The following is a 288358-nucleotide window of genomic DNA, read 5'->3' on the forward strand; positions in this document are numbered from 1 at the left end:
AAGGTCATTGATGTATACCTGTCGCCGGAAGTGAGAAACTTGCCATTGAGGCATGCAAGCTTCAAAGTACTGAGGGGGTTGTTCCTAGATCATCTTCTTGGATAATGAGCTGATGTCGACAAGAAGCGATCCGTCAAAGGAGGGCCTTAATGAATCCCACATCAGTGACACGGAACGGAGCTATTGATTTTTAATGGAGGTGAAAACGATCTGTGACATATGATTCAGGGTGGTGGTCATGACTGGATGAAGGATAATGTATGGCAGTGGATGGGACCCGGTTGACTCTTTCTGAACGACTTCTCTTGAACATATGGCGACACTGATGCGATGGATTGGTAGCATTACCCCAAATGTGGATGGTATGGCGAGACCATGGTGATGTGACCGGTGAATGAAACAACCCAACCCGATTGTGGTACGGAGGAAAAGTGTCATGTTCAAGAGCGACCTGCTACCATCAAAGTTCTCTTTAGTTTTCTCCCAATTTTCCCCAGTCATTGCTGACCAGTACCTCTTTATTTTTTTCAAGCTTGAGGAGGATAACATATGCTTGTTCTATAACCTGCCCTTCGGGCAAGCCCATCGCTATGTTTTAACGAGCCTAGCGATAGTGAAACTCGTTCTCGTCTAAAGACAAGTTTGTCGCTATTTAGTGATTTTAACGAGTCTAACGACAAGGATAACTCGGTCCTTTTCATTTTTAGAGAGTCTGAAAAGGTACATAAAGTTAACTCCGAAAGTCCTTTTTCGTCATCTAATCCCTTAAGTCCGAAAAAGTATAAAACAATACAGAAGGGATGAATTTTCGATAGTTTTAACGAGCCGAACAAAACAAGCGCTCGATCTTTTTGTGAAATAATCCCTCAGGTCCAAAAAGATTAAAATCTAGAGGAGGGATAGCACTTCCGGTCGCTTTAACGAGCTGGAAGGCCAAAACTCGGCAATCTTTTCATATTTTACGAGTCAGTTGAAAAGAGCTTAAAGAAGACTCGTCTTTTGAGGAATGAGTGATGAACAGGGTTAGCAGCTGATTCCAGGTACAGGTTGGAATTTTCCAATCACGGCAGTGTCACAAGGATGGCTAGGTGAAATCACTCTTCGCAGCTGTTCCTTGAAATGGGTAAACAATCATATGGAGGTGAACGATCGGCCAAATGAAAAGTGGAGGTGACGGTGCAAACACGACCAAGGCTTTTATGGCAGATAAGATTACATGCACAATGGTTATTTACCGGGATGGGTTCATTTTTTAACGAGCTTGAATGCGCCAAAACACTGCTCGGGCTTATTTTTATTTTTTAATGAGCATGAATTCTGCGTTAAAACTACTCGGATCTTGCGTTTATTTTTTAACGAGCATGAACTTTATGCTAAAACTGCTCGTTTATACCAGTCATATGATAAGAGTGTCTCATTGGAGATGCTATTTTTTATGGAGCTTCATCTCACGTAAGCTTTGCCCCAGATCCTTTCGTTATGCAAGTTCGGAAACGGCTAATCCTACGAGTTTAAAGGGTTAGACCTACAAGTTTAAAGGGAGGACCTAAAAATTTAAAAAATAAATAGTCGCCCCTTGCAAGCACTCCAAAAGGTTTGCATGCCCCCAGGCATAAGACAGAATTTCAAGGTTACCTCTACTTCTTTTCCGTCAAAACATTTGTTTTAACGAGAGAGGCTTACCTCTTTCAGGTTACCCAAAGATTGTCTTGTTAGTAGTTTAAACAAAACACTTCCTCGGCAATGTCTACCGAAATAGACAAAGGTGGGTGAAAAATAGTTTATCTCACTCACATAACTTTGACGAAAGAATCTTATTCCAGAATAACCCTCTTCCTAGACGGACGGGGTACAGACTAGTCATATTCTCCTGCAAAAACCTACCTTATACCCAAATTTTTCCTGTCGAAGCAGGCCAGGACGCATGCCCCCTGGGTTCCAGTCATATCCTCCCGAATTACTTGCGCTCATCAGGAGGACGGACCGTGGGTTGAGACACTTCTTGAGTGAATAGACCATTTAGGGATGGTTCATGACTACTTACGATGCGTGATCCGGGGAATGAAAGTTGGTCCACGAGCTTGACCATTCTTCCTTCATGTGGAAAACACATTACTCTAAAGAGTGATGAGACGATGGCTCCCATGCAATATATGTAGTCTCGTCCAAGGAGTAGGTTATAATCCAAGGGTCCTTGAACGACCATCACGTTCATTTGAATGGTCTTCCCTTTCAATGTTATGGGCACATTGGGGAGGATCCCTAAAGGTTGATTGGTTCCCTTATCAAAGCCTGATAGATTTCTCATTTCAGGCAAAAGCGCAGGCGAACCAAGCGCTTTCCAAGCAATAGAGGAAAGGATACTCACAGATGCTCCTTCATCAATAATTGTACCAGCCATTACCATTCTGTATATTTGGACAATAATTCTGAATGGTATGCTAGCTGCCAAGCGGGGTCTGCCTAGTTGGTTCCAGTCAAAGGACACAACCAGGTTGCTTGGTGGTGGGACCGAGTATACGGCCGGATATCACTCTGATGAACTTCCTTCCTGCGATAAAGGAATGGTGGCATTGCCCCCTTGATCATCAGAGTCGGTGCTGATGAAGAGAATTTGGACGGTGTCGTCTTTATTCTCCTCTGTGACGGTGTCATTCGAAGATAGAGCCTCTGAAGGCAAAACGGGTCAACTGCCATTTCAACCTTTAGACTTTCGTCAGGTATGGATTCAGACGGTTCATCTTCAATGACAGGTGCTTCGGCTGACCACCTGGGCGGGTCAACCAGATTCTCAACTAGCGAGGGACTTGGCAGGAGTCTTTGATATCCAGGAGGAAGATGCGCTCGTAAAATCGGGCGATCTTCCAGAACTCTTTTTGCCTTGTCTAAGAAGGGACAACGGTGGATGGCATGATCGCCTTCACACAGTCTGCAGGGAAATTTAGCTTTCCCGCTCTGTCCTGGGGCTTCACTCCCGCTAGTTGACGGTGAGCAGTCGACATGGCTATCAGAGGTCGATGCTACCGAATTGTGCAAACGGGGGGACCAATCTCTTAGTATACAGGGGATACAGGGACAATCTCTATGGAAGTGGTCTCCCTTGCATATGACGCATGGCGATTTAGGCCTTACGAGTGCTGTGTGTGGATTTTTGTCAGATGACACTTGTTTGCCCCCAGTCGCCTTAGGCTCCTTCTTCTTCTTTTCTTTCTTCTTCTTCTCCTTCTTCTCCTTAGGAACCCGGTTCTTTGTTCGACCAGTTCCGTCAAGCGAAGAGGAAGGAGGAGAGGAAGATGAAGTGGAAGGCTGGTGGGCAACTCTTGTCTGATCTAACTGTTGACTCAACTGTTCAGGAATTGTGGTATTCTGAACGACATTTGTTGAAAAGAGCCAGACTGGTAGGCCAATTGTCAGTCCTGGAAGCGACAATGTAGCCATGTGGGGCGCACCAACATCTCCCCAAGAGGAGAAGGGACTAGGATTTCCACCAAGGGGAATTCCTTGGTTGGTGTGCTCCATCTTTTCAACCTAAAGATCAACGCGGGAATAAAGGGTGATTGTTCCGTTTAAAATAAATTGTTAACAACGCTTTAGACACAACTTGCTTTTTCACTTTTAAAGAGTCGAGAAAAAGCTAAAGATGACTCTAGTCTCCTTCGATGTTTTAACGAGCCCGAAGTGACAAATGCTCGGATGGACTTTTTCTGTTATAGAGTCTGAAAAAGGTCAAAAGAAACTGCTCTGGAGATCTAGGCAGAGGGTGTGCCAAACTTTTCGCAAAACCGCAGAATACTTTTTAAGGTACGGGCGGTCGATCTTCGTGAATGCTGTGTTCACTGCATTGCGATCAGTAGGGCGGCCGACACAGCTTCCTAAGGATAAAAGATATATGCCTATAGGGGTCTCCCAATATATACGCGACGGTACGTGGAAGCACAATCCGTACTAGCGCTATCGTCCCTCAGGAGGAATCACCCACCTTCCACGAGATCGACAGTCACTAGGCTTAACGACGTCGGAACACGTCTCTAGCCTAGACCTCTATGTTGTGCGTTATGTTGCAAAGCGTTGTTAGGTTCATTCAGTTTATTTTAAGTTGATCTTTTTAGAAGTTTGCCTTTCGGGATCACCACGAGATGTATGGTACAATTCCTAAATGCAGTCTAAGATGATAAGCAAGCTTTATAATCTTTTCAACTTTGAAAATCCTAGCTACTAAGGGAAAAGAGAGATACTATCTTTTCTCGAAGAGCAATCAGCACACTCTAATGCACTCTTCCTAAATCAAGCATGAAAACTTATCAAAATGCAAATGCACAATGCAGGTGTTTGTTTTCCGCTTTCTTAGTATTAATGCCTACAAAGAAAGCTTTTTGTACAACTTTGAATTTGCTTTTAAATGACAGATACGAACAAGTTTACTTTTTCCAAAATCAACAAGGGTAGAAAAGATTACAATCACTTTGCGACTTTCGAAATGAATACTTGTTTCGACACTTAAAAGAGACAAACTCAAACCAATAAGCAAAAGCAAATGATAATCAACTGCAAACAGCCAATGAACTCTCTCCTAAGATCACAGTCAATCAGATCTGGATCAAGGGCTACAGGATGATTATTTCACTCATGCAAAGGAAAACTGTAAATGACGTAAAAACACATAAAAACACTCACAGTATTTTTGTACAAAAGGAGGCGGAATTCAAGCAAAGAAAAGGGGTTATCAGACTGGTACCTATGCTGGTTAAAGGCTGCAAAAACAGAGATCAAAACAGGGCAACAGACAGCAAAGAACCCCAGCTGCTCAAGGCTAAACTGGTTCAGCGCAAGTCCAACACTGTGGAGTTGACATTTAGCGCAGGTAGCCTTCACGGGACTTGCGTTGAAATGCAGACTGCCTTCACAGTGTCTGCGCTGAAGGAGAAACTCTCGTTTCTCTTGGGTTCCGGGTCATAAAATGCTCAAAAATCAACTGTTTCAGGCCAAATCAGAAACACAAGCAAGGTATAATCAGAGGGATGCTTTGAGAGGATACTAAAGACTATCACAAAGGATCATCAAATCATTTGTGAGTCCATTGTTCAGATCATAGACAAAATCCAGTGAAGGATCAAGGCAGCAACAGTCTACTTTGCAGAAGCAGTTCGATTGTTGCTGTTGAGTCTATGAGGTAAACAATGATGTAAACACAAATAAAATGACTAAAACAAATCTCCCCAGTGGAGTCGTCAATTTGTTGTGGGGAAAAATGCCTATGCAGGACGATCCTATCCACCTAAGGTGTGACAGTGCCTTAGCAACAAACAGATACAGTTATTCTGGTTCTTTCCTTTATGAAATGTGAAAGAGGGGAGATCGATAGACTTACCGTTGTCTTCTGTTTGTCCCTCGATCTAGATCCTCTTCTCTTTGGGTGTTCACAGCTACTTGCCTCCTCGCTTGCTCAAGAGAACATCTACTTGATTCCCACGAGATCACAAGAGAACAACTACCTGTGACAAGAGAACAGCTACTTGCGACAAGAGTAGAACACAACACAAAGGCAAATATTCATATTCATAAATGATTCAGGATTAGAAGTAAATCAAATACACTAATGCAATCATACAAAATACACCAGTATATAGGAGAGAACCAAGATAGCTTTATTGATTGATAACAAGGTTCAGGAAGAGATACAACCCAGAGGGCTCCAATCCAGCATCTCCTTCCTAGTAGAATGGAATTCCTTCTTCAGCTCCCTTCAAAGAATTAAGCACCCAATGTTTCCAATCTCAAACCAACAGCAATTCTTTGCAATAACAAAATTCCAGCCTCTAGATCTCATGGAGGAGAGATCTATATATAGTTATTTTGGAGAGAGGATGAGTCAGCTTGAGATCTGACTAGTGTCCTCTCCCTCTCTCAGTTCTTGAGTCCACTTGGAGGTTCTTGCTTCCACTTGGAGATTTGGAACCTCTTACTCATCACCAGTCGAATTCCCTGATGCAAGTGTCATTTTGGAAGCTTCCTGGGCATTGACACCTTGAGGAATGAGCCTGCCACTTGTCCAAACTCGCTCAGCGCAGGTAGCCTTTGTTGCAGTTGACATTCAACGCAGGTAGATAGTGGAGCAGTTGACATTCAGCGCAGATGCTCAGTGGAGTAGTTGACATGATCCAGAATTGGCTTGTTTTTGAGCAGTTTCAGGTGGAGAACTTCTGTGAATTGCTGTGGTTTTCTAGCCTTGTTCCTCTAGGGGTAGGAACAACATGTTTAGGGACTTTGGATCCCTTAGATTATTGACATTTCATGCTCAATGATGTAAGGCACAAAAATGTCTATAACACATGTAATAGGTCCTGAACCAAGAGTGAAGACATAACCGACAGTAGACTTCCGATCATCAGGGTCACCAACCCAATCAGAATCAGTGAAACCAACTAATAGAGGAGCTGCTTTGGCACTGTAATGAATCCCAAACTGTACTGTACCTCGAACATAACGAAGTATTCTTTTAGCTGCTTTCCAATGACTTTCACGGGGGTTTTGCATAAAACGAGCAACAAGGCCAACAGCAAAGGAAAGGTCAGGACGAGTATGGGTTAAATACAAGAGTTTTCCTACAAGTTGACGGTATAAGGTAGCATCAACTTCAGGAGAAGTACAAGAGACTGAAAGTTTGACTCCAGACTGAAAGGGAGAAGGGGCTGGCTTACAGTCTTCCATGTGAAAATGACGAAGAATATCACAAGCATACTTGGACTGGGAAAGGGAAATACCCTCCTTGGATTGCAAGACTTGAAGACCAAGAAAATAGTGTAAGTGTCCTAAGTCTGTCATTTCAAAAAAAAATTTAAGGCTGGACTTCACATGGTTTATAAGGTTGGGATCACTACCAGTAAGAATAAGATCATCAACATAAAGAACAAGGATGATAAGAGAGTTGCCCACTTTCTTGGTGTAGACAGTATTGTCAGAATAACACCTAGAAAAGCCAGATTCTAAAAGAAAGCTATCCATTTTGGCATACCAAGCCCAAGGAGCTTGCTTGAGACCATAAAGAGATTTCTTAATTCGACATACAAGACTGGAGTCTATTTGGATGAAGCCAATGGGTTGTTCCATATAGATTTCTTCATGCAAGTCCCCATGCAAGAAGGCAGATTTAACATCCATCTGATGGACTTCCCATTTTAAGGAGGCAGCAAGGGAAAGAACAAGGCGAATAGAGTTCATTTTGGCAACAGGGGAGAAGGTTTCAGTGTAGTCAATGCCTTCAACCTGTGAAAAGCCCTTAGCAACAAGATGAGCTTTATGTTTATCAACTTTCCCATCTGGTCCATACTTGGTTCTGTAAACCCATTTACATCTAACAAGTTTGCGTCCCTTTGGTAGAGGAACAAGATCCCATGTATCATTTGCCAACAATGAATGATATTCTTCATTCATAGCTGCTTCCCAATGTGGATGGCCTGAAGCTTCTGCAAAAGTGTCAGGATCATGATTTACTAGAGCTTGAGCCAGTAAAGAAGAGGCTCTTTCAAACTGAGAACGTGTACGTCGCTGATCTGTAGGATCACCGACAAGATCACCTGCTGCATCCCGAGTAGCACGGACCCATCTTGTAAGTTGAGGATCCTGAGAAGGTGGGGGAGGATTATCATCCTCACTTTCATCATCTGAAGAAGAAATGTTTTCAAAAGTAGAAGAGATAGGAAGAGGTGGCACATCCGCCGAACTTGGCTCGCAAGCCGATTTATTTTCATCAAATTTTACATCTCTTCTAATGATAACATTTTTGGACTTAAATGGAATAAGTCTATAACCTTTTACATCTTCAGAATATCGAACAAAAGTACATTTCTCACTCTTAGGTTCTAAAGCTTTATGCTTTTCATCTGGAATATGGGCCCATCCTTCACTTCCAAAAACACGAAAGTGAATTACATCTGGTTTAATGGAACTCCAAGCTTCTTCTGGAGTGATATTCTTTAGAACCTTAGTAGGAGTGCGATTGATTATATAATTTGCACAATTAATTGCTTCGGCCCAAAAACTAAGACTGAGTCCTTTAGATTGCAGCATACAATTAGCCATTTCCTTTAAGGTGCGATTTTTCCTTTCAGCTACACCATTTTGTTGTGGAGTATATGGAACAGTATGTTGCATTTGAATTCCATTTTCAGTGCAAAAGTTGATGAATGTGTTTTTAACATATTCTCCACCATTATCAGTTCTTAGCTTAAGAATTTGATGTCCAGATTGTTTTTCAACAAAGGCTTTGAAGGCCAAAAATGTGTTAAATACTTCGCTCTTGAGTTTTAAGAAGTATACCCAAGTGCGTCTGGAGAAATCATCAATGAAAGTTAAGAAATACTTGCAGCCAGAGAATGAAGCAACAGGAAGTGGACCACATAAATCACTGTGCACAAGCTGTAAAGGGGCTGAGGCGTGCCAAGAGGCACGTTTTTCAAAACTGTTCCGATGATGTTTTCCGAGTACACATCCGGAACAAACACCATCTCTGCAAGATACCATAGGAAGATCTGTCACCATATTTTCTTTACATAGATGCTGAAGGGAGCGATAGTTTAAGTGACCAAATCGCTCATGCCAAAGTTTGCTCACTTCATCATTATGAGCAACAAATACTGAGGGAAGATTTGATGACCCAAAGTTGTGAAACTTATACAACCTTGTGGAATCATCAGCAATACCAATAGCTAGAATCTGTTTAGGATCTCTCAGATCCTTGATTACAACATCATGAGGTGAAAATTCAACAATTTTACCTTCACCTGAATGAGTTATCTGATATACAGATAGAAGGTTGCAGGATAAGGTTGGAACACATAATACATCATTAAACTGACCATTGTCTTGATGAATAGTTCCAGTCCCTACAACATTAAGAGATCTATCATCACCAACATATATATTTTTGGTGTTACAATCATTTAAAGAAGAAAACATGGCTTGGTTTTTGGCCATGTGATAAGAGGCTCCAGAATCAATGAGCCACTCATGAGAATGAGAAGAAGAAGATACATTTAATGCATAACCAGACTGAGATGATTGACAACGACATGCAGAAAGTGCCATTCCTGAAGTTGAAGTTGAAGTATGCTCCACATGGATGTTATGTTTCTTCATTGCGGCTTCCAAGGCTTCCATCTTCTTAAAGCATTTAGATTCTAAGTGGCCATCTCGATTAAAAAAGTTGCAATGTCTATCAGTCTTCTTCCATTTGTTTTTATTGGTCTTATCATGTTGCTGAAATGATCTTTCAGTTTGAGGCTGAGTTTGCTTAGGACCCTTGTTTGGTTTAGGACCATTCTTTTTAGGATAGAACTTCTTAGGATTCTTTGAATTTGGTTGCTGCTGGGCGGCTAACGCTTTCTTGGAAGAGTTTCCAAGATTAAGAAGACCAAGGTGTAAGAGTTTTTCTTGTTCTCTTATTAAAGAATCACAAAAAGAGTCAAAGGAAGGGGCCTTGTAGTCTTTTCCTTGACAAATGAAAGCTTCCCTTGTAGAATGGAAAGTGGAAACAAATACAGAGTAGGCTGGTCCCAACTTAGTAAGGATGGAATAAATAAGGTTACTATCTTCTTTCTTAACCTTAACACCTTCCAAGAGATATCTAAGGGTCTTGAATTTGGACAAGAAATCTTCAATGCAAGAAAAATTATTAGGATCCAATGTAAGCAACTCATTTTCAAGTTGATGGGCTCTAATTTCATTTTTAATCCCAAAAACTTTAGTGATTTGTTCCAATGCTTCATGAGGAGTATCAAGTTCTGCAATATGGAATCTAAGATCAGGAGAAATAGACATCCCTATCAAACCACGTGCTTGATCTTATCTATTTTCCCATTTTGCAGCCTTGTCTTCATATTTTGGTTTCTTCTCTTGGCCTGTGGCTATTCTGTAGAGACCTTTACTTCTAAGTAAATATTCCATGTAGGATATCCATTGGAAGTAGTTAGTGCTGTCAAGAATGACTTGGCATGGACTTTCCATTTAAAAAAAAACTGAAGCTGAAGATGCTGAAAGTAAGTGTTCCAATGGATAGATTTCGAAAAAATAGCTTGTTTTAAAAAAAACGGCTCTGAAAAAGGCTTCCGGATGAAGAAGTTATGGCTTTTTGAAAAACATTTGTTGAAGTTGCCGGCAAAGTGTGCGAATGTGCGGGAATGAAAAAATCCGCCCCCACAAAATGGAGACTTGAACCCAAGACCTCTACTCTCTTAAAATAGCTTTGAACCAATTGATCTATACAAAAAATTTGAGAGAGAGAGAGAGAGAGAGAGGGGGGGGGGGCCTTGGTTTGCGTGCTTGCCTTGAGAAAGCTCTTTTTCCCTACAAAACACAAAACACAAAACCCAACACGGACATGCAAAGAAAACGAACCTTATGGCTCGAACTTAGCTTTAGCTAAAAAACTAGATATTTTAAAAAATGAACCTTGCGGCTCAAAGTTAGCTTTAGCCGAAAAACTAAATATTTTTCTCAATGTTTCTGATTTTCCGAGATCACACTAAGGTGCAGGGAAAAGAGCATACGCATGAGAAAAATATTTCCTTTCTGTTTCTGATTTGCCCAGATCGCACAGAGTCGCAGGGCAAAGAGCATACGCAGAAATGAAAGGTATAGATCCGGTTAAAAAAAAGCTAAATAAACCGAAACCAAAATAAGCAGAGAGAAAATAACAGTAAACTGCAAATAAAGACTCTATACCTCCAGATCTTAAAAATGACGCAGTTAGGGCTACCGGAAACCTTTTCGCATGAAACGAAAGGGGTTCCTCACTGGAACAGATGCTCCGAACACAACAGAGCAGTCCTCTCGGCCCGAAAGCAGTCAGAAACAGCAGATCTAGGAAATGGCAGTGGGATGCAGTTCTACCGGCTTCAGATTTGGATCACCAACGGACGCGGCCCTCAAATAGCTCCGATACCATGTAGGAATTTACAGGGTAAGTTCCTTAGAAAGAACACCAAAAGGACACCGCTCACAACCAGATCACAGATCAATACACCAGTATTTTTGACGTGGTTAAAACCCTCAAAGAGGGAAACAGTCTACGGCCTGTGCCAACGTGGCTACTACAGGCAATTTATTAATCAAAGAATGAAAATTTACATAAGCTTCTCTCATGCACGGATTACCCGAACAATGACCCTCCATGCGCTTTAAATAGAACTCATGGACCAATCGGGTGTCAAGCCACGGATCAAGTGTCGGTAATACCGAGGAGAGAGTGAACCGTCGGATCACTACATATCGTGACCGTCGGATTGTAAGTTACAAAATATACAACGGTAAAGAAACACACTTTACCTAACTCTATACCTAACTCTATACTAGACCAAGTTGAACTTAACTATTTCCTATGTGTCGGAATATCCTAACACTCTCCTTATCTCTCTTCCCTCCCACTCTCCTCTCTCCTTCACTCTCTCTCCATTGCTCCCTTATCACTCCCTCTCTCCCCCTCCAACTCCATCTCTCTCTTGAGTCTTCTCTCTCCCTTTCTCTCCCACCTCCCTTTGTCTCTCCCCTCCATCTTTGTGCCTCCCTCCCTCTCTCTTTCCCTTCTCTCCCTATCTCTCTCCCCTCCTCGTCTCTCTCTTGCCTCCTCTCCTCTCTACCTCACTCCCTCTCCATCTCTCCCTTGTCACTTCCTCTCTCGCTCTCCACCTCTATCTCTCTATGTCTTTGTTCTTTCCTCCCTCTCTCCCCCTCTCCAACTCCATGTCTCTCTCTCTCTCTCTCCCTCTTTCCTTCTCTCTCTCCCACCTCCCTCCCCCTCTCTTGCCTTCACTTTGTTTGTTGACATGACTTGGATCCTTACTTAAAATGTATCTATGTTGGTTCTTACTAATAGTATTTGTATTATATAAATTTCACATCTTTAAATATAAAAGTATTCTCATTTTTTATTTTATTAAAAACTTAATTTAATTTCTATGGGGATATTTTTAGTAGTCTGAGGATAGAGGGTTTAGACATATCCCAAAACTAATTATAACCTTTTTCTTTTTAGCTTCAATTAATAAAATATTATTATTGAAATTAAAATAAAATATTTTTATTGTTAAATAAGTTATGGGTCTTGGGCATGTGGTATTAATAATTCATGGTATTGGCCCATGGTATCGTAACAAAGCCTATTTACAAGTTAATAATATCTATGGTAAAGTTGGGGTGAATATCTGTGGTTAAGAATCATATTGTTATAAAATATTTTGATTGCTAAATAAGTCATTGTATTTTTGCATGTTGTATTGATAAGTCAAGGTTATTAGCCCATGGTATTGTAACAAAGCCTATTTACAAATTAATAATATCCAGGACAAAATGGGGGTGAATATCTATGATTAAGAATCTTGTTATATTGTTATAAAATATTTTGATTGTGTAATAAGTTATGTTTTTTGGGCATGTGGTATTGATAAGCCATGGTATTGACCCATGGTATTGTAACAAAGCCTATTCACAAATTAATAGTATTCATGGTAAAGTGGGGTATGAATATCATGGTAAAGTGGGGGATGAATATCCATGGTTAAGATATTTTTTGTATTGTTATAAAATATTTTGATTGTGAAATAAGTTATGTGTTTCCGGCATGTGGTTTTGATAAAGCCATGGTATCGGTCCATGGTATTGTAACAAAGCCTAATTTTTATAAGTTAATAATATCTATGGTTAAGAATATTGTCATATTGTTATAAAATATTTTGGTTATGAAATAAGTTATGGTTTTTGGGCATGCAATATTGATAAGCCATGGTATTGTAACAAATTCTATTCACAAGCTAATAACAAAATCAAAATATAACAAATTGAATTTTATTATTTTTATTACTTTTAACTTTTTTTATTAATTGACCCAACATTTAAATGTTTGCACTATCCGCGATCACTTTTATTTTTTTTAATTAAACTGTCATTTAAAATTGTTTTGTTACATACTTACATTAATACTTACATAAAACCTACACATCCACTGTATACTAAGTTGTAAAATTGTTTACATACTTACATTAAACCTACAGATCTACTAAAATAGTAAATTGTAAAATACCTCTCGACATAATATTAAAAGTAAATTAAAAGTAAATGTCCCTTTAGTATACAATCAGAAATCCTTGGTCAAATTAATTGTACTATCAATATTAACTTAATTCCGCCAAAATTCGAAGTTCATTCATATGACATCATTCAACCATATATTTCACATGTAACTTAATTTCGGCCAAAATTCGAAAACTATTTTGGTATCCAATCACAAATCCTTGGTCAAATTAACTGTACTATCAATATTAACTTAATTCTGCCAGGGGTTTGAAGGACGATAATTCCACGTGGTCTAACAACCATGGCCACCTCGTCGCCGACCATTGACTCAGGATAAGAATAATAAAATTGAGTTCGAATTCGAAACTTCACATCATTGCAGCTACGTACGTTATTTGCAGCACAATAATTCCACGCGCGCTAAAGAGTATCGCGCTAAAGAACCCTTCAGATACGGTCATAAATGAGGTTCAGATAGGGTCATAAATGATACTGTCATGTCGGTTGGTTGAGTAGCATCCTTGTAGAGCGCGTGGAATTATTGTCCTACAAAAACTTTTTCACTAGTAAATAAATTTTACCATGAGTTAAAGTTTACATACTGAAATATAATTCATTATCATGAGTTAAAGTAAGTTTGGTTTCCAGGAAATTAATTAGAAAATGCAGACCCATCTCCAAAATCATTTACGGTCATGTTGGTTGGTTGAGTAGCATTCTTAGTTTTAGGTGTGCACAATAACACAAAATTTGTTAACATCTTTGTAATATAGTCATTTTATTTTTATTTTAAATTTTTTAGGGTAACTTAATTTGTTAAGAAGATAAGGAGGGTTAATAACTTGAATGATGAAAAATGATGTTGTATAACTATTTTAAGTGTTGGAGTGTTTGGTTGGATTTTGACTAAATCATTTTTTGTCATATCATGATTTTCTGTTGTTTAAAATGTGTTTTTTAATACATAAATGGACTTAGCACCCCAAAAATCCATAGGGCAATCAATTGTGCAAAGTCCTCTCCTCAAACTTGTGATTTCAAGAAAATTTTCTCATATTTTCAGGCAAATTTGAGCAAAAAATATGCCAAGAAAACCTCCAAACCATAGAACTATTAGACTACGACATGAAAAAATATGAAATAAAATATTTGATTGTGAATTGACAATGTAACAATGTTAAACGATAGAAAATGTGAAAGAGAGTGTAACTAAAGAAAATATTGTCTTGAGAAATCCATACATGATTAAAATTCAAACATATTAAACCATATTACTCCAACCGATACATTGAAAAGTTAATATGCTCTGTGAGGACTGGAAGGAAATGTTTCATTTTTGACTTTATATTATCCCTATCTATCCTCTGTTTTACAAAACGTGAAGCCTATGTCTATACAATTTCATGATTTTTTGAGTGTTAACTTGAGAAGTAAGTGTAAGTTACTCATTATTAAAAGTTTCATAGGGTAATCTTTAATTTTCTTAAAAATTACTCCATTTATAGCATTCTTAAAATTCTATTATCGTTTCTAATCACATGCCAATTGTCATCTAGTGTCCATACTTATTATCATGTACCTTCACTATTCTCCCTACACTAGTGAAGGCATTAGTGCTTTGGTCAAAGAGAAGGATTGTTGGAGAAGGAGCGCTAATCATGGGTTAACTGGCATAGTAAGAAATCTTCAAAGATTTGCCAGTATGAGGATAGTGGAATATGTGTGCTCACTTCCCTCCAAAATTTAAAAGAAGATCCAGACTTGAAGCAACAATATTCTCAAAGATAACCCTTGTGTTGGATAAACTAGATCTGAGATTGAGGGGATAAACTAGATCTGAGATTGAGGGGATGTTGTACGAGAACACCAGGGATGATCATTTGTTGAGTTTTCTTTTCTTAGATGAAGGGCTTTGTCATAGCCTCATAAATGATAGTTCTATATATAATGTAAATCTATAGACATATCTAGGTTAACAATACCCTTATACATTGTTTATGTTTTGTTAGTTCTTTGAGGGATTTCTCCAGATCAACCAGGTCAGAGCCTTTGATCTCCATATGTAAGACTGATTTTCAAGTAAAAGATAATAACGATGCCAAGTTCTATCTCATTTGCAACTATATTATGTTTATGATTCATCGTATAATGTGATTTAACCTTTCTTTAAAAGGGTGCAAGCTGGTTGGTATGGGCCCAACCAAACTAGCTCATCACTCCTCCAGGATCTAAGTGTGGTGTGATTTCTTTGATTTGTTTGTGGCATGTATTGATTTGTCAATGTTATGGCTTTTATTTTACTTCAATTTTAACGAATGCTCTCTTTCATTCTGAAATTACATGGTTGTGTTATATCACTTTTAAATCTTGAATGAGTGACCATAGATCTGGGCAATGTTCGATGAGTGCATGAGGGATATGCTCTATTGTTATTCAGTGATGTAAGAGTAAGCATATTTCTTGGAAAAGGTGTTGTGATATATTCTCATTTTAAGCATAAATTGAAGTACAAATAGAGCTTTTGGGGAGAATAGTGTTTCGTTACAAGTGTAGGTAGATTCTTTTAATTAGTCTTTTTTTGGTAAACCATTGCAAGTGCAGAACTCCTGTACTGGGGTATGTCTGTCTTTGTTTGTAATTTTTTGCAAAAACAAAGTCGGGTCTCATGTTTATTTATAAGACCGGTGTGAGTGTGGACAAACCATTTGAGAGCATTCATTTTATTCTAACATTGAGGCATTTGTAAACAATTGAAAAGGTGATCCAAAAGAAGATAAATCACGGTTTTGTAAGACTATAGGGTCATGTTGAGTTTATTTTGTTGAAGCTCTTGAGTCATCTAGTCTCAAGAGCTAAGAAATCTTATTACTTCGACAAACTGTGTTTTAAAAAAATTCATAGGCCAAGGTCATTAATTTTTTGTTCAGTGATTTGTAGTGTGATTTTCATTCGATTTAGTATGCATTCCTCACACTAAGCATACAATATGGTATTTACAGTCTCGATTCTAGACTCATTCATAAATATAAGATAAACTTGTTTCTTACACTGGAATACTTGTAGCATAAAGCAAGTATATATATGATTTGGTTTATTTATGCAAATAGCTTGTAACATTTTCATCGTTAAACAATTTGTGTGCCTAGACTATTCAGATTGTTGTTGAGCACAAGGAGAGGGATTGAATTATTACATTTGCGCATATGATATTCTTGTTATTATTTCTGTAGTCTTTACGATTTTAATTTTTTGTATAAACAGGGGTTGGCGAATCTGAACATCTTTGAGTTTGACTTTAAAAGTACAGGAACATAGTGTGTCTCCTTTATGAGATTGAATGCATCGATTGATCCACATGTGTAGAAATCATATTTTAAAATATAAGTTAAATAAACAATTTTAAATTTGAATTTGGTGAATCTGGTTGAGAGAATTTAATTGGCATTGGTTGTGCCTACATTATGTGTAATTTTTTAAATTCTTGAAATCAAAGTGATGAATGGTTTGGGGAGTGAAGGTAAGATCTGAGTTGATTTATTTAATAAGGTTTCCAATAGTACATGATGTTAGTTTGGTGATTATTTATTGAATTTGGAACTTGAACTTTGTGATTAAGCTAGAAGGAGTGCTCTTATGATTAATTATTTTGCACTTCAAAGTATACAACCCCCTGGTTTGACAATTAAGTGTTGAGGTTTGTAGTAGATATACGTAGTACCTAACATACTCTATCCATTCCTTTATCATTTTGGTTTCTATGAACTTTTCTTGTTTTCTTGCATAAAAGAGTTAAAGACTAACCATGATTTGAGATAAGTCGCATGACAAACAAAAATCATAGAGAAGGTACACAAAGACAATGTTGAAAACTAAAGGAAGAAAATAGATTGCGTTGGGTTCCACCAAATTTTTAGGATGTGTGGATGTTGCTCCACACCTATAAATTTTAACAATCATCAAAGGAGATATGGATAATACTACATGAAACTTTGTAAGATAGGATTATAAATCACCAAGTGGTTAGCATAATGGGATATTATCCCCTCTGCCTAGTTTCAAATCCCATGGGGGGGCATCTCTAGCTTGTCATGATAAGGATTAAGGAATAAGATTCCCTACCCTCGTGGGGTCTCATCTCTTGGTAAGTCATAAATTTCATGTCTTGAAGATGGACCCAACTCGTAGTTTCAACACGTCGACTGAAACTCTCAAATATGTGGAACTTCCTCCATTGATCAATAATCATGTCTTGATTATGGACCCGCTAGTGGGTCCAAAACGTCAACTGAAACTCTTAAATCTATAGATTTTCCTCCATTAATAAACAATGCAACCACAAAAACCTAAAAACTATAAGTCATGAATTCCTAGTATAAAACGTCAACTAAAACTCTCAAATCTATAGATATTTCTCCATTAATAAAAAATCCAACCACAAAAACCTAAATACTATAAGTCATGAATTGCTAGTATCTTTGGTTCACATGTTGTTGGATATACTCTTAGTGTTGTAATGGCAACCACTAGGTTTGATCTTGAGTCTCGCATGTATTACTCCAACAAGTAACCGATTCTCTATAATAATAATAATAATCAACTTCTACACTAAAATCAATGCACACTATTCATCTATTTACCTTGAAATTAATGTAGATCAGCATTTTAGTTATATCATAATAGAAATGAACATATTCACTAAAAATGCATGTAGTGTAAAAAATCAAATAGGATTAGAAATCAACATCTATCATGAATTCATTGTATACCATTAATCTATTTACTTTGAATTAATGTAAATCTTTCATATAGTTACATTAGATTAGAAATTAATATATACATTGAAATCAATGTACCTAGTGCAATTAATCAAATAGGATTAGAAATCAACATATACACTAAAATCAATACATTTAGTGCAATCAATCCAATAAGATTATGAATTAAAATTTACACTAAAACCAATGCATTTATTTTACCCCTTTACCGGGTGCAAGCCTCGGAAGTGATGATTGACGCTATGTGATTCATTTCACTAGTTTCAATCCCACTTCTTCATCCCTATGAGCATCACCCAATGCAATGAGTGTTGAGTGAACTATTCAAAAATCATGAGAAATTAGTTAGTTACGACTACCTCTCATGGAAATGGTCATACGTGAATGACTTACTTAACGCAGTTGAATCCCAAAATGATATCTAAAGCCAAAAATAATAATGTCAAAGCAATCTAAACTCTAGTTAGGACCTTACATATGCCTGTACCCCTTTAATTTAATGAAAATTTCAATAATTTTTTTGTATTTTATTTTAATATATTTTTGAGACTTTGATGGCTTTCTAAATCCAACTTATTTTACCTTTTGTAAAACCCTTACTTCCTTTTCCTCCATTGTTAGCCATATGTGGTTCGCTCAAGACTGATCTAGATTATGGCGGATTTTGTTAAGATGGATGTAAGCACATTTAGTAAAAAATTAACATCTGTGATGAAACTAATGTACACTATTAATCTATTTACTTTAAAATTAATGTTCATCATCCATCTAGTTACATCAAATAATAGATTATCAGGTACACTGAAATCAATGCACACTATTAATCAATTTACTTTGAAATTAAAGTAGATCATCCATCTGATTACATCAAATAAGAAATTAACATCTACATTGAAATCAATGCATTGATTTCAAATAGAATTATAAATTAACATGGATAGTTCATTTACCCTTCTAAATTGGTGAACATTTCAATAGTTTTTTGGCATTTTGTTTTTAATCTAAATTTGAGACACCAAGGTCTCAACTTAGGGTTTTAGCCACTTGAAATTTGACATATAAGAGCTATTAAAGTTTTCCATTTTTAATTAATCCAAAACTATATTAAATTAGATTTTGTGCATTTTTAATAATACCTAAATTATTTAATTACACTGATATTATATTTGAAGTTTGTAGATTATTGTGTATGAAAATGTCTTATAAAGAAAAATTTCCAAATATTTAGACATTATAATAACATATATGATCACTCTAGATAACTATAAAATAATAAATAATGATTTTAATTTAAAAATAAAATCCTTTACAAAATACATAATTTATCTTAATTTTATATCTACAAAACACAATTAAAACATAGGCCATATGTGAAAATGGCAGAAAAATATAACCCAGTAAAAAATTGACAATAAATAAGTGAAACAATGCTTAAAGATACTTAAATAATAAACTGGCAATAAATAAGTAAAGCAATGCTTAAATATATTTAAATAAAGAAAGATTAAAATGAGTTGTATCCATTCATTGTTTCACTTGCAATCGAAATGTGTAAATATCTCTGCAATAATGCTTCAATAAAATATTGTAGATAAAATATTTCTACAATAGTTTCATCACAAAGTAATATGATTCAAACACAATTAAAACATGCCATATGTGAAAATGGCAGAAAAATATAACCCATTAAAAAATTGACAATAAATAAGTGAAACAATGCTTAAAGATATTTAAATAATAAATTGGCAATAAATAAGTAAAGCAATGCTTAAAGATATTTAAATAAAGAAAGATTAAAATGATAATTTTATCCATTCAATGTTTCACTTGCAATCGAAATGTGTAAATATCTCTGCAATAATGCTTCAATAAAATATTTCTACAATAGTTTCATCGCAAAGTAATATGATTCAATGGAATATAAGTCTATTAATGCTTCAAAGAAATATTCATGCAATAGTTTCAATGCAAAGTAATATGATTCAATGGAATATAAGTTTATTTTTTTCTTTTATAAAGTAATTTTTTACAAATATATAGATATGGCAATTTTTTTGTCATGGAATAATTGTTTATTGTTTTTTAATACAAAAGTATTCAATTTTATCTAGGTCTTTCGGCGAAAAAAAAGTAATTTTATGTAAGCTTTTGGAAAGAATGAGCGCATAAAAAAACATAATCCTTAATTTCTTTTTATAAATCCATTTTAGCTTGGACAAATGCAATTGGTCATCTTAACTTACATTAGTATATTTCAAAACTAAAATGAATTTAACAATCAATAATAATGACAATAAATGAAAATGACAGATTTGATAAAAATAATTAATACAAATAGTTTAACTTTTTTTAATACAAAAATATATTATTTAATTTCACTATACAAGCATTTACAATATACTGAAACATATAAATTTTTACTATACAATACATGACAATATGAGTATAAAGTAATATTATCACAACCACATTAATAAAAGTGGTTGATATATCAATCACATGCAAAATCGTATTAGTAAATGTGGTTGAAATATGTCAATAGATATTAATGGTATAGATTTAATATTGATATTAATATCAATATTGATAAATATATAATAATAATAATAATAATAATAATGTTATTATTATTCTTATTAAATAATCCAAAGGTTTTAATATGTAGGGTTTATAATACACATCCTTTGATTTTATTAATCTCTTATTATTATTATTATTAGCATGACGTTATTAATTAATATTAATATTATTGTTAATTATAATTAATTAATAATAAGAAAGCCAATGGATTAATATTATAAACCCTAGGGATTATAAACTCAACATATTAATATTGTAAACCCAAGGAATTAATAAACCCAAGGGATTAATAAAACCTAATTTTGTAATGTTGAGAGGCAACATTGGATTGATTTTTGTACCATTCAAACGTCACAATACAAAGCCCTTTTGTAGTGTCACAATGTGATGTTGAAAATTTGTAATGTAATGTAAGTTTCCAACAATGATTGTCATCTTGCTTGTCAAATTGTGACAATGTTTGTCATCATGCGACATTGGATAGATTTCTTCACCATTCAAGTGTCACAACATTAAACCATAATGTTATAAACGAAAGAGATTAATATTCTAAACCCAAGGGATTAATATTATAACCCAAGGAATTAATAAACCCAAGGGATTAATATTATAAACCCAAGGAATTAATAAACCCTAATTTTGTAATGTTGAGAGGCGATATTGAATAAATTGCAATGTAATGTAACATTGTGACCATGAGTATTAGATTGATTGTCATCATGCAACAATGTTTGTCATAATGCAATGTTAGATTGATTTTTGTACCATGCAACGTCACAATATGAAACCCTTTTTTACTGTCCTAATGTGACATTGCAAAATTTCACTGTAATGTAAGTTTCGAATAATAATTGTCACATTTCTTGTCAAATTGTGACAATGCTTGTGATAATGCAACATTGGATAGATTTCTTCGCCATTCAAATGTCACAACATTAAAACTTAATGTTATTTTAAACCTAAGGGATTAGTAAACCCAAGGGACTAATACTATAAACCATAGGGATTAAAAACCCAAGGGATTAATATTATAAACCTAAGGAAATAATAAACCTAAGGGATTAATATTATAAAACCAATGTGTTTATAAACCCTAATTTTGTAATGTTGAGAGGTGACATTAAGTAAATTGTGATGCAATGTAACATTGCAACAACATTAAACCCTAATGTTATTATAAACCCAAGGAATTAGTAAACCCATGGGATTAATATTATAAACCCTAGGGATTAAATACCTAAGGGATTAATATTATAAACCCTAGGCATTTTAAACCCAAGGGATTAATATTATAAACCCAAATAATTAATAAACCCAAGAGATTAATCAACCCTATTTTTTATGCTGAGAGGCAACATTGAATAAATTGCAATGTAATGTAACACTACGACAATGAGTATAAATTAATTGTCTTCTTGCAACAATGTTTGTCACAATACGACGTTGGATTGATTTATGTACCATGAAAACGTCACAATACAAAGCCCTATTATAGTGTGGCAATGTGACGTTGAAATATCTACAATGTAATGTAAGGTTCCAACAATGATTGTCATATTGCTTGTCACATTGTAACAATGTTTGTCACAATTTGACATTGGATAGGTTTCTATAGCATTCAAACGTCACAACATTAAACCCTAATGTTATTATAAACCCACAGAATTGGTAAACCCATGGGATTAGTATTATAAGCTCTAGGGATTAAAAACCCAAGGGATTAATATTATAAACCCAAGTGATTAATAAACCCTAATTTTGTAATGCTGAGAGGCGACATTGAATAAATTGCAATGTAATGTAAGATTACGATAATGAGTACAAATTAATTGTCATCTTTCAAAAATGTTTGTCACAATGCGACATTGGATTGATTTTTGTACCATGTAAACATCACAATACAAAGCCCTATTATAGTGTCGTTATGTGATGTTGAAATATTTGCAATTTAATGTAAAGTTCCAACAATGATGGTCATATTGCTTGTCACATTGCGACAATGTTTGTCACAATACAATGTTGCATACATTTTTGCACCATTTAAACGTCACAACATCAAGCCCTAGTATTAAAATAAATATTATAAACCTTAACAATATAAAACCAATATTTAAAAACTTAACAATATAATAAATATTATAAACCTTAACAATATAAAACCAATATTTTTTTTAATTAAGACAATATTTAAAATTGTTTATATAATTATATTAAACCTACACATATACTCTATATTGGATTGTAAAATTGTTTGCATACTTACATTTCCCTTATGCGTCTACTCTATAGTAAGATGTCTAAAATTCGAACCCTGTCCATTATTCAATGTGAAATTTTTTAGCCTACCATGAAAATTGAAATTGAATAATAAGGTTGAATATTAGCAAACTATACACTATTTGCCGAAAAAGGGGTTTGAAGGATGATAATTCCACATGGTCTAACAACCATGGCCACCTCATCGCTGACCATTGAGTCATGTTAAGAATAATAAAATTGAGTTCGAATTCGAAACTTTAGATCATTGCAACTACATACATATGTTATTTGCAGGACAATAATTCCACGCGCTCTAAAAAGTATTGCGACTCACGAGCTCCACTAGCATCGATGTTAGTCAACCAACCAAAATGACCGCATCTGGAGATGTTGATTTCAAAAGTAATTTTCCGTAAATGATTTTGGAAATGGGTCTGCATTTTCTAATTAGTTTCCTGGAAACCAAACTTTAACTCACGATAATGAATTATATCTCAATCTGTAAACTTTAACTCATGGTAAAATTTATTTACTTATGAATCAAATCAAATCATAACACAATAATAATAATAATAATAAGTAAAAGACTAAATTAAATCAAATTAAAACATTGAAAAATGTTTTTTTTTGTAAGCTTGGTAGGATCCTTTTTCTATTGATATTTCATGAAAATAAGTATGATTTCTACAAAATTGCAAGTGGCCTCAACCTGCCTGCAGGAAACTAGGTCTATTGGTCACCTATCTGCATCTAATGTTGTCCAAAATTTGAAAAGAGTTTTCCTTACCATCCATGCTACATTAGCAACTTTATATACTATATAATTCTTATTAAAATAGTAAATGCTACCCATCATATAGGCAAAATCGAACAGATTGTATCTCCCTATGCAAGTCCTTCATACTTGGCTCAATTGGTCTATCTTCCTTCAGGTCTTCTCTTTCCTCATAGGTTTTCATTGCGCGGGCCAGGATGTTTTTCATGACCCAATACTACTTGATAGTTTGGCAGAACAACATTTGGCATCCTTTGGTATTCTCGGGGTCTTTAACAATTCTTTCCCATTCCTTTGCCTCGATCTCTTGATTTTCTATGTTACTGTTTAGTTCTCTTTCCCATTCGAAAATTACTACTTTCACCTCAGGCGGTGTTCCTACGAGGTATGCATTGATCAGGTTCTACTAGAAGTCAGTTCCAAACCTTTCATCTTTTTTTCGGCCTTTCCCATTCCTATCTTTCCTTTCTTTCCCAGTTGGTTACCTTCCTTCGCCATCCTATTCTCCTTTCGTATTTTTTCCTCCCTTTTCAAGCAGTGCACCTGTACCTGGGCTGGAGCACGATTTGAGTGTTGAGGCTCTGTATTTCTCTGCACTCCACTTTTTATATTACCAGTTCTTGCAGATGAAATCCGAACGCAGCTCGACGTCCTCTAGCCCTCGTCTTTCACCACCTTTAGTTGCACGTCCTACCTTGTCTTGCTGCATGCAAATGCCTCTTAGCCTAGCTTTCTTCCCTTTTTGTCTTTCTATCCACCTGCCCCTCCTACCGCCCGAAGGACTCACCACGTGCCTTCTTCCTTCGTCTGTCGCCCTTTCTCCCGCATGATTGTCTCGGGATGGGGTTCCCCTAACTTCCCCATAATTTCCCTGCATTAATTCTCTCCTACCACCAGATGTTGTTGCCTTCCTCCCTTTGCCAATCTTGACACCTGGCCATCCTCTCTCACCTTTGCCTGCTTGAACAACTATCTCTACCTTGTACTGCCCCACTGCCATTTGCCTGCTCTCGTGGCCCCTGGCTAGCCTCTTCTCCCTCTACCCGTTGTGCCAGCTGAGCGTCTAATCCCCCCTCGACCCACCATGGCCGCTGGCCTTCCTCTCCCTTGTTTAATCCACACTGCGTTTCACACCCCGATTGGGGGGAAAAGAAAATGACAAAATGACAAAAAAATCAAAATTAAAATATATATATGAAAAAATCAAAAACATAAAAAATTTAAAAAATAACGAAAAATAACCCATAAAATAATGAAAATTCAAACATAACAAAAAAAGAAGAAAAAAATTATATATATATATATATATATATATATCTAATCAAAAAATAATAAATAAAAGTGGCCTACCACTCTTGCCCTGCAACCTCTTGGCAATTGATCGCGGGTAGCCACCTTTTTTAGCCACCTTTTTTTCTTATATATATATATATATATGTGTGTGTGTGTGTGTGTGTTTGTGTGTGTGTTTTTTTATTTTGTTTGAATTTTCATCGGTTCATGGATTATTTTAGTTTTTTTTACAATTATTATTATTTAAATGGTTAAATAACAAATATTTAAAAAAAAAATTGCATACTTAAGATATAAAAAAAATTAAGTGTCAAAAACATGCCCCTAATTAAATTAAAAAAGAAGAAGAAGAAGAAGTTGATGCTTTTCAAAATTCACATGAAAATCAACAACATTTAGAAAATGTATCGATACTTAATATATCAAAAAATTTAAAGTACCAAAAATAAGCCCCAAAGAAGGGATTGATGTTACATCAACACTTTTTGAAATTGACATGAAATTCATTAGCATATATATATATATATATATATAGAGAGAGAGAGAGAGAGAGAGAGAGAGAGAGAGAGAGAGAGAGGTTTCTCTAATTTATATTTTTTGTAGAGTTATTTTCTCAATCTATTGCATTAATATTGTTAGAATCAATGTTTCGAACCATCCTCTGTGGTTCATTTTCAGAATAGATCAATGTGTGTATAAGACAAATCTCAATTGAACATATAAATAAAAGTATGAGAATGTGATAGGATGGGAATGATGGGCAGTCAATAAGAAGGAAAGTGAATATTACGTTAAAATAATATGAAATAAATTAATAATATTTTAATTTTAATTTCAACTCATAATTTCTTTAGATAATAAATTATTTAAAATATTTTAAAAATTAATACTAATTATAATTATAATTATTATTTATTATAGAATGATAATTAATTATTGTTATATAAAAAAAATAACTTTACTAAATGATAATTATTAAAACTTTACAAAAAAAATTGTTTAATTTTGACAATTACTAATTAAATTTTTAATTTCAAAAATTCATGATTATTAACCATTGATACTAGTTATTACTAATTATTAAGAATAAGTAGTATTAATAATTATTGAAATGAAATGAAAGTTATTATTTAAAGTTTTAATAAAAAATTAATTAAAATTAAAATTATTAATTATTATTAATTATTAATTATTAAGAATTATTAATGATTATTAGAACTAATAATTTTTTTATTTTGAGTTAAATTGGATTAAATTAAATTATGTGGAAAGAAAAATTAATGTATCCCAAAAAGGTAAAAGAAAAGGTATATTATGAATCAACAATTTTCAAAATTGGATAATTTATTGCTTTCTCTATAAAAGTGAGAACTCAGTTTAGTTCTCGTTTGAATTGTAACTATGTTAGCCATTGCATTTGATTTCATGAAGAAAAAATGTGTTTTATATGCACAAAGATAATAGTTGTTGGGCTAGTTTCTTTTGAAAAAAACATGTGTTTACATATATAAAAATAATAGTTGTTAGTTTTTTTTGGAAAAGAATATGTATTTGCATGCACAAAGGTAATAGTTGTTCGGCTAGTTTATTTTGGAAAAGGAATATGTGTTTACATGCACAAAGCTGATAGTTGTTAGTTTCTTTTGGAAAAAAAATATGTGTTTACATAGACAAAGATAATAGCTATTAGTTTCTTTTGGAAAAGAATATGCATTTACGTGTACAAAGAGTTTTCTTTTAAAATTAATAATAAAATAATAATAAAATATGGGTAGTTTCCCTCATGGGGGTGGTCACTTTGCACAACACATGGAAGTAGGGTGGTGTACGGAGCCCGCTTGGCCTCCATGTGCCCCTTCAATGTGCCATAATGAGAAAGGTTGCCATTAAGTGCCCGCAGGTGAGTGACTCTTTCACTCGCGATGACGATATATTCCATGCTAGGCATAGGAATTTGGTTAGTGTGGTGTTTTGAGCGATGAAGTCGGAGGTTGCAGAGGGAATTGGGTTTATTCTCTAGACTATCGTGTCGAGATTAGGCAACAGGAAAGCGAGGACTACGGGGAATGGGATAATCTGAAACAAGGGGAAGTCTTGGCCAGGGATTTCCCCATGGGATCCCAGCACGTCGGAGGTGGCCAAGGCTTCGAGCCCTAACCTTGGGTACTATAGTTTGTCCATCAATCAAATTTTGTTGTCAACAAAGGAGGGGTCTTGCCTTGACTCTCAGTATAATTATGTATTTGTTAGTCTTCTTTGTCCTAGTTGCTACTGGCCTCACACGTGGTTTTATTCTAGGTTGAAGGTTCAGTGGATATTTCTCTAGGTTGGCTCTTTCCATGATGGAGTAGTATGCACAATGTTGGTTCTTACCATCACTCATCGTGGCCCAGTGGCCAACGCGTTCCTAGTTTGGAGGGGATCATTCTACATGGGCATGAGTTGGGGTGGTTCCAGTGAATGGCGGAATAATTAGCAAAGCGTTTCCAATCACGACATTTTTTGGTTTGGTAATTCGTTTTATGAGCTTATTTCTCTTGTGAATTTATGTATCAGTTGGTGTTTCTTGTCGAGGGGGAGCGCTTTTTGTAGGTCCCCTGTAATGTTTCATTTTGGCTCTCGGGGGCACTATGGTCCTATCACACTTGCCTTCATTTTTCCTTGGTCCGCCTCCATGCTGTGACAGAGGGGTCATCCTTGACGGGGGGAGAAACTCTTCATCAGGAAGAGCTACGAAGGCAAAATGAGGTAAGTCACTCATCCTTGAAGAATGTGGCCAGAAGGGAAAAAGAGGAGGATGTTGCAATCTCCCCCGCTCACTCCTCGAGTCATGTAATAGCGCCAACTACCTTAGACTCTCTGGCAACCCAGCTACGCAATATTCAAATGAATATTGACATCATGCGAGAACAACGCTATGAGGATTGAAATGAATTGGTAAGCTACATCAATGATGTTTAGCATGTTCAGAATGAAATCTTGGACAACCTTGATAGCATCTGGCGACAGCATCGATGCACTAACCACCACCTTCGCACTTTGGAAGCAAGGGTGGAACACATAGACTTCCACAGGCATGAAAATGCAGGCTACTTTGATGCTCCTCCTTTCTTTCCTCCCAACCTGCGTCCTTAATATGTTGACTCTTGCTCTGGTTTATGTTCAATTTTGTTAGGTATGGTATGGCTAATAGGCCATTCGGAAATAAAGGTTGGCACCAAGTGTCTATGTTTACCTCGATGCCCTATTCTAAAAAAATTTGCTCAAAATGAGAGAGAAGGGCCTGTTGAGACGAATTTTGTACTTAGTTTCTCTTTGATAATATAATGAAAGCTTGTTGACCGAAAAAACAAAACAAAAATATGGGTTGTTGCAGTGATTTTTATTTTGGAAAAGAATGTGTTCTAGTGCAAAGGAATAATAGTAGTTGTGGTGATTATATTTTGGAAATATTTCCCTCTTCTTGTGCGAAGAGATAGTGTTAACCATGGTGATTCTTTTAAATATTATCATGTTCTTATAGGTAGGGGTAAAATGTAATTATTCCTTTTTCATGTTAAGTATGGATAGGTGGGCATGCCTTGGTAATCTTTATGCATTTTACTTTATGCATGTGAGATTTGGATAGATATACATGTTTCATAGCCATATGAATGCATAGATAAATAGACATGTTTTTGAAATTATGTGTTTTTAATTAATGTATATATGGTATCAATAAAGATTCATGCCTTGATACTCTTAATAAATTTTATTTATGCATGTGTCAAAAAAATGGTTTTTCACTTAAGGATGTTTGTAAAAGAAAAAGATCAAAGACAACTTTTAACATTATTATGCATGTGCAAGAAAGTGGAACATGAAAATATGTTTAAAGCATAACTAGTAGAGGTTGAATATTTGGGTTTGATCAATGGATATTCTATATAATCATGATGTCAGAGCTTACTGGCAGTAGTAAATGTAGGAAAGAATTGTGACTTATGCGGAGGATGAATTAATAGTGTCTAATCCATCCTTTATGCAACAAATGAAAGGTGATTTATAATTAACACTATGGTAGGAAATGAGGTCACTATGCTTGACTATTGGTCCATGCAGAGTGAGGGATTATCAAATGCAGGACAATCCACTACAGGAAATAACTAGGCCATAAAGACATAGTGCTCGAGGAATTGTGGGGTAAAAGTGTTTGAGAAACATGTTATCATGATTATTGTAATGGCCTCTAGCTAGTTATGCTTAAAGATGATATTACTTTGTAAAATTTTAAAAATGGACAAGGGATGAACTTCCTTGCTGCCATTGAGTGAGGGGTGAACTCTCTCATGAAACGTTTAATAAAATAAACATTTGTTGGTTTTTAATTTTGAGGTTTCCAAGGTATATCAATGTCCATTTATGTGCTTGCCTATTTGAGGATATTGATGATGTGGTATTTTTTCATAACATGGAGAATCATAAGAATATTTTGTTTTGAATGAGTTTGATTAATTAACAGATGCAAGGTAGGAAAATCTATGGCAGATTGTAGTATGTTAACAAATGGAAATAATGACTATTCATTTACACAATCCACTATTTCATTTCTATGGTTACTTCAAATTATTATGGTGATTCTAACAGATGATTGGTTAAGTATGTAATAAGCCATTATTGGGATGCTACATGTTGGTAAAAATTGATAAAAAAAATAATCCCTACCTATTTTTTGCAAGGTACATTGAGGGATGTTACATCTAAAATCTCTCTAGCTCACTCAAACATTCTTGAGATCTCTTCTTAGAAGTAGATCTGATTACAATATTCCTCACTCTCATCACTTATGCACAATTCTTCTAGAACCATAAGAAATATATTTAATTTAAATTATTAAACTCAATTAGGGAACTAACTCCCTTAGTAAATGAAATCCCTAGGTCTAGTCAAAAGGAGTTTTGACTTGGAGATTAGATGCTCCTGCATCATGATGGGTTGCTCCATCTAGAGTTGTAATTTACCATAAAATTTCATGTGGAGAGCCTTGTTCTCGAGAGAATAGGAGTGCTTGATGAGATTTAGAGGGAAATATTCTAGATTTGCGAAGCAAAGCTCTCTGGAAATCTAGAAATTTTTTTCTTCAAAACCACTTTGAAAGTTAGAGGTGAGGAAATTCCACAAGCTTGGCTCATAAGACTGAATCAGTATTCATTGCACTTCTCTTAGAAATCTCTCATATTAGATATGAAATTAAACCAACAAAATAGTCAGGGTGTTTTTTACAATATCCATTTCCATGTTATGCCCATAAATATGCTTTCCCCCATGGTTGATATCATTATAACTCAAGAGTGCCATGACTGAGGCAGTGATTTCCATGCTTAGCGATTACAATAAGTGATCCTTCAAATGGTAGGGCCTTAGGCAAATAGGTTGGGAGATTACAATGTATTCAAGGTAGATGTGACAAGAGTGAAGGTTGCAATGTTAGGTGTGGAGCCTGATTATCTTCTTGATTGTTCAGAAGTTTTTTGTTTCAGCCGTGAAGCAAAGCTCTTTGGCAATCTAGAAATTATTTTCTTCAAAACCACTTTGAAATCAGTATTGGTTGCACTTCACTTAGAAATCTCTCATATTGGATAGGGAATTAAACCAGTAAAACTGTCACGGTCTTTTCTATAATTACCATTGGCATGTTATTCCCATAAATATGCTTTCCCTGATGGTTGATATCGTTATAGCTCAAGATTTTCATGACTGAGGAAGAGATTTCCATGCTTAGATATTACAGAGAGTGATACTTCAAATGGTAGGGACTTAGGCAAAGAGGTTGGGAGATTACAGTGTAGTCAAGGTAGATGTGACAAGTGTGAAGGTTGCAGTGTTGGGTGTGGAGCATAATTATCTTCGTGATTGTTCAAAATATTTTGTTTCAGTCGCATTAGATCCCTATTCCTAACGGGGTGAAAACTTCACCCGTATGATTGTCATTAGGGGGTTCCAGGGGGGGCAACAACAAATTTATGAGCCCCCAAAGCTAAAAATCGATGAAAAATTGCCTTGTAAAATATTGTAAGTTCGTACTCAATCTAGGTTTTTCATTATGAGGATGATCTAACAGTAGAAATTATGTTAATTTAGGTTTTTTTGCCCTGGAAGGAAACCCTCTATTTATGTGAAGGAATTATATTGCAATTGTGTACCATTATTTTGAGAGAAAGAGAGAGGAAATTATGTAAGAACGAAGAGGAAAATACAACGGATTTGTTGTAGGTTGTATCTCTTCATTATTCTGTATAATATAAAAGGAAGGACTTATTGTTTCTCTATGGACGTAGAACAAATTGGGTGAACCATGTATATTTGTGTCTCTCTTGTTTTATGCATTTTTGTATTTGTGTTTCCACAATATTTATGTGTTCCATTGCTCCATTAATCAATTTCTAACATGCAAACATGGTGTTTAATGAACATGGCACTTGATTACAAAATGGAAAACACCTTGTGCCAAGCAGAATGTTTGATTACCAACTATGGGAGCATGTTGCCACATCCCCTGATCACATAGCTAGGTGAGACATTGACAACTCATCTCCATGCTCTCACACGCATAACACCCCATTGAAAGTTCTTGATGCTACCAAGATTGTGAAAAATTCGGTCGAGCTTAGATATTTTCAAATTAAGTTGGTTTTTCAAATTGAGTCTTATATAGGTGAATTTTTGAAATGCCTCCATATTATACTTACTGTAAATTTTCTTAGGCCTAATTTTTTTCTTTGTTTTACTCTACATGCAACTTAGCCAGTGATTGATTCTTGGTCTCAAATTCATAGTCTATTTTGAAATAGATTCCTTGTTATTTTATTAGTGGTTTGGTTTCTCCAACAACATACCATTGACAAACATGGCTTGAAATCTCAATATTTTTATGATATAATAGAAAATTAGCTTAAAATAAAAACATTTTTGACTTAAATTAATTTTATTTATTATTTTTTCGTCAATCGAAACGATTTCATTAATTCTTCAAAAGTTACATCCTTAAGTCCAAAAACATGTTGCTCTCCTGACTTCACTCTAACTAGATTTGTTAGTCGGGAGAGTAGTGCAAAATATCGATACATAATATCATTTGTTACAAAAATGCCAATGACAACCTAACCAAATTGTCCAAAAAATGACAAAACCAAAACACGGCCAATAGTAACCATTTTACGAAGGGGGGCTCTAAACTTGAACTACTCTCAAGACCAAAGGAGGGTCGTTCCCTTCATTCACATGATAATCAATATGGGTCAGCCTTGCCTCAATCTCATCCAACCACTCGTCTGATTTTTGTTGGCTACGCCAAATCGAAGTAATTTGTTACAGGATCTCTCCCTGTGTATATTGGACATCGTTAATATATGTTATAGTTTCATTCCTATCATCATACCTTTGCTAATGAATTATGTCGAGGCTGGCGTGAATATCCCTCAACTTCTCTACCATGGATGACAGCACTGGAGGTTGCAACACACTACGTGGTGATTGGGATCTGGTAAGATCTCTCTCTTCTTCCATGATCGCTTCCTCTTCATCCACTCACTTGGACACATGTCCTCCCCATTCGCCAGCCTTATCCTGAGGGACAATACCATGACAAGCCTTCCCACGTTATCACTGCATGATTCCCATGAACCCTTCGCACCAGAATCCCCTACCCAGGGAAATTTCCCACTCCACTTGACCTTATCTATTGACCTCGCCCTGGAAAGGGACCATGACCACCCAACCACTACAACATGCACAGACTTACTGAATAAAGCAAATTCCAATCAATTTTAGTAAATTCTCCATGAGCGAACCCTCCACCTAACCTTGTCAACAAGACAAACGCCCAAATTGGGAACTGCTACACTATGCAAGGCAACCTTCACTCTGAGTGCCACCATCTCTTATAGGGAAATCCACCGGGGAGGCCCAGAAGTGAGACAATGCATATATCCGAGAGAAAACAAGATAAGGATGAGATTCACCTTCTACAAAAAATTTCATGCTGGCACAACAACTTTCTGCCAGGATAAGTTCTATCCCTAGAACTCGAGGTTTTGAAATTGTAGCTTCCTCCTCAGAATTTCACTGCGATTTCCCCCAGCAGGGCTCACCAAGATCCCACACCTCTATCACCAGAATTTGACAACCACTGACAAACCACACAAACCATACCCATTCAACTCGTACCAGTATTGGAATGTTTAGGCCCACTGGCATGCATAGGAAATGAATCCATGCATACATTGTCACAAAAGAACCACTCAGCCAACCTCCCATACCCAGGAACCAATACACCATATAACACTGAAGAGGTAGTTGCTATAACCTCTAGTATCTTTCTCATTTGTTCTCTGTAGATGGCACCACTTGTTGTGGACTGCCCCCTTCCTTTCGCCACACGTCATACAACTTGAATTAGCTCGCCTAAGGATGAACTTTGTATCGCCTACCCAACCTCCTCTGGCGTACTTGCCTTGTTTCTCACCCCTAGTAGGGATACGTTTATTTATTATGTTTTCTAAAGTATTTAGTATATATTTTATTTATTTATAATGTTTTAAATGTATTTAAAATGTAAAGTGTTTGAGATGGAATTATTTTGGTTGATTATTATCTTTTGTAATTTATTTATATTTAAGGTGTTTTATTTTGGTAGTTTAAGTTTTTTTGAAGAAAAAATTACAATTTTCATTAAAAAAATATGAAAATTACATTCAAAATATGCATAGAAGTGCATGCAAAACTAGGTTGTTCTTATGTACTACCATCCATCAAAATATGAAAATAACAGGCCATTTAGACCTTTCCCATGACAGTCAGATAAGTCTATCCATACATATCATGAATACATAACCAAAAAGCAATAAAACTACCTGCCATCCTTGAATTGTATCTCAGCGAAATTAGATCAGAAAAGAAGTGAACTATCATTAATCATGAGGGATATCCATCTACATACCTTCTATGAAAGGCTTATGATAATACTCATAGAAAGTGTCATCTAGCTGCTCCATGATCTTCGAAGTTCTAAAATTATATTCAATGTCTGCTTTGGATAAAGCATCTCCATTAGTGTTCCTTTCTTTGTATATGTGACAACAGGGAATCCGATCAAATCCATGTTTCAATAGTAATATTTCTTCAAGAACTAGTATTAGTGTGTACATGTGACATCTAGTGATATCATTGAACTAATTAATAACAATTAGATAATCCCCAAAAATTTGAAGTTTCCTACAACCCTTTTCAATAACAAATAGAAGAAAAAGCTTGAGACAAAGTCATTTTGTATAGTTATTTGTACCCCTGCTTACTCTTCTTTAGAGTTTGAAGGAATGGTTTTCTTTAAGAAATAAAATAGCTCCCCCCCCTTCATCCCCCACTTGTACCCCCATATAGGGAGGCCCCATCAAATTTTTCCCAGGGGAAGGAGCAATCAACTTCTTTAGCAATAATGTTTTGAGGACGATGCACATTAACAGTTTCAAAAGTTTAAGTCATATGTAGCTAGAGCTTGTGCAACCACCCTATCAGGAGATGTAGACTTTTCTTGGAAAATATCATTGTTTCTTGCCATCCATATTCCCTAATTGATTATAGGTGAGCTTTTTAGGTGTTTCATGATCCCAACAAGCTTGCTAAGCTTCCCTATAAGAGGGACCCTGACACAAAATGTCAAAAGCTAAAGCATATCTAACAAAATTTCATACAAAAATGGTTAAAGGGCACACAAGGAAAGGATGGTCCATAGACTCCTCCACATTCATACATAATGTGCATCAATTAGGCCCATTCATGCATCTCTTTTTTAGGTTATTGCCAATGAGAATATTGTTTTCCAAAATACACCATTGAAAGAGCCTTACTTTTGTTGGACAACTTAACTTCCATAGTTTCTTCCACCACTGGGCTAGATCCCCTAGCTCTTTGCTACCATTAATAAATAAATAGTCCATTTTTTAAGAATATTCCCCTTAAGGGGAGTGCACCCAGCACAAAGTGTTAGCCCTATCATTGAAACAAGAATGCAAAATATTGAGTGAATTAATATAATTTAATGATTAACTAAAAATGAAATCAATAGAATTAATTGATTTACATCACCCCATCCCTAAGCCCATATGGATGTCTAAGTTGGATCAACCACCAGATTCAATGTCTATCTTCCATTTTCATTTAGGCATTCTCTAATCTCTTGCAATAATTGTTGGTATCACTTTTTGGTGTTTTATCTTCGTCACATAAGCCATTTTTGCCTTGATTTTCCTTTTTCCACTTCCATTTTCATCCATAAAACCCTTGAAATTAATTAAATCAGGTACAATTTTCATTTACTTTTAATGATTTAAATTTTGATAAAGTTTTGATTTAAAATTAAAAGTTTAGTAGTAATTACACGATGTTGCAACTTCCCATAATAGCTCCATGGTTTTCATATGTGCAGGATATTTGGGTAAAATTCGAAGGTTGTTGGGTAATCCTCATTACACAAGGATGGTGAAACTCCTATTTTTCTCCTGAAAAGGTTCGCGGAGGTGCTCGGTCAGTGTTGGTCAAACTAGGCCAATCATGCAGAAAACCCCTTGTTTTAAGCATAAAATTAGGGTGGTTTTGGATTTGAGGGATTTCTCCGAAATTCTAGTGATAAGAAGGATGAATTTGGCCTGTTATCCTTCATTTAGTATTTTCATAAATACATTTTAATATTTTTAGTCAATTGGTTACAAAAACTCTTGTATAAATATGTGGGATTTGAGGAAGAAAGACATATTATGCTATGTTAAGTTTGATGAAATTTTGCTATTTAGTAAAGTGAACTGATTCAGAGTTTATTATACTTGCATTGTGATTAATGGATGATTCTTAGCCTGTACTTCAACTTCTTTTAGTTGGTTCTCACTTGAAGTTGTGCAAGCAAAGTGTGGAGGGCCCCCATTGCCAAGCTTGTGCACTTGTTTTTCATTGTATGGTATGAGTTTTTAAGTTTGTTGCAATTTCATTGTGTTCATTTGTTATTTATTTCAGTATCATTTGAAAGAATTGGTTATTGTTATGCTTGATAAGAAATATTATGAATTAACCTCCTGTAAAGGAGCTTGATATTCCTTTCACTTTCAATAGTTAAAATTGTCAAAATTGCTCATTTTTCTTATATGTGATTGGATTGCTTCATTTTGGTTAATTAATTATTTAATTGAAAGTAATTAATGATCTAAATGTATTGATTTTGTCATTGGAAGCTTTTTTAATCCATCTCTTGTAAGGGAGATTGAAGTTTGCTTGACAATAATGCTTAAGACCTCAAGTTAGTTAAAGTGTTAATATTTTAGAATTAGTCTCTAAGTTTACGAATTCCGGATTGATAATAGAATTGATGATCTAATTTATACCCTTAAATTAGATTGATAATAATATATTATTTCCTTGAAGTCAATGTTGGTTTTTACTTTTTCACCATTGTTGACCTTCCATGCTAGTCCTTCCTCTATCACATTGAATGAAGCTAAGACGACCTTACAAACCACCAAAACATTCTCCCTTTTCTTATTTGGAGTCTTGATCCAATCTTCAATTAAGGTTGGGTGGATATATTCCCTGGAAACCACTTTGGTCCATAGACCTTTTGTGGAAACAAGTCTCCAACTGACCTTATCCGCCAACGCCTTAGAGAAAGAATGCATATTTTTTATGCCCCTTTCCTCCCATTTCTACCTTGCCATCTTTCTACCCCATCCATAGAAATCTACAGTAAATCTTACTAACTGAATTCAAAACCCCTTTTGGTATCCATGTCAGGGATATCCAGAAGACAGGAATAAATTCTAGGGAAGATTTAATAAGCACTAATATTCCTTCCCTAAACAACCATTGGAAGCTCCAAACATTTAGTCTCTTCTCATTTTTTTTTCCTATTGACCACAACCAGTGATCCTTTTTATAATCATTTGGTTCCAGGTGAGATCCCAAATATTTGAGACCTTCATAAAAGTTATTTGATTGAAATGGAAAGAGGTTTTTTGCATTCGTAAGCTCATCCATGGACAAACCCACCTTTGAAAAAGTATATTTCTAAATATTTATCAGCATACCTATAACCTTCTCTGCTATATACCTAGGGGGAATAATATGGGGTACCAAAGGAGGTACCCAAGGTAATAATGTAATAATGGGATGGGCCATAGTAATAAATAAGGTGGTTAACCCATATCATGTAAGGGACCATGGTATTAGTTTGATGGTATGAGGGAACCATGGTAATGACCCATGGTATTGTATGTATGAGGCCTATATAGAGGCTAGAGACTCCACATGGAGGGATGTGAAGGAATATTGTCAAGGATTATTGTATGAACAAGCATATGGCTTGTGGAGTGTTCTCCTTCCTTAAGGAGTGAATGTATGGTGTTACCCTACTTTAAGGGTTTGATAATAAAGAAGCATTTCTATCTATTTCAATCTTGTTATTATTGGGTTTAATTCTATTTTCATATATTTTTGGGTTAGATCTTTAACAAGTGGTATTAGAGCTATAACAAGTGGCATCAGAGCACTTTCTTGGGCAAAAGTGGAGAATTTTTTTTTTTTTATGCAGGATTTTGGGGCGACGAGTTTACAGATTAGATCTGTACATTTTGGTGCAAGATCTGCAAAATCTAATTACAGATCTGGATTCTATGTGAAAAAATACCCGATTTCAAAAAAAAAAATCGGTCGAATCGGAGTCCGGATGAAGGAGATATCGCTGATCTAAAAATCAGTGGGGTTGCAGACAATTTTTGAGGGTAGCGAGTTTGCGGCGCAGATCTGGACATCTTGGTGCAAGATCTGCAAAATCTAATTATAGATCTGGATTCTTTGTGAAAAAATACCCAATTAAAAAAAAAAAAATCAGTTGAATCAGAGTCCGGATGAGGGCGATATCGCTGATTTAAAATCATCTCTTTTTGTAGAAATTTTGGTGACGGTGAGAGAGTTGCAGCACAGATCTAAAATTCCAGTGCCTGGATCAAGATTTCTATCACATGGGTAGATGCAAAATGATTGTTCCATTTCTGAAAACAGGTCAGAATAGGGATTCTGAGCAATACTGACTAAACTGTGACAATTTCAAATTTTCGCCAAGTAAGTGAATTTTTTCAAAACCCTCTTCATGGCGGGTCTCCAAAAATATTATAGATCAAATATGAAAATATAAGACAATGCAAATAAACCCAAAAGTAATATGAAATGATTCTTTATTGATCAAACCCTTAAGGTAGGGCAACACCATACATTCACTCCTTAAGGAAGGAGAACACTCCACAAGCCATATGCATGTTCATACAATAATCCTTGACAATATTCCTTCATATCCCTCTATGTGGAGTCTCTAGCCTCTATATAGGCCTCATACATACAATACCATGGGTCGTTACCATGGTTCCCTCATACCATCAAACTAATACCATGGGCCCATTACCTTATTACTAACTACTTGTGGTCCCTTACATGATATGGGTTAACCACCTTATTTATTACTATGGCCCATCCCGTTATTACATTATTACCTTGGGTACCTCCCTTGGTACCCCATATTATCCCCCCTAGGTATATAACATTCTCAAAAATTGACAAGGCCTCTTTTAGGGAAGTCAAGTCACATGGACTTTTCAGAGAAAATAAGAATGTCATCCACACATAGAATATGTTTAATGCTTAATTCACTGGCCCCCATTGCACCTTTAAGGACACATCTCCTTTTGGCTTCAACCAACAATCTACTTAAACCTTCATCCACCAACAGAAATAATAGTTGGGAGAGTGGGCATCCCTGATGAAGGCCTTTCTTAGCATGGGAAAACACTGAAGTCAAATTGTTGATAAGCATTGCAAAAGAAACTGAAGTAATGCAACTCATGACCTAGTTTATGAACCTGACTTCAAATCCCAGGTGGGTCATTAGCATTCTAATGCAGATCCAACTAACCCTGTCATATGCTTTGAACATGTTTATTTTAAGAACCAACCCTTTTATTTTATTCACTTTTAAACTATGGAGTCCTTCCTAACTGACCCCAATGGCCTCATGGATCTTCCTACCTTCCAGAAAGGAAAAATTCTCTTTTGCAATATTTGTTTACAAGATCGGCTTCAGTTTATTAGCAACATTTTTTTCTATAATCTTATAAATACAATTGCATAATGAGATGGGCCCAAACTATTTTCTAACCTCCACCACCTTAAGAAGATCACCCCCTACGATTTCATAGAACTCTCAATGGGGGCCAAGACTTTTGTCCCTTTGGAATGAAAAATTTTATGCAGTTAGGTGGAAAATAATTACCATAATTAATGGTTGTTGAAACCATGGATAATGCATGATAATAAACAAAATAAATCATAATATTAAAGTGAGAATCTAATCACACGACGATTTCAATTTTACCATCATAATTATGATACTCACCCATGGATTTTTCAAACCATGGTATCATAATTTATTATATTTACCCATGGTGTCGTAATTTATTATATTTTCCCATCGTATTCACCCATTGATTTTGTAAACCATGGTATTTACCAATGGTATTTGAAATGTAGGCATGACTCTTGGTGAAAGATACCCGTAAAAAGTATAAATACAAACTTCATCGTGGAGTAAATCATCATTTTTCTCATAATGTAGTCTCGTGGTATATTACCCATTTCAATAAATATTTGAGTTCCTCTTGTGTTATTTTTCTGCAATATTTCTCTTACGCATTGAATTCTTATTATAATGTTTTTATACAAGATCTATTTACGCATCATACCATACTATGAGTTTTTATTATATTATTGTTATGTAATATTTCTCTCAACCATTGTGACATATTCCTTTTCCATTCGTGAATTTTCCTTTGTTCAACAACTTGGATTACAATGGAATTAATGCATTATATCTCATGAGAACTCTGTAGTTGAGCACGCTTGGGCCATAGTAGTATTGGGATGGGTGACTTTCTTTGAAGTTATAATTTTTTGTTCATCCTCCAGCGATTTGGACCAGTGGTATCAAAGGAGGGCAGCTCTTGTTTATTTTTTTGTGCATGTCAACAGGGTCAGGGTACAAGGAGCTCAAACTCAAACTATTGCAACCTTTGCAAGGGCATCCTCACCAAACCCGACAACCTCACATGGCAGACGGAAATAGAAATGACAAGGCAAGATATCCTGTCAAATTGTTGCTCGAGGAAGAACTTACACGACAGAGGAGTGAGCTGGTGGAAGCCTTTACAAAATCTCATTGGATGGTGAGAATTTACAAAGATAAGCCACTAGATCTCTACCACCGGGATCAGCAAGCAAACTATCTCAACATGGTTATGGGTCAACCACACAAAACCCTTGCCATTGAAGTCCATTTGCTAGGTTGCACATTGTCAACATCACAGTTGGACCATAAAAGTTATAGGGTATCTCCATCCTTGGATCTTGGTTCATCACAATTATGGGTCAACCACACAAAACCCTTGCCACTGAAGTCCATTTTCTAGGTCACACATTGTCAAAGTCACAACTGACCCACAAGCATTACATGGTATCTCTATCCCCGGATCTTCGTTCATCATGGTTAAGGGTCATCCACAAACACATGGTTATGGGTCAACCACAAAAAAGCCCTTGTCTTCAATAACACTTGGTTTTGGGTCATCCACTAACCCATAGTTATGGGGACCATTGCTTCTTAAGGGGGGAGGATTGATCCAAGTGGAAAATAATCACCACATTTAATGGTTATTGAAACCATGGATAATGCATGATAATAAACAAAATAAATCATAATATTAAAGTGAGAACCTAACGATTTCAATTTTACCATCATAATTATGATACTCACTCATGGTATTCACCCATGGATTTTGTAAACCATGGTATTTACCTATGGTATCATAATTTATTATATTTACCCATGGTGTCATAATTTATTATATTTTCCCATGGTATTCACCCATGGATTTTGTAAACCATGGTATTTACCCATGGTATTTGAAATGTAATAGGAGGCATGACTCTCGGTGAAAGATACCCATAAAAAGTATAAATACAAAACTTCACCGTGGAGTAAATCACGATTTTTCTCATAATGTAGTCTCATGGTATATTACCCATTTCAATAAATATTTGATTTCCTCTTGTGTTATTTTTCTACGATATTTATCTTATGCATTGAGTTCTTATTCTGACTTCTTGTTATACTATTTTTCTGCAATACTTCTCTCAAGCATTGTGACATATTCTGAATTCTTGTTAATAGTACTAGGATGGGTGACTTGCTGGGAAGTTTTAATTTTTTATTCTTGTGTCAATATTTAAGTCTCATTCCTCCAATGATAGTGATCAACATTCTTCGACATCATCTCCATAAGATATTGGTTGTCTTCATTGTTCATGAACTGAGGGAAGTGCCAAGCCAAGGAGATAAACTCAGCTAAGGATGCTTCCCTTGGGGTCTTGAAAATATTGAAAAAGTGATTTTTATCTAGCCTCAGCTAAGGATGCTTCCATTGGCGTCTTGAAAATATTGAAAAAGTGATTTTTATCTAGCCTGGCGAGCTCTTCAAAATTTGAAGTTCTTTCCCTACTCGAATCATCTAAGGCCCAAATAATATTAATAGCATGATGCCCCTTTGAAAATTGTTGGAGGAACTTTGTGTTATCGTCCCTGCTTTTACGCCAAATTTCTTTTCTCTTAAGCCTCCAAGTCTCCTCCTTTTCTTCTAGAATTTTCTTCTTGGTGGATTTTAAGAGGATTATCCTTTTCTTTGACTCCTTAGATAAATACCCACCACCCTTTGGGGCTTCCAACTACTCTAATTCTTGTTCAATAAATTTAATAACCACCTCATCCCTTTATTTTTTACTTATTGACCATATGATCATGGATTTTTTTACCCTTTTTAATTTTTCAGCGAATTGAGTCGAGACAAAGCCTTCTCTATTAGAAATAAAGGGAATCCACTTCTCAACAACAAGATTACGAAAAGATTCATTCCTTAACCACATTGAATTTAATTTGAAGGGGGTCCCGGGTTTGTTGAATCCCCCTTTGATTTCAAGTAATATAGTGTGGTGGTCCGAGATTCCCCCCCACTCCAAACCATTGACAAAAGAGAGGTATCCTTTCCATTAAATATTCATTCATCAAAAAGTGGTTGATCCTCCTTGGGATCATCACATTACCAGTTCGCCTATTCCTCCAAGTAGCTCTATATTTAATTAAGTTTGCATCACATAATTTATGAGCCTCTAGTAGGTGGATGAAGAACTCATAAAGGGGATCATGATGAGCAAGAGGACCCTAAATTTATAAGGTGCCCAAAGAGAAATTCAAATCTCCCCCAACAACTAAATTAGCAATGTTCATATAGGATCGAGCCATTAATCTTTCTCAGAAGGCATTCTTGTCGTGACATGGGCTATATATATTCACTACTTTTAACTCCATACCCAATTCTGTTGCGAAAATATCAGCACCCAATATCCCCTCAGAGCCCCAAGAACCAAGAGTCTAGATTGATTTTGGATTAAAGTTGATCGACAAACCCCCTGATATCCCTATTGTATACACTACTAAAAAAATCCAAGTAGGAATCAAAGCTTTCAACATCCTTACAATCACATCACCATTCCCTATAGTTTCTTGGAAGAAGATGACATCCAAATTTTCAGATTGTAACAATCTTCTCAGAGTTTGACTTTTGGGGGGGCTAGCTAGCCCTTTATAGTTAAAGGAAATAAAAATCATCGGGGAACTGAGCTTGGGGCTTCCACTGATCTATGTGCCCCAAGAATGGATTTATGCATGCTAGCAGCAACATCCTAATTGGATTTTTGTTTTTTTATGGAAATAAAGAACTGTCTACCCCAATATTTCCCACCAGTCATGGATGGGGAAGATGGAACCAAACCTCCCATATCCACCATAGAATCCTTCATTCTAGCCTTGGAATGACTATTATAATGAGTGGATGTGTCGGAGGAGGTCAACGATTCCATAGAAAGGGAGCGTATAGGAAGTGGACTACACACAGGGGCTAGGGGAATGGAATAGGGAACCAAACCCGAGCATAATCTAGAAGATCCAATGTAAGTCAATAAAATAGTCTGAGAAGTAATGTTTGAGCTCATAGAAAGTGAAGTAAAGGAGCATATGAGATTACATACACCGAGAGAAGTCAAGATATTACCCGATGAAGGAGATTCTGAGGAGGGAGGGTCATCCACTTGAGAATATTGCTCTATTGTGTGCTTCTCTTCATCCCTCGAACTCAAATATACTTCCATTGGCATGGCCTCAGGGTCATCTTGCTTGCATTCCAGATAATCCTTATTCCATATTGGATCTTTAGGGGTTTCCATCTTGTCCTTTCCCACAAATTCCCCCCGCTGAATCTTTCACCCTTTCCTCCCTGAGTAAGGGAGTGGAAAATCCTTCAAAACATGACCCATTGTGTGGCATCTGCGACATTTGAATGGGATGCCATCATGGTCTAGAATTTTTCTATGGGAGAACCCTATATAGGTGATATTTAGCTCCACTATTAACCCATATCAAGAATCCAAATTTACCAGAATTCTGGCGATAATGATTATTCCACTAACTTCATAGTAATTATTTGCTTCCATAAAGGATCCCAACTTATTACCAATTAGCTTGAAGATGTCCTAAGACCAAAGTTGGGGGTAGTCCGGGAAGGCGCACCCATATCAAGGCATATCCCAACTTTTCTTTACTGGCACCGAAGAGAGGGTTCCATATCTTCAATAGCACCGGGGTTGAATCAATACTCCACATTTTACCCAACACCCAACAGACAAATTCCACATTGTTGAATTTCAGCATAAACCAATCCCATGTGAGATATCTTACCATAGGAAGGTCCTTGAGCTCCTTTCCCCATTCTACCTGTACCTAGTCACGAAGCATGTCCACATAGAATTTTCTACCACAAGCTTGACTAAACACCACACATCTAGAGGTCTCCATAACCTCCCAAAACTGTACACCCTCCCCTAGTGCCAAATTTTCCACCTCAGATTTTACCTTGGCACATTTTCTTCTTTTTTCCCTTTCTTTCTAGACTACACCTAGTTTTAGGGGATTTTCGAACATTTGGGGTATCATCTGGTTGTGCTTGCACACCTTCTCACTCCTCTTCCTTATCACTTATCTCCCCTGAGGCATTCACAAAATTAGAGGGTCCTTTTGAGAAAAAACATTCACTCACTCCTCTTCCTTATCACTCATCTCCCCTGAGGCATTCACAAAATTAGAGGGTCCTTTTGAGAAAAAACATTCACTCACTCCTCTTCCTTATCGCTCATCTCCCCCAAGGCATTCACAAAATTAGAGGGTCCTTTTGAGAAAAAACATTCAAACCCTACTGATGAAACCCCTGTTAAAAGCTCTCTCAAACTTTGTGAACTTCCTAGATAAAAATATCCTCCCTCTAAGTTAGTGGGGGGGAACCCTAAGTAAAATGGCTCAAAACCAATCCTTCCCAACACTGCCCTCCCATTTTAATAACCGAAAAAATTCTCATGAAAAGAGCCCACGAATGTAGTTTTCAAAGAGACACTATAGTTGAGTCTCGCACTTACATCTAAAGTTGCAACTCAAAATCCTAATCAAAGTTGCTCTGCCAATGCCAATGACAACCCATTACACACCTCAACTGAAACTGCTGATGAATTTTGGGAAAACCCTTCAGATACCACACTTATCATTCTTAGAGGTGGAAAGGAAGAGGAAAACATCGTTTCCAATAGTAACCCATTACTTCCTTCAGTTGAAATTGTCAGTGTATTTTGGGAAAAAAATTCAGATACCCACTTACCGTCTCTAGAGTTGGTAAGGAAGAGACAAAACCTAGTTACTGAAATGACAGGTGTCCTCCAATCCTCCAAGTTTGGAGCCTGATATGGCATTTTAGGCCAGATGGGTGCAAGGTCAACATGGTTGATAGAGTAATCCACCTTGTAGAGCCTCTACTTTACACCTACTTGTCTACAATTTCCCTCAGTTTTTCCTCAGCTTTTCTTCACTTTTGCCTCATTTTCACTATAAAACCACCCAGATCATTACATTAGGTGTCATTAAGCATGATCAAGTGAGTTTTGCTAATGGGTGACTGTTTTGTTTAGATTTTGACTTACTTGCAGGAATTTCGCAGCTGTCTGGCAATCCCGCAGCCATTCAGCGATCCCGCAGCCATCTGATGATCCCGCAGCCTTTTTGTTAAACTCAAGGTTCCACGTGTCAGTTTGCCAAATGAGCCACATGGGCACTTAGGTATCAACGTGCTCGAGGTTCCTGTGCCATTTGTTCAACCATCCACGTCATTTGTACCTCCGGTCAAAACTGGTCAAGTTACGGTCAAATAAAGGCAACTTAACGGTGATTGTAAGCTGTTAGGTCACGTCAGCTCAAACGGTGACTTGTCCACGTTTTGCAGGTGGTAGGGGACATGATCCAACAGTGGATTCATTGCCCATGACGACAGAACCTCCAGCTCATCCACGCAGCCTTATGATGTGTCAATGAACCTTAAATACGCATTGCAGTTAGTTGTTTTTCAGTTATTAGCTGTACGTGTTAGGCCATCCTTCAGATGCCTATATATACTTGCGTCTGCGTACGCTTATTTTACTTTTTAGCTGCTGTACTTTCTGAACTTGTGATAATTTTAAGAGCATTTGTAAACTCTGTTTTTATAGTGCTGTTCTAGCACTCTGTTTTGTACATTTCTGCAAATGGAGCAATAGAAACAGTGTTGTTTTGAAGCTTTCAGTTCCTTAAGTCTTCTTGTGGCTGAATGAATGGAGGGCCCCTGTTCATGTTAGCCTCTGTAAAGTATTTTATGTTCAGCATTTCTTTAAACATGTATAGTTTGATTTATTTGATTTCTTTTCTTTCAAGCTGATCAGTATTATTTCTTTGCAGGTTTTTAGCCCGGGGTTTGTTTTTATGTTTGTGTATTTGCTTTACAAACTAATGGTATTTGAAGTTGACAGGTTCAAGTTGCTGCCTTTGTTTTTATAGCTGATTTTTAGTCTTATTTCTCAAAGTTCTGCTAACACATGAATGATCTTTTATCATAAATTGTTATCTTTTAAGGATCAGAATACCACTAACTTGCAGTTGGCTTTGAGTGCTTTTTAGACTAATCTTTCACTACTTTCTAATCATACTTTGCATAGTACATATGGCAGAAGTAGAGAGTTAGAAAGAGCAAAATGTTATCACTAGTCTTTAAAGTAGATTTTTCTTATTTTTAATCACTTTTTCTAATTCAACTTGAGCTACTTCCTAATCGTGGTTTACACAGCACTATGTGTTTGAAGCAGGGAGTTAGGGAGAGATAATCATTATCTTTGGTTTTAAAAGTGACTTTCTTTTCTTTTATTTGCAGCAGCATGAATGGTGTCTAGTGCCATTGGAAGTGGTTCTTTGCTTTCAAGTTATTTCAAGTTATTTATTTCTTTCAAGCATTTCCTTTCAAGCAAGTAGTTAGAGATCACTAAACACACACTCTCACTCATTTAGGATTCACTCCACACACACTATCACTCATCTGTTTATAAATCACCACTCCATCTTAGGAAGATAAATTAACCACAAACAACACCCCCAATGATAAAAAAACTCTAAGAGGTTGCTTAAGTACATATAGTACACCTTCACTTCATCAGCTTACGAGCCCCGGGTTGACAATTAATACTAGCAATTTAGATAACACTAAATTGACTAAACATTTTGGCACCGTTGCCGGGGAAGTGAAATTAAGTAGCCATATTCTTAGAAAAAAAATATAAAATTTCAAGAAAAGAAGTTAATAGCCTATCTAAGTATGCTCTCCTCTTGCACTTCAAAGTGATCTGGAGGATCAGAAAGGAGAAAGTTATTGATTTAATAGTTTCTTGAGTATGCTCTCTTCTTGCACCTAGAGTGACCTGGAAGATCAGAAAAAGAACTATTAACTTGACTTGAAGATAAAATAAAAAATGACATGCATAGAGCTAGAGATTCTAGGGGAAGGTTTTTAGCTAGAGCTCGAAGTTCAATTTTTACAAGTCCATCTACTTCAAGAGATAGACAAGAGACACCTCCCTTATCTCCAACCGAAACTCCTAGTCCTAGAATTCCTGGAATTCAAGAGCCAAGAGTTGACTCTCCTACACCTTCTATTGAGTTTGAACCAGGAAGAGACTCTTCTCTTTCTCCTACAGGAAAACCAATTGTAATTGAGGAAATAGACTCACCTGAAGAAGAAGGAGAAATCTCTTCTCATTCACCCTTTGTAGAAGAACCAGAAGATTTTGAAATCCCTAGGAGAATCATCATGGCAGAGGAAGAAGGAGGTGGTAGAGGTAGAGGTAGAGGAGGAGGAGGAAATAACAATAATAATGGAGGAGGTAGAGGTCCCATTGGAGGAAATAGAGATGGGGATAACTCATTTGGGTTTCCCATTGTTAATGAGGATTCCCGAGCCACCATGAAAAACATATCACCATCCGTCCTCCCAAATTTTCATGGGTTAAGAACTGAAGACCCTGAAACATTCTTGTTGGAATTTGAAGTTGTGTGTCGAACCTATGACTATCTGGATGATACTCAGAAACTCAAGCTGTTCCCATCAACATTAAAAGATCAAGCTTTAAAATGGTTCATGGGGTTACTTACTCAATCCATTAGGACTTGGGATGAAATGAAACAAACCTTTTTGGATAGGTATTTGGACTATTGTATGCCTACTAATCACAAGGACGAGGTTTTTAAAATGATGCAAAAAGAAGATGAGAGCTTAGAAGATTTACTTGAGAGATTTCAATATAACTTAAAAAGAGCAAAAATGAGTACCTTGGATGAAGAGACCTTAAAAGCCCTCTTATTAAAAGCCATTAGGGATGAATGGATAGATATCTTAAACATGATGGGGAAAGGGGATATTTCTCAACTTTCTCTCAATGATATAGCAGAACTTTGTATCCATCTCTCAAGGGGCAAATCAAAAACTCAAAAAGGGCCTAGAGATCCTTCTCTCCTGAGGGCAAATAAATCTGCAACAGGATCAGTGAGTAGGGCTGAAATCGGTAATATGCTGGATGAATTTAAAACTGACATCTTAGGGAGTCTTAGTGAACAAATTGATACCCTTAAGATTCAAAATAAACAAAAAGCAGAAGCTGAGGCTATGACTATCTTTTGCCCGAAGTGTAGAAAGAAGCATGCTTTAAGGGAATGTCCCTTGGAAGCACAAGTTGTGGAAACATGTGTAATTTGCTCAGAAACCCATGAGACCAAGGATTATCCTTCAATCCCTGGGCTCAAATCAGTCTTTCAAGAAGATCCAAGTACGCTTGAATCTCTTTGTTTTATTGCAAGGAGACCTTGGCAAGGACAACAGAATCAAGGGTTTAACAACTCTATGAATTCTCAATCCCAACCAAATTGGAACCCTTGGCAACAACCTTGGCCTCAACCACAAAATGATTTTCAAGCATGGTTGCAAAGCATGCAAAATCCTTATGCGAGATTTGCTCAATTCTATCAATATCCTCCATCATTTCAGAATCAGCAAGCTCCCCAACTTCCAAATCAAGGTCAACAATTATCATTGCCATACCCTCAACAACAACAACCTCCTCCACAAAATCAAAATTCTCAACTCTCCCAGCAGAAGCCAAATCAACTTCCCTCTCAGCCATTACCCAATCCAAATAATAGGAATCCTCAAAATGCTTATGTGATAGAAGGTCAACCATTCCCTACCTATATGGTTGTTCCTCTCAATGAAGTACAACTCAGATCAGGTAGAATCCTAGATCAACCTTCTACAAGTGTTCAACAACCAAGCATTTTTGAGGAAGAATCTCTTAAAGCTAATAAGGGTTCTGAAGCATCCCTTCAAAATCCAAACATTCAAGAAAAAGAAAAAGAATCAACTCCCTTAGTTGAGCAACCTACATCTTCAACTACACCGCCTTTCCCTGAAAGGTTACAAATTGACCAGGGGGTGGAAAAACAAATTTGGTTGCCTGACTACAACTTTCTAGATGAATTGAAAAATGTCTGTATCAAGATTCCCTTGTTAACAGCCATTAAGGAAATTCCCATCCTAGCAAAGACAATAAAGGAGTTGAGTTTGAAAAAAACAGGAAAGAAAACCAGAGATACCAAAAGGATACATCTAGTTGGAAAAATTGCAGACATTATGATGGGTAAGATTACCATGCAAAAGTATGTGGATCCCGGTAGCCCTATTGTTAAAACTCATATTAATGGGGTTGAAATCCCAAATACCTTGATTGACTTAGGAGCCGCTATCAACATCATGAGTAGACAGACCATGGATCAGTTAAAGCTTCCTAACCTTCTCTTTACACCTACTTTGCTGCAACTTGCAGATAGATCAATCATCAAACCTGATGGTGTATTGGAAGATATTCCAGTCTCACTAGACTCTTGGGAGTATCCAGTTGATTTTATGATTTTAACTCCCAAGAACAATCTAGGAGGACATCCTCTTACTTTAGGAAGACCTTGGCTGGCCACAGCTGATGCTTTCATAAGTTGTAGGTCTGGGGACATGTATATATCAGATGGTAATTCTACCAAGAAATTCAACTTGTATCCTCCCGCAAAGGCAATAACAGAAATAGGAGAAGATGAGTGGATCAATGATGAGGATACTCTTCAACCTGTTCTAACCATCTCTGAGATTAGTGAGGACAGTCAAATTCTAAATACATTAGAAAATTTTGAGACACCTTTAGAATATGACTCTACACAGTTTCAGTTAGATGCAGACATTGAATATCTCTCCTCTAGACAGATGTCTCTCTTCCCAATGGAAGAGTTTGGTAGTTCTACAGTTGAAATCTTTCCAGGAAAAACATTAAACATTAACAAGAACTTGGAAAGACCACAACAAGAAGAATTAACTAAACTATTGCAAAAACATTCCACTGCCTTTGCATGGGAATACACTGACATGAAAGGAATCGACCCTAAGACTTGTATTCATCACATTTATATTGAAGAAAACAGCAGACCTATTAGGCAGCCACAAAGACGGATGAATCCAAATCTTAGGGAAATTGTGAAAGAAGAACTTCAGAAATTGCTCAAGGTAAACTTCATTTACCCCATTTCAGATAGCCAATGGGTTTCTCCCTTGGTTATAGTGCCCAAAAAGAATGGTAAATGGAGAGTTTGCATTGATTATCAAGAATTGAACAAGGCAAAATTAAAGGATCATTTCCCTCTACCTTTTATTGATCAGGTACTAGACACTTTAGCAGGTAAAAAGTATTTCTCATTCTTGGATGGTTTTAGTGGTTACAACCAGATTCAGGTAGCACTTGAAGATCAAGACAAAACCACATTTACTTGTCCTTGGGGAACTTTTGCCTACCGAGTACTCCCTTTTGGATTGTGCAATGCACCCACTACATTTCAAAGGGCTGTACTAGGAATCTTTTCAGATCTGATTCATGATTGTGTAGAGGTATACATGGACGATTTCACAGTTTATGGTAATACATTTGAAGAAGCTTTGGCAAATTTGGAAAAAGTACTGGTAAGATGTAAGGAAACAAATCTTTCTTTAAGTCATGAGAAGTGTTTTATGATGTTTACTGAAGGGATTGTTTTAGGACATCATATTTCAGGAGATGGAATCAAAGTTGATAGATCTAAAGTCGAAGTCATCTCTAAGTTACCTGTTCCAAATTGCCAAAGAGATGTTAGAAGTTTTCTTGGGTTTACTGGTTATTACAGAAGATTTATTGAAAACTTCACTAAGATAGCATCCCCTCTTTTCAAACTCCTTACTAAAGATTGTGAATTTAAGTGGGATCCTGAATGTCAATCTGCATTTGAAGCTTTAAAGATTAGAATATCTGAAGCACCCATTCTAAGGGGTCCAAATTGGAAACTCCCTTTCCACATTTCTACTGATGCTTCAGATACAGCTTTAGGAGCTGTTTTGGGACAAAAGGATTTGATCCCTTATGCCATTTATTACACAAGTAAGAATTTGACTCCTACTGAGTTAAATTACACTGTTACTGAAAAGGAATTTCTAGCCGTTGTTCATGCGATAAACAAGTTTAGACATTATATAACCGGCTATGAAACCTTTGTCCACACTGATCACTCCGCCATTAGATACCTCATGAACAAACCAATTACTAATGGTAGAGTTACAAGATGGCTTTTGCTTTTACAAGAATTCAACATAACTGTGTTAGATCGACCAGGTAAACAGAACACAGTAGCTGATTTCTTGTCTAGAATCCAAAACACTAATGAGGATTCTCCTGTAGAGGATAAATTTCCAGATGAATATTTGTTTGCAGTAACTACCAAAACTCCTTGGTATGCTGATATTGCTAATTATTTAGTTACTGGAAAGCTACCTTTACATTTATTTCCTAATGAGAAAAGAAAAATCATTCAGGAGAGTTCACATTATTCTTGGATTTCTAATGAATTGTTTAGAACAGGGCTAGATTTTATGATCAGAAGATGTGTACGGGAGGATGAAATGCCTGACATCCTTAAGGCATGTCATGACGAACCTTGTGGCGGACACTTTGCTGATAAGAGGACAGCCTATAAAATCCTTTCTTTAGGATATTATTGGCCTTCTCTCTTTAAGGATGCAAAGCAATATGTTAGAAGGTGTGACAGTTGTCAGAGAGTTGGGAGACCAACTCTTTCAAATGAAATGCCACTACAGCCACAGGTATGCATCGAACCCTTCGAGAAATGGGCTCTAGATTTTGTTGGACCAATTAATCCGCCATCCAAGCAAAAGAGATATATATTGGTTTGTACTGATTATGTTACTAAGTGGGTAGAAGCTAAAGCATTGACTTCTGCTACTGAAAATTCAGTTGTTCAATTTCTTTTTGAGGATATTTTCACTCGTTTTGGTGTCCCAAGAGAAATTGTAACAGATCAGGGGAGCCAATTTACATCAAGGATGATGGAGAAGCTGATGGAGGAATATAAGATCAAGCATAGAACATCTACTCCATACCATCCGCAAGCGAATGGTCAAGTAGAATCTACAAATAAAGTTCTTGAAAGCATCATCACAAAGACTGTTCATCTTCATAGAAGAGATTGGGCGGAAAGGCTTCCTGAAGCCTTATGGGCCTATAGAACTACATGGAGGAACACCACAGGACATTCTCCCTATGAACTTGTTTATGGGAAGGAAGTCCTGTTCCCCATTGAGTTCCAAATCAAGACCTTCAAGACAGCAGTTCAATTGGGGATGAGCTTATCAGAAGCCCAGAAGCACAGAATGGACCAGTTAAATGAACTAGATGAAATGAGACAAGATGCAATTCTAAGGACCGATCTAGTTCAGCACCAAAGAATCAAATGGCAGGATCGACATATCAAAGAAAAGAAGTTTCAAAAGGGTGATTGGGCACTCTTGTTTGATTCCAAATTTAAGGACTTCAAAGGAAAATTTCAAACTCATTGGCTTGGGCCATATGAGATTGATGAAGTCTTTAATAATGGAGCAGTTAGAGTGAAGACTATTGATGAACTTCAAACTCCCTTTATTGTGAATGGCCACCGGTTGAAAGTTTACCACAAGCCACTCTCAAAAGAGGAGTTTGTTAAGTTGTTCCAAGGCGATTCTGAAATGAGGCTGGTGGAGAAGAATTCTTCTCCTCCATCAGCCTAATCTCTGTTTCTTTCAATTTCAAAAAAAAAAAAGAAAAAAAAAAAGAAAAAAAGAAAAAAAAAGAATAAATGTATGAGCCTGAAAACCAATCTCTGATTGGCAGTCTCATGCAGAAAACCTGAGGTGAAAATCAGGGTCACCTGACACCTCATGTTTTCCAAAAAAAAAAAAAAAAAAAAAAAATCTCTTTCTCTTTCATCTCATTTCGCCATTTCATCCATTTCATTTCACCATCTCATTCCATCTAACCATTCTCACTTCACCTCACTGCTTTCCACCCATTCATCCATTCATTCCATTTCATTTCATTAATAAAGGTTTTTTTTCAGGCAACTAAGGTTATTTTGTGCAGCTGGAGGACACCATTGCAGTTCCCGCAGCTATTTGGCAATTCTGCAGCCGTTTAGCCTTTCCGCAGCCCTCTGCACCTGCACAAAGAAACACAGTCTGTTTGAGAAATTTTTACAGTTCAAAAATCATCAATAACAAGGAGGAAAGAGTCATGTAACAGCAATAAGTTAACAAAGGGTTAGTGGCAAATCACCAAAAGGCAAACCAAACGCAGATCTGAGGTATGTTTTAAATCTTAAACTTACAGTTATTTCATTACGCAAAGTTTTCTGGGTTATGTCTTTTTGCCACTAATTGTAATGATTACCCATTTTCCCTACCATGCGACCATATATCCACGTATCTCTCGAGTCTATCAGTCCTTGATTACCACGATTTTGAAAATCACTTACGGCTGCTTCTGTCATTAAGGCTTTCGTACCCTAGTGACGTAGCCTAATGTACTACGACTCTCTAAGCCCTCATTCCGCAGCCATGTGTAAACCTACAGCCGAAATCTAAGGATCTAGACGTTTCCATTCATTATTTCAAAACCCTCCTACGCTCATAACACTCCATTTCACGTTGTTCCATTCTCTCACTTCCTTCATTCCGTTCCACTCACTACATTGCCTCCATAAACCATACTCTGTTTTTCCTCTCTGCTAATTCTGAGAAAAAGTGAATACATATAACCAGTGAACGTATGTTACGGTTGTATTACGACTGCTAAGCCACCGTTCCACTGTGTTAAAGCTGTTAATCCATCATTTCACTATGTTCAAGCCGTGAATTCACTGTGTCTAAGGCTATTGCTGAAACCATACAACCTCTTTTCCACAAAATTCTGAACAGAGCCGAGAATTTACTGTGTAAAGCCACCATTGAAGTCGTGTTTTAGAACAGAGCCGTAGAGTCAATGGGGAAACTTTTAAGGGCTGAACCAGAAGGTTCAAAATTCCTGGAAGCATATCCTCAAGTTAAGGAGGTGTTGCAGAAAGCCAACTGGCTACAGTGCATCAAGAAATTTAAAGGCTACCACAAGGAGATTACAAAGGCCTTTGCAAGGTCATTCAGAGATAAAGACAGTCAAGTGGAGGTGGGTGATTTAACGTTTGCAGTCAGTGAGGGCAGCATAGCACAAGCTACATCTCTCCCACAAACCGGAGAAAGGTGGTTTAAAAACCGTTCAGTTCAAGATCAACAATGGAAGCAGATTTTAAAAAACCCAGGTATGGATACCAGTGTCTTCACAAAAGGAATTCATGTCACTTATGTTAAGGAAGAATGGAAAATTTTACTGTTGTTAGTGTAAAAAATTTTCACTTGTGAAGGGAGATTTGGGGTCTTATATGTTTATCATGGTAAAGTTATGCTGCAATTTCAAGGAGAACATGATATAAATCTTCCCTACTTTCTATTCCAAAGCCTTAGAAAAATGTGTTCCATGGCCCAAAGGAATTCACGAAACATTGAAGCACATCTCTGTCATCATAGTCTTGTTAAAATGTTAGTGGAAGAACAATTAAAAGCAAAACGAGACACCTGGGAGAAATTCCTTGTGAGAAATCATTTTGAAGAAGCTGGAGAAACCTCTGTGCCTAGAAAAAGTAGAAGAAAAAGAAAAGAGGATACCCCTGAAACTGATATCTTAGAGGGAACTGTCCAAGGACAGATTGAAGAGGAAACTGAAGTACATCATTCTGAACATGAGATTGAGCCTGAACCTACTGTGGACAGTGATCCAATAGCTCAAGGGATTATTACACAAACCCTCTCAGAACTTGCCCAAGAAGCTGCCCAGAAGAGAAAAGAAAATAGGAAGAAACAAAAGCAAGACAAGGGAAAATCCATAGTTCAAGAAACTTATCAGACTCCAGAGAATTCTAGTGAGGAAGATAGTCAGCCCTTAGCACAAAGGTTGGCCAAACTCCATAAAAAAACTGCCCTTTCCAAGAAAGTAAAAGTGCAGAAACCAAGGAAAAAGGCACAAAAAGAAACACAGAGTGTTGCCAATGTAAGAAGGAGCAGCAGATTGCAGAATAAAGGGAGAGCCACAAGGACACTTTTCATTGATCTAAGCACACCTTAGAAGGGTGCTATAAAATCAGACCTTGAGGATAGTCCACAACGTGATGCAGCTACTCCTCCAAGGGAGGACAGTCCATTTCAGCCGGAGTTTGAAACTGAAATTGAGCATGAACACAGTCCAAGGAAGTCACCAATTGTTGACCCAGCTCAGCAAGAGGTGTACAACTATTTTGAAACATTGGAGCAGAACACTGCTGGCCCAAGTAATATCATACCTCAGGAGCAGCAAATAGACATACTCAAACAAGAGATCTATGAACTTGAGGTGCTAAATCGCCACATTAAGCAGGAAAATGAAAAAATGAAGCAGCAAGCTGATATTGACAAAATGATCCAAGAAAACACCATGCTTCACATGGGCATGTGGCAGAAGAAAAACAAGAGACTCAAGAAGAAATGTAGAAGGCTAAACAGAGCCTTAATCAATTTGAAATTCAGATGCATGTTCAAGAGACCAAAAGTCAATGTCTCCACACAGAGGAAGAAGAGGAGATTGGATGTCTGAGCAGAGGCATCCCAGCAGGTGGATTGAGCTGTGTTTTCATTGCATGAGGACATGCAATACCCTCGTAGTGGGGGTATGTAGAGCCTCTACTTTACACCTACTTGTCTACCATTTCCCTCAGTTTTTCCTCAGCTTTTCTTCACTTTTGCCTCATTTTCACTATAAAACCACCCAGATCATTACATTAGGTGTCATTAAGCATGATCAAGTGAGTTTTGCTAATGGGTGACTGTTTTGTTTAGATTTTGACTTACTTGCAGGAATTCCGCAGCTGTCTGGAAATCCCGCAGCCATTCAGCGATCCCGCAGCCATCTGATGATCCCGCAGCCTTTTTGTTAAACTCAAGGTTCCACGTGTCAGTTTTCCAAATGAGCCACATGGGCACTTAGGTATCAATGTGCTCGAGGTTCCTGTGCCATTTGTTCAACCATCCACGTCATCTGTACCTCCGGTCAAAACTGGTCAAGTTACGGTCAAATAAAGGCAGCTTAACGGTGATTGTAAGCTGTTAGGTCACGTCAGCTCAAACGGTGACTTGTCCACGTTTTGCAGGTGGTAGGGGACATGATCCAACAGTGGATTCATTGCCCATGACGACAGAACCTCCAGCTCATCCACGCAGCCTTATGATGTGTCAATGAACCTTAAATACGCATTACAGTTAGTTGTTTTTCAGTTATTAGCTGTACGTGTTAGGCCATCCTTCAGATGCCTATATATACTTGCGTCTGCGTACGCTTATTTTACTTTTTAGCTGCTGTACTTTCTGAACTTGTGATAATTTTAAGAGCATTTGTAAACTCTGTTTTTATAGTGCTGTTCTAGCACTCTGTTTTGTAAATTTCTGCAAATGGAGCAATAGAAACAGTGCTGTTTTGAAGCTTTTAGTTCCTTAAGTCTTCTTGTGGCTGAATGAATGGAGGGCCCCTGTTCATGTTAGCCTCTGTAAAGTATTTTATGTTCAGCATTTCTTTATTTTCTCATTCAGCATTTCTTTAAACATGTATAGTTTGATTTATTTGATTTCTTTTCTTTCAAGCTGATCAGTATTATTTCTTTGCAGGTTTTTAGCCCGGGGTTTGTTTTTATGTTTGTGTATTTGCTTTACAAACTAATGGTATTTGAAGTTGACAGGTTCAAGTTGCTGCCTTTGTTTTTATAGCTGATTTTTAGTCTTATTTCTCAAAGTTCTGCTAACACATGAATGATCTTTTATCATAAATTGTTATCTTTTAAGGATCAGAATACCACTAACTCGCAGTTGGCTTTGAGTGCTTTTTAGACTAATCTTTCACTACTTTCTAATCATACTTTGCATAGTACATATGGCAGAAGTAGAGAGTTAGAAAGAGCAAAACGTTATCACTAGTCTTTAAAGTAGATTTTTCTTATTTTTAATCACTTTTCTAATTCAACTTGAGCTACTTCCTAATCGTGCTTTACACAGCACTATGTGTTTGAAGCAGGGAGTTAGGGAGAGATAATCATTATCTTTGGTTTTAAAAGTGACTTTCTTTTCTTTTATTTGCAGCAGCATGAATGGTGTCTAGTGCCATTGGAAGTGGTTCTTTGCTTTCAAGTTATTTCAAGTTATTTATTTCTTTCAAGCATTTCCTTTCAAGCAAGTAGTTAGAGATCACTAAACACACACTCTCACTCATTTAGGATTCACTCCACACACACTATCACTCATCTGTTTATAAATCACCACTCCATCTTAGGAAGATAAATTAACCACAAACAACACCCCCAACGATAAAAAAACTCTAAGAGGTTGCTTAAGTACATATAGTACACCTTCAATTCATCAGCTTACGAGCCCCGGGTTGACAATTAATACTAGCAATTTAGATAACACTAAATTGACTAAACACACCTCATCATCTAATATGGCATTGCTCGCCATCATATCCCTTTCCTTAACGGCTAACAAACAATGTGGATCAGAAAAAACCTTTAGAACGACCTCCAACTTTAGTGCACAACCATCAATTTCAACTCAATGTCGATGTTCATTTATCTCCACTTACCAAACCCATTCTACTTACCAAAATCTGACGTGAATCATAAACTCCATCTCCAAAAAAGTCTAAAGTTTCTAAAACCACCCCTTCACTCAATTGGTAATTTAAGTTTAATTTTGTTTATTACATATTTAAATTATTTTATATAAAATCAATTTTAAAAATTATTAATATTTAATATTTAAAAATAATTTATTTTTATTAAAATTAATTAAAATATTTGTTAGAAAAAATTTAAAAATACTTTAATATAAAATTCAAGATTCAAGATTGTTATTTTACCAAAACTTAATGGGAAAATCAAGCCCATCTATATAATACCACTAATTTTAATCTTTTTCTATCTAAATTATAAATAAATTTCATGGCCACTCCTCCCATTTCCACTTGATATCCGAGCTACCAAATCCATTTGGCTTATACCCATTGATGAACAAATATAAGTATCCTATTGATCCTATCGACTAGATGGACATTCATAAATAAATTTCATGGCCACTCCTCCCATTTCCACTTGCTATCCGAGATACCAAAATCATTTGATTTATACCCATTGATTAACAAATATAAGTATCGTATTGATCCTATCGGTTAGATGGACATTCATGTTGCTTTTATTGCTATATATTTGATTTTGATATTTGATATTGCTGTGCTATTTATTTGGTATTGGGTAGGTAAGGATTTGTGGTTAATCACATTGATTGATTTATATTTATATTATTAGATTTCGATTTATATTAATTTTATATTATTATTTAAATTGTATTTTTAAATGTACAAATAAATTTAATTATTTAAAAAAAATGGATACTTTAATTATATAAATTATACATTTTAAATTTGCAATTCCAACAAATTTTTATTATATTTCAAACAAATTGACAAAAAAAATCATAAGAAAAATCCATATATATATAACTTAACATGGCATTATCAATTTTATTTATGATTTATATTGATTTTTTAATAATATTTGTTAATTTTATATTTATTATATTTCAAACAAATTGACCAAAAAAAATCATAAGAAAATTCCATATATATATATATATATATATATATATATATATAACTTAACATGGCATTATCAATTTTATTTATGATTTATATTGATTTTTTAATAATATTTGTTAATTTTATATTAAAAAATAGTGAATTATACATTTTCTTCTTATTGCTTTCCACTACTTATTATTTTAGAGCATTAAAATATTTTATTACAATCTCCACACACCTAACTTTATATATAGAAATAAATTGGTTAATATGAGTCTTCTAATTTATTTTAGTCCTATGTTGAAATGTTTTTAAATATATAAAAATTATACATCTTTCTTACACTTAAGTGAGAGTGTAAGATTTTTTTTTTTAATTACTCTATTTTTTTAAGTTGTAAAAAAATTATGTTATTTCACATAGACATCTAAATATTTTATTTATGGATAAGAGTAAGAGTGAAATATTTTTACCACATATCTTTTATAGTGTGTTGTAATATCAACAACGAAAGCAAGAGTGAGATTACTAATGTTTTATAATGTTTTTAATTAAAACTAACAAAACATGTACAACCAACATTTTTTTTATTTAGAGAATATTTTGTTTTTATTTGATTGAGCATTGCAAGAGTGAGATTATTAATGTTTTATAATGCTTTTAATTAAAACTAACAAAACATGTATAACCAACATTTCTTTGCTTAGAGAATATTTTGTTTTTATTTAAAAAAAAAGACAAAAAAGAAAAATCACATTACTCTGAATTGTAAAATATATCTCTCAACAAAATAAAATTTTATCCTTTCAAATATATTTCGTATTTTTTTACATTATTATTTTTCATTGATATCTTACCAATAAAATAAGTTAATAGATATTCCTGTTTTCAAAAATATCTCTTACTTTCTTTCTTTTTGTTTTTAACTCTAGTTCTACCAAATTTTGTTGCAAGGTAAATAAATGAGAATCACAAAAAAAATTATTCTACCCATGTAAAAATAATTAATAGCCAAGTCTACCCATGAAAACAAAATGTTAAAATGTTAAGATTATAATTCTGACGAAAGTACGCAATAAAAAAAACCATTAAAATAAATGAAAGCATATCGAATTCCTTGCCGACCAGTTCTACTAAATTGGAAAAAAAAGTTAAAAATTAATTTCCCATCCGAAAAAGTAAAGGTAAACGGGGTTTAGTTTGATGTGAAGTTTAGGGTACGAGCAGGAGAGAAATCCTCAACGCAATTTTAATCACGGTGCACTGCTGTTATATTTATATTTTTAATCACGCTGTACTATTGTTGTTTATTTATTTATTTGTTTAACACCATAGAAAATATTGGAAAATATTATTTTCACTAAGAAATGAAACTAAATATGAAGAGGAAACTTGTGTTTGGTTCTTCGGGACGAACGAATACGACGTAAGCAACTTCCCCATACATATTTATATTCATATCATTCGCTTTTATTAAATTTCTCTGATGTCAACTCCAAAACTTATTCCTTTCTTTCTATTAATTTTTATATTTATTTTTAATTACAAATATCTAAAGTTAAAAGAATATTAACTCTTTATATCATATCAATTTATCTTGTTATCTCACCTTTAACTTTTAATTTATTTAGTAAAGATGTTCAACATTGATACCCTCGTGGCTCATGGGTGATGTTTACTTAAATGTTATTGTTTTAAAATTATAAAATAATATAAATAAATTTTTAATTTTTAATTTTTAAATAATAATTTTTATTTGGTTGATTGGGTTAGATGTATGTTTTAAAATTGTTTTTATTTGGTTAAGAGTTTGTTGTTAAAACAGGTTAAGAGCTCAAGACTCTGAGGTATTTGGCCGGAATGAAAATCTGTTCCCTTAGAAACCATCAATGAGTTATTTGAGGTGACCTGGTAGTTTTCCTTAAATAATAGTGATGAGTCTGTTCCCTTAGAAACCATCAATGAGTTATTTGAGATGACCTGGTAGTTTTCCTTAAATAATAGTGATGAGTCAGCCTGCATTCTGTGGGGCTTCACAACCAGAGATAATTATAGTCACAACTGCCCCCCACCAGAAATAATTATAATCACCACTGCTGAGAAATTTCCAATAATAAAAAATTGCTTTGAGAACTGATAAATTTTCCACTTATAAAAAAACCCTCTCATTAAGTGATATTGCAAAAAATTTGTGAATCATGTCCATTCCCAGCGCTGCCCCCTCCGAAATTCCTTTTGCTGACATCCCTCGCTTCACCAAGAGTATTCTTCCGTTGATCCTATTGTTCGGCTCGGCATTAGTCCTGCTGGTACTGCTCATTAAGGATGTAAGGCGATCATGGAAGAGAAACACGCACTGGATTCCGGGGAAGCGTTTCTTCCTGGGCGCTCTGGTTCTACAGTTGCTAGGATCCTTGCAGTACCCCATCGTGAGTATTTCAGATGAACGGAAGCTGGAACCGGCAGTGGTGAATGAACTGTTACAAATGATTCAGAAGAACAGGGTCCTGCTTCTGGGCCCGAGGGTGATATTGAGCGTTGTTATTGGAATAATCTTGCCCCAGGTCGCCAGTTCAAGAGCTCGGAATCAAAAGAGCGACATGTGGGCCTTGGTTATCAGTGCCTTTAGCATAGTGGTTCATATAAAATACGAGAGTTATATCATTGAATCAAAGTACTTGATTCAGGGTCATCATAACCCCATCTATTGGCTTCTGTATTATCCCAATGATTGGACATATAAAGCCAATTTAATCCTTACCGTTTCCAATTGTGCTCTCTTATCTTTTCTGTGTTTTGTGGCTGTGGCCAGAAAGAGAATTCGAAAGCTCGTGGCCCATAAAATTCCTCTGCTATCTAACCTGCCAAACCGATATAACGCTTCCTGGCAAGAAGTGAAAGAACAAACGGTGAAGTCATGGATCACGGCGCGAACTTCCCAGCCTCAGTACATCATCGCTCGATCGGTTCTCAGTTCTTCCACCAGTTTCATCGTCACACTTTGTGTGGGCATATATATTGTGGAATTCTTGAAGAACCCACGCTTACCCGATCTTCACTACATGATTATACTCATTTCCCAGTGCAGTGTCATTTTTTCGGGATGGCTCATCGTGTGCCAGAGATGCATCACAGCAGTTGTGTACAACCCGAGACAAGTGAAGGGTTTGAGGACATATTTCCATTTGGAGGATTTCTGGACAAGACATTCTCCGGAGTATGGCAAGCCAATGGTTCAGAAATGTTTGGTCAAGACAAAGGCTCAGCAATGTTTGGTCAAGACAATGGCTTATTCCATTGTTATATTCAGCAAAATTTGTTGGTTGATTACACAGTTCATTTTCTGCAATCGCTGTATGGTGAGGCTCGTCGTGCCTATGGATCACGATGATAACTTCAAGAAATTCTCGCCGGCTATCATGAACATGCCAGGGGAAGACCCAGTAAGACTGTGTAGAGCCAATTGGAAATCCCTCCAAGAGACAAACAAGTTGCTAGCAAAAGGTGAATCCTATGCTAAAGAGTGCACTGCATTGATTTCGTTGCTGAAAGCGAAACGTTGCATCGTTTTGAGCTATACAGATCCGTCTGCATTAGAAGTTGAAAGTGATTTCTACGTTGGGAAGCGCACCGCAAAGATAACGGTAGTGTCGCAGCTCACAATTCTCATCGAAGTCTTTGGCGGGTCAGTCTGTCCTAATACAGATGGGAGAACTGTCAGTGAGTGTATTAATGAGTGTATTAATGGGTGCAGACAGGCATGGGAAATCATGGAGTTCGTGGACAACAAAGACCCCAGAACTGTCAGTGAGTGTATTAATGAGTGTATTAATGGGTGCAGACAGGCATGGGAAATCATGGAGTTCGTGGACAACAAAGACCCCGGAGCCGCTCTGGTCAATAAAGAAGCGGACAGGCTCTTCGACGGTCTTACAAAATCGTACATGTGGCTGGGCCTGACTCTTCCCACCAACAACACTCTTCCCACCAACAACTCCGTATCCACAACTGTCGGAGAAGCCACAGTCAGAGTTGAGAAGCTAGCACAAGATAAGGAAGACAGTTGGCGCACAGCCAGAAATAGTGATTGTAACGACTCCATGAATTGGACTGCATTGATTGCGATTCACTACTTGAAAATGGTGTGTGAAAGCATTCGCAAATGTCCAGCGGACAACATGCAGAAAATGTTCGATGCAATACAGAGTGCGTTGGCGGATGTAATTAGGGATTCTGTGATGAGATTGAAAGAGAGGATAATAGATGAATGCAGGTTGGAAGCAGAGGCCGACATGGAGAAGGAGGAGGAGAAGCTATGGAAAGTTTTTGAATTAGCGGGCATGGCCAAGGAGATATTTACCGCACCCGAGTACCACGGAACTTTAATGGCAGCAGAGGAAAATGTGTGACAGGATTGTTTATAGACTAGTGTTTATTGTCAACGTAACTAGTTGGCTGCTATACTGTGAATTTGTATGCAAAATACTTACAAGTTGTATTGCTTTATATTATCGCCATAGTCTAGCTAGACTGTTTTTTTCTATAAAAATTTTGGTAATATTTTGATAAATTCCCGCAGCTACTTTTGTAAATTTAGTTTAAAATTATTAAACTTTGAGATTTTGAATGTTTTATATGATTTTTGGAAATTTAATTTAAAGTTATTAAATTTTGAGATTTTGAGTGTCTTAAAATATTTGATAATTTTTCATAATACTGAATCTATTACCAGACTAAATTTATTGCCACTTTCAAAAACATAATTTAAACACAAATACAAAATTTATTTACCATCCGACCAATTCCTCTCACCTCCATAGACTTGTCCCCACCAAGTAACCATACTCATGTGTCAAAAGCAAAAAAAAAATGTAAAGTATTGAAATGCTATGATTTGGTGATTTTCAAAGTAACGCAGAGAGTAATGGAATGCCGTGGTTTAGCGATTTTAATGTAATTCAAAAGAATCTACGTACATGGTAATAATAAAGGTTGATATTTGATAAAGGCGTTTGAAATGGTTGGACCTTTAAGGAGAAATAAATTGTCAGGTTGATAGATACAGAGATTACTGTGTCAGATCATTTGTTAAAAAAAAAAATTACTATAACATATAATAAATTTCACAATATATAGTAATTATCTTTAAAGTTGTAAAGTTACATCAAAAGAATAGAAAATTTGAGAAGATTATCTTTCCACTTATTTTAATGCAAGTATTGTTAATAGTTTCTATGAGTCAAGCCAAATTAATAATATGTAGATAACAAATATCTAAAGTCATTTTAGAAAGGGGCATACAAATCTTTGAAAAATACTCCACCTGTTAGATTCCTTCAGTACAGTCCAATGTCCAAGCACGAGGAATGGGATTGGAAACAGAGGAGGTGGAACTGGACGCTCTTCAAGAAGTGGAAAGAGAGACACTCTTCGAGGGAAAACAATCTAATTTTGTTAATCATTTTCTCATTAACTTCCTTTTTGTGCTAGTTTTAAACTTCTAAGTTTTAAGTTTTGTAAATAGGGGAACCATGATAATATAAAAGTTATGTTAGAAGAAAATAAAGAAATTTAAGCGAAACGGGTAGCACATCTCACCTATGGTGATTGTAATTACATAAAAAAATTTTGAATATGAGTTATCTTCTAAAGTAGACAATCTTCTTATGATCATATTTTTTTGGAATTGTTTGTATTTCTAATAGTGGTATCATAGCTAAGCGATTGTGGCATGTAGAATGGGGTGATGGTTACAAATTTTGGCACATTGTATGTTGAGGTTGAAGTTAACATAGAGAACCCAAATTTGGATTTCTAGGAGGAAATAAAAGGTATAGCATGGTGAGATGCAACCAAAAACTACATCTTTGAGCTAGTGAGGAGAGCCATTAACCACAACATAAGTGTACTACATTTTTGAGCTAGTGAGAAGAGCCATTAACAACAACCTAAGTGCTGGACACCAAAAAAAAATTGGAGAGGAAATTTGTAAATTACATGTATATGGGGATAAGGCTACAAAATATTGGAGTAAACCTACGTGATAATGAAGGAGAGCATGGGGATTTTCCCAATAAGTTTACAAGGAGTTAGGGTAAACATGAATCAGTGAAAGAGTTTCATATTTGTGGTTAGGGTACATGCTTTTTATGTCCCATGTTATTAGAGCCCATAACTTACAAAGCCTTTTAAAAGGTTTATTTGTTATGTGCATGAGTTAGGCGGGTGGAAGACTCACTTGGTTGGTCCAATATGGACAAGCTTAATTGCTTTTTAAAACAACTCACTTAGTTGGTCCAATATGGACAAGCTTAAATGTTTGGAAAGTTTGAGAGACATTTTTTATATTAAATTTATCTAAAATCCTATAACAATTAGTTGAAATATAAAAAACTTGTATAATAAGATGATCTAAAATCCAAAAAAAAAAAGTGTAATAGGATGATTTTTTTGTGGGTTTGGATTATGTCCTAAAATTATTTTGCTTGGTTAAGAGCTCAGTTTCACAGGACATACAAAAACACGTTAACAGGTTAAGACTAAGAGGAATTGGTAGGTGTGAAACCCTACCCCCTTACAGACAGGCAGGTAATTCTAAATGGTATGGTTTTCCTTGACTAATGGTAATGAATCAACATGTAGTTTTAAATAGCAACCAATAATAACTGGCATTACTCCTGTTGACACCTAATCCGAAACGGATGGGTGAACTGGACAGTCATCTAGAAGATGAACTAATCCGTTTTATGTATGTATAAATAATAGTTGGCTAATGAATAAAATAATCAGTTCTTTCTTGCGCTCATTGATTCTGGAGTTACCCTGGCCTGACATGGTATCAGAGCTCAGGTCCCAGTCCCTAAAATTAGCTGTAACTCCTGCCTCTGCGCCCTCTGGCCTGAATACGCTGCCTCTGGCCTGAATACGCTGCCTCTGTCATGCGTTTCATTCTCTGCTCTCTGGCGCACCAGCGCTGCCTCTGTCCTGACATATCTGTCCATATTCCTTGGACTGACATAACTCCTCTGCTCTCTGCTTCCGTTTGATCTCTCATTTGCACTGCCAACGCATCTGCGCATCCGTTTTTTTTGCTGCCTCTCCACAACGTATACACCGAAAAAAAAACCAGCGATGGTCCCATACCGCCTTGAATGGTTCTGGAATTGAATTGAGGGCGATGCCATAAGGGTATCACAATCCAATTCAGGGAAGAGGATAGCCTCACCGTTTTCTGCTTTGATTCAGCTACCTTCTCTTTGATGAATTTCATAAATTCTTCCTTCTGCTCTAGCGGTAAAGCTTCTTCCGTAATAATATTGTCAGTGAACTTCTTTGCCTCATCAAATTCCCAAATCAAAATCGCACACAACAGGAGGCTCCATAGGATACATAATTTGAACAACTGCGTCTTGTTCAATCTCATCTTCTTTCAGTGGCTGATAAAAATGAGGTAGGCAATACTCATACTTCTTAATCCGTTCCAGTTTCAACTGTTTCAAAGCAGCTCTTCGCTGTGTACACTGCAAAGTAACGATTTGAGTTTTCAACCGCTCAACTGAACTAAGCCTGTCTTTGAATGGAATGTACGGAACCCAATTCGTTTTCATTTCCTTCACTGGTACGCCGTCTCTAATCACTGCGACACCGCATCCCCATCTCCATTTTCCGGCCTTTGGAAATGATGGGAGGAGTCAAACGTTCCTTTGATGCGTTCCTCTGAAGCCTGAAGCGTTGATACGTTTCTGGTATCGTAACTGGTGCATTTGAACTGCTGCTTGTGCTTGAATGACATGGTTAAGAATCTTCATGGTGTGAAGGATGGATGGTCTTGGATGGCTCGATTTTTAAGTGCACTCCCGCAGCTGCTTTAGATATATTTTTGAAGATAGCTGGTTTCCGTCTCTATCAAGCATATCCTAGACCTTTCACAAAACTTTTAAATGCTATATCAAGAGAGTTTATAGAGAGGCTGAAATCACAAAATGATCCAGACTCAAATCCAGTGATTTGCAGCTTGGAGACATACTTGACATCTCAGCAATTCAGAAAAGATCCTGAAGGACGAGCCTTGGCTATCACAGATGAGTAAAAAAAGGCTTACGGGCTTGAGAAAGATGGTGCTTTTCATTTGATAAAAAAAAGGCACTACTAGAATCTGTGGCACTTTTACTTGTAGGACAGTTATTATTTTCCCAATCGAGTGTTGGATGAAGTTTTTCGGTATTTATAGTTTTCCATTGTATTCAAAATACTGGCAAGCTTCAGTTATTGAAATTGTATTGTAAGCAGGGGTTATATAAGCTGTTTTCAAAAGCAGTCAAAGTCATATCAGTCAGAACATTTGCACAGTTTGTTTTTATGCTGTATTGAAGCACAAAAGTGTTATAATATTTCAATGAAATTTTGATGCCTTCTGTCACACATTAGAGGGATTTGTAGAATTTTTTTTTATCAAGCAGAAGTTTTTACAGAATGCATTCAATCATCTCTATGGTCGGAATAGTTCTCACTGGCAAGGAGAACTATTCTGAATGGTCTCGGATGGTAAAACACACCCTCATCTACAATGAGCTGTGGAAAGGAGTGTGTGTCGAAGAAGAAGACAAAGACCCTGTGCAGCCTACATCAGATAAAGAACTTGTCATCTGGGAAAACAAGAACAGCAAAGCCTATGCATTGATCACAGCATCTGTAAATGAAGAAGTAAGTCGTCATATTTCATCCTATTCCACTACCTTTGAAGCCTTACAAAAGCTGAAAGAACTTTATGATTCACATTTTGCACTTGAAGTTGTTAAGCTCATGATTAAACTCTTCACTCTTGAACTGAAAAATAATGATCCCCTTGCTCTTGCATCTAAAATAAAGTCTATAATGCATGATATTAAATCCACTAAGGTTGAGCTGGATATCTCTCTTATTGCCTTTCTCAAAGCACTCTATCCTACCTACTCTAATTATCTTGAGTCTTTACAAGCAAATGGAAATCTTAAAGACATAACCTTTGAGTCTCTTGTGAAAAAGTTTGCTGAAAGAGAGAAAGCCTTTGGAAAGAAAACAGTCCCTAAATCTTCTGAAGAGACTGTTTGCCTTGCTCATAAAGAAAAGCATCCTGCTCAAGATTCTACAAGAGGAAGAGGTGGACGAAGAGGAAGAGGAAGATACTTCAGAGGCAGGGGGGGCAGACATTCTCAAGCAGAAAAGGCAGATCTGCATTGCATTCGCTGCAAACGAAATGGATCACATGATGCTTCTACATGCAAGCTACCATGGGACAAGGTTGAGCAGAGAAGAAATCAGCAGAAAGGTAAAACTGATGACACAGACAAAGGTAAAGCACCTGAATCCGCTCACTATATTGAGGCACAATGTAACATTGGAGTAAATGAAGACTTGTTTAATGCTTCACTTGCTTCTTCGAAAAATGACTGGTTGCTTGATTCAGGAGCAACCTGTCATATGACTCATAGGAAAGAATGTTTTGAAGATTTCACTGACAATGTTGATGGAGCAGTATACTTTGCAGATCAGTCAAAAATCAAGCCATCAGGGCTTGGCACAATCAGGCTTAAACTGCCTGGTCTTCCAGACTTTCTTCTGGATCATGTTCTATATCTCCCACAGCTCAAGAGAAACTTGCTGTCCCTGGTCCACATCTGCCAGCAAGGTCACTCCATTCATATGTTTGATGGAAAGCTTGAGGTAAGAAAGGTATCTGACCATTCACTTGTCATGAGGGGTATAGAAGAAGAAAGACTTCTTAAACTGCAAGGAACCTCTGCTCATGCACAACATTTTTCATATATTTCTCATCATGATGAAGGTACACTTCCATCAAGTTTATTATGGCATGCTAGATTTGGACATTTAAACTATGATAGCCTCCGCTTGTTGAAGAAAAATGGTGTTGCTGGTTTGCCTACAATTCCTAGAAAACATAAACAATGTGATGCTTGCATTCTAGGAAAGCATAACAAACAGTCCTTTCATGATTCACATTCAAGAGCACATAGGAAGCTTGAACTTATTCATTCAGATTTATGTGGTCCAATGCCTGTTCCTTTTGCAAATGGAAATAAATATATCATGACATTTATTGATGATTACACCAGAATGTGTTGGGTTTACTTATTGAAGAACAAATCTGATGCTTTTCAAACATTCAAGAATTTTCATAAATGGATTGAAAATGATGCACAATCTCATATTGGGTCTATTCGCACTGATAATGGAAAAGAATATACATCAAATTAATTTGAACACTATCTTCGCCAACATGGGATTAAACATCAAACAACTGTGCCTTATGATCCTCAACAGAATGGTGTAGCTGAAAGAATGAACAGAACAATTTTGAATATGGTACGATCCATGCTTTTCTTCAAAAATGTAAAGACAATGTTTTGGGCTGATGTTGTTCTATGTGCTGCATATATAAAGAATAGATGTCCATCTAGTGCTATAAGAAACAAGACTCCTTATGAATTGTGGTATCGACATGTTCCTTCAGTAAAACATCTCAGGATATTTGGTTCCACCTGTTATGCTTTAATACCAAAGGTACATAGAAACAAACTTGGTGCTAGAAGTCGTAAGTGTATCTTCCTGGGGTATTCAAACACATCTAAAGCATACCGCCTTTATGATGAAGTAAATAAAAAGTTTGTTTTATCTAGAGATGTCATTTTTCTTGAATCATCCAAATCTGACAGTGTTGTTGAGTGGCAACTTGATCGCTTGGATAGATTCACAAAACCGAAATCATTCCAAGAGTTTGATAATCAGATTCCACATCTTGAAGGGGGGATTCCTATACTAGATCAACATGTGGAATCTCCTTCTGAAGAACAATCTCCCCTGCATGACACTCCAACAACGGATGATGCTTTAAGTGATGTAATTGATAGAATTGGGAGACTTAATCTTGATTCAGTCCCAACTCAATCAACAGAACAGCCTGGACCATCTCAGAAAGGTCCCCCAAAGTGGCTGACAAAGACACTTGAAAGTGTTCATCCTGATGAAATTGGAAAAACAGGAACCAGAAATTCAAACCGACAAGATGGAGGTGATGTAGATAACTCTAATTCACCTGTTGATATGGATGTTACTTATGATTGTGAATTGAACTTGTCTATAGATTTTGAACCAACTTCCTTCAAAGAAGCTGCTTCTCATGATAAATGGAAAGAAGCGATGCAGAAGGAGTATGATGCCCTCATAAAGAATGGCACTTGGAAGCTGGTTGATCCTCCATTTGGAACCAAACCAATTGGCTGCAAGTGGGTCTACAAGAACAAGTACAAAGCTGATGGCTCACTTGACAAGCACAAAGCTAGGCTTGTGGCAAAAGGTTTTGCACAGAAGGAAGGGGTCGATTATGAGGAAACTTTTGCTCCCACAGCAAAATGGGCCACCATCCGAACACTCTTTGCACTAGCTGCTCAGAACGGTTGGAAAGTCCATCAAATGGATGTAAAAACTCCATTCTTGAATGGAGATCTAAAGGAGAATGTTTTTATGTCCCAGCCTGAAGGATTTGCTGTGAAAGGACATGAACACAAAGTGTGCAAACTTGTGAAGTCCTTGTATGGCCTCAAACAAGCACCGTGAGCGTGGTATGAAAAACTAACTGAGCATCTTCTGAAACTCAACTTCAATCATTTTGATCTTGATGATGCAACTTTATTTGTCAAGAAAGTTGGCAAAACAGTTGTATATCTTGTGGTATATGTAGATGATCTTTTAATGACAGGGAACAATGAAAGCTATATTGCATCCATAAAGAAAGAATTAGGAAATTTTTTTGAAATGACTGATTTGGGCTATGTTCATTACTATCTTGGCATTGAAGTAACCCAACATCCAAAGTCCATATTTCTTTCTCAAAAGAAATACATTGGAGATTTGTTAAACAGATTTGGCATGACAGAGTGCAATCCCCTTTATACTCCAATGGAACAAAACTTGAAGCTCACATCTATTGAAGGAAAGGAATTTGAGGATGCAACAAAGTATAGACAACTTGTAGGAAGTCTCATCTACCTCACTACTACCAGACCAGACATTTCATTTGCTGTTGGAATCCTCTCCAGGCTTATGCAAAAGCCTTGTGAGGGACATTGGTCTGCTGCAAAAAGAGTTCTAAGGTACTTGAAGGGAACTCAAGACCTTGGAATCAAGTATACACAGGTGGACGACTTCAACTTGATTGGATACTCTGATTCAGACTTCGATGGAGACAAAGAAACTGGGGTATCTACTTCAGGATATGCTATGAGTCTTGGATCAGGAGCTGTCTCCTGCAGATCACGCAAACAATCAGTACCAACTGATTCCACAACAGAAGCAGAATACGTGGAAGCAGCTGAAGCAACAAAAGAAATTGTGTGGCTCAGGAAAATTCTTGAAGATTTGCAGGTAAAACAAATACAATCAACTCCACTCATGATTGATAACACCTCTGCAATAAAGTTGGCCAAGAACCCAAAGTTCCATGATCGTACTAAGCACATCAATACTAAATATCATCTGATCCGACATCATGTTGAGGCCAAAACAATCCATCTTCGTCATTGTTCCACAAACGAGCAAATTGCAGACATCTTCACCAAAGCGCTTGGAAGAGAAAAGCTTGAAAGATTCAGAACGATGCTTGGACTCACCAACATCCCTTCAGATTAAGGGGGGGAATGTTGACACCTAATCCGAAACGGATGGGTGAACTGGACAGTCATCTAGAAGATGAACTGATCCGTTATATGTATGTATAAATAATAGTTGGCTAATGAATAAAATAATCAGTTCTTTCTTGCGCTCATTGATTCTGGAGTTACCCTGGCCTGACAACTCCTACTTCGACAACTAAATTATAATATATTTTTTCGTTGTTAAAAAACCCAGATGATAATTTTCTCTATAAATAATAAGAGTGCAAATAGTAAGAGTACATGAATTCATTAACGCAAGCAACTTTTGATGGTAAGTATTGAATCTCCAACATAACATATTGCATAGCATAATCTCAAACAATCTTCACAAAAGCACTCAAGAGACAAAGCACGCACTTAATCGCTATTGGTGAATGTTATTTGTTTCATGTACAATTTGGTGAATGTTATTTGTTTCATGTACAATTTTAAAAAGCTTTCGTATAACACCAACGATTCTTGTTTGAAGGTATCTCTCCATGGCCTCCTTATTTTTCCTAATCGTTAAGTCGAACATTGTCCATTATTTATTTTGATACATAACATTAAAATGTGATATATATTGTTAGATTACACATCATTCCATTCAATACTATGCAGTAATGTGGATATTATTTAGATTACATATTGTGTTCAATACTATATAACAGCATGAATATTGTTCCTTAATTATTGACACCACAACCAGAGGATAGTTTTTGTTTTTGTTTGTTTTTTTTAATGTTAATTTCTCTTCTATATAAAATAATGGGTTTACAACATGTTTATTAGGATCACAAAACCAAGAGAAGTGGTAGTGCAAAAATAAATTAACATGGAATTTTTTATGTTTTTAAATAGGCTACATCAGAGATGAATACCATCGGAAAAACCATGGGTTCTCATAAACCTAGAGCTCAAAAATTGTCAGTAACTTGATTGAGTAAAGTTTACCTGAACTACCCTAACAATTCCCCCCTTAAACTTAACTCGGGGAGATTAACCTAGTCTCAATCACTCTGTCAAAGTTCATATAAAAAGGTTATCATCTACCGAAGTACATGGGTAACTAGCCATTGTATCCGCCAATTATCTAAAACACATTTTCATGTTCATGGTTCATAAACCATCTCACATTCTCACATTCTCCCCCTCAAGCTAGGATACCGGCACACCTGCCACCCTGGTACCTATCCATGTGGTCCATTCCACAACTTGATAACTCCATTAACCACTACATTACATGTATGCATGATCAAAGTCTTAAGGTCTTACAACAACTGGCCTCAAGCTAGTGTACGAGTACCACTGCCACCCTCGTACCTATCCAAGTGGTTCATTTCATAACTTGAGTCATCACATGCCCTTGTGCAACATGTATGCCTGAACAAAAGATCTTACAACTTCCTGGGGGAATACATCTGTGTATGCAAAGTTTTCATAACTTGGACCAAAAAACCTTAAGGTGTTCACACATCACTAGTGTTATCACGCCATTGCGGCTCTCATCACACGTTAGCTCCTTCACTAAACTTCAAATCATTGGATCCATCTTTGTTTTCTCATCTATATGACCACTCTCTTGCTACATCTCTAGCTTTGTTGATCCATACCTTGATCTAGCCTTTCTCGCTACTTGAAATCTCTCTCTTTATATCTCCAACCCATTTTATTGATTTTCTTCCTCGGTTATCATTGTGCATCATCTTCTTGGTTTTTCTTGCTACTCTCGAAATTGTTGCATACTTGCCTCCTTACATAGCTATCAATCACTTCCATCATGGGCTCATCCACTAACGCATTGTCCAATGAGCCATCCTCGAGTGTCTCAAATACGGTGCACTTGTCCAACGACTTTGCCATTGCAACCTTGAAAACATGATCAACTCTTCCTAAGTTCAAGACACTACGGCTACCAGCTATCACGGCCATTTATTGAAACCTACAATCTTCTTGGCCATGCTACAAAGCCAACAAGAATGGATTTCGTTCAATTATCTATAGTCACCATAACTTTCATATTCCTTTGTAACATAGTTGGCTCTTCATCCCTACTCTCTTCACCACATAAAGAGACGGCTCCCTATAAAAACCTACAGACTAGTGAATCCACTAAAGCACCTGCCTTCACACAGAAAATGAATTACCTTTGGTATCACCACATCTTTATCCCTTCGGCGATCACAAAAGACAAAACCATGTTGGGCTTCCCATGACCTCGGATATCGGTCTCCACAGTGTTTTACATAGTTGGCGCATTGTTCCAATTCGTAGCCTCATGCTCATTGTTGTCGTAATTTTACAGTTAGCCACAACAGCGCTCTGCTCCTGTGGTCAAGCTTTAACATTGTGTTCTTGCAAACCTTTAGGTCGTCTCTGTGTATCTTGACTTTTCTGCCAACATGGTCTCTTTTCTTCTTCATGTCTTTTATGTATTTCTTACATAACTTTGGCTATTCATAACCATGCTCTGATCAACACACAAAAACTTTAACCACAACGTTGATACCATTTGTTATCAGAGAAACCTAGAGAAGTGGTGGTGTATAAAGACAATTATTGTTTGGGATCCCAATGGCCACGAGGACAAATTAACATGAAGTCTTTTTGCCTTTAAATAAGCTACATTAAAGATGAATACAATGAGAAAACCACGGGTTCTCATAAACTTGGAACTTGAAAATGATTGATAACTTAACCAAGTCAAGTTTACTTGAACTACCCTAACAAAACTTGAACAAAATGATGGTTTCTTTTGTGTTTTTCATAACAAATATAAAAATGGCATAGCCCACTAGGATCTAACTAATCAATGCAAAAGCATGTAGAGTTATGAAATTATCTCACTGATATGAGTTGGTTACAATTATTGAGGGGTCATGGTGAATGTTGGGAAGTTCTCCTCCAACTTTTCATGACCTCTTCTAAATCCTTAACTTGTGGTGGGGTCGGTGTTGATCTGATAATAGTGACCCGTAACAAAAACTTTCATCTAACCTTAATAGATAACCTGGTTGATTAAACCGCACCAAGTCATTAACATGAAGTGCTAGGTTAATTTTCTTGGGTCCATCAAAGTCCGGCCCCAACACTTAGCGTAAAACCCCTTGAAATGGGCCCACTAAAATGTGTTGCGATGAAAACAAAAAATTCTGCCTTTTTCTTTACCTAATGTCCTTCCTTAGGGGTGGGCCACGGGGCCGATAACTTCAAGACTTCTTTTCTTTCCGGGTTCTCGATTGTCTCCCTACCCTTTGCCCTCGTTTTCACATCCCTCGCATTTGATTCCTTTCGGGCAGTCGACAGAACTGAAAGGCAACCTAACCTACAATAGCGATTGGGTGAAAAATGAGATAGTGGGTGATTAGGAGAGCTCTCATATTGAAAGAAAGTTTGACCCGTAGATCAATGTACGTTTTGGTGTGCATGCAGAAGAAATTTTGATTTTCTTTTCCTTTTTTAATACTCTATTTTGTATCGATTCCTGGTCATTTAATTAGCGTGTAGTTTTATAATAGTTTATTTTGCATTGAATTTTATAACTAGCGTGACAATGATGAGGGTGATGCCACAACATAAAGTAGCTTGGTAAAATTTTATATATGTTTATAAAATTACTTAAGTAATGTGTAGGTTGAGAATATTCTTATCAAGATATTTTTGGATAATTTTTTTTTAATAATTGGCGAGTTTTTAAATAAATTTTGAACTTAAAATGGAAATTAAATATTATATAAATTAAATAATTCACATTTTATAAATAAATATGATAAAATAATTGTAAATATTATTTATTCATTTGTTAAGAATATATTAAATTTAAAATAAATATGGATACAGTAGATATTAAAATTGTTTGCACTCTCTTTTAATCTATTAATTCATGAAACAAAATAATTCCACGCGCTCTAAGAAGTATCGCGACTCAATGTTAGTCAACCAACCGAAATGACCGCATCCGGAGATGCTGATTTCAAAAGTAATTTTCCGTAAATGATTTTGGAAATGGGTCTGCATTTTCTAATTAATTTCCTGGAAACCAAGCTTTAACTCGATAATGAATTATATTTCAATCTGTAAACTTTTAACTCATGGTAAAATTTATGGACAATAATTCCACACGCTCTAAAAGGAATCGCGACTCCCGAGCTCCACTAGCATCGATGCTACTCAACCAACCGAAATGACAGTATCCGGAGATGCGGATTTCAGAAGTAATTTCCTGCAAATGAGTTTTGGAAATGACAATGACTCTGCATTTTCTAATTAATTGGCTGGCAAACAAACTTTACCTCATGATAATGAATTATATTTCGCTCTCTCTATATAAAATTTTACTTGTGAAATACTTAAATAGTTTGAATTATATTTCTTAATTTGTATATACAATTTTACTTATCAAATACTTAGATAATTTGAATTATATTTCTCTCTATGGTATATAGAATTTTAGTTATCAAATATTCAAAATATTATTTATTTAATGTTAAGAATAAATGTGTGTATATTAAAAAATTGATCTTTTTCAACGCAATATATAAGGGGTCAAGATGGATCTAACCTGGTTTTAGGTGTGCACTATAACACAAAATTTGTTAAACATCTTTGTAATATAGTCATTTTATTTTAATTTTAAATTTTTCAAGGTAACTCAATTTGTTAAGAAGATAAAGAGGGTTAATAACTTGAATGATGAAAAATGGTGTTGTATAATTATTTTCAGTTTTGGAATTTTGGGTTGGATTTTGACTAAATCATTTTTTGTCATGTCATGATTTTTTATGGTTTAAAATGTGTTTTTAAATACATAAATGGACTTAGCACCCCAAAAAGCCATACGACAAGCAGATTGTGCAAAGTCCTTCAAACTTGTGATTTCAAGAAATTTCTGTCATATTTTCAGACAAATTTGAGCAAAAAAATATGCCCAGAAAACCTCCAAACCCTAGAACTATTAGACTACGACATGAAAAAATATGAAATAAAATTTTTGATTGTGAATTGACAATGTAACAATGTTAAATGATAGAAAATGTGAAAGAGTGTGTAATTAGAGAAAATATTGTCTTGAGAAATCCACACATGACTGAAATTCAAGCCTATTAAACCATATTCCTCCAACCAATACATTGAAAAGTTAAAGTGCTCTGTGAGGATGTGGAAATGTTTCATTTTTGACTTCATATTATCCCTATCTATCCTCTATTTTACAAAACGTGAAGCCTATGTCTATAAAATTTCATGATTTTTTGGATGTTAACTTGACAAGTAAGTCTAAGTTACTCATTATTAAAAGTTACATAGGGTAATCTTTAATTTTCTTAAAAATTGCTCCATTTATAGCATTCTTAAAAGTCTATTATCGTTTCTAATCACATGCAAATTTTCATGTAGTGTCCATACTTATTATCATGTACCTACACTATTCTCCCTACACTAGTGAAGGCATTAGTGCTTTGGTCAAAGAGAAGGATTGTTGGAGGAGCGCTAGTCACGGGTTAACTGGCATAGTAGGCAATGTTTAGAGATTTTCCAGGTATGGGGATAGTGGAATATGTGTGCTCACTTCCCTCCAAAATTTAAAAGAAGACCCAGACTTGAAGCAACAATATTCTCAAAGATAACACTTTCGTTGGATAAACTAGATCCGAGATTGAGGGGATGTTGTACCAAAACACCAAGGATAGTCATTTGCTGAGTTTTCTTTTCTTAGATGAAGGGCTTTGTCGCGACCTCATAAATGATAGTTCTATATAATGTAAATCTATAGACATATCTAGGTTAACAATACCCTTATACATTGTTTATGTATTGTTAGTTCTTTGAGGGATTTCTCCAGATCAACCAGGTCAGAGCCTTTGATCTCCATATGTAACACTGATTTTCAAGTAAAAGATAATAACGATTTTACGATAGATTTTTCAGTGTAAATCACATGATATTTCATTTGTCGACGCGTTTCGAACCAACCAGTGTGGTTCATTGTTAGGACAACTTGTCCTGACGATGAACCACACTGGTTGGTTCGAAACGCATCGACAAATGAAATATCATGTGATTTACGTCGAAAAATCTATCGTAAACTTGATATGGATCACAGAAGCCTCAATTCAACAACTGATAATAACGATGCCAGGTTATATCTCATTTGCAACTATATTATGTTTATGATTCATCATATATTGTGATTTAACCTTTCTTTAAGAGGCTGCAGGTTGGTTGGTATGGGCCCAACCAAACTAGCTCATCACTCCTCCAGGATCTAAGTGTGGTGTGATTGCTTTGATTTGTTTGTGGTGTGTATTGATTTGTCAATGTTATGGTTTTTATTTTACTTCAATTTTAACAAATGCTCTCTTTCATTCTGAAATTACATGGTTGTGTTATATCACTTTTAAATCTTGAATGAGTGACCATAGATCTTGGCAATGTTCAATGAATGCATGAGGGATATGCTCTATTGTTATTTAGTGATGTAAGCCTAAGCACAGTTCTTGGAAAAAGTGTTGTGATATATTCTCATTTTGAGCATAAATTGAAGTACAGGTAGAGCTTTCGGGGAGAATAATGTTTCGTCACAAGTGTAGGTAGATTCTTTTACTCAGTATTTTTTTTGTAAACTGTTGCAAGTGCAGGCATGACTCCTGTATTCGGGTATGTTTGTCTTCGTTTGTAAGTTGTTGCAAAAACAAAGCCATGTCTCATGTTTATTTATAAGATTGGTGTGAGTGTGGACAAACCGTTTGAGAGCATTCATTTTATTCTAACATTGAGGCATTTGTAAACAATTGAAAAGGTGATTCAAAAGAAGATAAATCATGGTTTTGTAAGACTATAGGGTCATGTTGAGTTTATTTCATCGAAGCTCTTGAGTCATCTAGTCTCAAGAGCTAAGAAATCTTATTACTTCGACAAACTGTGTTTAAATAAAAACCATAGGGCAAGGTCATTAATTTTTTGTTCAGTGATTTGTAGTGTGATTTTCATTCGATTTAGTATGCATTCCTCACACTAAGCATACAATATAGTATTTACAGTCTCGATTCTAGACTCATTGGATAAATATATGATAAACTTGTTTCTTACACTGGAATACTTGTAGCACAAAGCAAGTAAGTTGGATTTGTTTATATATATATATATATATATATATATATATATATATATATATATATATATATATAGATATAATGATTTTCTTTATTTATGCACATAGCTTATAACATTTTCATCGTTAAAGAATATGTGTGCTTAGACTATTCAGATTGTTGTTGAGCACAAGGAGAGAGATTGAATTATTACAATTGCACACACGATATTCTTGTTATTATTTCTGTAGTCTTTACAATTTTATTTTTTTGCATAAATAGGGTTGGCGAATCTGAACATCTTTGAGTTTGACTTAAAAAGTAGAGGAACATAGTATGTCTCCTTTATGAGATTGAATGCATTGATTGATCCACATTTATAGAAATCATATTCTAAAATAGAGGTTAAATAAACAACTTTAAATTTGGATTTGGGGAATCTTGGTTGAGAGAATTTGATTAGCATTTGTTGTACCTGCATTATGTGTAATTTTTTAAATTCTTGAAATCAAAGTGATGAGTGGTTTGGGGAGTGAAGGTAAGATTTGAGTTGATTTACTTAATAAGGCTTCCAATAGTACATGAAGTTAGTTTGGTGATTATTTACTGAGTTTGGAATCTGAAGTTTTTGATTAAGCTAGAAGGAGTGATCTCTCAGAGTTGTTGGATCTCTTAGGATTAATTGTTTTGTACCTCGAAGTATACGACCCCCTTGTTTGACAATTAAGTGTTGAGGTTTGTAGTAGATATACCTAGCACCCAACATGCTCTATCCATTCCTTTATCATTTTGGTTTCTATGAACGTTTCTTGTTTTCTTGCATACAAGAGTTAAATACTAACCATGATTTGAGATAAGTTGCATGACAAAAAAAAATAATAGAGAAAAGGTACACAAAGACAATGTTGAAAACTAAAGGAAGAAAATAGATTGCGTTGGGTTCCACCAAATTTTTAGGATGCGTGGATGTTGCTCCACACCTATAAATTTAAACAATCATCAAAGAAGATATGGATAATCCTGCATGAAACTTTGTAAGATAGGATTATAAATCACCAGGTGGTTAGCATAATGGGATATTATCCCCTCTAGCTAGTTTCAAATCCCATGGGGGGGCATCTTTGGCTTGTCATGATAAGGATTAAGGAATAGGATTCCATACCCTCGTGGAGTCCCATCTCTTGCTAAGTCATAAATTTCATGTCTTGAAGATGGACCCAACTGGTAGTTTCGACATGTCGACTGAAACTCTCAAATATGTGGAACTTCCTCCATTGATCAATAAACATGTCCTGATTATGGACCCACTAGTGTGTCCAAAACGTCAACTGAAACTCTCAAATATGTAGATATTCCTCCATTAATAAAAAATCCAACCACAAAAACCTAAAAACTATAAGTCATGAATTCCTAGTATCTTTGGCTTACAGGTTGTTGGATATACTCTTAGTGTTGTAATGGAAACCACTGTTTGATCTTGAGTCTCGCCTATATTACTCCAACAAGTTATCGATTCTCCATAATAATAATAATAATCATAATCAACATCTACACTAAAATCAATGCACACTATTAATCTATTTACCTTGAAATTAATGTAGATGATCATTTTAGTTATATCATAGCATAAATGAACATATTCACTAAAATCAAATAGGATTAGGAATCAACATCTATCCTAAATTCATTGTATACCATTAATCTATTTACCTTGAATTAATGCAAATCTTTCATCTAGTTACATTAGATTAGAAATTAACATATACATTGAAATCAATGTACCTAGTGCAATTAATCAAATAAGATTAGAAATCAACATATACACTGAAATCAATACATTTAGTGCAATCAATCCAATAAGATTATCAATTAAAATTTACACTAAAACCAATGCATTTATTTTACCCCTTTACCGGGTGCAAGCCCCGGAAGTGATGATTGACACTATGTGATTCATTTCACTAGTTTCAATCCCACTTCTTCACCCTTGTAAGCATCACCTGATGCAATGAGTGCTAAGTGAATTATTCAAAAATCATGAGAAATTAGTTAGTTACGACTACCTCTCATGGAAATGGTCATACGTGAATGACTTACTTAATGCAGTTGAATCCCAAAATGATATCTAAAGCCAAAAATAATAATGTCAAAGCAATCTAAACTCTAGTTAGGACCCTACATATGCCTTTACCCCTTTAACTTAATGAAAATTTCAATAATTTTTTGTATCTTGTTTTTTTATAATTTTGAGACTTTGATGGCTTTCTAAATCCAACTTATTTTACCTTTTGTAAAACCCTTACTTCCTTTTCCTCCATTGTTAGCCATATGTGGATTGCTCAAGACTGATCTAGATTTTGGCGGATTTTGTTAAGATGGATGTAAGCACATTTAGTAAAAAATTAACATCTGTGATGAAATCAATGTACACTATTAATCTATTTACTTTGAAATTAACGTTCATCATCCATCTAGTTACATCAAATAATAAATTATCACGTACACTGAAATCAATGCACACTATTAATCAATTTACTTTGAAATTAAAGTAGATCATCCATCTCATTACATCAAATAAGAAATTAACATCTATATTGAAATCAATGCATTGATTTCAAATAGAATTATAAATTAACATGGATAGTTCCTTTACCCTTCTAAATTGGTGAACATTTCAATAGTTTTTTGGCATTTTATTTTTAATCTAAATTTAAGACACCAAGGTCTCAACTTAGGGTTTTAGCCACATTTGACATATAAGAGTTATTAAAGTTTTCCATTTTTAATTAATCCAAAGCTATATTAAATTAGATTTTGTGCACTTTAAATAATACCTAAATTATTTAATTACACTTATATTATATTTGAAGTTTGTAGATTATTGTGTATGAAAATGTCTTATAAAGAAAAAATTTCCAAATATTTAGACATGGTAATAACATATATGATCACTCTAAATAACTATAAAATAATAAGTAATGATTTTAATTTAAAAATAAAACCCTTTACAAAATACCTAATTTATCTTAATTTTGTATCTACGAAACACAATTAAAACATTACATGCCATATGTGATAATGTAAGAAAAAGATAACCCATTAAAAAAAATTGACAATAAATAAGTGAAACAATGCTTAAAGATATTTAAATAATAAATTGGCAATAAATAAGTGAAGCAATGCTTAAAGATATTTAAATAAAGAAAGATTAAAATGATAATTTTGTCCATTCAATGTTTCACCTGCAATCGAAATGTGTAAATATCTTTGCAATAATGCTTCAATAAAATATTTCTACAATAGTTTCATCACAAACTAATATGATTCAATGGAATTAAGTTTATTAATGCTTCAACGAAATATTTCTGCAATAGTTTCAATGCAAAGTAACATGATTCAATGGAATATAAGTTTATTTTTTTCCTTTATAAAGTAATTTTTTACAAATATGCCCAATTTTTTTTTCATGGAATAATTGTTTATTAATACAAAAGTATTCAATTTTATCTAGGTCTTTCGGCGAAAAAAATAATTTTATATAAGCTTTTGGAAAAAATGAGTGCATAAAAAAACATAATCCTTAATTTTTTTTATAAATCCATTTTAGGTTGGACAAATGCAATTGGTCATCTTACCTTACCTTAGTATATTTCAAAACTAAAATGAATTTAACAACCAATAAAATGACAGGTTTGATAAAAATAATTAATATAAATAGTTTAATTTTTTTAACAAAAAAAATATATATATATTACTCAATTTCACTACACAAACATTTTCAATATGTGGAAATATATAAATTTTTACTATATAATACATGACAATACGAGTATAAAGTAATATTATCACAACTATATTAATAAATGTGGTTGATATACGTGAATAAACATATAAAAATTCATATGCAAAATCGTATTAGTAAATGTGGTTGAAATATGTCAATAGATATTAATGGTATAGTAATGCAGGAGCATCCGACTCAAAAGGCGGCATCAGGAAATGGTTTTTATTTTCTGTTGGAAAGGAAGAAAACATTATGAAATTTGTTTTATTTTTGTTTTACTTAAATTATGGTTGATACAACCATTGTCTTTTGAAAATTAAGCAAGCAAGTAAAATAGGATTAGTTAAGAGTATGTTTAAAGAAACTGTTAGATAATTGTAAGGTAACTAAAGGACAGTTCCTCAACTATAAGAGACTGCTGGTAAGGCATAAAAGCAAAACCAGATCCCCACTGTGAAGAGGATGCCATCTAGAGAAAAGAAAGGACACAGAAATTGAAATTACAATTTTCTTGAGTATATGTGAAATCACATGAATCTAAAATCTCTGTCATTAAGAAAGAAAGACAATTTCTTCTTTTCCTTTGCATTAGTGGTTCATATATTGTTTTAAAGCAAAATAGTGAAGTATTTCATTAAGAGGTTGAATGACATCGACAAAAATCTCATGACTAAAGGCATTTCAGACCAGGAACTAAACAAAGGCAAACCCAGCAAAGATATCATATTCTTACTCAACAAAAAAACCCAGGTACATTTACATTAAGTATTCAGGCACACCTATGCATTTGTTACATTTCAAAATTTAACAATTCAATATACATTTATGAAACCAAAATAGTAGAGGGTTTCAAAACCCACGAACACCGAAAACAACGCTTTGCAGGCCCATACTAGTCCAATAGCGAGGGTGTGAAACCCACGAAACCATACAAAACATACTGAGAAAACGAAAGCCCAAGGGATATGCCTAACTAAGGATAACCAAGCAAAAACCACAAGAAAATCACGGAGGGATCCTACCCTGTTTTCCCAAGCCACAAAGACTCTCAAGGACGAGGCCGTGGAGCAACATTTTCTAGGCACGACCTGCACACCACCACAGAAACAAGAAGGGTAGTCAAAAAACCGGAAAGGCATAAAAAATAAAGTGACAAAGAGTAGATAAAAGAAGGGAAGAGCAAGGTTTTACCTGGAAAAATCCTGTCTCCGAGTCAGAGGACGAGAACCGAGTCTCTCGCCAGAGGGTTTCTCTCAGCAAGAACGCCATTGGTAAGTTTACCTGCTCACCAAGGGGCCAGAGGGTTAGAATCACAAAAACGAGATGAGGGAATGAAACCAGAACAAAAAATTACCTGAAGTAGTGTTTGCTGAGCCACCCACAGAAGTAGCAAGGGAAGAACCTGTGGTTACACAGAGCCAGATCAACACTAGAACCAACATCGAAAATCACCACGAGTAGAGTAAAAATGAAGCATAAGCCGGGCAACAAAGAATAAATGAAACAACTTGCAGATTGAAAGTCGACCTGAAGCCTTTGTGAACCAACAAACAAACCACCACAAGAAACAAGCAAAGGCACAACACACACACAGAGCTGAACCGGACCAATAGCGGATGCAAGAATGGAGACCGACTCCTAGTTTCCCTCGGCAGGTGTGAAATGGCTCCATTTGCGAAACCAAGGCCAGTACAAAGGGCAGGCCGAAACAATTAAAGTGCATTAAAACCTCACACCTAAAACCCTGTTTTGTTTATTCGGAAAATCTACGAAGTTAAACGGTCATTGATATGTGTCCTTCCTCGATATTTCCACCAATTTTTGGTATCAGAGCAAGTTAGTTCCTTTTTCTCAGTAAAGATGGAGGTAGGAAGAAGAGGTCGAGGTAGAGCCATCAGAAGAGTAGCAGATGAAGGGCTACGAGAAGAGATTAGGACCTTAACTGCACGTTTGGCAGCAGTGGAAGCAGGAAGGCATAGAGATCCGAAAGGTGGGGATGACAGTGAGGAAGAAAACGTAGCCACGATGGATGGGTCAGATGAAGAGGGACCAGAGATTAAACTATTGATATTAGTTTTGCTGGCTAGTAGCAAGCCAGGACAGAAGCTTTCTAATTATGATGGCAGTTTCTCCACAGAGGCATTGTTGGACTGGATAAGTGAACTAGATAAATATTTTGAATATGAAGAAATTAGCGAAGACAAGAAGATAAGGTTTTCTGTCACCAAGTTGAAAGGACATGCAACATTGTGGTGGGACAGTGTGCAGGCAGAAAGGAGAAGATTGAACAAACCATTTATTAAAAAATGGGACAGGATGATTTCTCAGATGAAGAGAAAATTTCTGCCTAAAGATTACCAAATTTCCCTTTATAGACAAGTACAGAACCTGAGAGAAAGAAAGATGACCGTAAAGGAATATACTGAAGAATTTTATAAAGTAAACCTGAGAGTTGACTATGTTGAAGATACCCCTAAAAAAACAGCGAGGTTTTTAAATGGTCTACGAATGGAGATCCTAGACGAAATTAGTATTCTCTCCCCTAAGACCATAGAGGAAGCCTATCAGAGTGCTTTGAAGGCGGAGGAAAATATTTCCAAGAAACAGAATGCCAGAAGAGGACATGGCTATGGCAGAGGTAGGGGACAGTCCTTTGGCAGAGGTAGAACTGCCAATAGCAATGAAGAGGGCAACAGTTTGAAAACTTCGGGATAGACTGAAAGGGAAGGTAACACCAGAGGAGGAAGGTCATACCAGCGAGGAAGAGGTAATGGCAGAGGCAGAGGAAATTCCTATCAGTGTTACAAGTGTCACAAGTGGGGACACAGGTCCTTTGAATGTCCTGAAAATGAACAAACTGGATAGAGGGGAGCATATGTTGCTCAGCCCAATGAAGCAGAGGCACCACCATAGGAGGTGGAAAATATGCCTGAAACTAGGGAAGCCTTGGTGTTGAACAAGGTATTATTGAAACCATCTAAGGAAGTAGCTGATCAGACACTGAGGAAAGCATTGTTTTGAACTGTGTGAAAGTCGCATGGGAAATGCTACAAATTAATCATAGACAGTGGAAGTATTGATAATCTGGTAGCTACTGAAATGGTGGGGAAATTGGGTTTGCAGAAGTTGAAGCACCCAACTCCATATAGGGTGTCTTGGTTGCAGAAAGGACACCAACTGATGGTTGATGAGCAGTGCGAAGTAGAGTTTGATATTGGCAAGTACGAGGACAAGGTTACTTGCGATATCATGCCGATGGACGTGTGCCATATTCTGCTGGGAAGACCATGGCAGTATGATAGGAAGGTCACTGATGACAGGGAAAAAAATTGTTACAAGTTTGTTAAAGATGGGATAAAGCATACACTAGTGCCCATGAAGGAACATGATGCTGCAGAAACCAGTGGAACAAAAGCATTACTGTTAGGTGGAAAAGAGTTTCTGCGACAGATTGAGGATAATAAGGTAAAATATGCAGTTGTGCGAAGGCCCAAACCAGGTGTGATCCATACTGAAATTACTGACTTACCTGAAGAGATATAGGACATGCTGCAGGAATTTAGTGATATTGTGGTAGATGATCTACTAGACAAATTACCACCAAAGTGGAGCATTAGTCACCATATTGATTTCATTCCAGGAGCCAGTTTGCCAAACAAAGTTGCTTACCAGATGAGTCCGAAGGGAAATGAGGAAATCAGGAAGCAGGTGCAGGAGTTGTTGGATAAATGGCTGATTCGGGAAAGTTTAAGCCCTTGTGCGGTTCCGATTGTTTTAGCTCCCAAGAAAGGAGGTGAGTGGTAGATGTGCACTGATTCATGGGCAATTAACAAGATCACTATCAGGTATAGGTTTCCTTTACCTAGGATGGATGATATGATGGATTGTTTGAGTGGAGCAACATACTTTTCAAAGATAGACTTGAAAAGCGGCTACCAGCAAATCAGGATTCGAGAAGGTGATGAGTGGAAGACAACTTTCAAGACTAATGAATGCTTATATGAATGGATGGTTATGCCCTTTGGACTAAGAAATGCCCCCAACACGTTCATGCATTTGATGAACGAGATGCTGAAAGAATTCATTGGTAAATTTGTTATTGTATATCTGGATGATATACTTATATTCAACAAAACAAAGGAAGAGCATTTTCGACATGTGAGGTATGTATTGGAAAAATTTTAGCAAAATAGATTACTGATAAATTTGAAGAAATGTTCTTTTTTAAAGAAAGAATTAATTTATTTGGTATTTATGATTTTCGAGAATGAACTAAAAATGGATCCGGAAAAGGTTTCAGCCATAGTTAGCAGGCCATCTCCCAAGAGTTTGTTTGAGGCACGGAGTTTTCATGGATTGGCGAGTTTTTATCAAAAATTTATTAAAAATTTTAGTGGAATTTGTGCACCCATGGTGGACACCATTAAGAAGGCAAATCAGCCTTTTCATTGGATAGAATCGGCTGAGAAGAGTTTTCAGCTGATCAAAAGGAAGATCATTGAAAAACCAATTTTAAGATTACCAGACTTTAACAAAAAATTTCAAGTTCACTGTGATGCCCGTGGGACAGCCATTGGTGCAGTACTCAGCCAAGAAGACAAGCCAGTAGCCTATTTCAGTGAGAAATTAAATGAAAGTAGGTAGAAGTACACATATTATGACAAAGAATTTTATGCAGTGGTCCAAGCACTAATGCATTGGAGACATTATCTACTGGCCAATGAATTTGTCTTATTTTCAGACAATTCTACATTACAGTATATTATGCAACAACATAAGCTGAAGCATAAACATGCGAAGTGGGTGGAGTACTTGCAGAGTTTTACATTTGTGTTGAAACACATCAGTGGTCAAGCCAACAAAGTGGCAGATGCGTTATGTAGGAGGAATTTGATCCTACATGAAAGTACGATACACGTATTAGGATTCGAACATCTTAAGGACTTGCATGAAACAAATGCAGATTTTAATGAAGCCTATGAAGCTTGCCAAAATCCACTGTTGAGGGATAACAGTTCATGGTTGGACTATAATATGCAAGAAGGGTTGTTGTTCAAAGGAGGGTAGTTGTGTATCCCGGAATGTTCTATGAGAGAGAACTTAATCCAGGAAAAGCATAATGGAGGTTTAGCTGGAAATTTTGGCATAGACAAGACTTTGGATCCGTTAAGCCACTTTTATTATTGGCCGAAGATGCGTAGAGATGTACAGAGGTTTGTGACTAGATGCAAAGTGTGTCAGCTTGCAAAGGGACATAGCTAGAACATAGGGTTGTATATGCCCTTACCTATTCCGAATAGACCATGGGACTTAGTCAGTTTAGACTTTGTATTAGGTCTGTCAAAGACACAACGATGATTCGATTCCATCATGGTGGTGGTGGATACTTTCACCAAAATGGCACATTTCATTCCCTGCAGGAAAACCAGTGATGCCACACATGTCGCACACTTGTTCTTCACAGAGATATTCATATTACATGGCTTGTCGAAGTCTATTATTTTGAACCGAGACGTAAAGTTTACAGGTCATTTTTGGCAAACCTTATGTAAAAAGTTAGACACCAAACTGAACTTCAACTCAGCTTATCACCCGCAGACCAATGGGTAAACTAAAGTGGTGAACTGAAGCCTGGGAAATTTACTAAGGAGTCTGGTTGGCAAAAATTCTCGACAGTGGGATCGTGTACTTGCATAAGCAGAATTTTCTTATAATGATTTGCCGAAGAGTAGCACGGGCAATAGTCATTTCCATATCCTATATGGAATTCACCCACGTGGAGTACATGAGTAGCGGGATTTGGATCAATTGGAGCGCAGGAGTGCTGATGGTGAATATTTTGCAAAGGCAATCAGTGATCTTCATGAACTAGTAAAATTAAAATTACAAGACAGCAGCCAAAGATACAAACAGAAAGCAGATTTGAAAAGGCGGGGGGTACAATTCAACATAGGGGGCCTGGTACTAGCACATCTACGCAGGGAGAGGTTTCCTAAAGGTGAATACAACAAGTTAAAATTGAAGGAAATTGGGCCTTGCAGGATTCTTCGAAAGTTTTATGCGAACGCTTATGAGTTGCAGTTACTTCCAAGTATAGGAATCTCGCCCATTTTTAATGTGGCATATCTATACCCATACATTACTGCTAATGAAGAAGATAATTCGGAAAGACGAACATGAAACACCCAGAATGAGAACGACTCGTGGATTAAACAGATGCCCCCAACAAAGCCTTTAGATATCGAACAGATCCTAGACACCTAGGTGGCTAGGAGGACTCGAAGAAAAGAATATTTGCAGTACTCAGTCAAGTGGAAGGGCCATCCTATTGAAGATAGTTCTTGGTTAGATGATGGCTAGATTCAAAGCGTTAGGTACTCTATTGAAGAGCTCATGGATAGGAGCCATGAGTTTAATTTACCCTCAGAGCCTGATGCAGGAGCATCTCACTGAAAAGGTGACAACTGGAAATGGTTTTTATTTTCTGCTGGAAAGGAAGAAAAACATTATGAAGTTTGTTTTATTTTTGTTTACTTAAATTAAGGCTGATACAGCCATTGTATTTTGAAAATTAAGCAAGCAAGTAAAATAGGATTAGTTAAGAGTATGTTTAAAGAAACTATTAGATAACTGTAAGGTAACTGAAGGACATTTCGTCAACTGTAAGAGATTGCTGGTAAGACATAAAATAAAAACCAGATCCCTACTGTGAGGAGGCTACCATCCAGAGAGAAGAAAGGACATAGAAATTGAAATTACAAATTTCTTGAGTATATGTGAAAGAAAACGAATCTAAAATCTCTGTCATTAAGAAAGAAAGACAATTTCTTCTTTTCCTGTGCATTAATGTTTCTGACATTATTTTAAAGAAAAATAGTGAAGTATTTCATTAAGAGGCTGAATGAAATCGACAGAAATCTCGTGACTGAAGGCATTTCAGACCAAGAACCGGACAAAGGCAAAGCCAACAAATATATCACATTCTTTCTCAACAAAAAAACCCAGGTACATTTACATTCAGTATTCAAACACACCTATGCATTTGTTATATTTCAAAATTTAACAGTTCAATATACATTTATGAAAGCAAAACAGTGGAGGGTTTCGAAACCCATGAACACCAAAAATAATGCTTTGCAGGCCCATACTAGTCCAACAGTGAGGGTGTGAAACCCATGAAACCATACAAAACATACTGAGAAAATGAAACCCCAAGGGATATGCCTAAGGATAACACAAGAAAAAGCCACAAGACAATCACGGAGGGATCCTACCCTATTTTCCCAAGCTGCAAAGACTCCCAAGGATGAGGTCGTGGAGCAGCATTCTCCAGGCATGACCTACACACCACCATAAAAACAAGACGGGTAGTAAAGAAACCGAAAAGGCAAACAAAATAAAGTGACAGAGAGTAGATAAAAGAAGGGAAGAGCAGGGATTTACTTAGAAAAAGCATGTCTCTGAGTCAGAGGACGAGAACCGAGTCTCTCACCAGAGGGTTTCTCTCAACAAGAATGCCATTTTGTAAGTTTACTTGCTCACCAAGGGGCCAGACAGTTAGAATCACAAAAACGAGATGAGGGAATGAAACCAGAACAAAAAATTACCCGAAGTAGTGTTTGTTGAGCCACCCACAGAAGTAGCAAGGGAAGAATCTGTGGTTACACAGAGCCAGATCAACACTAGAACCAACATCGAAAATCACCACGAGCAGAGTAAAAATGAAGCATAAGTCAGGAAATAAAGAATAAATGAAACAAATTGTAGATTGAAAGTTGACCTGAAGCCTCCGTGAGCCAGCAAACAAACCACCACAAGAAGCAGGTGAAGGCACAGCGCACACACAGAGCCGAACTAGACCAAAAACGAGTGCAAGAATGGAGACCGACTCCTAGTTTCCCTCAGCAGGTGTGAAATGGATCCATTTGCGAAACCAAGGCCAATACAAAGGGCAGGTGAAAATAATTAAAGTGCATTAAAACCTCACACCTAAAACCTTATTTTATTTATTCAGAAAATCTACGAAGTTAAACGGTCATTGATACGTGTCCTTTCCTTGATATTGCCACCATATAGATTTAATATTGATATTTTTTTTTTCTAAATTAGACTAATTCTATTAATGTAACAAAAGTAGTACAAGGAGGCACTAGCCTCTGCAGAGCAAGCCCCAAATTATGCCATGTTTAACAACAAAAGACTGGAAAGAGACTGCCCGCACCGGGGAAACCAGTCCAAAACTATAAGAGTTTGCTGCCCACGCAGGGGTAACAGCTTGTAGTGCCAGAGTGGAACAATTTTTTGAACAATCATCAAAATTAACAACATTGCATAAAAAAAAAACACCAGAATAGACCCATAGTATTGGGAGTCGGGAACCCAGAACCTAAAAAACATTGACCAGCTAGGTATCATTAGGAGGAGGAAGTTATTCCACTATCAGACACCTGTATGCCTCCGTGTCATCTTCTGCATCATGTTTATCTCTCGAAGTTTCTTCCATGTTCTTGAAGCGACCTGGATTGGTGCATCCCTGAGTTGCTTCTGTGTGTCCCTAAGCTTCTTTGCTGCTTCTATGCATCCCTGAGCTGCTTCCAAGGGCTTTTCTCTTGCTTGTGGTGTTCCGCGCTTGAGTATTGCGGGCTGGGTCTTTAGATTTTTGTGGCTCCTCTCTAAATGCCACCGAGATAGTCACTATTATGTACGGACGTTCCAGCGTGCAGCGAAATTGAAATTGTACACAATGACTGGGTTGCAGAGATGATACAGAGGCAGCAGGAGGCTAGGGAGCAGCATCAACAGGCCGAGGACCTGCAGCCTGATCCCACCCCTAACCACTGCGAGTGGCTAGGTAGCGTTTAGAGAAATGAGCCATCAAAGGGGAGGATGAGTCAGAGGGGGAAGAGTCAGAGAGAGATATGGGGGGGGGGCGATCTTCCTCTGCTACTACTACTCTGCTACTGCCCCTCCTACAGCACATTCGATGATGCAGACGAGGATGAGAAGGAGCAGTGCTAAAGAATGAGTGGTCAATGGGAACAAAAGGACTTGTAATCATCGGTTCAGAGCAGAGATTCAAGACTGAAGAACTAGTCCGTAGGCAACATAGAAGACTCTACGAGAAATGTACACCATCCGCCATCTCAATGCAGCACAGAACTTGGTAGCTTCTCCCCGTTGTCATGCATGAGCTCGTCTCTGTAGCAGCAGGGAGACAATTTCAGTTCAGAGGAGGTGGAGCGGGAGGAAGACGGTCTGGAGAGGCCAACTTAAAAACCAAATTGATGAAGCCTCGACCTGCGCAGTTCATTAATGTACCATTAATATCGATGGTGGCTTTCTATATATGCTTCTGAGTGGAAGCGTGGGTGGCTAGGTGGCCTCGCCACTTGGCAACCCAAGGTCGCTGCATAGTACCTGCATGCCTAAACACCTGCATCCAGGAGTTCTGCATCATTCTGCACTAGATCAGTGCATTCCTGTAAATGAGAGCTATCATTAAAAATGTCAAGCGAGCCTGAGTTTAAAACTCGATCACTGTCCACCCCTAGATTTGCCAGGAGATTTGCCACTTTATTCCCTTCTCTTTTGACATGTTTGAATGTGATTGCTCTATTGGTTAAGAACCATTGTTCTATGATCTCTAAATGAGTTGTTAATCTCTAGCTATAGGCTACTTTGTGAGCAGGTGTCCCATGAAGAATTTGATTAGCCATGTTGATAAGGATTTGTAAGTCTCCTTCAATTACAATAGGAACGAATCCATGCTGATGAGCTAAGAAAAGTCCCAGCCACAGTCCTTCTAGTTCAGCTGAATTATTCGTGTCCCATCCTATTGAGCTAAGGAAGAGCATGAGTGGTTTGCCTCCGTGATCCTTGAAGATGCCTCCATAACTTGCCATGCCTAGGTTGCCTTTGGAGACTCCGTCAAAATTTAATTGTATCATTCCTTGTGGAGGAGGCTGCCATTTTCTTGGTGCTTTGGGATTTTGAGAAGAGTTGCTAGGGTTCTCATTTGTTTGGGTAATTCGAAGATACCAATTCTCCCAAATTTTCTACTCCTAAGGAAGGGTAGAAACGTCATCTTCATGCCACTTTTGAAGTGCCAAGGTTTCCTGAAGATTTTTGCAGAAATTACTCCAGATGTTATCTAGAGGTGTACATTGATTCTTAAAAATGTGTTTGTTTCTTTCTTTCCATAATGTCCAGATGAGAAGGCCTGGAATAATTTTCCACAGAGAGTTTAGCAACCTGCTCTTGTAAGGATCGATTGCCCAGTTACGGATGGTGTTTGTAATATCCCCTGTTACTCTGCATCCTTTTTGACATCTAAAGCTGGTTTTTTCCCATAGTTTATTGGCTAAATGGCACGAGTCCATAAGATGTTGTATGGTCTCTTCCTGTTTCTTGAAATTGGAACATCTTAAAGGCCGGTGTAAACTTTTTTCTTAGACTGTCCCAAGTTAGTATCCTTTTTTGACATAGCAGCCAGAGAAACGTTGAAACCTTGGGCCAAATTCCAGGAGACCAAATTTTTCCCCAAAGAGGGTCTTTGGAATCCTGATTGTTAATCAAAAGGTTGTACACTTCCTTAGTGGTAAAAATCCCACGTGGTGTGTACCCCCATCTCAAAATATCCTTCTTGTCTAAGAATCTAATTTTCTTGTTCGTGAGTTCTGTATCAATCTCATTGTGGATTTGCTCTGTTCCTTGTCTGATAATTTGTGCCGCTTTTAGCCATTGTCTATATCCCTGGTTGAGGGCTGGAATCCAGTGCTGATTGAATTTTTCCTTTTGTTGCGTGTCCCAATCATCTGTTTGTGGAGGTCTAAACAAATTGCTTAGCCTGGGTCTTTGTTGCCAAGAGTCAGCCCAAAAACGAGCATTGCTGCCATCTCTGATTTCCCAAAAACTATGCTGCTGAATCATGGTGCTATGTTGTCTGGCTGCATTCCATATTAAGGAGCCATTTTCAGTGGACATAAGTCTGATTAAATCTTCTGGCGGTCTGTTATTTGCATATTTGGCAGTCCAAAGTATAGCCCATAGTGTGTGTGGAGCTGAGAGCCATTTCCACCATATCCTTGCTCCCATAACTGCATTGCTGTGTTAAGGATCTCGGAGACCCATACCTCCATATTTTTTTGGAAGGCAAATTGTCGTCCATTTGACCAATGCACATTTACGATTTTGGCCCGACGATCCCCATATTAAATTATGTTGTAAATTTTTTATCCTCTTAAGCACCCATTTTGGTGCCACCAAAACAGAGAAAAGATATAAAGGCATCGATTGTAAAATGGCTTTAACCAGCACTAGCCGACTAGCCATATTGAGGGCTCTGTAGGTCCAGGAGGAAAGGCGGGCTTCAAGTTTTTCGAGGAGCAGTTTCCATGAGGCATGTTTTAGTGCAGAATCAATCAAAGAGGCACCTAGATACTTTGAGGGTAGAGAAGCTACATAGAATCCAAGAATGCAGGTTATATAGGATTGAGTAATGGAGGGAGTGTGAAAAAGGAAGATTTGGGATTTTGTAGTGTTAATGCTACCTCTAGATGCTTCCGAATAGTCATCAAGAAAGGATTTAAACATTAATGCTTCTTGAACTAAAGGGTGCCCAAAAAACATGTTCTCATCCACAAATTGTTGATGAGTGATAGCTGGGGATTCATGCACTAAAATGCCTCTAAGCTGCTGAGTTTGAAGAGCGTTCTTGGTTATACGAACTAACCCTTCGACCATTAGCACAAAAAGAAAGGGAGAGAGGGGATCTCCTTGATGAATGCCTCTAGAGGGGTGGAAAGGACGAGAAGGAATTCCATTTACCAATATGGAGAAAAATGTAGAGGAGACAAGATTCATTACCCATATGACCCATGGAGGAGAGAATCCAAAGGCTATAAGCATTTTTTGAATGTAGATCCAAATTAACTTGTCAAAAGCTTTAGAGAGATCAATTTTGAGAAGCATACCTGCTTTTTTGTTGTGCTCTAGTGAATGAATGATCTCATGGGTGAGGATGATGCCGTCAATTATTTTACATCCTTTTACATATCCTGATTGTTCTGGTGATATGAGCAAAGGTTGCAATGGTTTCAGATGGGAAGCGATGACTTTGGAGATGACTTTGTAGATAACATTACAGAGAGCTATTGGCCTGAATTTGTCCGGAGTAATAGAATGCTCTTCTTTAGGAATGAGTGCAATAAAGGTGGCATTTAGAGATGGAAGCAACCAATGAAAAGTCCTAGATTCTTCCACAACCTGCCATACGTCCACTTTGATGAGATCCCAGAACTTATGAAAGAAGTTGGAGGTAAAACCATCTGGTCCAGGAGCTTTACCCTCCTTGAGCTGATTCATTGCTGATTCAACTTCCTGTAGAGTAACCGGACGAAGGAGTAATTGATTATGTTCTTCCGTTATGATTTTAGGGATGTGCTGGAGAATCTGTTCTATAGCTGGCTGTCTGTTGATTTGTGGTTCCTGATGAACATTTTTGAAATGCTTGAGGAGCTCTCTTTCAATATCATCGTGTTCTTCTAGCCTTTCTCCCTGTTGATTATGAATTTGTGTAATGTTGTTGTGCATTCTTCTCTGTATGGTGGTGTGGTGAAAGAATTTCGTATTCTGCTCTCCCTCTTTTAGCCATCTTACTCTGGATTTTTGCTTCCAAAGGATCTCCTCTTGCTTTCTTCTTTCGTCCAACTGATTCTGAAGGTTTTGTTCCTTTTCCATTAGTGCTTCTATCCTTCCTTCATTAATTATTTTCTACTGAAGGTCCATCATTTCTTGTGCTAGAGCTTTTTGGGCTTGAAAGATATTTCCAAAGGTCGTTTGATTCCACTGCTTGATGTGCATTTTGAGATATTTGAGCCGCTATTGAAATTGATACATTTTTGTTCCTTCAGGGGGAATGAAGATTTTCTAGACTGAGAGGACCAGATTGTTGAATTCTGGATGTGTAAGCCAAAATGCTTCAAAACGGAAGGGTCTCCATGTGGAGTTTCCAGGTCTTTGCCATTGAAGAGATATGGGCCAATGGTCTGATCCATATAGAGGCAATATTGAGGCAGTAAAGTCTCCTCCTAAATTAATGGCATTGTTAGATAACAAGAAATGATCCAACTGAGAGGTAATTTGCTGCGAATCTGACCTTCTATTGTTCCAGGTATACATTCCATTGTGAAAGGGCAGATCAATGAGCCAACTATTTTGTATAAAATACTTGAAGTGGCTACTTTCAATGTCTAATTTGACTTAGCCTCCATTATTTTCCTCAATTTTAGTAATCATATTAAAGTCGCCACTTGTAATCCAAAGAGGATGGACTCTAGTAGAGTTGAGAAATGCTATCGTGTTCAGCAATGCCAATTTGTTCGTGGCATCCTGGGGGAAATAGACATTGGTGAGATGTCCATGAACATTGGTACCTATGATATGAAAAGTAGCTTGAATGAGATTATGATTCACATGGATGTCAATGAGTGAAATAGCATGTGTATCCCATGCTATTGCAAGTGCCTCTAAAGCTCCTAAGGCGTCCACTGCTACTAAATGGCTTCCTAGCCAGGCTTTTGAGAGAATGGTGCGAAGTGTATTACTATTACATTTTTTTTCTTACATGAAGAATATTTGAGGTTTCTCCTATTGTATCATGTTTTTGATCATTCTGTACCTCACAGGGTTGTTTAACCCTCTTAAATTCCATGATGTGAGCTTCATGGTTCAACATTGGGTAGCGGCCTGTAATACTTCGTTAACTTGGAATATCTTCCTGACTGCACCAAAATTTCCCCAATGATGATGGTTCTTTGCAGATATGTCTTTCTCCCTCATTTCTTGGTATCTTTGGGAAGGTTTTTCCCATCCCATTGACTACCTGGTTGTATCCCTAAAGTTCACTGCTAATGTGCTCTAGAAAGGATTACCTCCAAACTTTCTAACTATCTATTTAGGATTTTGTCAAACTCTTTCTTCCTACATACTTGCTTAAGGCTGAATATGTCCAGATCCCCAATGTCAATACTTTCAGGCTCCTCTTCCATATGTTTGGGCTCACTGCTTTTTGCTACGAAGTCATTTGAATGGATTGGTTCTTGGAGAAAGATATCAATTTCCATTCCATTAGGCCTCCATTCAGATTCCTTATTGGGATTGGATGTTGGGCTTACAGTGGCGTGAGGTGGCTTCAGTGCATTCCTTGTGTCTGAGGGTTGGATTATTGAAGATAGCTTGGGTATATCAACAGTTTGGTTGGGGGGCTCAGAGTCATTCATTGTTGGTTGTGCCAAGATATCAAAGCTATTGGTGGTAGAGGGTACGGAGGAGTTGGCTGTAGGATTTCTAGAGCCTGAGGCAGGATTTTTTTGGTGCTTTTTTTGGTTATTGACTTTGGTAAATCCTTCCGAATCAAGTTTTTCTGAGGTGGCATTAGTTTTGGGGGTTGCATTTAGGGGAAATCACGAAAAAGATGACCATGGGCATGACATTTTCTGCATTTGAATGGAAAATTTTCATAATCTATAGGCTGAATCCATTCAAAATCATCATGATATAGACTTACAGAGTCCAGGAGTGCTTTGTCTAGGTGCATATAGACACAGATGCGAGCATAAGAGGTGTATTGTCTAAGTTCCATTTCTTCGGCTATATTTATGAAGTCTCCTAGACCATTTCCTATGTCTTTTAGTGATTCTTCATCCCAGTACTCCAATGGAAGGGAATACATTCGGATCCAGACCGGCGCCCAACTGAAATCCTCTTTGTCCGGGTTGAATCTTTCGATCCAGTCTCTCAAATACAAGCCCACGGAGTTGAAGAAGTAGGGGCCTCCATCTAGGACTCTGTTATGGTCTTCTATGTAGTTGAAGATAGCCGTAAATAAACCTTTTGGTCCGAGCTGCAGGGTGACATGTCCTTTAGGTTTCCATTTTGCCGCAATCCATCCCTACAGGGCTTTCTCTGTTGGCCAGAAGCTGATAAATTTCCCTATGAGAGCGTGGTCCTTCATAAACTGGATTTGGGTATTGATCCATGACCAGGTAATTCTATCTTGGTTTGCTCTGCTGCAATAGGTTTGCAAGTGGCAGAGGTCCCTTTTGGGGATCTCTCTATTCAGTGTAGAATATTGTTGTTGAGTCTGAGGCATTGCCTCCGTATCCTGTGGTGATTTTTGTCTTCCTTGGTCTCCTGGGTCAATCTTCTTTGCAGTGATGTCAGTCTAAGCTATTTCAGAAGCCCTTACAATCACATTGGGAGTCTGAATCTTGTTGCTGCCATTGGGGGGAGGCTGCTGATGAGCCCCAATTTTGGTACAATTTGGGCTTATTTTTGGCCTATTTTACTTGCTCAAACCATTCATTTTTATTGTTTATGCATACACTTCTTAGTTTATTCATGTTTTTTGTAGGAGAAAGGATAGGCACTTTATCTACGTAGCTAATGCATTGTGATTCCAGGTTTTGGCATTAAAAGGGAGCAAAAGACAACGAAAAGGTGGCAAGGAGACAACGAGTTGGCATTGCTGACGTAAGGAGAGGTTGTCCACGGTCTTAGGGGACATTCCTCGTGATCCTCACCAAGAACTCCGAGCCCCACTCCATCCTCCCTCCGAGCTTAATACACGGCCAGCTGTTCTACAGGAATAGCAGTTCAAAACTGCTCTACAGGAAACAGCGTTTATGATCATCCTACAGGATCAGCAGTTAAACTATAGATTGAACAGCCGAGCTCCTAGAATCATGGATACTTGTTGGAGCATCGTTTTGTATAAGTATAGAGGCCTTAGCCTTGGTTAGGTTGTTGAAACTCTCGTATTACTATTGTAATTTTGGAGCACAGCTCAAGTTTCGTTCTCTTTTGTAAGCCAATTTGGCATGTTATCAGATTATGAATAAAGAAGGCCACTTTTGAGTTAGTTCTGAGTTTTCTCAAGGAGCTATAGCTCTCAGGTTAGGGCCCAACCTGAGAGCCATAGACCTCCTCAGTGTTGTAATGCATTTACAATTAGTTCCAGCACTTGAGTTTGTTTAGTTTCCTATGCAATTCGGATTTCCAGCTTGTTAGTTTAATTGTTTTCATTAGCATAGATAGGACTGGTATGATGCTTTGCTTTCAGTATTCAAGTTTGATAGGTTGGTAGAATAAATCTCTTGGAGCTCCAACAAAAACAGGTTGCAAAAGGTTCACTGCCATCTCACTTATTGGGATTGGGGTATAGACCTTGATCAGCCACCAAAAAGAACAACAGTCTTTTCACCTCCACGCAAGTTGCCACATGAACGTTTTTATTGAAGATCCATTCATACATTCTCGACATTGATCCATACTATACTCTCACGCATTAGTTTCATTTCTTGTTTTCCATTTCGGATTTATAGGTTTCATGGCATAATAGGTTAATGAATTTCTTGTTTTGATGCACAGGTCATTTGTTTCATTTACACTGCTCTTTCTCAAGCCCTTTCCTTCGTCTTTTTCTTCATCCACATGTAAGTTCTATTCACCCTCTATCTCACCCACTTGCCCTCCAACTCTCTCATTTCACGTACAGCTCCATCTCCTTCACTCTCGTTGATTCCACCCTTCCAAAACATCAACCCATTGCATGCACACTTCCTTCGTCTGACTTGCCGTTTCCTAGGACATCATTAGGTCCATCTCCATCTCCCTTAGCCTCCCACACCACTCCAACACTCCATCAACTCCTAAAAACCTCCACGGCCAACCATCCTGTAGACGTGCACAACCATCCTGTAGAAAACAGAGTATCCTGTAGGATCCTCTGCAGCCTTCCTGTAGGAGGCCATTCACTTCGTTGCCGAGCTTCTGAACGTGAGGGACCTCTGTGGATGGGTGCTAAGGATCCTTAGGAACCTCTCCTAGCCTCCCCAACCTATCCCACACTTTCCTTCCTTCTCCATGCCACCTGCACAATCAAACCCTAATTAGGCCAAGTTCACAATCATTCCACACACCTAAAGGAAAAACACAAAAACACATTTCTCATGATGCAAGTAGCTTAGACCCATGCATTTACACTTGTTAGAGGTAATGACAGCATTCATAGGAGTTGCATCCACATTCTTTGCATTATAGAGGATAGACTAGTTAAATTAGGGTTTCATAGATTTACATGCTTTAAATTGCTCTTGATTCAGTTTGTCAAGTAGAGTAGCCTTCCTTTGAGTTAGCTTTCGTCCATCATTGATAAAGCTTCTTTTGTGAGCCTATAGAAGTTGGATTAAGCCCTAGCGGACTTGTGCCAGCTGACCAAGTGACAGCTGCGACAAGGGCTAGTACTTGTGCATACAACATCGTCGCTTCCAAGTTTGTACGAACTACCGGGTTGATAAAATTAAGAGACAGGAAGCCCCAGGAGTTGTAGCATTATTGCTACAATACTGGAGCTCACCATCTTTTTGGTGCCGTTGCCGGGGAAGCGTCAGAGTATTAGCACCTGTTGCTTTTCCTCTACTTTCCTACTCTTACCTTCTGCTAAGTAGTTTGCTTCATTTCCATTCTGCAAAAGTAGCATAGACTTTCCTGCTTTCCTAGACTAATCTTTCCTTCTTTCTTAGATTAGTATTTCCTGCTTTCTTAGATTAGTATTTCCTATTCCGCAAATTTCATTTGAGTAATCTAGTTAGTTGTAGATCACTTTGTTTCAGTTTTGCAGGTACAAGAAAAAACAAAAGCACTAAAAACAGAGAAGAGTCCTTTCCCTTTCATGCCTCGTAGGAACTGAGATAGATCAGGCAAATTCCTACCAAACACCCCCACCACATCACTAAGTCACCCTTCTCTCTTCTTTGGTGATAGTGACCCAGAGGAACCTATAGGTGAACATCCCGAGATATACCAAGACCCTATAGAAGAAGAAGAGTTAGAAACCACTCCATCTGAAGCCATGGCTGATAATAGGAGATAAGATGAGAGAATAGAAGGAGCTTTCCCCATCCGAGAGACCAATGGGGATATGAAAATGAAAAACATTAGCCCCTCTGCCTTGCCTCACTTCCATGGACTGACCACTGAGGATCCTGATACCTTCTTGTTTGAGTTTGCTGTCCTTTGTCGAACCTATGACTATACTGAGGATGAGCAAAAGTTGAAGCTTTTCCCTTCCACTCTCAAGGATGCAGCACTACGCTGGTTCATGGGATTACCTGGGAATAGCATCACCACTTGGGCTCAGATGCAGCAAGCCTTCAATACCAAGTATAGGGATTATTGTAGGTCCAAGGAAACCAAGGGAGAGATCTTTCGAATGACCATGGGGAATGATGAGTCTTTAGAAGACTATGAGGAGAGGTTCCAACTTAGCTACAAACGGGCCAGGTGCACACTTGACCCTGAATCCCTCAAGTTGGTTCTACTCCGAGGGGTCCCTGAAGATCTCTTAGACACCCTTCACATGATAGCTGGGGGGGACATTTACCAACTGCCTTATGAGGACATCAAGACTGTGTTTCGAAATCATTCCAGGGCAGCTAGAAAACGAGGTAGAGGAAACCTCCTCTCCACCGGTGTCCCTTTCTCCAAACATGAGCTTACAAACCAATTAGAAGATCTTAAGAGTGAGGTGAGACATACCATTTCCATGCAACTGGACACATTCAGGATCCAGCAAAAGAAAGAGGAAGCTGAGAGAGCCTTGGCTGTCTTCTGTCCTAGGTGCACCAGAAGACACCCTAAGAACGAATGTCCATTGAATTCGGTCGAAGTGTGTTTCGTTTGTGAGGAGGACCACCCAACAAATCAGTGTCCAACCTTGCCTGGGTTTAAAGCCATGTACCAAGGAACTGAAGCCCCCACTGAACCTCTCTACTTCATCAACCAAAGGAGGCCTCAAGGATCTAGACCTTATCAGCAGGGGATGCAAGGGGCATCTCAAGATTATTACAACCCCAACCACTTGACTCCCATGCCTTCCTGGGGTCCCCCTGCTCATCCTTCCTGGTCCATGCCTCCTCCATGGTCTTATCCACCTCAGTACCCTACTCAACCTACTTCTCATCCATATCACTCACATACCCAGTCGCAGCCTCAATGGAGTGCTCCTTAGTCGGGGTGGAGGCCCCAATACAACACTCCTCCTGCCATTTTGCCTCCACCACCAGTTCAACCTCAGCCTTTACCTCTTGCTCCTCCAAGGCAACCTCAGATGCCTGCTCAACCAAACCTGAACCCCAACAATCGACAGGCTCAGCAGGTATATACTGGGGAGACCTCATGCCCTACCTATGCTGTGGAGATCCAGGAGATCAATCTTAGATCTGGAAAGAATCTTCCAGATCACCAACCTCCTCCCCCAGAGGATGAGGAAACCCATCAGGAGAGTGAACCAAAGCCTACTCCACCCTTTCCTGAGAGACTAACAGCCACCACACAACCGAACCCAGAAGAAGATGAGCTTTTGGGTGAGCTCAAACAGTTGTGTGTAAAAATCCCACTTCTCCAAGCCATCAAGGATGTGCCAATATATAACAAGCTGATTAACGAGAAGTGTTTCAAACACCCAGGCAGACGGAAGAAAGATGCCTCAACTATCAATGTCATAGGACAACTGTCTGACCTTATGCTAGGACAAGTCATCTGCCCAAAGTACCTAGATCCTGGAAGTCCTGTAGTAGATGTGCACATCAATGGCACCATTATCCCCCACACCTTGATTGATCTGGGGGCAGCCATCAATGTGATGACCAGGGATACCATGCTTAAACTCAATCTTCAGGGTTCCTTGAGAAAGACCTCGACAGTACTGCAGTTAGCAGATCGCTCCACTGTGACTCCCGAAGGGATTGTGGAGGATGTCTTGGTCTCGATTGATTCTTGGGAATACCCTGCAGATTTCCTGGTCCTGCAACCAAAGGCCAAGCTTACTGGATATCCTCTCATCTTGGGAAGGCCTTGGTTAGCTACTGCAGATGCTTACATAAGTTGTCGGGCAGGAAACATGACCATCAAAAATGGTCCCATGTCCAAGCAGCTAGTCCTATACCCTCCTGCCCAACCCTCTTTAGAGCATGATTTACCACTCTGGTTGGAGGACGGAGAGGAAGACGAGGTGTACTCTGCACCTCTGTGCACCCTAGATACTGCTAGAAGAAATTCTCCTACCGAGGATGATTTAATTGAGACCCTGATCCATAATCCACCTTCCAGTGCACTATCTTTAGAGAAGTTGGTGTAGGATGCCCAAGCTAGCACCTTAGTGGACCTTTGTACAACCAGCCCTGTCACTCCCAGAATCAAAAGTGTGGAGTTCGGCCCTGAGAGAGCGTTAAAGATCAGCTCCTCTCTATCTCCTTCCCAAGAGAAGGAGTTGTGTAGCCTATTGGCCAGCCACTTAGATGCTTTTGCTTGGAGCTATAAGGAGATGAAAGGAGTCCACCCCTCGGTCTGTACCCATCATATATACATCAAAGAGGATTGTAAACCAGTTAGGTAACCCCAGAGGAGAATGAATCCAACCCTTAAGGACATTGTCAAGGAAGAATTGCAAAAACTGTTGGATGCCGGATTCATTTACCCCATCTCAGATAGTGAATGGGTGTCCCCTCTAGTGTTGGTTCCCAAGAAGAATGGGAAGTGGAGGATCTGTGTAGATTACCAGGAGCTGAACAAAGCTACCAAGAAGGACCATTTCCCTCTACCTTTCATAGATCAAGTGTTGGATGGACTGGCAGGAAAGAATTTCTTCTCTTTCCTGGATGGGTTCAGCGGGTACAATCAAATCCAAATCAGCCCGGAAGACCAAGATAAGACCACCTTCACTTGTCCTTGGGGTACCTTTGCCTACCGAGTCCTTCCCTTTGGGCTATGCAATGCTCCTGCTACTTTTCAAAGAGCTGTCTTGAGCATCTTCTCGGAGTTGGTCCATGATGCAGTGGAAATCTACATGGATGACTTTACCCCTTATGGGGCCAACTTCCAGGAAGCATTGTCCAACTTGGGAAAGGTCCTAACCAAGTGCATCGAGATGAACTTGTCCCTTAGCCCTGAGAAATGTGAATTCCTAATGAATGAAGGGACAGTGCTAGGCCATACCATTTCTTCTCAAGGATTGCAGGTGGATCCTAACAAAATTGCTCTCATCAAGAGGGTTCCACCTCCTCAAAAAGTAAGGGATGTCCGGAGTTTCTTGGGATTAGCAGGATACTACCGGAGGTTCATTAAAGACTTCAGCAAGTTAGCCTCACCATTGTTTGGTTTGTTGGCAAAAGATGTGGAGTTTAATTGGACTGACGATTGTCAGAAGAGTTTGAATGAATTAAAAGACAAGTTAGTGTCAGCCCCAATCCTAAGAGGTCCAAACTGGGCCCTACCTTTCCACATCCACACTGATGCCTCGAACAAGGCCATAGGTGCAGCCTTAGGACAAGTTGAGCAAAAACTTCCATATGCCATTTACTTCGTTAGCAAAAACTTGTCCAAAGCAGAGCTGAATTACACTGTAACCGAGAAGGAATTCTTAGCTGTGGTTCATGCACTGAACAAGTTCCGACATTACATTACTGGTTACCAGACTTTTGTACATACTGACCATGCTGCTATTAGATACTTGATGAATAAACCAGATGTGAATGCTCGTATTATTAGATGGTTACTTTTATTGCAGCAGTTTGATCTAACCATTGTTGATAAACCAGGAAAAGAAAATGTTGTTGCTGACTTCTTGTCTAGATTGGATTTGTCTGCAGATGAAGATGGGACGGTGGATGACCAGATGCCTGATGAGCATCTATTTGCTATCTCAGTACTCTCTCCATGGTTTGCTGATATAGCAAACTACCTTGTTTCAACTCAGTTTCCTCCGCACCTCTCTTCAAAAGAGAAGAGCAAAATCATCAGAAAGAGTGCCTCATTTACATGGATTGGGGGCAACCTGTTCAAGCTTGGCCCCGATCAGATCTTAAGGCGTTGTGTAAGGGAGGTGGAAGTCTTTGACATTCTCCTCACCTGTCATGATGGGCCTTGTGGAGGACATTTTGCAGCAAAGAAAACTGCCTTCAAGATCCTGCAGGCAGGCTACTATTGGCCCACACTTCATCAAGATGTCAGAAGATATGTTAGCCAGTGTGACCAATGCCAAAGAATGGGGAAACTGACCCAAAGGGATGAGATGCCTCTCCAACCTCAAGTGACTCTCGAGCCATTTGAGAAGTGGGGCATGGACTTTGTGGGCCCAATCAATCCCTCTTCGAGGCAGAGATCCTACATCATAGTGTGTACTGACTACTTGACAAAGTGGGCAGAGACTAAAGCAATCAAAGCAGCAACTGAAGAAAAGGTGGTCGAGTTCTTAAGAGAGAACATCTTCTACAAGTTTGGCTACCCAAGAGAGCTGGTGACCGATCAAGGGAGCCAGTTCACCTCCAACTTGGTTGAAGATCTATTAGCTCATCACAAGATCAAGCATAGGACTTCCACCCCCTATCATCCTCAAGAAAATGGGCAGGTGGAAGTCACCAATAGAGCTCTAGAAGGGATCTTGACCAAAGTGGTAAACAGCAGCAGAAAAGACTGGGCAGATCGCCTAGTTGAAGCCACATGGGCTTACAACACCACTTGGAAGACCACCACTGGTTTCACACCTTATGAGCTGGTCTATGGGAAGAAAGCTTTGTTGTCCATTGAGTTTGAGTATAACACTTTGAGGTTGGCAGCTCAGCTGGACCTAGATCTCAGCCATGCACAGCAAGAAAGGTTATTGCAGCTGAATGGACTGGATGAACACCGCATGCAGGCCCTCCTTCACTCAGAAGTGGTTCAACTTCAGAGGAAGGTGTGGCATGACCAACATCTCCATGAAAAGCAATTTCAGCCGGGAGATTGGGCTTTGTTGTATGATTCCAGATTCAAAGATTTCAAGGGGAAGTTGAGAACCAGATGGCTAGGACCATATGTGGTGGAACAGTGCCATGACAATGGATCTGTCCTCATTCAAACCATTGATGAGGAATCCATTCCCATGCTTGTCAATGGGCACCGATTGAAGATCTATAGAAGACCTCTCTCAAGACAAGAGTTTATCAGCACTATGGAGAAATCTGTTTTGGTCATAGAGAAGGGTTATGCCTCCACTTTGGGCATACCCTGAAGGATCTAAAAAAAAAAAAAAAGAAAAAAAAAAAGAGAAAAAAAAAATAAAAATAAAGATCCTTGGGTGAAAACCTCTCTGAGGCGCCCAAGGCAGGTAGTAGGGGTGAAAACCTCATTGAGGCGCTCCTATTGTCTTTCTAAAGAAAAAAAAAAAAAAAAAAAAAAAGAAAGAAAAAAGAAAAAGGCAATCAGCACAATAAAAGGTTTGCATGCAGATGTTCTATGGAGGAGAAGAAGCCTCTCCACTCCAAGCCAGGGGCCTTCATCATGCTAGCAAAGGATGTCATCAGCACCTCCTCCAAGAACAGCAATGTTTTTTAAGGTATGTGCAATTATTATCATGCTTTGGATCTTCTACAGGAGGATACAGTTTTTCTACAGGAACAGACAGTCTTCCTACAGGAAGACGCAGATCTTCTACAGGAAAATGCCAAATTTCTACAGGAAGCTCTGTGCTCTACAGGAAACTTCCTGTAGAAGGTTACGATGGCCGAAATGTGTTTCAAATGAAGATCTAGCGACTGAGGAGTGGATTGAATGCATGCATGCCAATGATGGCACCCCTGAACATTGCCATTAACGTCCTCCACCATCCTCGTCTCCATGCAACCAGGATCCCTACAGCAGCACAACAAAGTAATCAGTTCTCGTGAGAAAGCATATGTCAAAGAAAAACTAAGCACCGAGAACCATACCACATCCACGTTGATACATCAGAAGCGCTGGGATCGTGATCGAGAAGCCAGAACCGCCAGCATGCAGCATACACCCGAGGAGAAAGAACGGTGACAAGACCCCTCGCGGGGATCCTGTAACAGTTCAACCTGCTCAAGTGAAGACCGTTCACAGCACCGCCATCTGAGATCAAACACGGGCGCATGAACGCAGAACCATTCACTCCATCGCCAACATCCTGTAACCACGAGCCTACAAGAAAGTGCAGCCACATGCGGCAGGTAGATCCATCGCTCAAAAAACTGGAAATCATGTGCAGTCGCGCGCAGGTAAGTGTTCTAATCCTTCTCTCCATCAAACTGCATGATTATTACTTCGATTTGTTTTGCATGGCATAAAGGTGAATGGTTGAGCGGCCTAAAGGCTAGTGATTGGCCACGTCGGTTAGTAAAGGGATAGTCAGAGGACGAGGTGGCAGCCACGACGAAAGAAACACGCAGCAAGCACGTGAAGATCAGTCCCGTCAACCGAGAAGTGAAGTTTAACCGAAAAGGGCGGCGGCATATCTGTGGGAATGAATGCGGCAACAAACGAATGTGCAGGCGGATGATGGGTGACGTCACCCAACGGTCCGGCAGGGACAGCTCACCCCCGCGCCACGAGCTGCGCCGATTCAAAATCTAATCGGCTCGATTAAGCATGTATCTCCATCAACCTCACTTCAAAACTCGAGTAGATCCTCTGCTTACCTCTGCATGTTGATACGCCGAGCTCTCGGCTACCTGAACGCTGGTAAAGCACCTCTCGACCGCCAGCCAACTAAAGCTCTTCCCGAAGCCTGCGCACTGCTCCTACAGGAACAGTTTCTACAGGAACGCCGTCCTACAGGAAGCAGTTTCTACAGGAACGCGGCTCTACAGGAAGGTGAAGTCTTCACGTAAAAAAAAAAAGGTGGCAGAAAAGAGGTAACCCTGCAATTCCTTCCGCAATTGGTCTTTTAAGAGGTGGCAAGGCCATTAGTCACAGTGTGGTCATAAAAAAATTGGATTGCCGTGCCTATACTACCGCTCCTACAGGATAGTTGTATAATCAAACTGTGGTCTGAAAATTCATTGCATGTTCTGTCTTTAAGACCGAATTTCCTGTGTATCCACCACCTCTGGTATAAACCACTGTGTTCATCATGCCTGGCGGGTTTATCAGGCGAGAGCCCACTAATTCAAATGCATTAAGGAGAAACCCGGTAGTGGTTGAGCTCTTCACTAGAGCACAATGGATGCCTTTCTGTGATAAACTTCAGGGCTACGATGATGAAGTAGCCGAGGAATTTTTGTAGGCTCTGTAGCCTAAATCACAGACATTGGCCATGGTAACCTTTAGAGGTCTCAGCCTCAAACTCACCCCAGAGCATATCAGTCGGATTACAGAGCTGCCCATGGGTCTGCCGTGGGACAAAGAAGAGCGGAAGATGAGCCAGCAAGCAAAGAAGGAGTTCTTCCCACCGGAAGAGTCATTCACCGAAGACAAAAATGGAGCCAAAAGGGCAAGCCTGTTGCCGCCATGGAACGAAGTCAGTCTACACATTATGAAATATATCACCTGTGAGGGTCGATATAGCATTGTATATGCATATCACTTCAGGCTGCTTAACGAACTAAGACACCAGATTGACCTCCCTGCAGCACAGAGGTTGAGCATTCCTTACTTTCTACTACAGTCCTTAATGGAGTGTTCCACCAAGCTCAAGGACGGAATTCCGGACCAGATAGCCCACCATGGGCTAGTCAAGCTCCTCGTGGAGGATGCTCTCCGCTCATATAAAGTCCCCCTCGCTTGGGAATCATTTAGGAACTTATCAAGAACGGGGAACATAAAAATGTTGCTTGAAGAAGCGGAATCCTCTAACGGAGAAGAAGAAGAGCCAGCAGCCAGGAGTAAGAAAGGAAAAAGCCAAAAAGTTCCGGCTCTAGCACAGAAAAAGGAACGAAAGAAGAAGGAGGAGGGAAAAGATGACAAAGTCAAAGAGGACACCCCCATCCTATCAGCAAGGGAACAGAGGTTGAAAAGCAGGGCAGTCAAAACTGAGGTGGCCCCTGCCAGCCCAAGCACCTTGTCAGCTTCTGCAGTCAAAGCCAAACGCAAAAGCCACGCAACAAGGCAAGAGAAGGTGGTGGGAGTTGCATCTGCAGGAACGCAACCACAGGCTTCTACAGGAAGCCCGAAAACACAAACACAGGCCTCTATAGGAAGCCCGAAAATAAAGACAAAGGTTTCTACAGGAAGCCCGAAGATCAGTAAGGAGCAGGCTTCTACAGGAAGCCCAAGAGCAACGACCAAGGCTTCTACAGGAAGCCCGAAATTTTTTGGAAAACAGGCTTCTACAGGAGGCCCAAAGACGGAGACAAAGGCTTCTACAGGAAGCCCGACAGTACAACCACAGGCTTCTACAGGAAGCCCGAAGACAGAGCCAGGGGCTCCTACAAGAATCACAAGGCTGGAAAGAGGGGTTTCTACAAGAGGCCTGAAGGTCATTGAGAAACAGCCTCCTGTAGAGAGCTCGAAGACAAGGAAAGAATCTTCTACAGGAGGCCCGGAAGCGGGCAAAGTAGGGTCTTCCACAGGAAGCCTGAAATCTAAAAAGGAGGGACCCTCTACAAGGAGCTCCGAGAGAGCAAAACACAAGAAAGAGAAGGTTGACATCCTCGAAAAGGAGGCAGCAGTGGCACTGGCTGCCCTCAGCACACCTCCAAAACCGAAAGAGAAAAGGGAGAGGGAGACCCCTCTGCCACCTGAAGCCAGGAGAAGCAAGAGGATGTCCCCGAGCAAGCCACAGCCTTCACCCAGCGGCCATACCACTTCAGGGGATGTACCCACTTCACCCAATGCAAGAACCCCCTCTAAACCATCAGCTACCCCCGAAAAGGGGAGCCCGAAAATAACTTCCTGGACAAGAAAGATAGGCCAGTCGCCTTCTGAAGCCCGGCTTAAGGAAATAGAAAAAGGGAAGGAAGCATCACCCTCATCACCATCAGGGGCAGAGAAGGCAGGGCCATCAAAAGCAGAAAAGAAACAGCCTGTTCCGGTCCCGAGTCCTCGGCCAAGGACAAGGAGCAGGGGCAAGGTTGCTCAAGGATGAGCAAATGGTTCAGCTGGGGGGTGATGATGAGCCCCAATTTTGGTACAATTTGGGCTCATTTTTGGCCTATTTTACTTGCTCAAACCATTCATTTTTATTGTTTATGCATACACTTCTTAGTTTATTCATGTTGTTTGTAGGAGAAAGGATAGGCACTTTATCTACGTAGCTAATGCATTGTGATTCCAGGTTTTGGCATTAAAAGGGAGCAAAAGACAACGAAAAGGTGGCAAGGAGACAACGAGTTGGCATTGCTGACGTAAGGAGAGGTTGTCCAGGGTCTTAGGGGACATTCCTTGTGATCCTCACCAAGAACTCCGAGCCCCACTCCATCCTCCCTCCGAGCTTAATACACGGCCAGCTGTTCTACAGGAACATCAGTTCAAAACTGCTCTACAGGAAACAACATTTATGATCATCCTACAGGATCAGCAGTTAAACTATAGATTGAACAGCCGAGCTCCTAGAATCATGGATACTTGTTGGAGCATCGTTTTGTATAAGTATAGAGGCCTTAGCCTTGGTTAGGTTGTTGAAACTCTCGTATTACTATTGTAATTTTGGAGCACAGCTCAAGTTTCGTTCTCTTTTGTAAGCCAATTTGGCATGTTATCAGATTATGAATAAAGAAGGCCACTTTTGAGTTAGTTCTGAGTTTTCTCAAGGAGCTATAGCTCTCAGGTTAGGGCCCAACCTGAGAGCCATAGACCTCCTCAGTGTTGTAATGCATTTACAATTAGTTCCAGCACTTGAGTTTGTTTAGTTTCCTATGCAATTCGGATTTCCAGCTTGTTAGTTTAATTGTTTTCATTAGAATAGATAGGACTGGTATGATGCTTTGCTTTCAGTATTCAAGTTTGATAGGTTGGTAGAATAAATCTCTTGGAGCTCCAACAAAAACAGGTTGCAAAAGGTTCACTGCCATCTCACTGATTGGGATTGGGGTATAGACCTTGATCAGCCACCAAAAAGAACAGCAGTCTTTTCACCTCCACGCAAGTTGCCACATGAACGTTTTTATTGAAGATCCATTCATACATTCTCGACATTGATCCATACTGTACTCTCACGCATTAGTTTCATTTCTTGTTTTCCATTTCGGATTTATAGGTTTCATGGCATAATAGGTTAATGAATTTCTTGTTTTGATGCACAGGTCATTTGTTTCATTTACACTGCTCTTTCTCAAGCCATTTCCTTCGTCGTTTTCTTCATCCACTTGCAAGTTCTATTCACCCTCTATCTCACCCACTTGCCCTCCAACTCTCTCATTTCACGTACAACTCCATCTCCTTCACTCTCGTTGATTCCACCCTTCCAAAACATCAACCCATTGCATGCACCCTTCCTTCGTCTGACTTGCCATTTCCTAGGACATCATTAGGTCCATCTCCATCTCCCTTAGCCTCCCACACCACTCCAACACTCCATCAACTCCTAAAAACCTCCACGGCCAACCATCCTGTAGACGTGCACAGCGATCCTGTAGAAAACAGAGTATCCTGTAGGATCCTCTGCAGCCTTCCTGTAGGAGGCCATTCACTTCGTTGCCGAGCTTCTGAACGTTAGGGACCTCTGTGGATGGGTGCTAAGGATCCTTAGGAACCTCTCCTAGCCTCCCCAACCCGTCCCACACTTTCCTTCCTTCTCCATCCCACCTGCACAATCAAACCCTAATTAGGCCAAGTTCACAATCATTCCACACACATAAAGGAAAAACACAAAAACACATTTCTCATGATGCAAGTAGCTTAGACCCATGCATTTACACTTGTTAGAGTTAATGACAGCATTCATAGGAGTTGCATCCACATTCTTTGCATTATAGAGGATAGACTAGTTAAATTAGGGTTTCATAGATTTACATGCTTTAAATTGCTCTTGATTCAGTTTGTCAAGTAGAGTAGCCTTCCTTTGAGTTAGCTTTCGTCTATCATTGATAAAGCTTCTTCTGTGAGCCTATAGAAGTTGGCTTAAGCCCTAGCGGACTTGTGCCAGCTGACCAAGTGACAGCTGCGACAAGGGCTAGTACTTGTGCATACAGCACCGTCGCTTCCAAGTTTGTACGAACTACCGGGTTGATAAAATTAAGAGACAGGAAGCCCCAGGAGTTGTAGCATTATTGCTACAATACTGGAGCTCACCAGCTGCGAGTTCCCCTCCCCCGAAAGGGAATCCATAGCAATGGGCCTATTTGCTGAATAATGCTATCGCTAGAGGGGCTGAGTTGTTGCAATCTGGTGTTGTGCAGAGTGATTTCGTCACTACAGAGTTTTCCAAAAACCCTAAGAAGCCATGAAGTGCACCCATCTAGGATCACCAATCGTTAAAGCACACTATTAATATCAATATTGATAAATATATAATAATAATAATAATAATAATAATAAGAATAGTGTTATTATTATTATTATTATATAATCCATAGGTTTTAATATGTTGGGTTTATAATACACATCCTTTGATTTTATTAATCTCTTATTATTATTATTAGGATGACGTTATTAATTAATATTAATATTATTGTTAATTATAATTAATTAATAATAATAAAGCTAATGGATTAATATTATAAACCCTAGGGATTATAAACTCGACATATTAATATTATAAACCCAAGGAATTAATAAACCTAAGGGATTAATAAAACCTAATTTTGTAATTTTGAGAGGCAACATTAGATTGATTTTTGTACCATTCAAACATCACAATACAAAGCCCTTTTGTAGTGTCACAATGTGACGTTTAAAATTTGTAATGTAATGTAAGTTTCGAACAATGATTGTCATCTTGCTTGTCAAATTGTGACAATGTTTGTCATAATGCGACATTGGATAGATTTCTTCAGCATTCAAGTGTCACAACATTAAACCATAATGTTATAAATGCAAGGGATTAATATTCTAAACCCGAGGGATTAATATTATAAACCCAAGCAATTAATAAACGCTAAATTTGTAATGCTGAGAGGCGACATTGAATAAATTGCAATGTAATGTAACATTGCGACAATGAGTATTAGATTGATTGCCATCATGCAACAATGTTTGTCATAATGCAATGTTAGATTTATTTTTGTGCCATGCAACGTCACAATATGAAACCCTCTTTTACTGTCCCAATGTGACATTGAAAATTTTCAATGTAATGTAAGTTTCGAATAATAATTGTCACATTTCTTGTCAAATTGTGACAATGCTTGTGATAATGCAACATTGGATAGATTTCTTCACCATTCAAATGTCACAACATTAAAACTTAATGTTATTTTAAACCTAAGGGATTAGTAAACCCAAGGGTCTAATACTATAAACTATAGGGATTAAAAACCCAAGGGATTAATATTATAAACCTAAGGAAATAATAAAACTAAGGGTTTAATATTGTAAAACCAATGTGTTTATAAACCCTAATTTTGTAATGTTGAGAGGTGACATTAAATAAATTGTGATGCAATGTAACATTTCAACAACATTAAACCCTAATGTTATTATAAACCCAAGGAATTAGTAAACCCATGGGATTAATATTATAATCCCTAGGGATTAAATACCTAAGGGATTAATATTATAAACCCTAGGCATTTTAAACCCAAGGGATTAATATTTTAGACCCAAGGGATTAATAAACCCTATTTTTTTAATGTTGAGAGGCAACAATGAATAAATTTCAATGTAATGTAACATTACGACAATTAGTATCAAATTAATTGTCTTCTTGCAACAATGTTTGTCACAATATGACATTGGACTGATTTGTGTACCATGCAAACGTCACAATACAAAGCCCTATTATAGTGTGGCAATGTGACGTTGAAATATCTACACTGTAATGTAAGGTTCCAACAATGATTGTCATATTTCTTGTCACATTGTAACAATGTTTGTCACAATGCGACATTAGATAGATTTCTACAGCATTCAAACGTCACAACATTAAACCCTAATATTATTATAAACCCACGGAATTTTTAAACCCAAGGGATTAGTATTATACACTCTAGGGATTAAAAACCCAAGGGATTAATATTATAAACCCAAGGGATTAATAAACCCTAATTTTGTAATGCTGAGAGGCAACATTGAATAAATTGCAATGTAATGTAAGATTGCGACAATGAGTACAGATTAATTGTCATTTTTCAATAATGTTTGTCACAATGCAACATTCGATTGATTTTGTACCTTATAAACATCACAATACAAAGACCTATTATAGTGTCACTATGTGATGTTGAAATATCTACAATTTAATGTAAAGTTCCAACAATGATGGTCATATTGCTTGTCACATTGCGACAATGTTTGTCACAATACAACGTTTCGTACATTTTTGCACCATTTAAATGTCACAACATCAAGCCCTAATGTTATAATAAATATTGTAAACCTTAACAATATAAAACCAATATTATAAACCCTAACATTAAACCCAATATTAAAACCATAATATTAAAAACCCTATTTAAGCCAACATTATAAACCCGAATGCTCTAATGCGATAATGCAACCCAAGGAATTTCAACCCAATACTAAAAGCCCTTATTTTAAACACTAATTTTGTAATGTTAATAGGGGATATTGAATAAATTGTAATGTAATGTAACATTGTGACAACCAGTATCAAATTGATTGTTATCTTGTGATAATGTTTGTCACAATGATTCATCATGGTATTCATGTTAACTATTGTTGACTATGATGCTCATGTTGACTATAGTTTACCATGTCAACAAAATTCAACCATATTTAACATGTGTTAATGTATAAATATTTTAAAACCTAAAATAATTAACCACATTTTCTTTTATTTCTTGTCACATTGTGACAATGTTTGTCATATTACGACGTTGGATAGATTTCTTCACCATTCAAATGTCTCAACATTAAATCCTAATGTTATTATGAACCCAACAGATTAGTAAACCCAAGGGACTAATATTATAAACCATAGGGATTGAAAACCCAAACGATTGATATTATAAACCATAGGGATAAATAAACCCTAATTTTCTAATATTAAGAGGCCACCTTCGAGCATGGTTGAGCATGATTGATTTTCATATTGAACCATGGTTGATTTTCATATTCAGACAATCTTTGTCACAATGTGACGTTGGACCATGGTTGACCATGATTATAAACCCAAGGGATCAATATTATAAACCCAAGGGATTAATACTAAAAACCCAAGGGATTGTAAACCCAAGGGTTTAATATTATAAACCGAAGATATATAAACCCTAAGATAAATATTATAAACCCTAAAATAAACATGGTTGAGCATGGCTTACCATAGTTGATTTTCATATTGACACAATATTTGTCACAATGCAACATTGGACCATCATTGACCATGTGTGACCATGGTTGTCACAATGTGACCATTGTTATAACCATGATCGACCATGATAGATTTTTCATATTGAGACAATCTTTCTCACAATGCGACATTGGACCATGGTTGACGATAAACCCAAGGGATTTATATTATAAACCCAATAGATTAATATTAAACCCAAGGTATATAGGCAATATTAATTATTAATAAATAATAATAATTAATTAACTGGCAACTTAATTAATATTAATTAAGATGATTTAATTATTAACTTAATTAATATTAATTTACCCTCTTAATTATTAATTATTAATTTCACTTAATTATAAATAATTAACTAATTATGTTTTCCCTAAGCCATAAAAACCAATAGTGAAATTGCCTATAGGAAAACATCACAATAAAGATCCTCAAACAAAATCTAGTAGGGACAAAAAAAAATAACCACAGCAAAGGAATTCAAAGACAAAACTAATTACTAAACCTTGTTTCAGTGAGAATGAGATGCACACTTCACAAAATGAGAATTAGTAACTTTTTTTAATGCCTGAGACATCAAGGAGAAAGGCTTCTCATAATTATTCTTAGTAATGATTGAGCATGGGGATTGAAATCTCTCTTAGATAGGTGACTTGAAGTGTTGACCTATATATGTTAGTGTTATAATAGTATGTTATGTTATAATAATACTGAAACTCATTTGCAAAAAGCCATTGCCATGGAAAGTCCAAAGTTAACATTCCTAATCCATATATCCCCTTATACAAAGTGGCATCTACTCTCTCCCGCAATGATCTTACAACCCTATCACCTAATGAAATGTGAACTATAATCATTAATTATTAAAAATATTTAAAACTTTTCTCCTTAGAATAAAAAATCCAAATTTATATAATAATGGAAATCATATATATTAAAAATAAATATATGGAGCGCGTTCTCGTAGCAGAAGTTGACAACTCAGGCAGAGGCCTTAGAGATCGCGATGAGGCTGCAAGAGACCCCGATGAAAGATCATAACTTAGGAGTCCAGCAAATCCACACACAACTAAAGAATTTATGCATAGAGATGTAGAGTCTGAAACTGGACAGAATAGCTCAACTAGAAGTGCGTGAAGAGGTGTGATGCGTAAAATGCAAGGGTCAAGGACATGATAAGGACCACTGCCCGATGTTTGAAAATTACCTCGCGCGATAAGGACTGATGTCGTTAAGGCTGAAAGCACAAACAGGACCTAGCGTGGTACCTACTTTGTGGTGCACGATTTGTCAAATAGGTGGAAAACTTGCTACGGAAAACTACCATTTGTTACAAAAGTATACACAAAATTCGCAACAATTGTTCTGTAACTTTTGTAGGTCAATAGGACACGATGAGCGCACTTGTAGAAGTTATGAATTGACGATGGATAGAAATTACACCTACAGAGTTCAGGCCGAATCGCGGCCCCTAGACCAGAATGCAGGAGTGGTGCGAATAGGATTTTAGGGGCGCGGACAAGGCTGAGGCCAAGGCGGGGGAGGACCTAGAAGAGGTCGTGGTCAGTTGATATGCTACAATTGCAGAGGGCCAGGACATTATGCTTGTGATTTTATGAATCTGACGCGGTTGTCATGTTTATATTGCACCTTGTTTGATCATGATACAGAACATTATCCTATGTTGATAGCTAGGATACGCAACAAAGGAGCGGTACCACCTCCCCTGACTCAGAACCTGCAGATGATGAGGTCTAAGCCACACGAGGAAGATCCAAATGTAAACATTGTGCTCCAAAGTGGAATCGCGATGGGAGATGACAAAGGCAAAGAGCCTGAAGATAGTACTTGGGTTCGCAAAGCTCCGAAGAAAGAAGTGGAGTTTGATTTGGAGTGTGCTCGGGAAACCTTCATGGAAGCTAAGAAGAGCTTCGTTGATGCCTCCACTTTAGGAAGCAAAGACAGACCAAAGCCGAAGATGGACCCATCTATGCTCACAATGTTCTTGGAAACCTGCATGAAGTTACTGCGCAACAGTAAAGTTGTAAAAGGATTACAGGAACTCATTAATAGATGCGTTGGGACCGTGCCAGGAGAACCACACGTAGTCTAGAAGATTACAAAGCATAAGACAAGAATGGGAAGAGAAATGAGGCCAACCAAGCAGATTGGAGAATATGAGATGGACCAAGTAATTCTATATTTAGGATCGGATGTGAACATTCTGCTGAAGCAAAAATGGGAACGAATGGGGAGACCTACGCTACAATGGCGTCCTATTCAGCTGCGAATGGCGAACCAGTAGAAGATAATACCCATGGGGTGATTGCAAGGAATCACTGTGGATATTGAGGGAGCGAGCACGCTAGCAGAATTTGAAGTGATAGAGATTGTTGATGACAACAATCCCTATCCCGCGCTCTTAGGAATTGATTGGGCCACTGACATGAACGGGGTGATTAATTTGAAGAAGTGTGAGATGATTTTTTAGAAGAAGTCACTACGCGTAGTTATATCTCTGGACCCTGCTGAAGGATCGCACTATACAGAGCAGTTGCGCGACTATGAAAGCGATGATGATTTGGACTACATCATAAGATAATAGTGTGAAACCAAGACTAGGTGAATCCCATAGTGGATGGACGGCTTGCATGGGAGTGCGAGAGCTCCTATACTTCGGATTTGGATGAGGAAACAGAGCGATGGCAAAATCGGCTACATGAGGTGACTACACTGAATTGTAATATGATGACAAGGTCGTTGCGCTGCGTATCGACAGAACTAAGAGACCTGCCTACTTATGATGGCCTAAGTGAGGTAGATACCTTGAATAAATTTGAAAGGGAGGTGCTGGAAAAGCAATGCTTCCAAGCCTTGAATTGGGTATTGCGCGCTACGCCCATAAGATGGTGGGGTATGCACAAAGGGAGCTTTGATGACTAGCGCGAATGTAGAAGGATGATGCGCACACGATTTGGGAAGCCTAGGGTGCGATTGAAAAACAAATACAATGGATGAAATGATCTACGTGCCAGTCTCGTCGAGTGGACGCAGGCATATGGGAAACAACCTGCACGGATGCACATGAAATTCATACTGAAAGGAATGGTCAGTAATTATGTGTTGGGGGGACAGATGTGCAAATGGCTCTTCAGGCTGGAAAGACAATATGTAGGAAGAACGATCGCACAGAAGGTTATCCACGTGGAGGCATTCAATAAGGTATGAAAGGCGTTGAATAAGGTATGTAACGTGCAACGATTTGATTGGGACCTGCGTGTACCGGTAGTATTAAGGGCTTATAGGACGACATGCAAGAAACTGATGGGATAGACGGATTTTAGGCCTATCTATGGATTGGAAGCCGTAATGTCGATGGAATATATCGTGCCTAGTCTGCACATAACATCGCCCATAGGTATGAAGGATCGTGGAGCCATGGAGGAGTGGCTCGCATAGTTGGAAGAGCTCAAAGAAGAACAATTGGGACTCGATGAAGAGATCAGGCAGGGTGATCTTAGGCTCCAAGAACTCATGGGCAAAAGAGTTTGGTTAAGGGAGAAAAGCACCATGGCAGAAGCAGAAGTCAAGAAGCTTGAGGAAGGAATAAAGAAGAACTTTCTTGGTAGAAAGACCGTGGTGATAGAGCAGGATGAGCTCAATTACAATAACGGACTTGGGGACTATCACTGAGAGTTTACCAGTTTGATGCATTGGTTGGTACCATATGTTATTAAGGAGATCACAGATGGTGGCACGATGCAGTTGGTAAAGTTAAATGGCAAACTCTTCCAAGGAAAAGTAAATGGCAGTCGTTTGAAGCTATACAAAGGTGGCCTGACCATCTAACTAGCTGTAGGAAGTACAGTCTTAGCACTCCAGGCAGCTGAAAGGAGGTGCGGGAGTATAAACTACTCTGCTCGGGAGTTGTGCGATGATAGGACTGCGTGCAGTAGCGAAGTGTCACAGGGTTCACGACAACGCGAGGGTAGTTTCACTGCCATGCGGGTTGGTTGGAAAGTGACCGTTACTATCACTATTCACGATATGATGCTTGGTTTGAAATCAAATGGAGCGGATGACAGGCATTTAAGGTGAACTTTATGGGCTAGATTTGGGAAAATCTGCTACCAAGGGAGCATTAATGGACCGAAAGTGGGGGGAACGGTCAAATTTAAATTCAAAAGGTGTTATAAAGTGCAAAGGGCTACCCAGCAAACAACACTTGGAAATTTGAGAATTGAGCTATTACGTGCCCAAACATTCATGAACCCCGATTTGTTCGATCTTTTGAAGTTGAAGGCATTGTTTGAGCACTTACATGATCCGTTGAGAGAATTGTGGAATAGCAGTATGGCTGTGCCAAAGGAATCCATGGATATTGGAGAGATGACCGTTGAGGAGGCCACGCATGCCATAACAGTAGGAGAAGCCCTAGAAAGCACTGAGATAGTCGCAGAAATCCCTAAATCGCCACGCATAGCGAGACCCAAGAAAGATAAGCAGTGTATGGTACTGGTGCGCGTGTCCCCCAGGAATCCGTTTAGGATGAGGCACACCATGGAAGAAAAGGGGAAGGTGATTAATTTGGAAGCTGATGAGGAGGAAGAAGACTTTGAAGAAATCCTGGTAGAGGTGGAGGACAAAGAAATGGAGGAAGAAACCCAGGGTGCAGACCCTCTGACCAGGCTGCTCGCGTATGTTCCTTCGTGGAAGGGGAAAGCAAGGGTGCCTAAGGACCTAGATGAGAGCAAGAGCTATCTGTAGTCTTCGCTGCTCCTCAATGACATAATTTTTGATGGAGCACACTTGGGACGGGTGCCGATTCTAAAATTTGAAGACTGGGATCTCGCAGACCACGAGAAATTCCCACATTTTGCAACCGCGCAACGAATGCGCTAAAATAAAAAAACACCAGTGGGAGTCATAGATTTGGAACCGCACAAGTGGTTCTGAGGAGTAGAGAAAGCAGGATAAGTGGTTGTGAGGAGTAGAGAAAGCAGGATTGTTAAACGTGCTCTGGGTGCCGCATTACCATCCCACCCCAATGACTATTTTTGACATCAGGCAGCTTCTCTGCCTGATGCATGATGGGTGTTTGTGGTTGGAGGAGCCCATCCCCATTATGGATCTTCTAATTGAAATAATTACCCGACTCCCTTGCAAAGGGGAGGATCCAACAAACATATCTGAGGGTAAAAGTTATGATTTGGCCATCGCGGAGGCCATGAAGAAGAAGTTCAAGATGGAGAAGAAAAAGAGAGGGTACTTGATCTCTAGTATCAATAATGCTGTGGTAAAAGTTGCGACATAGATATTAGCCGAGAAAGTTATGCGGAAGTGCTGCACGGATGAGGTGCCCACGCCGGTGGTTTCACTTGCTACGTAGTGCATATAGGTGGTCCAATTTAACTAGGCAGATTACTTGTGCAGAGAGTTCTTGGAAAACTGTCACGAGGAACAAGAGCAGGGGAAGACTTTCCACTATGCATGGCTTCTGCTATCCATAGTACTGGTGGCTTGGGAATTTCTCGAGGACAGCCAGTTCCCAATGATTGCGCAAGATATTTCGAAGGCAACGAAGTACGCTTCACTGTGGGCAACTAAAGATGCACAGAGAATCAGAGACAACAAAATATTCTGGGTGTTCATGGAGATAAACATTAGAATGGGGATTAACCGCAAGCTGCGGTTATTGCCCACTATCTGTAACAGTCTGAAAAGCTTCGCGGAGTTCAAGGCAGACTTTCATCACGTATACATCAGGGTGAGGAAGGACGCTGCAAAGGCATGGAAGGAGCTACCTTATCTGGTGACAGATGATGTCATATTCGCATCCTTGAGTCATGGCCACTGGAGTGGCACACTCCAGCCAGCTCCGCAGTGGAAGCGGAGAAGTCCCCTACATAGAGGAAAAAGGAGGAGGCAAAACTGTGGATGGCACAGTTGGCAGAGAAGATATGGAATGAAGCAGCAATAGCCAAGGCGCAAGAGGTGCGTGACGCTGTGAAGGCAGCAGAAGAGTAGCAGAGGGTAGGTGAGATGTACCACGAGAGAGAAAAGTCACCTTCGCCCGAACAGGAGACAAATCCAAAGGAAGATGGTGTGTATCTGCAGACAGCGTCCACATAACTAAAGCGATAGAGCTTGAGAGAGCAGGTGGGGAAGCGAAAGAAGTCAAAGGCCTCAAAGACTTCTTTCAACCCGATCACCCTCACTGAGGGTGATCTCCATGACATTGGGGAGACGGTGTGTGACGTCACCGCGGAGGCCCTCTAGAAGTTTGCGGAGGAAAACCAGATAGTGTTGGGGGCCCTCCAAGCATAGATACAGGAGTTGCAAGTGTGCACTCCTTAGGCTGGTACTCTATCAACTAGCCTCGCAGTAGGCACGGTTGCGGCTGAGGAAATGTTGTGCACCCGCATGACCAACACTATAGTGCTGTTAGATGGAGCACTGGTTACAGAAAACGAGGCCGACAAGCCTATGGTTAGTTCGTTGAAGGGATTTGGAATAAACATGGTTGCTCTCCCTTGAGAGACGTTCTATGTTTTGCAGGGTAGAGTGACTGCAGAACTGTGAGCCAGGGACAGTCGCGCGGTCTAGGTCATGAGTGAGAAGTGAATCAATATGGAACAGTTGAGCTTGCAGCTCGACGAGGTAGTGGCACAGAACCGACAGATTGTGCAGGTGGTCGAGAACGCCTGAGTTGGCCATCCCAGCAAAATACCCAGTGGAGGTGCGCATCCGGAAACTCGCAGCAGGGGTGTGCGAGGCAAAGGAAGAGATGGCCAAGGTTCAGCTAGAGCTGAACCTTCAGATAGCTGAGCTCCAATTGAAGGTGTAGCCTTCAACTCTGCCAGAGTTGAAGGAACAACGCGCCAACGCCATTACAGCCAGAATAACGGAGATCAATGATGTAGTGAAGGACTATACCAAGCTATTTGAAGAGTCGTTCGAGATCCTCACTACTCTGTAGGAAGACCCGAATATACAATGCCTAGAAACAGAGGTAGGCGAGATACAACAACAGTATGATGAAATAAAAGGGATTGCGTAGACAATACCCCTTACATAGAGGCCCACGCGGATGCAGCAGGGAAAAGTGCTCAAGGAGCAAGTGGAGGCTACTCGACACAAGGAAGTTTTCTTGAAGGAGCACGTACAACCATGGATCGATGAGACCTTCATCATTACAGCCTCCATCAAAGAAAAGCTCGTGCAAATGCATGGTACACAGGAATAGATTCAGGACACCAGTTCAGCTATTGCACTCTCTAAACAGTGCATCCAGGAAGTGCAGCAGGCAGCTGCTCAGTGCGCTGCCGATCTGGCAGCAGTTCAGGCAGAGTTGGGAGGTCTCCACGTGAAAATCTCCACACTGACAAAGTGACTCGAGGGTGAGTCACGATGTTTGTGTTGGGGGCATGTTGGGTGCGGGATCCCCCAAGGAAAGTTTTGGGGCTTAAAGCCCAGATTTTGGCTAAAAATTGTAAATCTGATGTAAAGACTCCGCATTTTGTGGGCGCGGAGTGCAAAGTTGTAAATGAGTCATAGGGTTGTCCACCCTCAATTTTTTAATTTAATGTCGGCTTTAGAGATCTACCCATGGTCCGCGGACCATGGGATTGTATAAATAGAGCGAGGCTCTAAGTAGTTAAGACATCTAATTCAAGTAGTGATCATGGAATAGAAGGATAATAGAAGATCTAAGTGTAAATTCGAGTCTTTAGCTCGTAGAGTAGGAGAAGGCTCTACAGCTGAGTGCACAGAGACCTAGTAGTATGCAGTTGGGTGTGCGGACCCCTACAGCTGAGTGCGCAGGGCGAGTCGAGTGTATAACTATTGAAGCATTAATAAAGAGAAGTTTTACATCAATTCTATGTATTTATTTCCTATTTTTTGTATCAAATATATTGGGTATAAATTGCATTTTTTTGCCTATATGGTGCGCGAACATATATAACTGTATAGATTAAGTGAATGTGAGTTAAAGTATCTGGTTACGCGAATTTGACTAACATCTATAAGAGGATAATTAAGATATGTGGTGTAACTTATGGAAATAGCACAGATCGCTGCCATAGCAGCGCAAAATCACCTGAGCCCCTGGTTAGGGCTATGCGAAGGACAATTATAGCTGTTTCTAGGAAAACTAGTGTCTTGTCGAACAACTAGCCCTCTAGGTTTGGCAGCTACCCTAGAAACAACAGTTTAAAGCAATTCAACGTTTTCTTCTATGTGTAATAGATAAGAGAAAGATAATGGAACCAACTTGGAACTTCCAATTAATCCCTTGCTTGATCTCTCTCCCCTTTGACAGAGATTGCAACTCCTCCCCGTACTTAACATGCTTGGAGAGTACCTGTACAAGTACAGCAACAAAGAACTGTCAAAGCATTGTGATCTATTACAACATAAACATTACAGAATCAGATATACAATGAACAAATGATAGCATTCACAAATGATAACATTCACAATTTCACAATCATATGGAAGAAAACTTGAAGAAATTTACTAATAGAAGGGAGAATTACAACCTAGTTGTCTGATCTAGCATCATCCTCCCAGCTTCAATCCCTCTTCGCCTCATGAAATAGCAATATCACACCAACAATACAATACTCTTTCCTCAATTACAAACTATCATCACTTCCTTGCAATTCACAATATTCCAGCCTCTAGATATCTTAGATGAGGGATCCATTTATAGATGTGTGCAAGGGTGTGAGTCATCCATGGGGTTTGATTAGTTTCATTCCACTTGTTACAATTGGTTCCACTTGGAGATTTTTAGATCTCTTACTCATCCTTGGGCAAATTCAGAGAGGCAAGTGGCACTAGAGAAGTTTCTAGAAGATTTCATGAGCAACCACCTAGAAAATTGTCTCGGACATCTATCCATCCTCACCCATCGCACCCTATAGAAGGCCTAATTAGTATGCATCACACCCTGGTAGTGTACCACTCAGTATGCATCGCACTTTGCCAGTGGAGCAGTCAGTATGGTTCAATTTAGGCTATTTCTGGATGGTTTCTCTAATGGAACTTTTGGGGAATGATGTAATCAAATGACTATGTTCTTTTAGGGTATGAAACAACTATTTTAGGGGTTGATGAGCCCTAGTTTATTGACATATAAGTCTGGGGTTGATGTGACCAAATATGTCTATAACAGTTTCCCCCTAAAGCATGAAGTCGTAAATATGATGTTGGGTGAAATGCTTTATCATGAGGATCCGAAGTTTCGAACTGGAAGGTGACTTGCATAAGTTACAACACAATACATCATCATAATATAGTTTTCATGATCTAGCTGAGGGAGGCATTCCCATGCTCAGCTTTATAAATTAATTTCATGTACATAGATCAGATAGTCGTCTGTAGATGCAGACTGGTGATTCTTCAGATGTAGAGTCATCATCCGTGGGTAGGATGACCATCTGTGTAGAGCCTTTTTACATTTGATGTTTTTATGTCCCTAAATATATTGCAGCCCGGATGGATGAAAGTAGATCTGGGGTCGTCAAACTCGTTCAATATTCGCTCAATGTACAATTCAATCCATGTGAAGAGATGTTCTGAAGTCGAACATGGAAAGACATAGCCTGATTACTAACCAATGATGTAAGTTGTTAACAGACGCGAGAGGAATCACCGATAATGATAATGACCCTCAAGGTACTATAGTACAATTCACGTGGTGTGAATATATGATCCGATGTCGAACGCCATGCAAAATCTTTCGGTTGAAGTCCATTGATGTCAACCTATCGCCGGAAGTGAGAAACTTGCCATTGATGTATGCAAGCTTCAAATCACTAGAAGGGTTGTTTCTAAGTCAACTTCTTGGATAATGAGTTGATGTCAACAAGAAGTGACTCGTTGTAGGAGGGATTTAATGTATCCCACATCTACGACACGAAACGAAGCAAATGATTTCTGCAGGTGAAAATGAATTGACGACACAAGGTTCAGGAATGGCGGTTGTGGAGTACTAAAAAAGGTATGTTTTTGATGATTATTTCAGTATCTTTTCAGTAGAACTTGCAAACCTTTTTGCATCATGAACTCGGAAAATGATAAAGCATTATAACAAAACATGTGAGATTAATATGCAAGACTAAAACGCTGACAATTGTCATTTCCTTATGCAGGAAGGAGTGAAAACGAGAAGTTGCCATTCCAAAGGAAAGGACAAGGATGGGTTAACCATTGTCCCTTTGACGGGAGACCGAATGCAAACAAGGAAAAGAAAATCAAAGCGAATCGGCCCAGAAAAGGAGGTGGAGATATCAGCTCAGCGCAGGAGAGAAAAGAAATGACTGAGGCCTAACGGTTTAACGAATACCTAAGGATCCTTGATCCTGAGGGATCACTATTTTATCTATTTTTGCAATTAGAGATCTCCGCCGTCACCCTTATAAAAGGGATAGCACTGTTAGCTTAGGAGGAGTTAGTTAGACATGATTATGCTTTTATGTAATTTCATTTAAGATCAAAACTTTGATCATCGATTCTCGATAAGAACTGATTTATTGTAATTCTGCTTTATGCATTAATACAAACTTGGTGATTACTTCATCTCTGATTCTGGATTAACTTCAAGCAGTGTACCCCTAGAGGCTAAGGGCCCGGCCCTGGAGGACACTTGCTCCTGTATTATTACGTTGGTTCATGTGTGGTTTGCCTATCGTCGTTATTTGGTAATCTGATGTGTTTTATAAGTTTACATCACATGCTCTGTTATGTTTAATTCATGAAGGTTTCCACAGACAAAACTATTGTATTGACTCTGCATCATATTACTAGTCTTAACAAAATACTGTTACTATTCCATTATAGAGCTTTTGTGCTGTGCACCTGTTCATTCACGTTACATGATTCATCTTAGAGTTATGTTCTTTACGATTGTTGGATTTATAAACAATTCTGTTCTATTTTGAAACACAATCATATTCCTTCTAACTGAGATTGGTACTTGGATCAAATTACTATTTAAGTGTGTTGTGTGCATATATGGTTTTCAAGTGTTGTTCCATAGTTCATCAGTAATCAGTGTTTTTCCATTGGTGTGTGATGTTCGATTTGCCTTAAGAGTGAAAGATTTTCATTTGATTACGATTAATGCATTTGATTACGATTAATGCATTTGATTCAATAGATTAAGTTTTTTATTGCTTGTGAGACTGAGTTGTTTTTATATTTCTTAGCTGCTATCCTATTTAAGAATTGTTGTTCCATTACAGACTTGTTGTTCGATTTCTTATTTGCTGTTCTGTTTCCTTATCTGCCGTTCCATTTCCTGGCATTTGTTATTTTGGTGTGGGAGACGATCTAAGGCTGTAGTGAGCATTGGCATTTACTGTTTGGCTCCCAGATCCACGATCTGTTCTCTAATTTCCTTTTCCATCAGTTTCCAAAGGGATAGGTTATTGCTACTGAACCCTTGACTGATAAGTTACTTAGTGTTTTGAGTGTGTGATTTACTCTTTTGAAGTAGTTAAGCTATAGACAAGAATCCATTTACTCTTGTATTTCTGAACACTGTACTACTAGAATTACTCTGGTAAATGATAGCCTCAGACTGAGACACTCTTTGAAATAACAAAACGCTCCCGGATTGACATATTAATGTGAGGTAATTAGAGGTGAAAGAGACCCTTTTTATAGCTCTACATTTTCGCGCCGTTGCCAAGGAAAGAGTGTAGCCATTTTTTCTTTTTTTCAGAGTAGTGTATGAACCTGCTAGGGAAGAGTTGGATTTTAAAAACGGAAGGTAAGGACCTACGTACGGAGCATGTAAAATCCCTGCTCCTCTGTCCACTTTCCTAACAGATTTTCTGTTGTTTTGTTTGAATAGAATTTAGTAGTTAATTTGAGTGCATGACTAAACAGAAAAAACCAGAAAAAAATACCAAACCTCTACCCAAGCCAAAAAAAGCTAAGGGGCTAGTGACCCTTGGCCGAACGACCTTCATAGACGAAATCTACAAGAAAGCAAAATCTCAGCCATCAGTAGGACCTAGGAAAATCATTTCTAAATAGCCTACTAGTTCCCTTCAGGCCACAAGATCACCATATGTAGCCTTTGCTGAGGTGCATAGTCAAACTGAAGAGCAGGACTTTCAAGAAATTGAAAATTCTACTCCAGAACTATTGCAGGAAGGGAATTTCAGCAATCTTTGTGAAGGAGAAGGAGAAACAGGGGAAACTGAGAAACCAAGATCTCCTATTGGAACAACTCAGCCATTAAACAGCCCAAACAAGGGAAGTGCTGCAAAAATCATTGTTGAAGAAACTCAATCTCATCAGACATCAGGCATTCTCATTATCCCAGATAGAGGAAGTTCTATTAAAACTATTCCTGTCAAAGCCATTCCCTCTCAACCTAGGAATACCCTCCTAGATATCCCAGAAGGTTATTGGCATATATTCAACCCTATGGCTCAAAATCAGCCAAACACTCAAACCTCTACATTAAAATACCCTATAGTGGATTCTGCAGCAAATGCGCCTATGAAAGCAATCCCTCTTCAACATATCCCTACATTTCACGGTCTTACATCAGAAGATCCGGATGCATTTTTATTTGAATTTGATGTGTTGTGCAGGGGATATGATTACACCACCGACCCCCAGAAACTGAAATTATTTACCTCTACATTAAAAGGGGCTACTTTAAGATGGTTTATGGGATTAGGTGGCGAGGTTATAAACAACTGGACTCAAATGAAAGAATCTTTTCTAAAAAAATATCAGGATTATTGCAGGTCTAGAGAACTAAAGGACAAAATATTCCAGATGACAGCTAGACCGAATGAAACAGTAGAGGAGTATGTGGAACATTTCCAGTATAATCTACAAAGATCTCCTTATGCATCACTACCTTTACCTGATAATGTGTTAAAAAGAACATTGATAAGGGGCATGAAGGAACAATGAATCGAAACATTAAACATTATGGGAAAAGGGGATATTTACCAAGAAAATTTTGTTGACATTATTGATTTATGTATCAGGAGCTCGAGAGGCAGCACAAGAGTAAAACCGGCAGAACATGATCGGTTTGTAAGAGATAATAAAATTTCAACAGAAGGAGTAACACGTGTAGAAATTGGAAATTTATTGGAAAATTTTAAAATTGATATACTAGGGACACTGACTACACAACTTGATATTATGCAGGACAAACAGAAGCAAATGGAGGCAGAATAGAATTTGGCGATCTTTTGTCCCCGATGCAGGAAAAATCATAGTCACAAGGAGTGTCCACTGGATACAATCCAAACATGCACCATCTGTACAAAATATCACCTTACGTAGAGCTACCCCTCACTTCCTGGATTAAAAGCGTTATATAAGGAAGTGGAAGAAGAACTAGAATTGGTGTATTTGCTCAACCAGTGCCATCAATGGTAGCCGAGACAATATGGTATGTTTCCAGACTCAACTTCTTCTTTTCAGCCTCCATAGTATAATGCTCAACAATATAGTATGTGGCAAAGTCAATCCCAACCCCCGTTTCCAAACTGGTCACCACAATTGTTTCCTTCTTTAAACCTGTGGCTGAATCAGGCAAGCCAATCTGGTTGGTCGAATTTTCCTTATACTACACCATATTGGCAAGGTAACTCATATCCTCCAGAATGGACTCCCCCTACTTTAGAAAGTTCAGCCTGGCAGACAAACTGGCAGAGACCGATGCATCAGCCAGTAGGAACTATTCCGCTCCCCCAACCTACACTGCCAGCCTTACAACAAAATCCCCAGTCTAATCTGAGACCGCAACTCCCAGCCCAACCCAACCCCAATCCAAATAACAGACCGGTCCAATCTCTCCAAATTATAGAATCACCAGAAATAGGAGCTGATCTGAGGGAGTGTAATGATCTTCAGTTAAGATCTGGCCGTATTATTGAAACCGAGGGAGATAAGACAGTTCAGATTGAAGATCAGTTACCCAGAGAACATCTGTCACAACAAGAGGATGTGAATAAACAACAAACGCATAATCAAGCAACCACATCCTCTCCTCTGTTCCCAGAATGATTAGTCATACCTTGACCTATACAGTCCTAATTTTGACATTCTAGGAGAATTACAAAATCTGTACATAAAAATTCCATTCCTCCAAGCCATTCAAGACATCCCGATATATGCAAAAACTATCAAAGAATTATGCATAAAGAAAATAAGGAGGAATATAACAAATAATCCAAGAGTCCAAGTAGTCGGTACTTTATCTGACTTGCTATCTGGGAAAGAAACACCCATTAAATATGAAGACCCAGGAAATCGAATTGTAACTGTCCAAATTTATGGTCAGACCCTGTCCAATGCCTTAGTTGATCTAGGAGCTGAAATTAATATCTTAACAACCACCACTTGCCAAAAGCTAGGAATTACATCTGTAGAACCCACCTCTACCTTGCTAGAATTGACTGACCGATCTGTGGTTAGGTCGGAGGGTACTCTACATGATGTCATGGTCTCTGTTGATTTCTGGGAATATCCAACCGATTTCCTGATAATAAATCCTAAAAACCGACTTGATGGACATCCACTGATTTTAGGTAGACCTTGGCTTGCCACTGTTGATGCTTATATTAGCTGCCAACAAGGAAATATGACCATAACCAAAGGACCAAATATCAAGAATTTAGTTCTATATCCTCCAGCACAGCCAAGTGTCAAAATAATCAAAACTAATAAGCACCCTGTATCATACCTTACTGATAACATTAGATCTCCATTAACTATACAAGAGGCACTTGATTTTAAAGACCAAATAGAAGATGATGCCATTAATAATTTCATTAGTCAAACTGAATCTAGATCCTGCACACAGTGTCACATGATAGAACCAACATTTGATAATGAATTAGAAGAAGATCCTCTGAAAGATACACATGATCAAACAATACCTGTTACTTCTGTTGCAAATAGTAAAATTGTGGAAATTGAACCGGGAAAAACCTTAAATATTAATGCCAACTTCACACCTGAACAAAAAATGAAGCTCATCCATTTGTTAAGGAAATATAAGGAAGCATTTGCATGGGATTACCCTGATATGAAAGGAATTGACCCCCAATTATGTACACACCACATTTATATAGAAAAGGATGCCAGACCTGTTCGTCAAACTCAAAGGAGACTTAATCCTCATCTAAAATATGTGGTAAAAGCTAAACTTCAAAAACTTTTAGATTTCAATTTTATCTATCCTATCTTTGATAGTAAATGGGTCTCTCCGCTTGTGGTGGTACCAAAAAAGAATGGGAAATGGAGAATCTATGTGGACTACAGGGAGCTAAATAAAGCAACACAAAAAGACCACTTTCCTCTCCCATTCATCAATCAAGTATTAGATACTTTAGCAGGAAAGAAATTCTTTTCTTTCTTGGATGGCTTCAGTGGATACAATCAGATTCAGATTGCCCCTAAAGACCAAGGCAAAACTACTTTTACTTGTCCTCGGGGGACATTTGCCTACTGAGTTCTACCTTTTGGCTTATGTAATGCTCCTGCCACATTCCAAAGGGCTATCCTTAGCATTTGTGCAGATTTAATAAATGAAGGACTTGAAGTATACATGGATGAATTTACACCATATGGAGATGATTTCGATCCAGCATTGGATACCCTAGAAAAAGTCCTACAACGCTGCATTGCTACCAGGCTTTGTTTAAGCCACGAAAAATGTTATACGATGATGACTGAAGGACTTATCCTAGGCCACTATATTTCAGCAGCTGGCATTCAGGTAGACCCAGCCAAAATCCAAATACTTTTGCTTATTCCCACTCCTACCACTCAAACAGAGGTACACAATTTTCTTGGATTTTCTGGTTATTATAGGTGATATATAGAACATTATTCACACATTGTTGCACCTCTATATGCACTAACTGGTAACGTTGATTTTCTTTGGACAGAAAAATGTGAACGTGCTTTCAAGGATCTGAAGAAGATCGTATCCACAGCCCCAGTCCTTCGAGGACCAAATTGGGATTTTCCATTCTAGATATCATCTGATGCCTCAGATACAACCATTGGAGTAGTCCTTGGGCAGGAAGAGGATAAAAAACCATATGCAATTTATTACATGAGCAAAAATTTATCCCCTGCTGAATTCAATTACACTGTTACTGAAAAATAATTCCTAGCTGTAATACATGCTATCAATAATTTTATACATTACATTACTGGATATCCTATTATCTTGTATACAGATCATTCTGCTATAAACTATCTAGCAAATAAGCCTGTCACAAATGGCAGAATAACTAGATGGCTGATTTTATTGCAGGAATTCGATATCACAATCAAGGATCGACCTGGCAAAGAGAATCCTGTAGCCAATTTTCTCTCAAGAATGCCAAAGCCAATCAATGCAGCAACAGTTGAATATCAATTCCCGGACAAGCATCTGTTTGCTGTTGCTGTTCAAACACCCTGGTATGCTAATGTTGCCAATTACCTAGCAATAGGTAAACTACCGAAACATCTATCCGCTAATGAGTGGAAATATATTGTTTAGAAGAGTGCTCGATTCTCGTGGATTGGGGGCTATTTGTTTCACAGAGGGGCAGACATGCATATCAGGAGATGCGTCCAAGAAGATGAAATCTTTAACATTTTAAAAGCCTGTCATGATGGACCATGTGGTGGAAATTTCGCTGAGTGCAGAACTAGACATAAAGTGCTGCAGACAGGGTATTATTGGCCCACGATTTTCAAAGATGCAAAGAAATTTGTCCAAGCCTGTGATAGTTGCCAGTGAGCAGGACGCCCTGGTCAGTCTGATGAGATGCCTTTGAAACCACAGTTGGTCATTGAACCATTCGAGCGATGGGCTCTTGATTTCGTTGGACCTATTAACCCATCATCAAACCAAAAAACATATATTTTGGTGGCAAAAGAATATGTCACCAAGTAGGTTGAAGCAGAAGCATTGCCTAGAGCTACAGAGGACTCTGTCATACAGTTCCTGTTCCATCTATTTGTATGCTACGGCCTTCCAAGAGAAATAATTATAGACGGTGGACCACAGTTTTCTAGGAACAGAATAGCTGCAACACTCAACAACTATCATGTCTAGCATAAAATCACTACTCCATACCACCCACAGGCGAATGGACAGGTAGAAAGCAGCAATAAAATAATAGAAGCAATTCTAACGAAAACCATTGCGTCACATAGACGTGATTGGTCTGCCAGACTACCTGAACCACTCTGGGCTTATAGAACAACATGGAGAAGCACCACTGGTTACTCACCTTATCAATTAGTGTTTGGAAAACAACCCATTTTCCCCATAGAATTCGAAATCCAAACATTACAGACAACACAGGAAGTTGGCTTAGATCTAACCGAGGCACAGATTAATCGATTGCAACAGATTAATGAGTTGGAAAAAATTAGGATCTCTGCAATTCAAAATACTGCCCTGATCCAAAAGCAGCGAGCTAAATGGCATGATGCTCTCATTAAAAATAAAGTCTTCCACGAGGGAGACTGGGCTCTGTTGTACGACTCCAGGTTTCAGGACTTCCCTAGGAAACTCCAGACTGGTTGGTTGGGACCATACGAAATCCAGAAGGTACATGACAATGGGACCCTTACTCTAATCACTATTGACCGTTCTGGATATGCCTTCAAGGCAAATGGCCACTGAGTTCGTCTCTATTGCAAGCCACTCACTCGGGAGTCCTTCTGCCAGCAACTACACCGAGACTCTGGTATGGAGATTTTGGGAGAGGAAGAGAAGTCTTCCTCACCTATAATTCATTAAGGAATTCATTTCTTTTTACAGTTTGTACATAAGTTCTTTTTTTGAATCATTCTTTATACATATTTTTGAATTAATGTTTTGATGTCATTTTTGCTGTTCTTTTTTTTTTAAAAGAACAACATTTTCTTCTGGCTGTTCCTTTTTCAAAAGAACAAATCCCTTTGGATCAGCCGTCATCTCATTGTAATTTGGATCGTTTTCTTTATTTTTACGTGTTTTGTTGTTCCTTTGTCAAAGGAACAACATTTTCGATTTTCGCCGTTCCTTTTCCAAAGGAATGGAATTTGTGTGTTTTTGCTGTTCCTTTTCCAAAGGAACAACATTCTTGATTTTTGTTGTTCCTTTTCCAAAGGAATGGCATTTTCTTGTTTTGCTGTTCCTTTTCTAAAGGAACAACATTTCAATTTCTGTTGTTCCTTTTTCAAAGGAATGACATATTTGCATCTTTTGTTGTTCCTTTTCCAAAGGAACAACATTTTCGATTTCCACTGTTCCTTTTCCAAAGGAACAACATTTTTGATTTCTGCTGTTCCTTTTCCAGAGGAACGACATTTTTGTGTCTTTTGCTGTTCCTTTTTCAAAGGAACATCATTTTTGGTTGCTATTGTTCCTTTTTCAAAAGGAACAACATTTCCGTGTGTTTGTTGTTCCTTTTCCAAAGGAACAACATCTGTGTGTTCTGCTATTCCTTTTTCAAAGGAATGGCATTTTCTGCTATTTGTGGTCTTTTGTTGTTCCTTTTTCCAAAAGGAACACCACTTGCACGCTTTTTCTCTCCCTGTGAAATAGCTTGTTCCTTTTGCTAATCTAAATTAAGGATGCTTATTGCTCCCGTTCTTTCAAGTCTTTTAGAATACAGCTATGCACTTATGCAATGGATACAAAATCACAACATATTGAAATCAACCAATCATAAATCGCTATCTGTATAAGGCTCTGCATTGGTAAGAGGGCAAAAGGAAGGACACACTTATTTATCATCTTTTGCTGTCATTGTTCTACTAATTCTGCTATGATTGTTCATCTTCATCATGACGACCCCTTTTTAATCCTCTTTGATTATTATTTAGGAATAAGAGAAAAGGGTTTATATCTTCCTATTGAGATGTTAAGACTTCTTCCACCATTCCTACTCTTAAGAAGTGTTGAACCACCCCTTGTGTATAAATAAGGGAAAGTACTTTATGAAAAACAAAGAAAAAAGTAAACATGACTTATAAGTTGTCAAATGCAGGATAGGGGGTCTCATTAAGAGCCACCCTACCATGATCATGAGGACGAAAGCGAAGTGGCATTCCCACTATGGCCACCACACTAGGGATATGGTCCAAAAGATATATCAAATAAATAGCCCTTGGAACAGGAGGTCTCATCATGAGCCGGCCTGCCCACTTTTCGCTCCTTCCTCATGAATGGCATTATGGTTAACTCGTCACCAAGCCAGCATAATGGCCTACATTTTGACATCACACAACATTCCCTAAGTATACACAAAGGATCACAGTTCCATGGGTGAAATAAACAACTCTGCCAAGGTTATAGACACCTTTCGACAGCAGAGCACTGTTAATGGTATCGAAGTGACATTATTTACTCCAATAGGTGAGTTATTAACACCCTTCTGTTTCTTATACCTTAGTAATTCATCATATATCATTCTCTGAATTATATAACGCATGTAAATTTATTATCACCAAGCATGGTAGAGTAATTGACAATGACCGCAGGAGATTTGGAAAGTACGACAGATGTCCTATCCTGCCAGCCTCGCATCATATCACAGTAGCCTCTTACGTAATAAGCGATCTAACTCTACGCCTTGATTTCGGTAATTCGTTGTTTTTGTAAACATGGCATATTTCCATACGCTGTTCCTTTATGACTCCGTTTCAGAGCGGGCACTACTCCTTTATTTGATGGCTGGGACAACCTATCACATTGCGTGGGGGGAGGTTAACCTCATTATTCCCTGGATTACGTGTCAGCTCACTATTCGGGAAAGTTGTGTACTAGGGTATGGCATAGCTCAATGGCATACTATTTTTATTTTTTCTACACGAATTGCTGTTCATAAGCCATTTCTATGGTATACTCTGTTTTTTTGAACAAGTCTTGCGTCTATTAGCCTCTCTATGTTTCAACAGCACAAACAACTGCCATTCCATTGAGAGTTTACAGTGAAACCATGGGAGGAAGATTGATCCGGAGGGAACCGCAGGTGTTGACAGTCTCTGCTGCTGCCCGGGAAATCCTGGCAAGAGCAGGGTGGCTGACTTATCTCAACTGCTTGCAGGAGTCTAATGAGACAGTGGCAATTGAATTCCTGCAGAATTTGCAAGAGGATTACTCCACAGTGAGGGGGAGACATATAGCAGTCACCGATGACATAATCACAGAAGTCTCGGGACTACCAGCCACCGGACCTGTATGGACATTAAAAAAGGAGAGATTGCAGAAGATTATAGAAATCTTCCAGGACGAAGGCCAGAGCCTGGCAATTAAAGGAAAGGGAGTTCTACCAGCAACGCTAGGAGAGCCCTGGGCAGAATTGGCAAGGACCATTCAAAGCTACATCACCTGTGAAGGTAGAAAAGACGTGGTAAGACCACGACATCTTAAACTCTTAGCTGTACTAAAGCAGAAATGCTCTGTAAATTTACCTGCATTTTTGAATTCGTTACTTCATGACGTTGCACGGAGCATAAAAAAGGCACAGCATGTAGAGTCAGTTGTTAGTCATCATGGGTTGATTCGGTTAATTGTCAGTCATAGCCACACCCAGTAGCAGAGCAGCTGGGAAGAGCTAATTGCCATGATAGATGGGGGGTTGACATTGTTATAGACATTTTTGGGCCCTACAACCCCAAGCATGAAATGTCCATAAACCAAGGGCTCCTAAGTCCCTAAAAGTGTTGTTCTAACCCCTAAAAGAACAAGGTCAACAGATTACAGCTTCTCCCAGAAGTTCTCCATGAGAAACTGCTCAGAATTGGTCAAAACAGGATCATTGCAGCTGCTCCACTAGCTAAGTGCGTTGCATCTCACCCAAATATACTGTGAGGGTGCATTGCATTTCAAAAGTCCCTTCTGTGGGGTGCGATGGGCGAGAAATGACAAATGGCAGTGTCATTCTGCGAGGTGGAGAGGCAATGGAAGCTTCCAGAATCTTCTCCTATGACACTTGCCTCACTGAATTCGACCAAGGATGAGTAAGAGGCCATTAGCCTCCAAGTGGAAGCAAGAACTATCAGAGAGAAGACACTAATCAAATCACAAGCTGACTCATCCCCCTTACCGATATCTATATATGGATCCCTCATCCCAGAGATCCAGGAGGCTGGAATTTTGCATATTGTAAGGAATTCTTGTTGGTTTCTTGAGACAAACATCAGATTGTTGGGTGATCTAAGCTTTGTTTGAGGTGAAGAGGGGCTTCTTTTGTGGGAGGTTGATGCTGGATCAGAACAACTGGTTGTAACTCCTCTTGGCTCTTTTCTTGTTTATCAATAAAAGCTATTTGAGTTTTCCTCCATGCTTTTGTGTCATTGATGCTTGCTACATTTGTATGGTCAATTTACATATGATCCTAGATTGTTTATGATTATAGATCCATGTATTTGTATAGTGCTATGCTTCTGTGATCTTACAGGCACTTTGTGAAGCTGGGCGTGCAAGGGAGCAGGTAGCTGAGGACTATCAAAGAAGAGATGGATCAAATCAGGAGATTAGCGCAAGACAAAGGTTGGTCTTTCTGTTCCTCTCTATCTATAATTCATAAAGGAAAAACAAAAGTAGCTTTTCTCTGTTTGTTTCTAAGGCAGCTGTCACACCTTAGTGGGATAGAGCAGTTCTATATAGACACCTTTCCCTGTAACAAAATGGCGACTCCACTGGGGAGCTAATTAGTTTGTTTGTTTATCATTCTTTGTTGTTTGTTTCATAAACTTACCAGTAGCATTCGAACTGCATTTGCCATAACAAATGTAAAGTAGACAACTGGTACTTCAATCCATCTACTGGATCTGTTTATGATTTAAACAACTGATTCACAAAATAACTGATTGCCCTTGTGATAGCTCTTAGATCCTCCTTAGATCTACCCCTGATTGTTGCATTACTGATTGCTTTTTGCTCGGCCAAAACCCAAGAACTGAACTGCAAACTGTGACTCGGAACCCGAACAGAGTCTCGTTTCTGGCCTAGCGCAGGTACTGTTCACACATTCTGAATTTCAGCGCACTTCTCGAGTGGACAACCTGCGCTTCATTTCAGATTCTCTGTATTACAGGTGCGCTGATCAGACTAGCTCTGTGCAGTTGTGGCTTCTGTGGTTCATTCTTTCCAGTTCTATTCCTGAATTTTGCTGCCTGTGATCAGTATATGTCTGTTTGAAACCCCTTTTCCTTGCTGTTATTCTGCCTCCTTTGTACAAAAGAACTGTAGATGTTTTTGTGTGTTTGTTGAGTCATTTACAGTTCTCCTTTGTAAAAGTAGCGTAATCGTACTGTCGTCCTTTGATTTGAAACTGTCGCAAGTGTCAATTTCAATCATAGGAAAGAGTTTAATTGCTGTTGATGGTCGATTATCCTATTACTATTGCTTTTGGTCTGAATTTGTAATTTTCTAGTGTCGAGAACAAGTATTCATTTCAAAATCGTAAGGTGTTTTGATCATCTCCATTTTTTGATTTCGAAAAGAAACTTGTTGATATTTGTCGCTTGAAAAGAAATTCAGATTTGTGCATCAACTTTCTTTTTAGCATTCATATACTAAGAAAGTCGAAAAACAAATACATGCATGTGCATTTGCATATAGACAGTGTGATTGGCTTGATTTAGGAAAGTGCATTTAGAGTGTGCTTTGTGCTCTTTGTAAAAAGATTCTGTCTTTATTTTCCCTAGTAGCTAGGATTTTCATTGCATAAAGGAGATAAAAAGTTTGTTTATCATCTTAGATTGCATTTTAGGAATTACATCTACATCTCGTGGTGAACCCGAAAGGAAAACTTCATAAACAAGATCAACTTAAAATAAATTCAATGAATCTAACAACGCTTTGGAACTTAACGCACAACATTTAGAAGTCTAGGCTAGAGACGTATTCTGGCGTCGTAAAGCCTAGTAACTGTTGTTCTCACTGATGGTTGGGTGATTCCTCCACTTTGAGATGATAAGTGCCAATATGGACTTGTGCTCCCACGTACCATCGAGTATATTTTGGGAGACCCCAATAGGCTTAATCCTTTATCCATAGGAATCCGTGTCTGCCGCCCTATCGATCGCAATGCACTGAACACAACATTTGGGAAGATTGGCTGCCGTACCGTAAAAAGTATTCTGCAGTTTTGTGATTGGTTTGGTAATCCCTCTACCTAGATTTCCAGAGCAGTCCCTTTCATTCCTTTTCAGACTCCTTAACGGAAAAGGTTCATCTGAGCACTTGTCACTTCAGGCTCATTAAAAATCGAAGGAGACTAGAGTCATCTTTTGTTTTTTCTTGACTCTTAAAAATTGAAAAAGCAAGTTGTGTCAAAGCGTCTAAAATTCATTTAATTCAGAAACATAATTCCCCTTTATTTTAGTTGATCGAGTAATCAACAATCGTGGAAGAAAGTCAATTGAATCCCCGTCGTTCGCGGAGGCTTACGAGTCAACCGTCTTTGTCTCCGGAATCGAAGCCAGTACAGACAAAGCAAACTCGTTTAACCGGTTCCAAATCTCCTGTTAAAGTTAGAACAAGTGTTCCAACAACATCAGAGACTTCGGTTACTCCAAACATTTCTAGAATCCCTGCCTCTACAGAAGAAGTTCAGCAGCCACAGAAGGACGGTGATACTGATCCTAGTCTGAGAGTAAACACTTGTGTTACCGAACCAGTTCCATTTTCAACTGGTTCGGAGAGTCTTTCTCTTCAAACATCTATCGCTGCTGATTCCATACCTTCTTCGGCACCAGAAATATTCTACGGACCTGACGGTCTTCCCCTTCCACCTGGTCTGATTGCCATAGAAGAAATTGTGGAAGATCCTCCAACAAGTACTCCATCGCAATTTGGAGTCGGGATCACTCTATATCCTTCTTCATCAGAATTTAGTCTGCCACCAAAGGAAGCTCCTGTAGAATCGCTAGGTAATCTTTTGGATATACTACAAATGTCTGAACAATCGTCAACATCTAGGACTGTGTCGTCTGACACAGCGATGGCAGAACTCCCTGCTATCACTCCAACAATGTTCGCCGGTATGCCATCTGTCCCGACTAGCTCTCAACCGCTAGAAGGAGCCCACTCAGGGGCCATTTCGACAGTGTGGCCTGTTCCTGTTTGTTCATCCGGAAGAATATCCAGAAACTCTTATGTTGAGTCTCAACAAATTGATCCATTTGGAGGTCAATTTGGGCAGTCTGGCCCCCAAGGGCAAACAATTCCCTTGAGTTCTGGATTACCACCGTATGGGGGGCAGTATACCCTTTCATTATCCCCTCCAGAAGGATATCCATACGGGAGTTCACAACAACATTCCAGTTATACTAGAATTACCTCAAGCGGTTGGGTACCTATACTACCTTAACAACCAAGAGTTGTATACTCGATGCAACAATGCTTACCTAAGTCAAATATACCAACTACGCCAGCTATTGTGACGGTGTAGCAAGTTCAAGCACTGCCTGTCGTATGCCAACCTCAGGTTTCTCAGGTTGTAATGCAACAACCCCTTGACCCTGTGACTCAACCACAATCGCCGACTGGTGGAATGACACAGGTTCAGACGGGTACAATTACCCCTCATCTTGGTCAAACTGTTAGTATCGGGCAACAGCACATGGCTTCACAACCATGGCTAGTGCAATACCAACAACCGCAATTCCAACAAGTATACCAAGGTTCTGAGCAACAAATCTTTGCTAATAGTGGACAGCCGTACATTCAAAACGGTCAAAATCAACCATTTTACAATGGTCATGCCCACCAACCTTACCAAAGTTACCAGCATCAAATGCATTATGCCGGTATGCAAAGACCAACTGCTCAGGCAATCCCATCTTATCCTGGGTATGCTTCACCTAACCTGAATCAACAGTTACCCTTTGTGGCAACTTTAGAGTTACCTGATTTAAATAGGTTAACAAATGATCCAATCGCTTACGCCCCTTGGTGGCCAGCGATTCCGCATAAACTTCCATCAGATATTCCTAAATTTAATGGAAATCCAGGTGAATGTCCATCGAATCACGTGATGACCTTTCATCTATGGTGTTCATCAAACACCCTAAATGATGATTCGATAAGACTTCGCCTCTTTCAGAGGACGTTAATGGGTCCGGCGGCAAAATGGTACATCGAATTGCCTAGAGCTTCGTTCAACAACTTTAGTACCTTAGCCACAACCTTTTTAACCCATTTTCAGTTACCAATAAGGTACAAAATGGGAACAAAACTTCTTACCAATTTCAAACAGACAACGACCACTCACATATCTGATCATATACATGAGTGGCGACATCGTCGTAGAATGGTAAAAACGTATGTCCCCGATCAGCTCTTAGCTAAATGGTTTATCAAGTCATTACTACCTTCCGTCACAGAAGATGTGGCAAAGGGAGGAGGCGTAACAGAAGAGCAAGTTATCGCTCGTGCGCAATATCTGGACTTGATTTACACTCAGTCCGGCACGCTCTACGATAAAATACCTGACGCCCCTAGACCGGAATTCTCATTTCCTCCTCCTCCTAAATCAAACAATGACTCTCATGCCGGCAATGGCGTGATTGGCACAACAGACAAAAGATGAACTTCTTGCTTCGGAAGTAAATGGCGTATCAATAGATAAAGGCAAAGAAACCAAACAACAAGGGAGCAAGAAGAAAGGCAAAGGGAAGAAGAAGAAACAGGAGGAATCATCACCTGAAAAATCTTCTTCAAACCCTCCTGGAGATAGGAAACCAAAAAATCCATGCCTTATATGCGATGAGGATCATTGGACCGCAAGTTGTCCACATAGAACTGAGCTTAAGAAATTCTTCAAGAATTCAAAAACCTCCACAGTGTTAACTGATCCGTTTCCAAATCCGGGAACAAATCTGGTTGAAAGTGAAAATGCTTCCCCGTCTCAAGTGCTAATGTTGTCAGTTTCAAAACAGCAAAATGATGCTTTGATATCGACTAGGAACAAATATTATGGGAATCCACAACTGTCGAACAATAAGGATAAAGATCAACCTAGTAGTTCGACAACAACTTCGACAGAAGTTGCATCGCCCATCATTCCTGAATTGATGATAAAACCGCCAAAGGGAGTAGTACACAAGTCGATGTTTAATCCCTGCGCTAGAGCAGCACAACATTATAATATAGTGGAAGATTTGGCCCAATCTCCATCCGCTATGTCGACTCTTGAGGTACTACAAAATTGCCCATCCCAAAGGCAGGATTTATTATCAGCCATTGGTGGGATAGACCCAAAGGATTCCAATCTTGTATCCTTCGACCATAAAGGATACGATCCTCAACTACCAGCTCAACTAGCTTTCCTTGTTCAAGTGAAAGCCCTCAACAAAAATGTTCAGCGAATAATTATTGATGAGGGGGCATCTACGTGCATTATGTCAGTGAGTTGCTGGAAAACCTTAGGATCTCCAACCTTGTCGCAATCTTCGACGACATCGAAAGCATTCGACGGAAGGACATATACCCCATATGGTATTCTAAGTAACTTGAAAGTTGAACTAGGAGGGAAAACGGTAGAAATAGATGTTGAAGTAATCGATGGAAATCTTGATTACAACATCCTACTAGGAAGGCCATGGATATATGCTATGGCGGCTGTTGTGTCGACCTATTTTAGGAAGATTGCATTTCCCTTTCAAGGAGGGATTACAATCGTCGATCAACAAAACTTCTTCCCCAATGGTTTTCAAGTTACAGGAAGCATTCCCATGATCCATGTAAGCCCCCATTCACTTCAAAATATCGGAGTAGGCCTACTAAAAGATCCTATACTAATGGGAACTTTCGCCCTTCCACCTCCAGTCAACTTGGCGGAAGTAGCGTCGGTAGGAACTTGCAATATCATATCTTCTAAAAAGATCTCAGAAAACGATATCGACATGGATCATGCAATGGTTTTTCCCCCAAGCCCAATGGAAATATTGTAGCAATCAATGTTCCTAGCATGGGAGGCAAACCCAAATCAACGCTCATCAAGCATTTGGATAGATAGGTCTAAAGAATATGGTACCCCTTCAGATCCTTCGTCGTGAGTGCATGTCACCGATGAAGGAATTGTATAATCAATGGTAATTGAAGGGGCACCATGGAATGATTCCCACCATCGTGCCCTTCTTCCGGATTGTGGAGAAGATAATCAAGATGACCTTTATCATCCTTCAGTCTTTGATTTCCTATCAAATACTGTAAACACGGTGGATTCCGAGAGAAACTTGTCCAACATTGAAGAGACTATCGCCATAAATATATCGACCAAAACAGATGTTGTAGAGAATATTTATGTTGGAAAATGTTGTTTTCCTTCAGAACTGGAAATATATAACGCTCTTTTTCGCGAATTCAGAGATGTCTTTTCTTGGTCATATAGTGAAATGCCAGGCATTGACTCGAGTATCGTTGAACACGAAATTAAGATGTATCTAGATGTCAAACCAGTACGACAATGGCTACGACAGGTGCACCCCAAGAAAGCCGCTGCCATTAAGGAAGAAGTTGAAAAAATTCTCCATGCTGGTTTCATCTACCCGGTTCCTCTAACCGATTGGGTATCAAATATTGTCCCTGTTATGAAAAACAAGGAACAATTAGAGTGTGCGTCGATTATAGGGATGTAAATCAAGCTTGTCCAAAAGACAACTACCCTACACCCTTCATCAACCAGATAATTGATGAATGTGCCGGATGCGAAATCTTTTCATTCATGGATGGATTCTCCGGGTATAATCAAATAAATATCTGCCCACAGGATTAGTCAAAGACTGCATTTATTTGTCCGTGGGGCACATTCGCGTATAAAAAATTACCCTTTTGTTTAAAGAACGCAGGGGCGACGTTTCAGAGGGCAATGAATTATGCCTTCCATGACATCAAAAACATCGTTCAACCATACCTCAATGACCTTCCGGCTCATTCGGGAAAGCAGACTGATCACCCGCAGAACTTAAGAGCGATATTTTTACGTTGCCGACACTACAAGATACGACTCAATCCACACAAATGTGTATTTTGCGTTAGTTCTGGTCATTTACTTGGCTTTGTAGTCTCGAAGGACGGGATTCGTATCGACCCATGTAAGGTCTAGGCAATCATAAATTTGCCTCCACCTTTGAATTTGCTTCAGATTCAGAAACTCCAAGGGAAAGCGAACTTTCTGAGGAGGTTCATTCCAAATTACGCCGAACTTGCTAAAGGTCATACACGTCTTTTGAAAAAGGAAGTGCCCTTTGTCTGGGATCAGGTTGCACAATATTCCTTTGATGCTTTAAAAGAATCACTAATGAAAGCATCATTAATGTACGCTCCTGATTATCAAAAAATATTTTAACCTGTATCTGGCTACAACGGATACGACCATCGCAATGGTTTTAGTTCAATAAGTTGATGGAATTGAACATCCTATATATTATTTAAGTAAAAACTTAAATGATACAGAAAGCAAATATTCTTACGTTGAAAAGCTAGCACTCGCAGCTGTTCAAGCGATACAGAGATTTCGACACTATGTCCTCTTTCGGAAAACTACCATTCTGTCAGATTGCAATCCCATGACTTATATATTGTCACGACAGTTGTTGGGGGGAAAATATTCAAAATGGATAGCAATCCTACAAGATTTTGATCTGGAATTTGTAAAATCCAAGTCGAAGAAAGCTCTAGTTTTCGCAGAATTATTGTGCGATCTCCCATCGTCGTCCAACGATGAAACATCCGAAGAAACAATCGTGGACGAAAGTTTGTTTTTGATATCTTCAAGCAATGAGTGGTATGGGGATATAATAATTTATCTCCAAACCCAAAAAATACAGGCCAAACACCTCCCACTCCGAACAAAAACGTATTCGATACCAAGCAAAAGACTACATGATCGTCGGTGATACCGTCGTGGTATCGATAGAGTTCTGAGAAGGTACCTCACCCATGAGGAGGCCGAAAATGTCCTGAATGATTGTCATTCAGGCACGTGTGGGGGGCATCAATCTGGATATGCTACAGTTCAAAAAATCTTACGAGCATGATACTTCTGGCCAACAATGTTCAAAGCTTGCATAACCACAGTCAGAAGTTGCCATGCTTGTCAAATTTTCGATAGCAAAACCAGAAGACCACCCGCACCTCTGCAGCCAATAGTTGCTGTTGGGCCATTCACCAAATGGGGCATCGATTTCATGACATGTAACCCCACCTTGACTGGGGGGCATGGGTATATCATAGTCGCAGTTAACTATTTTACCAAATGGGCCGAGGCGATGCCTACATTGGATAATACTGGTGAAACAGCTGCCCTCTTCTTTTTCAATCATGTAGTCGCCACATTCGGAGTACCACAGGCTATAGTCACAGATCATGGATCACATTTTCGCAATCACATGATGGTCGAATTAGCTGCCAAAATAGGGTTGTCTCACGACAGCTCTACTCCATATTATCCGCAAGCAAACGGACAAGTTGAAGCAATCAACAAGGTCCTGAAACGCATGCTGCAAAGGATGATTAGAGTTCACAAGAGAAGATGGCACCTAATCCTGTACTCAGCTTTGTGGGCTTACCGGACATCGGTAAGGAATGCAACCGGGTTTACACCTTTCCAACTGGTATATGGCATGGAAGCAGTCTTACCAATCCAATGCGAAATCTCGTCTCTCAAACTCGCAATTGATCTCCTCCCCGGAACTTCAGAAGAAGAAGCTCGTTTCTTGGAATTAATCCAATTGGATGAAACCCGTCGTGATGCCGCTTTGGCTAACAAAGCCCATAAGAAACGAGTCAAGGCGCAGTTCGACAAAAATGTCAAACCCCTTGTCTTCTCAGAAGGTGACTTGGTCTTGCTTTACGACCAAGAATCTGATAAATTGGGGGTAGGTAAATTTAAGTCTTTATGGATGGGCCCCTATATTGTTAAACGAGTGTTAGCAAAAGGAGCCTATGAGTTAATGGATTATGATGGAATTCCACTGGCACAACCTCGTAATGGGTTGTACCTCAAGCGTTACTATGTGTAATGGTAACTTGTATGCTTTTGTTATGTTTTTGTTTTCGCTAAAGTGTTTATTTTGGTCAAGTAATCCACTTTTTACATTTGTTGCAGATGTCAAACCTATTGGAGTCATGTGTTGGATATGCCGACGGAGCTATTCGTAGTTCGCGGAAGCTATCTTCTGCAGCCTGGGCTATTTTTGATCCAAGCGGCGAGTTAGTAAGTTTCAGAGGGGTATGTATTGGTCGATCAACAAATAGCATCGCTGAATATAGCGTGTTGATAGAACTTCTCTCTGATGCCATCACACATGGTATACGCTGACTAACTGTCAGGCTAGACTCACAACTCGTAATACTACAACTCACTGGTATCTATTCTATCTGAAATCCAGCTATTTATCGCATGTTCCTAAAGGTTGAGATTTTGGAAAGACAATTTGATTTTATTCAATATCAACATATTTCTAGAAACTTAAACACATTAACTGACTCATTGACAAATTATGTGTTAGATAGACATTTGCAACATTTATAAAAATAAACATACCATCAATATTTGCATTTGGATCACGTAACTTAACCAAAATAAAACTCCGAAAATCAAAAATATATATAACTGTTTATGGTTTACACATAATGTTCTGTAACCAAGACAAAATCGGTCAAGTGACCAAAAACTCAAAATGCTAGGGGGCACCCTAGTCTAATGATGCTCGTGATAGCAAGTCACATCCTATGCGATCATGCGTAAGAGACGAGTCCATCGTCTTGGCACACCAGTGGTATGCCGCTATAACCTCAAAGGTAGCTCGTCAATCCTCACATCTGGAATACCAAGAGTGAGGCCCTCAACCTGCTCCTGTAATGCTGTGAGAGTCTCGGCCACATCAAGGTCACGAAGGATAGCCCTTCCGACAGCCTCTCCTGCTGGAGCGGCGACTGGAACTCTCAGGCGAACTACTGGACGAACAGGACCAACATCTGCATGTACACATGAGTTTGATTAAAGTCTTGATAGAATAAAGCACAAGAACATTATAAATGAAAAACGATAAATATGAATATGGTCAAAGAATTTACCAATGGCGCCCCACTGTTCGCCATCCGGAAGTACTAAATCTGGATCACCCCGGAAGTCCATGCCAGCATATGAATACTCAGAATAAACCATCTCTTGACGATCAAACCACCTGAAGAAGGTATCCGAAAATGAAATCTGAGACTGACCAGCATGCCTAGACATATGGTCAACCCATCTTTGCATACGTGGTTTAGTAGGTGAAGGTAAATCGAGTGCAATATACTGCGGCTGCATCAATGGTATCTTCTCCAAGGAAAAGGCGGTCAAAATAGAGCCATACCCAAAGTTATTCAACCTCCCGCTCTTTATCTTGGTCAACTTTTCTTTCATCACAAGAAGTACTGCGTCACACCAGTTGAACACCTTCGGTTGGAGGCATTCCAAGGCATACTGCGTATAAGATCGGTTGGCTACATGAAGAGCCGCACCACCGGCCATCCTACCAAAAGTAAACAGAATAGTCCCGAGGGACCTTTCAGTGACATCACGGATGATGATCTTGCCATCTTTACTCGGTTGAGATCCCTCTCTGCAGTACCAGTGAACATAATCTCTCACAGAGTCACCTCCTCAGGCCGAACCTAATAAAGAGATGGGGGCACCCCGCCTCGATAAGCCAGTCAAGAAATAGATGTCTACTACAGTCAAGGGGATAGATTTTCCCCTGTTCTGGAAAACCTGGTTGGTAGGATCCCAAGCATTGAGAAAATAATGTAGTAAGTTGATCTGTTGTCTCATGCTAGAAATGCGGAAGAACTTCAACAAGCCACAGTTCCGCAGTGCGTTTACTATAACCGGATCATGTAGGGCAAGCATGTCCTCTTCTTCATGCTCACGTTCTCACCATGTAATGGTCATCTTACTCCAAAGATCTCTGAAAAACAAACAAGAGAAGAGTTAGATCCTGATTTTGGTAAGAAACAGGCAAAATTTCCATCAAAAATTGTGCATAGAATTCCTTTTCTGCGCCCAACGCACCTACAGTAGTGTTCTGGGTGCATTGCATGTCAGATAGCCTTTAGACAGGCCAACATTCAATGCACCTTTCGATACACAGAGGGTGCGCTGAAGGCAGAACGAGTTTTTCAAACCCCAGGGGCTCAGAAAAACTAGGAATCAAGCTCAAAATGCAAAATGGAAACCATGAAATGAAAGAGCTCAGGTTTAGCGCCTACCTAGTCCAGACGGCGCTGGGAATCGTCCATAGAATCTCCCTAAATTAGCTGATGAAAATCAAAGAGGGAAAGCACCTCCAAAGCTCCAACAAACCAAAGTTCAAATGAAATGGTAAAATGAGAGGTAAAAACACTTTTTCATTACTTTTTATGTAGTTCAAAGTAAAATATTAGTGTTCTAACTCGTTTTCAAACATATATTGTTCATTTCTAACTAATTTGATGAAGCATTTGAAAATAAAGTACAATCTTTGAAAGAACAAAGCTATTTATGGTAAAATCAAAATGGGACCATTCAATCGAGCAATTTTAGCACATAGTTCAAGCTCGTTAAAAAATAAACATAAGCCATGAGCAAATGTTTCCCCCCGCATTTAAGCTCGTTAAAAAATGAACTATTCCCCGGTAAATAACCATCGTGAATGTAGTACTTCAGCCATTAAATCCTTGGTCGTGTTTGCACCGTCACCTCCACTTTTTCGTTGGCCGATCATTCACCCCCATTTGATTGTTTACCCATTTTGAGGAACAGCTGCGAAGTGTGATTTCACTATCCATCCTTGTAACACTGCCGTGATTGGAAAATTCCAAACCTTACCTGGAATCAGCTGCTACCCATTTTATCACTCATTCCTCAAAAGACGAGTCTCCTTTAAGCTCTTTTCAACTAACTCGTAAAATATGAAGAGATTGTCGAGCCATTGGCCTCTCTAGCTCGTTAAAGGGACAGGAAGTGTTATCCCTCCTCTAGATTTTAATCTTTTTGAACCTAAGGGATTATTACACAAAAAGATCGAGCGCTTGTTTTGTTCAGCTCGTTAAAAGTATCGAAAATTCATCCCTTCTGTATTGTTTTATACTTTTTCGGACTTAAGGGATTAGATGACGAAAAAGGAATTTTGGAGTTACCTTTACGTTCCTTTTTAGACTCTCTAAAATTGAAAAGGACCGAGTTATCTTTGTCGTTAAACTCGTTAAAAAGATTAATAGCGACAAACTTGTCTATAGACGAGAACGAGTTTCACTATCGCTAGGCTCGTTAAAACATAGTGATGGGTTTGCCCGAAGGGAAAATTATAGAACAAGCATATGTTATCCTCCTCAAGCTTGACAAAAATAAAGAGGTACTGGTCAGCAATGACTGGGGAAAATTGGGAAGAAAACTTGAAGAAACTTTGTTGGTAGCAAGTCGCTCTTGAACATGACACTTCCACTCCCTGTCCGAGTCAGGTTGGGTTGTTTCATTCACCGGTCACATCACCATGGTCACACCATACCATCCACATTTGGGGTTAATGCTACCAATCCATCACATCAGTGTCACCGATATGTTCAAGAGAAGTCATTCAGTGAATTCACCTGTGTCTCACCCACTACCATACATTATACTCCATTCTTTCATGACCGCCACCCTGAACCTTATATCACCAGATAGTTTTCACCTCCATTAAAATCATTTTCTCCGTTCCGTGTCATTGATGTGGGATTCATTAAGGCCCTCCTATGACAGATCACTTCTTGTTGACATCAGCTCATTATCCAAGAAGTTGGTCTAGGAACACCCCATTCAGTACTTTGAAGCTTGCATGCCTCAATGGCAAGTTTCTCACTTCTGGCGACAGGTTTACATCAATGGCCTTCGACCGAAAGATTTTGCATGGTGTTCGACGCCAAGTCATTTATTCACACCACGTGAATTGTACTGCAGTACCTTGAGGATCATTATCATTATCGGTGATTCCTCTCGTGCTTGTTAACAATTTACATCATTGACTGGTAATCAAGTGATGTCTTTCCATGTTCGACTTCAGAACATTTCTCACATGGATCGACTTGTACTTCGAGCGAAGATTTGACAAGATTGAAGACCCCGGATCTAGTTTCATCCATCTGGGCTGCGATATATATTCAGGGAAATAAAGACATTAAATTTACATCATTGCTGCACAGATAATCATCCACTCAAAAGGATGATGGCTCTATCAGAATCATCAGTCTACACTCAGACGATTATCTGTCCTATGTACATGAAAATGAATTTATAAAGCTGAGCATGGGAATGCCTGCCTCAGCCAGATCATGAAAATATTATGAAGATAATGTATTGTATTGTATCTTATTACAGGTCTCCTCCCAGCATTGAAAGAACTTCGGATCCTCACAATAAAGCATTTCACCCGACATCAAAAGATTAACAGCCTCATGCTTTAGGGGGCAACTGTTATAGACATTTTTGGGCCCTACAACCCCAAGCATGAAATGTCCATAAACCAAGGGCTCCTAAGTCCCTAAAAGTGTTGTTCTAACCCCTAAAGGAACAAGGTCAACAGATTACAGCTTCTCCCAGAAGATCTTCAGGAGAAACTGCTCAGAATTGGTCAAAACAGGATCATTGCAGCTGCTCCACTGGCTAAGTGGTTGCATCTCACCCAAATACACTATGAGGGTGCATTACATTTCAAAAGTCCCTTCTGTGGGGTGCGATGGGCGAGAAATGACAAATGGCAGTGTCATTCTGTGAGGTGGAGAGGCAATGGAAGCTTCCAGAATCTTCTCCTGTGACACTTGCCTCACTGAATTTGACCAAGGATGAGTATTAGGCCATTAGTCTCCAAGTGGAAGCAAGAACTATCAAAGAGAAGACACTAATCAAATCACAAGCTGACTCATCCCCCTTACAGATATCTATATATGGATCCCTCATCCCAGAGATCCAGGAGGTTGGAATTTTTCATATTGTAAGGAATTGTTGTTGGTTTCTTGGGACAAACATCAGATTGTTGGGTGATCTAAGCTTTGTTTGAGGTGAAGAGGGGCTTCTTTGCTGGGAGGTTGATGCTGGGTCAGAACAACTGGTTGTAACTCCTCTTGGCTCTTTTCTTGTTTATCAATAAAAGCTATTTGAGTTTTCCTCCATGCTTTTGTGTCATTGATGCTTGTTACATTTGTATGGTCAATTTACATCTGATCCTAGATTGTTTATGATTATAGATCCATGTCTTTGTATAGTGCTATGCTTCTGTGATCTTACAGGCACTTTGTGAAGCTGGGCGTGCAAGGGAGCAGGTAGCTGAGGACTATCAAAGAAGAGAGGGATCAAATCAGGAGATTAGCGCAAGACAAAGGTTGGTCTTTCTGTTCCTCTCTATCTATAATTCATAAAGGAAAAACAAAAGTAGCTTTTCTCTGTTTGTTTCTAAGGCAACTGTCACACCTTAGTGGGATAGAGCAGTTCTATATAGACACTTTTCCCTGTAACAGACATCACCATCCCCAAGACGTAAGCATGCCACCAGTATACCAGAGCGTCCAGAAAAATGCAAGGAATTGGCAAAGCGTAAGCATGCCACCGGTACACCTGAACGACCAAAAAAACGCAGGAAATCAGTCTGGTTAGCATGGATACGATGGAGGCTAGAGAAGCTCCAGGAAAACACCAGCCGGCCAGTAGAAATTGAAGATAAGCAACCCTCACAGCCAGAAGAGGAGGCCGAGCAATCTGAAGAAGAAGAAAAAGAAGAGGCCGAGCAACCTGAAGAAGAAGAAGAGGCTGAGCAATCCGAAGAAGAAGAAGAAAATGAAGAAGGAGCCGAGAATTCTGAAGAAGAAGCCGAGCAATTCGAGCAGGAGGAGGAAATGGAACAGCAGGAAGGAAGCCCATTACAGGACCTAGTGGGAGAAGATGAATTGGCTGAAGTTTTGGCCAATATGGGTGAATATGGCCAACCTTCCAGTCCATCAGACCTCCATGACGAAAAGAAACCCCAGGAGGAAAATGCACCTGAAGAATCACATGCAAAGGAGGCAGAAGAAAATAATCTACCTGTTCATGATAAAGAGACAATAGGAGATACTGAACAGGAACAATCCGTTCCTAACCAGAAGACACCAGAAGAAATTCCGAAGGAAGCAAGGGCAGAAAGAGAAGTCGCCCAAGAAATGATAGAACCAGTTAGGGTTCCTGCCCCAGAATAGCCATAACAGAACAATGAAGAAACACCCCAGAAGGAAGATCCGGGGACTAGTCACAGTCCAGGCCACAGTGAACAGCCTATTGTTCCTTCTAAGGAAATTTTGGAAATCAAAGAACTGCCAAAAGGAACAGCAGAGATTATTGAATATAATAGTCTAGCTCCACCAGCAGATTAGGATCCTGAAAGCAAGGCAAAGGATACAAAGGACTTCAGGAAGGAGAATGGTGACCACTCCAACAAAACCCCGCAAGGCAAAGGGGTGGAGGACTAGAATTCATCCTGTTGTTCAAGACCCTATCGAAAACCAAGCTGCTGTCCCAAATGATGCTAAGGAATAGACTGTTGTTCCAATTGAAAAGAAACAGCAACAGGCTGATATTCACGTTAAAATAGAAATGGATGACATGATGACCTGTGATAAGGAAATTTAGATGGAGGCACCACTTTCAGGAGTGATAAGGGTTCTGAACTCAAAGCAATGTAATAGGAAAGTTCAGGTATAACTCCCGGCCTCCACTGTTGCATGGAGAAGAGATCCAAAAATAGTATCCTTGCAAAAGGGGTTGAAGCAAGCTCAGCAAGAAGCAGAAAAGCTTAGAGAGAAAACGGTCCCTCGTGAAAAATATGAAGAGCTACAGTAGCAGCTTAGGAACGTCAATCAATCCAAAAGCCAGGCTTTTGAAGGTTGGTGGAAGGAACAAGAGAAAGTCGCAAAGGTAAATCGTAGGCTAGATATCGTTATCAAGCAGATGGATACCTTGTGTTCTTTATACAATGACGTCTTAGCATGTAGAGCCCCTACCAAGAATTATGCCCTGTTTCTACTGGAACGATATTTGCAATTAAAAATAAAAGCTGTTAAAGCAGGTGCTCCCATACAAATTAACACTGTCAATGATTTTATAGACTGCTGTAAGCACTACGGGGTAAAAGTCCAGAGACTGTTGTGTGAGTTCTATTTACATAACCTTGTATTAGACCAGGAGACTGAGCTGAACCCTGGCCCTTTTGTTGGAGACATCCAATTGCAGGCGTTCATCTCATTTGGGGTTAATCAAATTAAATGGCTTAAAGCCTATAATACTTTCCAGAGGCAAGAAAATGGCTTAGATTTGTGGGTAAGGGCTGAGCCTAGGAACCCAGTACAGTTGTGGAAAGCACATAGAAACCTCATGAAGACTTCGGGTGTAATTGAAACATTAGGACCCATGCATGAGGCACTCATTCGACAGGGATTAGAATACTTTCTTTATATCAAAGACCTTGCCATTGATGTAGCTAAATTTCGATATCAAATCTCTAATCCGAATATCCAGCTCAGGGAACTGTTTAAGTATGAGAATTTTAAATTATCTGCCAACCGCTTTCACCTCTATGGCGAAATCATTTTGAGGGTAGGGCCATCTTGGTTAGGATATAGGTTCCAGAGTCCAATTATTTGGCACCCTGCACCGGGATAGAAAGCCCTGTATGAGATGCCCGAGGGTCAGACAGGCCATTTCTTTAACTACCTAGTTATTCATCATGGCTGTAGGCCTCCACATGAGATTCCATCTCCAGCCTATTCTCTCACTACCTTGCATGTCAACTACAATGTTTTCATGAGGGCATGAAACAGGGTAAGCAGGGGGGTGTGTGGAGTACTAAAAAAAGTATGTTTTTGATGATTATTTCAGTATCTTTTCAGTAGAACTTGCAAATCTTTTTGCATCATGAACTCGGAAAATGATAAAGAATTATAACAAAACATGTGAGATTAATATGCAAGACTAAAATGCTGACAATTGTCATTTCCTTATGAAGGAAGGAGTGAAAACGAGAAGTTGCCGTTCCAAAGGAAAGGACAAGGACAGGTTAATCGCTGTCCCTTTGATGGGAAACCGAATGCAAACAAGGCAAAGCAAATCAAAGCGAATCGGCCCAAAAAAGGAGGTGGAGATATCAGCTCGGCACAGGAGAGAAAAGAAATGACTGAGGCCTAATGGTTCGGCGAATCCCTTAGGATCCTTGATCCTGAGGGATCACTGTTTTATCTATTTTTGCACTTAGACATCTCCACCGTCACCCTTATAAAAGGGACAACACTGTTAGCATGGGAGGAGTTAGTTAGACATGATTATGCTTTTATGTAATTTCTTTTAAGATCAAAACTTTGATCATCGAGTCTCGATAAGAACTGGTTTATTGTAATTTTGCTTTATGCATTAATACAAACTTGGTGATTACTTCATCTTTGAGTCTGGATTAACTTCAAGCAGTGTACCCCTGGAGGCTAAGGGCCCGGCCCTGGAGGACACTTGCTCCTGTATTATTACGTTGGTTTATGCGTGGTTTGCCTATCGTCTTTATTTGGTAATCTGATGTGTTTTATAAGTTTACATCACATGCTCTGTTATGTTTAATTCATTAAGGTTTCCACAGACAGAACTATTTTATTGACTATGCATCATATTACCAGTCTTAACATAATACTATTACTATTCCATTACAGAGCTTTTGTGTTGTGCACCTCTTCATTCACATTACGAGATTCATCTTGGGAGTTATGTTCTTTACGATTTTTGGATTTATAAACTATGCTGTTCTATTTTGAAAAGTAGTCGTATTCCTTCTAACTGAGATTGATACTTGGATCAGATTACTATTTAAGTGTGCTGTGTGCGTATATGGTTTTCAAGCGTTGTTCCATAGTTCATCAGTAATCAGTGTTGTTCCATTGGTGTGTGCCGTTCAATCTGCCTTAAGAGTGAAAGATTGTCGTTTAATTATGATTAATGCATTTGATTTGATAGATTAAGTTTGTTATTTCTTGTGAGACTGAGTTGTTGTTCTATTTCTTAGCTGTTGTCCTATTTAAGAATTGTTGTTCCATTACAGACTTGTTGTTCGATTTCTTATTTTTTGTTCCGTTTTCTTATCTGCCATTCCATTTCCTAGCATTTGTTATTTTGGTGTGGGAGATGATCTAAGGCTGTAGTGAGCATTGGCATTTACTGTCTCGTTCCCAGATCCACAATCTGTTCTCTGATTTCCTTTTCCATCAGTTTCCAAAGGGATGGGTTATCGCTACTAAACCGTTGACTGATAAGTTACTTAGTCTTTTGAGTGTGTGATTTACTCTTTTGAAGTAGTTAAGCTATAGACAAGCATCCATTCACTCTTGTATTTCTGAACACTGTACTACTAGCATTACTCTGGCAAATGATAGCCTCAGACCGAGACACTCTTTGAAATAACAAAACGCTCCCGGATTGACATATTAATGTGAGGTAATTAGAGGTGAAAAAGACCCTTTTTATAGCTCTACATTTTGGCGCGTGTGGAGTACTAAAAAAGGTATGTTTTTGATGATTATTTCAGTATCTTTTCAGTAGAACTTGCAAACCTTTTTGCATCATGAACTCGGAAAATGATAAAGAATTATAACAAAACATGTGAGATTAATATGCAAGACTAAAACGCTGACAATTGTCATTTCCTTATGCAGGAAGGAGTGAAAACGAGAAGTTGCCGTTCCAAAGGAAAGGACAAGGACGGGTTAACCACTGTCCCTTTGACAGGAGACCGAATGCAAACAAGGCAAAGCAAATCAAAGCGAATCGGCCCAGAAAAGGAGGTGGAGATATCAGCTCGGCGCAGGAGAGAAAAGAAATGACTGAGGCCTAACGGTTCGGCGAATCCCTCAGGATCCTTGATCCTGAGGGATCGCTGTTTTATCTATTTTTGCACTTAGACATCTCCGCCATCACCCTTATAAAAGGGACAACATTGTTAGCTTGGGAGGAGTTAGTTAGACATGATTATGCTTTTATGTAATTTCTTTTAAAATCAAAACTTTGATCATCGAGTCTCGATAAGAACTGGTTTATTGTAATTCTTCTTTATGAATTAATACAAACTTGGTGATAACTTCATCTCTGAGTCTGGATTAACTTCAAGCGATGTACCCCTGGAGGCTAAGTGCCTGGCCCTGAAGGACACTTGCTCCTGTATTATTACATTGTTTTATGTGTGGTTCACCTATCGTCATTATTTGGTAATCTGATGTGTTTTATAAGTTTACATCACATGCTCTGTTATGTTTAATTCATTAAGGTTTCCACAAACAAAACTATTGTATTGACTCTGCATCATATTACTAGTCTTAACAGAATACTGTTACTATTCCATTACAAAGCTTTTGTGCTGTGCACATGTTCATTCATGTTACGGGATTCATCTTGGGAGTTATGTTCTTTATGATTGTTGGATTTATAAACAATGTTGTTCTATTTTGAAACACAGTCGTATTCCTTCTAACTGAGATTGATACTTGGATCAGATTACTATTTAAGTGTGTTGTGTGCGTATATGGTTTTCAAGCGTTGTTCCATAGTTCATCAGTAATCAGTGTTGTTCCATTGGTGTGTGTTGTTCGATCTGCCTTAAGAGTGAAAGATTTCCGTTTGATTACGATTAATGCATTTGATTTGATAGATTAAGTTTGTTATTGCTTGTGAGACTGAGTTACTATTCTATTTCTTAGCTGCTATCCTATTTAAGAATTGTTGTTCCATTACAGACTTGCTGTTCGATTTCTTATTTGTTGTTCCATTTTCTTATCTGCCGTTCCATTTCCTGGCATTTGTTATTTTGGTGTGGGAGACGATCTAAGGCTGTAGTGAGCATTGGCATTTACTATCTGGCTCCCAGATCCACAATCTGTTCTCTGATTTCCTTTTCCATTAGTTTCCAAAGGGATGGGTTATTGCTACTGAACCCTTGACTGATAAGTTACTTAGTCTTTTGAGTGTGTGATTTACTCTTTTGAAGTAGATAAGCTGTAGACAAGCATCCATTTACTCTTGTATTTCTGAACACTGTACTATTAGCATTACTCTCGCAAATGATAGCCTCAGACTGAGACACTCTTTGAAATAACAAAATGCTCCCGGATTGACATATTAATGTGCGGCAATTAGAGGTGAAAGAGAGCCTTTTTATAGCTCTAAAGTAGTCATGAGAAAATGAAGGTTGGAGGTATTGCAGTGGATGATACATTAATTGGATGGTGGTTTCTCAACTGAATGACTTCTCTTGAACATGTTGGCGACACTAAGATGAATTGGTAGCGTTAACCCCAAAATATGGATGGTATGAAAGACCAATGGTGAGATGACCAGTGAACAGAATAACCAAACCCAACTCAATCATGGAGATGAAGTGAAAGTGTCAAGTTCAAAAGCGACCTGCTACCATAAAGTTCTTCAAGTTTTTTTCCCTTTTTCCCCAGTCATTGCTGACGAGTACCTCTTTATTTTTGTCGAGCTTGAGGAGGATAGCATATTCTTGTTCTATAATTCACCCTTCAAGCAAACCTGTCACTATTTGATGTTTTAACAAGTCTAGCAACAGTGAAACTCAGTCTCATCTAGAATGGACAAGTTTGTCACTATTGTTTTAATGAGTTTAATGACAAGGATAACTCAGTTCTTTTCATGTTTAGAGAGTTTGAAAAGGGATGAAAAGAAAACTCCATAAGTTCTTTTTCATAAAATAATCCCTTAGGTTCGAAAAAGGATAAAATAATACAAAAGGGATGACTTTTCCAATCACTTTAACGAGCTGAAAAATACAAGAACTCGACTTTTTCGTAAGATAATCTCTTGGGTCCAAAAAAGTATAAAATCATACAGGAGGGATGACTTTTCCAATCACTTTAACAAGCTGAAAAAGACAAGCGCTCGCCAATCTTTTCATATTTAACGAGTCTGAAAAGGGTTTAAAGGGGACTCTATTTTGAGGAACGAGTGGTATCTAGGGTAGCAACTGGCTCCGGTGAATTTGGAACTTCTCAAAACATGTTAATTTCTTTGAAGAGGCTAGCTAATAAGACCACTCATCACAACTGTTCCTGAAAAAGGGTAAAACAACCAAGTGAAAGCGTATGATCAGCCAAAGGGATGGTGGTGATGGGATGTACACAACCAAGGTTCAAAAGGCTGATAGAATGGCAATCACAAGGGTTTAAAAATGGGTTCATTTTTTGAAAAGCTTGAACCATGGGGGAACTATGCTTGGAGTCAGTTTCATTTTTACACAAGCTTGAAATGACAAAACTATGCTTGAAATTCAGTTTCATTTTTACACAAGCTCAAAACGTCAAAACTATGCTTGAGTTGGTTTGCATGCCTGAGATAGGACAGTTTCATCCAGAATAGACAAAACACCGGATTCATCCAGAATAGACAAAACATCTCTTTGGCTACATCCAGGATAGACAAAGGTGAATGGTGTGTCAGACCAATCACATAACCTATAGGGAAACTTATCTTTACAACTTACACAAGCTCGAAACATCAAAAATATGCTTGAGTTGGTTTGCATGTCCCCAGCATGATGAAAGGGAGAGTCTCTTGTAACCAGATGGAAATCACTGCGGTGAGACATGACAGTTTCGTCCAGAATAGAAAAAACACCAGATTCATCCAGAATAGACAAAACATCTCTTTGGCTTCATCCAGAATAGACAAAGGTGAATGGTGTGTCAGACCAATCACATAACCTACATAGAAACTTATCTTTACAACTAGGTGCATGCCCCCCAAGCTTCATTACATTCACGAGACTACTCATGGCTATCAGGTGGATGGAATGAAGGTTCAAGTGATACCGTTGATGTAAACAGACCATTTAGGGATGATGATTAACTTCGAGCTATGTTTGGACCGAGAAATGAAAGCTGGTCAATGGTGACAATCTTGCCTTCATACGGGAAACGCATCACTCGGAAGAGTGTTGAAACAATAGCTTCCATGTTATAAACATAGTCATGCCAAAGAAGTAAATTGTAATCTAACGGTCCTGGGACTATCATCACATTCAAATGAACGATTTTCCCTCCCAAAGTAATAGGTAACTTAAGAAGGATCCCTAATGGTGGACTGGTTCCTCTGTTAAAGCCAAACAGACTCTGTGTAACAGGCATAAGCGGTGGTGAACCAAGCACTTTCCAAGTAGTTGAGGAAAGGATACCCATTGATGCACCTTCATCTATAATAGTGACAGACATGATCATTTCAAAAACTTGTACTATGATCCGGAAAGGTACATAAGAAGGAAGGCGAGATCATTCCAGTCGATTCCAATCAAAGGAAGTGACTAGACTACTTGGAGGGGGTACCAAAGAAATCGGTGAATTCACCCCTTGAGTTACGAGAACTGGAGGGTTTTCCTCCTGTCTTGATGGAACAGGTAGATTGCCCCCAAGTTCGTTAGAATCCGAAGTAATAAAGAGAACTTGAGCGGTATCATTTCCACTCTCTTCAGGAAAGGTACGATTAGCTAAAGGTGAAATTGGGTCAACTGTTGCCTCGACCTATTGACTTTGGTTGGGTATAGACTCATAAGATTCACTTTCAGAGAGAGTGGTTTCGACCGACGGTTGATTTAAGTCAGTCAGTTTTTCAACTAGCGAAGGACTTAGGGAGAGTTTCTTGTAACCAGATGGGAGTCGCTGCAGTGAAGCAAGATGGTTATCCAACACTCTTTTGGCTTCATCCAAAAAGGGACAAAGGTGAAGGGAATGGTTACCTTCACATAACCTACATGGAAACTTAACCTTTCTCCTGTGTCCATGAACTTTACTATCACTAGTTGAAGGTGTGTTACCAACATGATCTCCAAAAGTTGATGACACGGGATGGTGTGAATGGGGAGACCATTCTTTCAAGATTTGAGGAAAGCAAGGACAATCTCGATGAAAATGGTCTCCCGTACAAATTATGCATGGAAATTTGGGTTTGGGAAGTTTAATGGATGGATTTTCATTAGATGATGCATTCAAAGCAATGGTTGCTTGGTTTCCCCCTTGCTGAATTGGCTTCTTCTTCTTCTCCTTCCCTTTCTTCTTCTTCTCAGCCACCTGGTTACTAGTATCACTACTTTCACCAAGCAAAGAGGAAGAAGGGGAGGGAGAAACAAACGAGGAAGAAGGCGAAGGGTCAACTTTAGGATCAACTGGAGGTTGATTTGATTGCAGAGAAATCATGGCATTTTGAACCATAGAGGTTGAAAATAGCCATACTGGCAGGCCAATGGTAATTCCTGGAAGGGACAATGTAGCCATATAAGGAGCACCAATATTTCCCCAAGAAGGAAAAGGACTAGGATTCCCCTCAAAATGGATTCCTTGATCAGTGGACTCTGGACTCGTTGCCATATATCTCAACCTAAAATCAACTAAGGAATAGGGATGTTATTCTGAATTCGATTAATTTTAAAGACGCTTTGACAAAACTTTGCTTTTTTAATTTTTAAGAGTCAAAAAAAAGCTAAAGATGAATCTAGTCTCCTTCAATTTTTAATGAGCCTAAAAGGACAAGTGCTCAGATGGACCTTTTTCTTTTAAAGATTCGAAAAGGAATGAAAGTGACTACTCTGGAAAATCTAGACAGAGGGATTACCAAACCAATCGCAAAACTGCAATATACACCTTGGTGATAAATTAAAGAGAAATTACCAAGGACCTATGTATGACAGTCAATCTTCCCGAATGTTGTGTTCAGTGCATTGTGATCAATAAGGCGATAGACTCAGCTTCCTATGGATAAAGGACATAAGCCTATTGTGGTCTCCCAATATATACGTGACGATACGGGGAGCACAAGTCCGTGCTAGTACTTGTCGTATCAAGGAGGAGGAATCACCCAACCTTCAATGGAAATGATAGCCACTAGTTTTAATGATGCCAGAACACGTCTCTAGCCTAGACCTCTAGCTATGTTGCATTAAGTTCCAAAGCTTTGTTAGATTCATTGAAATTTATTTTAAAGTTGATCTTGTTTAGAGTTTTCCTTTCAATGGTTCACCGCGTGATGATGATTTGAAATTCCTAAAATGCAATCTACAATGATAAACAATCTTTGTTTATTTTGAGCAATGAAAATCCTAGCTACTAGGGAAAGAAGATTACAATTCTTTCAAACAAAGAGCAAAGAGCACACACTAGTGCATTTTCCTAAATCATTTTTTCGCACACAAACCAAAAAAATGCTAAATGCAAATGCATGTATTTGTTTTCATTCTCCTTAATGTGAAAAATGCCAAAAAGGAAAACTAAATGCAACAAAGATCTAAAATATTTTACTCAAAATGACATTTTCGACAATTTCTTCTTCAAAAGAGAAAGGAAGACTCCATGACACTTTTCAATTTTGAATAAAATTGCTTTCGACACTTCGAATATAAACAAATCAAACCAAATACATGAAGAAAAGTTCAATCGACTATCAAGGGAAGGAAGAATTCACAACACTTCTCTTTTCGACACAAAACAACAATTACGACACTTTTTGTACCAAAGCGAAAAATCGATTTAAACAACTTTTCGACAAAGAATTGTAAATGATGGACAACTACACAAAAACATTTACTAATCCTAATCTAATGGAGGCTGGTCTATGTCATGCAAGTAAACTTTTGTAAAGAGGCACTGTTCATTTGTAGCAAATTAACTAAACAAAACTGGAAACAAGGTCAAAACCCTCAATTTGTAGAATGGAAAAAGAGTTCAGTCAGTCATCACACCTGGGCTTCACAGAAACAGGGATGGATCATACTTACTACACTCAGGAGGTGCGATGCATACTGGGTTACAGTGAAAGATAGTGCGATGGTCTAGGGAGTGCAACTAAATGGGTTTTGGCTCAAATATGCAGTTGTTTTCAATGAGTTAGGATGAGTTTTTATGAATAGTAAAGAGAAAATTATGAAGGAATGTCTTGAGAGGTTACTGAGCTACCAAAAGGGCATCTAGATGTGCTTGTAATTCAAATGTTTAATTCATAAACTAAACCAGAGATTGACTGAAGCAGCATTCATCTACTATGCAATTGCAGAGCAAGAGCAGTTCGAAGGCTACCTGGATGAGTTCAGACTCTGTCTATAGTTTATAAAACAAACAATAACAACAAACAATAACAACAAACAAACATCTGTTCTCTCCTCAGTGGAGTTGCCAATTTGTTTCCGGGAAAACTAGTGTCTTTTCGAACGACTAGCCCTCTAGGTTTGGCAGCTACCCTAGAAACAACAGTTTAAAGCAATTCAACGATTTCTTATATGTGTAATAGATAAGAGAAAGATAATGGAACCAACCTGGAACTTCCACTTAATCCCTTGCTTGATCTCTCTCCCCTTTGACAGAGCTTGCAACTCCTCCCCGTACTTAACACGCTTGGAGAGTACCTGCAGAAGTACAACAACAAAGAACCATCAAAGCATCGTGATCTATTACAACATAAACATTACAGAATCAGATATATAATGAACAAATGATAGCATTCACAAATGATAACATTCACAATTGCACAATCATATGGAAGAAAAATTGAAGAACTTTATTAATATAAGGGAGAATTACAACCCTGTTGTCTGATCCAACATCATCCTCCCAGCTTCAATCCCTCTTCCCCTCATGAAATAGTAAGATCACACCAACAATATAATACTCTTTCCTCAATTACAAACTATCAGCACTTCCTTGCAATTCACAATATCCCAGCCTCTAGATTTCTTAGATGAGAGATCCATTTATAGATGTGTGCAAGGGTGTGAGTCATCCATGGGGTTTGATTAGTGTCATTCCACTTGTTACAATTGGTTCCACTTGGAGATTTCTTAGATCTCTTACTCATCCTTGGGCGAATTCAGAGAGGCAAGTGGCACAGGAGAAGTTTCTAGAAGATTCCATGAGCAACCACCTAGAAAACTATCTCGGACATTTGTCCATCCTTGCCCATCGCACCCTATAGAAGGCCTAATCAGTATGCATCACACCCTAGTGGTGTACCACTCAGTATGCATTGCACTTTGCCAGTGGAGCAGTCAGTATGGTTCAATTTAGGCTATTTCTGGATGGTTTCTTAGATGGGACTTTTGGCGAATGATGTAATCAGATGACTATGTTCTTTTAGGGTATGAAACAAATCTTTAAAGGGTTGATGAGCCCTAGTTTATCAACATATAAGTTTGGGGTTGATGTGCCCAAATATGTCTATAACAATAGTAGATCGTGAAAGTATCACAGGTCATAATAGTGCACGAAGTAACCTACGTGAAGGGTGTGGAAACTTGGTTCCAGCATCCCCCATACTGCTTTGGGTGATACTTTAGTTCATGCACCGTGAGTTGATGCCAAAAGGGATAGTAGTGTAGGGATTTGTTTAGCTAATTAACTCTGAACCTGGGTCAAGCCCCATCAAGCCAAAAACTAGTAGGTAATGTAAAGAGTCCCATTTCATATATGCAGAAATGCACAGTTGAATAAACAGATGAAAATTATTGTAGAATGGGTTTTGAAACCCCATGATTGTTTAGAAACATGGTCAGAGGATCTCTATGTGGAGGATTTCTCAATGAGTATTAATAAATATACAATGTTGTAGCTGAGGAATCTGTACGCTGACATTCAAGGATGGATGAGCTAGAAGAAGAATTGAAGATTTATTGGTAGAAGAAGCATGCTCTACAACTTTGAAGCTATCTGACTTGCTAGGAAACAAATCCACTGCTTCAATAGCTACAGAGAAATTGTCAAGAAATTTTTATGTCTATAACTTTTATACAGATAATGTGACTTGGGGAGATAGGCAATCTACATGATGTAAAACCTTTGAGTCTAGCCTTGATATTGTCGATAACTTGACAAGGATGAAGAATAGTGATCACGATCTCTTTGATATTGAAGTAAACAATGGAAAGACATACCTTTTTGGGAGAGAACATGAGATTATAAATAATTCCCAAAGCAACAGAGATTCTTGGATTAAGAACATTCATAGGCCTGAATACTCTACTTCATATACAATGTCTGAAAAGTCAGTTATGTTAAGAGGATTTTTCCGAAGGTAGTGATTTGAAAATGGATGTCACAAGATAGTCTTGCACTTATTCCTTCACATTTCTCCAATATACTTGATTCCTGCAATAACTGACATTACCTCTGTTAGTCCCTAGATTTGTAACACAATCACCTCTTTAGCGAGCAAATGCAGAAATGAAAATGGTAAGAGAGACAATCCCAGATGGAGGAGCCGTGCTATGTATGTGTTTTGGGGGGGAGATTAGAGATTATTGCTACTCATTAAACTGAAGACCTCTTTCAAAGAGATGTCTGATAGTTGAAGCCCCAGTAATGGGACTGTTATGAACTTCATCAAATTTTGATTTCCTTGATACCATATGTCAATTTGTATTTGTGTGTTTGGACAAGTGAAAATAACTGTTACATGAAAAGTAGGTCAGTTGATTTGCTTCCAATATAACGGGGTTTTTGTTTCACAAAAAAAAGAGTGACTTAATACAATTAGTGGCAGGATCAGTGGTTCTCAACCCATCTATGGTTGACAAACAAATTCCTCTAAATGGCACTTCAGTTTCATTGGATAGTGAACCTAATTGCCCAACACATTCCGGGGAGAATGCTTTATCCAGAATTCAAGTGAATGAAGAAGTTTTTGATAAAGTTGAGCAATGTTTAACGACATTCAGAAATCCAGGTAGTTTTTTCGAATACAGACCTCGGAAAACTGATGGCAAAAGTGTCCTATGCAAAAGTTTCTCCATACGTGAGTATGTTGCAAAAGTTAGAAGTCTGGACATCAGGAAATGCTGGCCATTATCTGAAAGCTTTCTCAAATAAATTCTCAAAGAAGGGTGAAACCCCATGTCTCTGCCTCTTGTCAGGCCTAATAAGATGGTGGTCATGCTTCGATATGTGTGGGGAACATAAGCACTTTGGGGTATCGTTCGACAGGTGCGACACAGAAAATTACTCCCAGAATGTCACCCACATTGCAGAACAACACCTTATAGTTTCTCTAGAGACAAATCCAGACGTTGGTCCATGGATTTCTCAAGATCAACAGCTTAGGAAATTGCACACAGTTCAAATCTCAACATAGGAGGACTTATTCCATATTCATAGAAAAACAATGTAGAGAACAAAAATGAGATGGTAGGTAATAGTTTGGCCGAGGAACATGATCTGAACATTATTTCTGCTTCATTTATTAAAGATGGCCAGTCAAAAATTGAAGTGCCAAAATGTACTTCTACGTTAGATGTTATTACTAGCCTATTTATCTACTTTCTAGACAAGAGGAGTTTCTACCTCAGCTCTGCAATGTTGGTCTCGCCGATGTGATCCTCTGGAATTCAAACCCCTGTGGTCAGATCCCTCATCGAGAATGTTGTTCTCTTTTCATTCTCTCTGCCTCCACTTGCTTTACTCCCCTCTAGAAACTCCCACGCCACTAATTCCCGTGCCCTCATCGCTTCGGCCACCACTGCAGTATATTGACAGGCGTGAGAAATTTTGATGATAGTCAGTAGAGAAGATAATCTATGCGTAGATAGAAGCTAATACGCCATGTTGAAAACAAGACCCAAGCAATGAATAAAAAAAATGCGGAGACAAGACATGCAATAGAGAAGAGGAGGGAGCGAGGATGGAAGCAACAAAGCTAACCGAGAGTAAAAGCATGCAAGCCATGTGTCAAGTGTATATAGCCACATATTACATTTTTATAGGTGACGCTGAGTCATCTTCTAGGGGTTTGGACTTAATAGGTCCTGTTTATAGGTCTTTGGACTCATATGTGGACTTTCGAGAGAAAACGGGTGCACTTTTTTTTTTTACCATTTAAATTTATGGTCAATGTCATTTAAAATAATTCAATTTATTTTGGTTTCTAATATATTAAATTTGTTTGCAATATATACACACACACACACACACACGTAGGCTTCAAGGTCTAGATTTTGAACCTAGGCTATGATACCACGTGTGAGGCTCCCTCCTAGGGTCCTCTAACTAAAAAATAAATTTCTCTAATTTTAAACACAATAATCTTGGAAATAACTTATTTATAACTAAACATTTATTTGATGATAATATACCATTAAAATTTATTTACCACAAATTAAATAAGTAAGAATTTCATTGCAACCATTTACATAAGTAATCAATAAATGGATGAATACCTGTTCCAATAACTTAGTTGAGATTCTCTTAAGTTCCTGACTATGTTGAGATGCTCCTCTTAACTACTCGACTAGATTTTCTTCCCAACCAATTAGGAAGTATTTCCTAGCCTAGGGAACCTCCACATGTTCCCTAGCCATCCGATCCCAAGTCCAACCAGATATAGTGTGTCCAAGTTTAACCAACACTCTCCATATCCAAATTTGATCTTCCTCCCCTTTCTCCACATCCCTCCTCCAAAACAAAACCAAACCCAAACCAGGACCAAGGATCCCCCCTCTCTTCTCATCATCTTTCCCCTTTTATGCCTCCTCCTTCCATCCACCTCAACCACCTATCATTAATGTCATGACTAACCCCTCATCCTTTCATTTAGTATCCTTGACTTTTCTTACCAAATATTCTCCCAAGTAGATTTGAGAAGACATTTGGGGGATAAGATATGGACATTTAATTTCGAAATTAATTGGATAAGACCATATCTTCTCCCAAGTAGATTTTGAGAAGACATTTTGGGGATAAGATATGGGTATTTAATTTGAAAATTAATTGGAGAAGACCATATCTTCTCCAAAGTAGATTTTGAGATGACACCTTGGGATATGGATATTTAAATTGGAATAAATGGAAGGAGACCATATCCTATCCAAAATTAAATTTGAGAAAACAACTTGGGAATTGAATAATAACAATAATAAAATTTATATTAGTAAATAAAAATTATAGTTTCACAAATGTAAGTATATACCAATATTTCTTGATAATTATAAGTTAATATTTTCAAGTAAATAAAATTTGCATGATAAGATTAAGTACGGAATTACAATATAGGTGTTTGAGGTGAACGTGGAACCGATTGTTGGACTACCCTGAATAAGTTTCTGAATTGGTCGTTGAACAAGTGTTTGAGGAATTCCTTAGACATTTTGTTGGAAAGATGTTTGCATAATCCGCTAGACATGTTGTTGGACAGGTATTACAATATTTTGAATAGGTATTTGTGGAATAGATTGTCCAGTGGGTTGAACAGGTTGATAAAATGGCACTTATGGAGAAACTTGAATAGGCTACTGAGAAAAAGTGGGGTTCCAAATAGTATTCATCCTAGGGTAAGGAGCACCAATCAAGGGTTTAGACACAACAGGTTGTCTTGGACCGACCTGAGGTACCTGACCAAAATTTGCATAAGTTCCAGCATAAGGTTGTCCTCTAACTGTAGGATATGACCCAAAAACAGGTTGTCCTCCAAGTGGAGGATAAGGTGGTTTCCACCCAATTGGTTTCCCCCTAGGTGGATAATAAACACCAGTTGGGGTTACTTGAGGATTACATAAATTACCAGATACCATGTTAACATATTGGTCTGATGCCAAAGGTACTTCAGGCATGGAATTCATGATCTTAACAATAGAGGTAGATAAACCAGATGACCAAGAAGAAACTTGAGGGGAAGGAATGGCTCATGAAAACGTTATAGAAATTGACCAATATCCAGCAGGAAATAAAGTACCACCATATAATAATGACTTCTAAGAGTTCGTATACATGGAGGTATTGGTGTGTTGAGTCTCAGAAGGAATTTATAACATGTTTCGTCTTGGTGAAAAAAAGAAAGGAGTGCAGTGACATGGAAAAACTTGACCTAGATAGTTAAAGGGGGTAAAATACCAAGGATCTGGTCGGAAAGGATCAAAATGAATTCTTGGAAAAATTGTTGGTTCACCAGTAGTAACAGGAGTACATGGTGATTCTTCCTCCTCTTCTCCAGTAATATCTTCAATACTTATAAGACCAAGAGGTAGACCAGATGTGAACATAATTCTCGTTCGAGGTGAAGGTGGTGCAGGAGCAGGGACTATAATAGCTAAAGGTGATTCAGGTTCAGAAATGTCAGATTAAGGTTCTTTAATGTTTGGTTCAATTAGTTCTATGTCTAAAATTTCTCCAGTATTAGATTCACTTTGAATAACTTCAGTAGCTTTTGGCCCAGATTGAACCAAGCCTAATTCTACTTCATGAGATTGAATCAATTCAATTTCTATTGTCTCAGATTCTATAATTGGAGATGTCTCAAGTTGATCTAAGGTCCTGGATCCTGTTGGTTTTCACTTCTTAGCTTTAATCTTCTCCAATTGAGTAGGTGTATATTCAGGGGGTAAACCCTACATTCTACATGAATGCCTCAGTGAATCAATTGCGATGAATTTTTCTTAAGAATTTAAATAATATTCATAATCCATACCTAAGGTATGTAAAAAGTAAAAACAATAAAATGATGCATGCTAGTAAATCTAAGGATTCAAACCATGCAAACAAACTTTTCACAGTGAAATCACTAGTTGGTGATGAAATCCAACGTCGTAGAGATCAATGTGAAAAGTGAATAAAGATAGAGCAGGTGGAACCAATTACGTTGAAAACCTACTTAATGAACACGATGTGGTGCAAGTAAATTCACTTATGCCATCTCAAATGAAGAATACCCTCCAAAAAGGTCCCAGTGATTCTAGACAATGTTTGTTCCAGGTACAGCAGAGACTTCCCCTTCATTGTCACCTTGGGTAATAGCCCTAAGATTATGGTCTCGAATGTTACCACTTATGACAATTTAACTTGGGGGGGGGGGGGGGGGGGGGGGGGGAGTCGCAGATCAAACGTACACACAAGGGCATAGTGACGAAGCTCAATCCCATTGAAAGCTCCCCAACATGGTAAATCTGAGGCTTACCTTCAAGTGACTTCCAAGCACCTTTTGGCATCATTTGTGATACGCGTAAATCACTCCACTATAACCAATGAAGTGGGGTTGATCACTCCACTCAGTCCGATATGATCTCATGCTTAACTCCTTTATTAGGGGAGATTCCTAGAGACAAACTGTAATAAATGGATTTACTGCCTATCACAATATTCTAGTGTTTGTTTGCATCTTTCTAAAGTTAACTCACTTCCCTATTCCAAAGCTCTACAACCCGATGTAATGTAGGTTGGAAGATCCCTAAAATAATAAAAATTCTAATTGATTTTATTAGCATTTTTTTTTAAGTTGTTACTTACTCAATGGGTAAATGGATGTGAAACTGATGGTGTTATGACCTGACCCAAAACTTTAATGAAAGAAAACATGATATTGTGATATTTTTCACTTCGATGAATTTTTAATTATGGTAAAGAGAGAGTCGTTTCAATTTTTCAAAGAAAATGTAAAAACTCCTAATTTCATCATATCCCTTTTCATGAATGAAAAATTTCAGTTTTGAATGACCCAAATGTAGAAATTAACCTTTAATATTTCAATTCGCCAAATAACTCAAAAACCATGAAACTTTCCTTTAACATACAATCACTCAAAATTTGCAAAATGCATAAGAATGCCAATCAAATCCTTAAAATGAATTTCTTCAAATGAATCGTATGAAAGTAATGTTGTCTAAAGTACAATTTTGAAAAACTTCAACACTTAAAAAGTAATATATTTTCATTTCAACTTCACCAAAAGAAGCATTTTCATAAAAAATACTTATTTAAAAAAACACTACTTTTCATTAACAAAATAATCTTTTAGAAATAGGTAAAATAAATACTAAATATGATTTATTTGAGAGAAGAAAGACAAGAAGACATCAAATCAATAACAACCAATCCTTCTTTTGATAGAACTATAAAACATCAGATGAAGCTTTTACCCTAATTCATGAAAACAATAAATTTTCAAGAAGACTCCTTCGTAACACTCAATTGAACTGACAAAGACTTTCTGAAGGTGTAAACAAGTGTAATCAAGCATAAAAAAACAAAATTTCCTGGACTTAGTGAGAGGAAAAGTCAAATTTTCAAAAATTTCATGTATGTGTGCAGGCAAACAGTTTGATCCAATGTGCATATGCACTGTTGCTAAAGGCTCAGTGTGCAGATATACACTATATTTCTAAAGATAAAAGGTGCAGTTTGAGAAAATTTTATAAAAAATAAAAAATGAAACCAAACAATTCACAAAATACAAACTTTTAATATCTTTCAGACACTCAAACAAGGATATGAGAAAAGGTTCAAAATTCAAACAAGTAGATGATGAAGAACAACACGTTCCCTAGTATGGTCTCCAATTTCTCATAGCAGACTGATCCTTCTTGCGGACAAGAAGAATCTCCCTAGATTTCCAAAAAAACCTAGTAACAAACAACAAAAGAATTGCTACCTTTCCTTATCTTATAACTAAAACTTGAAACATGTAGTATGTGAAGAATCACTTACCTATTAGTGAAGTGCTTGTAGAAGTCCTTTCAATTCTTTCCACAACCATAATTTCTTCAATGCCTTAGACGCTTTCCCAATGCTTTCCAAAACTTCTCCATGATGCTCCAAAAGAGATTTTAATAGACAAAAACATTCAAAAGGATCAAAGCATGTCGCATATAAAATCAAAGGTAAATGAAGTTCCTAAATGAACATACATCATATAGTTGAATCAATAATCAATTATACACCATGTGAGTGATCAAGGAATTTGACAAATAACATCAAAATAGATGCAATTAGGAAATAACAATTTCGTTGTATTGAATTCAAAGGAGAACAAGCTTACAACCTCGTTGCCTTGATGTCACAAGCCTCTTCCAATGGTCTCCAATCTTCTCCTTGAATGACAAGCCTTCTAATCCTATTTCAGCAGCATAGCTTTACCTTCAGTGGTCCTCCCTAACCCTCTGGTCTATGTTTTACTTATACGCCAAGAGGAGGAGGTTTGAGATCCTCGAAAGGTGGGATTAGGGCTCCATAAAGAGATGGAATTAGCTCCATGAACATAGGGTTAAAACTTGAGTAAGAATCAACTCGAAGCTTTCAGTTGGGAAATATTCACTCAGCAAAGCTTCTAGAATATACCTTTTTATTTTTACTTCTGTTGAGTCATGTGCGAAGTTCATAGTGAAAGATAGAGCACAAATTTGCGTTGAATTTAATGGTAAAATCTACGTATGTGCCAAATATAGCTAGGGAACCATGCAGGTACTCAAAAATAGGTTTTTGGACCATGTAATCTATAATTATCATTCTCTTTAGGATTGTTTAGCTTCTAACCTTCAAGGGGAATGCTTTGGAACACTTTGATGGATAGAAAAAGATTTGGATTGATGGTCATTTTCCTAATGGTGACAAAATGACGTGTAACATACACTTGAATTTTAGAGCCTACTAAGGATCTTACAATATGTCATTCTATGTTCACTTCATTGTCGATTGATGTTGTGCTAAGTGCTTAAGTATTCTTCTTGGTTTCTAACTATCAAATTCACTTGCTCACACATGCTCAATCCTTGGTAAATGCATAAGCGCTATTCATTTATGCAAGCTTGAATAGGAATAATGCATTCTATCAAGATAGTTCTTGTGTAATGTTAAACCTATGCTAAATTTCAGTGCACACTTTACATTGACAACTTCCCTCATTCTAGTTGCAATTATACTTCTATTTTGGTGATTTTTCGTAACTGTCTCTTTTGCACACTTTTTCCTTCACAAGTGTCGCTTTCACTTTCATGATTGTCGCTTTTGCTTGTTTCACTTTAAAAAGTTGTGTTTTCATGTTATCTTCACTTTGACATGTGTCTCTTTCAATTTCCTTAGCTTTTGCAACTGTCGTTTTCACATTTTCTTACTATCACAAGTGTCACTTCTAACTATTTTCACTCCTGCATGTGTCACAACTTTGCACATCACTAGAGTTAGTTATAGCACACTCTTCTGCATTAAATGACCATACATATCATAAGAATATGAACTATACACATTCCTACAACTAAGATCACTTTTTTGTTACAGTCGAAGCTTTTGTCACACTTATATTTTAAGTGTCACAATGTGGTTTTTTAACCGTCGTACTTAGAAATAAGTGTCAGTTTGTTGTTTGTTTAAGGTGTGATTAATGTTGATGAGTCCTGTGCATTCCCCTGGATTGTATTGATGGCTTCCATGTGTGTGATGTATGTTTGAGTCTTGTTCAAATATTTTTCCCCTTCTTACTTTACTAATCCCACACTTAGCCATTTTGGAGTGCTTCTTGATCCTACTTCCCAGTGCAAGTTATGAAGTAATTTCCCCTTTTTATAGGTGATGATTCATGATCCCCATTTATGATACCTATTCCTCCTAGACTTGTGCACCAAGTCTTTTTGAAGGTCAACTCCTTTGGTTTCACATTCAGAACCTTCAAAGCATATTCACTTAAGCCTTCTAGCTTATACTGACTCACTACAATGATTTTTTATCACCTCTACCTTGCATAGTGCATAAAGCACTTATAGCTGAAAACAAGTACCTATTTCACCCTCTTGTAAAAACGAACTAGTCAATGCAAAGGCCCTCCTCCCTTCACAATGCAGTGAGAACCCTCACGGGCAAAGTAACCTAACTTTATGCTACTTACCTCAATGAAATACACAAACTCCTCTTAAAAATAACAATTGTTGGATAAAATTTCACTAGCATAAGACACAAAGCATAGTTCTAGTAGATAATTAGCCTTTGTGAAGTCAAAATGTACTAGTCCCAAGCTCGCCTTTCGCTCTTAGCGTATAAGTGAAATTTAAGTCAATAATGACTCAACCCTTGGCCATTAAACTCCCCTTATGCACTAGCATAAGGCTAAGATCACATCGCTAATGAACATTCAACTATTGTTCAGTCAGATTGTGCTGGTATAGAGACCTTCCCTTAAGCCCACTGTGTGGCGTAGTAACAATGCTTAGTCTTGTTCCCAGTATTTACTATGGTCCCTCTCTACACCCAAGACTTTTCTTGTCTTGCTTCCCTAGTGCATAACACAACCTTAGACCTCAGTGAAGGCTCCTCTCATTAATTTTCAAGTCAAACTACGCTCTCACCGTCTCTTACTCCTTTGAGCCTAATGCATGGTGCAGTCTTAGTCATCAAGCTCATCACATTGTTCCTTGTGATTTCCCACTGCACTAGACCTTGAAGAGCCTCTCGTCATACTGCATGATACATTTCTAATGAACAATGGTGTTCTCCTAAGCCACTGTTGAGTTCAACTACACCCTCCCCATTAAGTTCTTCCTTCTTAGTCCTTTCACAAACCTATCACAAGAAACTTCTTCCATGAGCTAGGGAGATATAGGATAGATGATTTCAAGACTAATTTTTCATTGTCATGAGTGATCCTCATTGGCAGGCGTACCACCTAAACAAGGCAAGGTGATTCTCAAGGAAGATGTCAAGGAGAAGAAGCGAAGAAGCACTTTCATAGAAGAAGCACAAATAAGAACCATCATGAAGACATGAACTAGATCCTCGACCAAGCCAGAATGGAGACATTTCGTGGTGGCTCAAAGGATTTCAATGTTAATCCATAATCCTTTTGAGGGTGAAAATGGAGTACAGATCAGATCTATCATAAAGAAGTCAAAGACATAGAAACAAGGAGAACAACTTGGCATTGCCACCTCATCATGAAGTCCATGTCATCATTTCCAAGTTGTGGCTTATACAAGTTTCATCACAGTTTCATGTGTGTCCATGTATCTTGCCACATCATCTGTGGATGTAACGATGTAATTACTAAAGGGGAAAATGAAAAAATGTAACAAGTGGAAGTCCAAGAATCATATGTGTAATATTAAAATTCACATGTTGACAAATGAGCTAAATAGAAGTTCAAAATTCATTTAGGAACTCAAAAATCATAGGAGATATGAAAGGTCATTCCTATTATTATAAAAGAAACCTCATACCTCAAGCAAAGGGCTTTTGGAGGCTTAGGATTTGGAGAGCTAGTCTTGGCTTCTCTAACTTGGCATAGGAGAGAAAACTATTCTTTGGAGAAGAAAGAAGTGACTTAATGCTCCACTATTGGAACTAGTGTCTCATCATTGTAAATGTGTACCTGGATATTTCACTTAATAATTGAAGCTCATTGAGCCATCACATTTTCATGCAAGTATAGTGAGTATTGTAAGACTATTCTTTGGGTGTTTATGATATATGGTGTAATCATATGTACTGAAGAAATTAAGCTACTTCATTATCTTTAGTGGTTATCTTGTTGAATATGTGTTGTATTTTATTTAATGATCGTTGTGTCTATGTGAGCTAATTCTGTAGATAACTAATGAATCTTTGCTTGCTCTCGTGTGTCTGTCTTAGGTTAGTACTATTACTTCCTTCCAAAGACTCACTCATGTCTCCTCTCATGTGAAAGTCTCTTTTTATACATTGTAATTAGTGTTTCACAATGTCAACTTACTTATTTGTTCAAAGGTTACGTGCCGGTGAGATATTAATTTCCTCTTATATATATATATATATATATATATATATATATAGATATATTTCAAAAGTATGTACTTCTTATCAGATTTTTCGTTGATGTTCACCCAAGTTTACAGTGAGAGAATAGGTAACGACATAATAAAACTTGTAATTATATCAGCCTAGATACATCAAAACTCAGATCTATCAAGCGTCAAGAGGAATCCAACCTCTCGAGGTGCAAACCTCTTTTTTGAGTGCAAAAATTGAGGAAAGTTTTGCACCTCAAGAGATTTGATACCTTTTGGCACTTGATAGATTAGGGTTAAGATGGATCTAGGATGATTATATAATACTATAAATATATCTATATATATATATATATATATATATATATATAGATATATATATATTTGTATCAATGTGTCTCTTTCTTATTCCCTCTCTCTATAACACCCCCCAAAAATACACACTCTCTCTCCATATATCTCTCTCTCTCTTCCCTCCTACTCTCCTCTCTCCTTCACTCTCTCTCTATCGCTCCCTTATCACTCCCTCTCTCCCCCTCCAACTCCATCTCTCTCTTGAGTCTTCTCTCTCCCTTTCTCTCCCACCTCCCTTTGTCTCTCCCCCCATCACTCTCTCTCTCTCTCTTCCCTCCAACTCTATCGCTATCTCCCTCCCTCTCCTGTTCTCTCTCTCCCCTCCATCTTTGTGCCTCCCTCTCTCTCTCTTTCCCTTCTCTCCCCTCCTCTTCTCTCTCTTCCCTCCTCTCCTATCTCCCTCACTCTCTCTCCATCTCTCCCTTGTCACTTCTTGTCTCTCTCTCCACCTCTATCTTTATATGTCTTTGTTCTTCCCTCTCTCTCTCCCCCTATCCAACTCCATGTCTCTCTCTCTCTCCCTCTTTCCTTCTCTCTCTCCCCTACTCTCTCTCTCTTCCTTCCTCTCTCTCCCACCTCCCCATCTCCGTCTCCCCCCATCACTCTCTCTCTCTCTCCACCCTCTAGCTTTGTCACTATCTACCTCTCTTTCTCCCCCTCCCTCTCTCTTGCCTTCACTTTGTTTGTTGTCATGACTTGGATCCTTACTTAAAATGTATCTATGTTGGTTCTTACTAATAGTATTTATATTATATAAATTTCACATCTTTAAATATAAAAGTATTCTCATTTTTTATTTTATTAAAAACTTAGTTTAATTTCTATGGCGATATTTTTAGTAGTCTGAGGATAGAGGGTTTAGATATATCTCAAAACTAATTATAATCTTTTTCTTTCTAGCTTCAATTAATAAAATATTATTATTAAAATTAAAATAAAATATTTTTATTGTGAAATAAGTTATGGGTTTTGGGCATGTGGTATTAATAAGTCATGGTATTGGCCCATGGTACTATAACAAAGCCTATTTACAAGTTAATATTATCTATGGTAAAGGTGGTGCGAATATCCATGGTTAAAAATCATATTGTTATAAAATATTTTGATTGCTAAATAAGTCATTGTATATTGGCATGTGGTATTGATAAGTCAAAGTATTAGCCCATGGTATTGTAACAAAGCCTATTTACAAGTTAATAATATCGAGGACAAAATGGAGGTGAATATCCATGATTAAGAATCTTGTTATATTGTTATAAAATATTTTGATTGTGTAATAAGTTATGTTTTTTGGGCATGTGGTATTGATAAGCCATGTATTGACCCATGGTATTGTAATAAAGGCTATTTACAAATTAATAGTATCCATGGTAAAGTGAGGATGAATATCCACAATTAAGAATTTTTTTGTATTGTTATAAAATATTTTGATTGTGAAATAAGTTATGTTTTTGGGGCATGTGGTTTTGATAAGCCATGGTATTGTAACAAAGTCTAATTTTTATAAGTTAATAATATCCATGATAAAGTGGAGTTGAATATCTATGGTTAAGAATATTGTCATATTGTTATAAAATATTTTGGTTATGAAATAAGTTATGGTTTTTGGGCATGCGATATTCATAAGCCATGGTATTGTAACAAACTCTATTCACAAGTTAATAACAAAATCAAAATATAACAAATTGAATTTTATTATTTTTTTTACTTTAACTTTTTATTATTAATTGACCACATTTAAATGTTTAGACTAACGGCCATCACTTTTTTGTTTTTTTAATTAAGCGAATATTTAAAATTGTTTACATAATTACATTACGCCTACACATTTACTCTATACGAAGTTGTAAAATAATAACAAAATCAAAATATAACAAATTGAATTTTATTATTTTTTTACTTTAACTTTTTATTATTAATTGACCACACATTTAAATGTTTAAACTATTAGCCATCACTTTTTTGTTTTTTTAATTGAGCAAATATTTAAAATTGTTTACATAATTATATTACACCTACACATCTACCCTATATAAAATTGTAAAATTATTTACATAATTACTTTAACCCTACACATCTACTCTATAATTAACTTTCCAAAATTCGAAATCCGTTCCCTATCCATAATTCCACGCGGTCTGAGAACCATGGCCACCTGCAGCACAGTTGCGTCTGAAGTATAGAAACGGAAATGTCCTATTCGCAAAATGAATTTTCTCGCCGACCATTGCCTCATGTTAAGAATAATAAAATTGAGTTCGAATTCGGAACTTCACAATAATTCCACGCGCTCTAAGAAGTATCGCGACTCAATGTTACTCAACCAACCGAAATGACCGCATCGGAGATGCTGATTTCAAAAGTAATTAATTTCCATAAATGATTTTGGAAATGGGTCTGCATTTGCTAATTAATTTCCTGGAAACCAAACATTCCACGCGCTCGAAGAGGTATCGCGACTCGCCAGCTCCACCAGCATCGATTCTACTCAACAACCGAAATGACCGCATCCCGGAGATGCGGATTTCAAAAGTAATTTCCTGCAACCGAAATGACCGCATCCCGAGATGCGGATTTCAAAAGTAATTTCCTGCAAATGAGTTTTGGAAATGACAATGAGTCTGCATTTTCTAATTATTTTCCTGGCAAACAAACTTTAGCGCATGATAATGAATTATATCTATCAATTATATTTCGCTCTCTCTATATTTTCTCGCATGATAATTCCACGCGTTCTAACAACCTTGGGCACCTCGTCGCCAACCATTGACTCATGTGAAGAATAGTAAGATTGAGTTCGAATTCGGAACTTCACAATAATTCCACGCGCTCTAAGAGTATCTCGACTCAAAGTTAGTCAACCACTCTGTATATAAAATTTATTTACTTATGAAAAAGTTTTTGTGGGACAATAATTCCACGCGCTCTAAGAGCTCCACCAGCATCGATGCTACTCAACCAACCGTAACAAAAGTAATTTCCTGCAAATGAGTTTTGGAAATGACAATAAGTCTGCATTTTCTAATTAATTTCCCGGGTTAGCTCAGGATAATGAATTATATTTCGCTCTCTGTATATAAAATTTTACTTGTGAAATACTTAAAATAGTTTGAATTATATTTCTTAATTTGTATATACAATTTTACTTATCAAATACTTTGATACTTTGAATTATATTTCTCTCACTGGTATATACAATTTTATTTATCAAATATTTAAAATATTATTTGATTATTTATTTGTTTAATGTTTTTTTATGTTAAGAATAAAATTTTGTATATTAAAAAATTTGATTTTTCTCAACGCAATATATCAGGAGTTAAGATGGATCTAAGCTAGTTTTAGGTGTGCACTATAACACAAAATTTATTAAATATTTTTGTAATATAGTCATTTTATTTTAAATTTAAATTTTCTAGTGTAACTTAGTTTGTTTGCTAGTGGGTCCAATACGTTAACTGAAACTCTCAAATATGTAGATATTCCTCCATTAATCAACAATCCAACCACAAAAACCTAAAAACCATAAGTCATGAATTCCTAGTATCTTTGGCTTACTGGTTGTTGGATATACTCTTAGTGTTGTAATGGCAACCACTAGGTTTGACCTTGAGTCTCACCTATATTACTCCAACAAGTTATTGTTTTTCCATAATAATAATAATAATAATAATAATAATAATAATAATCATCATCATCATCTACACTAAAATCAATGCACACTATTAATCTATTTGCCTTGAAATTAATGTAGATCATCATTTTAGTTATATCATATCACAAATGAACATATTCACTAAAAATGCATGCAGTGTAAAAAATCAAATAGGATTAGAAATCAACATCTATCCCGAATTCAATGTATACCGTTAATCTATTTACTTTGAATTAATGCAAATCTTCCATCTAGTTACATTAGATTAGAAATTAACATATACATTGCAATCAATGTACCTAGTGCAATTAATCAAATAGGATTAGAAACCAACATATACACTGAAATCAATACATTTAGTGCACTCAATCCAATAAGACCATCAATTAAAATTTACACTAAAACCAATGCATTTATTTTAATAAAATCCAAAAGTAAATAATGTCAAAGCAATCTAAACTCTAGTTAGGACCTTACATATGCCTTTACCCCTTTAATTTAATGAAAATTTCAATAATTTTTTGTATTTGTTTTTTATCTGATTTTGAGGCTTTGATGGCTTTCTAAATCCAACTTATTTTACCTTTTGTAAAAGCCTTACTTCCTTTTCTTCCATTGTTAGTCATATGTGGAGTGCTCAAGATTGATCTAGATTATGGTGGATTTTGTTAAGATGGATGTAAGCACATTTAATAAAAAATTAACATCTCTGATGAAACCAATGTACTCTATTAATCTATTTACTTGGAAATTAACATTCATCATCCATCTAGTTACATCAAATAATAAAATATAACATACATTGAAATCAATGCACACTATTAATCAATTTACTTTGAAATTAAAGTAGATCATACATGTGATTACATCAAATAAGAAATTAACATCTACATTGAAATCAATGCATTGATTTCAAATAGAATTATAAATTAACATGGGTAGTTCCTTTACCCTTTTAAATTTGTAAACATTTCAATATTTTTTTAGCATTTTGTTTTTAATCTAAATTTGAGACACCAAGGTCCAAGGTCTCAACTTAGGGTTTTAGCCATTTAAAATTTGACATATAAAATCTATTAAAGTTTTCCATTTTTCATTAATTCATAGCTATGTTATATTAGATTTTGTGCATTTTTAATAATACCTAAATTATTTAATTACACTTATATTATATTATAAGTTTGTAGATTATTGTGTATGAAAATGTCTTTTAAAGAAAAATTATAATAAATAATGTTTTTAATTTAAAAATAAGGACTTTTACAAAATACATAATTTATCTTAGTTTTATACAATTAAAAATACATATGAAAAAGCCATTCGTGAAAATGTAAGAAAAAGATAACCCATAAGAAATTTGACAAATACCTTGAGCCAACATAAAGTCATATAATCTTATAGGCGTAATGTTAAAATTTAAATGTTATTTTTACTCGTTCAAACAGTGTATATAAATAAGTGAAGCAATGCTTAAAGATATTTAAATAAAGAAAGATTAAAATGATAGTTTTGTCCATTCAATATTTCACCTGCATTCGAAATGTGTCAATATCTCTGCAATAATGCCAATAAAATATTTCTACAATAGTTTCATCTCAAAGTAATATGATTCAATGGAATATAAGTTTATTAGTGCTTCAACAAAATATTTCCGCGATAGTTTCATCACAAAGAAATATGATTCAATGGAATACAAGTTTATTTTTCTCCTTTATAAAGTAATTTTTTACAAATATATAGATATGCCCAATTTTGTTCTCATGGAATAATTGTTTACTACTACAAAAGTATTCAATTTTATCCAGGTCTTTTGGTAAAAAGAAAGGTAATTTTATCTAAGTTGTTGGAAAGAATGAGTTCATAAAAAAACATAATCTTTAAGTTTTTTTTTAAATCCATTTTAGCTTTGGACAAATGTGTTGTTGGGAAAAGTATCCACTTCGGAATGCCCCTATCCCACTCTAAGGTGTGATAGTGCCTTAGCAACAAACAAGGAAAACTATCTGAGTATTCTTCTTTATGAAATGTAAATAGAGAAGAAGGATGTAACTAACCGGTGTCTTCCGCTAGTTTGTCGATCCAATCATTCTCTCTTTTGTTCGCTTCCCGCTGCCTGCTCTTTCACTGGTCCAACTTCACCCAGTTCCTACAAGATCACAAGAGAGGAAAACTACAAAAAAGACATAGATTCACATTCATAACTAGTTTAGGATCAGATATAAACTAAATATGCAAATATAACAAAACATCATTGATATACAAACATATAGGAGAAACTCAAATAGCTTTATTGATATGATAATAAAGTTCAGGAGGAGATACAACCAAGTGAGTCCCGATCCAGCATCTACCTCCCAGCAAAGGAATCCCTTCCTCTCCTCCAACAAAGCATAAATCACCCAATGTACTAATCTCAATCTCAAACCAACAGCAATTCTCTGCAAAGTACAAAATTCCAGCCTCCTGAACCTCTGGGTGAGAGATCCATATATAGATGTAAGCAGAGAGGATGAGTCAGCTTATGTTTTGACTTGTGACTTCCCTCTGTCAGTTCTTGCTTCCACTTGGAGGTTGAGAGCCTCTTACTCATCACTAGTCGAATTCATTGAGGCAAGTGTCATTGGAGAAGATTCTGGAAACTTCCATGGTCTTTCCACCTCGTTGAATGAGCTTGCCATTTGTCATTTCCCACTCAGCGCACCCTGGTAGTGCTTCCACCCGCGTTGCAGTGCACCTAGCCAGTGTAGCCTCTGCATTTCAATGCAGGCAGCTAGTGGAGCCTCTGAATTTATCCTGAATTGACTGTTTCTGAGTGGTTTTTGGTGGAGAACTTCTGGGAGAAGCTGTCATTGGTTGACCTTGTTCCTTTAGGGGCAGGAACAACTCTTTTAGGGACTTTGGATCCCTTGGATTATGGACATTTCATGCTCAATGTTGTAAGGCACAAAAATGTCTATAACAGTTGCCCCCTAAAGTATGAGGCCGTTTATCGGGTGAAATGCTTTATTAGGAGGATCCGAAGTTCTTCCAATGCTGGGAGGAGACCTGTAATAAGATACAATACAATACATTATTTTTCATACTGCTTTCATGATCTAGCTGAGGCGGGCATTCCCATGCTCAACTTTATAAATTCATTTTTTTGTACATAGAACAGACAATCGTTTGATGGTAGACTGATGATTTTGATGAAACCATCATCCTTTTGGTAGGATGATTATCTATGCTGTAATGTTGTACATGTCAATGTCTTTATTTTTCCTGAATATATATCGCAACCCGGATGGATGAAACTAGATCCGGGGTCTTCAATCTCGTCCGATCTTCACTCTAAGTACAAGTCGATCCATGTGAGAAATGTTCTGAATTCGAACATGGAAAGACATCGCTTGATTACCAGTCAATGATGTAAACTGTTAACAAGCACGAGAGGAATCACCGATAATGATAATGACCCTCAAGGTACTGCAGTACAATTCACGTGGTGTGAATAAAGGACTTGGCATCGAACACCACGCAAAATCTTTCAGTCGAAGGTCATTGATGTATACCTGTCGCCGGAAGTGAGAAACTTGCCATTGAGGCATGCAAGCTTCAAAGTACTGAAGGGGTTGTTCCTAGATCAACTTCTTGGATAATGAGCTGATGTCGACAAGAAGCGATCCGTCAAAGGAGGGCCTTAATGTATCCCACATCAGTGACATGGAATGGAGCAAATGATTTTGATGGAGGTGAAAACGATCTGATGATATATGGTTTAGGGTGGCGGTCATGAAAGGATGAAGGATACTGTATGGTAGTGGATGGGACACGGTTGACTTCTCTAGATGACTTCTCTTGAACATATCGACGACACTTATGTGATGGATTGGTAGCATTTACCCCAAAGATGGATGGTATGGAGAGACCATGGTGATGTGACCGGTGAATGAAACAACCCAACCCGACTCAAGCATGGAGTGGAAGTGTCATGTGCAAGAGCGACTTGCTACCAATAAAAGTTCTTTGAGTTTCTTCCCAATTTTCCCTAGTCATTTCTGACCAGTACCTCTTTATTTTTGTCAAGCTTGAGGAGGATAACATATGCTTGTTCTATAATTTGCCCTTCGGGCAAACCCATCGCTATGTTTTAACGAGCCTAGCGATAGTGAAACTCGTTCTCTTCTAAAGACAAGTTTGTCGCTATTAATGTTTTTTAACGAGTCTAACGACAAAGATAACTCGGTCCTTTTCATTTTTAGAGAGTCTGAAAAGGTACGTAAAGATAACTCCAAAGTTCCTTTTTCGTCATCTAATCCCTTAAGTCCGAAAAAGTATAAAACAATACAGAAGGGATGAATTTTCGATAGTTTTAACGAGCCGAACAAAACAGGCGCTCGACCTTTTTGTGCAATAATCCCTCAGGTCCAAAAAGATTAAAATATAGAGGAGGGATAGCACTTCCGGTCGCTTTAACGAGCTGGAAGGTCAAAACTCGGCAATCTTTTCATATTTTACGAGTCAGATGGAAAGAGCTTAAAGAAGACTCGTCTTTTGAGGAACGAGTGATGAAACGGGTTAGCAGCTGATTCCAGGTAAGGGTTGGAATTTTCCAATCACGGCAGTGTCACAAGGATGGCTAGTGAAATCACTCTTCGCAGCTGTTCCTCAAAATGGGTAAACAATCAAATGGAGGTGAATGATCGGCCAATGGAAAAGTGGAGGTGACGGTGAAAACACGACCAAGTCTTTAATGGCTGATAAATTTACATTCACGGAGGTTATTTACCGAGGATAGTTCATTTTTTAACGAGCTTAAACACGGATTGAAACACTTGCTCGATCTTATGTTTATTTTTTAACGAGCATGAATTATGTGCTAAAACTGCTCGATTAATCCAGTCATATGATAAGAATGTCTCATTTAAGATTCCATTTTTTATGGAGCTTGCGCCTTACAAAGCTTTGCTCCGGAATCCTTTCTTTACGCAAGTTAGGAAACAGCTAACCCAAAAAACAGATAAATAACCGCTCTTTGCTTGCACTCCAAAAGGTTTGCATGCCCCCAGGTATAAAGTATGATTTCAAGGTTACCCCTACTTCATTTCCGCCAAAACATTTGTTTTACCGAGAGAGGCCTACCTCTTTCAGGTTACCCAAAGATGGTTCCATTAATCTTTCAAACAAAACACTTCTTTGGCAATGTCCACCGAGATGAACAAAGGTGAATGACGACGCCCGCCCTTTCACATAACTTTGACAAAAGAATCTTATTCTAGAACAACCCCTCTTCCAATCACGGACGGGGTACGGACTAGTCATATTCTCCCGCGGAAACCTACCCTATACCCAAAGTTTTCCTGCCGAAGCAGACCAGGACGCATGCCCCCTGGGTTCCAGTCATATCCTTCCGAATCACTCGCGCTCATCGGGAGGACGTACCGTGGGTTGAGACATTTCTTGCTTGAAGAGACCATTTAGGGATGGTATATGACTATTTGCGATGCGTGATCCGGGAAATGAAAGCTGGTCCACGAGCTTGACCACTCTTCCTTTGTGCGGAAAACACATTACTCTAAAGAGTGAGGAGACGATGGCTCCCATGCAATATATATAGTCTCGTCCAAGGAGTAGGTTATAATCCAAGGGTCCTTGAACGACCATCACGTTCATTTGAACGGTCTTCCCTTTCAATGTGATAGGCACATTGGGGAGGATCCCTAAAGGTCGACTGGTTCCTTTATCGAAACATGTCAGATTTTTCATTTCAGGCAAAAGCGCTGGCGAACCAAGCGCTTTCCAAGCAATAGAGGAAAGGATACTCACAGATGCCCCCTCATCGATGATGGTGCCAGCCATGACCATTTTGTATATTTGAACGATAATTCAGAATGGTATGCTTGCTGGCAACCAGGGTCTGCCTAGTTGGTTCCAGTCGAAGGATACAACCAGGTTGCTTGGTGGTGGGACCGAGTAGACGGCCGGATATCGCTCTGACAAACTTCCTTCCTGCGATAAAGGAATGGGTGGATTTCCCCCGTGTTCGTCGGAGTCTGTGTTGATGAAAAGAATCTGGATGGTGTCATCCTTATCCTCTTCAGTGACTGTATCATTCGAAGATAAATCCTCTGAAGGCAAGACCGGGTCAAATGTCGCCTCGACCTTTTGACTTTCGTCTGGTATGGATTCAGTCGGTTTATCCTCAATGATAGACGCTTCAGCTGACCACTTGAGCGGGCCAGCTGGATTCTCAACTAACGAAGGACTTGGCAAGAGTTTTTTATATCCAGGAGGAAGTCGTAACGGTGAAACCGGACGATCTTCCAAGACTCTTTTAGCCTCGTCTAAGAAGGGACAACGGTGGAGGGCATGGCTGCCTTCGCACAGTCTACAGGGAGGTCTAGCCCTCCCTTTTTGTCCAGGGATTTCACTTTCGCTAGTTGACGGTGTAATTTCAACATGGTTATCAGAGGTTGATGACACCGGATTGTGCAAACGGGGAGACTAGTCCCTTAGAATCCGAGGGATGCAAGGACAATCTCTGTGAAAGTGGTCTCCCTTGCAAATGACACATGGCGATTTAGGCTTGGTCAGTGCTGTGTGTGGATTTTCATCAGACGACACTTGTTTTCCCTTAGTTTCCTTTGGCTCCTTCTTCTTTTTCTCTTTCTTCTTCTTTTCCTTCTTCTCCTTAGGAACTTGGTTTTTAGCTTTACCAGTTCCGTCACGCGAAGAGGAAGGAATAGAGGAAGAATTATAGGAAGTAGAAGGTTGGTGGGAAATTCTGGACTCGTCTAATTGCTGATTCGACTGTTCAGGAATGGTGGTGTTCTGAACGACATTGGTTGAGAAGAGCTAGACTGGCAGGCCAATTGTCAGTCCTGGAAGCGACAATGTGGCCATATGGGGCGCACCAACATCTCCCCAAGAGGAGAAGGGACTAGGATTTACACCAAGGGGAATTCCTTGGTTGGTGGGATCCATTTTCTCAACCTAAAGATCAACGCAGGACAAAGGGGTGATTGTTCCGTTTAAAATAAATTTTAACGACGCTTAGACACAACTTGCTTTTTCAATTTTAAAGAGTCGAGAAAAAGCTAAAGATGACTCTAGTCTCCTTCGATTTTTAATGAGCCTGAAGTGACAAGTGCTCAGATGGACCTTTTCTGTTAAGGAGTCTGAAAAGGAACGAAAGGGACTGCTCTGGAGTTCTAGGTAGAGGGTGTGCCAAAATTTTCGCAAAACCGCAGAATACTTTTTAAGGTACGGGCGGTCAATCTTCCCGAATGTTGTGTTCAATGCATTGCGATCAGTAGGGCGGCCGACACAGCTTCCTATGGATAAAGGTTTTATTCCTATAGGGGTCTCCCAATATATACTCGACGGTACGTGGGAGCACAATCCGTACTGGCACTTATCGTCTCTCAGGAGGAATCACCCAACCATCAGTGAGGCGACCAATGACCAGGTTTTATGACGCCGGAACACGTCTCTAGCTTAGACCTCTATGTTGTGCGTTAAGTTACAAAGCGTTGTTAAGTTAATTCAATTTGTTTTAGGTTGATCTTTCTTAGAAGTTTGCCTTTTTGGATCACCACGAGATGTATGATACAATTCCTAAATGCAGTCTAAAGATGATAAGCAAGCTTTTATATCTTTTCAACAATGAAAATCCTAGCTACAAGGGGAAAAGAAAGACACCATCTTTTCTCAAAGAGCACAGAGCACACTGTAATGCACTTTTCCTAAATCAACATACAAACTGTCAAAATGCAAATGCACATATGCATGTATTTGTTTTCACTTTCTTAATATTGATGCCTAAAAAGAAAGCTGTTGTACAAATTTGAATTCGATTTCAAGTGAAAAACACAAACAAGTTCCTTTTTCGAAATCAAAAAGATGATTATGACACTTTATGATTTACTTGTTTCGACACTTGAAATGCATAAATTCAAACCAAAAGACAAAAGTAAAAGCGTAATCAACTGTGAACAACAAACAAACTCACTCCTAGGATCAAAACGACACTTACGACAGGTCTAGATCTAAGGGCGACAGCATGACTAGTTTACTTTTGTAATGGGAAACTGCAAATGATGTAACAAATACACAAAGAACAAATACAATTTCTTTATACAACTGAGGCGGAATTGAGGCAAAGAAAAGGGGTTTCAGATAGGTACACTGACTGATAACAGGCTGCAAAAAACAGAGATAAAACTGAGCAAAAGGAAGCAGGGAACCACAACTGCACAGGGCAAAGGCTGATCAGCGCAACCCCAACACAAAGAAACTGAACTTCAGCGCAGGTAGCCTTCACGGGACCTACGTTGAAATGTAGAACCTCTTCACGGAGTTTGCGCTGAAGCAGAAACGAGAATTGTTTCTGGGTTCTAGGTCACGGTTTGCAGTTTAATATACGGTTTTTGGCCGGATAAAAGCTACCAATTAGGTACAATTAGAAGGATGATTTAAAGGAGGACTAAGATCTATCACAAAGGGCTGTTAGAGCACTTGTGGATTAGCTGTTCAGATCATAAACAGGCCCAGTGAATGGACTAGAGTAGCAGATCTCTACTTTGCATTTGTAAATGGCAAATGCAGTTCGATTCGACACTCTTGAGTTTATGAGATGAACAACAATAGAAACACAAATAGACTAACAAGATATGATCCCCAGCAGAGTCGCCAATTTTTTGTTGGGAAAAGTATCCACTTTGGAATGCCCCTATCCCACTCTAAGGTATGATAGTGCCTTAGCAACAAACAAGGAAAACTATCTGAGTATTCTTCCTTATGAAATGTAAATAGAGAAGAAGGATGTAACTAACCGGTGTCTTCCGCTAGTTTGTCGATCCAATCATTCTCTCTTTTGTTCGCTTCCCGCTGCCTGCTCTTTCACTGGTCCAGCTTCACCCAGTTCCTACAAGATCACAAGAGAGGAAAACTACATAAAAGACATAGATTCACATTCATAACTAGTTTAGGATCAGATATAAACTAAATATGCAAATATAACAAAACATCATTGATATACAAACATATAGGGGAAACTCAAATAGCTTTATTGATATAATAATAAAGTTCAGGAGGAGATACAACCAAGTGAGTCCTGATCCAACATCTACCTCCCAACAAAGGAATCCCTTCCTCTCCTCCAACAAAGCATAAATCACCCAATGTACTAATCTCAATCTCAAACCAACAGCAATTCTCTGCAAAGTACAAAATTCCAGCCTCCTGAACCTCTGGGTGAGAGATCCATATATAGATGTAAGCAGAGAGGATGAGTCAGCTTATGTTTTGACTTGTGGCTTCTCTCTGTCAGTTCTTGCTTCCACTTGTAGGTTGAGAGTCTCTTACTCATCACTAGTCGAATTCATTGAGGCAAGTGTCATTGGAGAAGATTCTGGAAGCTTCCATGGTCTTTCCACCTCGTTGAATGAGCTTGCCATTTGTCATTTCCCGCTCAGCGCACCCTGGTAGTGCTTCCACCTGCGTTGCAGTGCACCTAGCCAGTGTAGCCTCTGCATTTCAACGCAGGCAGCTAGTGGAGCCTCTTAATTGATCCTGAATTGACTGTTTCTGAGTGGTTTTTGGTGGAGAACTTCTAGGAGAAGATGTCATTGGTTGACCTTGTTCCTTTAGGGGCAGGAACAACTCTTTTAGGGACTTTGGATCCCTTCGATTATGGACATTTCATGCTCAATGCTGTAAGGTACAAAAATGTCTATAACAAAATGCTATTGGTCATCTTACCTTACCTTAGTATATTTCAAAACTAAAATGAATTTAACAACAAATAATAATGACAATAAATGAAAATGACAGGTTTATAAAAAATAAGTAATACAAATAGTTTAATTTTTTTAATACAAAAATATATTGCTCAATTTCATCACACAAACATTTACAATATGTGGAAACACATAAATGTTTACTATATAATACATGATAATATGAATATAAAATAATACTAACACAACTATAATAATAAATGTGGTATTAGTAAATGTGGTTGAAATACACTTAGAGATATTAATGATATAGATTTAATATTGATATTAATATCAATATTGATAAATATATAATAATAATACTAATAATAATAATAATAGTGTTATTATTATTAATAATAAATAATCCATAGGTTTTAATATGTAGGGTTTATAATAAACATCCTTTGATTTTATTAATCTCTTGGGTTTATTATTATTATTATTAGGATGACATTATTAATTAATATTAATATTATTGTTAATTATAATTAATTGATAAAAATAAAGCCAATGGATAAATATTATAAACCCTAGGGATTATAAACACAGCATATTAATATTATAAACCCAAGAAATTAATAAACCCAAGGGATTAATAAAACCTAATTTTGTAATGTTGAGAGACAACATTGGATTGATTTTTGTACCATTCAAATGTCACAATACAAAGCCCTTTTCTAGTGTCACACTGTGATGTTGAAAATTTGTAATGTAATGTAAGTTTCCAATAATGACTGTCATCTTGCTTGTCAAATTGTGACAATGTTTGTCATAATGCGGCATTGGGTAGATTTATTCACCATTCAAATGTCACAACATTAAACCATAATGTAATAAACGCAAGGGATTAATATTATAAACCCAAGGGATTAATAAACCCTAGTATTGTAATATTGAGAGGCGACATTGAATAAATTGCAATGTAATGTAACATTACGACAATGAGTATTAGATTGATTGTCATCATGCAACAATGTTTGTCATAATGCAATGTTAGATTGATTTTTGTACCATGGAAACGTCACAATATGAAACCCTTTTTTACTGTCCCAATGTGACATTGAAAAATTTCAATGTAATGTAAGTTTCTAATAATAATTGTCATGTTGCTTGTCAAATTGTGACAACGTTTGTGATAATGCAGCATTGGGAGATTTCTTCACCATTCAAAGGTCACAACATTAAAACTTAATGTTATTTTAAACCCAAGGGATTAGTAAACCCAAGGGAATAATACTATAAACCCTAGGGATTAAAAACCCAAGGGATTAATATTATAAACCTAAGGAAATAATAAACCTAAGGGATTAATATTATAAAACCAATGGGTTTATAAACCCTAATTTTGTAATGTTGAGAGGCGACATTAAATAAATTGTGATGCAATGTAAAATTGCAACAACATTAAACCCTAATGTTATTATAAACCCAAGGAATTAGTAAATCCACGGGATTAATATTATAAACCCTAGGGATTAAATACCCAAGGGATTAATATTATAAACCCTAGGAATGTAAACCCAAGGAATTGATATTAAAAACCCAAGTAATTAATAAACACAAGGGATTAATAAACCCTAATTTTTTAATGTTGACAGGCAACATTGAATAAATTGCAATGTAATGTAACATTACAACAATGAGTATTAAATTAATTCTCATCTTGCAACAATGTTTGTCACAATGCGACATTGGATTGATTTATGTACCATGCAAACATCACAATACAAAGTCCTATTATAGTGTGGCAATGTGACGTTGAAATATCTACAATGTAATGTAAGGTTCCAACAATCACTGTCATATTTCTTGTCACATTGCAACAATGTCTGTCACAATGCGACATTGGATAGATTTTTGCAACATTCAAATGTCACAACATTAAACCCTAATGTTATTATAAACCCAAGGGATTAGTATTGTAAACTCTAGGGATTAAAAACCCAAGGGATTAATAAACCCTAATTTTTTAATGCTAAGAGACGACATTGAATAAATTGCAATGTAATGTAAGTTTGTGATAATGAGTACAGATTAATTGTCATCTTTCAACAATGTTTGTCACAATGAGGCATTGGATTGATTTTTGTACCATGTAAACATCGCAATACAAAACCATATTATAGTGTCGCTATGTGACGTTGAAATATCTGCAATGTAATGTAAAGTTCCAACAATAATGGTCATATTGCTTGTCACATTGCAACAATGTTTGTCACATTGCGACAATATTTGTCACAATACGACGTTGCATACATTTTTGCACCATTTAAACGTCACAACATCAAGCCCTAATGTTATAATAAATATTATAAACCCGAACAATATAAAACCAATATTATAAACCGTAACATTAAACCCAACATTAAAACCAAAATATTAAACCCAATATTAAAAACCTTAATATTTAAGCCAACATTATAAACCCTAATGTTCTAATGTGACAATTCAACACAAGGAATTTCATATTGGGTTTAATAAACCCACTATGAAACCCAATACTAGAAGCCCTGATTTTAAACACTAATTTTGTAATGTTAATATAGGAAATTGAATAAATTTTAATGTAATGTAACATTGTGACAACGAGTATGAAATTCATTGTTATCTTGTGATAATGTTTGTCACAATAATTCACCATGGTAGTCATGTTAACTATTGTTGACTATGATGCTCATGTTGACTATAGTTGATCATGTCAACAAAATTCAACCATATTTAACATGTGTTAATTATAAATATTATAAACTATAAAATAATTAACCACATTTGTTGAAAATAGCAACAAGAAATGCTAAAAGTAGAAATGCTATAAATAGCATCTCAGATAGCAGTGTTGGAAATAGCAACAAGAAACGATAAAATAGAAGTTCTAAAAATAGCATTTCGGGATAGATTCCAATTTTAGTTAGTCCCTAAACTAAAATTGAGAAGTACAATTCGAATTTGATCTTAGTAGCTGTTTGTAAAATAATTAATTAATTCATCTTGAGTTAATTAGTTGTGGAAAATCAAACATGAAGTCTATGTGAAGACATGCAACAGTTATCCCTTTGATTGAGGAAGTTATCCCTTAATTAAGGAGATAAGGATGAGTTGTATTTGAGTTGTAATTAGTTAGCTCAATTATCTGAGTTAAGTCTAGTTAGATTAGTTCCAACCGTTTGTGGAACTAATTGTGAGTTCAGTTAGTTAATGCATGCATGCATGCAACTATTGCACTTCAGATAACTTAATATTCTCTCATAAATAACTCATGCATGTCAGTTCAGTCAGAGACCTAGTTGAGATCAGAGGAAGGGACAATGTACTATCAGTTGGAGGATTTTTCCTATATAGGAAACTCATCCTTGTAGAAGGAATTATCTCCTTTAGGATTGCATAGTTACTATTGAATTTAATGTGTTGTGTGAGAGGTAAATTCACACAGGTGGAAGCATTGGACCCCAGGAGAAACTACGCAAGGAAATAGGAGGCTTGGAGGGCAGAGGGGAAGGTTTGTGAGAAGCCTTTGACTGTCTATGAGCAGCAGATGGATTGTACTGAGAGCTCGATAGCTTGTGAGCTAAATATTTGTGTAATCCGGGCATATTTCCACTTGTATGATATTATAGAGATTGGGGTTTTAGGCTAAGTCTTTCCCCAGAGTATTCTTTTGTGTTCATGTGTGATTGCTTTCTCATTCTCAGTTATATGTGTTCTATTTGATCTTGCTCATATTCAATTAAGCTTCCACAAAGTTTGTTGCAGAAGTAGATCTTGTATTTTGCTTTAGTATATTGCATAATCTGTTGATCTACAATGGGAAATTCTACATGGTATCGGAGCAAAGGTGATCAAAGCAAAGAACACTATACAAAAAGGGAGAAGTTTGAAGTTTGAGGTTCCTGAATATAGAAATCGAGTTCTTATCACATCTCAATTTCAACAACGGCGTTCAACATTTTAAGACTCGAGTATGCCCTTGATGGCAACTTGAATTATATAGCTTGGAAGGATCACATGGAAGCAGTATTAGAGGATAACAGTCTAAAGGACTTCATTAATCAAGAAGTCCCCAAGCCGGCAGCGGCTAATGCTACAGAATTGGAGGAATGGAAGAAATGTGTGGCTAGAGCAAGGAGAAACCTTCTGGAGGGGGTTCGAGACCACATAGTCTCGAGTATCCATGGGTAGGAGACACCGTTTTCGATGTGCAAAACATTGAAAGATCTATATCAGAACAACAGCGATTAAAGAAAGTTGGCACTGAAAGACAAGCTTCGGAAAACCAAGTGTGAAAGGGCGACACGATCTCTACATATCTGAACAAGCTCACCACCTGCAGGGATGAGCTTGGAAGTGTAGGGATCATGATCGCCAATGATGACCTGGTGAGTCATGTGCTCCTCGGTCTTCCTAAGAGCTGGCATAGCTACCAAGACTCAGTAAATGGAAGAGAGAAACTGTCAGATTGGGAATGACTTTGGTCGGATCTGATGCAGGAGGAGATATGAAGAAGCACTAGAGATGGTCCTTCATCCAAGGAGGATGAAGAAAACTGCGCCTTAGCGAGTAAGGCAAAGAAAGGGAAGGAGAAGGATTCTCATTCCAAATCAATTTCTTCCTATGGTGGGAATAATTTTGACAAATCGAAAGTGTGATGCTTTCATTGTCATGAGGTGGGTCATTTTGCTACAAATTGTCCACTGAAGAAATCCAACATGGGATCCAAGGAAGGATCTGAAGGTGAGGCATTGGCCTCATAGTTCGAGTTGGATTCCACCCTCTTCGCATGCATGGTTTCATCCATGGTGAGATGCGGTTGGTTTCTTGACAGTGGAGCTTCATTCCACATGACCGACGATAAGAGTTTGTTCAGTACCTTGGAGGAGAAAGATCTCTAGATACTCATAGTGGTGGGTAATGATGAAAAGTATAGTGTCTTAGGAATAGGCACAGTTGCTTTTTAGAGGGAGCATGGAGCTTGCATTACCTTGACAGATGTGAAGTATGTGCCAGGACTGAGGAAAAACTTGGTATCGATCGCAAAGCTGGAAGACAAAGGCTATGATTTAGTCTTTAGTAAGGGAAAGGTTTTCCTTAGACACGTCACCACGAGACAAGTGAAGAAGATCGGTTCACGAGTCAAAAACCTGTATGCTCTTAAGGTTCAAGATGCATGCAAAGCCTTGAGGAGCAAGGCAACTATTAGAGACTTGGTGGTTGAGAGGGAGAGTACTTTACCTCTCAACTTGAAATTCCAGAAGAAGTCTTAGACAATTATGGAGGAGCCAGAATTGGTGAAGTAGCTTCAAGAGGTTGTGGAGCAGCGACAACTAGAGAAGTCACGAGGAGATCGAGTGGAGGCATCTACTCATGCAGAGACCTCCGGTAGGGGGAAATTTCGAGCCAAGTGGGCAGAGGGATCACATGCATCCATACCTCCAGGTCAGAGGTGGGGTAATGTGGAGTGACAGTCCCAAGAAGGATGGAATAGGGGAAGGATCATTGAGATACCTAACCTCTTTGATTAGACCTTGCTACGAGAGCCCCGACGAGGAGTAATAGGACTGGCTAAGTGGGTAGAGGCAAATGCGGATGGAGCGGCAGAGAGAGCTACAGTGTAGGAATCCCAAGATAGTGCAAAGTTAGCAGGCTGCGACAATGCGAGAGGCGTATGAGTGTTGCATCAGTGCAGGATGACACAGAGAGGTGTGAAACGATGCGAGATGCATGGAGTGTTGCAGTAGCTCAAAGGTCATAGAGGGAGCACTTATCAGTGGTAGAGGAAGCTTCAGCATCAGAGGATGTTTCTAGCCCAACAGGGAGGTCAGTTGGGAGATTTTTTTTTGTTTCTAGAGTTGTTGGAGAAACAACACTTGGGAGAAGTGTTGCATGTAGAACATTCCAAAGGTTAAGGATCGGGTTCGAGTTGAAGGCCTTTCTTGTTGAGAGGGAGTGTTGAAAATATCAACAAGAAATGTTATAAATAACATCTCAGATACTAGTGTTGGAAATAGCAACAAGGAATGATAATATAGAAGTGCTAAAAATAGCATTGCTATAAATAGAATTTCGGGATAGATTCCAATTTTAGTTAGTCCCTAAACTAAAATTGAGAAGTAAAATTCGAATTTGATTTTAGCAACTGTTTGTAAAATAATTAATTAATTCATCATGAGTTATTTAGTTGTAGAAAATCAAACATGAATTCTATGTGAAGACATGCAACAGTTATCCCTTTGATTGAGGAATTTATCCCTTAATTAAGGGGATAAGGATGAGTTGTGTTTGAGTTGTAATTAGTTAGCTCAGTTATCTGAGTTAATTCCAGTTAGATTAGTTCCAACAGTTTGTGGAACTGATTGTGGGTTCAGCTAGTTAATGCATTCATGCATGTAACTGCTACACGTCAGATAACTAAATATTATCTCATAAATAACTCATGCATGTCATTTCAGTCAGAGACCCAATTGAGATCAAAGGAAGGGACAGTGTACTATCAGTTGGAGGATTTTTCCTATATACGAAACTCATCATTGCAGAAGGAATTATCTCCTTTAGGACTGCACAGTTACTTTTGAATTTAATGTGTTGTGTGAGAGGTAAACTCACACAGGTGGCAGCATTGGACCCTAAGAGAAACTGCGCAAGGAAATAGGAGGCTTGGAGGGCAAAGGAGAAGGTTTGTGAGAAGCCTTTCACTGTCTATGAGCAACAAAGGGATTATACTAAGGGCTGGATAGCTTGTGAGCTAAAGCTTTGTGTAATCCGGACATATTTCCACTTGTATGATATTACAGAGATTGGGGTTTAGGCTGAGGCTTTCCCTAGAGTATTCTTATGTGTTCATGTGTGATTGCTTTCTCATTCTCAGTTATATGTGTTCTATTTGATCTTGCTCATATTTTATTAAGCTTCCGCAAAGTTTTTTGTAGAAGTAGATCTTGTATTTTGCTTTAGTATATTGCATAATCTGTTGATCTAGAGTGGGAAATTCTACAACATTTTCTTTTATTTCTTGTCGCATTGTGACAATGTTTTTCATATTGCGACATTGGGTATATTTCTTCACCATTCAAATGTCTCAACATTAAATCCTAATGTTATTATGAACCCAACGTATTACTAAACCCAAGGGACTAATATTATAAACCCTAGGGATTAAAAACCTAATCGATTAATATTATAAGCCCTAGGGATTAATAAACCCTAATTTTCTAATGTTAAGAGGCCACATTAGATTATGGTTGAGCATGATTGATTTTCATATTGAATCATGGTTGACCATGGTTGATTTTCATATTCAGACAATCTTTGTCACAATGTGATGTTGGACCATGGTTGGCCATGATTATAGACCCAAGGGATTAATATTATAAACTGAAGATATATAAACCCTAAGATAAAAATTATAAACCCTAAAATAAACATGGTTGACCATGGTTTACCATAGCTGATTTTCATATTGACACAATCTTTGTCACAATGCAACATTGAACCATCAATGACCATGCGTGACCATGGTTGTCACAATGTGACGTTGGATCATGAGACAATATTTGTCGCAATGTGACCATTGTTATGACCATGGTCGACCATGATTGATTTTCATATTGAGACAATATTTCTCACAATGAGACATTAGACCATGGTTGACGATAAACCCAAGAGATTGATATTATAAACCCAATAAATTAATATTAAACCCTGTTAATTATTAATAAATAATAATAATTAATTAACTAACAACTTAATTAATATTAATTTACCCTATTAATTATTAATAATTAATTAATTATTAAGTATTAATTCTACTTAATTATAAATAATTAACTAATTATGTTTTCCCGAGCCATAAAAACCAATAGAGAAATTGCCTCCAGGAAAACACCACAATAAAGATCCATAAACAAAATCTAGTAGGCACAAAAGAAAATGACCATAGTAGAGGAATTCAAAGACAAAACTAATTACTAAGCCTTGTTTGAGGGAGAATAAGATGGACACTTCACAAAATGAGAATTAGTAAAAAAAAATTAATGCATGAGACATCAAGGAGAAAGGCTTCTCATAATTATTCTCATTAATGATTGAGCATGGGGATTGAAATCTCTCTTAAACAAGAGAAGATGCATTGCAGCTAGTCCTTGCTCGATATGGGCAAGTATCTAGAGTCTCTTGGCGCATAGCTTATTCCATGCGATTAGCTTTCCGAAGGAATGATAGCATGAGCTAATTATACCTACTGTGCTGGATTTCTTTGTATTTACTGGGCATGCGATGAACTAACGAGAGAGGCTTGTTGTATTGGAATATTGATAAATACCTTGCTTACAATTACCATTACGCGTGCAGAGACAGTTATGCGCGATGCGATGGAGACCCTTAAGAATGCACCTAAGTATGAGAAGGATGCAACAACATTAGACCCATAAGCAGCAGTCCCAGTTACAGGTCCAGTAGCAGATGTTCCAGTTGCAGATCGTTATAAAGATCCAATTCCTTCTTCTACAAATCAAGACCTAGTAGATGAAGAAAAGAACCAGGAATAGGAAAAGTAGCAAGACTAGCATCCATGTCAGCAAATCCAATAGCAGTAGACCCATAAGCAGCAGTCCCAGTTACAGGTCGAGCAGCAGATGTTCCAGTTCCTGATCATTATAAAGATCCAATTCCTTCTTCTGCAGATCGAGACCCAGTAGATGAAGCATGCCAGTAAAGAGCCAGTAGTGTCATTCCACTTGTTACAATGGGTTCCACAAGAGAAGGGATTGGAGATTTTCTTAGATCCCTTATTCATCCTTGGGCGAATTCAGATAGGCAAGTGGCACAGGAGAAGTTTCTAGAAGATCCCATGTGCAATCAATTGACAAATGTCCCGACCATTTGCCCATCCTTGCCCATCGCACCCTATAGAAGGCCTAAACAGTATGCATCACATCCTGGTAGTGTACCACTCAGTATGCATCACACTTTGCCAGTGGAGCAATCAGTATGGTTCAATTTAGGCAAATTTTGGATGGTTTCTCAGGTGGAACTTTTGGGGAATGATGTATTTAGATGATTATGTTCCTTTAGGGTATGAAACAACTCTTTTAGGGGTTGATGAGCCCTAATACATTGACATATAAGTTTGGGGTTGATGTGCCCAAATATGTCTATAACAGCTACCCCCTAAAGCATGAGGTCATAAATATTCATGTCGGGTGAAATGCTTTATCATGAGGATCTGAAGTTTCGAATTGGAAGGTGACCTGCATAACTTACAATACAATACATCGTCATAATATAATTTTTCATGATCTAGCTGAGGGAGGCATTCCCATGCTCAGCTTTATAAATTTCATTTCATGTACAGAGATCAGATAGTCGTCTGCAGATATAGACTAGTGATTCTTCAGATATAGAGTCATCATCCATGACTAGGATGACCATCTGTGTAGAGCCTTTGTACATTTGATGTTTTTATATTCCTGAATATATCGCAGCCCGGGTGGATGAAACTAGATCCAGGGTCTTCAAACTCGTTCAGTCTTCGCTCGATGTACAAGTCAATCCATGTGAAGAGATGTTCTGAAGTCGAACATGGAAAGACATTGCCTGATTACTAGCCAATGATGTGAGCTGCTAACAGATGCAAGAGGGATCATCGATAATGATAATGATCCTGAAGGTACTACAGTACAATTCACGTGGTGTGAATACATGATCCGATGTCGAACACCATGCAAAATCGTTCGACCAAAGGCCATTGATGTCAACCTGTTGCCGGAAGTGAGAAACTTGCCATTGATGTATGCAAGCTTCAAAGCACTAAAAGGGTTGTTTCTAAGTCAACTTCTTGGATAATGAGCTGATGTCGACAAGAAGCGAATTGTCGTAGGAGGGCCTTGATGTATCCCACATTTATGACACGAAATGAAGAAAATGATTTCTGGAGGTGAAAAATGAAATGACAACACAAGGTTCAGGAATGGCGGTCATGAAAAAATGAAGGTTGGAGGTATTGCAGTGTATGAGACATTAATTGGATGGTGATTTCTCAACTGAATGACTTCTCTTGAACATGTTGACGACACTGAGATGAATTGGTAGCATTAACCCCAAAAGATGGATGGTATGAAAGACCAATGGTATGATGACCGGTGAATGGAATAACCCAACCCAACTCAATAATGGAGATGAAGTGAAAGTGTCATGTTCAAGAGTGACTTGCTACCATAAATTCTTCAAGTTTTTTTTCCTTTTTCCCCAGTCATTGCTGACTAGTACCTCTTTATTTTTTTCAAGCTTGAGGAGGATAACATATGCTTGTTCTATAATTCACCCTTCGAGCAAACCTGTCGCTATTTAATGTTTTAACGAGTCTAGCGACAGTGAAACTCGGTCTTGTCTAGATGGACAAGTTTGTCGCTATTGTTTTAATGAGTTTAACGACAAGGATAACTCGGTCCTTTTCATGTTTAGAGAGTTTGAAAAGGGATGAAAAGAAAACTCCATAAGTTATTTTTTGTAAAGTAATCCCTCAGGTCTAAAAAAGGATAAAATAATACAGGAGGGATGACATTTCCAATACTTTAACGAGTTGGAAAAGACAAGTGCTCAACGATATTTTCATGTTTAATGAGTCTAAAAAGGGTTTAAAGAGGACTCTATTTTGAGGAACGAGTGGTGTCTAGGGTAGCAACTGGTTCCAGTGATGTTGGAACTTCTCAAAACATGTTGATTTATGTGAAGAGGCTAGCTAATAAGACCACTCATTGCAACTGTTCCTAAAAAAGGGTAAAACAACCAAGTGAAAGCGTATGATCGGCCAAAGAGATGGTGGTGATGAGATGAAAACAACCAAGGCTCAAAAGGCTGACAGAATGGCAATCACAAGGGTTAAAAATTGAAAATGGGTTCATTTTTAGACAAGCTTGAACCATAGGGAACTATGCTTGGATTTAGTTTCATGTTTACACAAGCTTGAAATGAAAAACTATGCTTGGATTCAGTTTCATGTTTACACAAGCTTGAAATGAAAAACTATGCTTGGATTTAGTTTTATGTTTACACAAGCTTGAAACAAAAAACTATGCTTGGATTCAGTTTCATTTTTACACAAGCTCAAAATGAAAAAACTATGCTTGAAAATGGTTTGCATGCCCCCGACATGATGAAAATGAGAGTCTTCTGTAACCAAATGGAAATCACTGCAGTGAAGCAGGATGGTTATCCAACACCTCTTTGGCTTCGTTCAAATAGACAAAGGTGAATGGTGTGATAGACCAATCACATAACCTACAGGGAAAATTATCTTTACCATTAGGTGCATGCCCCCCAAGCTTCATTACATTCACCTAAGTAGAGTACTCATGGCTATGAGGTGGGTGGAATGAAGGTTCTTTTACGAGATCAAGTGAAAGACTCGTCTGGGAATTTACGAGATCTAATTAGAGCCTTGACTTTGAACTTGGGACCTTGTTTCATTTTTAAATGAGCTTGACACAAGACAAGGAATTATGCTCACGTCCTTGGTTTCATTTTTTAACAAGGTTGACACAAGACAACGCACTATCCTTCGAGGGTCATTGTTTTATTTTTTAACGAGGTTGACTCAAGACAAAGAACTATCCTCAGAGCTCCCGATCATAACTCGTAAGAGGTCATGAAGGAGAAATATGGTTCCAATGCCCCCAGTACATGATGTACAACATCATTGAATTGATCGCCAGTTGATGTAGGTCTGGAACAGGTTGCCACATAATTAACCCGTGGTGGGGATGATACCGTCGATATAGATGGACCACTTAGGGATGATGATTTACTTGGAGCTATGTTTGGACCGGGAAATGAAAGCTAGTCAATGGTGACAATCTTGCCTTCATGCGGGAAACACATCACTCGGAAGAGTGTTGAAACAATAGCTTCCATATATAAACATAGTCACGCCCAAGAAGTAAATTGTAATCTAAAGGTCCTAGGACTACCATCACATTCAGATAAACGGTCTTTCCTCCCAAAGTAATAACTAACTTAGGAAGGATCCTTGATAGTTGACTGGTTCCTCTGTTAAAGCCCAACAAATTTTGTGTAACAAGCACAAGCGGTGGCGAACCAAGCGCTTTCCAAGCAATTGAAGAAAGGATACTCATTGATGCACCTTCATCTATAATAGTGCCAGATACAATCATTTTACAAACTTGTACTATGAACTGGAAACGCACATAAGAAGGAAGGCGGGATCCTGCCAGTCGATTCCAATCAAAGGAAGTGACTAGGCTACTTGGAGGGGATACCGTAGAAACAGGAGCATTAACCCCTTGTGTTACAAGAACTGGAGGATTTTCCTCCTGTCTTGATGGGATAGGTGGATTACCCCAAGTTCGTTAGAATCCAAAGTAACAAAAAGAACTTGAACAATATCATTTTCACTCTCTACGGGAAAGGTACGATTAGCTGAAGATGAAATTAAGTCAAGCTTTGTTTCGACCTGTTGATTTGGGTAAGGTATAGACTCATTGGATTCATTTTCAGAGAGAGTGGTTTCGCCCGACGATTGATTTTGGCCAGTCAGCTCTTCAACTAGTGAAGGATTTAGGGAGAGTTTCTTGTAACCAGATGGAAGTCGCTGCGGTGAAGTAGGACAGTTATCCAACACTCTTTTGGCTTCATCCAAAAAGGGACAAAGGTGAAGGGAATGATTACCTTCACATAACCTACATGGAATCCTAACCTTTCCCTTCTATCCATGAACTTTACTATCACTAGTTGATGGTGTGTTACCAACATGATCTCCAGAGGTTGATGACACGGGATGGTGTGAATGGGAAGACCATTCTTTCAAGATCCAAGGAAAGTAAGGAAAATTTCGATGAAAATGGTCTCCCGCACAAATTATGCATGGATATTTGGGTTTGTGAAGCTTAATGGACGGATTTTCATCAGATGTTGCATTCAGAGCAATGGTTGCTTGGTTGCCCCCTTGCTGAATTGGCTTCTTCTTCTTCTCCTGCCCTTTCTTCTTCTTCTTAGCCACCTGGTTACTAGTATCAATACTTTCACCAAGCAAAGAGGAAGAAGGGGAGGAAGAAACAAACGAGGAAGAAGGCAAAGGGTCAACTTTAGGATCAATTGGAGGTTGATTTTGTCCAGTTGAAGGTGTACTCGATTGTGGAGAAATCACGACATTTTGAACCAAAGAGGTTGAAAATAGCCATACTGGCAGGCCAATGGTAAATCTCGGAAGGGATAATGTAGCCATATAAGGAGCACCAATATTTCCGAAAGAAGGAAAAGGACTAGGATTCCCATCAAAAGGGATTTCTTGATCAGTGGACTCCAGATTTGTTGCCATATGTCTCAACCTAAGATCAACTAAGGAATAGGGATGTTATTCCGAATTCAATTAATTTTAATGATGCTTGGACACAACTTTGCTTTTTCAGTTTTTAAGAGTCGAGAAAAAGCTAAAGATGACTCTAGTCTCCAATTTTTAATGAGCCTGAAAGGACAAGTGCTCAGATGGACCTTTTCTTTTAAAGAGTCGAAAAGGAACGAAAGTGACTACTTTGGAAAATCTAGACAGAGGGATTACCAAACCAATTGCAAAACTGCAATATATACCTTGGTGACAAATTAAAAAGAAATTACCAAGGACTTATGTATGGCAATCAATCTTCCTGAATGTTGTGTTCAGTGCATTGCGATCAATAAGGTGGCAGACTCAGTTTCCTATGGATAAAGGATTTAAGCCTATTGTGGTCTCCCAATATATACGTAACAGTACGGGGAGCACAAGTTCATGCTAGCACTTGTCATATCAAGGAGGAGGAATCACCCAACCTTCAATGAAAACGATAGCCACTAGTTTTAACGACCCCGGAATACGTCACTAGCCTAGACCTTTAGATATGTTGCGTTAAGTTCTAAAATGTTGTTAGGTTCATTGAAATTTATTTTAAAGTTGATCTTGTTTAGAGTTTGCCTTTCAATAGTTCACCACGTGATGATGATTTGAAATTCCTAAGATGCAATCTACAATGATAAACAATCTTTGTCTATTGAGCAATGAAAATCCTAACTACTAGGGAAAGAAGATAACAGTGCTTTTAAGCAAAAAGCAAAAAGCACACACTAGTGCATTTCCCTAAATCATCTTTTCACACACAAATCAAAACATGATAAATGCAAATGCATGTAATTGTTTTCGCTCTCCTTAATGTGAAAAATGCCAAAAAGGAAAACTAAATGTAGCAAAGATCTGAAATATTTCACTCAAAATTACATTTTCGACAATCTCTTCTTAAAAAGAAAAAGGAAAACTCAAAACGACACTTTCAATTTTGAATAAAAATTCTTTCGAAACTTCGAATATAAACAAATCAAACCAAATACATGAAGAAAATTTTAATCGATTATCAAAGGGAAGGAACAATTTACGACACTTCTCTTTTTGATACAAAACTACAATTACGACACTTTTTGTATCAAAGCGACAAATTGACTAAAACAACTTTTCAACAAAGGATTGTAAATGATGAACAAATGCACAAAAACATTCACTAATCCTAATGTAATTGAGGCTGATGTAAGTGATGCAAGTAAGTTTCAGTAAAGAGGCATTGTTCATATGCAGCAAAACAACCAAACAAAACTGAAAACAAGGTCAAAAACCCTCAATTTCTAGATGGAAAAAGAGTTCAGTCAATCATCGCACCTAGGCTTCACAGAAACTGAGATGCATCACACTTACTGCACTCGGGAGGTGTGATTCATACTGAGTCACAGTGGAAGACAATGCGATGGTCCAGGGAGCGCAACTGAAATGGGTTTTGGCTCAAATGTGGAGCTGTTTTCAATGAGTTAAGGTGGGTTTTGATGAACAATGATGAGCAAAGTATGATGGAATGTCTTGAGAGGTTACTGAGCTACCAAAAGGGCATCTAGATGTGCTTGCAAGTCAAATTTTTAATTCATAAACTAAACCAGAGATCGACTGAAGCAACATTCATCTACTATGCAATTACAGAGCAAGATCAGTTCGAAGGCTACCTGGATGACTTCAAACTCTGTCTATAGTTTATCAAATTGAACATAAAACAATTAATAACAACAAACAAACATCTATTCAATCCCCAGCAGAGTCACCAATTTGTTTCTGGAAAAACTAGTATTCCTAAAGAATGCTAGCCCTCTAGGTTTGGCAGCTACCCTAGAAGCAACAGTTTAAAGCAATTCAATGATTTCTTCTGTGTAACAGATAAGAGAAAGATAAAGGAACCAACCTGGAACTTCCGCTTGATCCCTTGCTTGCTCTCTCTCCCTTTTGAAAGATCCTGCAACTCCTCCCCATACTTAACACGCTTGGAGAGTACCTACACAAGTACAGCAACAAAGAACTGTCAAAGAATCGTGATCTATTACAACATAAACATTACAGAATCAGATATATAATGAACAAATGATAGCATTCACAAATGATAACATTCACAATTGCACAATCATATGGAAGAAAACTTGAAGAGCTTTATTAATAGAAAGGAGAATTACAACCCAGTTGTTTGATCCATCATCATCCTCCCAGCTTCAATCCTTCTTCACCTCATGAAATAGCAAGATCACTCCAACAAGAAAACAATGCTCTTTCCTCAATTACAAACTATCAACACTTCCTTGCAATTCACAATATTTCAGCCTCTAGATCTCTTGGATGAGGTATCCATTTATAGGTGTTTGCAAGGGTGTGAGTCATCCATGGGGTTTGATTAGTGTCATTCCACTTGTTACAATGGGTTCCACAAGAGAAGGGATTGGAGATTTTCTTAGATCCCTTATTCATCCTTGGGCGAATTCAGATAGGCAAGTGGTAGAAGAGAAGTTTCTAGAAGATCCCATGTGCAATCAATTGACAAATGTCCCAGACATTTGTCCATCCTCGCCCATCACACCCTATAGAAGGCCTAAACAGTATGCATCGCATCCTGGAAGTGTACCACTCAGTATGCATCGCACTTTACTAGTGGAGCAATCAGTATGGTTCAATTTAGGCAATTTCTAGATGGTTTCTCAAATGGAACTTTTGGGGAATGATGTATTCAGATGACTATGTTCCTTTAGGGTATGAAACAACTCTTTTAGGGGTTGATGAGCCCTAATACATCGACATATAAGTTTGGGGTTGATGTGCCCAAATATGTCTATAACACCTCACCCATATGTGGGCCATGTGGCCCTTTTTTTCCGCTCAAAGGAGTTAGAGGGAATTTAAACGAACCAATAACATGCACCAGAACTAGCGGGAATCTCACCAGCGTGAGGCAAAAATGGCGCTTGGCAGTTCTGGAAAAGGCGCAATTTGTAGAATAGTTAGCAAGAGAGTGCAGTTTGTAGAGCAATTAGCAGAAAAACTTCCCTAGAGCATAACTTATTCAGTTTTTGGCCAAATTGAGCCCAACAAGAGCCCAACTAGGGTTTTTGAATGTTCTGGAGCCATTAGAGACATAATTTTTACATTATAAGCTTGGTAAACCCATGCAAACAAAAATTTGAGCACTTAATGAAAGAGGCCCAACATTAGAAGCTGGACTAGGAGATGTAACCTAGAAGTGGGGTGAACTCCTTTATCATTTTGTTGTCTTGTGTTTCTATATATGATATATTTATCTTTGTTTTTATGTTGTTAACTAAGTTTTAAAACCATTATTTTATGTGTTTTTACAAAGTGATCCATTGCCTAAAAGACATAAAATTTTACTTGCACATTTTTTGATCACCTTCAAGTTTGTATTTCAGATCACAAAATAAATAATTACAAAAAAGAATCACCCAATTCGATGCAGGTCCCTGGAGCGACCTTTCTTTCCCTTTTTATTCAAAACCTTAACCCAACCTTCCAAAGGTTGGTTTATCAAAGCGATCTAAAGGTTATCATGATATGTTGAAGGAGAATCCTTGTAAGAATCCAAAGAAATCGACTCATGAGTGTAATATTCCCTTTTTTGGATATGGTCAAAGTGGACAGAATCTTCCTGTGGTATTTTATCGTGGTATTTGCCCACCACATTGGCTTATGGTATTTTCCTTCATTTTTCGAGGGAAAACAATAAAATAAATTCTCTAGAGAGTCCATCAAGCCTATAAAAGGGGCTAGGAGCCTAACAATGCGAGCATTCTGAGTCTATCTATCTAATTGTGTTTATTGATAACTTGGCCTAGCCAGTTTCAGTTTGATCCTAGGGACGAAAACCCCATGGGTGAGATTTCTCTAGTGGATCCCTCTAGGATCCACGATTGTGCTTCAGTATCTTTAATTTCTCTGTTGATGGGCATGCATAGGTGCCAGAGACGTGGCTTTAGTAGGCCTTGTGTAGGCATGCAATTTTGTTTTAGTTATTTACATAAATAAGAGGCTGCATTCTCATATATGTTTTGTGTTCAGTGTTTTTACTGCAAGAATTTTATTAGAACACATAGAGTGTACCAAATCTATTAAAAAATTTGATGTTTGGGATATTACAGTGGTATCAGAGTTGTCCATACTGCCAGCCAGAGGGATTTTTGTTTGCAGGATTGTCGTAACTTTGGTGGGGATTTCTTCTTGCCCTAGCTGGTAGTTTCCATCTTCGGTGGTATTTGGTATCACCCTAGTTAGTCTTTTACCTTTCAGTTAATTTCTACCCAGTGTGAGAATCAGATGTAGATTTGTATTAGGGAAGAGGGTTTCTTTATTAAAATAAATAAATAAATAAAAAGAAGAAGAAGAAGAAAGCAAGAAAGTAAGAAAGGGCGTGAGAATATTTGAAGGAGGCCAAGGCTAATTTATTAAGAGGTCGTCAGCACTGTTTCTCAGAGAGTCGAATGCCTAGACCGAGAGTCTTCTTGCTGAATTTGTGTGTAAATTTTTTGTTTTCCAAATAAGGTGAATTCCAAATGATTTGTGGGGTGTCGAGGTTCAATGTTGGTCATATTCAACATTGTGAGAACAATATCACCATTTATAGAAGGCCAAACTAACATGCAAAGAGCAGAATTATTCCATTTATTTCCATTATATTAGAGGCCAAATTTATGAATGCAATTGGGGTTGATGACCGATTGGGTGATCATGACTCATTCCACACGTCAATCACACAAGAGCTCAAAGTTGAAGAGGGAACCATCCATATAAAATCTCACAAACCTATAGATGCTAAAACTGCTCCATATATTGACAGGTGAAGGGTTGTCGTGGAATATCAAGGTTCTTGTTGTTTAAGACATGCAAAGATTGTTGGGACCACAGTTAAAATCATATAGAATATCGTGTGCCATCCATTCAATTATAAGAGGTCACGTGGTCCATCAAGCCTCACCACAATTGTTGAGGGATGCGTAGGAGGGCTTAGACGCCAAGTATGTGGGGTTATATGTTCATTTTCCCACATTTCAAGGTCACAAGGCCATTCTCAACGACATCAGATTATACAGTGGAATCAATATACAGTGGGTTGATCAAACGATTAGGAGGTGCATACATATGAGGGGGCCACCATCCATAATTCATAAATCCATCACGCGAGAGCACCAAGACAAAAGGAATTTTTAGAAGAACGCGGGCCATTGCTGACTGAAGCCATGAACAAATAACATTGCAAAATTCGTGGGCAGTTGACAGTGCCAGGGGGCCATAGGTATCCTATTGTTGGGTGATTTAGGTGTTGTCACTCATACACTTGGAAGAATTCATTCTTACAGAAGCTATCTGCAAGGAACTTAGACATTGTTTGGGGAGATGATCAACACTATTAGCATTGGTTATCCAGACAAGATTCCAAACTTGAACATGTTGCAGAATTATTAATTGATTTGTTGGTTGGAGGTTCGAGATGCGATCGATTGCAGGCTTTCCTCTGCTAATACCGTGTTGGTGGAGTGAAGTACCCGTTACACAACACCAACTGGAAATCAGATGTTGCAGGATCATTTGTTGTGCGAACAGGGAAGATGACAACATTGATCTTTGTGTGCAGTCCATGCATTCCCGACGTAGACAATTGTGAAGCCACAAGTTGAGATCCCATTCATCCATAGTGCAGGAGTTTGCCCCAAAAGTTATCGAAGAAGGCAGGCTGAGGTCCATTAATACATGGACATGTCATATTCTCATGCCTGGAAGCCACATATACAATGCACAAAATACAAAGTCGAGAGCAAAGGATCATACAATTTTGTGTAGACTAAGAGGCCAATCATGCAAGAGCATCGAAGATCTGTGCCATATAGTCAACAAATTAGGGCTTGTGGGCCATCAGTCCATCACTAGTGCTAATAGTATAGAAAAAATAAAAAGCACATAGTCGAGGACCATACACTTGTTGTGCAGGAATTGGGAGGTCATGAGGCCAAAACACCACCTAAGAGGAGATTCAAACCTTAAGGTGCCACCTTATAATTGTAAAGGAAAAATAAAGGGTAGTGACATTGCATGGAGATGTCATTTCAATATTTCCCCGATGATTCTATTATATTTGAGTGGTATCCCAGCATAGAAGATCTAGATCAAGGTTATTTTTTCGGGAGAATATTGTTGTTGCAGAATTTTATTGCCAGAAATAAGTATTCAGAGGTAAATCAATTTTATTGAAGGAAGCCAAGGAGAGAGAAGGAAGATGAAGGGTTAAAATCCATTGATGCCAAGCCATAATGTTAAGGATTTACTTTTGGAAACGCCTCAAGAATAAACATATCAGTACATCCGTTGGTCATCCAGGCTGCAATACTTCAGTTAATAAAAAATGGCAACAACTTCCATATCAGAAGCAAGAGCAGAACAACAAGCCTTTCTCTTGGAAGATCCATGCTATCCTTCAACAGTCAAAGGATATTTGGAAGGAAGATGTAAGAAGCAAGTGTCTCTTTGAACTTGGATCCAAAATGTAGAGAACAAATTCAGAAGATGTCCTCCTACTGTTAGACACATTATACATAGCTTTATGTCTCACAGAGCAATCATATTGGAAAGGGTTAATTTGGGTCTTGAAGCCATCCATGCGTACTTTGATACAACATAGGTTCCTGGAGTATTCTTGTGAAAAGGTTAAACTCACATTTGCCACTTGTCTCAGTAAAATATTAGCATTGACAGCACTGCTACCGCCCTACAATATTGACATCATGAGGAATATTTTTCGAGTAATGATAGAATACCTCCAAGGATTGGACAATATCAACCTTCTTACTTTCTTTCAGAGGTGAAAAAGCTTAGAATGCATGGAAAAAACCAGATTTTTTATACTTATGTTGGATCTAGAATGTGATGACTAAATCATTCAGAGGCTCCAATGCTTTTGCACCAACATTGCAACATCACATCCAAAATTTGTCAAAACAAACATGCTAAAGGTCATGTCCCTCATCTTAGGAGAATATAAGGTCATTTGCAAACAATTGAGGTCCAAATTGTTGGCGATTTGGAGGAAGGAGCTAATTGTATCACCTGTTGCCTATGAACTAGTTGGGGGTTGGTCAAATAGAACATCAAACTACTTAAAAGGAAGTTGACCAAGGAGGAACTAACAAGGATTTGTGGTGACAACAAGAATGAACTAAGAAGGAAAAGCCTATGCTTTGTATTCAAGAGATCTTGGGCACTTAGCTATTCATGTCCATGTGATAGGAAGGAGGCAATGAGGATAGAACTAGAGGAAATTCTTTCAAACCACGAGGATTCATTTGAAGGATCCGAATAGTTAAGTACATATGGTGAGCAACAACACAATGTTATTCAGAGAGACTTGCAGGACAAGCCAATGATAATTAGTCAGCTTGACAAAGTACATGGGGAAAGGAAGGAGGTAATTCTTCCTAACAATATGGTAGACTCTTATATCCAAGAGGACATCCATGAATAATATGAGAAACCAAGTGTAAATAAGAGTCCACCAGTGCATCCATGTTTGAAAACCAAAGAGGATGGACAACAAATTGTCCCCACAGGTGGAGAAGGCGAGGAACAAGACATTCAAGGAGACTTAAATGAGGAGCCAATGATGGAAAACCAGTATGATGAACATTAAAAATATAGTATGTAGGATGAGCCATTTATGGAGAGTCAGTGAAAGGTTCAAGCTGGAGCTATGATAGTTGAGCATCTAGTGCAGAGAGATACAAAATAATTCAATAAGGCACGAGAATTTCGAGTAGAGGACTTCTAGGAAAAGATCATGCATTTCAAGACATATCTTATGATGTTAAAGAAGGGAGTCTGAACAGTCCAAGACACTATCTTATAGGAAAATAGAAACATTGAGGAGCTCATAGGGGTCTGTGATGAATTGACGACCAAGTTGTCTAGTGTTGAGAAACGACTTAAGTCCCTCACAAGGAAATAAGAGGAGTACAAGTAGGAGTTCTAGAACAACCATCTACAAGAGTACATAGATAAGGCTTGTAGCACCAACCCACCTTTATACATTGAGGATAATAGGGTAGAGTTCTACAAATGGATCATGTTGGGTGAGCGGGTGGGGCAACATGAGTTGAGCATCAGGCAACCTCAACATGGTAGACTTATTCCATGTGAAGGCATTCATGCATTTTATCCTTCCCACGAGATGGATTGGCAAGAGATTATGAGTTGGAACTCTATTGGTGGGATATTCTTATCCAAGGACATATTGCATCTTGGTCCCTTAAGCACGAGCAATGATGGAGGATTGAGATGGTATCATAACCCACAGGTCCCAGGACTTAGGTGGAATTGGAATCTAGGGGAATCCATTAGGGGCAGGATTGACTAGAGGATTGTTTGGGATCTAGATATCAAAGGATCCATTCATGCTCATTTAGAATGGAGACATGGAATAACACACTGGGTTGTATGAGATCTTGGTATCAATCTACATATGCTTCTGTTGTGGATAAAAGTGGATTGCTTGAGGGCAAGAAACCTTTGGGCAGGAGGATTTGTAATATTCCCTTCTTTTGGATATGGTCAAAGTGAACAGAATCTTCCCATAATATTTACCATGGTATTTTCCCATGGCATTGGCCCATGGTATTTGCCTTTGTTTTTCGAGGGAAAACAATAAAACAAAGTCTCTAGGGAGTCCATCAAGCCTATAAAAGGGGATAGGAGCCTAATAGTGTGAGAATTCTGAGTCTATATATCTAATTGTGTTTGTTGAGAACTTGGCGTGGCCAGTTCCAGTTTGATGCTAGGGACGAAAACCCTGTGGGTGAGTTTTCTCTGGTGGATCCATCCAGGATCCAAAATTGTGCTTCAGTATCTTTAATTTCTCTGTTGATGGGCAGGAATACATGCCACAGGCACAACTTTAGTAGGCCTTTTGTGGGCATGCAATTTTGTTTTCAGTTATTTACATAAATAAGAGGCTGCATTCTCAGATCTATTTTGTTTTCGGTGTTTTTACTACAATAATTTTATTAGAACACCTAGAGTGTACTAGATCTGTTAAAAAATTTGATGTTTGGGATATTACAATGAGCTTGCTTCAATGCACCATAGGAAGCATTATTATTTATTATGTGCTTGGCGAGGGAGTATGGTTCACAACAAGATCCTTAGGGGACTTTTGAGGGGTTGAAGTTTGAACCTTATGTTCATCAAATGTAGTTCATCATTAAATCCTTCATCATCCTTGTCTAAATTAGAGGAAGCCTCACTCTCCATAGGAGGTGGTTCATAGGGATTTCAACTTTTAGCCCTAGAATTACTAATGTTCCACTTCTGGTGAGATTTGAGTAGAGGGAAATAATTTTGTAGATGGTTTGTTTGAGGACAAGAGAAACAATGAAAAGTAGAAATGCATAGCCTAGACTTTGAGTCCAATGAAAATCTCTTATTTTTAAATTGATATGGTCTGGAAACCTTTTATTGATATCAATTTCAATGCAGATTCTACCATAGGTATAAACAACAAGATGCCCATGAGAAGTATAAGTTGGAAGGAAACTACCCTGGGAGTTTTTTATGCCCTCAAAGGCTAACTAGTCTCACAAGTGAGCACGTAGATTAGGAATCTGAAACCATATTGGCATCTTGGTAATGACTGTTGTAGAAGGGTCAAAATTTGGAAAGCGGGCAGTTAGGAATAGTCTAGCGTTGCCCCAAAACTAGGGCCCTTTAGATAAAAGTTTCTGATAGTCTTTCGATTCACCAAAAATCACAATGAATAAAGGTCCATTGGAGCATAAAATAAGCTTTCATTTCTTGGTCTGTGACGAATGGAGCCATTAGTAAAGATCTGTCTAGCGAGGCCAAAAGCCATTGAAACGATAGATAAGGGATTTCTTTGCAAAGATATGATGGAGTTCCTCAAGAGTAGGGTTAGATATTTCTAAGGAGGGATCTTTCTCATATTTTTCAACTAGAAATGGCCTAGGAACTACATGGGACTAAGTTTCCTTCAAGGGGGGCTAAACATGGACATCATCTTTATAAGTAAAATCTCAACAGGAGGAAGGTTTGCCCACAAGCTCCCCCCCATAAATGAAGGGTCATATAAATAGTGACATCATTACCAATACCATAGACTAAAAGAGGGGAAGAATCACCCAACTGCGTACCTTCAAAAATAAGACATCGCATGATTGAGGGAATACCCACCTAGAGCTTCAGGGAAAGCTTGAGGTGTCATGCCAAATATGTGGAATATACCTCAAGGATCAAGGACTGGCCAGAGAGAATGTTGAAAAGGATCTGAAAAGAAATGTGAGGTTTGGGGGCCTCACCAATACCAAGAAGGCTAGTAAATCTGAATCACTAGCCTTAGCTTGGGGGAAAGAGGAACCCAACTGCAGAAAAAATTCCACAACTATCTTCTGCTCACAAGAATTAAAAGGAGAGTGGGCCTGCACCAGTTCGACATGCATTTCATCTAGTGGGGTCAAGCATTCATCTGTCATGGAGATTATTTCTTTGTCCACTACGATTGATCCCTTGAGATCCACAGTAGCACGAGATGCCAAATAAGAACTTAGGGTGGGATCCTTGAATATTGCAGACCATTTACTAGGGCTATATTTTTGTATTCCCGCTCAATGAGCCACCCTTCTTCCTTTGTCCATTTATGCTTCAGTCCACCCATCAATTCAAGTCTTGATCTTTGGTTCAGAGAGCGATGTTGAAGTAGAAACCCTAGCTTACCAAACACCTCATTGGTCATAAAATATTTAACTTATTATCATAAGTTTAAAAACCTAAACTTAAATCAAACTTTTCTTAGTGAATACTTTGAACAATATGAATTGAAAGATAATATTTTGAATGGTTAGGTGCTAAAGTTTAAATGAATTTAAATTCTTGATGAAATATTTCACCTCCATTTATATGTATATTTAAGATTATTTAATTTTTTATATACTAATGATAAATATATAAAATAAATAATTGATAAATATCAATAAGCATCAATTTATAATACATCAAAATACTCACTTCATAATATATATTACTCATTAAAATTATTATTTTTATTAAACTAATTAATTCATAATTTTATTTTAAATTATTATTATTATTTTAGTAAGATATAAATTATTTTAAATTATTATTATTATTTTAGTGAGATATAAAAAACATATTTTAAGGAGAATTTTATAAACCGTATTGTTTTTGGCATATAGTTTTTATGATTTGTTATTTAATATTTTAATAAAAATTCAATTTATTTGTAATTTTATTATAAAATATATTATAAAATAAAAAATCAGGAAGAAAGATTAAACTCCATCCAAATTAGGAAGAAAGATTAAATTCCATCCGTCAAAGTACTAACAGTTGAAAGATAATATTTTGAATGGCCCGGCAATAATGGTTCATACCAAGACTAACAGTTGACTTGTGTTTATTTCCAAGTCTACTGAGGTCCCCGCACCTTTTTGTTTTTGTTTATATTAAATGGGTTACTGGCATTTTAAAAATAAATATCATCATGCTCTGTCTTTAATTATTGTATTTCATTCACTTCACTGCACTGCACTGCACTATGAAGTTGCAAAATCTTTCCGTTCTCTTGCCTCTTTTCATCCTCGCCCTGTTTCTACACCCATCATCATCTGCCCTCCGCAATTCATCAATCCATGGAGATGCCAATGTGCTCATTTCAATGAAAGCAGCCATGGATCCTTCCAACAAGTTATATACCTGGACAGTTTCTGATAAAAGCCACCATTGTTCATGGACTGGCGTCCATTGTGACCTCATGGGTCGAGTGGTGGCTCTAAATCTCTCTTCATTTCTCAACTTTGCAAATGCAGGCTCATTCCCCACTCAAGTCACAAATTTGTCATCGCTCCGATTGCTCGACCTCTCCAATAACTACCTCTATGGAAGCCTCCCCTCCAATCTATCAAACTTGAGGAATCTAAAGGTGTTCGATGTCTCCTATAACAGCCTCAGTGGAAGCCTCCCCTCCAATCTATCAAACTTGAGGAATCTAAAGGTGTTCGACCTCTCCTATAACAGCCTCAGTGGAAGCCTCCCCTCCAATCTATCAAACTTGAGGAATCTAAAGGTGTTCGACCTCTCCTATAACAGCCTCAGTGGAAGCCTCCCCTCCAATCTATCAAACTTGAGGAATCTAAAGGTGTTCGACCTCTCCTATAACAACCTCAGTGGAAGCCTCCCCTCCAATCTATCAAACTTGAGGAATCTAAAGGTGTTCGATGTCTCCTATAACAGCCTCAGTGGAAGCCTCCCCTCCAATCTATCAAACTTGATTCCGAGGAATCTAAAGGTGTTCGATGTCTCCGGTAACGGCATCACTGGAAGCGGCCTCACTTGAGGAATCTTAAGGTGTTCAATGTCGCCGGTAACGCCCTCAGTGGAAGCCTCCCCTCCAATCTATCAAACTTGATTCCGAGGAATCTAAAGGTGTTCGATGTCTCCTATAACAGCCTCAGTGGAAGCCTCCCCTCCAATCTATCAAACTTGAGGAATCTAGAGGTGTTCGATGTCTCCGGTAACGGTCTCACTGGAAGCCTTCCCTCAAACATATCAAAATTGAGGAACCTGGAGGTCCTCGACGTCTCATACAACACTTTGTCAGGGGCGTTGCCACTGGATTTGGCCTATCTGCTGAAGCTCAACCATCTTGATCTCCGATTTAATCACTTCTCCGGCAGGATTCCATCTTTCATTGGGGACTTGCCAAATTTGGAGGTTTTGTGGCTTTCGGAGAACAATTTCACAGGTCTCGTGCCTCAGCAACTGGGCGTAAGTGGAAAGCTACTAGAAGTGCATCTTGATTCCAACAGGCTCAGTGGTTCCATCCCTCCGAATCTCTGCAATGGCAGAAGGCTACAAAGATTAAATATAACAAATAATTTATTTGTCGGCCCGATTCCTGACTTTCTCGGCAAATGCGATTCGCTGATTGAAGTCTCCATGGGGCAAAATTATTTCAATGGTTCGATTCCGGAAGGATTGCTATACTTACCCATGCTGACTGTGATCGAATTGAACAACAATAATCTCAGTGGGAGCATACCCGAGGAAATTAACAATGTATCCTCCACGCTAAAGTGGATAAAAATTTCCAACAATAGATTGAGTGGCTTTATTCCTTCGTCCATTTGGAAATTATCTGCTTTGCGGCACCTCCTGATCGATGGAAATCAATTAACAGGAATTGTGCCTGCAAAGATTGGCCAACTGAGTAAAATTGAAGAGATCAATTTCAGCCAGAACAAGTTTTCGGGGATGATCCCCAGGGAGATAAACAATTGTAGTGCTCTAATATACATTAATCTCAGCGCAAACAGGTTGTATGGTAATGTTCCCTCAGGTATAGTCCGTCTGGGTAAAATTGAACATATCGATTTCAGCAAGAATCTCCTTTCTGGTATGATTCCTAGGGAGATCAGCAACTTTGGTGCTTTGACATACATTGATTTCAGCAAAAACAGGCTTTCTGGCACGATTGCCAGGGAAATTGGTAACTGTATTTCGTTAACACACATTGATCTTAGCCAGAACGAATTCAACGGTCCCATCCCAGTGGAAATCACCAGGATGAGCCTTCTCTATTCTCTAAACCTATCGAGAAACTGGTTGTCTGGTAAAGTTCCGTTGGATATTGGCAATCTGAGCAACATTGAAATTATCGATTTCAGCAAAAACAGGCTTTCTGGTATCATTCCTAGGGAAATTATTTACTTTAGTTACCTGACAAAAATTGATTTTAGTGGGAACAAATTCAGCGGTCCCATCCCAGTGGAAATCACCACTTTTCCCAATCTCTGCTCTCTAAACCTATCGAGAAATCACTTCAACGGGAGCATTTCCACAAATTTTGAGAACATGACGAAGTTGATCTCCGCCGATTTCTCTTACAATAACTTTTCCGGCCTTGTGCCAGAGGGCAGTATATTTTCTCAATTCTCTGTTGCAGGGAACCCTTTCTTATGTGGAGGACAGTTGGGAAATTGCAATTCTAGTGTTAATCGGTTTCCTGTTCGAGCACACATGAAGCTTGGACTTCTCTTGCCTCTCTTAACGCTTGGCATTCTCTTCCTCTGTTCGCTGGTGATGATTATTCGAGCAGTCATAATTAAGAAGAGAGCCATCAAGAAAGATAGCGAGGGCAGGCCATGGAAGATGACGGCCTTCCAAACACTCAGCTTTGGAATCGATGACGTGGTGGAATGCATTAAAGAAGAGAATGTCATCGGCAAAGGAGGAGAGGGTGTTGTGTATAAAGCAATCATGCCCAATGGGGAAGTAGTTGCAGTGAAAAAACTTACCCGGATAGGTTGTTCAAATGCTCATGGCTTCTCTGCAGAGATCAAAACTTTGGGCAGAATCCGCCATCGACATGTTGTTAGATTGCTGGCGTTTTGCTTCAACCATGACACCAATCTTCTGGTGTATGAGTACATGCCGAACGGAAGCCTGGCGAAGTTGCTTCATGGAAACAATGCCACGCCTCTGGATTGGAACACCAGATACAAAATTGCAGTGGAAACTGCGCAGGGGTTGAGCTATCTTCATCACGATTGTCGGTTGGCCATCCTTCATCGCGACGTGAAGTCCGGCAATATTCTTTTGGACTCCAACTTTGAAGCTCGTGTTGCAGATTTCGGCCTAGCCAAACTCTTGCATCAATCTGGTATGTCAGAATATATGTCTTCAGTTGCAGGGACCTTTGGCTACATAGCTCCAGGTAAGTGGTTGTCTCATCTTTAAATTTTGAAGTCGTCGATTTCTAATTTTAGTAGAGGGTCGCCGGAAAGTTCAACTGAGCTGCTAGCTTTCCGAACTTCTATGGTCTGTTATTGAAGACCATGATCTGTTATTGCCAATTATAAACATAGTATGCTGACGCAGAGCACCGCTGCATTATAAATAAAAGCAATTATATGGAAGTCAAAAGTGTTTCATAGTATGCTTATTGCTTATTTTACGGTGGTTTTGCCACTGGCCTTTGCCGTAGCATACCATTTAAGATTGGATGTTGAATTTACAGAGTATGCATACACCATGAAAGTGGACCAGAAGAGTGATGTATACAGCTTTGGAGTGGTTCTGCTTGAGCTCATCACGGGCAAAAAGGCGACGGGTGAAAGCGAATTTGAAGAGGATATGAACATCACAGGGTGGGTGAAGAAGATGACCAATTGGAACAGAGAAGAAGTTATGAAGATTATTGATCCCAGGCTTATCAGCGTCCCAGTGGAGGAAGCCCTGCATATATTCTTAGTGGCTCTGCTTTGTATACAAGAGCAGAGTGTCCGAAGACCTACTATGCGGCAGGTAGTAGTAATGCTAACATACTTCAGTCCCAGGAAATAATTTTCATGATTCACATTTGACTGCTGGATATGATTGGAATAAGGCATTCTCATCCTCAGCCGGGCAGTTCAGGGTTGATTGGATGTGTATCTTGGTGAAGGGTAGCTATCTTTACTGAAGATTCATGTCCATCTGCTCTTTTAGCATCTAGGTGGAGGAGCTTCCAACCCAGAAGTCCCTTCCTTTATTTTGAAGGAATTAAGTTGTGAAAATGTATACAACCGAGGCATCTGAATCGGTGTTGCCTTGAGTTTACTCTGTTTTCTGTATTTCCTTATAGAGGGCATCTGAGTCAATGTTGCTTTCAGATTCCTCTGTTTTTTTTTTTCTTTCTGATTTGCTTACAGATTCCTCATTCTCCTCCAATCCAAAGTCTTAGAGAAACTTCGAGGATTTCCAGTAGGTTTGAGATCTCCCTCTTTATTCCTTTGAATGGTGGATCTTCCTAAAACTCTTCCTTTGAAGGGTAGATTTTCCTAAACTCGCCCTCTCTGGGACATAGGTAGTCTAGGAGCTGAGGACAAACCTCCTCTAACACCCTGTAACACAGTTACATGGTTTTTATTACTAAATGTTTATTTTTGTCCAATCCATTCATATTTGCATAGACAGTTGTAAATCAAGTCCCACAAATTTTTTGAGCGAGTCATGCATAGCTTTTGGTTGAGGAGCATGGCAAGGTGTTAATTAGTCGTTCTTATATTATATAAGAACATACATTCTTTTTATCTTCAAAGGAATTTCTGCAAGAATTCTGCGGTTCAAAAAGCAAATCTTCATTTATTTTGTTCACATCAATTCGATGATGAAAACAATTCTAAATCAAGAGACAAGTGATGGAAACATGATTTTATTACATATTTTTAAGCATAGCATATGGAAACATGATTTTATTACATATTTTTAAGCATAGCATGAATCAAAGGCGTTAACTACTAAGAGAGGAGAGGAGGATTCAACATTACGGGTCTTAGATTAATATTTTGATTTTAACACGTTTGAATTGAGTTGTCAATTAACAATACTTTATTTACATATCAATTATTTTCAGTTACCAGTGTCAATATTAGTATTAAGTAATATTTTGAGTTTTAACACGTTTCACTTAAGATTTGAAGTAACAATGCTTTATTTACATTTGCAAAAAAATATAGCTGAAATTGAAACATCTTAGATAATGAGTATTTCTAGATTTCATATATTTTCATAAAAGCATAGAATTGTGAATCATCATTACATAACTTAACAAAATTATTATTTTATAATGGATTATTATATAATTTGTCATTTATTTTGTTAATTTTTGAATGAAACTATTTGAGGAATTGATTTGCAAGATCCAATTTAATTTTTCTATCTTTCTTTGCATATTTTCCTAACCGACTTGATAGTTTCTTGGCCAAATTATTAATATAATTAAACTCGGGAAAATAATTTGAAGCATTAGTTATAGTTAGTGCTTCAAGATGTGCTACACACTAAATGCTTAACAAATGAGACACTTTTCAAATGAAATTAGAGGCAAGGAGATATTTTTCAAATCAAATTAGAGGCCAGACCTTCATGAATACTTCTCATAGATCATCATCCATCTAACCCAAATCCTACCATTTTATATTTTGATAAATTCATTGATAATAATCCCCAAGAAATTACTATTTTGATAAATTCATTACTGATAATAATCCCCAAGAAATTACACAATGATTCTGTAGTGCTATCCTTGATTTTCAAAAAAACAAATAAGTTCCCCAAGAAATTACACAATGATTCTGTAGTGCTATCCTTGATTTTCAAAAAAACAAATAAGTTTTGTTGCAGGTGGGGATCTTCTTCCATCCATTAGATGTGTAATATATATACAATAAGGTGTTGCTCCACTATTTTATTTGTGCTTTTATCCACACAAAAAAAGAACTAAAACAAATTTTTGCCTTTAGGTTCTCACAATAAACTATTTTTGTTGCTCAAAAGAACTCTTTTCAAGATGCAATATTAATATAGGAAGAATATTCATTGGTTAAAGGTATAATAGCTGTTACTTTGAACCTATTCAAGTCACATAAATCTTTGTACAAATCTAGAAGTAAATATTTTATAGCCACAAAATATTTAGTATCCATCACACTGATTATTTTGTGTTTTTGAACATCTAACATAATTTCAAAATGTTTAGTCATAGGTAAATATTATTTCCTTGATTCACTCTCTAATAGTTGAATTAAATGTTTATGAGCCTAATAAACCATGACCATTTAATCCTCTTAATTGAATTGTACTAATAACTTCCCTTATATATGGTGTATCTTGTTTGAGTACTAACTTCCCTTATATATGGTGTATCTTGTTTGAATTTGGTATAGAATGAACACTTAATGTTGTTTTCATCATCTAGAAATATTATAAGATATGCACATTTATGTATATACTTCCATTCATATTTAAATGATCTTTTATAAGTTACCCTATTATCTTTCTTTTTACGATACATTCTTCAATATTAATCTCATCCTCAAATATAATAATTTTTTTTAATAGTTGTATTATTTGACTTCAATTTAAATACATCAACCAATGTTATTTGTCTTCCATGTTTTTTAGATCAATCAATTTAGATATTTATTCTTAAGATTATCCTATTTAACAGATTACCATATTTTTAATGAAGATTAAATCATGAAAGTTAAATTCAATGAAGTTCCCAAAAAAATGTAATAAATGGTAAAATAAACAATTTCCTTGTAACATCATGTAAAAAGCATGTTACAATACAACAAATAATTCAATTATTATTCAATAAAACCTAGGTATATTTTAATTTACCATTATCAATCTTATCTTATTGGCACAAAGTCTAAATGTATTTTGGTAGCTTAAATTTTCTTTAACAAAGTGTATTTTAGTTTGTCATCACTAATCACAAAGTTTGGTTTATTTTTGTAGGCAAGTTGTTTTTAAATAATGTATAAATGATCCTTATTAACTATTTTACACATTCAACTTTTTTTTACAAGTGGTTTGGAAATTGGAGATAGGTGAAAACTAACAAAATAAGAATATAGATTTTTATTCATAAACAAATTAATAAGATACCATTTTAAGTTTGTAAACTTTTTAATATATGTTTTTTTAAACAAGAACTAGAATAGCTAATTTATTAAAAGATTCACGTTAGATACATGCTTTTACATAAGTAAATTGAAACTAGTGGATATGGTCTGAATGAAACTAGCGGACATGGTAGGAATGGAGTATGTATCAATGACCATCTACAAAACTCTAACATTGAAGTTTATGAACAAAATGTTATAATATGAACAAGATTCCACTATATGTGACGAAATGTTCAAAATATCTAGAATATGTAAGTATCATTGTAGAGCGAGCCTTATTTATATAGAAATGTTTGAATTACATGACATGATATGACATTGATATCAAAGTTTGTATGCAATGAATAGATAACTCATATATACATGTCAAATAGTCCAAGATATTTAGGATACAGTGAAAGATTCTATTTTTGGAATAAGAATATATTGAATAAATATATGAATGAAGAATATGATCTGGTTACAACTGAGGGTCCCATATATATACTTAGGTGGGTACCCTTTTATGAACAATCATGTCTTTTGAAACATGCCTCTTCAGTATACTGATCATTGTTAACTATTAATTATTTACATTCAGAACAATGTATATTCACTAATCATTGTTAATAATTAATTATTAATTATTTACATTCACATTCATAATTGTTGACCTAATAAAAAACACAATTTACAAAGCATCGAAATGTTACATTAAACCATAAGGAATTATTGGTCGACTTTGATTTTTGAGTCTAGTCAGTAACCATTAAGGAAGGGTGACATAACCTTTTTTCCCATGCCACCAAAGTTCACCTTGATTTAGCCTTGAACCCAAAATAGTCATATGATTAGCGTTGGAGTCGTTTGATCTGAGAATATGGAGACATTTCTTCTTAGGGATACATTGGTACAAATGATAAAACTAGTTGAAAATATGACTTAGATTTATATATGAAACTCCAAGCATATCTATGTTCTTGATTTATCTCCCACTTTACAATGGATATTCTTAATACCATGGCTTATCAATACCACATACTAAAAAAATCATAACTCATTTCATATAGCAATGGTTTATATAATTGCAATCAATTTAATTAAAATATAGAAAAGAACATAACTAGTTTAAATATAAATCTTAACCTCTAATTTGTATATATTACTATGATTATTATAAAATATCACATAGAAATTAAATTTATATTATTCACTTAATAATTATAGATAATTAAATTAAAAAAAAAAATTATTCCATAACATACACAATTAATTTATAAAACTCTATAAAACAATAAATAAAATTATAATAATTAATATGATATGTATTCATAAAATAAAAAAGAAAAATAAATGAAATTATAATAATTAATATGATATATATTCATAAAAAAAAAAAGGATAATAAATATTATATTCCATCGCTGTGAGTGAAATCGGCAAAACCGAAATTAACCCGGAGATGCAGATTTCAAAAGTAATTTCCTGTAAAAGAATTTTGGAAATGTCAATGAAGCATTCACTTTCTAAATTAATTTCCAGGCAATAAAGCCTTGATCACATGGAATTATATTATTTTCACAGTTTCAGAAAGGTCAAGGCTTCACATAGAATTACAACTCTCTGCATTTTTAGAAAGTTAGTTTTGGTTTAATGGTTTTTAGAATTACATATTTTTTCTACATTTTTAGAAAGTTAGTTGTGGTTTCATGGTTTTTAGAATTACATATTTTCACATTTTCCTACCGGTCAAGCCTTCATTACCTAGAATTACAGTTTTTTACTTTTTTAGAAAGTTAGTTTTGCTTTTAATGAAAAGTAAGTGGTATTTTTTTTGCAGTGGAAAAAATTATAATAATTTATTTGATAAGGTAGCAATGAGGACAGTGATTTCTAATTGTTATTAGCGAATGTTTATTGATTCAGAGCCTTGGACTGATAACATGTTTCCTTGCATTAATTTTTTAGCTAAACAGAAACAATTTTAGAAACTAGCTCTCTACAATAAATAAAATTATAATAATTAATATGATAAAATCACTATCAAAATATATATTCATAAAAGAAAGGAAAAAGATAAATATAATAATATCATATGAGTACATTATTGGCCCAAATAAAGGTTCCATGGCTGTGAGTGAAGTCGGTAAACCGAAATTAACGCACTCGGAGATGGCTGCCCCCTCAAAGTGACTTTATTCTCTTGGCTGGTTTTTTTCAACAAAAATTTGACTTGGGACTCCTTAAGGAAGGGATCTTGGCATGGCCCCAACAGATGCGTCTTTTGCAAAATGGAGGAGGAAACAAACTTCCATTTGTTCTTCAAATGCTCGGTCTCCCAACAAATCTGGTACGAATTAGCACTGTTTTTCTCCTTTCCGCATCTTAACTTCATCTCTGTTGATGCAACTTTTGCCTGGTGGGGAAGACAAGAAGCTTTTTGCCTGGTGGGGAAGACAAGAAGCTGCTCTTCGTCCAATCCTTCCCATCACTATATGGTGCCTTTGGAAATGGAGGAACTTAAAAATTTTTGAGGATTCAAAAATCTCCTCCAAATATGTTCTGTCTTCTTTCCCTGCTCTCTATTCTGCTCTCTATTCTCGTATCTGCTGAAGCAGCCCCTCTGGGTTTCAATTTTGTCTCTATGATCTTGTTGTTTCTGAAGGCAATCTCTTTGGTATTATGCTTATCTTTTGATGCTTTTGCATGCTGACCCATCAGTCTTTCTCACATGCGATATTTTAACATATGCCTCAATATAAAAGACAATCTCTTTTGGTATTATGCTTATCTTTTGATGCTTTTGCATGCTGACCCATCAGCCTTTCTCACATGCGATCTTTTAACAGATCCATCAGAACAATTTTGTATATATTGCCTCAATATAATATAGTGCTTTTCTTTCTGAAAAAAAAAAGATTTACTGTTAAATAATTTTGGAAAGGTGAATGAATCATTCACTTTCTAAACTAATTTCCAGGGCAGAAAGGTCAAGGCTTCATCACATAGAATTACAGCTCTCTACATTTATTTTTAGAAAGTTAGTTGTGGTTTAATGGTTTTTAGAATTACATATTTTCTCTACAGTTTTAGAAAGTTAGTTGTGGTTTAATGGTTTTTAGAATTACATATTTTCACATTTTCGGACCGGTCAAGCCTTCATTACCTGGAATTACAGTTCTTTACCTTTTAGAAAGTCAATTTTAATGAAAAGTAAGTGGTATTTTTTTCGCAGTGAAAAAAATTATAATAATTTATTTGATAAGGTAGCAATGGGGACAGTTATTTCTAGCTGTTATTAGCGAATGTTTATTGATTCAGAGTCTTGGACTGATAACATGTTTCCTTACATTAATATTTTAGCTAAACAGAAACAATTTTAGAAACCAGATTTTTAAAATTAATAAATTTTATACGGGTTAATTTTAAAACCAGCATAGATCCATCTTAACCAGGAATCTAGCAAGAGCAGAAAGGGATCAAACCTGGTGCACACCACTTTTAAAGTGTAAAACTTGAATAAATAGTTTGCATCTAGACAAAGTTATCTCTATCTAAGCTTTGATAGATCTGTAATTTCTCTCTCTATATATAGACATTGCTTGTATATATAGTCTTTTTTTTATACTTTTAACTATTTTTTTTCTCTATAAAGTTTATATAAGATTATGTTATTACATATGGATATCTAAATATCTTATTTATGATCTAGTTTAGAGTGAAATGTTTTTTTACCCCTTCTCTTTAGTATGACCATTAAGAATAAGATTATTGATGTTTTATAATATTAATTAAACAATCAAACACATACATTTATTTTTGTTTTTTAATTATCTAAACATTTTTATTTATTTAAAAAATATTTTAATTTTATTTTTAAAAAAGCATATGTCAACTTCAAGTTGAGTAAAGACAAACGGCCTGGAGTATGCCGTAAAACTGCTTCTGCTTGGCTAAGAGCTCGTCTTCCTCGGACGTAAGGAAACAGGTTAACGGCCCAAGACCCAGAGGCATCTGGCAGGAGTGAAAGCCTGCTCCCTTACGGACCACCAGCGGGTTATTACAGGTGGCGTGGTTTTCCTTGATAATGGTGATGAGTCAAACCGATATTCGTGGATAGCAGCCAGAAATGGTTGTCCTCACTATTGGTTTGACACCTGAGTTTGATAGGTTTTGCCACCTTCGGAAAAAAAAAAAAAAAAAAAAAAAAAAAAAAAAAAAAAAAAAAAAGTTGAGTAAAGACAAAATTATTGTAAAATAAACTTATAAGACCAATAAATCTCTTAACTCAATTAATAATATTTTATAATTACATAAAAAAATATCCGTCAAATTCAACCCCTAAATGTTATTTTAGGGATGTTTTTACCATTGTTTGCACACGCAAATTACGTGACGTGGACGTTGCAGTCACGTATAATTATTTTAGGCCTATTCAAAACCGGAACTAATTATTTGCTGACATGCAAGAAAAACACTTTACCCTCTCAGCACCTGTTTATGTTTCATTGAAGAGAATTTTGTTTAATAAACGAATGGTTAGGTAATCACCCTTCATATTTTCTGCTATTGCGATGGATTCAGTCCATGCGCCCTTATCAATCAAAGCATTGAAATGTATTATAAGTGCGAGTTTGTGAAAGTTCTATGATAGCGGTTGCTTCTTTTCTGACCAACTTTCTTGACATCAAGACTATTATCCCATGTTATGAGGTTATGATTATATGTGTTTGGGAGGTGTTAGTTTCATTGAAACTAATTGGAGACTTAGAGTTTTCTTTGCTGCATTTTTGGAGGGTGTGGTATGCTTGGATTCTTGGAGTAAGAAGGTAAAGAAAGGGTAGGAACGTACAAGAGGGCATCCGGATCAATAACTACATCTGATTTGCTAGCAAGTATTGAGTCTGCTAGCAAGTATCGAGTTTTGTGTATGTTTCCTTCCCTAGTTTTGGCATGCATGGCATATGCATGTGGATTTTTGGTTGTGATTTGTCATTGGCATGGAGGATGGACGAGATTGACAGTGGATTGCCTAGCCTTGCCATTTCCTAGATATCCATGGTGATTGTGGGTTTATTTCCTTGTTGTGTTTTTGGTTGGTTCTCATGTTTCCTTAGCTTGGATTGAGTTATTAGTCTTGTAGCATTGTTGGACAAATGCTCTGGAGCCGTGGAACAACCTAGGTCGAGTTACTGGTCACGTAGCCTAGGTTAGAAAAATGCCCTGGAGCCTTGATGGGTTGAGTGACTAGTCACATAGCCTTGGTTGGACATATTCTCTCTAGCCCGGTAAAAGTTGTGGGTTTATTTACTAGTTCCATAGTCGGGTTGGACAAACACTTTGGATTCCTGGATGGCTGGGACAGAGACCGATCCGGTGATGGTTTTGTCTGTCCATGAGGTGGAATCATTGTTTGATGGGTTGAGGTGGATGGCCTCTGGAAGCCCTAGATGGTTTTTGATTGATGTGTTCTCTGAGATCCCACATTCATGCTTAGAATATGGCACAGGGGTGAATGGTTGAAGAGAGATTTAGCTTAGCCATTCTATAGGTGGGTGGAACATGGAAATCTGATCCCGGGTTTGGATTTTGCATCATCAATGAAAGGTTATTTCTCCTGGTATTTCTAAGAGTACTATGATGGAATAAATATGGTTTATATGATTGTGATTTCATGGATAATTATGTACCTATTAGGATAATTAATGTGTTTTTATGACAACATCCATGAGTGGATCTCATCACGTTTTTACTCATAATTGAATGATCAATGTATCTATGACCTAATGGATGGAATGACAGTTGTTGTGTTGAGGTGACAATGGTTCTTAGCGATTCTCAGCTAAGTATGAGACCCCTATGCTCAGAACTGTTAATTACACCTATAGATTACACATTTGCAATATGTTTGAAAACATGCCTGTCATGGTTAGTAGGGGTCCATTCAAAGTCTTGAATGAGTATTTGTTTTAGTGTTGTTATTTCCATGTTAGTTTATTGATATGAAGAGATGGTTATTTATGGGCAGTGACCTAGGCTCTAGGCTTGAAAAAGTGGCCCAAATCCTAGAGTTGATGGCATAGCACTGACAGTCTTGGTCTCTGGTCTCTCGCAGGCAAGTATGTGAGAGATAATTTAGGTTTGTGGTCGTACTCATGCCTATAGCATGGGAGCGACTGAGCCCTAAATTGTCCAAAATCTCAATGGGACCCCAAGGCAAGTTGTCTAAAGTATTGGATTGGTTCATGAGGGTCTTGTAGCTGATGATTAATCTCTGTATGGTGTGTTACCATCAGTTCCACTTCTTTAATATGACTTAGGAGGTCAAATCATATCATAGTCGCCTCTCGTCACATGTTTACCCCGGCTGGCTGATTGCTTGGGTAGATGTGGGAGGAGGGTGTTACATGGGGGGTTGGGAAATATTTTATTTCATGGGGAATTCATTCAATGGTGGGATTCTTCCCAAAAAAGGAAATTTGAGTAAGCTTGTACAACTCGAGGGAGTTGAGGGAGTTGTATTTGTCCTATAACATACTACATAGCAGTATTCCATCTTTCATTGGGGACTTGCCAAAATTGAGAAACTTAGAAGTCCTCAACATCCATAACATATTTTTGTCAGAGGCATTGCCAATGGATTTGGGCTATCTCATGAAGCTCAATTATCTTGACCTCAGAAGAAATCAATTCTTAAGTAGCATTCCTAGTGAGTATGGGAAGCTAAAATATGTATAATCTCTTTTTATAGATCAAAATAGTTTAAGTGGAAAAGTGGCTAGAGATATTGGAAAACTAAGGAAATTGAGAACACTTTCTTTGTCGTTCAATTCATTCGATGGTGTGATTCCTACCGCGATAGGAAATTTGAGCAACCTTGTATTCCTAGATATCAGTAGTTGTGCTCTTAGTGGTGCAATTCTTTGGCATATTGGTGGTCTTCAAAATTTGGAGATGTTTTTTTAATACGAAAAATGCCTCCCGGGCCCTATCCCTCCTCAATTGGGCCAACTTGTGAGCTTAAAACTCTTGGATTTATCTTATAACAAACTACATGACAGGTTTCCATCTTCCATTGGAGACTTGTCAAAATTGGATTTTTGGTGGATTTCGGGGAATAATTTTATGGTTCTCGTGCCTCAGTAATTAGGTGTAAGTGGAAAGATAGTGGATCTTTTTCTTGATTCTAATAGAATCACTAGTTCCATCCCTCCAAGTATCTGCAAGGGAGGAAGGGTACAAAAATGATTCAGAACACATAACTTATTTTTTGGCCCAGTTCCCGAGTCTCTAGGTATTTGCAACTCTCTCGTTGAAGTCCACATGGGGAAAAATATTTGAATGGTTTGATTCCTATAGGATTGTTATACTTAACTATGTTGACTTGGATTGAATTGGAAAATAATAATCTTAGTGGGAGCATACCTCACGTAATGTGTAATGTATCCTTGATGCCGCTGACAATGATAATTTCCAATAATCATTTGAGTGGCTCTATTCATTAGTCCATGTGGAAATCATTTGCTTTGAAGAAACTTGTGATTGATGGAAATTAAATAAGAAGTAATGTTCCACCAAAGGTTAGCAAATTGGGTTAAAATTGAACATATCGATTTCAGCGAAAAAAGTCTTATGGTATGATTCCTATAGAGGCTAGCAACTGTAGTGCTCTGATATACATTAATCTCAGCACAAACAAGTTGTATGGTAATGCTCCCTCAAATATAACATGTCTGGGTAAAATTGAGCATATTGATTACAACAAGAACAACCTTTCTGGTATGATTCCTAGGCGGATAAGAAACTTCATTGCTATTACTTACATTGATTTCAATGCAAACAGGTTGTCTAGTAATGTTCATTTAGATATTTTCCCTCTGGGTAAGTGAGAACATATCAATGTCAACAAGAATAAGTTTTCGGGTAAGATTCCTAGGGAGATAAGCAACTTGAGTGCTCTAAAACATATCAATGTTAGAAAGAATAGACTTTATGGTAAGATTCCTAGAGAGATAAAAATATTTAGTTCCCTAACATATATTAATATTAGCACAAATAGGTTGTCTGGTATGATTCCCACAAAAATTGGTAACATTATTTATCTTATAGAAATTGATTTATCCGAAATGAATTCAACAGTACCATCCCAATGGAAATCACCATCATAAGCAATATCTACTTCTAAAACTATTGAGAAATCACTTCAATGAGAGCATTTCCACAAAATTTGTGAAAATGACAAACTTGATCACCATGAATTTCTCTTAAAATAACTTTTCTAGTCTTGTCCTAGAGGGCCTGTTTTCTCATTTAAATCCAATCTCTTTCATAGGGAACCCCTACTTATGCGAAGAACAATTGGTCAGTTGCAATTCTAGTGTGAAAGTTTCACCCGTCTGAGTACACTTCAAGCTTACATTTCTCTTGCCTCTCTTAACGCTTGCAATTTTCTTCTTCTATTCATTGATGTTGGAAATTTGAGCAGTCATAATTAAAAAACCCCGAAATAAAGGATGTGAATTGGCTTCCAAACCTCCCTAACTCCATATAGAAGATTAAAACAAAACCTCATTACCCAAAGAAATTGGAACTATCACCTCAAGCCCTATCACAAAACTAAAATTAAGACCAATTTCCAAGCAGAGATTAATTGACCTCAGTTTTAGTGGAGGGAGTTGCAAATGACACCCACACCAACCCATTGTACTCCAAGATTCTAAGCATCTAGACATAGACCACACCTCAATGGAAACTCCACAACTTCCACCAACACCTTCTCAAGCCATAAAACTCAGTTTTTGTCGTTTCAATCATAGACCCAAGCTAAAATGAAAAACTCCTTACACTACCAGCTGGAACAGAAGGCATGTACAAGGAGGTCGAGGACTTACCCTTGCCTCCACTCAAACCACAACCAACAATTTTCTGAAACTTCGATTGAGCTAGGTTTATAATGATCATTACCAATTGGGGGTTTGCATGCAATTGCATGTAGGGGGTTGGCCACGCCATCCCTTCATTAATGCATATCATGTCTGAGAGTGGTGGGCACAGCCTCCAAAGCCCTCTCTTTAAACACACTAACACCATATCCAATAAATCACCTTTTTAATCTTGAATTAATATTTAAAACTTGTTCTTTTTCAAATGCTCCATTAGTTTCTTCATGTTTAAAATCCAAACTTGGTATTTTGATTGTCTGGGTAATTATTTAAGTCCCCAATAGTTTTACAAGGAGAGTGCAAACACTCAGTTAGGAATCCACAATCATTATATTCGAGTTGGAAATCCTTTTGAAAGAAGAGAGGTTCCATAGTTATTTTGTTAATACCAAAATCAGCCCACCATTGTTGAAACCATTCACAATACATGACATTCTTTTTATAAAATTATTATAACTCCTTTCAAGACAATTTCATGAATTAATATATATATATATATATATATATATATATATATATATATATATATATATATAATTTAAAAAAATATTAATTTTCTATTTAATAAAAATTGTCCATTAAATTTAGACAAATGTAGCATTTTTTCAAACAAATTATAATGCTGATGTATTTATTGACTTGCTTTTTGGTTATGATGGACAAATATTGCATGCTTTTTGTAAAAACAATTTATAATGACTTTGCTTTTCGTAAAAACAATTTATAAGGACTTTCTATTTGTTGACTTGCTTTTGGAGAATGGTCCATTGAATTTGGAGAAATATTGCATGCTTTAAAAAAAAAACAATTTACAATGACTTTGTATGTATTGACTTGCTTTTGGATACTGGTCCATTTATAAGGACTTTCTATTTGTTGACTTGCGTTTGGAGAATGGTCCATTGAATTTGGATAAGGTTGATATGCTTTTTTAAAATAATTTATATTGAATCAGTGTTTATTAAGTTATAATTTATCTATTTGATATGAGAATCTTAAAAAACAATTTATAAGATTTTCTTTTCGGTAATGGTCCATTGAATTTGGATAAAGTTGACATGCTTTTTAAAAATAATTTATATTGAATCAATGTTTATTAAGTTATAATTTATCTATTTGATATGAGAATCTTAAAAAAGATTTTACAATGACTTTGTATGTATTGACTTGCTTTTGGGTAATGGTCCATTGAATTTGGATAACGTTGACATGCTTTTTTTAAATAATTTATATTGAATCAGTGTTTATTAAGTTATAATTTATCTATTTGATATGAGAATTTATATGGTCTTTGTGATTAAATTATTAAAGAAGATTATCTATATATATATATATATATATATATATATATATATAATTCATATTTATTAATATGATTTTTTTGTCAATTAAGTTTTTATAAAGTATGTATATATATTTTAGATCATTTATATTAATTTTATGTTTATTATTCATTGTTTCATCAAGGACTATAATATTCATCTCACGTTAAAGCGTGTTTACTTTCTAAGCTGAGATTTTGTAATTTTAACTAAAGTTTTAAGAAAATGTTTAATATTTTTACTTTCTCGTAAATTAAAAATTTAATTTTCTAATTGTCAGAAATGTTATTTCTAATTTTCAATTGGTTGAGCTAGCTCTGAAGGTACATAATTCCCCTAGTGGAGGGTGTTTTATTTTTGGTATTTTTCAATGCCTGAAAAATAATTTTAAAATCGAAAAAAGGCTAATTTTGTGAGTGGCTAACACTGGCACTGACATTGTTATGCTACTGCTCTGCCCAATGATTCTAGAAGTGATTCGATTGCGGGTCCTTTACGTAGACGGGGAGGGTTGGGATGTTGAACTAATTTCCAATTAATATTTTGTCGAGCTTTCATTGTGAGTAAGAACCTCCGCACAATGTTGATATGTACGGTGGTGGAATAATAGGCGAAATAACTATTACGAAGCATGATCATAACTAAGCTCTATTCATAACAATTGATATTAGTCAATACAAATTCTTGTGACATGATACTCTCATCAATTTCATTAAATCCATTTCATTTGATTGAGTTCTGATTATGTTACGAATTCCATATGATCATGGGAATTCATCTAGCGATCAATTTGGGCAATATTTGTATAGAGAATAATTGATCGATTTTCTCACTATTAGCAAATTTTCGTATTTGCAACTGAATTATATGCAGAAATACATTTTCTAGCATGATAAGAGTTATAGATGAAGCTTTGTTGTATGCCTTGTATCTTGCATGTTACTGTATTCAGACATTAGTCAATAGTGTGGCAGTACTCGATTTGAAATTTAAAAAATTACATAACCCGCTGAACTGAGTCACTCAGTTATCTATTGTCCGTCGTCTCTTGTCCCTCTATATGTTGAAGGAAAGAAGTGTTGTGGACTAGCCTCATCCATTCAGTAAATCCCTTTCCTTGTCATAAACTATTTCTTTCATAGGGTTCAAATTAGAGATCGGTTGCATGAGCGACTCCATTTTATGGTAGGGGATTATACAAAATACTCATGTTCAACAAAATCCTATAATTTAACAAAAGTATTCCCATGCATGAATGTTTGTTTCTAACTTAAATTTTCGTAATTTCCTTGCTCTTAGATTTCATTATTTGATTTTTTAGTGAATGTTATATTTTATATTTTGATAAATATTCCTTGACTCTCTTAAGAGTTCATCGCAACTTTGTTTTACTCAATACTGACATGGTGGAATTCACATTGCTAACCTCTGGTTCATTAATCGAGCACCACCACTTCCACTGATATTTAAGGGTAAATGGAGTGACTGACAATTCCAAGGAGGACGTCATAAATGTAGGTATAGTTGGGGGATAGGTAATATAAGTATCATAATGGGGATATCAATGTAACCATTTTCTTTCCCATTGTGTTTATCCCAATGTTCTTAGAGGATCAACACGGTATGTTGAGCAATCAAACTTGCTTTTGAATGCCAAAGAGACGATAATGGCCACGACACTGCCATTAAGAATCCCAAAGCGCTGCATAGAAAACACTAATGCGATGTGCACCCCTCGGGTTTTCTTGTTGGAATACTCTGACATAATAGTGGAAAATAAAGGATAATCTCTGCCTATGCCAACGTCGAGCCAGAAAGTGTGAAGGATGGGTTGTGTGGAGGTGTGCTTTGTAATATGAAAGTGTGCACAGGATGGCTAGTGTAGAGGTGCAGAGGTTGGATTATGTGAACGATGCTCATTATTTGATATTTAAAACTTATTATACTTACCTCCTTACAAAATAAAAAATTTAATATAGTACATACCCAAATCAACCTTTTAAATAATTTAGGTTGCGTTCGGTGCCACCAGCGAGCATAATTTCTATTGATATAAATTTGTATATATGATCCATGCATAAATGATCTTTTTTGGTTCGACAAGTACCATAAACTATTAGCTGTTGTGGCTAATGTGGACACTCTTGACTACACTACCTCAACAAATATGTGGTGACTCATGACATGGAATTGGTTAGACGTGAAGGACCGAGATTATGCATTCGTTGGTGGGACAATAGGCCAACTTCTTTATTTCTTAGGTAGAATTGTTTAAGCATAACTACTTGTATTAATGAATTATAGGAATAGACTCAATAAGTGGGAGGAAGAAGCTACTAGAGTGGGAGCGATTGTGTTATGACTTGGTACATGAAGATATATGGCGGAGCACCAGAGACGGATCCTTATCAAAGCATGATGATGAGGAGAATTGTGCCTTAGCGGGTAAGGCAAAGAAAGGGAAGGGGAAGTCATCCCATTCCAAATCATATTCTTGTCACAACAGCAAGAATAAGGACATGATGAAAGTCAATTTATTTCACTATCAAGAGTTCGAACAGTTTGCCACAAATTGTTCGCTCAAGAAGGCCAATAAGAAGCCCTCAAGAGGAGCGGCAGGTGAGGCTTTTGCTTCATAATTTGAACTGGACTTTATCGTCATCGCTTGTATGGTATTATCGATGATGGGTAGTGTGTGGTACCTAGATAGTGGAGCTTCTTTCCACATGACGGTAACAAAGATCTCTTCAGTAACTTGGAGGAGAAGTATCTACAGATTCATATCGAGATGGGTGATGATGGGAGGTATAGAGATACCGGGACTGGTACAATTACCTTTCAGAGGTATTTAGGTTCTCCCCTCACTTTTAGATATGTTATGTATGTTCCTAGTTTAAAGAAGAACTTGGTATTTGTTGCCATGTTAGAGGATAGAGGCTATGATGTGATATTTAGTAAGGGAAAGGTGTTAATTTTTCACATAGCCAAAGGACATGTGAAGATGATAAGGGTTCGAGTGAATAATCTCTACAAGTTGGAGGAAGACGATTGTGCTTCCTTGAGCACGAAATCATAGAAGGTGCAGAGATGAGACATCAGTGAGTTGTGACATAGGAGGTTGGGTCAATTGCATCATGGCACTTTGAAGATCATGCAACAAATTTCTACCGGTATTCTCAAGGGTACACTAGAGCAGGAAGACACATGAAAAGGGTGTACATTGGGAAAATACACCAAAGCTTCATTTCATGACAAAGACATTCGAGCATAAGCAATCCTCGATCGAGTTCACTCAAATGTGTGTGTACCGATCTCGATAGCATCCATGGCCAAGAATATGTATTAAGTTATATTTTTTGACGATTTTTCTCGTAACTGTTGGATCTTCTTCATGCAAAAGAAAGATCATACTTTTGCAATTTTTTTTGAATTTAAAGTACTGGTCGAGAAAGCTACTATCAGGAAAGTTAAAGCTCTCAAGAGTGATAATGATGGAGGGTATGTGTCGTATGAGTTCAAAAACTTATGTGCCTCAGAAAGCATTCAACAAGACTTGATAACACCTCATAACCCACAGTAGAATGGGGTGGATGAAAGGAATAATAGAATCATTTTGGGAGTGGCACGGATGATGTTTCATAATCAGGGACTACCATTAAACTTGTGGGATGAAGCATGCAACACAACTATTTATTTACAGAATAGAAGCCCTCATCGAATTATTCGGATGAGTACACCTGAAGAGACTTTTTAAGGGAAGAAACTAGATGTGGGACACTTTAAGATTTTTGGTTCATTAGTCTACTGCCATGTAACCAAAGATGGACTAAAAAATATTGAGTGAACAGCTACATTGGGGATATTTGTGGGGTACACTGATACACCTCACAACTATCGAGTGTGCCTACCAACCAACAAGATGATAGTGGTTCGCAGAGATGTAAAATTCGATGAAGAGAAGGCTATGAGATGTTCCCTTGAGAGAGAGCTTTAGCTACATGTGGTTGAGGAGCTTCTAGCTCCAAAGGAGGAACCTCAGGATGATGTGGAGCAGCCACACATAGAGGATCAGGGAGTGGATATACCCACTCATACAGAGTCTTCCAGGGGAAAGCGCACCAGAGAGGTTGAAAAGTTATTCATGATGGTAGAGAGAATGTTGGAGAAACCACATCACAACACAAGTAGAGGAGGTCACTAGAGAGGTACACTGGCTACATGGCTCTGATGAGTAGATGTGTAGAGATTGAGCTATCCTCTTTTGAGGAAGTAGTGTAGCAACCATTTTGGGTTGATACCATGGTTGAGAGTATGACTCCATTATTAGGAACAATGTCCGAGATGTGGCCCCAAGACTGTCAAACAAGTCAATGGTGAGTTCCAGATGGCTATGCAAGGTAAAGCAAGAAGTAGACGGTAGTGTGGAGAAACAAAAGGTGAGGTTTGTGGCCAGAGGGTTTTCTCAGGTGGAGGGGAGTGATTACGATGAGACTTTTTCTCCTGTTGCAAGGTACTCATAAATCAAATCCATTCTAGCACTGTCAGCACAGATGGGATGGAAGATACATTAGATGTATGTAAAGACAACATTATTCAACGACATGATTGAGGAAGAGGTGTATATTGAGAAACCTGAAGGATTTGAGACCTTTAACAGAGAGTCACCTGTGTGTCGACTTAAGCGAGTGTTGTATGGACTTGAACAAGAACCCTATGCTTGGTACACTAGGATCGATAACTATTTCATTAGGTTGGGTTTCACCAAAAGTTATTCTTTTATATGCTGACGATTTTATTTTGAAAGGTGATGATAAGTTGATCAAGTCTTTCAAAGAGGATCTTGCAAGAGAGTTCGAAATGAAGGACTTGGGGCTCATGCACTAATTTTAGGGTATGGAAGTATGGCAAGGTGATGAGGAAACTTTTGTCTCTCAGGGAAAATATTCCAACGAGATACTCAAAAGGTTCCACATGGAGAGCAGTAAACCCATGGAGACTCCTCTAGGAGGTAACTAGAGGAAGGAGGATGCTACTTCCGGTGAAGTAGTGGAGGATACTATTTACAGGAATCTTGTGGGTTCACTCATGTATTTGGTGAACACACGACTAGACATGTGTTATGCAGTTAACTAGCTTAGTCAAGCGATGGTTAAGCCAACCAAGTTTTATTGGAAGGAAACCAAACATGTGTTGAGATACTTGGGAGGCACTACTTAGTATGGTTTATTTTACAAACAGACAGGGGGAGTGAAGCTTCAAGGCTTCATAGATGCATATTAGGTAGGGAGCCCATCTAACAGGAAGAGCACATCAAGTGGGATCTTCAATATTGGGTTAGTAGATGTTTCTTGGTACAACAGGAAACAAAGATCATTTGCACTTAGTTTAGTAGAAGAAGAGTACATGGTTGCTAGTCAAGCAACTTGTGAGGCTATCTAGATGAGGAAGATTCTTGTTGGTTTGTTTGGTCATCATATGGATCCAACTGTGATTTACTGTGATAATCAGAGTTGTATCAAAGTCTCTAAGAATCCAGTTTTTCATGATCGGTCCAAGCATATTGATATCCAGTATCATCATCTTCGAGATTACTTGGAGAGGAGAATTATGTTGTTGGAGTGCATTCCCACAGAGGAGTAGGATGTAGATATTTTGACAAAGGCCTTGTCAAGATGAAAATTCAAGTTTCATAGAGGCAGGATCGAGGTAGCAGATAATCCCTTTCTTATTGAGAGGAAGTGTTAAAAGTAGCAACAAGAAATTCCAATTTAATGTTTCCTTGAATTAAATTGTGAATTAAATAGAAATTCTATTCTCATAGAAACTTTTAATAGTTAACTAAGCTAAATTGACTTAGTTGACTTAGGAAATTTGAGTTGGAAGTCCATCTAGAGTCATGTAGAGTGCTCCCTAAATTTTAGGGGCCCAAGTTGAGTTCTTTTGAGTTTTAATTAATTAACTCAGTCTAACTGAGTTATAGTTGGTTAAACTAGTTCTAATTGTTAGAGGAACTAGTAGGAGGTCTAGTAGTGGGGACGGGAACTAGTGCATCCTCAATGCCACTCCAGTTAACTGAAGATTCACTCATAAATAACTCATGCATGTCTGTTAAGAGGAAGACCTAGTTTAGATTAGTGTTCAGGGACAGTGTACTATAAGTTGTATAATTTTCCAAGTTGTACAAATAGTGGATGAAATCAGTTGAGGACCTATGGATGGATTACGCAATCATGGGTGGATAATTTCCCAATTAAATATGGGCTAATTCTATCATAAATTGTGCAAGGAAGTAGAGGATTGGCAGGTGGCATAATTGGATAAGTGTTGGCTTGAGATGGTTTGTGAAGTAGAGAGTTAGATTGTAATAGTGAAGGAATTGTCTGGGTTGAACAAACATTGTATTTTCTTCTAAGATATTCTGGTTAATGCAATATAGATACCCAGAGTTTTTTAGTTGTTTCTTTCCCCAGAGAAATATTGTGTTATGTACAATTGATATTCTTCCTTTTCTACTTATTGTTTTAATCGATCAATTTTGGTTTCCATTAAAGAGTATAGTAGACTCTTGTCTTGTGTTTTAGCATATCGCATAAGTTGTTGAATTTACAAGTAAATATCTACATGGTATTGGAGATGAAGACAATATAGAAGAGGAGAATCCAAGTTTGTTGTGCAGGTGAAATCGAATTTGCAATTTCATACTTTAGAGTCAGCAATATGTCATTCTACTATTTGAGAGTTGAGTATGTCTTGGAGGGAAGCTCAAATTACATAGCTTGGAAGGACAGGATGGAGGCAATCCTGGAAGACGATGGCCTCAAGGAATTCATAGATCATGATATTCTTAAGCCTCTAGCATCTGATGCTAAAGATATGGTTGAATGGAGAAAGTGTGTGGCAAAAGCGAGAAGGATTATCCTGGAAGGAGTTCGAGATCACATTGTCTTGAATCTCCATGGTAAGAACACTCCATTTGCAATGTGGAAGGAAAAATGGAATTTTTGGCACATTTGATTTATGAAAATAAAGGAAATTAGGATAAGAATAAGGCGAAAGGTCATAGGTTTCATGTGAGGAGGAAATTGAACGAAAATAATGGAAAATGAAGAAAATAGAGGCCTCATTGATAAAAAAACCTTGGTCAGTGTAAAGCTTGGTCAATTTAGTTTTGGATCTCTATCATTATTCTCTCTCTCACTCACTCTTGGACACTTAGAGTCTTCCTGGGAAACTCTTAGAGGGTGTGGCATACTTGGAGTTTTGGAGTAAGAAGGCACAAGAAGAGCAGGAAAGTGCAAGAGGACATCGATATCAGCAGCTACAACGGGTTTTGCTTGCATGTACCGAGTTGCATGTATGGTTTCCTCACTACTTTTGGCATGTATGGAATATGCATGTGGTTTATTAGTCATGATCTATCACTGACATGGAGGATTGACTGGATTGATAGTGGATTTGCCTAGACTTTCCATTTCCTGGATAGCCATGGTGATTGTGGCGTTATTTACTTGTTTTTTTTTTGTTGGTTCTCATGTTTCCTTTAGCTTGGGTTGAGTTACTAGTTCTTAGAAGCCCTGGTTGGAAAACCGCTCTTGAAGACCTGTAATAGCTTGGGTTTAGTTACTAGTCCTGGAAACTTTGGTTGGACAAACGATTTGGAGGCCCTAGGTGGGTAGGAGTTACTAGTCCTGGAAGCCCTGGTTGGAAAAATGCTTTGGAAGCTTGGAATAAGTCGTGGGTTAAGTTACTAGTCTTGGAAGCCTTGGTTGGAGTAAACACTTTGTAGCCCTGGAAGGCTTGGGTAGAGACCAATCTATGATGGTTTTTTCATGTCCAACTGTGAGGTGGAATAACTGTTTGATGGGTTGAGGTGGATGGCCTCTGGAAGCCTTGGATGGTTTTGCATTGATGTGTTTTATGAGATCCCACATTCATGCTTGGAATATGGCATGTGGGTGAATGGCTGAACAGAGATTTGGCTCAGCCATTCTACAGTCGGGTGGAACTTGGTAATCCCATCCCGGGTTTGGATTTTGCATCATCAATATAAGGTTAGTTCTCCTTGTATTTCTATGAGTATTATACTATATTGTATGTGGATCATATGGCTGCGATTTCCTTGGTATTTATGTTTCTATTATGTTGGTTATGTATATGCTTTATGATAGTAGTTATGTATGAATCTCATCATGTTTTTACTCGTAAATGAATGAACAATGTATCTATGAACTAATGGGTGAAATGGCAGCTAATGTGTTGAGGCATCAATACTTCTTAGCGATTCTCAGATGAGTATGAGACCCTTGTAGCATCAATACATAACTACTTGAAGTAGAAGAAAATGGCAGCCTTCCCTTTCTTGACATCCTCATCAAAAGAAACCAATATGGATCCATATCCCACTAGGTTTATCGTAAGAAAACCCACACAAAACATTATCTTCATGCCAACTCTCACCATCATCTAGCTCAGAAACTTGGAGTTCTGAACACTCTAGCAAATAGGGTTGTTCACATTTCAGATCTTGACCATTTTGAATAGGAGAAGAACCATTTCATGGGTGTTTTTGAAAAGAATGGATATAGAAGACACCAAGGAATCAAAGCTTTCAAGTAGGCAGAGGCTCCTCATAACAAACAACCAATGGATGATTATGTTGGTAAGGTTCACCTCCCTTACATATTGGGCACCACTGATAAGATTGCTCATATTTTATAAAAGAACAATATAAAAACCACCTTTAAACCTATGAACATAATTAACAGATGCCTAAAATCGACAAAAGGTTCCATTGATCCAAAATGCCACAAAGGGGTGTATGTGATTCCTTGTTCCTGTGGAAAAACCTACATTGGTGATACGAGTCGATCAATCTTAACAAGGATTCAAGAGCATGTTGCCGACATCAAACATAACCGGTCCAAAACCCCAGCTTTGGAAGAGCACTCTAGTAAAACTAGTCATCATGTTTGTATTGAAAAGTCTTGTGGTGTGGCCAAAATTGAGCATTATCACCACATGAAGTTTAGGGAAGCTATAGAGATAGGAAAACACCCTAGCAACCTTAACCGTGATGATGATTGGAAAATAAGTGATAACTGGATTCCCACTCTAACCTCCGAATCCACCTTCCCCTAGCTAATCCCTGCCCTCTTACTGCTTAATTTGTCCTTTCAATGTCTTCCTTATAGTGTAAAAATTCACAGTCCCTAAAATTTTTCATTAAAATTCTTAATAATAGATGTTAAAAATTCTATGATTTTTAACTAAATTCAATTCTATTTTTACCTTAAAAATGAATCATAACAATGAATAATAAACTAATAAGTTTATGAACATATTAATTATTAATTATTAATATTTTTTTTTTTTTTTTTTAATTTTCAAGTTAATTCCAACAAAATTTTACTCTGATTCTAAACATTAAATATAATTTTTAAAACATTAAAATTCAATTTTATCTAAAAAATATTCTAAAAAACTAATGAAAATTAATTAATAAAATAAAGAAATTTATTCATTAAATAATAGTTATTAAAGACTAGAAATAATTCAAACAACCCATTAACCATGGGTTAATATACTAGTTAATATTTGTTAATAATAAATAAACAAATAATAGTTCTTAATTATTATTAATAAAATGAAAAACTGTACCATTAAAATTTAATTCCAACAAAAAATTTAATTTTGTTAGAAACACTACATTTAATTTTAAAACATTAAACTCAATTTTAATTTATAATTAATAAAAATTTATGAAAATTAATTAATAAAATAATGAAAACTATTTTATAATCATTAAATAATAAACAACAAAAATTTATTAATAATCTTTAAAGTAAACGAGGTATTAAAAACTAAAACTAAAATTAAATCATTATCTATTGTTTCACTCTCTTTCTATCAGAACTTGTTGGTTGTCTTTCATTCCCATCCTAGCCCACACCTTTATTTATTTACCCTATTGAGTTCTGACTTATTCAGTCATGGATCTATCCTGATGATGAACTTGACCCTATTGAGTTCTGACTTATTCACTCATGGATCTATCCTGATGATGAACTTGACCCTATTAAGTTCTGACTTATTCACTCATAGATCTATCCTCATGCTGAATCATAGAGGATGATTCGAAATATCGATTCCAAAAAAATAAAAAATATGAATGCGATGACTCCAAAAGATGACACACACACACACACACAATTTTTTCAATAATATAAATTATTTAATAAAATCAATAATTTTATATTTAATAAAATTTATATTTATTAATTTCTTTCCTATAAATTGTCCATTGAATTTGGACAAATATAGCATTTTTGTTTCAAACAAATTATAATGACTTTGTATTTATTGACTTGCTTTTTAAGGTATGATGGAAAAATAATGCATGCTTTTTATAATATGAATTTATAATGACTTTGTTTTTTGTAAAAACAATTTATAAATACAATGTCCATTGAATTTGCACAAGTATAGCATTTTTGTTTCAAACAAATTATAATGACTTTGTGTTTATTGACTTGCTTTTTAAAGTATGATGGAAAAATAATGCATGCTTTTTATAATATGAATTTATAATGACTTTGCTTTTTGTAAAAACAATTTATAAATACAATGTCCAGTGAATTTGGACAAATATAGCATTTTTGTTTCAAACAAATTATAATGACTTTGTATTTATTGATTTGCTTTATAAGGTATGTTGGAAAAATAATGCATGCTTTTTATAATATAAATTTATAATGACTTTGCTTTTTGTAAAAAAATTTATAATGACCTTGTATTTATTGACTTGCTTTTGGAGAATGGTCCTTGCATGCTTTAACAAAAAAAAACAATTTACAATGATTTTGTATGTATTGACTTGACTTTGTATTTATTCACTGGGTAATGGTCATAAATGTAACTTATTTTTTAAAAATAATTTATATTGAATTTGTGTTTACTAAATTATAATTTATTTATTAAGAGAATTTATATTTTCTTTGTGATTAAATTATTTAAGAAGAGTTTATATATATATATATATATATATATATATATATATATATTGTTTTTTTGTCAATTAAATTTTGATAAAGTTTGTATATATATTTTAAATATTTAGTGTTAATTTTATGTTTATTAGTCTTTGTCTCCCCAAAGTCTATAACTTTCACTATGGTCAAAATTTGTGGACTTCCAATATTTTGTTGAGGTTTTTGCAATTTTAATCAAAGTTTGAAGAAAATGTTTAATATTCTTATTTTCCCGTAAATTAAAAAATAATTTTATAATTTTCTAGAAATATTATTTCTAATTTTCAATTCGCCGAGCTAGCTCTGATGGGACATAATTTCCCTAGTGGAGGGTTTTTTTTTTGTATTTGTAAGTGACTGGCAAATAATTAGAAAAAAAAGAAGCTAATTTAGTGAGTGATTATTTCGTAGGTGAGTGCTCTAACACTAGCACTAGCACACTGACACCGTTATACTGCTGCTCTGCCCAATTATGCCAGAATTGACGTGAATTTAGGTATTTTACTTAGAGGGGAGGAGGAGAAGAGTGGGGTGTTGAACTAATTTCCAATTAGCTAATTTTTTGAGTGGCTATTTAGTAGGTGAGTGCTCTAATACTAACACTAGCATGAAATTGTTATGCTACTGCTCTACCCAATTATGCCAGAATTGACGTGACTGTAGGTGCTTTACATAGACTACAAAGGAAAAGGAATGGGGTGTTGAACTAATTTCCAATTATTATTGTGCAGAAATTTCATTGTGCGAAAAAAACCTCCACACAATATTGACATATAAAATGGTGGAATAACAAACGAAATAATTATTATGAAGCTCTATTCATAACTATTGATATTAGTCAATACAAATACGAATTCTTGTGAAGTGATACTCTCATCAATTTCATTTGATTGGGTTCTCATTATGATATGAATTTTGTATGATCATGTGAATTCATCCAACGATCCATTTGGGCAATATCTGTATAAAGAATAATTGATTGATTTTATCACTATTACCAAATTTCCGCATTCACAATTGAATTATATGTGGAAATACATTTTCTAGCACGTTGAGATGAAGCTTTGTTATATGCCTTCTATCTTGCATGTTATTGTATTCAAACATTAGTCATGTAGTGTGGTGGTACTTATTTTGAAGTAAAAAACTTTACATAACCCGTTGAACCGAGTCACTCAAATATCTATTGTCCGTTGTCTCTTGTCCCTCTATATGTTGATGGAAAGAAGGGCTATGGACTAGCCTCATCCATTTAGTAAATCCATTTCCTTGCCGTAAACTCTTTATTTCACAGGGTTCAAATTAGAGATCGGTCGCATGAGCGGCTCCATTTTATGGCAAGGGATTATACAAAATACTCATGTTCAACAAAATCCTACAATTTAACAAAAGTATTCCCATGCATGAATGCTTGTTTTTACGCTTAAGTTTTTGTAATTTCCTTGCTCTTAGATTTCAATGTTTGATTTTTTAGTCAACGTTATATTTTGATAAATTTTCCTCAACTCTGTTAAGATTTCATCGCAACTTTGTTTTACTCAATACTGACATGGCGGAATTTGCATTGCTAACATTTGGTTCATTAATCAAGCACCACCACTTCCACTGATATTTAAGGGTAAATGGAGTCGCTGTTTCCAAGGAGGACGTCATCAACGTAGGTATAGTTGGGGGATAGGTACGGGGATATCAATGTAACTATTTTTCTTTCCCATTGTGTTTATCCCAATGTTCTTCGAGGATCAACATGGTATGTAGGGAAGTCGTACTTGCTTTTGAATGCCGAAGAGATAATGATGGCCACGACACTGCCATTAAGAATCCTAAAGCCTTGCATAGGAAAAAATAATGTGATGTGCACCCCTCGGGTTTTGTTATTGGAATATTATGACATAATAGTGGAAAATAGAGGATAATCTTTGCCTATGCCAAAGTTGAGCCAGAAAGTGTGTGAAGGATGGGTTGCATGGAGGTGCACTTTGTAATTTGAAAGTGTGCATAGGACACTGTGGAGAGGATGGCTAGTGCAGAGGTGTAGAGGATGGGTTATGCAAACAATGCTCATTTTTTGATATTTAAAACCTATTATACTTACCTCCTTACAAAATAAAAAATTAAATATAGTACATATACCAAAATCGAATTTTTAAATAATTTAGGTCTCGTTAGGTGCCACCAGCTAGCATAATTTCTATTGATATAAATCTGTACATATGATCCGTGAATAAATTAGCTTTTTTGGTTGTGGCATAATATGTATATATGATTCGTGCATATATGATTTGTACTGTAAACTAACTATTATCGGTTGTGGCTAACGTGGACACTCTTGACTACACCACCTCAACAATATGTGGTGACTCAAGACATGAAATTGGTTAGACATGTAGAACCGAGTTTATGCATTCATTGGTCAGACCATCGGCCCACGTCTTTATTTCTTAAGTAGAATTGTTTCAACCTGACTACTTGTATTAATGAACTATAGGGACAAACTAGAAATATAAACATTGTATTTTTATTTTTTATTGCTTTAGCCAACCTATCCGAACAATATTCGTATGCTATCAAGTGACTGGTACCATTTGTTTAGTTGATGTTAGAAGCATAGTTGTTTTTGTCAAAGATGTTTGAGAGGATTCTTTTACTAGTTGATCGTTGTTTTAAGGTGTGTCAAAAAAAAATTCACCGAGTTCTTCTTGGGTTGTTTGTCATTTTCACCTGCTCAACAACTGAAGCCAAAGTTTGAAGTTGAAAATCCCTTTCCTTCAAGTTCTTTTTCAATTGGCGAAGCATAGTTTCCAAAGAGCCATCATCCACTACAATGGGAAGAATCTACCAAATTCAATATCCGTGCAAATCCCTTGTATATACCTCACCATTTTCTCATTATTAATCTTCATTATCTTTTGTTATTAAATCACATTTAGTAATAAATCTTCGTTGCAGTGGGATGATAAGAGAAATGAGAGTGGCGGTGTCTTGTTCTACAATCACAGTTGCAAGTGGATTTTTTTCCCTTACAACAATCTATTTTGTTTATCTTTATCTACAACATCATTTGCTGCTATCCATATGATTACACTTCGACTATAGTGCTATGAAAATTACATTGTTTTATATATTAAATTACTATACACCTAATAAGCTTAATGTATCATAACTTAGCCTTTATCTTGAACCCTATGATGACATATGTCATAAAATTTTAAATTGTGAGTGCCTATGGCTCATATCCTTTTCGCTCTCTTTGTTTCTTGCTTTTATCCTTCTCGCTCTCTTTTCTTCTTGGTATAAGTAGAACTCAACAAAAATAACAATAACAAATGTGTGGTTGAATCTATTGGAGTTCAACTTCCCAAATTATTAGGGGAGGAATCATTTGGACCATATATCTAACATCTTTAAAATTGAGAACTATTGAGGGTTCACACTATCAATTTAAATATGTTGCAATTGTTATAGCAGATACATGAAACAATTATAATCCTGGAACTGATTTATTTAAGCGCAAAGGTTTACCCCTGTTGTCATTTTATTGTGACTAGATTTGACTTGTAAAACATACCTGCATACTATGAGAAGCGAGTTTAAACTTAATACTTTAGTGTACCATGCTAAAGTTACTGAAAAAAATGCAGAAAATGCATCAGTTGAGTGTTCTAAAAGTGCAATAAAGGCTAATCCTTGGTACTTTTACTTTGGGGGCTAGATTATTTCAAAAGCTATCCCAACTTTCCACAACTATCTTCCACTCTCACGGATCCTTATCTTTTGTCTCTCTATAATTTACATTAGTATCACACATATAATGACAATGTCAATGAAACCTCAACAGTTATTCCATAGTGATTAGGGAATTATGCAGTATTCATTGTTCCATGCTATGAGTTCTTTGTGGTATGAACTATTACTTGTTCATTTTGTATGAATTAGTGGTATTTATTTTGTGGTATTTATCACTATTATGGTATTTATGTGTGTTCTTTGCAAGATTGATGTGATCCTAGTTTCAATTGTGTGGGGCCCATTGTGTGAAAAAATTGATTGTGCGGAGTTACTTTGCACCTTCACATCATGAAAGTCTCGTAATAATGGATACTCCCACCACAAAAATCATTCTCTTTAAGATATCCTATAACCACTTTATCTTTAGTTCATGCTTTTTATTTATAAGATATAGTTATTTATTTTATATTTCGAACTTGTTGTCTTTTCTACAATTATTAATAAACTATAACTATATGTTATTAGAAAAAATTATGAAGGTTGAATCTGTTTTGTTTTTACACTTTAATAACGTATATAACTGAAACCTACTTTTCTCTCTATATATTTTGTTTTAATATATAATAACTCAAAACTATTTTTCTTTATATTTATTTTGAAAATATTTTTTTTGTATGTTCGGTAAGTCTTTCTTCATTCATTAAAGTAAAAGTAGGTTACAAACATGTAAAAGACGTTTAATGGACTCAACCTGCGTTATGGGAAACCAAGTTTGTTGGCCACCAAAACACATTATATGCCATCTAAAATCTGAAAGTTTTATATCTGTCCATCAAGGCTTTATATGCATGTAAGTTTGACCAACAATGTTTACTAATATATCTACAAAATTCTATAGTATTCGACACAACTAAACATAAAAACATCAACTAATCAGAAGACTCCACTAGAGCTGGGTCTCATGCACTTGAAACCAACATCTTTGTCTGAGAGAGGCACTGAGTGTGATCCTTAATGTGGCCTAGGCACTTGTTCTGTTGTTGAATATGAACCTGGATCAGTTGTAGCTCTCTTTGAATTTCCTGCAGTCCCGGGTTTGACTCCCTGGCATGCTCCTAAGGGGTCATTATGGCTATAGCCACTAGGCTCTTCATAATCAAGGAAAGGTACACAATGTGCTTGTACTATGTGAGACGACCACATGTGTTACTTGGGTCCAAGACAAGATCCTTCCATTCCTCCACCCTAACTTCCATGCCTGCTCGACAGTTAAGATTAGTTTCCTAGGTTTTAACCAAATGTTTGACATCTGTAAGCGTGCCTAAATCGCAGGCTTGTATCTCCTCCTTAAGTCTATGAGCGTCGGTGCACTGACCACTCCTTATCGACGTTCTGACTAAGGGTGATGCGTTCTACCTCGTCTTCATGTACCTGCTTCCATTTACATGGCCTCCAATACTGAACACTGTCATGTTGAGCACAACTGGGCCAGTCCAGAAGCCCCACCACCAGCTCGAGCCAAGAAATATTCACACAATCATAGAAGACACTAATATTATAGAGACCTACTATATAATCATTAGAGAGCATCACAAGATAGTCAGGTTCCGAGTTATGCCACCAAAACATAGTCCAATTCATCTCATGTGGGTGCCATCGTATATCAACTCAGTGAAACACCCAGTAAACCAAAAGGCCATAGAAACATCCTCTACTCATGCAACAACAACCTTGAACATTATCACCACTGAGGAGTTCCTCATCATACTGAGTCCTCAACCAAACCATGCTAGAAGACCCATACAACCATAACATACCCTTGCCCAACCAAATTTGTAGTGAAACCTATCGCTTGAAAAAACCAACTACCTTTTTCAGGCTGCAAGGAATCTGACCTTTGCTGATACCCACAAATAGAGAGAAACATGCCCATGTAGGAGAGAATAATGTCGAACATAACTATGACAGGGATAGAAACAACGTACTTGATATATATAACTTCATGCCATGACACCGCATACAGACGACTACCATATTGAACTAGACCAGGCCATCCCATAACCCTGACATTTTCGCAACTATGACACACATTCTTTAGGCCTAGAGGGGAGGTAAAAGAAAAAACATACCCAGTATTGATTTTCATTCTTTCATGTTGTGGTGACAGTTCCGGTGAGCAACACCTCCACCATGAACTCACCAGTGCAGAACACCAGCGCCACAAAACAATCCAACTGAATCTACCTGAGGGAGAAATGCTCAGTGATTGAGGTGTTGTCCACAAAAACAACTGGGTAGGGTACCACTTCCCTTGTGGGACCTTTCTGATCACACACTATGTGTCCTTTGTCTTAAATCCACACCATTCTTTCATGCATGCACTAATAGTTGGTCGCCTCCTAGCCTTATCTCCTAATGTTACTCTCATTGCCTAGATCCCAAAGACGATTGCCCTGCCTTCTCTCACCCCAATCGAGGGGATATTTATTTTGAAAATATTAATAGTTAAAATCTTATAAAATTTAATAGCCTAATTTTAACACTACATTATTATTTTGCATTCAAGATAAATCTTAATTATGGGTCAATCTCATAATTAAAGGTTCTTTATGAAGTTGGATGTTGGAGGTGCATTTAATTAACTAAATCACTTTGTGTATTAATTCCCAGCAACATGTTCGAGGCCCCACAAGTTTGATGTGAGCCTAGTTTCGATTGTGTGGGGCCCATTGTACGAAAACTTTCATTGTGTGGAGTTACATCGCAGCTCCGCGCAGTGAAAGCCTCCACACAACACATATTGTTAACTCATTATCCGGAGAGTTATTTTAATATCATTGTGCGACTAATCGTGAATTGGAGTTTTTTTTGGTATTTATTTGCATCTATTACTAGATGATGGAAATTTTAATAAAGATATTGACATTGAGAAAACCAATAACACACTTTACCACACTTTACTTATGGCAACATAATTCCACTTGGATAATAATTAAACAATCTCTTAAAAAAATCAAATATTAATTAAAACTTATAACTCCTCTTTACATTATTTATTAATTTATCTAAACAAACCTTACTAAAAACCCCTTAATTTGTGGAAAGAAAAAAAAATTCAATTTATAGTCCAACATAAGCGATAAGTATTGGTTACTATTGACGATATGCACACGATCTTAATTATATGTTAATCACAAGGGCACCTCAGTGTTAGGAATTGTTTTATATTTTCAATGATGTGTTGCAATTTAAAAAAAAAACTAAGGACTCTTTATTTTAAATGATATCAAGACATTGACCTCTTGTGTACAAATGATTGAGATTGTGATTAATATACTGAAGTTAATCAGATACTTTAAGCTTTCAGTGTTTTAAGATTAACAACATTTCTAAAGAGATGTTATAGTTTTTGCATGCAGGCTATGTACAACCCAAATTAGTGTAGAGGAAGCCCATGCAGAGAAAAAATGCTTGTGCAAAGAGCTTACACTGTGTGAAAATATTAATCAATTAATTAGTTGTAGAGACAGGGACAATGTTGCATCGCAACTATTAAACTTGTTGGCTTATTTTTTTAATAGTTCATTAAAATTTAATGAATATTATATAGTATATATATTTTATATTTTTTAAACAATTTAATAATTAAAATAAGTTTTGTTTGTTTTTGTTTTATTTTTTTATTTTTCTTGTTTTTAGTTGGGTGGAGTTAATTTTGGGCCAATTTTTCTTTTGTGAATCCAAAATTTTCCGTTAATGCCAAATATTACATCTTCTCATAACATATCTCAAAAAATTATTGGCCTCACTCTTCCTAGATTTGTTGGCCAGTAGGTGCATACGTATATATATATTAAACTTCTAAAATGACAATTATTTACATAAACTAACAGGAAAAAAGTGTCATTACGCCTGTAAAATTAAAAGACAACAAATGATCATTAGATATCATCATAATTTACCAGGATATGATGATATAGAGTTGAGCTAGGGGATGGTGAGGGTTTGAATTCACAATGTGCACACCTTTCCATGTGAACCATCCTAGTCTCCAAATGGTCCAACTGCTCCTAATGCACCATTTTCCTCTCCATAGATTGATGAGGTTGTCATGCATCTCCCACAGGTTTCATTGAAATTTATTCTTGAAGTCAATTGTGTCATTGTGATCATCTTTCTGAGGTTGATTGACTTGGTCCAATGAGTTTCTCAACTATAAAAATATGCTTGCATTGTATTCCACAAAGGAGATATTTCCCATAGAGGGAAAGGACTGAGCGAATGGTGGGTCTACTGTTTCTCCATGTCCCTACTCTTGCTGTTGTCTCCACCACAAAAATCCCCTTGCTTCCATTCCTTTATGAGCCCAACCTCGTTGAGGATGCATATTCATCACTGTCCTTTGAACTTCTTGTCTCATAAAGAAAAAGTCCGTGTTGCAACAACTAATACTGCTAAGCATACAAGGATACTTCTTCTTCCTACAAGGGGTCACAAACATCCATGACCCCCAATGCAGATGCCATTTACCTGGGAAACCCACACAAGCCACCACAAATATTCCCCAAGATTGCAACTAGACAAGTTCCAATTTGTTGCTACCCAACTCGACCCCAATGGAGGAACACCCACCAACCCTCAAATTTGGTCGAAGAAAACTCAAATTGGAATATCCAGAAATCTAAGGATTTTAGAAGCACACAATCAACACACCACACAAGATCCCTCTTTTCCTAGATACAACTAACCCATCTAAATCCAGAAGGAATAACACTCACACCACTCAAATGCCCAACGTAATGATTCCCCTCTTGCTAGCAAACCCTTAGACTTCCCCACTTCCCCAGAGAATACATAAGAAGGAAGGTAAAATGTTGTTTTCCCAACCATGTCTCTACCCCAACACACCTAGCAAGACTGGAACTTATAAGCATAAAAATGAATAACAAAGAATGAACAACCAAACTGAAAACTTTATGCTTGGTATGGATAACCCATAGCATTTTTTAGAATGAGTCCCAAGTACCTGCCTCAGTGGTGTAGCCCAGTTGTTCCTCGAGACATTTCCCACTAGACGACTCAATGCCGGATTTATTTTTACCTTTGTTATGAAACTCTTGTACAATACGGTTTTCAAGGCCAATTCCATTCAAGATTACCCCTGTCATCCCTAGTCTGAGATAGGGAGCCTTCCCCTTGAAGCCCTCCTCACTATTCGACACACAATTTTGGGCCGATTTTATTTAAATGGTAAAAATAATTTATTTTCATGTGGTTTTCTTTATCAATCTTTTCGTATGATTGAATTTGAACCTTATTCAAAACTAAAATTTCACACAAATCAACTCACTTACATTTCATGAGTTTAATACGTATTCACTAAATTTATTAAATTTTATATTTTATATTTTAATATTAGATTTCATTTTTATTTACTTGTGTTTATAAAAAAATATTAAACTTTAATATATTTATAAAATTATAGTGTTTAAAATTAAGAATATATATTTTATTTTGAAAACCTATAAATTCAAATAGGTGAAAATAAAGTATCTACACTTTAATAAATTTTAACAACCAAATAACTAAATAATAATAATACTAATTTAAAAAATCAATACTTATAATAAAATAGATATTAAATTTAATTTTTTTCTTTATTTTGTGTAAAATCTTCTCATTGTAAAATTAAATTATAGACTATATTGACTTTTTTAATAATGGTTACTAAAAAAAACTCAGCTTGATTATGCAAAAATTTTGGATTATGTTCATATGTATGAAATTGAAGTACTTCATTGGATTTGGTACTTATCTTGTTGAATATGTGTTGTATTTGGTTTAAAGACTGTTGTGCCTATGTGAAATATTTCACTAGATAACTAACAAATATTTCCTTGCTCTCATGTGCCTCTCTTAGGATAGTATTATTAATTTCCTTCTAGAGACCCACTCTTGTCTCCCCTCTTGTGAAAATATCCTTTTACAAATTGCAATTGGTGTTTCACAACGTCAACTTACTTGTTGATTTCAAAGGTTATGTGCATACTCTCTTATGTTATTCATTGCAACCAAGGAAAACATTAGAGCTGTAGTAGTTAGGTCGATACTCCGGATGGGGCTCCTTCTCTAAACTGTGTGAGGTCTAATTGGGACTTCACATCGGGGAGACTTGGCAGAATCCAACATCGTCAACGGGTTTTTTATTTAATATTTTGATTTGATCATAATTTCGTTTATTTATAGTATAATTAAATATAAAAAAATATTCTAAAATAGAAAACTTGTGAAGAAAAAATATATTTCATCCATTTTAATTTTTTTTAATTGGAAACAAGTAAAGGTGGGAGAAGATGAAGAACATCAAAAGTTGAATTCCATAATTTGAATTGGTGGACCATATATGGTTCTTGACTTGTGTTGTTTCGAAGTCTATCGAGATCTTTGTTCCTTTTGTTTTCTGTTTATAGCAGAGGGGTTACTTCCATTTTAAACAATTCATGCTTTGCATCTCTACATGTTAGATTATTGCACTCATGCACTAAAATGAAGGTTTTGCAAAATCTTGTTGTGTGACCCTTTGTTTTATTCCTCCCCTATTTCTACACCCATCATATGCTCTCTGCAATTCATCAATCCATGAAGATGCCAATGCACTGATTTCAATAAATGAAGCCCTAGTTGATCCTAACTATCTATTACATACCTCAACACTCTGATAACACCACCCATTACTCATGGACTGATGTCCATTGTGACCTCATGGGTCGAGTAGTGGCTCTACATCTCTCTTCAATGGGTATTTTAGGCCCATTCCCCACTCAATTTACAAAGATTCTAGTACTTCATTTGCTCGACTTCACCAATAATTCCCTCAATGGAAGCCTCCCCTCTAATATATCAAACTTGAAGAATCTAAAGGTGTTTGATGCCTCCTTTAATGTCCTCAATGAAAGACCTCCCTCCAACATATCGCAATTGAGGAACGTGGAGGTCCTCAACATCTATAACAACTCCTTGTCAGGGGCATTACCACCGGATTTGGTCTATCTTGTGAACCTCAACCATCTTGGTCTTGGATATAATTACTTCTCATGTAGTATCCTTAGAGACTACTTGAAGCTAAAAAGTGTACAATATCTTTCACTATGTGGAAATAATTTGGGTGGAAGAATACCCAGAGAGCTCTGAAAACTGGGGAATTTGAAAACACTTTATTTGGGGGGTTGTGAAACATTTTATTGCATGGGGAATTCATTTGATGGTGGGATTCCTCCTAAAAAATGAAATTTGAGAAATCTTGTACAACTCGAGGGAGTTGACGGAGTTACATTTGTCCTATAACATACTACATAGTAATGTTCCATCTTTCATTTGGGACTTGCCAAAATTGAGGAACCTTGAAGTCCTCAACAACCATAACAATTCTTTGTTTGAGGCATTGCCACTGGATTTGACCTATCTCATGAAGTTCAACTATATTTTCCTCAGAAGAAAACAACTCTTAGGTAGCATTCCTGGTGAGTATGGGAAGCTAAAAAAATTATAATCTCTTTTTATAGATCAAAATAGTTTAAGTGGAAAAATACCCAGAGAGCTTAGAAAATTGAGAAATTTGAGAACACTTTCTTTGGCTGTAGTCTAACCAAACTGCTTTTTACCCTGAAAATCATGATTATTCTGGCAAGATTTTGATAAAATTCGGTAGGGAATTTTGTAAATCTAGGTTACAACTATCAAATTTCAAGGTTTTGAGTGCCCAAGAGGTTTTTGGTGGTTTTGAATCCATCTCCACCATAAAAAACATGATTAAAACATCTATACTATAAGATATTTTGAATTTTGTTCCCAGATTCTGGCTACTTTTGGCAGTCCGGACAATTCTTCCGCCTGAGCAGACACTTCCCTTTCCTTGTCGTTCAAATCATTCGATGGTGTGATTCCTCCCAAGATAGGAAATTTGAGCAACCTTGTTGATCCCAACTTAAACAAGAATGCAACAACTTACAGATATAATCATAAACATAGAGATGTAGCAAAAAAGCACTTCATTTCATAATAGAAAAATATTGAACTATGCTTACAAACAGAATGGAAATAAGATAGCTCGGGCGATGGTGGCTTATCTATGAGAAGAGATGTGGCGGTTACATGGCCATGAACTGAGTTACAATGAGGCTCAAGGGAATTTTTATTATTGAACAATAAGGGGAAAACCCTAAACAACCAAAAGCCTAAATTGAGGAGATGTAACACCAAGAGTTTATAGGCCCCGTTGGGGTTAGTTGGGCAACCAACTTCCCGGGGTCGTAACTTGGTCATATTATCTTTGTTTGATGCATATGATACCTTGTTGGAAATATTTCTCTGAGGAATATAACTGCTAATGTGATTGCCTTGACAATCACTAGAGGAATTTTGCCAAAAAAACATTGTTTAGGGCCTCAAAACGGCTATGGAAGTTCAGGACCCAAAAAAATGCCAAAAATAGAAAATTGTGCTACAATTAAGGAAACAAATGAAACTAACTGGGGGGTCTAAGTGGAATAGGTAGGTAGCCACCAATATCCACCTGGATCATTCCTCCCCCTTAGGAAGCAATGGTCCCCATTGTGTGCAGAGCCTCCATGAGGTGAGGAAATTTCTGTTGAAAATGGTCCCTGGTGAACCACATGCCCTAGTGACGGAGTTGGCCTGCTTTGACAACTTGATATAGTTGTATCCTTTGTTGTCGACTGTTCTTGATCTTTGTGTCCATGATCTAGCAGTTTTGGCCTATTCCATACAGTCCGGGTTGAGCTTTGTTGGTGTGAGTTGTTCTGCAATGTCAAATTTTTCCAACAATGGTGGGAAGTATGGCCGAATATAATCTACATTTAACACTAGGTGTAGACCAAGGAACGGTGGGATGCTGAGCTCGAAGGAATTGTCATCAACAGCCTTGGTGATGGTGTATGGCCCATATCAAAGCGGGTGAAGCTTGTGGTGGGGTCCAAAAAGACGATCATTTTGCAAATGCAGGCAAACTTTGTCGCCCACCTAGAACTTGTGTAACAATCGATGCTGATCATGGTGTTGCTTGTACTTAGCATTAGATCTATCCAATATATCATGGACCTATTGGAGGATGTGTTGAATGTTCTCAATGAAGTTGTTATCCCTTTCAGCTTCGGACTGTATGTGAGCCGAATCTACCTAAGTGGTTGCAAATGGTATGACCACATCAATGGGGCATAATGGTTGCAATACTAGCCCTACCTGAAAGGGGTTGTGGCCTGTTGAGCTATGGAGAACTATGTTGTAGATGTGTTGGACATAGGGGAGACTTTCAGCCCATGTGCATGGATCCTTCAAGTTATACATGCGCAAAATGTGTACGATAATCATGTTGACAACCTCTGTTTGGCCATCTGTTTGGGGATGGAAAGTCGTGGGCTTAGTGAGTTTTGTATCTAACATCGAATAGAGACTTGAACAAAATGAACTCAAGAATCCACTGTCCTGATCTGAGATAATGGACTGTGGGATCCCAAAGTGTACCCACACTCGCTGAAATAAGAGCTTAGCAGTGGCCTCTGTTGTGATATTGATTTCAACAAGAACAACTTTTCTGGTATGATTCCTAAGGAGATCAACAAATTTAGTGCTTTGACATGCATTGATCTCAGTACAAATAGGTTGGTTGGTAATGCTCCCTCAGATATTGGATATCTGGGAAAAATCAAAATTATTGATTTTAGAAAAAACAACTTTCTAGTATGATTTCCAGGGAAATTGGTAACTATATTTCATTGACACACAATGATCTTAGCCAAAACAAATTCAATGATCCCATCCCAGTGGAAATCACCAAGATGAGGAATATCTACTCTCTAAACCTATCAAGAAACTAGTTATCTAGTAAAGTTCCCTTAGATATTGGCAGTCAGAGCAACATTGAAATTATCGATTTCAGAAAAAACATGCTTTCTCATATCATTCCTAGGGAAATTGGTTACGTTATTTGTATGACAAAAATTGATTTGAGTGGGAACAAATTCAACAGTCCCATCCCATTGGAAATCACCAACATTCTCACCCTCTAATATTTAAACCTATCGAGAAATCATTTCAATGGGAGCATTTCCACAGATTTTAAGAAAACGACGAACGTGATCTTCGCCGATTTTAAGAAAATGGAAAACTTGATCTCTGCAGAGTTGGATCTAGTTGAGGTAATTTTATTGTTTTTTAATTTGAATTAATAATTGAGAATGAAGTGTTGTGAAGATAGGGAGGATGAATACTTTGAGAAGAAGTACAGAAACAATTCTCTAAAGGAGGAGAGGTGAGAAGGTCAAGGTCCAATAGGCTTACAACTTTGAAGCTGAGGAGTAGATGTGCTCTAAAGGAAAAGAGAAGGGGTTCTATAGTAGAGAATTGGGAGAAGAAAAACTTCCAACAAGAAGAGGTTGGGTAGAAGTTGTTGGAGATGGTAATTCCACAGTGAGTGTGGGTAGAATTGCCTAGAGAAAGAGATAGAAAAAGAGGCCAAGAAGGAGAACTCGGTACTATAGCAAGTCGCAGACTTGTTACAAGAGGAAGAAAGCTTGTTGCAACCAAAAATAAGTGTTCACAGAAGAAGAATAAGGAATGGATATTGATAGTCATGTACAGGGTTTAGAGAAAATAAATCACAATCAGTCAAAGCAAAATGCCAAAGAAACTGGCTTAAGGAGGATCAGTGATAAAGAGTTTGAAAGGGAGATGATTTAGTTAAAGGAAGAATTCAATCATTTGAGACATATTGTGAGACCGGGGATATGTCTAGATGATGAAGAATAAGAAGGTAAGATGGCCTTGACTACAGAGGAAATCAAAAGTGAGGATGTGTGCTAGGATGAAGGAAGCATTCAGAATAGATGAGTACCAGATGGAAGTTTATTGTGAACTTGAACAGGGAACGATCCTTGGAGAGGATGAAAGTGATAGAGATGATGAAGAGAGATCTTTTGAGGCCAACAAGTCTTTTATTTTTCACTGATGATTGGTGTGTGAATGCGGGAAGTTTTGCATATGATGTTCATAACATTGGTTTTGTTTATTACAAGAAGAGAGAACAACCATGAAGCATTGTTGCAGAGATAGAAGGGAAGGCAAAATTTTCTTGTAAAGGAAAACAAGATGGAGATTGTATACAATGGATGAATGCAATAATGAAGGAAGAACTTGAGGTGGAGAAATTTTTATTCTTAGATGAGACGTCTGAGATAGATACGTTTACTTTTTGTAACAAAAGTGATGAGGATGGTGAATATTTGGAGGAAAAAGCTGTTGTAGTGGAGAGGAACTTGATGAATGGTTGTTTCCAACAATGTATAAGGAAGAGACATTGGAGGCATCTACAGAGACCATAAAGTTTCATAGTTTTAAAACATAATATATGTTTTGTGTTTGTAGGAGATGAGAAATGCAAGGATAGAAATGCTTATGAATCTATCAATTCTGAGAAGGAAATATCATTGAAAGGATACACAAATGTAGTCAATGAAATTTGTCAAGAGGATGAGGACATACAAGAAATGATATGCTAGTATAAAGAAGTAAAAGAAATTTTGGAGGAGGCTATGCTAGATTACAAAAGAGTAAGCATGGGATTGGTAAAAAAGAAAGGCATTGCAAAAGAATGGAGAAAAACTATAGAGGAAACCTTGCACAAAGGGATAAGTTGTTTGTGGAAAATTTGTAATTTTAACAAAATACAGGATATGGACTTGTTGGAATAGGCAAACAACTTGAAGTTTCAGCCCAAAAGCATGCAACAGAGGACTTATAAGATTTCTAAACAACAAAAAAATAATTTGGAAATGATAAAAGGTGTATGAATCCGTTGTGGGGGTCAAGAATCAATAAATTATAGCAACAATGTTCAATAAGAATACAACAATGGTTAGAAGAACATGTACCAGCCGTAGGACAAGCTCGACATAGATATTGGTGAATTATGGATGCTAACAAGGAAAAACTCTAGGAAGTAGAAAAGATGTAGTAGATAGAGGAAGATAGGCCATCAAAGGTGCAACAAACCAAAGCACTTTTCATTAAGAAAATCAATGGGCAACTGCAACATAAAGTATGGAACCCAGGAAGGAAAAAAGAGACAAAAGTAGCATAAAAAAATAGTTGGTCTATTGCAAGTCAAATTTTGGGATCCAGGAGGATTACATCAGCTTATGAAAGCACATGGTTAGGAGACCATGAATATTTTGAACCTTGGGAGTATGATATAGGATCATCTTACCTCCAAGACAAAATGTGTTTTGAATGGACCTATGGATTTTCTTTTACCAAGGGAGTTGGTTCCCTAACATTGATTTCATTCTTTATTTTAATGTATAAACCTATGTTTTTATGAGAGTTGTATGAATGTGAGGAATATTGTAATGAAATCTTCTCATTAAGAGAAATTTATAGAATAGTGTGTGAGTTTGAGAGAATATTGGGTTAGTTAGAATATGGAGAGATACAAAAACCCTAAATTAGAGGGTTTGGGTGAGGCTTTTGTGAATCTAGGAGGAATTCTTGGATATGAAACCAAAAGTGGTTTCAATCCCCTTTTGTATAAAATATTTTATGTAATAAGAGTAGAGAGAATAAAGTAGAGAAGCTTGAAAGAAGACGAGCGAGATGCTTGTAAAGGCCAAGAATGGGCTTATTGTAAATTAGGTCAAGAGGGTCTTTTAAACATCCATATATATATATATATATTATGTGAATTAAACATCAAGTGGATTCTATGTGGAGGGCTTTGTTCCTTAATCATATGTGGTTTCATTTTTATGAGTGGACGTATGTGGGTATGAGAACTGATATAGCAGTGTTAAAGCCTTAGAGAGAGAGGGCTTATGAAGCTTTGACTTAAATCTAAGGGGGGATAGAAGCCTTCGGTTCACATAGAATCACATTGAACTGTGTCAAAAGTTCAGGAGGATAGCCTTACCTATATGCGAAAGGCATATAACAATGTTTTCATAGAGAAGACTTGAAGGATGAACCTAATCAAAGAGACGTAGGGAAGCGTGGAGAGAATCCGAGAAGGATTAAGACTAGCCAAAGTGGTGTAGTGGATATGTATAGAGAAGTATTGAAGAATTAAGCCCATCAGAGTGGCACGACAGAAGCATGAAGAAAGAAATAAGATACACGGGTCAACTTAAAGAGAATTGCAGGATATAGAGATGAAGAGGAAATTCCTTGTTAAAGAGATGCAAAGGAGTAAGAGGGTCATTTGGTCAAGTACAGAGGGAAATTATAGCGCAAAGGAGAGAATATTTTCAAGAGAGACTTCGTTGCCAAACAGAGGTAGAGGATGAAAATAGAACTGGAAGAATTCTCGTCCATAGACAGATATGGAAGCCACATGGAAGGATTTAGCTAGTTTGGACAAAAAGGACAATCTTGGAGAATACCAGCGAGTTGACCTCGGAAGCTCAAAAGACAGGAATCACTTAATTCATTTACAATTAGTGTTGGGCTCTAGGATCTATCAATTGAAATTGTCAGGATACATTAATAAACAAAGTAGGGAGACAAAATTAGAGAGCACTTGGTCGGGATCTCGAAATCGGGGATCTCGTAACTTCTTTTTAATAAGACCCCAGATTGGAAGCTAAGATCATTAAGTGTCAGAGATAGGAATATCTTCATCACCTGGATCCATCAGTCGAAAAGAGGCTATCTCAAAAGCATTGGATCTTAAAAGTTGAGAAGGAGATGAGCCGAGATTTAGAACCCATTTCAAAAGCAAAACCTTCAAAGGGAGTTCTTCCGATATTGTACGTGGCAGCGCATTTGTCGAGGCAGGACCCACAAAGCATGTTGGAGGTGATTTGTAGTGTTAAATAAAAAGGCAAAATCCCGTAAGTCTCGGAACTTTTAATGAAGTGCATTTTGAAGGCCGTTTGAGATACAAAAGTCCCGAGGTGCCAATATTATGAGGAAATTGATGTTCTAAGGTCACTAAAGGCTGCAAACTTGAGATCCGAGAGGTGCCAATAGTATTCCAAGGGATGAACTTCCCTTCGGCGGTTATTCAAATTTATGAAAAGCTTGGGACGATAAGAGGAATTTAGCGTCGATAGGAGGAAAATTAAGGGTCGAGACTGTAAATGAATTGAGCTTGCACCCCTAGAACTATATAAGGCTTAGAGCTTGAACTAGTGGTTTTAAAGGAGGGTCATATACTCTTGGAGTGCCACCACTTGTATGAGAAAGGTATTTATCTCCCTATAGGGCGAAGGAAACAAATTCTAGACATAACAGAGTACTAGGATCGTGGGTTAGAGTGAACTTGACCTCGGATATGGGTTTGGGTTTGCATCAAACTTCCCCTTCGCTCTCCCACAATATCCTCTCATTTTCTCACACATAGAATAATTATGCATAGCCACAATGCAATTCCCTCATCTAAACCGACGGTTTCCTTCTAGGGAAAAATCCCCTAAATTAACATAACTTCTATCATCTTCTGCCTAATGAACGACCCAGATTGACTATGAAATTAAAATATTTTACAAGGCAATTGTTTTATCTAAATTTTGCTTTAGGGGCGCTTCCTTGAAACACTCACCTAAGGGTTGCCGCCACCCCCCACTCCCCCCCAGCAGCACTAGTGGGGGGACAAGCCCCCCCTCGTTTGGGACTAGATCCAACCATGATTGAAAAAAAGAAAAACCTCTAAATCAAGAAGATAATTAGGCTCCACACCCAACATGATCTTTGGTTCAGAGAGCGATGTTGAGGCACAAACCCTAGCTTACCAACCACCTCATTGGTCATAAAATATTTACTTATTATCATAAGTTCAAAAAACTAAACTTTTCTTATTGAATTGACTTTGAAATATATGAATTGAAAGATAATATTTTAAATAGTTAGATGTTAAATTTTCATTGGTTTTAAATTATAAATAAAATATTTCTCCTCCATTCACATGTATATTTAAAACTATTTAGTATTTTTTTTTTAATACTGGCTATAGCTATATAAATTAAATGGTTGGTAATATTAATAGACATCAATTCATAATAAACATCAAAATACTTGCTCCAATTTTACTAGTTAATATTATATATCTATATCTATATCTATATAAACTTATTTTAAATTATTATTATTATTATTCAGTGAAAATGTCTTTATTTTAAAATTATTTTAATGAGAAATTTATAAAAACATGTTGTTTCTCGTAGTTGGTTTTTATGATTTGTTATTTTATTAAGAGATGTTTAAGTAAAAATCACATAAGAGACTGACTTTTAGGCGAAGTGTTTTGAACCAACTAGTGTGGTTAATATTCATGAAAAGATAAGGAACCAGATCTTGGCATCAAATGAAATAGATGAATATTTTTTTTACTAGGCATTAGAATATAATGACTAGTTTTGATTGAAGAATTATTATAATTTATATTTTTATTTATTTAATTCGTAGCTCACTTAGATCGGCGAAGGACCCTATCGACTCTAAATTTGGGAAACATGTTTATGTCATCCCATGCTCCTGTGGGACTCCATACATTGGTGAAATTGGTCGCTCAATAAATCAAAGAATTCATGAACACGTAGCCGACATCAAAGATAGAAGGTCCCACTCCTCAACTTTGGTAGAACATGCGGAAAAGACAAAACATCACATCTGCATTGAAGAAGCCAAAGTCATTACAAGGGTTGATCATTTCCATCACCATAAGTTCAGAGAGGCCATGGAAATTGAAAGGAGGCCTAACAATCTAAATAAAGATGATGGTTGGGTTATTAGCAGGTGTTGGAGCCGTGCATTGTATTCTTAAGTGTTTAGAATTAATTGTTAACTCTATTATTAATTTTTTTTTTTTCTCTTATTGCCTCTATTTTTTTTTATTATTATTCTTTTTATTTATATATTTATTATTTTTATTGTTTGAAATTTAAAGATTAACATTTTGAGTATTTTCAATTAAGTTTTTTTTTTTTTTTGTTAAGCTTGGTAGATCCTCCTTTTCATTAATTCATAAAGAAAATTTACACCACATAGATTGGCTAGGTGGCCTCAACTTGCCCAGTGGGAAACCAAGTCTGTTGACCACCTATCCCCATTGTATGCCATCTAGTAACAAAATATTTTCAGTCTTTATATCCAAGCTATATAAGTCTCAGATTCATGTTCATACTCTAGAGATATACATACATATATATTTGCATAAGGAAATGTAAAAGCTATCCGCATATATAAACAAAATTAATAACAAAGATTTTCTAGTCATTTTGTTCAACAAAAACTGATTCCACAGGCACTAGGTCTTTGGCATTCGTCCTCGACAGCTTGGTTTGGTCCAAGATACAAGGTAGGTGCGTCTCAATTTTGTCAAGTCGAACATCCTATTTGTGCAGTTGAAACTGCACCTTTCGGAATTCTTGTTTGTAGTTCGACATGCCTTGGACAATGACAACCATGCCCACTGAAATCTGCTCCATAGCCTTACTCAATAGGCTTTTCATCAACTAGTATAGGTAGAGGGTCTTCTTGAATTGAGTGATTCGTCCCCTTGTGTTTACAGGATCCGGGACAAGGGTTCTCCATTCCTCCATTTTCGTGTCCGTCTCACTCTCCTATTTCACTTCTTCTTCCCACTCCTCTAACATTTTGCAAATTCCCTCATTAGTGCCTTCGTGGTAGGCCTTCGCTGCCTCACTTATTAACCTTTCCATAGATTTCCTACCTTTACAGACCTTAGACATGCTCGGATCTGTGTCCCTCCTGGTCTCTTGGGCCCTCCTTCCACGACCACGGGTTTTCGCAGGACGAGCCATGATTTCGCTGTTCCAACCTTGTTCATTGCAGCAAACTGTTAACCATTGACAATTTAACATAAGATAACATTAGCCTTCCACACAGGTGGTAACATTACAACGCGCCAACCCGCCTTCTTCATCCCCTCCCCTATTAGTTGCAATGTCTAGCCCTTTGTAGTCATGGGTCAATTCCCGCGATGGGTCTGACCCACTACGAGCCCCATTGGTTACCCTTCGACTCATACCCCTCCTCTTAGCCTCAATCAAGTTTGCTTCCGCTCCCTGGTTCCAGGTTGGTAAGTGCTGCCACTTTCCATCACTCAACTCACCGAGGCAAGCATACCCTTCCCCCTCTTCCCAGGATGCAAAAGGAGGACCCAACCTAGTCATCCACCCATCCCTAAGCCCCATGACACTGCCATCGCCAATCTTCCTGCCATAGCCAGTGTCGCTCCCTTGCCAGACTTCCTACCCATAATTCTCGACCTTCTCCCTCATGCCAAGGTTTCTACCTATCTCCCTATGGCTACACATGTACCTAAAGCAAGGACTGTCACCCAGATTGTAGGTGGATTGACAGACTCTACCCCCGGGGCCTATCTCTCTAGCTTTAGCAACATGACTCCTAGGAACTGTTGTTAGGTCCCTATACTACAAGTCTAACCCCTTATTGTTATTAGTGCAACCCCATTTTTATATTGTTTTTCCCATGTAGTCCCCATATTATTATTATTGTGCCCCATAGAAGCCCACTATTGTTATTGTTGTGCCCTTACAATGTTATTGTTAGGTCGGTTATGATTATATTATGACCCCTTAGACTCCTATATATAGAAAGGAGGTCTTGTCATTTGTATCATCCAAGAATTGTTCATTTTTGGAATGTAAAGGAGGTTGCCCCCCTTTAAGAGGATAATTTTTAAGCCATTGATATACCTTTTCTATCTTTTTATGATCTGTTTTCTTAACATTTGGTATCAGAGCTTTAGATTCTAGGGTTTCACTGCTCCAAACAGGCTCCCGAATTATATCCCAAACAGGTGACCTTGGGAAAATCACCATAAACTTTCTCTCTGAGTATCAGATTGCAATTTTTTAAGAAGTTATAGAAAGAGGACAGGCTGTAGTTTTTTGTGCAGCATTCTCAGGTCCGAAGGTTGAAGCAATGACACGTGGTACTTTGTACAAGTATGCTCTACTGAAAAAGTGTATAATTAGGTCATATTGTGATATTGGGCATAACTCTTCCTTGGGGAATCCAATTTCGGTTAGACTGATGGCATTGGAAAGAGGATGCGGAGGGCTACCGTAGGTCGCAATTTCAAACCTTGAAGATCTGAAATTTCAGAGATATAACAGATTCACGATCGAGATCCTAAAATCAATAAAAATCAATATGAGGAAGTTTTATGGCAAGGATCCGGTAAATTGGATACTACAGATGGAGCAATATTTCGATCTACATGATGTACAACTGTTACAAAAGGTACATATTGCATCTTTATATTTAGAACCAAATCATTTTGTATGGTATAGAGGGATTTGTTCTCGTAAACCACTTGTCACCTGATCAATTTTCACGGAGAAAATGATAGCACATTATGAGGATACAAAGAGCAACACCTTCTTTAGCCAATTGATAAATCTAAAACAAAATGGTTCAATGCCAGAGAAAATTGAGGACTTCCAAAAATTGAATATAAGGGTAAATGATATTCCAGAGAAGAAAATGATTGATGTTTTCATAGGGACTTTAAAGGATGACATTCAACATGAGGTTCATCTTTGGGAACGCGATTCAATGGAGAAAGCATTCAGGTTGGAAAGAAAAATTGAAAGCGGAATTGCGGAAACAAGGGATCCTGCCACTCACAACTATAAATATGGAAGTGTTTTTTCTCCTAGCCTTCCAAAACCTACAAGGTTTGCACCACAACAATTGGAAGAAAAAAGAGAAAAAGGGCTTTGTTACAGTTGTGATATAAAATACACTAAAGGTCATAAGTGTGCTGAGAAGAAATTATTTTACATAGATTGTGAAGAGGAGGAAGAAAAGGATTAAGAAACATCAAAATAAGAGGATATACACCAGGAACCAACCCCAGAGAAAGAATAAATTAATCCTACCATATCTTGTAAAGCATTGAAAAGAATTACCACTTCTCAAACTCTCAAGATAGAAGGAAATATAAAGAAGAAAAAGGTTCCAGAAGTGAAAGATCACATCGAGCATCAAAAAATGAATTCGACTATATCTTGTAATGCATTGGCAGGAATTACCACTCCTCAAACTCTCAAGATAGAAGGACATATCAAGAAGAAAAAGGTTCAAGCAGTGAAAGATCACATCAAACAACAACAAAAAGTTCTCCAACTTTTAAAGGATAACCCCACTTTGCTGTAGAATCGAATAAAACAACAGGAAGATAAACATCAGAGTGAAAGAAGTTTTGATGTAGGTGATTGGGTATTTTTAAGGCTACATCCATACAAACAAATGTCCCTCATGTTAGAAAATTATATATTACAAAGCAATGGAACACATAAAATATTGCAGAAAAATAAACACAGAAAATGCATAAAACAAGAGAGACATAGATATACGTGGTTCACCCAGTTTGGGCTACGTCCACGAAGAAACGACCAATCCTTCTTTTATTATATTATCCAGCAAACTGAAGAGATGCAACCTACAATAGATCCGCTGTAACTCCCTCTTTGCTCTCAATCTCCTCTCAATTCCTCACTCAGAATACAGATCTACATAGACGCAATAAAATTCCCTCATATATAGTGAGGGGTTGCCTTCTAGTGTGAAAAACCCTAAATTAAACACAACTTCTACTGTCAAATAATCCGCTTAATGAATGGACCATATTGACTAGAAATTACTAGACTTTTACAAGGTAATTTACATCTATTTTTAGCTTTGGGGGCGCTGCCCCCGAACCCCCATCGAGGGACCGCTGGCCCCTGGACCCCCCAGCCAGGGGAGATTAGCCCCCTCGGACCCCCACGAGGGGGACAAGCCCCCGCTGCACCCCCCCGCATGGAGGGGTGTATAGCCTTCCTGTGGTAAACATTCGGTTGAAACCTTTTTATACAGAAGATAATCAGGCTCCACACCCAAGACCTCAAGTAAGCTAAGAAGGATAAGAAATTATCACCAAATTACTATGGTGCTTACAAGGTGATGCAAAAGATTGGTACTATGAAATACAAATTGGAGCTTCCTGCATCTTCCCGAGTGCCCCCATTTTTCCATGTTTCATGCTTAAAGAAGGTTATAGGTGACAAGCTCCTAGTTCAAACAATATTGTCGAAACTTGACGAGGAAGGAAAAATAATATTGGAACCTAAAACAGTCACAGAAACAAGAACCCGACAACTACGAAATAGATCAATTTCAGAGTATCTCATCAAGTGGAAGAACTTAACCACTGAAGATTCCACATGGGAGGACAAGAATTTTATATAGAAGCATCCAAAACTACCCAAGCATTGATGACAACACTTTTTGAAGGAGAGGGGCATGTTAGATCCCTATACTACTAGTGTAACCCCTTATTGTTATTAGTGCAATCCCCTTTTTATATTGTTGTTCCCATGTAGTCCCCATATTATTATTATTGCGCCCCATAGAAGCCCACTATTGTTAATTTTGTGCCCTTACAATATTATTGTTAGGTCGGCTTTGATTATATTATGACCCCTTAGAGTCCTATATATAGAAAGGATGTCTTGTCATTTGTATCATCCAAGAATTGTTCATTTTTAAGTTGTTGATATATCTTTTCTATATTTTTGTGAGCTAGTTTCATAACAACTGCACAAGTAGGCCCTTTGTCCAGTATCACCAGAATTCCCAGGCAGAAAAGAAGGACTTCAAAGAAAGTATAAATGGATAGAATACCAAATGTGTGTGAGAAACAGACACAAGACCAAGCATATGCCACCAACCTACGCCCTGAGTTCTTCCAATGCTGCTCAATTTTTCAATTCTCACCCATAATTCCTCCCCTCTCCTCAAAAAAAAAACCAGAACAAGTCAACGTTACGAGAGAAGAGAGATATTTGAGTACATACTCGTTAAATTCCATACCTAGTCGATATGCTTGTTGTTGTGGATGGCGTTGCAGAACCCGTTCGATGCACTAGTCTCTCCATCCGTGAACAATCCAAACAACACCACACTTCCCTCCTTCAATGTTGTTAAGGAAAACACTCTCATAACTCCCGTTGTCACCTTTCCCATATTCACTGCATGCCATCATGCAAGGGGCGATCACACGCATCGCCTCGAGCATGTAGGGGCAGTGGTATTGTACTCAGAGGTACATACCATTAATCCCCTATTCAAATGCCCGCCTGTCGGCTCGCACCCTGATCGGGGTAATTAAGTTTTTCTTTTGACTATAAAGAATTAATTTAATTTAATTCCTATAATTAAATTAAATGGGTATTTTAGGCCCATTCCCTACTCATGTCACAAATTTTCCATCGCTCTGATTGCTCGACCTCTCTCATAATTCCCTTAGTGGAATTGTCCCCTCCAATCTATCAAACTTGAGGAATCTAAAGGTGTTAAATATATCCTATAACATCCTCCTCACTGGAAGTCTTCCCTCAAACATATCAAACTTGAGGAATCTAAAGGTGTTCGGTGTCTCCTATAACTGCCTCACTCGAAGTCTTCCCTCAAACATATCAAAATTGAGGAACCTGGAGGTCCTCAACGTCTTTGACAACTCTTTGTCAAGGGCATTGCCACTGGATTTGGCCTATCTCTTGAAGCTCAACCATCTTGATATTGGAGTTAATTCCTTCACCGGAAGCATTCCTGGTGAGCATGGGAACCTAAAAAGTGTGGAATATCTTTCAATCTTTGCAAAAGGTTTGGATGGAAAAATACCCGAGGAGCTTGGAAAATTGAGGAATTTGAAAACACTTTATTTGTCAGAAAATTCACTCGATCGTGGGATTCCTCCTAAGATAGGAAATTTGAGCAACCTTGTAGAACTCCATCTATCCTATTGTCACCTTACAGGGCCTATTCCTCCTCAATTGGGCCAACTTGTGGCCCTAAAATCCCTGTATCTATATAATAACAATCTCTCTGGTGAAATACCCGTGGAACTTTTGGATCTAAGGGAGTTGAGGGAGTTGGAGCTGTCCTATAATAGAATACATGGCATGATTCAATCTTCCATTGGGGACTAGCCAAATTTGGAGGTTTTGTGGCTTTTGGGAAACAATTTCATAGGTCTTGTGCCTCAGCAACTAGGAGTAAGTGGAAAGCTACTGGAACTGTATCTTACTTCCAACAGACTCAATAGTTCTATCCCTCCAAATCTCTACAAGGGCAGAAGGCTACAAAGATTAGATATAACAAATAATTCATTTATCGGCCCAATTCCTGAGTGCCTGGGCATATGAGATTCACTGGCTGAACTCTACATGGGGCAAAGTTATTTGAATGGTTTGATTCCTGCAGGCTTGCTATACTTACCCATGCTGATTGTGATCGAATAGAGCAACAATAATATCAGTGGGAGCATATGTGACATAAGTAATAATGTATCATTTAAGCTACAGACAATGAGAATTTCCAACAATAGCTTAAGTGGCTCTATTCCTTTGTCTATGTGGAAATTATCTGCTTTGCGGCACCTCTTGATCGATGGAAATAAATTAACAGGAAATGTGGCACCAAATATTGGCCAACTCAATAAAATTGAAGAGATGGATTTCAACAAGAACAAGTTTTCAGGGATGATCCACAGGGAGATAAGAAATTGTAGTGCTTTGACATACATTAATCTCAACGCAAACAGGTTGTATGGTAAAATTGAACATATTGATTTCAGCAAGAACTTGCTTTTTGGTAAGATTCCTAGGGAGATAAGCAACTTTTGTGCGCTGACATACATTGATCTCAGCTCAAACAAGATTTATGGTATGATTCCTAGGGAAATTGGTAACTGTGTTTCTCTGAGACACATTGATCTTAGCATGAATGAATTCAGTGGTCCCATCCCACTGGAAATCACAAGGATTCCCAATCTAACCTCTTTAAAACTATCGGGAAAAATATTGTTTGGGGAAGTTCCCTTAGGCATTGGTGGCCTGAGCCAAATTGAAATTGTCCACTTCAACAAAAACATACTTTCTTGTGTGATTCCTAAGGATATCGGTAACTGTATTCATCTGACATAAATTGATTTTAGTTAGAACGAATTCAGTGGTCCACTCCTGGTGGAAATCACCAGGATAAGCTATCTCTACTTTCTAAACCTATCAAAATCTCTTCAATGACAAGAATTTCCAAAGAATTTGATGCAACAACGAGCTTGATCTTCGCAGATTTCTCTTTCAATAGCTTTTCTAGTCTTTTGCTAGAGGGTGGTCTATTATCTCATTGAAAATAAAGCTCTTTTGTAGGGAATCTCTACTTGTGCAGAGAATAGTTGGGAAACTATAATTCTAGTGTCAAGGGGTCACCTGTCTAAGTATGCATCAGGCTTGAACTTCTCTTGCCTCTCTTAACGTTTGGAATTCTCTTCTTCTGTTCATTGGTGTTGGCAATTCGAGTAGTCACAATTAAGAAGAAAGATAGAAAGGGTAGGCCATGGAAGATGACGACCTTCCAAACAGTCAGCTTTGGAATCAATGACGTGGTGGAATGCATTAAAGAAGAGAATGTCATCGGCAAAGGAGGAGAGGGTGTTGTGTATAAAGGAATCATGCCCAATGGGGAAGTAGTTGTAGTGAAAAAACTTACGTTTGCTTGCATGCATGTGACAACTATTATTTCAGATAATTGAGCATTCCCTTACGGATAACTGATGCATGTCAGTTCAAACAAAGACCTAGTTGAGATCAGATGAGGGACAGTGTACTATCAAATGCTTGGATATTTCTAGTAAGTATTCCTTGCATGAAGAAGGATCTATTTCCAAGAGAAATACGTATTATAGGAGATTGGAGGACTTGTGGCCTATATATTGAGGCCTAGGCAGTCTATGATCTTCATCTTCTGATTACAGAGAGAGAACGATAGCTATTGCGCTGATTCTTTTTGTATGTTGTTGAGGATCTCCACTTGATTGATAATACATGGTTGGGGTTTTATGCTGGTGCTTTCCCCTGGATATATATTGTGTTATGTGTGATTATTTCTCTTGATCAGTTATGCATGTTTCTACTTGATGTTGCTCATGAATTCGATTATGCTTCCGCTTAATGTTTTGTAGAAGTAGAACAAGTATTATGCTTTAGGACATTGCATATATCGGTTTGTTCTACAGGTGAAATTTCTACATGGTATCAAAGCGCAGGTGATCAAGCAAGAACAATATACTAGCAGAAGAAATTCGAAGTTTATTATTCGGGATATAGATCTCAAGTTCTTATCACATCTATTTCATCGATGGCGTTCTATAGTTTGAGGCTTGAGTATGCCCTTGATGGCAGCTCAAACTATATAGCTTGGAAGGATCACATGGAGGAAGTTTTGGAAGATAATGGTCTTAAGGATTTCATTGATCAAGAAATTTCTAAGCCTACTGACAAGACTAAGCAGGTGGAATGGAGGAAGTGTGTGGCTAGAGCTAGTAGAATTATCTTGGATGGAGTGCGAGATCACATTGTCTCGGGCCTCCATGAGAAGGAGACTCTGCATGCAATGTGGAAAACATTGAAATATTTATATCAGAATAGCAGTGATCAGAGGAAGCTGGCACTAAAGGACAAACTTTGAAAGATCAAGTGTGAAAGGGATGAGATGATCTCTATGTATCTAACCAAGCTCATCACATGCAGGGATGAGCTTGCAAGTGTAGGGGTCGTGACATCGGATGAAGATATGGTGAGTCTAGCACTCCTTGGCCTTCTTAAGAGCTGACATAGCTACCAGGACTCAGTGAATGGAAGGGAGAAACTGCTAGATTGGGAACGACTATGGTCGGATTTGATGCAAGAGGAGATCAGACGGAGCACCAAAGACAGTTCTTCATCCATGCATGATGAGGAGAACTGTTCCTTAGCGAGTAAGGCGAAGAAGGGGAATGAGAAGGTTTCTCTTTTCGAACCTAGTTCTTCTAATGATGGGAAGAAGGTTGACAAATTGAAAGTGTGTTGCTTTTGTTGTCATGAGGTGGGCCATTATGCTGCAAACTTTCCACGGAGGATTCCAAGAAGGGATCCGGGGAAGGATCTAAAGGTGAGGCACTTGCTTCATAGTTTGAGTTGGATTTCACACTCTTCGCATGCATGGTTTCATCCATGGTGGGAAGTGGTTGGTTTATTGACAGTGGAGCTTCTTTACACATGACCGACGACAAGAGTTTGTTCAGTACTTTGGAGGAGAAAGATCTCCAGATACTCATAGCAATGGGTAATCATGAGAAGTATAGTGTCTTAGGTGTAGGAACGGTTATTTTTTAGAGGGAGCATGGATATCACCTTACCTTGATCGATGTCAGGTATGTATTAGGACTGAAGAGAAACTTGGTGTCAATCGTGATGCTGGAAGATAGAGGCTATGATGTAGTCTTAAGTGAGGGAAAGGTTTTCCTTAGACACATCATCACTAGACAGGTGAAGCAGATTGGTACATGGGTCAAGAACCTGTATGCTCTTGAGGTTCAAGATGCATGCATAGCCTTGAGCAGCAAGGCAACTGATGGAGACTTGGTGGTTGAGAGGGAGGGTATATTACCTCTCAACATGCAGAGCCAGAAGAAGTCTCAGACGATTGTGGAGGAGCCATGATTGGTACAACAACTTCAGGAGGTTGTGTAGCAGCCACAACAGGGGAAGCTATGTGGAGATCGAGTAGAGACATCTACTCATGCAGAGACCTCCAGTAGGGGGAAACTTCGAGCCAGGTGGGCTGAGGGATCACATGCAGCCATACCTCCAGGTAGGAGGTGGGGCGATATAGAGTGATCGTCACAAGGAGGAGGGGCAAGATCCTTGAGGTACGCAACCTCTTGGATGAGACCTTGCTACAGGAGCCCCGATGTGGAGTAGCAGGAATTGACTGATTGGGTAGAGACAGATGCAGATGGAGTGGTAGAGAGAGTGACAGTGTAGGGAATCCCAAGACAACGCATAGCTAGCAGGCTGAGTAATGTGAGAGGCACAAGTGTTTTTCATAGTGCTAGGTGGCACATAGAGGTTTGGAATGGTGTGAGATGAATGGAGATGTTGCAGTAGCGCAAATGTCAAAGTGGGAGCACTTGTCAGCAGCAGTTAGAACTTTAGCATCAGAGTATGTTCCTAGCCCATTGGAGTGGTTAGTTGGGAGTGTTTTTGTTCCAAGTGTTGTTGGGGCAAGTGGACTAGGTAGATTTGTTGCATGTAGAAAATTCCAGAGTTACAGGACCGGGTTCGAGAGGAAGCCTTTCTTCTTGAGAGGGAGTGTTGAATAATGCACAACAAGAAATGCTAAATTTAGAATGTGCTAAAAATAGACTTGCTAAAAATAGCATGTCTAAAAATAGCAGTTTGGCCAATGAGGTCATTGGCCACCTTGGGTGAGAGGTGAAACTGCTAAAAATAGAATCTTCTAAAAATAACATTTCTGGGTCCCTTCCTATTTTTAGCAGTTCTTGGTCTAACTATAGGAAGTAAAAACGAATTTGGTCTTAACGGTAGTTTAAAATATTAATTAATTAATCTCCATGAGTTAATTAATTATGGAAAATTAAACTTGAAGTATTTGTGAGATCATGCAATTGTTTTCTCTCTTGATTTAGGAATTTATCCCTTGATTAAAGGAGATAAGGTTCAGTTCTATAATGAGAGGATCAGTTGACTTAGTTTTACTTAGTCAAGTCTAGTTAGATTAATTTAACAAGTTGTTAAATTAATGAAATATAGTTTGTTAATGCTTGCATGTATGTGACAACTATTATTTCAGATAACTGAGTATTCCCTCATGGATAATTGATCATGCATGTCATTTTAGACAAAGACCCAGTTGAGATCAGATGCGGGATAGTGTACTATTAGATGCTTGGATATTTCTAGTAAATATTCCTTGCATGTAGAAGGATATATTTCCAAGAGAAATACGTATTATAGGAGATTGGAGGACTTGTGGCCTATATATTGAGGCCTAGGTAGTCTATGATCTTCATCTTCTGATTACAGAAAGAGAAGGATATCTATTGAGCTGATTCTTTTTGTATGTTGTTGAGGATGTCCACTTGATTGATAATACATGGTTGGGGTTTTATGCTAGTGCTTTCCCCTGGATATATCTTGTGTTATGTGTGATTATTTCTCTTGATTAGTTATGCATGTTTCTACTTGATGTTGCTCATGAATTCGATTATGCTTCCGCTTAATATTTTGTAGAGGTAGAACAAGTATTATGCTTTAGGACATTACATATATCGGTTTGTTCTACAGGTGAAATTTCTACATTCAGTCCCAGGAAATAATTTTAATGGTTCACATTTAACCGCGGGATATGATTGGAATAAGGCATTCTCATCCTCAGTCTTCTAGTTTAAGGTTGATTAAATGTGTACCTTGATGAAGGGTAGCTATCTTGACTAAATATCCATATCCATGTGTTCTTTTAGCATCTATTTGCAAGAGCTTCCAACCTAAAACTCCCTACCTTTATTTTGAAAGAAGTAAGTTGTGAAAATGTATTCAACCAAGGCATATGAATCGATGTTTCCTTCAGTTTCCTCTGTTATCTATATTTCCTTATAATGGGCATTTGAACCGGTGTTGCTTTGAGATTCCTCTATTTTCTGTGTTTATTTATAATGGGAATTTGAATCAGTGTTGCTTTCAAATTCCTCTGTTTTTTTTTTTTTTTTAATTTGCTTTCAGATTCCTCATTATTTGTTTTTTTTTGTATTTCTCTCTAATTTGCTTTCAGATTCCTCATTCTCCTCCAATTCAAAGTCTTTGACAGAGAAACCTCGAAGATGTCTAGTTGGTTTGAGATCTCCTTCTTTATCTCTTTGGATGGTGGATCTTCCTAAACTCCTCTTCCTCTGAAGGGCAGGTTTTCCTAAACCCAACCACTCAGAATATCAGAGCCTAAAGACACTAGCCCAGAGGTCCACATGTAGCCTAGGAGGTAACAAACCTCCTATAACGCTTTGTCCTTAGGTACATGGTTTTAATTACTAAAAGTATCTTTGGGTTCATTTTGTTTGATCTAAATCAATTCCCACACATTTCAAATCTATGACAGTCATACATAGCTTTTCGTTGAGAATTACGGCAGGGTGTAAACTTTTAACACCCTAGTATAGAACATGGACAAAAATAGAAAGTTTAAAAAATATATTAATTTTTTTTAATAAATATATTCCTGTATTTTGTTAACCTAATTTTGGTGATGAAAACAATTCTAAATCTAAACACAAGTGATGAAAAATAATTCCAGCACAAGGTTTTGACAATAACGAGGATAAAACATTATTCAACATCTTGCCAATAATGAGGATCAAAGGTTATTCAACATCTTGTCAAGAACGAGTATCAAAGGTTATTCAACATCATGGGTTTCGATATTTTTTTTTAAAGGATAAAGCAAACTGAAATTGCTGAGCTCATGTAAATGGAGTAGTCTATAATGTGACTTTTTGGAAAACCCAGTGATCTGAAAAGTGTTTTTTTCTAGTTGAGGTGAAATTTTCCCCTATCTGTCGGTGTTGGTCTTTGTCACCTCCTCTGCGGCATTCCATTATGTCGACGCCCCGCCACATTAACTCACTCCGCCAACTTCTTGCATTAACTTACTACGCCTATTCAAGTTGTTGAAATCAAATCCCTCGCGCACCATATTCTGATGTGAAATGGAGCCCCCTTGTTTCCCTTGTTGCAGCAACCAGAGCACAATACTATCGTTGTTCACCTAGTCCCTATGTTGTCTCACTTGCTGTTCACCTATTCAGGCCGGTTTGCCCCAGACAACCATGTACGCTCAAAATCATCATAAGAAAATCACATATATTTTGATAGCAAAATGGACACCAGCACATGAAATGCAAAAAAAATATTAGAATCAACACAGATAGCACTTTCAAGAAATTTATTAAGATCAAATTATTAACTTCCTAGAATGATTGTGTTTATTATATCTCTTTGAATTGTCAGTTTCATCACATGAAATGCAACAATAAGTTAGACTACTCCCAAAATCACCAATTAGGCACAACGAATAAACCATGCTGACCGTCCCAAGTGTCAACCAGAATGTGCAAGCCTAATAAGCATGGAGTCACATTTTAGCCATGTAAATAAAAACTACTTCAAACCATGAGGGAATCTAACTTAATAGCTTGAATGACTATAAATGTCATATTCCAAAGTTCAATTGTGGTGGTGCAATTTCTTGAATGAATTATATACTCTCCCATTACAAAAAACCATTAAAGCAATTCAAACATTATGTAAATGTTTGGTGTTCGGCCAATTAGCATGTATAATGAGCTCATTCAGATTAGGAGGTGAGTATATCAACGACATCTAAACATAATCATAAGATTTGAACTGCAACACATATGATTTCACAGTGAAGTAATGAGAATTTGGTTTAGAGGGTGTGATCAGAATTATTTCAATGCAAGAATCTGGAGCCTTAAAAGTGCTCCAATGAGCTCATTCAATGTAGACCATTACACATTAGTAATACTTTCAATCAATTGAATCTACTATATTATTTCGAGAAGTCACACTAGATTTTGTCTTCTATGAGCCCTAAGTTTAGGTTCTAAAGCCACACCAGATTAGCTTTAAGGTAATTGACTGCACTCTACTTCTCAAACCCATCTTTATTGTAAGGATTAATAGTTGATTCAATCTTTCTAGATAAATGATAGAAGGCCAATTTTCAATTTGATAAGTTATGTATTCTTTATAAACTATGGCAAGGGGGTTTTATGTTTTATTCTAGGAGGAATAAAATTTCAAGCCCATGACCACAAGAATTGAGCACCAACTGTCTCTCTAACCAAGAAATTTGGTGTTTAGGCATGAAATATTTTTATAACCTTCCATGAAGATTTGATGCACACATTCTACAACCATGATTTTGTGTCCATAACCTACTACGCTGATTTTACCATCTAATCCAATCAACACAAATTACTATAAAGAATTCATCCGCAATTTTTTTGTACTCATTGGATACTAATTTCTACTTTTGTTTCAATGAATCAAGTTGATATGCATCAACATTAAACTTAATTTTAAATGAATGATGTGTTGGACAGAGGCTTGACCATTGGTTTCATATAAATGATGGACTAGGTAGAATTTACAACATCAATTTAGATGAATAACTCTCTATACAAAGAATGGTTCCCCCAAACTCGATCTCGAACATAATTGCTTTTCCATATTCCAAAATACTTTAATGCTGCACTTCGATTTGGATGCCAGACGACCTAATTTTGCTTACAATTGATAGGTAGAATGGATAATATGTATTATACAATAGATCTATAAGAAGTACCAATAACAATTTTAAATGGAACTTGAACTACAACGCATATCCTCCCATAAGGTACTCATTCTTGTATTCCCATTTTCACTATGATGAAGTGTTGCATCAGAGAGCTAGATTTATTTTAAGGGAACTTGAACAACAATGAAATCATAACAAGCTGCCCTCAACGAGATTTTCTTATAAATCGAAGAGGTTCAATTTCAACTCATACGCACACAGATTAACACCATACATACTTGGCACATGAAAACAGAGACATTGAAGTCATAAAACTGTGAATAAAATACATCAATTTCATTAATCCAAATTCTGTACAATGTTCTTGTAAACTAAGAATTACTTCATACCCTCTACTTGGTGTTATATTGAATACAAATTTTCTCTGATTGCTGCAACAGGGGACTCTGTTTAGCATCAGAATATGGCACGCGCGGGATTTGATTTGAACAATTTGAACAAGTGGAGTGAGTTAATGCAGGAAGTTGGTGGAGTGAGTTAATGTGGTGGGCGGTCAACAAAATGGAACGTCGGAGAGGAGATGACAAAGATAGACACTGACAGATGGAGGGCGGATGTCACATCAGCCTGAAAAAAATGCTTTTCTGATCACCGAGTTTTCCAAAAAGTCGCACTATAGACTACTTCCATGTAAATTATTAATGATTCTCAATTACTAGGACCAAACCAAAGTAGCTAGCAATGGGCTTGACTTAGGTCTCAACCATCCCTGCTTTATTTACACATCAATGATTTTCAATTATAAATGAGAATACAATATTAAGTAATATGAAGCACATAAATGATTTTCAATTATAAATGAGAATACAGTGTTTTTTTTTCTCGGTAAATCTATTCTATTCTGTTATATTATATACATGAAAGCATTACAATCAAAGAGTCAGGTTGCCCAAGGCCGACTGTGGCTCGTTGGGTTAGCATTTCGCATCTCAGTATTGGCCCTCGCAGGGGCCTCAATTCCAGACATAACCTCTTCCATATCGCGACATGACATACCATTGTTCTTAATCCAAACAAAAATCGCCCTCGCAGGGGCTTCAGAGAAAAAATTCAACCCTCGCAGGGGTGTTATAAGACTGACAGCTCCCTTACGGATCCTTCTGACAAAACCAGATCAAACATAGACATGTATATAAACTAGAGAGACACACACAGAGACATAAAACCTATACCCGACAGAGACAGGAACGAAAGACCTATACCAGACCTGAACAAAAGTGGAGAGCGACAGAGTGTGCCTCTGGAAGCTAAGCCTCCGGCTTCTCCTCAATAATTCTGTACCACCCATAGCGTTCGAGGAAGTCGTCCCATTCTTCCCCTACGTCCTTCTTGGAAGTCGATGCCTCCTGCTCCTGAGGTCGTTGAGGAATCTGCTCAGGTACCCCTGCTGGCTTTTCCTCGACATTTTCTAGTTGTTCGCCTGGGAGCTCCCCCTTGCTGCCCGAACCGCCTTCACCTTCCTGAGAATCCTCAGTTAAAAGAACCGAGATGTGTGCATTGATGCGGGAATTGTCCCTCGAGCTGCCCAGAGTGAAGATGGTAGCCCCGAACGCTGGAAGAGGGTGCGGTCCAGCAATGGGATTGCCCATGTCCATGTATTGACTTGCCTGGATAGGAGTGGCCCCTGCCCTTCTGTGACAGTAACAACAGCAGCAATGATGGTGGGATTCCGCAGCAGGGTGGCGAGAAGAACCTCCTCGAGCAGACCCCCTTCTACTGAGCAGCCTTTGCCTGGGTCTGACCATATTTGCAGGGATGCCGGTGGCTTGAAGCAGAGCGACAAATGGAGGCTTTCCCGGATAGAGTCGTCCCCCCACAGAAATAAGTCCTCTCCCCATAGTTCTGAGACGAAGCTCACCAGAACATAAACAACAGACAACAGAATATACAAGCTCTTGACTTCCCTTGGCTTCTTGAATGCTGGCTGGATCAACAGGAGCTTTAGCCTGAAAGATAAGATTGCCCACGGAAAACTGAGCTGCGTGATCCTCACTCTGAGCATGGACCTACAACATTCCCTCATCCATCTTAAACCTCTCGACATTCTCTCGAAACCCGTTCTCCTTAACTGCTTCCTGCAGCCTCCCCATTTCACCTTACGCAACATTGAATGCCCTGCTAGCGCTTCTCCTCTCTTAACTCCTCGACGGAGAGAGGCAATGAATTCGCCAGATGAACACGAGGCAGCACATGTCATACATGTGGCTCCTCACTGCCACTCGTACAAACACCCGCATCCGGGGAATGAGAATACAGTGTTAAGTAATATTTTGAGTTTTAATAAGTTTGAATTAAATCTCAATCAACGATTTGGAGAAAATATTATTGAAATTGGAAATATATTTTAAATCATTTATATATTTAAATTTTATGTCTTTTAAAAAAATGAAATTTATAATTATTTTTAAAAGGTAATAAATTTATTGAATTATAACTAATCATTATATTATTTGGCATTATAATGATTCTAACAACCTTGTTCATCACCTATACAGTAGAAAGCCATTGGATTTGATGAATTTGAAGTAGTTGTAACTTATCAACTTGAAACATGTCAATTAAACTTGTAAGTTGTCCATGTCTCTTTGCATATTTTCCCAACCAAGAATATACTTTATTGGCCAACTTATCAATATAATTAAACTTCAAAAACATAATTTAAAATATCAATTATAGTTAGTGTCTCACAATTTGCTACAGAATGAATGCATAACAAATGAGATACTTCTCACAACAACTTAGAGGTCAAACCTTCATGAATATCTCTCATAAATGAAGCTCCATCTAACCCAAATCCTACCATTATATATTTTCATATATCTATTTATGATTGTAATCACAATAAGGATTCATACATTGATAGTGAAGTACTAGCCTTGACTTTCAAAAGACAAATAAATTTTAATGTCGAACTCTTTCTCCATCCATTAAATATGTAATATATACAATAAGGTGTTGCTCCATTGTTTTATCAATCTTTTCATCCACCAAAATAAAATAAAAATAAGTAAAACATTTTTTTGCATTCAACCTTTTGAGATAAACTATATTTTCTCCTAATAAGGACTTTTTCCACATGTAATATTGGCACATGGATAATATATTCATTGGCTAAAGACATATTAGGTGTTTCCCTGTACTTATGAGTGTCACATAAGGCTTTGTACAAATCTAAAGGAAAATCTTTTATAGCCACAAAATACATAGTTTCCAACATAATTTAAATAGGTTTAGTCATGGATAAATATGATTTCCTTTATTCACTTTCCAATATTTGAATTAATGTTTATGAACCTCATAAACCATGACCATTTAATCCACTTGATTGAATTGTGCTACTACTTTCCCTAGCATATGGTGTATGTTGTTTGAATTTGATATAGAATCAACACTTTCACCATTTGAACCTATTATAGAATATTTCTATTTTTGTATTTACTTTCATCCATATTTAAATGATATTTTAAGAGCTACCCCATTGCATTTATTTTTTCAATATCTTTTTCTTCATTATTAACCTCAATCTCAACCTAAAAATTAATATTTTCTTCAATAATTGAATCATTTGGCTTCAATTTGAACACTTCAACAAAGTTCTATTTGTTTTCTATGTTTTGTAGGTCTATTATTCATAGACATTTCTTCTCAATAAATTACCTTACTTTTAATCTAAATTCAACAATGAAAATCATATTCATTAAATTTCCAAAAAAAATATTACTAGTGGTAAAGGAAATGAAATAAAAGTGGAATATATTTTGGTTTTACCACCATTTATAATATTTTATTGAAAATACACCAGCAAATGAACAAGCATGACCCTTTAGCAAGAAGGAAAAAATGAAAGCTCTTTTATCAAGTTTTTTTTATATATTGTTGTAAGCCTAGCTGAGACTGAGACCAAACTAGAAAGCCTAGCTTAGATAAATTTCAACCACCAAACTCTTATGATGATGTATAAATTTCAACCACTGAAAGACAATTATCAAACTCTTGTGATGAGTCTTCATTTCTGATATTCTTGTGATAAGTCTTCATTTCCGATAGAAAAAGTTCGTTGGGAATATATAAAAAAATCTAAACTCTTGTGATGAGTCTTCATTTCTGATAGAAAGAATTCGTTGGGCATATATAAAAAATATATAATCAATTCATCGAGCATTGCACAAGCTTTAATAATAACATAATGATAAATAACAGTCAAACTAAATTATTTTATGCGGAAGCTAAACAATACTAATAAATTATACAACATAGTGTGAAGTTAAAATGGATTTGCTATCATGGATGGGATGCATCCATATTTAATGTGAATACAAAACATAAATATTAGATGAAGATGAATAGGAATTTGTAGCACCGCTTCTTAATAGACACCTGGTTGATATTGACATAAATCTGGGAAGTCACACAATATTACAGTAGCTAATTATATCAAAAATAAATTACAAGTTCCCTTCCAATTACAAATTATTGTAGGTCAAATTATTTGTGAACTTATTTTGCTGTTATAATTTGTAGTTGGCTCTTCATTACATCATTGTTTACAGAAATACTAAAGACTCTTTGAAAAGAGCTTGATCATTATATTCACAAACACATAGATTTATACATAGATTCAATCCTACGGTCATTTATTTTTCACCAACACTTGCCGACTCTCGCCAACTGACATTGATGACTTGATGACGTGGGTACAATGGGTGATGCCATTGGCCACAGTCGTGATTAATGTTCTAACACCTCCCCTTAATCACGAAAACCTAAACTTTAACTTGCTTGCTGGTCTAAGTCTCAGCTAGGCTTACAACAAAACATTTCATTTTTTCCTTCTTACTAAAGGGTCCATGCTTGTTCATTTGCTGTGTAGTTTCATCTTCACCTTTTTGGCTTTCCTTATGAGCTCCTTACGAATTGGGATGAAAGGAAAGATCCCGAGCTAGGTAATCCAATTCATGCTCTCCCCACTTTCCATGAGGAGCCACCAAAATGCATTCATTTTCAAACATTAGAAACCTTCGAACAACATCCATGGTAGTATCCTCGACTATCTGAGCCATTTTAGAAGCGGATCCAATCACATTACTAGCCATTAGGTTCAGGGACAAGCAAGTTTTGCACTCATGTGTGGAACAGACTCCAACTCTAGATATTTATGGTCATCAATAAAATCATTATGTTGATCTAATAGTTCTTGTGACTAAAAAATACTACCTGAATAAAAAATATTGGGATGAAAGGAAAGATCCCGAGCTAGGTAATCCAATTCATGCTCTCCCCACTTTCCATGAGGAGCCACCAAAATGCATTCATTTTCAAACATTAGAAACCTTCGAACAACATCCATGGTAGTATCCTCCACTGTCTGAGCCATTTTAGAAGTGGATCCAATCACATTACTAGACATTAGGTTCAGGGACAAGCAAGTTTTGCACTCATGTGTGGAACAGACTCCAGCGCTAGATATTTATGGTCATCAATAAAATCATTATGTTGATCTAATTCATGCTCTAGGTAATCCAATTCATGCTCTCACATTAGCAACCTCTTACGGATTGGGATGAAAGGAAAGATCCCGAGCTAGGTAATCCAATTCATGCTCTCCCCACTTTCCATGAGGAGCCACCAAAATGCATTCATTTTCAAACATTAGAAACCTTCGAACAACATCCATGGTAGTATCCTCCACTGTCTGAGCCATTTTAGAAGCGGATCCAATCACATTACTAGCCATTAGGTTCAGGGAAAAGCAAGTTTTGCACTCATGTGTGGAACAGACTCCAGCTCTAGATATTTATGGTCATCAATAAAATCATTATGTTGATCTAATAGTTCTTGTGACTAAAAAATACTACCTGAATAAAAAATATTACCAGGCCCAAAAATACTTCCAAATGGACTCTCTAAAAAGACATCATCAAAAAGATCATTATCCAACATTATCCCACTCAAATCAGACCAGTGACCTTCTATCGAGCCTCTCCACTCACTGTGGCAGCCATATCTTTACACAAAAAATATTTAACCTTTATCTTCTCCTCTTGGGATTGAGCACTGACAAACTCGGCTTCAAATTGGACATAGGCACAGATACATTTCCACTCACTCTGAAATCGGGCACCAATGCTCACTCTACTACTCATGCACCAGTCACAGACTACACAATCAACTCTCCAGCTCCTCCAGGCTCAAAACACATTTTACTTTGATGCCTCCATGGTCAGCTTCTCTGCTCATGCCCCAGGTACGTCTACTTAAGCCTACAGGCAATAAGCCTGGGTTTAGATCCCAGCATATGCACCAAACACGATCTGCAATGGGCTTCAATCAATTGAAAACACCATAATCAACTCCACACAATGCTTTACATCATGTCCACACAACGCTCACAATATCTGGGCTCAAGCTCTCAAGGATGGCTCTCTCCTACAGCGCGTCGACCAGTGCTCCTCAGCAGTCTTCACACTACACACCACCAAGCTCAGAGTGCTCTGTCCATCAAACCTTGATGACTCTGCCTCTGATATATCTCCTCTCTGATTATTTTTAGACCAATTCCTTCATGATGTGCTGGGCAAGGCTCTGAGCAGTACAAACTCATAACACATTCAACACGCCCACTCCAATGATGTCTCTCTTCTATACATTAGGGATTTTTCTATTTTGATTGCTCCAAACATCGTTGTCTATGGATATGATCTTTCACGCACTAAAGTCAGCGTATATCCCAGCTCTTTGTGGCTTCAGCTCTTCTACCAAGCTTTTCAACACCTCTTTCACGCTTCTGAGCAGTGTTTTGCATAGCTCCACATTGCTCTAGGAAACTCCACGTTCACTGTTGAAGTTGAAATTGATCCACGTTGAGATCATTAAAGCGTTGAATTCCACTTGTCTGCTAGTCAACAACGATAGCACAATTGTCAAGACGTTTCTGCAACAAAACGACAACAAAAATCTCATCGATGATGGCTTTGAGTCAAAAACATTCCCAGATGTGCTGGGCTCATTCACACTAGCTCCACACCTCTTTAGCTTTCTTCCTCTCAGCAGCCAGTAGGAGAACAACTAACGGTCAATAGAACACTTCACTCTGTTGATCAAGAATACCGTCTACATAGACGACTTTTACATTGGTGTGTAGAGAATCGATATCAATGGTGTCCCCCTTGAAATCGACACAGAGAAGTTACGAATAAGCATGAAGGGCCGTGGCAGCACCAAGATCAACACCATGGTTCCCTACACGAAACTAGCAACCCCGATCTACAATTTCATCGTGCATGGCTTCGCCAAGCAAAGGAATCTCCCACGTGTTGCTTCAGTGGCCCCTTTCAACCAATCTTCGACTTAACAATTGGAAACCCTCTTTGGCCCTTCTCTTTCACCAGGAAATAGACAATGCTCACAATTGGTTACAATGTGGATTGTGACCTGGTCGACTATAGGGTCAGCCCAGGCACTCTCTGATTTTCCACTGTACCCAGAGCGATGAAACCCACAACTGGATCTCAATACATCCTTTGCTTGTTGCATCTCAAGGCAGCTCCTCCACGCCTCTTCTGATAGTTTCGTTAATGGATCCAACAGTGAACAACACTCTTCGTCCAGCAAATTGCAACAAACAGCTTCACAAAGATCCCAGGTGGCACACAATACACCACTCTTCACACACGGATGGGATCTTGCTCCCTGAGACCTTCACACCACCAAGCCCTCCTCTACTATGGCTCCGATACCATGACAGAAACACTGAAGACTCTTTGAAAAGAGATTGATCATTATATTCACAAACACATAGATTTATACATAGATTCAGTCCTACGGTCATTTATTTTTCACCAACACTCACCAACTAACATTGATGACTTGATGAAGTGGGAACAGTGGGCAGTGCCATTGGCCGCAGTTGTGATTAATGTTCTAACAATTTTATGTTTATATTACCGACAGAGGTAGACTTTCTTTTATTTTTTAAAAGAAAAATAAATTATAATTAAACCAACCACAATTTGTATAACTAAAACGACAAATTCTATTTTGAAAATTAGGTGATTCATTTTTGTTTCTAGATAATTCCACGGTTCCACCGACCATCCTTCATGAGAATAAAACAAAGTTGAGTCTGTGTTCGCCAACTGTACATTGAGCTCAAACATACGTATTTGCCAAAAGAAGGCTTTGAAGGATGATCATTCCATGCATTCTAACATCCATCGCGACTGAATTGTGAGCTCCAGCAGCCATCACGCTTGTGAAGTACTCAACTAAAATGAACTGATCGCAAAATTCATTTCTTCATTGACTGCTGATAAGAATAGAATAATAAAGTTGAGTTCCAATTTGCCAACTGTACATTATTGCAGCCAGTGATGGAATTTGATGGGAAAATTACCCGGGTGATTTACCCGTCAAATAAAGGTAAGAAATTTAGAAAACCGTGATGTCTTTTTTGTTGAAACTGTGAATACTCGTGGGGAGGTGTCAAAACCATCAAATTTAATAGGTATGTCTGTTGTGAAATTCCAACTTTGCAAGCCATGTACACTATTTTTCAGAAATAAAGTCCTATAATTCCACACGCTCTAAGAACCATCATTGACTATTTTGAAGTAATAAAGGTTTAATGAGATGATAATTCCACGCGATCTGAGAACCATCGTTGACTAGAAATCAGCACTGGAATTTCAAATTGCATAAATAATTCTACGTGCTCTAAGAACCATCATTGACTACAAAGCAGGGGTTGAATTTAAAATTGTAGAAATAAAGGTCTCGAAGGACGATAATTCCATGCGCTCTAAGAAACATCGTTGACTAGCAAGGAGGGCTGGAATTTAAAATTTCTTCGACGCGTTAAGGGAAAATTTAAGCACAATTTTGTAGATCTAAGTTTTTTTTTTTTTTTTTTTTAATATTAAGTTCCACGCAATAGCTTCCATATATAATATAATTGTGATTATAATTATGAGAGGTAGGTTAATTAGTTTGTGGGATGGCTCCCAATTGGGTTATAGGATCAAATTTTATGGGGAGAAAATAAAAACAAGAATCACACATTCTCACATTTTATGGGGAGCCATAATAATAATAATATTAATATTATTAAATATTTTAAATATTGACTATGGGTGAACATGGTTTAACCATGGGTAAATATGGATTAACCAAGTTCAAATTTTACCATGTTGACCATAGTTTTGCATGATAGATTTTGGATGTCTATATTGATAATGAATAGCTACAGTCGACCATGTTTTATCATGGTCACCTAGGTTGACCATGTTTGACCATATTAACCATTGTTTGCCATGTTGAGCATGGGTTAACCATGGTTTTCAAAGGTTGATTATGGTGACTATGGTTGACCAAAGATGACCATGATTGACTTAGGTTTCCATGGTTAAACATGATTGACTATGTTTGACGATGGTCAACCATGCTGACTAGAGTGAACTATTGTTTCCAGGAAAACTAGTGTCTATTTGATCTGCTAGTCCCACTAAGACGAGTAGCTATCTTAGAAATACACAATTTCAAAGTAACTTGTGTTTTCCTTTATGTATGATAGATAAGAGAGAATTAGAGAGCACCAACCTTAATCTTTCGCTTGGCTCCTTGCTTGTTTCCTCTCTCCTTTGATAGAGCTTGTCACTTCTTTCTCACTTGTCCCGCTTTAAAGAACACCTGTAGAGGCAAAGCAACAAAACACCATCAAAGCATAGAGATCTATAATACCATAAATAATGCAGAATCAAAAGTACATTAACCATACAATTGCATTCACAAATACAAGATTCACAAATACATAAGTATATGGAGGAAAACTCAAATAACTTTATTGATAGTAGAAGTAGAAGAGTGGATTACAACCTAGCTGTCTGATCCAGCATCATCCTACCAGTATGAAAGCCCTCTTCACCTCATGAAAATCAAGATCACCCAACAATACAATGTCTCAAAGAGAAACCAACAAAACTTCCTTACAAATTACAACATTCCAGCGTTTAGATCTCTGTGATGAGGGATCCATTTATAGATATTTGCAGAGGGGTGAGTCAGCTTTTGGGTTTTTGATTAGTGTCATTTCACTGATAGTTCTTGGTTCCACTTGGAGATTTCATGATCTCTTACTCATCCTTGGGAAAATTCAAAGAGGCAAGTGTCATATGAGAAGTTTCTAGAAGATTCTTTGGGTTTCCACTTAGCAAACTGTCTCTGCCATTTGTCTACTCTCGCCCATCGCACCCCATAGAAGGCTCTTTCAGTATGCATCACACCTGGCCAGTGTAGCAGCTAGTATGCATCGCACCCTAAGCATGGAGCAGTCTGTATGGGTCAGTTTTGGCTAGTTCTGAGTGGTTTTTCAGGTGGACATTTTGGGAAATGATGTAATCAATTGACCATGATCCTTTAGGGTATGAAACAACACTTTTAGGGGTTTAAGAGCCCTTGGTTTATCGACATATGTGATTGGGGATGCAGTGCCCAAATATGTCTATAACAGTTGCCCCCTAAAACATGAGGTCGTAAATCTTATGATGTTGGGTGAAATGCTTTATCATGAGGATCCGAGGTTTTTCGAACTGGAAGGTGACCTGTAATAAGATACAATACAATACATTATCTTTATATCATTTTCATGATCTAGCTAAGGCAGGTATTCCCATGCTCAGCTTTATAAATTCATTTTTATGTACATAGGACAGATAATCGTCTGCTGTTGCAGATTGGTGTTTCTTGTAGAACCATCATCCCTTATCCTGGATGATCATTTGTGCAGCTATGGCGTACATTTGATGTGTTTGTTTTCCTAAATATATCGCAGCCCAGATGGATGAAACTAGATCCGGGGTCTTCAAACTCGTTCAATCTTCACCCAATGTACAAGTCGATCCATGTGAAAAGATGTTCTGAAGTCGAACATGGAAAGACATTCCCTGATTACCAGCCAATGATGTAAGCTGTTAACATGGGCAAGAGGAATCACTGATAATGATAATGACCCTCAAGGTACTACAGTACAATTCACATGGTGTGAATATATGAGTCGATGTTGAACACCACGTAAAATCTTTCAGTCGAAGGTCATTGATGTAAACCTGTCGCCGGAAGTGAGAAACTTGCTATTGAGGCATGCAAGCCTCAAAGTACTAAAAGGGTTGTTCCTAAGTCAACTTCTTGGATAATGAGCTGATTTCGACAAGAAGTGACTTGTCGTAGGAGGGCCTTAATGAGTCCCACATCTACAACACGAAATGAAGCAAATGGTTTTCTGGAGGTGAAAACGATCTAATGATACAATGTTCAGGAATGGTGATCATGAGAAATGGAGAGTGAAGGTATTGTAGTGGATGAGGCGTTAGCTGGGTTGGTGAATTCTTCGAATGACTTCTCTTGAACATATCAGTGACACTGAAAAGGATTGGTAGCATTAACCCCAAAAATGGATGGTACGAAGGACCAATGGTGATGTGACCGGTGAATGGAATAACATAACCCGACTCAATCGTGGTGATCGAGTGAAAGTGTCATATTCAAGAGCGACCCGCTACCAATGAAGTTCTTCAAGTTTTCTTCCCTTTTTCCCTAGTCATTGCTGACTAGTACCTATTTATTTTTGTCAAGCTTGAGGAGGATAGCATATGCTTGTTCTATAATTTTCCCTTTGGGCAAACCTATCGCTATGTTTTAGCGAGCCTAGTGACAGTGAAACTCGCTCTTGTCTGAATGGACAAGTTTGTCACTATTGTTTTAACAAGTTTAATGACAAAGATAACTCGGTCCGTTTCATGTTTAGAGAGTTTGAAAAGGGACGAAAAGGAAACTCCAACAATCCTTTTTCGTGGAATAATCCCTTAAGTCTGAAAAAGTATAAAATAATACGAAAGGGATGACTTTTCGATAGTTTGAGTGAGCCGAAAAAGACAAGCGCTCGATCTTTTTGTGGAATGATCCCTCAGGTCTAGAAAGATTAAAATGTAAAGGAGGGAGGGAACTTCCCCTTATTTTAATGAGCTTGAAAGGCCAATAGCTTGGCAATATTTTCATATTTTACGAGTCTAAAAAGACCTTAAAAGAGACTCGTCTTTGAGGAACGAGTGATGTTTTCGGGTAACAACTGGTTCCAGGTTTTGGAACTTCTCAAACATGACAGTGTAAAGAGAGTGGCTAACAGAATCACTCGTCGCAACTGTTCCTCAAAAGGGTAAACAATCAAGTGGAAGCATACGATCGGCCAAAAGAATGGGGGTGATGATGAGAACACAACCAAGTCTTAAAAGGCTGATAGTAAGGCAATCACGAAGGTTATTTACCGGGGGTGGATTCATTTTTTAATGAGATTGAATCTTTAGAAACTATGCTTAGTGGCAGGTTTATTTTTTAACGAGATTGAACCCTGCGGTAACATTGCTCATTGCTAGGTTTATTTTTTAATGAGCTTGAACTTTGCGGAAACATTGCTCGCTCCAGTCATCTTTAAAGATGTCTCTTATTAGTAGGTTCATTTTTTAGTGAGCTTTCCCCATGCGAAACTTTGCTCAGCTGCCTTTTCATGTAGGCTAGAAACGACCAACTACAGAACTAACTACACTAAGAGTTAATGAACTACTGAGGTTAGGTAGGATAGTTTAGAAAAAAACATTTCCTTTTCTTTTTCTGTGTGCCGCCGACAAAGGCGAATGGTGGATCAGACCATTCACCTAACCTAAGCAGTTGAACTAAAATTTAGGCTAAAACACTACAAGGTTAGAGTTACGCTGGTCGCTTTTCACTTGCATAAAAAAGGTTTGCATGCCCCCAGGTATAAAGAAAAGTAGAGTTTCCAGGTCACCGTATGGAAGTCCTTCCATTTAAGCAAACATCGTTTCGTCCGCGGAGTAGAAAAAACACTTCCTTGGCTTTGTCCATCGAAATAAACAAAGGTGAATGGTGTGAGCTTCCAATCACATAACCTTCGAGTTTTAGACTGATACTCAAATCCTACAAGGAAATGGTGTTTCGGATCAGTCATATTTCAGATTGATTCTCAAATCCTACAAGGAAATGGTGTTTTAGATCAATCATATATCCTACAAGGAAATCTATATTTCAGCTGGGTTCACCTGCCGAAGCAGACCAAGGTGCATGCCCCCTGAGTTTTGTTACATTCACCAAATTACTCGTGGTAATTAGGTGGATGAACTGGAGGTTAAAGAGACATTCTTGATGCAAAGAGACCATTTAGGGATGGTGTTTTACTCGTAGCTGTGTTTGAACCGGGAAATGAAAGTTGGTCGACAAGTTGCACCATTCTGCCTTCATGTGGGAAACACATCACCCGAAAGAGTGTGGAAACAATAGCTCCCATGCTATAAACATAGTCACGCCCAAGGACTGGATTGTAATCTAGTGGCCCTTGGACTACCATCACGCTCAAGTGAACGATTTTCCTTCTCAAAGTTATAGGAAAATTTGGAAGGATCCCTAACGGTCGACTGGTTCCTTTGTTGAAGCCTAACAAATTTCAATTCTTAGGCAGAAGCGATGGTGAACCAAGCGCTTTCCAAGTAGTTGAGGAAAGGATACTCACAGAAGCCCCTTCATCTATGATAGTTCTAGACATGATCATTCTGTAAACTTGTAATATCATTCGGAATGGTACATTATATAGAAGGTGGGGTCCCGCTAGTAGATTCCAATCGAAGGAAACGACTAGATTGCTTGGAGGGGGGACCGAATAAACGGCTGGATGAATCTATTGAAATAGGGAACTTCCCTCCTATGGTAAAGGAATGGGTAGATTTCCCCCATGTTCATCAAACTCTATATTAACAAAAATAATTTGAACGGTGTCATTCTCATTCTCTTTGGAAATTGTATCATCTAAAGGTGGACCTTCTGAAGGCAAGACTGGGTTGGTTGCTGTCCCGACCTATTGACTTTAGTCTGGTGTGGACTCAGAAGGTTCATCTTCAATGATAGGCATTTAGACCGACAACTGAGGTATGTTAGTTAGATTTTCAACTAGCGATGGACTTGGCAGGAGTTTCTTGTATCCAGGTGGAAGTCGCTGCGGTGAAGCGGGACGATTATCCAAGACATTTTTAAATTCATCTAGAAAAGGACAACGGTGAAGGGCGTGATCACCTTCACACAACCTACAAGGAATTATGAATCTTCCTTTTTGTGCATTGACTTCATTTTCACTAGTCGATGGTGTACTCTCAACATGATCGACAAAGGTTGATGACACCGGATGGTGCAAGCGGGAAGACCAGTCTCTCAAGATCCGCGAAATGCAAGTACAATATCGATGAAAGTGGTTTCCTTTGCAAATTATGCATGTAGATTTGTGTTTGGAAGGTTCGGTGTGCAGATTTTTGCTGGACGATGCATGGTTGCCCCCTTGCTTGACTGGATTCTTCTTCTTCTTCTCCTTCCCTTTCTTCTTCTCCTTCCCTTTCTTCTTCTTCTCAGTTACTTGGTTTTTAGTATCACTAGTTTCACCAAGCGAAGAGGAAGAAGTAGAAGGAGAAACAAACAAAGCAGAAGGTGAGGGAGAAACGCCAGTATCATCTGGTTGCTGATTCGATTGTTGAGGAATTACGGTATTTTT

At 37.6% G+C, this 288358-nt stretch overlaps 1 protein-coding gene across 1 annotated transcript; it reads left to right on the forward strand.

Moving 5' to 3' along the window:
• Nucleotides 1-85385: 85385 nt before the first annotated feature.
• On the forward strand, nt 85386-215884 carry LOC149172352 (uncharacterized). Its single transcript, XM_089426288.1, has 4 exons — nt 85386-85509; nt 85651-85810; nt 212440-214716; nt 214927-215884. Exons 1-4 carry the CDS (start codon nt 85386-85388, stop codon nt 215333-215335), a joined length of 2970 nt encoding a protein of 989 aa, XP_089282414.1. The 3' UTR covers nt 215336-215884.
• The last annotated feature ends 72474 nt before the right edge of the window (nt 215885-288358 follow it).

The sequence above is a fragment of the Pinus tabuliformis genome, chromosome 4_2 (assembly GCF_031772625.1).
Source record: "Pinus tabuliformis cultivar Carrire ecotype Pingquan chromosome 4_2, CPIR1, whole genome shotgun sequence".
Taxonomy (NCBI): domain Eukaryota; kingdom Viridiplantae; phylum Streptophyta; class Pinopsida; order Pinales; family Pinaceae; genus Pinus; species Pinus tabuliformis.

Excerpts from the sequence above, each read along its gene's own strand:
- LOC149172352 (XM_089426288.1), top strand. The coding sequence starts at position 85,386 with ATGAAGGAACATGATGCTGCAGAAACCAGTGGAACAAAAGCATTACTG. Across the intron at positions 85,510-85,650 it reads TGTGCGAAGGCCCAAACCAG|GAGCCAGTTTGCCAAACAAA; the intron begins GTGTGATCCATA and ends ATTTCATTCCAG. Across the intron at positions 85,811-212,439 it reads CCCAAGAAAGGAGGTGAGTG|CCTCAGTGGAAGCCTCCCCT; the intron begins GTAGATGTGCAC and ends CTCCTATAACAG.